Source organism: Notolabrus celidotus, chromosome 9, assembly GCF_009762535.1.
Source record: "Notolabrus celidotus isolate fNotCel1 chromosome 9, fNotCel1.pri, whole genome shotgun sequence".
NCBI lineage: Eukaryota > Metazoa > Chordata > Actinopteri > Labriformes > Labridae > Notolabrus > Notolabrus celidotus.
The window spans coordinates 12,715,167-13,003,524 of record NC_048280.1 but is presented as its reverse complement, the minus strand read 5'-3'; the positions used below and the strand labels follow the sequence as shown (position 1 = coordinate 13,003,524).

General features: G+C 40.0%; 11 protein-coding genes across 19 annotated transcripts in view; 3 read left to right on the top strand and 8 right to left on the bottom strand.

Moving 5' to 3' along the window:
* rnf122 (ring finger protein 122) overlaps positions 1–7,676 on the bottom strand; it is a 23,102-nt gene extending 15,426 nt beyond the window's left edge. Inside the window, exons 1-2 of one of the 2 annotated variants that reach the window (XM_034691047.1) lie at positions 7,247–7,676; positions 1–133 (exon numbers count right to left, since the gene is read on the bottom strand). The exon at positions 1–133 is cut by the window's left edge and continues 24 nt beyond it. In XM_034691047.1, the coding sequence (XP_034546938.1) occupies positions 1–133; positions 7,247–7,271 (158 nt within the window). In that variant the 5' untranslated portion in view covers positions 7,272–7,676. The remainder of the gene's footprint in view (positions 134–7,246) is intronic. The other variant, XM_034691046.1, reaches the window with a different exon arrangement.
* A 994-nt stretch (positions 7,677–8,670) lies between these two features.
* Positions 8,671–14,287, bottom strand: LOC117818984 (gamma-glutamyl hydrolase). The gene is made up of 9 exons (XM_034692159.1): positions 14,018–14,287; positions 13,803–13,917; positions 13,187–13,237; positions 12,990–13,074; positions 12,287–12,425; positions 11,860–11,966; positions 9,916–10,009; positions 9,691–9,828; positions 8,671–9,445 (listed from the first exon to the last, which is right to left on the bottom strand). The coding sequence occupies exons 1-9, from the start codon at positions 14,133–14,135 to the stop codon at positions 9,327–9,329; spliced, it is 966 nt and encodes a 321-aa protein (XP_034548050.1). The 5' UTR covers positions 14,136–14,287; the 3' UTR covers positions 8,671–9,326.
* A 1,253-nt stretch (positions 14,288–15,540) lies between these two features.
* Positions 15,541–20,170, bottom strand: nmrk1 (nicotinamide riboside kinase 1). Of its 2 annotated transcripts, none has more exons than XM_034692150.1 (8): positions 19,974–20,170; positions 18,301–18,391; positions 18,148–18,196; positions 17,647–17,815; positions 17,033–17,104; positions 16,781–16,887; positions 16,376–16,459; positions 15,541–16,068 (listed from the first exon to the last, which is right to left on the bottom strand). In XM_034692150.1, exons 1-8 carry the CDS (start codon positions 20,000–20,002, stop codon positions 16,025–16,027), a joined length of 645 nt encoding a protein of 214 aa, XP_034548041.1. In that variant the 5' UTR covers positions 20,003–20,170; the 3' UTR covers positions 15,541–16,024. The 2 variants fall into 2 exon arrangements, with proteins under 2 accessions (XP_034548041.1, XP_034548042.1); XM_034692151.1 differs by having other exon boundaries at positions 15,541–16,046; positions 19,974–20,168.
* A 1,214-nt stretch (positions 20,171–21,384) lies between these two features.
* Positions 21,385–36,364, top strand: ostf1 (osteoclast stimulating factor 1). The gene is made up of 10 exons (XM_034693073.1): positions 21,385–21,562; positions 27,089–27,135; positions 28,765–28,815; positions 29,062–29,125; positions 32,638–32,691; positions 32,935–33,042; positions 33,373–33,422; positions 34,023–34,101; positions 34,314–34,412; positions 35,307–36,364. The coding sequence occupies exons 1-10, from the start codon at positions 21,529–21,531 to the stop codon at positions 35,363–35,365; spliced, it is 645 nt and encodes a 214-aa protein (XP_034548964.1). The 5' UTR covers positions 21,385–21,528; the 3' UTR covers positions 35,366–36,364.
* Positions 36,365–38,572: 2,208 nt separating this feature from the next.
* On the bottom strand, positions 38,573–58,715 carry mapkapk5 (MAPK activated protein kinase 5). The gene is made up of 14 exons (XM_034693071.1): positions 57,802–58,715; positions 55,306–55,379; positions 51,609–51,684; positions 50,835–50,932; positions 49,415–49,523; positions 48,961–49,050; positions 47,585–47,680; positions 47,394–47,474; positions 47,079–47,266; positions 46,503–46,623; positions 44,818–44,948; positions 43,947–44,062; positions 43,662–43,766; positions 38,573–42,833 (listed from the first exon to the last, which is right to left on the bottom strand). The coding sequence occupies exons 1-14, from the start codon at positions 57,835–57,837 to the stop codon at positions 42,739–42,741; spliced, it is 1,416 nt and encodes a 471-aa protein (XP_034548962.1). The 5' UTR covers positions 57,838–58,715; the 3' UTR covers positions 38,573–42,738.
* Positions 58,716–62,881: 4,166 nt separating this feature from the next.
* On the top strand, positions 62,882–85,858 carry atxn2 (ataxin 2). The gene is given in 28 exon segments (XM_034691716.1): positions 62,882–63,517; positions 65,385–65,415; positions 65,757–65,816; positions 66,265–66,336; positions 67,783–67,933; positions 70,647–70,771; positions 70,979–71,070; positions 71,459–71,653; positions 72,411–72,583; positions 72,936–73,184; positions 75,052–75,237; positions 75,388–75,567; positions 75,709–75,816; positions 76,694–76,764; positions 76,864–77,225; positions 77,324–77,387; positions 77,479–77,625; positions 79,686–79,758; positions 81,044–81,105; positions 81,107–81,166; positions 81,168–81,239; positions 82,468–82,594; positions 82,712–82,903; positions 83,007–83,054; positions 83,057–83,106; positions 83,108–83,206; positions 83,868–84,046; positions 85,005–85,858. Coding segments are annotated over 28 exon segments (3,369 nt in total). The 5' UTR covers positions 62,882–63,407; the 3' UTR covers positions 85,036–85,858.
* Positions 85,859–93,039: 7,181 nt separating this feature from the next.
* sh2b3 (SH2B adaptor protein 3) lies at positions 93,040–156,796 on the bottom strand. Of its 5 annotated transcripts, none has more exons than XM_034692946.1 (8): positions 156,453–156,796; positions 135,451–136,659; positions 102,278–102,379; positions 99,748–99,836; positions 95,612–95,703; positions 95,093–95,349; positions 94,343–94,520; positions 93,040–93,947 (listed from the first exon to the last, which is right to left on the bottom strand). In XM_034692946.1, exons 2-8 carry the CDS (start codon positions 136,627–136,629, stop codon positions 93,601–93,603), a joined length of 2,244 nt encoding a protein of 747 aa, XP_034548837.1. In that variant the 5' UTR covers positions 136,630–136,659; positions 156,453–156,796; the 3' UTR covers positions 93,040–93,600. The 5 variants fall into 5 exon arrangements, with proteins under 5 accessions (XP_034548837.1, XP_034548835.1, XP_034548836.1 ...); XM_034692944.1 differs by having other exon boundaries at positions 156,457–156,796; XM_034692945.1 differs by having other exon boundaries at positions 135,451–136,656; positions 156,457–156,796.
* A 4,770-nt stretch (positions 156,797–161,566) lies between these two features.
* pheta1 (PH domain containing endocytic trafficking adaptor 1) lies at positions 161,567–166,099 on the bottom strand. 2 transcript variants are annotated; one of them, XM_034692632.1, is made up of 3 exons: positions 165,981–166,099; positions 165,367–165,481; positions 161,567–164,744 (listed from the first exon to the last, which is right to left on the bottom strand). In XM_034692632.1, the coding sequence occupies exons 2-3, from the start codon at positions 165,390–165,392 to the stop codon at positions 163,814–163,816; spliced, it is 957 nt and encodes a 318-aa protein (XP_034548523.1). In that variant the 5' UTR covers positions 165,393–165,481; positions 165,981–166,099; the 3' UTR covers positions 161,567–163,813. The 2 variants fall into 2 exon arrangements, with proteins under 2 accessions (XP_034548523.1, XP_034548524.1); XM_034692633.1 differs by lacking the exon at positions 165,981–166,099 and adding an exon at positions 165,781–165,869.
* Positions 166,100–169,237: 3,138 nt separating this feature from the next.
* Positions 169,238–183,105, bottom strand: prr16 (proline rich 16). Of its 2 annotated transcripts, none has more exons than XM_034691264.1 (3): positions 182,304–183,105; positions 177,315–178,399; positions 169,238–171,012 (listed from the first exon to the last, which is right to left on the bottom strand). In XM_034691264.1, exons 1-2 carry the CDS (start codon positions 182,436–182,438, stop codon positions 177,536–177,538), a joined length of 999 nt encoding a protein of 332 aa, XP_034547155.1. In that variant the 5' UTR covers positions 182,439–183,105; the 3' UTR covers positions 169,238–171,012; positions 177,315–177,535. The 2 variants fall into 2 exon arrangements, with proteins under 2 accessions (XP_034547155.1, XP_034547156.1); XM_034691265.1 differs by lacking the exon at positions 182,304–183,105 and adding an exon at positions 179,900–179,993.
* A 2,772-nt stretch (positions 183,106–185,877) lies between these two features.
* On the top strand, positions 185,878–221,356 carry hsd17b4 (hydroxysteroid (17-beta) dehydrogenase 4). Its single transcript, XM_034692895.1, has 25 exons — positions 185,878–186,043; positions 186,495–186,548; positions 187,781–187,888; positions 188,519–188,578; positions 188,680–188,701; positions 188,863–188,909; positions 189,177–189,261; positions 192,206–192,393; positions 193,952–194,043; positions 194,212–194,236; positions 194,382–194,510; positions 198,625–198,737; positions 208,831–208,943; positions 209,586–209,709; positions 209,868–209,919; positions 211,239–211,310; positions 212,183–212,286; positions 212,396–212,461; positions 212,849–212,918; positions 213,068–213,174; positions 215,136–215,222; positions 215,342–215,428; positions 215,691–215,829; positions 218,067–218,194; positions 220,434–221,356. Exons 1-25 carry the CDS (start codon positions 185,992–185,994, stop codon positions 220,521–220,523), a joined length of 2,214 nt encoding a protein of 737 aa, XP_034548786.1. The 5' UTR covers positions 185,878–185,991; the 3' UTR covers positions 220,524–221,356.
* Positions 221,357–222,951: 1,595 nt separating this feature from the next.
* LOC117819500 (dmX-like protein 1) lies at positions 222,952–286,357 on the bottom strand. The gene is made up of 51 exons (XM_034692894.1): positions 286,014–286,357; positions 284,119–284,358; positions 282,549–282,674; positions 278,099–278,176; positions 277,448–277,526; positions 277,106–277,247; positions 276,634–276,700; positions 276,265–276,449; positions 275,256–275,457; positions 271,800–271,980; positions 271,005–271,181; positions 270,613–270,854; positions 268,791–269,508; positions 268,215–268,336; positions 267,613–267,702; positions 267,068–267,170; positions 266,626–266,745; positions 266,144–266,365; positions 264,528–265,786; positions 262,336–262,594; positions 261,311–261,444; positions 260,827–261,013; positions 260,604–260,714; positions 256,391–256,560; positions 255,650–255,747; positions 255,317–255,482; positions 254,155–254,283; positions 253,860–253,998; positions 251,814–252,607; positions 250,891–250,989; positions 250,239–250,406; positions 246,775–246,966; positions 246,198–246,274; positions 243,699–243,820; positions 242,870–243,130; positions 242,210–242,412; positions 241,858–242,006; positions 241,630–241,715; positions 241,302–241,503; positions 240,626–240,743; positions 240,167–240,229; positions 238,461–238,547; positions 236,601–236,719; positions 235,807–235,957; positions 230,840–230,900; positions 230,280–230,407; positions 229,650–229,727; positions 229,370–229,461; positions 229,141–229,193; positions 228,673–228,890; positions 222,952–226,057 (listed from the first exon to the last, which is right to left on the bottom strand). The coding sequence occupies exons 2-51, from the start codon at positions 284,203–284,205 to the stop codon at positions 225,818–225,820; spliced, it is 9,354 nt and encodes a 3,117-aa protein (XP_034548785.1). The 5' UTR covers positions 284,206–284,358; positions 286,014–286,357; the 3' UTR covers positions 222,952–225,817.
* Positions 286,358–288,358: the final 2,001 nt, after the last annotated feature.

The window sequence follows — 288,358 nt, the reverse complement described above, 5'->3', positions numbered from 1 at the left end:
AGGCTCAGGATAAAAACAAAGATCCCAGTCCCAAAGATGACCATGTAGATGTTGAGTGGAAGGTCCTGGAAGGTGATGGGCGGCATGGTGCACGACTTGTTGGAGTAAACCAGTCCCAGACCACAGAAACACCCTAAACAGAGACAGAGGGAGTTTTTAAAAATGCAGTCACAGTGAGAGCTTAGTGGAAGTCAAGGTGTAAAAGCATTACATCTATACCATAAATTGATGTCTTAGAAACACCTGCATTCACATAGACAGCCACTGTTCTCCTCCTGTTATCATGAGTCATTTAAATGTGCTGCTTAAACATGTCAAACACTCTTGACGTGGTATCCAGGCAACATGGTTTCACCTCCTAACACTTCAGGGTGATGATCCGTCCACATAAAACACCAATTACTGTAAAAAGCAATGTTTTCATGTCCTTAACTGAGGGCTTCTAGGGAGAACTTTGGAGCGCGCTCCAATCCAAACAGTTGGTTTTCCCATTAAAGGTGCCCTATTTTGTCTCATCCTTCCTGCGTTGATGCTACTCTTCTGTGTGCGTGTTTGTTTTACCATGAAATAGATTATCAGTGTAGCACGGGTGTCTGCAGTCAAGGTCAGAGGTAGAGAGGTGGGGGAGGGTGAGGACAGAGGAGACAATGTGGCATGACACTGGACAGGTTGAAGTGTATGATGCTTACACTATCCAATGCCTTTTGAGTATTGTGTTATTCATTCTCAAGAGATAAGTTTAGAGTACATTCAATTCCCAGAGAAAGCAATGCGAAAAACAGTTGTAGATTAAACTCAGAGACCCACAAACATACAGAGACAACACTTGTGTGGCTGAATGAGTAATGAACTGTCAGTATCTGCATGTGAGAGGGGGCTTTGTAAGATCGGGCTCACACTAACCCAGTGAGTGATAGTGAATCGGAGCTAACACAGGACTCATCACAGTCGCTGATATGAACCTCTTCACTTTGGAATTGGAACACGAGGCAGTGTGTGACAGAAAGCCGGAAGTATTTCATCTTGATCAAACACTACAGCTGAGTTCACTCATGAGCACAATTTCACCCAAAGATGGTCGATAGTCTTAAGTATAAGACTGTGAATTGCTGAACTGTAATGTGCTGCTCCAGATTTCTTGCTATTGAAGTTTCCTCCTCTCACCACATTCTGTCTTAAAGGAAAACTTCAGGATAAGAAGTTTTTGGTGTTAAGTTTGAAGGTTCTTTCTCTGTGTCTGCTCTGACAAGATTCAGGACAGGTGGATTTTTAACTCTTGATGCCTCTGATGGTGACTGTGTCGTCTGTTTATGTTGACCATATTTTTTTCCTGCACCGTGAATGCTGGGACAGAAATATCTGATTGGTTGACTGGTGGATTGTTAATAGATAGTTTTATGGTTGGATGGATGGAAGGACTAAAGCATGGGTAAGAGAGGATGGTAGATTGAAAGCTTAGTTCAGTTTTTAAGGGATGATTTCACATGGATGGATGGATGGATTAATAGATTGATAAAAATAAGTAAGATGAAACAAAACATGGATAGCTGGAGGGATGACCAATGGAAAAATGGGTTGTTTGAAAAATAATGGGGTGGTTGTCTCTATTTGTGCATTTGTACACGAAATGTTAGTTTTTTTTATTGTAATTGTGAAAAAGCCAATAAACAAAGTTTAAAAAAAAAAAATAATAATAATAATATTAATAATAATGGGATGGATGGACAGATAAGTGGATTGATGATAGGACAAGTGAGTATTGAAAAAAACCCAAAATAAATAAACGAAAGGATCAAAAAACATAAAGATGTTCTGATGATGGAGTAAAAGTGCTTGTTTGACCATAGAATGGATGGATGGATAGATAAGTTAATGGATAAATGGGTGGAAGGGTAGATACTGTATATGGTTCAGTTTATGGATAAAATATGAATGAGAGGATTATTAGATAGAGGGATGAGTTAATGGACAGATGAGTAAATGGATGGATATATGGACAAATTAAATGATGGAAAGGTGGTTGGATGGATGGATGGATGGATGGATGGATGGATGGATGGATGGATGGATGGATGGATGGATGGATGGATGGATGGATGGATGGATGGATGGATGGATGGATGGATGTGGATGGATGGATGGATGGATGGATGGGTGAATGGATGGATGAATGGATGGGTGGATTGATGGATGAATGGATGGATGAATGGATGGATGGATAGATGGATGGATGGATGGATGGATGGATGGATGGATGGATGGATGGATGGATGGATGGATGGATTGGTGGAAGAATGGATGGATTGATGGAAGAATGGAAGGAAGGATTGATGAGTAAACGGTTGGATGAATGGATAAATTGAAGGATGGACAGGTGGTTGGATGGATGGATGGATGGGTGGATAGATGGATGGATGGAAGAATGGATGGATGGATGACTGGGGGGATGGATGGAAGGATGGATGGATGGATGGATGGATGGATGGATGGATGGATGGATGGATGGATGGATGGATGGATGGATGGATGGAAGGAAGGATGGTTGGGTGGATTGATGGATGGATGAATGGAAGGATGAATGGATGAGTTGATAGATGGTGGATGGGTATATGAATGGATAAAAAGATGGATAAAAAGATGGATGAAAGGATGATTGATGGAGGGATAAATGAATGGACCGATGAGTAAATGGTTGGATGAATGGATATATTGAAGGATGGAAAGGTGGTTGGATGAGTGGATGGATGGATGGGTGGATGGATGGATGGATGGATGGGTGGATAGATGGATGGATGGAAGAATGGATGGATGGATGACTGGGGGGATGGATGGAAGGATGGAAGGATGGATGGATGGATGGATGGATGGATGGATGGATGGATGGATGGATGGATGGATGGATGGATGGATGGATGGATGGATGGAAGGATGGTTGGGTGGATTGATGGATGGATGAATGGAAGGATGAATGGATGAGTTGATAGATGGTGGATGGGTATATGAATGGATAAAAAGATGGATAAAAAGATGGATGAAAGGATGATTGATGGAGGGATAAATGAATGGACCGATGAGTAAATGGTTGGATGAATGGATATATTGAAGGATGGAAAGGTGGTTGGATGAGTGGATGGATGGATGGATGGATGAATGAGCGGATGGAAGGATGGAAAGGTAGTTGGATGGATGGATGGATGGATGGATGGATGGATGGATGGATGGATGGATTGATTGGTGGAAGAATGGATGGATTGATGGATGGATTGGTGGAAGAATGGAAGGAGGGATGGATGGATGGATGGATGAAAGGTGGTTGGATGAGTGGATGGATGGATGGATGGATGGATTGGTGGAAGAATGGATGGATGGTTGGATGAGTGGATGGATGGATGGATGAAAGAATGGATGGATGGATGGGTGGATGGATGGATGGATGGATGGATGGATGGATGGATGGATGGATGGATGGATGGATGGATGGAAGGAAGGAAGAATGGATGGATGGATGGATTGATGATGGATTGATGGATTGATAGACATGTCAGTTGTGTAAAACTGAACATGGATAGAGAGAACATAGCGGATGCAGGAAATATTGTACAGACTGATGTACCACTGATCAGTCTGATACTTTGATGATGGATAGATAAAGCAGACATTTACATTGACAGACAGAGGGATAAAGGGGAAAAAGATGAATACATGGATTAAAGATCAGAGTAACATTTGGTCGGATGAATTAAAGGATAATGGACGGACAAATAGAGGGATGAAAGGAGACCTTTTCCAGCTTCATTTCCCTGTGGTGGGTATTGTTTTCTTGGGGCCCAGTTTTTTTTTTTATCGATCCTGGTATTTCTAGTCGCCCCTGCAGCCAAAGTGACACGTTGACATTTCTATTTGACATTTCTCCCACCTCACAGTGGATATTGCGGCATGAGACGATCAATACTTCCCACCTCTTAGTTCCACTCTCTCTGAATGAGAAGTGATGCTCCATTTATTGACGGATACACATTCAAGACCACTGTATTACCTCACTCAGCAAGAAACGATCATTACAAGAGACCTCGACATTTGCCTGATCCCTAATCAACAAAGGCCAAATGAATGTGTAAATTACACATAATGCAAATTGGAGGACATTTAGAGGGTCAAGACCAGGATTGTATAAATACTGAGGACATGACTCATGTTTGTTCTTTATGATAATACACCTCATGCAAGATTTTTATCACGATCTGGTTTGATCTGTCACCACTGCTATTAGTGCAGTGATGTTTGACTGAAACATTCACAGTGATCAATATACATTACAAGAGTCCCTAACTATTATGATAGACTAACTTTCTCTTGATTTGAGGCTGCTGGCTGGACCACCAATGGACCCAATCCTAAACTTATCATACCTCTTCAAAATTCAGACCCCAGATAACGTAACATTGGTTGCATGGTTTACAATAGCAGTATTACCCTTTACACAACAACATGTGATGGATGCACGTGTACCATTGTAGGATGTACACCCCTTTTCATTTCATTAGATCCTGCATATTCATGAATGCATTGTCCACCATGAGGGCTGGACCCATGAGGCGATGAAAACCCGCAAACACACGGCCCGAACGTCCTCCACCGTCCTTACATTTACGTCAGTCGGCTGCACAAGGACCATCAGCAGACAAAGACACAGGGCGTGTGGGGGGTGGGGGTGTTGGGTGTATGTATCTTTTCTTGTATTCATGTCACTGCACAGCTGATGGCACAAATCACCTGTGAAGCTGCTGCCGCTGCAGACTTGCAATCTCAATCTGGGTCATCGTATTCAAGTCTTTGTCTGTAATTGTCATGTCACGACGGTCTGCTTGTCTGAATGGATGGATGGCCGCTCACTTATGTCTCCTCCACCTTTGTATGTATCTGAAGCAGACAGCATTTTCACTTTTGGGTGGGGCGCCCATGCATGACCACTGACCTATATAGTGGCTCGCTCAGGATGCTCGCCCAGGATGCTCGCCCGTTGCCATGGTGCCAAGAGTAGCAGATGCAGGAAAAAGGATTGAGGCTAGTGAGTTTAAGTTCTCATTTTGGACTACATCAAGTCAGAATGCATGTTAAGCTTCAGCTGTCAGACAGATTCTTGTTTTTTTTGTTCACAAAAGGAAGGAAATCCCTCTGTGATTTGATGGAGCTGTAGAATATCTCGACTATGGCAGCTTCGCTGACAGCCCCTACGAGATGCCTGCTGGGGTTTTGTCCCATATACTGCCGCGTTCACACAAAGCTGCTTCTGCCGACGCTGCTGCTCACACTAAAGACAGAACTTCCCATCAAATATTCAACAGTTCACATGGGGGGGAAACACTCAAGCCTGCCTGCATGATGACTGCTGCCAGTTCATCCAAGAAGAAGAAAGTAGGTTGGGCCCCAAACTCACCCCTGAAAGCATGAAAGCACTACATGTGTCACGCATAAACACGGGGACAAACAAGCATGATCTCACATCCACTGGCACACAGAGGAGACGCTGAGCTAAGGCACAGAGAGGAGAATGCTTCATTTTTCCAGCAGAATGTCACTCTTTGATACCATTTGTGGGTCTGTGAGTGTGTATGTGTGCCTTTCCCCCCTTGAACAGCAGCACAAAGGGAGTAATTGTTCTTGTCTGACCACCAACAACAGTCCACCAAGAAGGCTGCTGCTGCTGCTGCTGCACTCCAATGAACACTAAAGTCAGAAAAAAATGAAATAGCACAAATTCAACATCTTCACCAGGTCTTGGTGTCGCAACACATCCGTGACACACATGGTTTCACTGAAGAAAACAGATTCATATTTGTGTAAAGAGAGACAAAGGCTTCTCCATGCGCAAACAGTAGTTTTATAAACACATAAGTTGTTCAGATTTCTTCACTGCTGAAGATAACTAGTCAAGGCTAAGAGGCACGTAAGAGAGGACTGCAAGATAGAGTCGGTATAAACATGATTACCTACAGAGGCTCAATGTACTGAGGAACAAAAGCCGGCCTTGTGTGGCTCTCAGCTGAATAAATTTAGATGGAAATAAAGGATCCTATTGATTACGCCATCTAGTATGCTAATGAATCAATATACAAATTAACAATGATCAAGAGTATCAGCTCTAACATGTTTCTCACATACTTCTTTAAAAAGGCTGCTGAAGGAATATCACAGGTACAATTTAAACCCATATAGTAAGCTGTATACCAAGCAGGCAATAAATTGTGTTAAAGTCACAGTAGTGAATCATTCGAAACACACTTTGATGTTCAGAGATGCAACAGAGTATTTTTCCATTATCTTTTTTTTTCAATTAGCTTCTCGATTTGTTGTTTTGTGAACTTTGAACCACGACTAAACAACAAATGACTTTTAATTAACCTGTTTCGACACCATCTGTTTGTTTATTCAACAATTACATTTGTTTGCACTGATTCCGCCATTTTCTCTATACAAAAGAAAGCATGCACTGAATAATACAGCGTGATGAGTACATTTTGATTAACTGATGGAGAAACATAATGAAAATGGGACATATCTTCTATCAAAATGGTTTGATTTCTTTTGACTAACAATAAACAATCTAATGTTGTTCAATCTGATATCATATGTGACAGAGATATAGCAAAGTTCTCTTACTTACAAAGCTTGAACAAGGAAACCTGTGGCATACTGGTATGAAAGAGACTGACATGGCCAATGAAGAGGATAAGTGGCAATGCATTTCTATTCATCCCCGTGTTGTTGAAGGTTCTCTATGATATGGGTGCATATAGAAATGATTATGTGTTATGTCCTGCATTGTCATTATGTTTCCTCTTGATGTCCACTCCATGATGGAGTTAAACGTGTTGGAAAAATACATCAGTGAACACATATATCAGATGTTACACAATATGTCAGAGTGATGACCCATTCATGGCATGCTGATATACTGCTAATGGACCCATATGTGGTGGTAAATAGTGATTCAAACTCACTATAAAACGCCTCACAAGTCTAAATAGCAGTGATTTTGTTTTCCTTAAGTATTCTTACTCCTCACAATGGAAATGTCTATATTTTGAAACCCTGTGTGATTCAGACACTACAGCCTACAGTCTCTATTATACTCCTGTCATGTGAGCTGCAGTGTATTGATATAACATGCTGTATTCTTGCACATTAGCCTATATCAGAGAGGCCTAACTAAACAGAGCTCGGACAATATAAAATGACTGCTCACCGTTACACCACTGAAACGGGTGCATCAATGCACCAGAGGGAGTCCTTGCCGGCGGGGTCGGATTCGTGTTTACCAACAAGGCGCAGCGTCTTCCACGCGAGCAGATGGATGAGGATGACCACAAACAAAGTGCACGAGCAGTTTGAAAGGTTAGCGACACATCAGCACCTTAAAAAAAAGACGCACAAAGGGGAATAGGACAGCGTTTTATCGAAAGTTGAAGCTTGGTTTGGTCACATTATTTAGGTCCGTTTCCTGTAGTGTCAAAAAGAAGAAATGTTGACGTGGATATCCTCTTTTCCTTCTCGCTGTGGCTATTTAGGACTCTGTTATTATCAATAGGCAGCATAACACTGACCCAGCAGCAGCATCTGTTTGGGAGAAGGAGAAAACTAGAGCACTGGCTCTATGTTCCTGTTCCCGCCCCCACAGACGTGACTGACAGGCGAAGAAGCCAATCAGCAGGCAGCTTGGCTCAGCGTGTGTTGTGAGGGCCTGCCTATGTTTCCTGACATCTTTTTCAGTTCACTAATGAATATATGTTTTAAGACGAGATTTTTAAAAATTGATTCCCTACGTTTTGAAAATTCTTAGTTAAGTTCTGTCTCTTTTAAGGGTAGGATTAAGGTCAACTCCCCTGGGCCAAAAGTTTGGTGTGGGCCCCCTTTGACACCCACATGTTCTGTGCACTATGTTCATGTAAATAAAAAGGTGTACAATTCCAAACTGTGTTTAAATTCCTTTGAAAAATGTTGTCTTAAGACAGGGTAGACTTCATCAGGGGTTCCCAAACTTTTCAGCCGGTGCCAAACACTTGCGACCCCCACTGTCCCTCAAAGTGATTTAATGTGGCTTCATTTAGCTAGTCTGCAGATAATTAGCCTACCTGTATGAGCATGTGGCTGTGTTTCCTGTGCCGTTATGAATTAACCTACTGCTACTGATGCTTTTGATAATTCACTGTTCACTAACCCTAAATTTAGGAGTCTTCTTGCAAAAAGAAAGACAGAAAACTCATCTCATTCGCTATTTTCAAGGTTTTATTTGAAATCTAGCAACTATTTTTGATGATATTTTTACCATGATGGGTAAAATTGACTTTTTTTAGATTTAGACTTTAAAAAATAAACATTATTACACGACCCCCCCATTTGTGTCTCAGGAAACCCCAGGGGGTCCCGGCCCAAACTATGGGAATCCCCGAACTCAATGAACTGTGAGTTGCTATATACACACACACACACACACACACACATACATACATACTGTATATGATTGTGAAATTAACTGAATATATTGGGGTTTTAGACTAGACTTTTATTTGGACAAAACAAGATACTTAGCACTTATTTGTAAAGGTATGTGAAAATAAACTGAAACATAAAAGGCTAGTGATATATATTGTGAATAATAAAGTTTCCAAGTCAACCTTGAACTTTTGATCTTTATTTTTGACTGCAGAAGAAGTCCATGTAAAAGCTCAGAAAAGAATAACACCCAACATCTATTTTATGGAAACTTATCTACTGATGAATATCATGTGGTGAGATTAGGAGCGCAAGACGTGTTACTAAACAGACCGAGTGGTGAGATAATCAGCTTACATTCTTTCCTTTGTTAAAAATTGTAGTCATCTTTTAATATATTGCATCAAAAAGTAACTATAATCAGCCAGCATAGCAAACTCATCAAATTTTGGTCTCAAGCTGCAGACTGTAAACTCCCTTTAAGTGATTAAAGCTCATAATTAACAAGAAAGAAATTAAGTGGAGAAGATCCATTACTGTACTCAATGGTAGAGATGATGCTTGACAAAATGACCCCTTTAAAACAGCACCTCACTCTTCCTTTCCTTAAAAAATCCACCTACATGTTTTACAAAAAATACTTTTTAGTTTAAAATGACAAATAAAACCCAAGTCATTTTTATCCAATGACGCACAACATCTGCAAAAACATCAGATGCAAGCTTTCTAAGTTGGTAAAACAAGTTCTGGTGCAGAACGCTATGCTTGCTTTGATGAAATTATCTCTGTGGCTGAAATCAATCTTGCTGTTAGGAGCCTGAGCAGTGAGTTGCTCAGAAGAAGTAGATCTGCTCATATCCTGTGAAGTTTGCAGCATAGACAGGCGTGTAGTTATAAATGAGAGACGAGGCCTCTTCCTCTGGATTGTCAAACCGATGTAAACTTCTCCTTCCTAAACAAAGCAGAAGTGAGATTCATGTGAAGAACAGAAAAACAGTACAACAGAGTAGATTAGTTATCTTCACGGAGAACACGTGGAGAACAGAAAATAAAACAATGTCTTTATCATCTGGGCATTATTGGGTTGAATTGAACTCAGCAAAATCTCTGACAGACTTGAGTGTAAACTGTCAATCAGCAGTCTTTATTATTATTATTATTATTATTATTATTGATAATGTGTGTTTGTGATCTCACCTTCTTGAACAAAGAACTCAGACAGCTGAGCAGATAACTGAACAGCGTGGGGGGAGTGAGGAAAGTTCAGCGTTCTGTCCCACTGGAAACGATTCACCTCGGGGTGCCACTGTACCCCATAGAAGGGGTATCTTTTACCTGCAGTGCAGCAAGACACCACTCACTGTTATAACAATGCAGCATTGATTGAAGACTGTCAAATTATCAGAAAAACAATCTTGTTACCTTCCACTGTTGAGATAAAGACGGCTCCATTCTCAGCAACATTTGTAGACAACACAGAGAAGAAATTCTTCAGTTTCTCGTTTTCCTGGAAAGTCTGAAATAACATTTCTCATATTACATGGTACTCATTTTTCTTGATGCCAATCTATTTCTAGGTATTGTACAATACATTCTGGCATCTTATATTTAAAAAGCATGAGTTTTTGTTTTTTTGTGAGGCTTTGGGTTTCGGTATGATATCCTAAAGATAACTTTTCTAACTTCCTTAGGCACACTGACACATTCATAGTGAATATCAAGTTTTCTGCAATGTAGTGTGAGTGGCCTCAAATTATTGAGGTGCATATGCCTTACAAGCTTAACCCCCCTGTTATGTTCCAGGTCAGATTGACCCATTTCAAAGTAAAAAAAAAAAAAAATTGTTAAAAGTATTTTTTTGGTATGAAACTTCTTCTGCTTGGCTTAATTAGCATAATCAACATTTAAAATAACAACTTGACCCGGCAATCAAAGTGGAGGTTAAAAGGGGTCAGAAGTGTCAAATGCTAAATGTTTCTTTGTAACTGTGTGACATATTTCACCCCAATCACATACATACACACACACACAGACACACGCAGGCACACGCACGCACACGCACACACATGCGCGCGTACACGAAAACAAGTGAGTTATCCTCATTGAACTATGATCTGTGAGAACACCATTGCACTAAATATTGATTTAAATGGTTAGTAATGGAGTTCATAATGAGATTTTAAAAAATTGTATTGGGATTTTTTGGGGTTCTGACACTTTTGGATAACTAAATATGCCCTGGGTCAAGTTGAACCAGGAACATTATTGCGGTTCCTGAGAAACGAACATAACAGGAGGGTTAATACAAGCTGAAATGAAAACGCGACACTGTAAACTTTTTTGTGTTCCTGAGATAGTAAACCCAACCTCAATAAAACACAAAGTTAATCCAGAAAAACTGGTTCTGTTGTAGGTAAAGCTTATTTAATAAATTCTGCACATACTTGTTGTTTATGTACGCATGTGTTTGTCTCTTTAAAATCCTGTTGAGTCAGATGAGTCACTCCTTTCTTGTGTAACAGGAAATGTTGATGTTGTGAGGATGGTCTCTGACTTTATTTCTCAGCTCAATAACAAAACAAAATGCAAAAAGAGGAAATAAATATTGTACAGTGCTACCTGTGAACAGAGAGGGATTCACCTGTATCTTCCTGTTCATACCTGAACTTCTTGTGATTGGGTCAAACACTTTGACTTTGAGATTGGAGCAGCGCTGGGATTTGAATTCAAAGTTAAGTATGTGTGAATGTCTATTAGTGGCCTATTCATTTTTTCTCTATTCAAACATGCTGTGATTTACTAAAATGATTATTTTAACAGCATTTCTACAAACTGTAAGTAAGTTATAGCCTTCACCAGACAGAGGAAGTTTCAACACATCCTGGTTTTATGTTTCGGGATATTTTACAGTTCATTTAAAGGGGTTTTCTCTTACTTAGAGGATACCAAATGGCCAGAGACTATTCAGTATATTTCACAACTTTTATCCTTGTGTGACCCTGCTGGCTCTTTGAGATCCACCTGCAGGGTCCTTTTATCTGTTCAGACTCTCCTCTGAAGGGGAAGAGAGCTTTGAAATAAAAGCTCAGAGGCCTGTGAACACCATGACTGAGGATACAAACTACCAAATGAATTCATTGCCTTCTTATACATCTAAACTTAAAAGGTTGTATTTCCTCATTTATTCTGATTCTAGTTTATATTTTCATGTGTTTTGACATTTCTGGTTTTATTCTTGTATTGCTGTCTATTTATGGGTGTCTTTGTTTAAGTTTTATGGTCTTAGATTTCTATTTAAAGTTGTTTTTTATTTTTATAAGTGCCATATAAAAAGAGTATGGCTGTTGTTATTAGTAGTAGTATTACCTCGACTGTTATCCCAAAGTGGTGAAAGTTGCCTGTCAGAGGTTCTTGGGTTAAAGCCTTCATGAGCTCATCGGAGAGACCTGCAAACATCCGACTGGAGCCGGCCTCTACAGGGACAGAGGTGGAGGTGTGAATGTGAAAACTTAAAACTGCTTCAGATTTGACCAAAGTATGACCTTATTAGAAGATATGAACATTGAAATAATTCAAAACAAATTGCTGTCAGCAGATGTTTTCATTATGGTGCCAAACACCCTCTGATAACTTGTTTATACCGCCACCCAGTGGTAGAATTAAGGACATGTAGATTAAATAGTCCACCTTATATCTATTAAGGACATGTTATCTAAAGTCAAGTTTTACATCCAAGCTGCACTATTACTTGACATATAAGACACACAGAAACAGTAATGAAGTTAACCATAACCTGTGGTGAGGTTGAGTGGCATTGCAATGTTCTCAGCTGTGGTGTTTTTCAGCAGGTCTTCTCCAGACACCAACACAGTCAGGAGCTGCATACCCATACAGGTGCCCCAGATGGGAAAGAAGTCCCCTCTGTCATTGGCCTAAAAAGAAACACATGTAGTTTGATGCTTTTAGTCTATAAAATGCCTACACAACAACTGGCAAGTGATTGTAACAATATCAGGGCTATTAAAGTCAAGTCAAAGTTTAGCTCTGCAGCCCAAAAGCACAGGTTGTCTCAGGGGGCTTCACACTGAGAACATTTTCAATATTATATCAACAACAGAAACTGATTAAATGTGACGAAATGTCTTTTTTCAGTCTGTGCTAGAAGATGAATAAATACAATTAATAATGTGTCAAGTATGTCCTGCATTAACATGGTTATGTAGGTAAAAGTGCAATGATATGAACAATAAACTGCAATTTAATATGAACTCTATCAGTCCTCAGTCAAAAGCTCTAATTCCTCCGGTACGTTACTGATGGATTATTGATGTAATTCAATATGAGCAGGCTTTGTTTTTCCTTATGCTGCTAGCTGGTTAAATCAGAAGTGTTGTAATGTAAAATAAATTGTCTTGTAAAAATACAAATAGTAAAAGTAAAAGTGCAAATAAAAGATGGGTGTATAAGGATGATAAAATATGTCCTGCTTTACAAACCTTCAGAGCAAGTCTGTAAAAAATCTTTGCCACCCTGGCATAGTCTGATGTCACCAAATCTACAGCTCCCCCAATGAAGAGCAACCTGAGGAGACATCCCAGTGTTAGAACAACCAAGTTTGAGAGAAATGAGAGAAAATAATGTGTCTTTGTTAAAATTGATAAATGTAAATACAGCAGTAGATACGATATCTCACCCATTTATCTTCCTGAAGATGTTTTCATATTCAGCAGTAGTATGAGTCAATCTGGGGACCACACACACACACTTTACAGTTATATTATTTAAGATGTTTTCACAGCAGAGACATAAAATAATCACAGAATGAATCATATAGGGAACAGCAAACTTCTTCTTTTAACAACAAAGGTTATAAACATCCCACAAATGTCAGGTGAAGTTTCCAAAATGCTGCAGTTATTATGTTTTCTTTTTTAATTCTTCAGGTCTTCTTTTATTACATCTGTAATAAATCTAATTATCAACTCATCGCAAGTCATCATTAAAGAAGAGACTGTAGATTGGATTGTTGTGTCTACTAAAAAAAACAATTAGCTTTGGTTTCTGTTAAATTTTGAAGAAGCTTTATACAATTTGATGACATTTTTATGCAACAAACAGCTAATGGGGATAAAAGTTGATACATACATTGATACCTTATGTACTAAATCAGCACAAAAGATTGAAAATGTATCCTTTTCTTTTGCCTGCTCATTAGAAAAGGACGGATCAAAAATAAAAAATAAAAACTCTCTTTAAATGTGCAACGTCTTTCTCATGTGTTATAAACAGCTTCAGAGGAGTCAACTCACCTGATGGGCATCACTCTGCTGCCTCCGGACTCGATGTATTTCACATAGGAGGCGGGTATGTAGGTCCTCCCAAAAGGTCTCATGTCTTTATCTGAAACTAACTGGGTCAAAATACCTGAGGGACAAAATAATCATCTGTAAGTAGCTCTACTTTTAATTTAAGGAACATATCAACTTCAAGTTTCTATTACTACCAAGTTTTTATGGTCACTTACCGATCACAGGTCTGTCGTTTATTGCCTCCTGATAGACTTTAGTCGGCATAGCTCCGCTGCAACAGAAGCAGCAGGCAACAAGCAAACATACATACGCAGGAAATCCTGTGTTTGACATGTTTCAAGCTTAATTGCCTCAAAAAACTGTGCCTGGTTCAGGTTCACTCTTGTATACAACAATGTGAACAGCTGTTAGGAAGTCTCTGTTGGCAAGGGAAGCTGCAGCATACTTTTATATGTTGTCATATAGGAGGAGAGTGTCGCAGAAGGAAGTGAGGAATCTCCAGATTCACATGTGGTGACTCCTGTACTGCACATGCCGGTCAGGCAACTCAACTGCTGAGGTCAACAGAAATATTCTGCTGACAGCATGGACTTTTTGCTTTTTTTAAAAATCATTTAGGATAATAGGAAACCATGCAGGGTTAAAGGAGGGTTTCACAACAACGTCATGAGAAATTAAACATGAACAGCAACATGTTTAGGAAAGAAACAGCTCTGGATCCACACCCCAAAATAGTTTTCATGCTTCAGTCAAACAGGTTTCAGTCTGAAAATGAAGCAGGTGTTCTATTTATACATTTTAAAGTTGGAGTCTTTGTTTTTTGCAGAGTGCACAAACTGACAGACCAAACTTTCTTACAGGGCACATACCTGTTACAATGGAGGCAGACTCTGAGGTGTCTGTTTACATAAATGAAATAATGCATTCCTCTGAATCCAAAAATGCTGCATGAACTTTTTTTGTTGTTGATGAAATAAGTTTTCTTTTTGGATTGCATAATATTCTTACATCCTATTCAAGCAGTACTTTTTGACAAATGTGAATTTCCTGTAATGACAATAGTTCTCAGAGAATTGAGTAACAAAGGAGACAGATGTTGTCACCAGGGAAATACATTTCCTGCTTGTGCATATTCTTAGAAAGTTAGTGAATGGATCCTGAATCAAGTTTATCAGAATATAGGATGAGTTTTGTAGAGAGTGAAAAAAACAATTTCTATCACTTTTTAAAACGAAGTAAACTTTTTTTTAAAGAGTAGAACATGAGAATGATAAAAGGAGTGAAAAACGCAGTAAGGATAGAGATGTTCGGGTAATGGTGTTAACTTTTGATACAACCTGGGCTAATAAAAAGGGTTACTGAATTTACTGGATTGACAATATGTCAAACTGAAGGAGACAATAGCTTGATGGTATGCAATTAATAAGAAAACTATTCAGTAATTTAAATAACCATCATGTCTGTCCTAGGCTGCTGCTGTGGATTCAAGTACATTTCACAGTAAAATTCTGCAATATGATCTGATTTAATGTATCTCACATGTTTTGGAAGGTTTGTTCAAACCATTTTCATTTGAAAATATAAATTATGTGATGATTTGGCACCTGGAAATATCGACTGTTTTTTATTCATGTGATCAGGGAGTTGAATCATTCAAATATTTCTGACCACCTGTTCCTAAAATAAATAAAAAAAAGAGCAATTATTTAAAAAAAATCACATGAAACAAAATACGACATTCACTGAAACCACATTATGAAATGTTTTATTGTTTATTATAATTAATGTTCCATACTAATATGAATGAGAAAGTCTTCTGAACTAACAAAGCATGTGTTAGTATTCTGTCATCTAGTGTTAAATTACAAGTTTAAATGAATGCTTATTTACAAGGTAGAGAAAAAAAACAAACATCATCTCCTTTGTTTTCCTAACTTTTAAATACTTCCATTAGTATCACACAAAGACATCAGGTTAATGTGATTCCACAGTTTCTGCCCAGTCTCCAGCTGGACAACTTCAAATGCTACAGCATCCGTTATTTCTCTTCTAAACCTTTTAGACTTTTTCAGCAAAACTTACTATTAAAAGATAGTACAAAGGGATATGTGCATTCACATTACTCTTAAGTAACACTTGGTTTGGTCCTTTCTTTTTTAATTAAAAATGTTCCTGGCGTCCATGTGAGCAGCAGTCTGCCGTCAGAGGTTACACAAACACAGCTACGGCCACTTCAGTTCTTCTCTGAGAACGAAAAACACACAAACTTCATAGTTTTATTGAGCAGACAATATTTTATATAAATAACTTAATTGTGTACTCAAATATATTAATCACACTTAAAATTGTTCCCACTAGGTAGAAGTGACAATCCCCCTATGTCTTTGAAGTTTTAACTATTCAAGCTACAACAAACGTCCTCCGATTTCAATACCACAAAGTAATTTTATGGTATAATAATAGTTTAGCTGGTTTTATGCTAATGAAGTAAAGTACACCTTTAGAAGAGAAGATATTAGTTTTTTTACTTAGAGGATAATTTTATTAAACTCTCAACTCCTTAAACAACTTACCCATTATTCTTTTTATTTCCTGATAAATGTCTTTGCACACAGCAGACAGCAGCTCTTCCTTTGTCTTCAGTCCATTAAGAACCACTGAAAACATCAGATTAATATATTAATATCATTTCATTCAACACAGCTAAAGGAAACTCAATTAGCTCTGTGGTTTAATTGGCGCTCCATATACAGAGTCCTTGTTGCAGTGGTCGCTGGTTCAACTACTGACAACAACCCCCTGCTGCAAGTCATCCCACTCTCTTCTCTTCAGCTGTCCTGTCAGAGACACAAAACTGCCCCAAATATAACCTTATACATCTACAGCTTCACTGCCAACATTGTTTATCTCTATTTCTCAAGGTCTAAACCACATCATCCCATCAGCACACTCATCCCCTCTGATTACTAGACACTCACCAATTCCAGAGACCCAGCTCTCCATATCTCGCCTGTTCTTCAGGTACATCGGCCACACGTGTCCATCAAAGTATCCAGGAGGATCAGGAGGCCTGTACACCCTCGAACTGTCAATCAAAGATGGAGACAGGTCAACAGAAGAAGAGGCACATGTAATAAGAAATAAAATGTATTTGCATGTGAAACAGGAGAGATAGTATAAAAACGATGGCAAAATGAGAGAAATTAGTGGATAATGAAATAGTTTGAAACCTTCGTCTCTTCTTGCAGACTTCGTAAGGTATCTCCATGAAGTACCTTTTGTCAAATAACTCATTCAGAGGCCTGGAGAGTCAGAGCACACAAAAATTAGCCAGGGCATTTTGTCCTTCAGTATCACACAGCACTTAATTGGAAATAAGTCTGAAGATCATTACACCATCATCCTAAAGGAACAGTAAGCAGCATAAGATGAACAAGGAAACCAAAACAAACATAAAGGTAAAATCTCACGTGAAGAATCATCACACAGTGTTGAACTTTGTGTATTTATGTCTACACTTACAGAAAATCATAGCTCACACATGTATCTTTTTCAATGGAGCTTCATTTTGATGGTCTATAGTCACCTAATTATTTCTTACAAAGTAACCAAGAAAAAAACAAGATGGCACTTATGTAGCTTAGTGAGCTACCTACTAAGTTGTGTTTACACTGTGTTGATAATTTCCTGGGGGACCACCTCAAAAGAAATGCCTTATTTGAACATTAATATGCATTCATTATTATGAATTCATCCATCAATATTATCATTTCCTTCAATGACAGAATACGTTTTTTTAAGTGATCAATAAGTGACATAAACAGTAGCTTCACTAAGTGTCTACCTGTGATTGAAAATGAGAAACCCCTCCACTATCAGCACAAATATATCCTCATCATCTGATGGGCCTGTTTGCTCGGACATCAAGCCGCACTGCCGCAGGAACACCTTAGGATCTCTCTTCCAAGAGTTGATGTCATTCATCATGGTGTCCATGTGGAGAGCATCGAGCACTGTGATAAAACATAGTGAGAAATATCTCTCCATATTCAGTCAGAAAAGTGCATGTACAAGTCTCATTAAAGAGTAAAGTAATCATTTGAGGTTTACTGGATTCAGCTTTTCAAATTTGAGAGTTTAATGTGTTTATGTTCATTTCATCACTTTTCAGACTGTAAACTGAACAAAACATTGAATGAATTAAAAAAAATCTTATTGTTTGTGTTTAGCTACTTAAAAACAGAGATGTTAACTAAAACACAGAGTGCGTCCACACTTTTACAGTTTATTTTTTGATCTATACAATCTAAACATTTGTTATTCTAGGTACATTAGGTGTTCTTACTGTCATACTGCTTAAAGCCATGGCTGTCCACTGGCACCACAGAGTCATCCTGTAGAAAAAAAGCACCCACTGTAATTACTTCAGGGTCACAGACATACAGAGCAACTATTTGACAGCAGTGATAAGATTTTAAAAAGGCTTCAGATTATCTACCTTAAAATAGGAGTCCTGCGCAATGATGCAGCTGTTGGGAATGTGCTGGTGCAGACTCACAGAAAGAGTAGATTTCCCTCCATTGGTCATCCTGAAATCAAAACAATCAAAGTTTTAATGTAAAGGATCCAAAAACCTTGTTTGTGCTGACCTCGAGTGGTTGTACTTGTTAGTGCACCCCTGGGTGTGTCAGTAATGCAGCCTAATCTGACCCACATGATGTAGACTGAGCTTAGAGCCTGCAACTGGCTGCCTATACATTCGCCATTAAGATATGTTCAAATTGCATTTTTTCTTCCCCCATATTGATTCTGATGCCAAGACCTGAATCTGTGCAATGCCAAGGACCCCTCCCACAACAATGCAAAAGGATTTATTAACAGTTGTGTAACACTAACCCTGTATACTTTTTACAAGTTATGACTGCAAGCATTATTGTTTGACCTGGCTCAGTGCACTGACATAATCCTAACTTAGAAAAAAAGCCTCCTGATGTTCTGTGATGCCAACAAGCATTAAAAATAACCTGATTTATTTTTTAAATGAACTTCTTCACCTTCTATTTCTAACTGTTTCCATTATTTAAACTTTAAAATAAAATCAAAATCATCTGTAAAGGGAAAACAATGGTTGTTGATGATTTGCTCACTCATAGTATTCATATTTTATGAATAACAATATATGTTTTATTTATTTTGGGGCTGTAAAGGCCACACTCAGCATGTATTTTGGTCTAATCAAACTACTTTGGTTCCTTAAATAAATAACCGCCTATTTGTTGTTACCATTCTTTTAACCTGTTATCAGTCAGACTGCGGTCTGTTCACTGGGACATCCCTGTTGTGTGTGGTTATGGTAGCAACCAAGTCAACAGTTGAGCAGACCCAACCACACGAAACAGTTGATGAGGGGTGTGGTCTTTCACTCCGGAAAGGATATGAAACACTGCTTTTAACATGGTCAGTTGTTATTTGAACACATTAAGTCACAATAACAAATACTGCAAAAGAGAGTAGATGCAGGATGTGTGTTATTGATATGCCAGCACCTAATTCACTATAACAACTATTGAAATATAGTTTTAATTAACAGACTGTCAATGCTGACTTAACTGTTGTAAATTCAAACACTAATGTATGTAGGTAGGCCTTCGTTGTCTTAGAGTCCTCTTTATTTTGACATTCCTTTACAGCATGTGTCTGTTTGGATAAATGGAGTAAGAGTATATAAACAGGTCTGACAGTTCGATTTCTCTCTCTCTCTCTCTCTCTCTCTCTCTCTCTCTCTCTCTCTCACACACACACACACACAATTACTGATACACGTTTTTCTCTGCAAACTTACTGATAAGAGTCTAACTCTTATCAGTATTTGCTGGCACATGGTTGTTACATGCTGTATTGATCTGATGTCGTCCCTGGCCCTGCTGCTCCCATCTTTCAGTGACGTGTTAACTTGTCTCCCTTCTTTCCCTCTAACAACTTGAAAGAAGAAGAAGGAGGAGGTGAAACTTGTCTGGTTGAATAAAGGCTGAAAGTGAGCAAGGGAAATGCTATCTGAGTTCCATCAGGCCATCTGTGAGCAAAGTGATCCAGACAAAACAATGAAGGAATTCTTTGCATGGTTGTTCCCAAAGCAGCAACAGTGTTGAAGTTACACCTCGGCCTACTTACCCACCAACTCCAACAACCAGTGTCTTCATTTCGGCTTGTCGTGACGTGTCGCTGCTAAAGTGTAAACAGATCAGATGTATGAGAGAAAATCAGTGATCGTCTCATCTTTATAGTCTGCTAGTAAGCAGGCATGGTCGTGGCGAGAGCTACAACAACTCCCTGCACGCTTTCCGCTATTGGACGCTGGTGATTCGCTGATGCAGCTGCTACGTCATCCACGACCTACTCATTCAGAAAAAGAACAGAAGGCCTACTCTGTAAATACAACAAAGTGTGAAAACAGATGTAGACATATCAGAAATAAAGTGAATAAAATACTAGTCCTTTTGACCAATCAGAAATAAAGCGACCAATACAAGTGCAGGTATACAAAATCCGATCGATAGGATTAGAAATCAATTTGAACACATCAAAAATTTCAAAATTTAAAGTAATGGTCGTAAAATAGTTAAAATCCAAATTCTAAAAGTAAAATTAAAAAAAATCATCAAGTTGCCTATATTGGGGAAAAAAAGAAAGTTGTTTTTATTTATTTGTATTTTCTTAAATGGAAACACAACTTAATAAACATATAAATATTCATTGATGACTGATACAAACTATACAATAGAGGAAATAAATAATACACATTTAGGCTAACAGATGAAAATAAATCTACTGCATAATGTAGGTGTAAATAATGGACAAAGTAAGACGTACATAATCTATCTATCTATGTATGTATTAATCTATCTATCTATCTATCTATCTATCTATGTATGTATTAATCTATCTATCTATCTATGTATGTATTAATCTATCTATCTATCTATCTATCTATCTATCTATGTATCTATGTATCTATGTATTTATCTATCTATGTATCTATGTATTTATCTATTTATGTATCTATCTATCTATCTATCTATCTATCTATCTATCTATCTATCTATCTATCTATCTATCTATGTATCTATGTATTTATCTATCTATGTATCTATGTATTTATCTATTTATGTATCTATCTATCTATTTATCTATCTATCTATCTATCTATCTATGTATTTATCTATCTATGTATCTATGTATTTATCCATTTATGTATTTATCCATTTATGTATCTATCTATCTATCTATCTATCTATCTATCTATCTATCTATCTATGTATTTATCTATCTATCTATCTATCTATCTATCTATCTATCTATCTATGTATTTATTTATCTATCTATCTATATATCTATCTATCTATCAATCTATGTATCTATCTATCTATCTATCTATCTATCTATCTATCTATCTATCTATCTATCTGTGTATTTATCTATGTATCTATGTATTTATCTATCTATCTATGTATTTATCTATGTATCTATGTATTTATCTATCTATGTATCGCCTACTTCATAAAATGTTTTTCTTTGCGCATGCGCAGCACAACTTTTCCGCGTAGCTTGTAGTGCTGCTGCACTTCCTCATTGTCAGAAATAGTAAAGTGCTCTTCTGTCTTGCGACGTTTTCTGACTGAAATAACTTTCAGCGCGCTTCGTTTTGTATTAACTCTGTGCCTTGAAAATGTCGAAGCCTCCTCCCAAGCCAGCCAAACCAGGTAAGACTTCATTTGCACAGATTTGATGTTTAAATTCAGCCTAAACAGCTGAGTCTCCTGCGGGGACAGCACACCTTGATGGCGTTGTAAGCCTTACATTAATGGACGAGCGGTGTGCTCTGCTTATAAAGTCAGTGAAAGCGCTTTTTCAGTCGTTTGTGTGTAAAAGGTGTCATGAGCAGTTAAGAAGACAGTACATAAACTCTGATTTTTAACTGTACTCGTCATTACTGGTTGGAACAGTGGGGTTGGTTAGTGCCTTCAGGGTTGATTGACAGGAGGATCCAGCTCTCAGTAGCAGGCCTCTGTGACTTCCCTATTCCCATCAGTCATGCACAGAGACTGCTGTCATTCAGCGGCTGTAGGTCGTAGGTTAAGAGGTGATGAGGGGTCTACATGTCCAGTGACATCAGACTGACTCCCTGCAAGCTCGGCCTGACTTTCTATTTTGGTAACTTTATCCCAGAGATATGGAAATGAGTCTGATAACTAAAAAAAAAAAAGAAAAGGGTTTGGATTTACATATAGCACATTTTGCTGCTCGGCCTGACTTTCTATTTTGGTAACTTTATCCCAGAGATATGGAAATAAGTCTGATAACTAAAAAAAAAAGAAAAGGGTTTGGATTTACATATAGCACATTTTGCTTTTGTTCTAAAAATGAAATTAAATGAATGAATGAACAAGCAAACCTGTACATAGATATGAAAATAAATATCAAACATTTACTTGCACAAAAAGGAAATTCTACCAGAAATTGTTCAGGTGTTGTCAGAGTAAACACATATTTTTAAAAAACGTAACTAAGTAAATGCTTTCTTATGTAGTCAATTTGCAAAATACAAACAAACACACAACCAAAATTGGGGTCTGAAACTATGGCTGTAATTTCTTTCTCCTAAGGATTTGCAAAATTAGAGAAAGCTTTTTAAAAAAAAATCGAATTACTTGAGAATTATCATTAATTTGTCTCTAGTTTGAGCTGTAAATACAGACAGTACTTTTGTTTAATATAATATATTATTTTTTTCTATTTTAGTCTATATATAGTCTTTAGTCTATAGTCCATATAAGCTGCCCTAATAAACTTGCTCAAGTGTATGAACCCAGATTAAATGAACCCATGTGTTATGAGATGAAATCTGAATCCTTAATTGTCAGTAGAGGTATAATAGAAAATTTACACCTGTGTGTAATGTTTTACCCACCAGCTGTGTCCATGTGAAAACAGTGGAGCACATATAAACAGGGTAATGAATGCATCATTTTCATTCATGCTTATTCATGAGTCAGCTCCATGATACGTGGCCTGGTTATGACGACAGGTGAGATCGTGTTTCTCCACAGATGGCAGGTTGGCCTGGTTGGTCACAGTCAGAGACTTACATAGTCAACATGCACCTTTATTTATTTATTTATTTAGTAGTACACATGGAGGAGGTGCACCTTCATGAGAAAGACAGGCCTCACTGTTACAACAGAATTTAGTTGCATGTAGACTGCAGGTTCACTAGGATCTGGACCTGGATAGGAGTGGAGTATAGTAGTTGTGTTTTTGCTGGATTTACATACTCATCCCTCTATGTCGGATGGTTTTTGGTTCTTTCAAAGTCGTTTTGAATGAATTTTGACAGCCCTAAAGACTGCTGGTCTATAAATATTCGTGTTTTGAATTTCTTTCCAAAACTATTTTTACAGCACGTTCTTCAAGAGATCTTGAACACGCAACTTACTGTGACAAATTCTCTTGTAATGGCCACATACAAGATGAGCAGTGTATTCACATTTAACAGGACCAGGCTTGTGAGTCAAACATTTTTCCCTTTAACAGGGGATCACTTTGCTCAACAGGGATGTGCATTCTTTGGTTTGAAACATCATATATTCTGGATTATAGACTCCTGGTGTCATATTTTTGGAGGTTTATATGGTGAGGTCTCTGGGTTGGGCTGCTAGCAGGAATGGGGAATCGAGTAGCCTCCAAGATCAGACATGCAGAGCTGGAGGAGTTGTTTTGCAATAAAATAACACAGCTGGAAATCATCAAAAACCCACAAGCAAACGAAACTCACTGACAATGATTTTCTTCACACTGAGGACAAATGTGTCTTCATTTTGGACTTACTCAGCCTCAATAATATCCTAGTTTGTTCCTGAGGCTTTAACATGCACAGAGAATGTGAACTAGTCCTCACTGATCTTTTGTGTTTTGTAAGCGACATGACCGGGCTTGCAGACAAGACATGTTTGCGGTGTTGAACAGAGCGGGGCTTGTGCAGCAGCTCGGCAGCCCCCTCTCATTCTGACACAGTGGGACAGTGTGAGCTAAGTAGAAACCCTGAGTAACAGCAGAGGGAGGTTTGAAACGTTTGAAACCATCCAGTGTTTAGGGAGTTAGCCTAAGAAAATAAAAGACAAATCAGCAGACAGAGAGGACCCTCACCAAGCCATATATGTTCAAATGCATGAAACATATTACAAGCATTAAAGGCGAACATTAAAACACTTTAGTAGGCTAGCTGAATGTTATCTTGGATACTGTTTTGATTTTCAAAAAACACTAGATTTAATCACTAGTTCTACATGCACTGATTGTATTTGTTTAGCTTATGGGAAACATTATGAAGCGCCTTGCAAGCTGTGCAAAAAATATTTTAAACTTAGGATAAATTTGTATTAAATATGTCACACCTGGGTCAGTGCCATTTTGTCTGCTGCACAGACATTGTATTAATTATTTCCTTTTTTGGGTCTTCAAATGTCTTAAATTCAATTTCAAAAAGTGTGTAGCAACCCTGCTGTGTGCATGTATTTTACTTCAATTATTCATTGTAATAATGATACAGTATCATTCCCAGGAAACCACTATTTTACATTATGTTTGATACAAAAACATTAATATTCTACCTTCAAGCACCAGTCCTCATTTGTATTGAACTTATGCCTGTGGCTGAATGGTAAAAGGGGAAGATCATTCCTCTATTCTGTCGTGTATTATATAACAACAGAAAGGGGGAATGAGGAAATCAGCTCTCAAACAGGAGCCGGCTCATAGAGTCAAGTCGCTGCCGAACGACACATCACTAGCGGAAATTCATTGTCCATGTCTGTCTGACGCCCTGGGTGGCCTGTGCATCCATGCAATAGGTCAAATTAACACATGCTGTTTACATAAATAATTTGTCTGATACATTTTTCTGAATTCAGACTTGTCCGATGCAGTAACTGCAAATTCTCATTTGTGGTAATAATGAGGTTGTTGTGAATATAACAGATTCAGTGTTGAGACTTTGTCAGTTGATTGTTTAAGAGGGAAATTCTGATTAACATGGTTGCAAAGAAAGATCTAATCCATTCTCCAGATCTGTAGCCTTAAAGTAACAGTACTCTTTATCTGTGTGATGCTGTTTTAATTAAACAATTTAAAGGTAGGGCAAAAGCTAGAAATAAATAAAACTGTAAATCCTGTTTGAGTTAAAATATTAGATATCACAAGAACCATTACCACCAATTAGCATTTGAGGGCCTTACAAATCCACTTTTGAGATCAGATTAAAACAACTTAACTAACAAAACCTCGAAGCTACTTGGCGAATAAAACCAACAGAAAGAAGACTGTGCACATGTGAATGCATGTGAGTGTGATATTTGAAAACATATTGACATTTCAAATAAAGGCGTGTAATACAGGACTCATATTTTGGACAGGAAGTCAAGTGAATTGCTGCTGTGTGATGTTTAACTGTGATGCAAAGCAGTAGAATAACCTTTGCGGTGGTGCTGAAGTGTGGTATTCGGAAATCTAACTTCACTGTAACCAGCACTGTGTATTAAACTTAGTGTGTATGTAATAGTATCTCTTCCAAGTCCCAGAAATCAGTAGTTTACAGAAACATTTCTAAGAGCATAAAGTGTGAAATATGCCACTGTTTCTTTAAGCATCTTTGTTGGTCTCCATGAACGAGTTCAGCTGACAGCTAAGGCTACAACCACTCTGGTAGCATTCCAGCAGCAGAGCTAACGCCAGACTCTACAGTGAGCCATGTCAGGCCCCGAGGGCAGCCAGTTCAGGCCTGCTCACACAAGGAGAGGCTATGTGATCAAGTCTTTGTGCTGTGTGTAAAAAATGTGTATTCTTGTTGGTTTAGTGAACACTGGTGCTCAAGAGCGGACATAAGGAGTTTTAGATTTCAGCTTGAACAAGTGCAGCTCGCATTGTTTAGACCAGTGGTGTCCAAACTTTTTTCAAAGAGGGCCACATTTGGATGTTGTCAGAATACCTCAGGGCCAGTGGCTTCTACTGAGACTTCGTAATCATAAAAGTTATATACGAAATCTCTTTAATAACAATTATTTAGATTTTTTCTCAATAAATCAGTAACTAGGTAGTCCTCAGTTCTCCACAAGCCACATAAACATTAGCAAACTTTATCTTCTTTTGGAGGAAGAGGTTTTTCATTCGGGTCAGGCAATGTGGGTAAATTTTGTATCATTATTTTTCTATGGCAGGATCACGATCTGGATTTCATCACACTTCTTTTTCATGTTGTTTTTAAGACTTTTCTGACCAGCAGACAACATTTTTAGAACAAAATAATTCTTGTCCTGCGTTCTGAACTATTTTTATTCACCAATTTTGCTTTTTCTGTACAATTTCATAATTTTGATCTTGTCTTGTGTCCTCTTTTGTGCCTTCTGACCTTTTAGTGTTCATCAAGAACATTTTCACATCATGATAAAAACATTAATTTGAAAACCTGTCAGCTTTCATGTGTTTGTGTTTCCTCCTAATTATATTCTTGCAGAATATCCAGAGCTTTGGCTTTAGCCTGGTAGTCCATATGAAGCTTTTTGAGACGTTTCTGGATTGACTTTAGTTTTGTTTGTGCACTTGAAAGAAACTGCAAATGTACAGATGATTCAGAATGTGATTAATTTCTGTGCTATAAATAACACAATTTAAGATGGAAGCTTGGGGCCATAAATAAATGGACCTTGGGCCGCGATTGGCCCCCCGGGCCGTACTTTGGACATGCCTGGTTTAGACGGACCTGCTAAAAGCTTGAGTGAAATGATGTTCTGCTTTTCTCATTGTTCTCTGTTCTCGTGTGAGTGTAATTTAGCACCTTTAAGCTAAATTTTGCACTCACGCAAAGCCTCATTACATATACTGTACACCCTGTGAATGGCAGCACCTGTGTCCAGTGGAACTTGTAGCAGTTTGTGGCACTAACTCATGTTGTAACCCTCCCGTCTAGATCCTTTCTTGCGTTGTACTCACCCTCAGATATACATCTCTTTTGAAAAAGCATCTGCTAAATGAAATTGAAACATCGTTATATTTTAACATCATTAAGTTAAAATAAGCCTGGTATTCGACAGAGCTGTGACGTGGCAGCATGTGTGGTTTCACTGCGCCGTCTCTTCAGTATACTCTGTTCACCACTCTTATGCTCACAGGAATGAGCTTCATATGTTAAATATGTCATCCACCATGCTATTTGTGTTTTTTTTTCTCTCCACTAGGCCAAGTCAAAGTGTTCAGAGCCCTGTTCACCTTCGACCCCAGAACGGTATGAGCTTTACATTTGTAAAAGTTGATTTGAAGACAATTTAATGAGTTGCTGTGGACTAAATGAACAATACGTGAAAGGACTTAAATGGTGAAATAAAAAAGTGGCGTTTGAGATGTAGACTCTATTTAGTGAGTGATTTAAAAACTGTAAAATCAAACTTTTAGATAATGATAAGGTTCCTTGGTTAAATGTATTTATTTAATCTCTATCCAGATTAGCAGTCAAATTATACTTGTTAGGCCTGGTATAAAAATACTGCAGATTGGGAATTTGATTTACAAAGTAAACCATATGCAAACAGATTGGGAATGAGATTTTCATGATTAATGTACGACATAAGCTGAGATATATAAAATATATCTTGGTGAAGGATTGCTTTGTTATTACTGAATAACTGTACTTAAATCATTTAAGTAATGTGTTATTATGATTATGATTATGATTATGATTATATTAGAGATTGGAGTAGTTACTGCAGAAAAGACAACTTTAAAAATGACAATTGTCATAAGATTACTTTTCAGCTTAGAAGATGTTAATGCTGATCACTGTCTCAGCCACCCTTGTACTCTGCCATGTCCAAAAGATGACCAACAAAATGTATCAACCCATACCGTAGCGTTACTGTGTCCTGTATCTTGGGGGAAAAAAGGGAAATACCTAGTCTATGAGTTTAACACTCGGTCTACCAGAATTCTGCAACTACTAGAATGACCATAGCAGTCATTTTGACTGCTCAGACATTATTTGCATATAATTTGGACAATCAATAAAAAGATCTAAGAATAAATTGATGGAATAGGTAAAAAAACACATCAGGACTCAAAATGAAAACTATAGTGAATGAGTATTTTATTTATGTAATTGACACCATCAGAACTTCTCTGAAATTACACTTGCAAACTCGAACTGAATCAATTTTCTTTGTGAAATAAAAACTAATTTCTCCTGCCTTGAGAATAGGCTGCTGTTATCAAAAGACCTTAACAATGAAGTTAACAGTTTGTTGAACAATGTTGCCATGGCAAGGCAACAAATAGTTGTTTCCCCATAAAACAGAAGCTTGATTACCCATCAGCAGAACTTCACTGAAGTTGCATGATGAGTGTCCTGTCATCAGACATGGACATGACAGTAATGGATAACTGTCATTCTCCTTCTAGTTGTCATTTTTGCCTCTGTTGGGTTTTGAGCATAGGTTTTGAGTGAAGTATATAAAATATACAAACATTAAGGAAAAGTCAGGGTCCTATTGGAACATAGGTTTTCTTTAAACAAAGTTGCAAATTTTGAAAGCAGTCAAAATGACTGCCTTGGTAATTTGAGTGTTTTAAAGAACTAGAGCCAGTGAATGACTCAAGTCTTAAAAGGATAATCAGGATCGTTGGAGTTCATTTTCTGTGGTCAATTACATTTTCTTTACTAAATATATTCACCAAACCATCTTTTATGTCCTGAATCAACAGTTAGAGGTTGAATCACATTACAGTGAAGCAGTAGTTTCAGTAGGTGGTGAGTGTGAGAAAATAGGGAAGACCCATGGTAAAGGGAGTGTTTAAAAATATGACACAAAGTTCAGCTTTGAGTTCACAATGAAGAAAAGGATTTTCCTGTTTTTACTTTTAGCCAGATGAGCTGTACTTTGAAGAAGGAGACTTCTTGTACATCTCTGACACAGTAAGTAAAGAACACATCTAAAGTCCCACTCATCTAAATCTAAATCTGCTCTTCTTCTTCTTCCTCTTTTTTTGAAATCTCATTCGCCTTCTTAGCTTCAAATTTTGCTTCTCACAGTCTTTCTCCCTTTCGTTTGCACTTCCCTTTCCCTGGTATTGCCTCACATTCATTATTGTTTGAACTGTCATGACTTGCCGATGTGGTGTTGGATTTAAAAACAAATATTTCTGTTACTTTTATCCCCAGAGTGACTCAAACTGGTGGAAGGGGACATGCAGAGGAAAGACGGGACTCATTCCAAGTAACTATGGTGAGAGAGAATAAATAAGGCTACGATGAAATCATAGTGCCTTCAGTTAAGATGAAAGCAGTACACCGTGGTAGAGACTCAGGAGGAATAATAATTTGGCTCAAAGTTAATATTACCAAACACATCAGAGTCACCATACCACGAAGAAGAGTTCCTCAGCTCCCTACACACAGAGATATGCCACCTTCAAGCCCAAGGAAAAATACTCCTGTGTGGAGACTTTAATGCCCGAACAGGTACAGATCCCGACTGTATAGACCACACAGGAGATAAATATATATTCAAAGAGTCCCCTTTGACCCCCACACCTACAGCAATGAGGAACAACCCTGACAAAACCATGAACAGAAATGGGAAAGAGTTAATGAACCTCTGAAGGGCCTCCGGCCTGTATATGTTAAATGGTAGGATCAGAGGAGACAGTTTGGGACGTTTTACTTATAGTTCAGCTCTTGGGACAAGTGTTGTTGACTATGTCATCTCAGACATGGATCCCTCCTCATTCAGTGCATTCACTGTTCAAACACAAACCCCCCTTTCAGATCACAGCCAGATTAATATGAAAAAACACACAAGATATAGTATTAAGGAACAACCCAGTAAGCTGTACAATCTGAACCAATCATACAGATGGGCTCCAAACAGTGCTGAACAATTTGAACAAGCTTTTAATTCAATTGAAATAAGACATGCAATAAACACATTCAACTGTTCACACTACCATAGTAACTCTGAATGTGTAAACAAAGCCACGGAAGTAATTAACGATATCTTCCAAAAAGCTGCATTAGATGCAAAGCTTAAAAAAAGTAAGAACCCCCACCATCAGCACTGTAATCAAAAACCCTCTGAAAAACAATGGTTTGATAAGGAATGTAAAGAAATGAGAAAACACTTAAGACAGCTATCAAACCAGAAACACAGAAACCAACATGACCCAACACTATTACATGAATACTCTGAACACCTGAAACAGTACAAACAGACCATCAGACAAAAGAAATCCCACTATACCAACAAAACACTGGGGGAGATTGAAAATGCAGTAGACCAGGGTCAGTTCTGGGACATGTTGAACAGTTTAGAGACCACAAAGCCTCAACAATTAGCAATACAAGATGGAGATATCAGGGGAAAACATTTTCACGACCTCTATAAAAGTATCCCACCTGAAGATCTAAACATTAATCAAACTGAAATTAAAACAAAATTTGACAAACTTGACTCAGCCATCAAGATAACCAAAACCCATTAGATTACCCAATTACACAGAAAGAGTTAACAGACAAACTGAAAACTCTTCAATCCAAAAAGGCTCATGGCACAGATAGCATCAAGAATGAGATGCTGAAGAACAGTACTCCTGAATTTCAAACTGCAATTGTTAAACTGTTCAACATGGTGCTGACTGCAGGCTGCTTTCCTGATGTCTGGAACCAGGGGCTGATCACCCGATCTATAAAGATGGTAACAAAACAGACCCCAATAACTACAGAGGGATCTGTGTCAACAGCAACCTGGGAAAAATATTCTGTACTATCCTAAACTCCAGGATACAAGCTTTTGTTGAAGAAGAAAATATTCTCAGTAAATGTCAAATTGGCTTTCTCCCAAATCACCGAACATCTGATCATATATACACCTTACACACTTTAATTGACCAACATGTCCACCAAAAAAAGGGCGGGAAAATATTTGCTTGCTTCATTGACTTTAAAAAAGCCTTCGATTCCATTTGGCATGAAGGACTTTTCTTCAAAATCCTTCTAAGTGGAATAGGTGGTAAGGTTTATGATCTTATTAAATATATGTATGAGCACAACCAATGTGCCGTGAAAATCAACAATCAAAGAACAGAATATTTCACTCAAGGGCGCTATGTGAAGCAAGGATGCTGCTTAAGTCCGACATTATTCAATCTGTATATAAATGAACTTGCAGAGCAGCTGGATGGTTCAGCAGCTCCGGGCCTCACACTCTTAGACACAGAAGTTAGATACCTGCTTTATGCAGATGACCTTATTTTGTTGTCTCCAACCAGAGATGGTCTCCAACAGAACCTGACCATCCTGGAACAATACTGCCAGAACTGGGCATTGGAGGTCAATTTTAAGAAGACACAAATAATGATCTTTCAAAAAAAAGCCCAGATGTCTTGAAAATAAGTATATTTTTACTCTGAAAAACACTCAAATTAAACACACAAAGAATTATACTTACCTTGGTCTGAACAAATCTGCATTAGGGAATTTTAACATGGCAATAAATGCACTTAAAGAAAACGCATGAAGGGCAATCAATGCATTAAAAACCAAATTATTCAAGATTAACATTCCAATTAGAATCTGGACAAAAATATTGGATAGTGTAATTGTACCTATAGCTCTATATGGAAATGAGATCTGCCCCCCCCCCCCCCCCCCCCCCCAGTAGACTGGAGCATGGCTCATGGGACAAACACCCAATAGAAGCTCTCCATACTGAATTCTGTAGAAGAATCCTACATGTTCAAAGAAAAACTCCAAATAACGCCTGCCGCGCAGAACTGGGACGTTTCCCATTACTGTTAAACATTCAGAAATGGGCAATCAAATTTTGGACATATCTAAATTTAAGCCCAAAAGACTCACTTCAAAATAAAGCACTAAAAACCCAAGAGCTGAACCCTGAAAACTATCCCCTTAGTCAGCTGGTGAGGAAGCTAATCAGCCAGACTCCAATCAGCACTGATCGAAAACACAACCAAATTAAACTCATCATGAAGCACTCCAAAGATCTGTATTTAGAACACTGGAGAAACCGAACAAAGACCCAAAGTAGAATGAATTGTTATTTGACCCTAAACCATGATTATAAATTATCTGAATATCTGTACAGTGTCAGAGATACAAAACAAAGACGCATCCTGACCAAATACAGGCTGAGTGACCACCAGCTAGCTATAGAGACAGGGAGATACAGGCAGACATGACTTCCCAGAGAGGAGCGTCTATGTGCTCACTGCTCTACAGGGGACATAGAGACAGAGATGCACTTCCTCCTCCACTGCAGCAAGTTCTCTTTACTAAGAGATTCCCACTACAGGGAAATTATACAATGGTACCAAACTTCCCAACATTAACCCCAGAAGAGAAACTGTCAGTTCTCCTGGGGGAAGGGTCAGCAGCTCATCTGGCTGCTAAATATGTGTCTGCCTACATAGAATATGTAATATATGTAATATATGTAATATATGGTTTATGTATGGGATGAATATAATATGTAATGAATATGATGTGTGATTAATGTACATATGGTGAGTGTAGTGTGTTGTGAATATGTATGAATTTATGTGCTTTGGCAATAACATCTCTTTGTTCATGCCAATAAAGCAAATTTTGAATTTGAATTTGAATAAAAAAAGAAAATAATGACGGACCAACATTTTGTATTTTTTATGGCCAAAATACTACTAAATACAAATGTATAAATCTTTGATAATGCATTAATGTTTTTTTTCTGTTTTGCTCCAGTGGCTGAGAATGCAGAATCTATTGATAATCCAATGCACGAAGCAGCCAAACGAGGTGAGGCAACTTTTCTCTTTGTCTACTTTTATATCATGTCTGTTTTTTATGCAACAGCAATGATTCACTACCATTGACACAAGTCTGTCCCTCTGGAAACAAAAGCAGCCTCAACCTCGATAATGTCATTTCTGTTTCTGCCAAAAAGCTCTCAACACAGTTTGCATCACAACTTTTTTAGCCTCTTCATTTTACTTTGTGTGTGCTTTGTGCATATGTGCACATTTTTGTGTACCTGAACAGGAAATCTGAGCTGGCTGAGGGAATGTGTGGAGAACAAAGTGGGAATTAACGGGCTGGATAAGGCTGGAAACACTGCCCTCTACTGGGCATGTCATGGAGGACATAAAGGTATCAAAAAAATGTAAATACATGTTAGGATTATTTTGGATACAAAAATTGTATAGACTAAGAGGACAAAAGTGTCCGCTACTTTTGGCAAGCCGACAAATTGTGTGAAGTTCAGCGGAACTTTGTGGAGCCAGATTCTGAATGTAATTACATAAATCTTTGACACACTGCTTTGACATGTGTACAATGCAAAAACAGGAACTTGGTCTGTGACAGTGTTTCTGTGTTTCTGTTTTCCTCCATTGTTCATATTTTGCTGTTATTTGATCTGAGGATAAAAATCACATCTCAATCTGTAATTCTGCTTTCTCTTTGTTGTTTCTGTACCAGATGTGGTGGAGGTGTTGCTAAGCCAGCCTAGTGTTGAGCTCAACCAACAGGTGAGATTTTCGAAAACTTGAAAGACATGAAAGAACACTTCCGGGTCAAATATCTGTTATTGCAAGAGAACAGGATTTGTTAACCACTAGAAAACTCACCATCCAGCCTCATTATGACAGACATTTCACCTTTGATCACTCCTTGATATAACAACACCATGGTCATGCTGATTACATATGGATGACATCCAATGCAGATGCATAATGCTGCCCTTTAAGGCTCACACAATGATTTAATGAGAGTTTAAGTCAATGTGAATCCTGTGCTGTGGCTCTCCCAGTCTGAAACCCTGTCACACAATCGCATGTGTTTTCGAGCGGATGTGCCTTTGTGACAATGTGAACAAACTTAAAACAAAACATCAGCAGAGTAAATGCTTGTTATGGTTAACATAACTCTTTTGACAGCTCAATTTGCAGCTCTGTTCCAATTTCATAGCTTGTGTATAATGCCAATGATTCCCATTTTTCCAGCTGTGAGTCAAATCAACATGTTTTGCCAACTGTCACATGAAATTGTAGTTAGATCATCCATCTTTGATAAGTACTGTCAATGCTAACATTTCCAGCATGTGTGATAAGTGGAGTTTTGTGTTTCAGAATAAACTTGGAGACACTGCTTTGCATGCTGCTGCCTGGAAAGGTTACTCTGACATTGTGCAAATGTTGCTGACCAAGGGTGAGTACCAAGCCACATCTTGAACTTGATTTTTATTGATATGGGAAACACAGGTGGAGCTCCAAAAGGAGTTTGAGAATTAGCATTTCCAGATGCACAAAATAATGACCAGTCCAGAGTTCCAAATGTACGCATTTGTATCTAGTATTTGTATATTTTGTTTATCTAGTGTTTTCTGCTCTAGTCTTTAAATGTGAGTGTGTTTGTTGCAGATCCAAGGATAGACATCAGGAACAACGAGAACAAGCTTGCGGTTGAGATGGCCACCAACCCCATGTGTGCTTCATTTATTAGGAAGAAGCAGGGAGGCAGTAAGTACAGTGGACACTAGGGGGCAGTCATGGAGCACTCACCTGATCAGGAGGACATGCTACACACTCATACTGGGAACAAAATGATACGTGCCTCTTAACTGGAATTCACTGTCAGTGGATGGAAATGAAGAGTCCACCTTGAGATCAGAACAAGAGTCATCACTGAACTGAAACTGTTAATGAGACAGGCTTTAAACAAGACCAGAGTACAGTAGTGTTATACTCTCCGCTGCTTATTTTCTGAACCAACGCCTCCCAAAAATCTCCCCTTTACAACTCCCTATTGATGTGGAAGGTCTTTATCTGCCAGACCTAAAAAATATAGATGAAAGCAAAATCATACAGTAATTGCTATCATGATTGACGAGGCAGTTTCAGGGTGCAATTTCCTCTTACATGACTAATAGCCAGTCCAGGATTGACTCTTTTCTGGCCTCTTGTTTGGTCACTCTTTTTCTCTTCTCTGTCAATATCCTCTTCTGTTTCTCCTCCCTTGTCACAATGTCCTTGCTGAGAATAAAGAGCTAATACTAATGACAGGCGATGCTTACCACAGAAGTTTCTTCTGCAAGTGGCATTAAATGGAGTTGGTGTATTAAATCTGTTTTGATGTCTCTTTGGGGTACGTCCAAATTTGACGGACAGGAGGAACATCAGTCTTTATTGGAAAGGAGAATGCAATTGAGCTCAGACTGCTTGCTATTGACTTTATTTCTATAACTTCTTGTCCTTGAGAAATAATGTGCTTATTACACCCAGTAAGATGTAGATGATGGATCAGGATATCAGTGAATAAACATTTTACGGTACACATGTATGTTTATGGGGTATATAGAAGCAGTGTAATGTTACAAATTTCCTGCTGTTAACTGGTCGTGTCTTGTGTTTCAGACATCACCCGCACACAGAGCAACGCTGAAGAGTATTTGGACGATGAAGACTCGGACTGAGGCAGACCTGTTGAAACATTCACCGTCTTCCATTGGGGTTTTTGGGGGCTGTGTAGAGATTTTTTACAAACATACAATGGATTGGTTGCTCTGTTTTTCAATTGTAACTGAATTTTGGTTCCATTGTTTTGCTCAGACACCTCAGTTCTCAGCCCTCCGTGTAAAGTTTGTGAATTTCAGAGCGTCGAGTGAATGTGTTTTTTACAGTTTGCTTTGCTGAGTGCATTTTCTACATGTTGAACATTTGTCTCGCTGCACATTGGACTGGGAGGCAGAATATATGTCGTGGAAAATGGACCAAAACTCTAAGAAACACATTCCAAACATACAGATTATGTTCAGTCTGTTTACAGTTAGAGTTCCAGTGCAGATTAAAAATGGATCGGGTGTGTGTTTTGCTAAGTTTAAATGCTCGACTGGAAAGTTATGAACTACTAAATCCCATTAATGGAATTGGAAACACTTGCAGCTTTGAGCTCTGTCAAAACAAGGCACAATTATATCTTTATGGGATCAATGCAACCTGTGTATTTATCTGTAATATTTCCCCGGTGATCTGCTTGGTTGGACTAGATTATGTGCATAAATAGGCTAAGTAGGAGACAAGTTTTCTTTAAAGTTCCTTTCCCTCCTATATAATGACATGAATCTAATGTTACTCACAATACCGCACATGTTTCAGCCTGTGTTATAACTCTTCCACTGCAAAGAACGATCTAACAATCCACTGTATCCATACAAAATCTATTTAAATTCTACTTTCAAGCTTTTGATGGTTTGATTTCTTCTCTGGGAGCAATTTTCGGGTTCTTAATGCTGCTTTCTGACATACTATATAGTCTTAAAAAGAAGTGCCTTGAATATGTGTGAAACAAAGATAGCAAGAATGTTTAGATTATGTATCAATGTGAACATGTTTTTCTTTTCTGAACATGATTCTGTTGAAGATTTCTATCTGCTCTGTATTCAACCTGCAATAAAGATTTTTAACTTAAAATATCACATTAAAAAGACTTGTTTTTCAAGCTGACGATATGCTAAATACTTTTTGAAAAAAGAAAATGTCAGCTGTCAATCAAAGGGATAATTACATGTAAGTCAAAAACCAATTGCTGTGTGAAATTACATAAGCTATGTAAGGGATTATAGTTAATCATTTTAAGCTTCTCACAGAAAGGCTGATTACTTATTACGAAGCATTAATGTGTACACAAACCTGGCAAAACTTAACTGTGATTGTGAGCTGTTCATTTTTCTTAGCTAGTTCACACCAGTGGCATACTCAGGCTGTTTGAGGGGCAGGGGCAAAAACAAAAAAGGGCACCTCCTCTCAAACTCCTGTACTCACAGTTTAGGGCAGGGTTGTCAAACATACGGCCCGCGGGCGCGGCAGAGGTTCCAATCCGTCCCGCAGGATGACTTTGCCAAGTGAAAATTTTCAGAGAAGACATTTACTTCAATTTTTCAATAATAGCAACTGCTATTTCAAATTTGTCCTCTACGGGGCGCTACAATCAAACGGCTGACGGAGTGCACCTGAACAGTGCTCCAGGACTTTTTTTCTACGAGGGGTAAAAATAATATTTGCAGTTTGCATAATCTGGTTGAATTTTATAGACTTTTTAGAGCTCTTCAAAATCCAATAAACACTAAAGTTTACCTATATGTAGAAGCAGTGGATCCATTATTTTTGAAAGGAGTACATGTGCTTACCATACATGTGGGTCCGTCATAGGTGCGCTCCGTCACTACTAACACTAGCACTGTGTCAGGTGACTGGGAAACCTGTGCTTGGTGTGTTCACAGCAGGTTTCAGAGCTTAAAGAATATCATACACGGCCCACTATGAGACTCATCATGGCAAAAAAATACAACAGCTGTTTTTTAAAAAGACAGTTCATTAAATGTGAACATTTTTAGAATGTACTTGTACTTTTTTGCGCTAAAGCAAAGGGAACATTTTTGAGTTGTCGTTATTTATAGATTAATTTATGATTTTACTGGTCCAGCCTGCTTGAGATCAACTCGGGCTGTATGTGGCCCTTGAACGGAAAGTAGTTTGACACCCCTGGTTTAGGGTGAATTTAAATGAATTGTTGGAGCGGGAACAAAAGGGTGGTATGGGGGTTCTACCCCAGAAACATTTTAGCATCTTACACTTAATTCCCTGCATACTGGTGAATATCTATGTGACAAATTGTGGGGGAAATTTAATTATGAAAAAAGGAAAAACACAAGACTATTTATTAATTACTATATTATTGATTATATTACAAAATTAACATAATGTACCATAATTTACCATAAGGGCAACCAGAGGGCACTTTTTTTTTTACATTGAACTCCCTAGAGCAGGGATGTCCAAAGTATGGCCCGGGGGCCAATTGCGGCCCCAGGTCCATTTATTTATGGCCCCAAGTTTCCATCTTAAATTGTGTTATTTATAGCAAAGAAATTAATCACAGTTTCTTTCTACAAACAAAACTAAAGTCAATCCAGAAACGTCTCAAAAAGCTTCATATGGACTACCTGTGTAAAGCCAAAGCTCTGGGAATTTCTTCAAGACGGCAATAAAGAAGAAACACAAGAACTCTTAAAGCTGACAAGTTTTCAAATTAATGTTTTTATCATGATGTGAAAATGTTCTTGATGAACACTAAAAGTTCAGAAGACACAAAAGAGGACACAAGACAAGATCAAAATTATGAAATTGTGCAGAAAAGGCAAAATTTGGTGCATCAAAAATGTTCAGAACTGAGGAAAATAATTATTTAGTTCTTAAAATGTTGTCTGCTGGTCAGAAAAGTCTTAAAAACAACATGAAAAAGAAGTGTGATGAAATTCAGATCGTGATCCTGCCATAGGAAAATAATGACCCGAATGAAAAACATTTTCCTCCAGAAGAAGATAAAGTTTGCTCATGTGTACATGGCTTGTGGAGAACTGAGGACTACCTAGTTACTGATTTATTGAGACAAAATTTAAAATGATTGTTATTAAATAGACATTTCATATATAACTTGTATGATTCCTAAGTCTCAGTGGGATCCACTCGCCCTGAGGTATTCTGACAACATCATATGTGGCCCTCTTTGAAAAAAGTTTGGACACCCCTGCCCTAGAGGGACATCCAGAGGGCACTTTTTTTTTACGTTTAATTCATTTCAATGTACACACACAATAACAAAAGACAGACATATGTTAAAAAAAAGTCCAATAATTCCTTTATTACAAAGTCAGCATGTTGAAGACATTCCAATAAAGACAGAAAGGGCAAAAATATATATGTAGATACAGCGAGTCTCTCATGGAGGTTACATGCTACATTAACTGCCACGCCAGAAACAAACAAAGAAAACAAAACTGCAAATTAAAGTCAATAAAGTGTCTTCTCGAGTCTTTGATGCCAGACCCTATAAAGGAAGTGTTTCTTGAAACTAAAAATACAAGCTACACTCCTCTGTACTTTTTGAGAATTCATACAGCAGGGGGAGTACAGTAGCGGTGACGAGAAAAGCAGACATTCTGAATAAACCATTTCTATCTTTTAAATCTTGTTCAATGAGCAGGCAAGATACTTTTAATGAAATATGTCGTAGCCGTGTCAGTCTGAAGGGCATCCTGCCGCAGCTACTCAGAAACAGTAGTAGAATTTTCCTAACCAGCTATCCTCTGGGATTTGTCTGTAGTAACACTGAGCCAGATTAAGCAGCAAAACAGCAGGAAGTTCCTATTGTTGTGTGACTGTTTGGTTCCCTTGAGGATTTCATTGTTAAGAATAGCAATATCAAGAAACATGCCCTGACTGCACAGAACAAAATGCAAATGAGTACACCCCCCCTCTCTTCGACAGCAATGCAGGACTCAAGTAGAAAAGGGTAAAAACTCTGTTATTTGTAGGTTCAGGAAGTAGGCCTGTATTTGATCAATGATGGGCTCCAGACGCCACACACAAACACTCTTAATCACGCATCCACCAAGACAAGATAAAAAACAGCGCTATTTGGTTTCTCATTTATTGAAAGGCTCTGCAGATTCTTCAACATGTTAGGTTTAAGGTCTTGTACCCTGACATTTTTTATTCGAAATTATACCACACCAAAAAGAAACTGACTGCCGACAACAGAGCTAAAGTTTGTCTTTTGGAAATAGCTTTATAGTTTTTGTTTGACATCAGACACCGGATATTTTATGTCCTTAAATAAAAGAGTAAATGGAACCTGAACATTTGAAGTTAATTAGGATATTAGTTAGCTAATTAACACATGACATCTAATTTGTTCAATCTGTACAATGAACAAAATATGTAAAAGCAGTTATCATCCATTGTGAGGCTATGTACTGACTTCCATTACCAAGGTTTTGCAAGGAATTGCAGAGTCCTTGCAAAAAGTCTGTGCTGTAAGTTTGGCACAACTGGAAAAAACAACAACAAATAACATTCTCCTCATACTTTCTTTTTTAAATTAAAGAAACAAACAAAAATAATAGAACTGTTGAGTGTCAAATATGTCGATAAGTAGATGATGTTACATTTACACACAGCGGCGTTAGCTATGTCCAGTCTTAATTCTAAGCTAATCAGCAGCTGGCTGGAGCCTTATAATTGAATGGAAAAAACACAGTGGATACACACTCCTGTTTCAATGTAACTCTTGGCAAGACATAGAAGAAAATTTTTGAAAGAATGTCAAACCAAGTCTTCTTTTGTCAGCAGGGGATTAAGGGCTTAGCATATGAAACACAAACCAATAAATCAATTTGTTCTTTTCGGAGGACAGACTTTTCTCAAATACAATGCTGAATTAATGTCTACCAAATATTAGCAAACCAACAAAACAAATGTGGAATGAAAGCCTTCATATACTCACATGAAACCAACCAAGTCAGTCCCAGGAAAAATACCAATTACAACCCCACTGATTCTGAGTTTCACCTTTATCCTGTCATTAATACTAAAAAAGATAAATAGGCTGCCCCGTCAACAAGGCACATTTGACCATAAATTTAGCCTGTGACAATAAGGCCTTTATACAAGATGTGGTTATCATTAGCCTTTTAACCATCATCAGGACAGACAGCTAAAAGGACCTCTCAGAATCTTATTAACGGTTTTGGATTTGAAACCCAATCAAAACAAAGGAACTAAAGACATGTACAAAAAGAAGGCTTGTGTGTTTCAGTTACACATGGTGGGAAAAAGTAACAGCCCCATTATTTGCAATGTGAGAATGCAAAAATATGTTTTTTAAAGGTTTATTTGTCTTGAGAAGCAGAAGAATTTTCTAAACTCGTCAATGAGCACCTGATCCTTTATGTTTAGTGTATCTGAATGTTTCAAAATCCCCGAAACTGGAGATTCAAGTTTTAAGGAAAGCAGTTATACAGTACACCAATGTTTGCTCATACCTCAGAAAGGACATATAGATTCATTAAGATCAGAAATGAATATTTAAAGCTGTGATGATTTATAAAGCCAAGTCTTCTTAAAATTGGAATTTCATCATAAACTTCAGAGGAATTTCAATAAACTAAAAAACAATATTAAAGAAACAATCAGGCACTGAACACGAGAACATGCCCTTTAAGCCATCTAAGCCTGATTCATAAATCCCTTCTTTCACCTCCTCTGTGATATAATATCAGATATGACTAGAATAAAACAGGTCAGGGATAGTGTCACTCTGGCTAATCAATGATATAAATATGAAATTGTATAAAATCATCATTATAAATAAGCATGGGAATGAGTATTCTGGTGTACAGACCATGAAATTAAGTAGGAAAGAAAAGACTGTAATACTGACTGATTGAAATACACCATGCATGCTCCTGGTCTGAATTCCAGCGCATGGCTCTTTACATCAAAGCAGCTCACAATGGGTCACAGATCAACAGCTTTAGCTAGCCTTAAAGTCATCATTTCTAAGGTATTCATTTAATTGAATGTCCATTTTAGACACAGTAGCTGAATAAAGCAACAAAACGGTGGTAGAGTGTCTATGATGAAAGCCCTTGCATTTGCAGTATTACAAGCTGGATGTAGGTTCTCATGTTTCCAGGACCAATCACAAGTAGACTTGTATGTGAAGCAGCGTATTGTTGTGTTCTGTCTTGCAGCAGATGACAAAACTGCTAAAAATTAAATTAAATTAAAATTAAAAACTAAAGGAAAAAATTAAGATCAGAGAAGGTCACCCTTACAAATCAACCATAACTTTGGAAATACTAATGACCTCCCCTCATCATAAGTGGTGAGAAAATAAAAATAAACAATAGCACTTACAAATTGTCACTTTAAGACCTTTTCCAGAATTCCATCAGACTTGTGAAGACACACAGATAGACTTTTTTAGCCTTGAAATAATACACTTCATTTAACCTGCCGATTAGAAACTACATATTCTGACAAGACAGCATCATCTTTTCATGTGGATGAGTTAAACTCACATCAAATTTCATTCTTGACAACTGAAGCAGTCTGACAACCCAGTCTTAACTTAATTTGTGCTTTCAACAGCATCAAATGATGTGAAAATTAAAATCTAAAGAAGGCTGTGAGACAGTTAAAAGCTCCAGAAAAATCTCTTAGTGAACCTTGAGTTATGATTGAGTCAAAAACACTCCTCTATAATTCAGACAGGAACAAAGCCGTAGTTTTTTTTAATGCCTCTTCAGTCTCTGCAATGAAGTCTCTTAAAAAACAAAAGATCTGACAGAATGAATGTGAAGTTGCATTTGTCATTTTCATGACTGTTTCTGTTCTCATTTGTACTCTGCGTTGACAAAACAAACCGGTCAACAAGTGAAGGTAGCATAAAACCAAAGACTTTACATAATTTAAACTCAGTCTGAGATTCAATTTGTGTGGAAGAACAAAGTCACATATCAGTCAGTTTGTATTTTTAGAACCCATAGCCAGGCTACAAGAAAGTTATAAAATAATGGAACTCTTTGTTTAAATAAATAAAATTCTTCAGATGGTTAAAATAAAATAAAATAAAATAAAATAGAATAAAATGGATTTACTTGAGATTTTAAAAAAAGGATGTATGGGACAAGGAGCCGAAGAAAACTCCCTCCCAGAAAATAATTTCATTAACTGTTTTTCTCGTCTTTTTTTTTTTTTTTTTGCAAAAATGAAAATATACTTTTTCTTCTATGTTCTTTGCAAGTATCCAATAAAAAAAGATTCCAGTACCAACGTGTCCTTTTTGAAATATTTCTACAGCTGTACAATAGGTTTTTGCAAGTGAGTTCATGAAAGAAAGAAAAAAATCTGCACATTATTTTACATAAAAAAGCCTCTTTACAGATGTGGGTTAAAAAGGGTCATAATAAACACTATAAAACGGATATAAAGACAGCGTTTGCTAATGAGATTCTTCCAGATTTGTCTTCTCTTCGATGGCCTGTTTGACTATTTCTGCCAACTTCAAGCGGTCCACTTTATCAGAGAAGGATCGTCCTGCAATGAAAGAGCATGTGGTTAAGGACTGCAACAACAAATGAGGAAAGTGTCACCCGAGGAGTCCACAGGACGTGTGTGCGCCGCATTACGGCTGCGCAGCGTGTTTGCTCTGTCTGAGGGCTTGCACCCTGGTCTAAAGGACGCGAGTCTGGAGCGTAGCGCAGCTCAGAGCAGGCAGGATCAGCTGGATCCAGCATAGAGAGAACCACATACAAACAACAGATCTTGAGCCTTTCTGTGGTTGAATTTCTGCTCGTTTTGAGAGTATTCCATTACTTTTGTGCTTCTATCATCGAGTATGCTGCAGAACTGTTAAGTTCCGTGTTTGCAAGTTCTAAACCTGCAAAAACGAAACTTAACAGTTTAACAGTGAGTTTTAATAATAATAATTTGGCTCTATTTTGTTGTCCTGTTACTTTCTGACACAGTTATCATCTTAAAGTCCTGTTGTAGTCGACCTGGATCACATATATGTGGCTGTTTGTAGCTTACATCCACAATCGATGAGTATTTCTGATCTATACGATCTCTAAACGGTCGGGAGTCCGTATATGGTGTTGCATTTTGAGATTGGCGGATGTTGCATGCGATCCTCGTGCCTGACTTCCTGTCCTGGTCATTCTTTTTCTGTCGTCTTTTCTATTGACCGTATTGACGCGGGCTCCGTCGAAAATAGACTTGAAGCGTATCTCTAGCGGTTCCCGCGCGGGGGCACGCTCTCTAACGTAACGCCACGGGCCCTGTGGATCCTAGAACAGCTGCTTTGATTTTTGTTGTTGAAAATGAAGACCCAATGAGATGCAGATACAATTAAATTTCACTTGCCATCCCAGCTGAGACCCTGCAGACCGTCTCTCAAAAGTTTGCAGTCTCTGTTGAACCTCCACGCTTCATACATCACCTCATTCAGCTTCTCATCTTCATTCTCTCCTAGAAAAACAATAAAACACTCACTTCAGGATCTACTTGCTTTCACTCAGAGCAATTGTAGAAAGACAATATCTAAGTATAGTATTTTGTGACTACAGGGAAGTGCTAAATATATGGAGTTTATTGATATCATATCAGCAATTTTGTTGAGTTGGTTAGCCAAAGCATGCGTTTACTGACCAGCTTGTGGTAGAATACATTGTGCAATGACATCTCGTAGTTTTTCCAGCGCCACGTTTGAGTCCTCTCCTCCATTCTCAGGGTCATGAATGAAGAAACCGTCACTGGGCTTGGGGCTGCAAAACACACACATTTTATAGATTATTGATCAAATACAAAGTCCTGATAAGAAATACAATATGACAAAGAATGAAGACAAAGCAGCCAGTGAATATTGGCGGGAAAAATTTACTGATGAAAAAAATAGTTTAGTTTTGATTTTGTGCTGAACAACAAGACTCAGAGAACATTATTACTCCACCCTGGCTGAGTGTATGTTACCTTTTTAACAAACAACAACTTTATTTTCAGTTTTTTGTTATGTAACAAGACAAGGAAACAGGCAGACAAACCATAATAAAAAGGAAAGTAAGAAATAGGCATGCACATCATTGGAATGGAAAGCTATCAAAAGGAAAAAAACAAAAAAACACACAGACAAAACAAAGAAAATATACATACATACATGCCCACACTGCCATTTAACAGTAAGGTGGGATATTAAATCAGTGTCAGACCAAAATAAAGAAAGTAAATAAAGGATGACACTTCACTGTCTAAAAGTTCAGCCACCATCAGTGCAGTCCAAACAATGCCTAAAATAATCAGGTAGCAGTTTTTTTTACTTTTGATATATTCAATAAAGGGACCCCAAATGTTCACAAACTTAGTGTGTGAGTGTATGTTACCTTTACAGTGAAATAAAACATACATTTTCTAGTCAAATGACTCAAAACTTAAAATACAGAAAAAAATGTGCTGGTCTCTAAACTCCTTATACCACCAGAGGACAAAAGTTGACTCGAAAAACCTGAGCGAAAAGAAGTCATACCCAAGTAGTTTTCGCTTCCTGAGGATTGGGTTGTTAACAGAGTTGAGGGGCTTCAGGCTGACGTTCAGATCCTGAATCCTCATGTTGGCTAACTGCTCAGCATGAGCCTGCTGGATACCTGCAACTACCGCCTGGAAGGTAAAGAACAACAAACAGTAAGAAGTGGAGGAAAAGAATGTCAACTTTTTTTTTTAGCTTACCAACCAATCGTTTAGACAAACCCCCTTGATACAGCTAAGTCAACCTGTATTTCTGAATCACACTACATAGAGCTGGGTCAGGGGTTCAACATTGTTGTTTTTATCTGTTAGTGGAAGTCGTAACAGAGACAAATTAAATTTAAATTATTGAGACTGACGAACAATTAGTTTTTAAAATGTTCAATGTTTAAAATTCCACAATTTTGCATTTCAAAATAATAAATTTAATTTAATTTGAGTTTATCTGATTAGAACAATGCACATTAATCAACATTTCAAAAGTATGCCTCAGTGAAAATATGCTGGAGTTAGCACAATAGCTACATTTCATCCGTAGTCCTAAGGCAGATACTCACATAAAACATAAAACAACCAGTTTTAAAATTACAGGATGTCAAAAAGACAGTTAGCAGGACACTACACAAACTGACTTACAAACAGATTTTACATACAAAACGTTTGTGACATTATAAAAACAGGATGGAGGGTGAGGCCAAAGCCCACAGGAACGAGTATCCAGTGAGAAAACAGATTATTCATGAGTACATGACTGGTTTGTTTTTAACCAATGTTTAACTGTTTCTTTATATGGTACCATAGTTCTCAAGCTCCCTAATGTGAGCTAGTAGTTTGTTCCAGGACTGTGGGCCTGACAGACACTACCATTTGGCTGAATTTGGTTTTACGTCTCGGTACATCACAGTCCCCTCTAGTTTGTGCTCTAGTTTTTATTACATTGTGTTTCTTTTTAATAAATTTGAGCAATGATGGAGGGGCAAGCCCATTTAAAACTTTAAAAACCAGACATATGTCAGTGTAATGTCTATATTCACAATTTAAAGCAATTCTTACCAGTCTCTTGATTTGGGAATCAAATTAATACACTTTGAAATGTACTTTTTGACTTGACTTGAAGGTTCATTATTCAGATAGATTCTGCACTGCACCAGTGTGGTCTACACCGTGACTTAGTGGTAAAAGACAGCTTCAAAGTGTTTATTCTGCGCTCTAATACAATGTTTGTTTGTTTTCCTTATTACAGGACAACACAGAGACACATTAAGACATATGCAGGAGTCCAATCAGTGTCAGGATGGTGTGCAGTTATTCTGAGATTATTATGTTTATCTACTGACTTCCAGTGATCCCTGGTTAATGTGACAGCATTTGCACTTTTCAGGAGTCCCAGTTTGGTTGTTTTCTCTGTTTCACAGAGATCAACCCTGAGGATGTCCCATAGACCTGGGTCTTTCACATTGTTGACATACAGTCAGCTGCCAACCATTGAGCAAGCTCTGCAGTTTTTAATATTTTGAGTAGTCTTGAGTAGCACCATGTTGTGTGTTATCCAGTAACTGAAAGCACAAGAGGATGTTAGCAGCTAACCTAGAAAAACCTGGCAAGTCTCAGTTTTGCAGAGTCTGTCTTTTTAAAGGGTTAGTGCATGAAAGATTTTTGCACCTTTATTCTCATTTATTCACTCACCTTGTCCATCATCATCTGGGCAGAGGGCAGCACGTTGTCTAGGGCCTCAGTGCAGTTGAGCCAAGGGTGAGCCAAGACTCCCTCAATGGTCAGCCTCTCTTCTGGCTTCACTTTCAGCAGCCTGCAAGGAGTAAATACGGACAGCAATGGGAGAGTACAAGTTATTGAAGATGAAAATGTATAAATAAAGGACGGAGGGATGGTGTACATCAAAAAGGGGAATAGGGTCAAAATAGGAAGCAAATATGGTGGGAGAAAAGAAGGCTCAGGATCATTTCAGGACAATAACAAGAGTAGTGCATTAGAGGGAAGCACTTTTTATATGTTTTGGATACTACAACAAAGACAGTAGATGTCTAAAAACAAAATGACTACACCAGATGGTACAAAATGGATCTAGAGCCAAATCCAAATCTCATGTGTGCTTCAACACAACACAAAGAAAAAACAAAAGCACCGCATTGTTTCCCCACCCCTTTAATGAGCCAATCTGCAGAGCACGTCCTCTAGCATGCTATGCTCATGGAGTTACATAAGATAAATACAACAGAGCTGAGAGAAAGAAGAGTCACTTGCTTGCGTACGATGTCCTTGGCCATCTCAGAGATCTGGCTCCACTCATCTTCAGGGAAGTCGAAGCTGCCTGTCATAATCTTCTTCCTCATGTCCTTCGGGATGGTGCGACTGTGGTGTTTGGAGTAGAACGGAGGATAGCCGCACAGCATCACGTAGATTATCACGCCGAGAGACCACAAATCACAGCTCTGAGGAATGAAAGAAGAAAAAACATTAGAAATAAAATTATCTTCTCATTCAACAGATACTGAGACATGATATTTATAAGAAACCATTGCAGTACTACAACTACAAGATTAAACTTTTAGCTCTCACCTTGTTATAGGTATAAGGAGTGGGTGAGGTAGGTATAATTCCAGACTTTTCTTTCTGGTGTCTTCTTTGAGCCTCAAGTACCTGCCACAGAAAACAGCAGGAGAGACATCAAGGGAAACTGCTTTTGCTGCATGTAAGAAATAAAACCAATAGGTTTTTGGTTTTAGATTAATCCTTTGCTTGCTTTTTACCTGAGGTGCTACATAGTAGGGAGTGAACTGAGGGGTCATCAAGTCTCCTTGATCAATTTTGGCAAAGCCAAAGTCACACAACTTCACAGGTGCATCCTGTGCAGGAGAAAGTATCACAGAGTGAGAAGCATGAACAGGTAACGTTAACTAGTTTGCTTGAGCTCTAACAAAAAAGGTTTTAAAGGTGACATATCACGCTTTTTTCATCAATATATATTGGTCTAAGAGGTCCCCAAAACATGTCTTTAAAGTTTATGCTCAAAAAAACACTTTGAAATCAGATTTTGGTCTGCCTGAAAAGCCCTCTTCTTCAGTCCTCCTCAGAACACTCTGTTTTCCCTCTGACCACGCCCCCTAAGGAAGTGGATGTGCCTCGGCTGTCCAGCACGTTGATCTAATGCTTACATGTTGGCTGAATATACACGGCTGCTCAGAGATCACGTTACTTCAACCCTCTGAATCTGATCCAGAATCTGATCCTGACGGAGAGGCGCCTGTAGCAGGACATTTCTGAAGGATTGGTCACAGATTTAGTGTTTCTTGTTGTTTTATTTGTCAGTATGTAGACGTGTGTCAGCTACGACATGTAGCTATGTAGCTATGCTAACTAGCGCTAGCACTTATCCATGATAAATAAAAATCATCCACTATATCTTCAAATCTGCAGACGTGGGGAGTAAAACCGACCTTTGTGTTTATTAAGACAGCCTACAACTAGCATGCCTCCCTCCTAAGCTCCTTGTTAGCACACATTTGGGCAGGTAATGAAAAACGGAGGGGGGATTCAGCATTAGTTTATAAAGTCTATGGGCTGAACAAGCTCCGAGCTCTGACTCCGTGACAGACCGGATATTTTTGTTACGTAACAAAAACACGGAAGTCTGAAACGGCTCGTTTCACACACATTTACAGAAAGGTGGAGAAATTAAAACAGGGGCAGAATGGATTTTTTTCATTCTCGGGGGGTTTGTAGACATGCCAGGGACACATATTTCAGGTAGAGAACCATTAAAAAGTCAATTTTGCATGATATGTCATCTTTAAGAAATGCATTCAGGTTCAAGAGAGATTATTAAAGGTCATGACAAAGTAGAAGTAGATTACCAAGTCTATCCAAGTTAAAGCATATTGGACTACTTTGAATCTTCTTGAGCATCTTTGTCAAATTTTGCCAAAAACAGCCTTTAAATCATCCTCCTCTCCTTTTCCTCTTACTCAAAAAGTTAAGTCCTGGCTGCAACCTTAAATTCCAGCAAAGTTTATTTTCCTTTCTAGTACACACAGTATGATGTGTGGCAAAAGAATCAGCAGGGGTGACAGTGGCGCATTTTAAAAATTGCAGTTTCAATGTTTACAGAGCAACTTAAGCTACTTACCAGAGAGTTATCCTTAAAGAGGAGGTTCTCTGGCTTCAGGTCACGATGTGCAATATTTAGGGAGTGACAATGTTCCAAGGCTTGACTGATCTACAGGGGGAAGAATCATCACACTGAGACATCAATATGTGTGTGTGTGTGTGTGTGTGTGTGTGTGTGTGTGTGTGTGTGTGTGTGTGTGTGTGTGTGTGTGTGTGTGTGTGTGTAAAGCAGTCTTTAAACACATTTCAGATTTAAGCTTTATGTGTTGCTTTTATGTGTTGCTTCTTTTGAAAATGTGCTTGTGTGTATTAATCCCTCATATGCAGCTTTATTCAAGCATGAGGCTGCTAATGCCACAGGGAGGCTGCAAGATAAGCAGTTACACACACTCAAAGACACATAAACAGGCGTCACATGTAGAACTTCACAGATGGTTCATTAATTGCTTAAAAAAAATTGGGTTTTCACCTACCTGTTTGGTGACCTGGCTGGCCATCTTTTCAGTAAAGTGCCTGTGCTGACTGATTCTGTGGAATAGCTCACCACCCTCCATCATCTCCATAACGATCAGGAGTCTTGCTCTGTAAAAGAACAGACAGGAAGTGTCCAGGGTCAAAGGATGTGCAGTGATGTACAGTTTAAACGAGCGTTACCACCTTGTGATTGAATGCCAACCAGTAAGATCGGGATGTACATCCATCAATGTTTCCTACTGAAAAACGTCACTGTGGCTAGGTTATATTTGTATATTCAAAATATCTGAAATCATGCATTACCTTAAAAAAATACAACTTTAAAGAAGATCTTATTTTATTATCATAATACATGGAAATGTCTGTTTGTCTGCAGAGCATGGGATTATATGCTGACCCCTATATTGTGCCCTGGCAGTTTGGCCAGAAGTAAAACAAAGGGAAATTGTGTATTATTGACCATGAGTGCCATAATTATTATTTATTTTTAATTGATTCTATTAAAGTTATATAACTGAGCTTTTACACCTTTATTTATAGAGGAGAGGACAGTGGATAGCGTAGGAAACTGAGAGAGATTGGCTGGAATCTAACCCAGGTGTGTCAGATGTGTTACATTCACAAGACATGACCTAACAGCAACATTGACTTCTGACCTTTGGCCATAAGGTCACCCACCCACTGGTTTATTCCAAGCGGCAAACTCTGGTCTAAAAATATGAGTCCAATGCGGAAGTGCTAAAAACTGCAGTTCATGGAGGATTCGCTTGAGGCTGGCTCCAGAAGTACCGGACATCACTTACACACCAATTCAAAAAAGACGATCTTTACAGCAGAAATAAACATGTTTACAGTCGGGTACAAAGGACTAATGTCTGGATAGCTCATTTCTCGATCGGCACACACTGTACAGGGGGTAAAAAAATGTCTAACGCGTCAATTTTGAAGATATTGAGATTACGAGTCTTCCAATGAGAGGCACAGCTGACTTGATTGACAGGCGGGAACACTGTAGCTGTTGGCTAGGAGGCTCAAAGCCCACCTCTTTCCGTCACAATCGCTCGACAGAAGCAATATGGCTGCCAACGACGACTGGCCTCAAAACAGCTCTTCAGAAACAGTTGGGTGACGTCACGGATACTACGTCCATATTTTATAAAGTCTTCGTTATTAATGGCTGAAAGTGTTTTTTGTTTTTTTTTGCAAGATCAGAGTCAACTTTGATAAACAAAAATTAATCAGTTCATCCTTTCATTAGTTGATGTAGTTGCCAAATTTGTTTATAGTACCACCAGGTCCTGCTGAGACATGGCATTCCCAAGTATAAGACAAACAGACCAGAAAACCCAATGCCTCAAGCCCCACCTGACACCATCACAAGAAATGCACACACACAGTCACACACGCAAAGGTCTTTACCTCGGGCTGGACTCATGTGGGAACTGGACACTGTTGGCGTAAACCTCAAGGATTTGCACAATGTTCGGGTGGTTGGCACACATCATGTGAAGACGCACCTGAAGAAAAAAAAAGTGTGTATTACTCATTTATAGTGTATGATAATTTGATTTTAAAATGCGACATGACTGAAACACGGACAAGAAACCTGCCCACTAGACAATCACTATGTTTGTTTTAATTCAATTCTGGTGTTCAACAATTATATAAGATATATTTCACTATAAGAAAAGGTAATGATAGTTTGAATAATTATCACAATAATAATCAGTAAAATGATCATCACTGTGCAAGAAGAACTTGAAACACAGCATGCATGAAAAGTGAACCCTCATATAAAAAGGTGATCTAAGTGCATGACAAATATTCTGTTTGGTGGCTTCCGTGTTTGATTTTCTGTGAAAGCTACACAGCTCGGCAGCTATGGCTTTGGTACAACAAGTCTGGGCTGCTTGTTTTGACTTCATGTCTCACTGCTCCACTGCTGAATAAGCTGCTTGATCAAAACAGAAGGCTGCTAATGACATGTAGAGGCTGCTCAACACTCAGTTCACCACAGGAAGAAAATGTTACTGACAACAAAGTCTGCAGAAGCCCCGGAGACAGATGGACGAGGACCGAAAAACAGAACGTAAAGAGATTGATAACAGGCAGACAGACTGATCAAAGCATATTGATACAGGCGAAGACAACAAACAAGAAATGAATCAAAGAGAGCAGCGTCTCCACTCTAACCTCATTTCTGGCTTTGGGCCGATCAATGAGGATCTTCAAGGCCAGACGTTCCTGAGTTGATTTCTTCACACAAACTCTAAACAGGAAGGAAACAAACGTCAATCATTACCTCTGTCAACATGGTAACTAATCATCTGACATACAGGAGAATGAAAATAATCAATAAAGTTTGTCAAGTCTGGCAGATTTTTGAAATTCAGTTGCTCGTTAGCATCTGTGAGGTTTGTTTGGTTTGGTTTTCTTCAAGTTATATCTTTTGGCATTTTTGCCTTTAAAGCTGCTGTTGATAGGAATGGTGTAAAAAACGTTCCTTTTTTTCTGCTTGGTTTGGAGAAAAGGTCATAATACCCATCGGTACTCATCGGTAAGTGGAGTAATTTGAGACTACTGCAAAATCTCTGCGTTTTCCAATGCCTTTGTATCAAGCAATCATAGCTAATCTCCTCTGTCCTGATTGGTTAAGGGGCGGCCCCTACTATGTCCTCCGATTGGTTATGAGTCTGGCACTATCATGACTGCACACGCAGATCTGTGTTGGGGGTCTAAGAGGAAATCTGGTCGGGAGGCATAGTGTTGACATTCGAAGTCCCTCTCTCTGAACAGATGTTTACTCCGTGACTACCAACAGCAGCTTTAATGGACAGAACAGCTGAAGAGAGACAGGAAATGTGGAGAGTAGAGCGTGGGGGAAGACACGCAAATGGCCGAGGTTGGAATTGAACCTGCGACCTCTGCAATGAGGGCTATAGCCTCTGTATACAGGGCGCGCTTAGACTGCTAGGCCAGCGGCGCCCCTTTCTTAGCATCTGTGTTGATGTCTGAGTCTTTGTCGTTAAATGTGTTCGCTGTGTCTACATATATATAAAGTTCACAGCAAGGTTTTTTTTTTTTAATTCCTCATTATATGATCAAAAAAAGTGATCAATTCAATAACCAAAGGCGCAACTTTCTTCCCCACTGAAATTAAATTCAACAGAATAGCAATGGTGCTAATCTTTCTTTAAGTTTTGTAATTCAATGCCTACAATGAGTGAAATATCAATACCAGAGACAAAGGGCGACATCAAGCATACACGTTGGAAGATTCTTGATGTGTTTTTTAACAGTATGTATCTTTCAACAAAATGTGTGTCTCCATCCTTCTGATAGTCTCTGTGATATGTGCTGCAAGTCACAGCAGCTGACTAGACAAGAGATAGGAGAGGTGTTTTGTCAACACTAGTTTGTTATGGGAAGTAATTATCTTAGATTGGCTTAGATTTGGTCTCTCATAAAAAGACTCATTTACTCATATTGAAGCTCAAAAAAGGAAATGCTTATCTCCTGGTTTTGGTTTTCTTCCTCAAACTCAAACTATTTTAGGATCGGAATGGACTAATTTTCTTCCCCTAGCTGCAAGGACTCAAGTATTCCCTTTAAACAGCAAACTCTGGCCCTTAAACTCAGATTACACTATTAAAGCATTACTGAGAGAAACATTCTGCTTCGGACAAAGTTCACTGGAAAGCAATACCTGCCTAATGAATCACAGAGCGCTACAGAGGGGGGCTGGTAGAGCCAAAAGACACCAATGTGTTAGCTGAGTTGGAGAATCAGAAAAAAGATCCTCATTAGGCAAAAGTCTCAATGAATCAGAGTGATACACAAACTGACGCGAGGGTTACAAAGAGCTGGTGAGGCACAAAAAGTGAACAGCATGAATCATCAGTTCATCATCGAGTATCATGAGTTTAAGGGAGTATTTACATGGAGAGCTGGTGAGTCACTTCCTCAGAATTCCTGTCACTTGAAGCAGTAACTACATGTCAGGGAATAACAGGTTGTTCTCTGCTGAACCAGACATGTGATAGCTTCAAGCCTCAGAATCACACATTGATATGATAGACTGTATCTGGAACCAGCTGCACGTCAAAAAAACTGTGATGAGCAAAATAGACTTGAGAAGATGTTTGAGTAGCTGCTGCCTCTGAGAATTGTGTTTTTGCAGAGACTTAATATTGAGTTTGAAGTGATTGAGGCTGAGGCTACAACTGTAGATATTAACACTATTGTAACAAGATGAGAGAAGAATACTGATGCAGAGTCTCTAGCACAACATTAGTCATCCTGGCTGGTGATTGGGATTGCAGATATGTGCAAACAAGTAACTTTAAACAGTATGAACATAAGTTATTCAGGTTGAAGGCCAATACAAACTGAAACCTCTTGCATGTGGAAAAAAGGCCTTCAGGTTTGCTGCTCCCTCGACCTGGAATGCCTTACAAAAGGATCTGAAGCTTTGTGATCGGATAACTTTGAATCCTTTTAAGCGATCCTTAAATGACTGAGGCTGATGCATCTGTCTGCAGATGTTTTCTTTAAATGACACTCATGCGGTTTTTCTGGAGGTATTTCTTGTGTAGCTGCTGTATGCGTCTGCTATTTGTGTATTGTCATTTGTAACTCTGTAACTGTGCTGCTGCCCATCTTGGCCAGGACTGTCTTGGAAAAGAGATTTTTAATCTCAATGAGCATTTCCTGGTTAAATAACGATTATAAATAAAAATAAATAAATAAATGCTCTATCTAAAAATAAAGAAAATGTCCCTTTTTTAGTGTACTGGATGTAAAAAGTCTCAAAAGGAATCAATGCTTGTTCAGAGTGTTTCAGAAATGTGTGCTTTCCTGTGATAAATAACTGCCTGTGTGTTTGTGGAGAGGACTAGAGAGAAGAATGCAGAGGGGAATGCACGGATAAAGAAAGCTGCTGAGTTTTATCATTGATCCCTCGTGCATCCACGTGCATCCACTATTCAATCTGAGAGCAGCTTCCTCTTTGCAGCAAAGTTTCGTCTCTAGATTGTAGGACTAAATCCTGCAAAATCACAGGAGTTAGACATCTGAAAAATGTTTAAAACTTGGGGCGCCGGTTCGGTCTTGTGGTCCAACTTGGTGCCCCGTGTACAGACGCTGGAATCCTTAAAGCAGGTGGCCTGGGGTTCGCGTCCAACCTGCAGCCATTTATCTTACACATGCCTGCTGCCTCTCCCAGTTTCCTGCTCCATCCACTGTCCTATCGTCTTAATTGAGGCATTAAAGCTAAAAAATAAACTAACAAAAATGTTTTAGACTCAATCCGGACTGCTTGTGTCTGAGCAATATGAGCTACAACATAAATACAGTGATTTCCAAAACCTCCAACCGTTCTTGTCTTGTGTTGTGATGGATTTACATGCTACTGCTCTGATCTGTAAAGCACAGCTGAGTGACAGCTTACAGCTTGCTCCTTTCATTTTCTCAAAATGTATCAAGATGTCTAAAGTCAAACTACAGTGAGGAAGTGAAGCTACTGTAAACCAAACAAATTCAAACTACAGAAGAAGTAATAAGTAGCTAACGTCAAAAACATGTGGGAAGACTTTTTGGCAGCGATCCGTAGTCGGGCACTGAGAGGGCTGGACAATAAATCAATATTTATCTATCTCTTAAATCCTATCATAGGGTTTGGAAGAGTCTGAGTCACGATACACAATTTTCAGATCCAAACACAAAAACAGAAGACAACCTTTAGCAAGACTGGGCTTCCTTACTGAGCAACAAGCAAGCAGTTTGATATTTGATCACGTGTATACACGGATACATCAGAAGAGAGGATGTTTAAATACAGGAAGAAGACAAGTAAAAAAGTGCTCCTTAGCACATTGTCTGTCATGCTCACCTGACAGGTCCGCTGATGCCGGCTCCCAACTTCTGCGTCCAGTTGATGTTGTACTCGTCTAGAATGGATGTCTCCTGTAAGGAAAACACACAAAATAATAAATCAGATATTTGGAAAACAAAAAAAGTATGGATGCACGATATTATCGGCATGTTATCGGCCGATATTGGCTTAAAAATGAACTATGGGACATCGGCCAACACACCGATATCTGCTGATATAATTAACCGATAAAATAATGGGCTGCTGCACACGTTGGGCTCGTGATTTAAGTCAAATTCTAATTTAAGCAGCAGTCTGCAAGGTACATGTAGCTGACTAATTTAGGCACATTTACTGTCAAAGAGTAAACATTTGATTTAATTTGGGTTTAGTTGCTGTACAGTTGCACTTTTCACATGTTCCCTGTGACCAGAGGTTAGGTTTACTCACTATGTCAAATGTGAAATTGGTCAAATGTGCCCTAGTTGTGGGGATTGTTATAATTGTCTCAGGGAGAGCATCATCCAAGTTTTAAGTAGGATGTATCTTTTTGTATGAATTTTATTTGAAAGCAGTTGTCATAAATAAATATGCAGTTTTTAGTATTTTTCTTGCACAAGAAATGAATATTACACAACAAATGTGATAAGAGTATGATCATAATACTGTACACTAATTTCAATACAGAAGAGAATTGATGATCTCTGCAATTAGGTGTGCGGAAAAAAAAGACCCTTCCTAGTGACCGTCAGTACATAAAATATCACCCTAAATGGCTGTGTATGTAATATGGTAAAAACATCACTAAAAAATCTCTTATAAAACAGTTTGGAAGATACAGCTGAGTGAGAGTGCCATGCATTTTTTTCATTTTATTAGCACTTGGTTGTGTAACAGCTATCTTATCCATTATCACCTGTCTAGTTCCACAGTAGTGCTAATCCTTGACACAGATTATTCTGGAGAGATGACAGCTTGGCTGTGATATAAAAACGAATAACTCTAGTAGACCTCAGCCACCACTGTCCATAAAAGGATTAGGAAACAGGAGTATATAGAATAGGATTATGTATAGTTGGATTTGAATATGTGGTTTTGTTGATATCTCCAGCTTTGGTTGTTAAATAACCCAACATTCACTAAACACGTCACTATGATCATAATACTATCAAATGAGCCCTTGTCCTTCTTTTCTGAGAATACACTGGTCTTGGCAAGGACAATGAGTTTAAACCCTTGCAGCCACCAACAGGTACTGCCCTGGCCAATTCAATCTACTCTGTTCAAGCACCGAAAGGATGATTACAATCAGGATTTGGGACCATTACGAAACAAAGGACAAAAGCTGATATCTACGACTCAGCAATATCTTTAAATACCCTGGATAAAAGATGAGATCTCTAAAAAAGCTGGCGATTTATTTGTCTCTGTTCATTCTATTTGTCCGGATCCAGCGTAAGTAAAAAATGAGCCAGCCATATGCACAATCAATGGACCTAAATAATGTCTTAAAAACACAACATGATGTTGCTGTCAATAATGTGGAGTGAGTAAAAAGTAAACTTACACTTAGGTCAGATTCTGTGAACTGATCTAAGCAGCAAAGGTTATAATGACAATGTCTTGATACCAAAAGGAAAGGGTTAAGCCTCAAGTTACACTGTTAAACCACTAATCTTTCCTCAGGTTAATGACCCCCAAAGGATGTGTGTCCCAGTTCTCTGAAACGTCCCCCCAGTAAATCCAGTATTACCCACATTGTGACCCAACTGTGAAAGCGGGTGGGGGGGGGGGTTGGGGCCACTTGGGATCACATTTTACTGCTGACATGAATGCCCGGGCAGTGACACATTGAGGAGAGTAGGCCAGGCACTCATCCAAGAATCTGTTTAATGTCAAGGCTGGATGAATCCGAGCTGCAGAGTCATGTGTATCTCAGATAAAACTTAATATATTGTTTTATCATTCACATTCCGGCTTTTTATAAGATACACGAAAGCTTCTGTGTTTTCAGGGAAGTCATATGTTGTCCCAATCCGAGTAATTTCACATCATTCAAAGATCATAAGACACTAGACATTACTATCTAACAGAAAAAGGACAATCATGTTGGTAAACTGAGCAGCCTACTCACAGACATTCAGTTGTCACACCACATTTATTCCAGATGCCAACATTTAAGAAATCATGATGTCCACCATCAATGCAAAGTGTGGAAGCTTACCTACCTGTCAGTTTTAAGAAATTACTCACAACATATTCAAGCCTTCATAGAACCTCCCATCTAACCTCTACTGCTGTCTGTCTATTGCTTTGTTTGTCTGATTATTTCTGCATATGTATTTCGTTTCTATCTTGCTTGTTTTTATTGATTGGTTTTACTTACTAACCTTGCTGGACTTTGATCTCATTAGATCAAGAACCAACAAAGGGATACATAATTCAGTAGAGTCAAACACTGCATTGACAAATGTAGAGTATCTAGATATTCATGTGTAATTCCGTCAAACTTACCTTGATGAACTTGTCTGCGTTGTTATCCTCCGACATGGTGTTGTGTTCTGCCCAGGTGATCTCTGCCTCGCCAAACTCAGTTGACAGTGGAAACAAGGTGTTTGTCGCTGACCTTTACAAAGTGCTACGGCTTGTTATATTACTACTGATGACAGAAACAAGCCATTAGGACAAAACGATAGTGGGCCAGCCAGCCCCAGCTGGTTTTTGATCACTTGGGGACCTTGAGCCCAACAGCAGGTGCGGTGTGACGTTAGATCAGGCCACCTCGACTCCCAACCTCGGAGTCCGACTCGCTTTTCAAGTCGCCTTAAATCCACTGTAGTGACCATGTAGAGTGTCAGACTCCAAGCAAAGTGGCACAGAACGGGTCCAACGTGGACTACAGGCCACTTTCAGAGGTACAAAGAGAGTATTTTTAGGCAGCAGTGATCTCTTAACGCTACAATGACTCGCACCGGCCGGATTGTGAGTCGCTAGCTTGGTAGTTAGCTAATGCCCCTCCATCCTACATGAACAGGGCTGATTTAACATCACGATGTCAAGCGTCAAAGATGCGGTAACACGTAGAAACTATCTGAAATCACCCACAAAATGAGCTCTGAGCACAGGGTTGATCCGACACAGCGAGCACACCGTGTTCCCAAAAAGAGCAGCCTATTATGTCGTCGAGTCGGGCTCGCAAGTTAGCTCAGTTGGCAAGTTTGTTTTCACCTCCAATCAAAATCAGATACTTTGAACATTCTTCAGGAGGACAGTATAACAGGAGAATGTCACCCGGAAGGACAACAAAACCATCCAAGCAGTAGAAATGGTTGTATAATAATGTTTTTAGCGGTGACCATGGAGATACACACATCTCTAGACTATTTTGCTAATCCTATAGCATCTTGACAGAGAGAATACACAACCCGAGTCGGCACTACGCAATAGCCGTCTGTGCAGAATGCCTGATGAGAATCACCGACACGTCTGGTAAATTAGGACAAAACTGGAATAGGTATTTTCACTGTCAATCAAAATGTATGCTTGATATGATCTAGGCCAGCTCGGGAATTTTTTATTTTTATTTGAACTAAGTTAATTTATGATTTATGTATTACGCTTTAAAAGGACAGACCATCTCTGAAGGGTCCTTATTTGGTCCCAGTTTTCTTCTTCTTCTTTTTTTTTTTTACATTTATCTTTATTACTATTTAACTCTACACAAAATAATGAGGCAAACATGTCTTAGCTACAATTTTGACACAAATGTAGTAGACGCATAGACTGTATAAGTATGAATAGACGTCGTATCAAAATGATCTTAGAGGCACTTTCAAGTTCAAAGTTCATATTTGATACACAAACACAATTTAAAAACTAATACACTAAAGGTCTAGAGGGAGGGAGGGAGATAAATACAGTATAGAAGTCTTTTTCATATTAAAGATGAAAATGTAACATATATTCTTCTCATCATGCATCTATTCCTTATGATATACAAGGCAACATGTTTTGTGAAGTAATCATCTGTTGTAATTCAATTTGCCTTTAAGTTATCAAAACAATAATCAACGTCAATCATTTTATAGCTTCTGAGCGTTTGCCTTTTGAAGAATTTGCTTTTTTTTCTATTCGAAATGCAATTGAATTGAACTTCAAGCTTTCTATGAATAAGATTTTGAATTATGTTAAGTTAGTTTTATAGCCTCAGCAATTATTTCGAAGCTCCGTAGAAAACTCAGGTAAATCCATTAAATTCACATTAACCTGATTAATACTGGAATAGGTATTTTCATTGCCAATCAAAATGTATGCTTGATATGATCTAGGCCAGCTCAGGGCATTATTTTTTCAATTTGAACTAACTTAAATTATGATTTATGTATTACGCTTTAAAAGGACAGACCATATCTGAAGGGTCCTTATTTGGTCCCAGTTTTCTTCTTCTTCTTTTTTTTTTCACATTTATCTTTATTACTATTTAACTCTACACAAAATAATGAGGCAAACGTGTCTTAGTTAAAGTGTTGACACAAATGTCGTAGATGTCTCATCAAAATGATCTCAGAGGCACTTTCAAGTTCAAAGTTCATATTTGATACACAAAAAAACAATTTAAACACTACATGTTATTTCATACTGACAATGAACACCACTGTTCCTTCTGTGTTTTAATAACTGTTTATTACTGCCTATTTATTTCAATTCAATATTTTAGCTGTTCCATCTATTCAATATATATATATATATATATATATATTGCAACATTTGCACCCTCCACTACCTTACTTACTCTTTTATTTATTTATCTATTAACTCCATTATCCATAATTAGTCTAGTTTAGTTTAACTCATATAGTCAGCCCTTTCTAGTCTGTCCTCATGTTGTTTCTGTCTTTGTTGTCTGTGTATTGTTTGTCTGTCGTTTGATTTGCACTTGCACTGCTTTGCACCTGCCGTGTGAGAAACGAAATTTTGTTCAGCTGTATACAAGCTATCCAGATGAATGACAATAAAGTTTGAGTTGAGTTGAGTTGAGTTGAGTTGAGTTGAGTTGAGTTGAGTTGAGTTGAGTTGAGTTGAGTAATGCACTAAAGGTCTAGAGGAGAGGAATAGAGGGAGGGAGGGAGATGAATACAGTATAGAAGTGTGTTTCATATTAAAGATGAAAATGTAACAGAGTAAGTAATTGTCTGTTGTAATTACATTTTCCTTTAAGTTATCAAAACAACACTCAAGGGCAATCATTTTATAGCAATCTGAGCTTATTGCTTTTGAAGAATTTGTCCTTTTTTTCTATATGAAATAGAATTGTATTGAACTTCAAGCTTTCTATGAATAAGATTTTGAATTATGTTTTTTTTTAGTTTTTGTCTCAGCTGTTAGTAATTTTAAAGCTATTTCAAAAAGAGGAGGTTACAGTTTTATTCTAACTTTCCCAAAAAGCAAAGATATTGAGGCCACACAAATAAAACTCAAATTGATGAAAGAATCATTGCGGTTTCTGTGTTTCTAGTGCTATTACATGAATCAAAATGAGAGTGTTATTAGAACTATACAAACAGTAGAAACAGTACATTAAAATGCACAATATAAAACTCTTATAAGTACAACATTAAATGTGTTTTTCTTTGCAAATATTACCAGCAAACATGACAGTGTGATCATATTGGTCCTGTTTTTTTTTCAAACTAGGAAAAAAATTTGGGGAAAATTACAGGTGGTTGGCTTTGCCCCAGTAAGCATGCTCTGAATTTGGTCCGACTTTCAACTCCTGTGGGTGTCAAATATTTTGGATGGTGCAAATTACAATTTTTTTTTGAAGAATGCTTGTAAATCTCCCATTTTGTGCTGAGAAACCTGTAATTTCAAGTCACTGAGTTTATGCAGTGTGGACTACAACAGGGGCAGTCTGAAGGGCAGGGACTGTACACAGACGGGCACTACCATTGTGCTGTGGCACAGGTGAGCAAAAGGTTATATAGCTCCATTATTAGGCCAATTGAGAACAAGAAAAAAAAAGATTTATCTATTGGACAATGTGGTTACTTTTAAGCTGTGAGCTTGGGGTAGTATTGTACTGTACCTTATCATTACTGAAAAGATGTCCACAATTTTTAGCCCCCAAAGAAAACTAGATAATAGCATATATGTTACAATAATCAATCCCTGACTGCCATCCGACCATTCAGTTGTAAGTTACAAAGGCTAACCATGCGATGAGCTGTATGTATTCTATTGATATAACAAATGGATCACTGCATTGACGTGTTTTTCCGAAAAAAAAAAAAGCATGATTTAGTCCTAGTTAGGAAACTAGGATTGAATGGATAATAGTATTTATATCAGAGATTTTTGGACACAAATTAAGTTTGCTGCTAAATGGCCATTCAGTTAACCTACTAAACCAAACAAAATGTCATAACTTTAACAGTAAACACCATTCAAACAGCTTCCTGAAAATTTTAGCTGTTTCAAGATGTTTTAGATTTGTTGTTATTTTAATAAGTAGCCTCATATAAGAATGGCATATTTTAATTTTTCAGTATTTATTTACTGCTTTATTCATTGCACATAAGTTAAACATACATTTAAAAAAAGCACGACAAACTAAAAAAGATAACCTAATTGTAATTACTGGAGAATATAAACAAATCAGTTAGTGTTCCATGGTGATTGATTCTTATCTGCCTGTTAAATGTAATGAAACTCTTTTCAGTGGATTGCTTTGACATGAATGGATGGGATCAGTTTGACTCTTGTGTTGCTCATGTTAGTGAATGTTAATAACCGCTGTCAAGGGGTTGTCAAGGGGTTTTGACCAATCAGAATCAAGCTTCTTACACAACCGGAAGATCAGTAAGAAAGCCGGGTAATAAATAAACCTAAACACAAATCCAAAAGTTCCTAATAAAAATAAAAATACTATCTGGTAAAGAAGTACTTTTAAAGACATGAAATAAGTTAACTTAGCCTAAGCAAGAGTGCACATTTAGTAGATGAATATAATAATAAAATGTGTTATGGGATAAACTATTATATATATATATATATACAAAATCATTCTAGTACAGCCAATACAGTATAATAGTTTACAGTCTTTTTCTGTTGTTAAACGAACACACACATCTGCCCTCCCAACACCCCACTCCCTCAAACCCCAATCCAAGTTAGGAAAATAAAATAATTATAATAAAATAAAATAAATTACCAGCAAATGACAGTTGGTAAATAAATAAAAAAATAAATACATTACAATTAATCAACGTTATTGGGTATTGCATTGGAAATGTGATATATATAAGACAAAATATATAAGAAAACGTCACAGAAAACTATAATCTATATCAGGCAAATGCTGAATTATCAGATTAATTTCAAATGTTCTAGTTTTTGTTCCCATTATTTGTGAGAGTAATGTGTGTCTTTCCTTGTACGCTGTGTGTTCAGTGTGTTTAGTGTGTTTAGTGTGTTCGCCGGCTCACGTGGTGGTGGATGCCACAAAACAGCCGTTGAGAATGCATTGACTTCCTGGAAATAGTTCCGTGTTAAAACAGAGATTTTCTAAGACAAACGCGCTTCTATGTGTTCATTTCAGGAGGCAGTATCAAACACAACCATATTTGTCTTGATAGAAGGCAAAGTCTTTTCAGATAAACCTAATTTAGCAATATTTAGTGATATGTTATGAGCCGTTCCGCCTCTCATATATCCCTCCGCGGTTTTTTGTGCCCTTTCAGACTGTTTTGGTCTTTTCGCTGTTAGCAACGGAAACAACCCGAGATAGCTGTAAACCCTGTTTTCAGATAATCGAATTTTTGTGTTAGGATTACAAAACAAATTGACAAGAGGTGTAACACTCATGTTCATTTTGGAAGAGTGATTGTCGCGTGTTGTCTTTTTTTAATAATTATTTTTCTCTGTTTTAATAGGAATTGTACAGATTGCTAATTTAGCTAGCAGCTGTTAGCTTGCTGTTTTAGCATCTTCTCTCATTGACATTAGCCTGCTAAGCTAGCCCTCTCAGCGAGCTGTCACCAAAACCACACACCGTCAACATCGGCAACAGCTTTGCGGTGTGAAGCGGGTCGTTTTCACACGCCGTCTTTTATGGGATCACCATGTCCATGAAGGCCGGTGGAAATCGTAGCAAGCCCGGCGGTGGCAACACAGCTGGTGCCGCCGCCTCCGGTGCCGGAGGAAGCGGCGGGGGGAGACAGAATATGGGCAGGTCTGTGACATTTAAACCTCAAACTCAGCGAGATAAAAACACACCAGTAGGATGTAATGTGGTCAGTTTTCAGTACGTGTGCACATCCACGCCCCAACCCGGGCAGTTTTGAGAGATGACATCCCCGTTAAGTGGTCCTAAACTAGTGTACGTGTTAGTGGACGGTGTGCGGGCCTTGATACGCGGAGTCCATCCACTATAACGTGATGCTGTGCAGCTAGTGAGGCCTGCTGCCTGCTTGGTACAATCATGTTGCAACTTCGACGTGACGCTACATCCTCTTGCACATTACATTAGACTCATCATCTGCTCTCAGACTGAGTATTTTCACATGCAGGGTCAGGTATGTTTTCCCACATGTGTGGAGCAGTGAGGCTGATATCAGAGAACCATCAGAGTCCATCCAGCTAACGTTAATTAGCCTTTTTGACAGCCCATGCTTGTTATGCAGTGCGTTTTACAGCAGCTAGCGAACAGGGTCGCCTGTGCGACTCTTTAACCTAAGGGTCCGTGATAAAGCACCTGTGTCTGTTTTCACATGTCTGTCATATTGCTTGGTACGTTAGCGCAATAATGCTGCAAGGAATTGCTATAAAGCGTGTGGGCGCACGAGAGAGAGGGGCGGGTGTGGAGGGTGAAGAGGAGGAGGAGAAGGAGAAGAAGGGGAAATTATAGACCGACGGGCTTTCAACCTTGACGTTGCTGCTGCTCATGAGGAATTGTGTCCTTGAAGCATGACATTTCTGTTATATGCGGTGTTAAGATGAAGCTAACACATACTGTTTTAGTGCAGGAGCTGCATGCGTATTGTGCTTCTAGGAGATACGGTCAGGCTTCTATTCACCGGTCACTAGGACAGTACGTCCCATTCATTGCGTAGGTTTTTATCTTTGAGGGCGTGCGAAAAAATGTGAAGTAAGAACGGTGACCCATGCACAATGAAATCAGCCTGTTTCATGTCGAAATGATTTGGATTTGTTCCTTTTATAATCTTTAGGAAACAAGAGTAAGCCTATTATTCGTATACCACAATGGATATAATGTAGGGAAAGTGGCCATTGCCTACATTGTATCGGGTGTGAATGCTTGGCTACGTGCCAGCTGCTGAACAAGGTGCATTTTAGGACATGCTTGGGGAAAAAATTGTAGGCCACTGAGCGTTTGGTTGGCAGCTGTGTGAACATTTTACACACCAGCAGAATACCTCAGAGCCCCTGAGGAATGTCCACATCGTATGCTGCATTCAAATACACAAGGAATTAGCATTTTCAAAACATTACATTGTGATAATTCATGTATTTGATAATGATATGTTCAAGATCAGCTCTATAGCATCTAAGGCATTTACACCACTGCCTCCTTAGGTTAAGAGATAAGATAAGATAATCCTTTATTTGTCCCACAACGGGGAAATCAAAGTGTTACAGCAGCCAAGTGCAAACCAGTACAAAGCAAACAAGAGCATATATAGCAATTATTAAAGAGTTATTAGCAATTAAAATGAAAGCAGTCATATCTTACAACGTATATACACAACTAAATACGTAAATTTACAATATTTACGAAACCAGTGATGCAGGGAAAATGTGCACTGACTTGTAGCATAGGTATAAAACAATGTACAGAACAGAACTGAGAAGATGAGTAGAAAAAAACATATTGCACATGTAAGAAGAGAGGGATGAGTAATTATTGCACGTTAATAAATAGACGGGGGAGATATTGCAATTGAGTCCGTTTTGGTGAGATTTTTGTTATTGATTTCAGTCTTACATGTTATAGTTGATCCCAACAGTGAGTGCTGCCTTTCAGTAAGCAGTATGTGGTGATAATGATGGTGAGTTTGACATTATCTTTTTTTTTTCAGGGGCAGACACAGTGGTAAAGGCCCAGCATCAGTAAGTAACAGGTTTATTGTACATTTCATTTTTCTTTACCTATATGCAGTATTTCACCAAAGAAAAGTAGATGCTCACATTTGATTACTGCTTCTTATTGCAGATTCTATACAGTCACTTGAATGTGACGTTATGTTTTTGTATGACATGCACTTTGATCAAAATTGCACTGAATGAATTTCTGATGAAGCATGTATGAAGTGATGAGATATCATTTTTTATGAGAATGACTTATAAATAGAAAAATGTCCTACGTGTCGTAGAGCATTCAGAGGCTTTGATCACCATTCTTCTTTGCAAATGAGGAATATCAGGAGTTAACTGTGTTTTTTTTTCTTAAGGTCATTTTCAATGGTGTATATGCAAATATGAGGATGGTCCATGTCTTGACTTCAGTGGTGGTATGTTCACCGTGTCTCTTGTATAGTTTTTTAATATTATGAAATACTAGACATGGTGAAACATGTCACATATCTTAATTAGGCCTTTTATGTAGTGACAATAATTAACAGAGGATTGAGCACAGTTTCAAAAAAAAGAAAAACCTTGTCTAAAACAGTAATGTGAATATTGCTTACTGTAAATGATTTTGTGACGGCAGTACGTCCTGCAGTCTCTCTCCGACCGCATGCTGTTCCTGCAAAATGTCTACACTGCTATAAACAAAGCCTGTGTGATTTGTAGAGACAGCTGGTTGAAAAAACAAAGCAGAGATTTATCAATCAGTTGTCTGTTTTACAACAGATGGCTTACTGCATTTATTTTTGAAATGTGTAAATAGACACTGACACTTTATTTGATGAGCAAGTAATTCATACAGTGAATAATGATGCGCCTGTTTATTCACAGGGGGCCAAGTGTGAGCTGAAAGTGAAAAATGGAGCAGTCTATGAAGGAGTATTTAAGACATATGGGCCAGAGGTAAGGATCACACCATGCATCGATCTTTATAGGCGCTAAAACTGAATCTAGAGCTGTGATTTCCTCTGTAGCAGTAATGATGATTATGGTTGACTGTGCTGGGATGAAATGCCCAGCCAGCAGTCAATAGCAGCTTCACCCCTGAGGCGTCTTAGACAAAGATCGCCCTTTCTATCTTTCCTTTTATGGAGGAGAGGTATGTGGCCCTTCATCTTCCCTTTTAGGTTGAGGTATTCCCCATTCTTTCTCCTGCGGGACAAAATTAAATTCAGCACCGATGTAAAGCTGAACCTGAGCAGCTCTTGTATTTTCTGGCCAAATCAATTGTCCTTGATTCTAGTTCCTGGAGGAATGTTCGCAACATAAATTCTCCCCTGCCTAAAACCAAACTGCAATGTTGAATTTTTTTAATAGATCTTTCTTTTATCTCTTTTGTAAGGTTGAGTGGCTAAAACGGCTGAACATTGGCAGCATACTCTCAAATAAATAGAATTTGGTGTGCTTTCAGGCAAACACACCACTGTGTTTTGAAACCAAAACAAAGCATCGCATTTGGCTTTTATTACCACAGTGTGCGCAAGCTGAACAGTCAAACATGGTGAAATATTCACCCAGCTGTACTCACCACCCCTATGTACACTGTCTCTTTGTCAACAATGTAATCTCTGGTTGCAGGACTTGTGTTTTCAATTTTCTCCCATAGCATTGAACTAGTTTTTTTAGAACTCATTGTTTTTAGGAGATTGGAGGTAGTGTCTGCCTCCATCGCAAACGCACAAGCTCCTCCGTCTGGTTTGAAAGAAAATAAATTAGCAGAACTCAATTAATTTATGTCAGTCAAACTTTAGTTTATATATGCTGTCAGCCAAGAAACCTACAGAGAGTTTCCTGTAGTTAATTTTTATGCACGCATAGTGGGCCAAGTTGGCAGGTTTTCAGTCCAATCAAGCACACCCAAGAATTTATTTGATGACGTCCTCTTTCCCCTGGTTATGCTCATCAGAATTATTTTTATTTTCCATGAATCCATCACTTTGTGTTTGTAGCAAAACAGTTTCTATGCATGTGAAAAACAATGTCCGTGTAATAAGGAGACTACAACAATATACCTGAACCGGGGTGATCTCTTCATGTTGCTGACCAAGAGCCGAAACGCAGATATATTTGATCCAGAAAATAGAGGAAAAGAAACGCAAATCCTCCCTCAGCAGCTGGAACCAGAGAAAAAGTTGATGTTTTTGCATAATAAATGTACTTGAATAAATTATTGAAATACTCTCCACTTCCTCTCCTCTGTTCAGGTACTGCAATGTTTGCTTGAGATGAAACAATGCATGCTGCAGGACCTCCATGTCCAATCATTCATCATCTCTCCTGTATACAGTTACGGCTTTTGTTGTAGTTTGGATCGCCCCTTAATCCGATGTAATAAACCTTCTCCCGCAGTGTGACCTGGTGTTGGATGCAGCCCACAGAAAGAGCCCAGAGCCGAGCATAGCCCCCAGAAAGGAGGATATTGTGGAGAGTATCATTTTCAAGGCCTCAGATGTTGTGGTCGTCACCTTCAAAGATGTGGACCTGAACTTCGCCAGGAAAGGTACTGAGGGCATTTGTGTTGATCCTTTTTTCTTAAAGTACACAAACCGGTGTCTGTTTGTACCTAGTCATGTTCATACTTAAATCCAATGAAGCATACACAGTGTAACTTGGCCAGTTTCTCACTTTGTATTCACTGCACACACACACAAACAAACAAACATGCAAGAGTGAATACCCATCAGTGTACACACACACACACAACATATTGATCTCTTTCAGTCTGTATTCTCTACCTTGATGTCACTGCGGCTTTGCCATAAGTTACATCTTGTGTGTCTGCTCTGAGTGGCCAGTCATTGAAGGCTAATGTGATCTATTGATTGGTCCGAAGGTTGCCCCAGTGGAGCAAGGACACTCAATAAAGGCTGAATGAGTCTTCTTCATCTAATTCATCTTGACCCACACTACACTCCTCTGAACCAAAATGGAATATGTGGGAGGGTTTTATTCTGTCAAAATGAACAAAGGTGTGAGGGTTTCGTCACATGATTTCAATAAGTCGTGCTGCACTGGTGCCACTAATGACAACACTATTGAAATTCCACTTTAAAAAAAAAAAGTTAAGTAGATCTAGCGCACCACTGGTAATGTTAGTGACACTCAGATTTAGTTTGTTCAGTTAAGCTTTATCCAAATGGTACTTGTATCTCCTGAGGAACTCGTAACGTAGAAATTGCTGCTCTTTGTTTTTACAAGTACATGCTGTTCACCAATTTTAATGCAGCAAGAAAGGACACAGGGAGTCTGGTGGATATGATTGAAGACTGAAAACCACACTTAAGTGGACAAAAAAGAAAAAAAAAAACACAAGGCAGAATTTTCATTTGAAACTTGCATGTAAATGTTTTGCATCCTTACATTGTTGATAAAGATGTCATCCGTTACTGTGATGGCCAGTCAGTCATTATCTATCTTTTGGTCCATCTTCTGACTCTGTCATCTGTCTGTCTCTCCTCTCTGATGGTCTAGTCTCCTCTGACACAGGTAATATATGGCTGTTTTCTCCTCTCTCACATCACTGTTTGCACAAATCTGTAAAGCTCTTCCCGAGGCTTGAGGCTGATGTGTCTGCCACCTGCATTTCAAATCAAACTTGGATAATTTGGGGAATTTAGGGATTAATTACTTAACAATGGGAATAAAGCATCAATGCGGGTCATTTTTGATTGGGTGTTGCTTTCGATGGAAGGGTTGCTTTTAAATATGGTGTTTAGTTAAGCTTTTACTAAAGAGGTCAGCAGAGGCTAAAATAAAGCCTTGTCCTAGCCACATTCGACTTTTTCATGAGACCTTATGCTTATTATCAGGGATCTGAGGGATACATAAAGCTCATAGTGTAAAATGGGAGTATAGAAAATGAATTCTTGTTGTTATTTAGTCATTAGCTTGACTTCTGTGTCGCAGCTAGAAAGCAACGCAGATATGCCCAATTGAGATTTGGCTACAAGTGGGGAAATTATTATTTTAATTATTTTTTTAACTCACCTTTTAAAACATTTTAATTTTGAATCAAGTTTAGCTACGAATGGGAAGGGCAAAGTATAAGCCTATGAATATGATTCCATTGAAAGCAACTGTTTGAAACCTCATGTCGGGCACAAGCACCTATATCTGCTTCCTGAGCTGTGTATGTAAAATCAAGCAACGACAGGATATCGTCTTTGTTTTGGTCCTGAAGTGCTTTAAGGTCATGTAATTGACTGCCATCTAAATGCATGTTTGCTTACCCTTCACTCTGCCCACATTTTTAAGTGTTACTTTCTGTATGATTCCTTGAATGGACAGTGTGCAACGAGCATTTCAACAACCTTTTTACTAAAACAATCTAGGTGTGTTAGCTCACCCATCTGTATAGTGCCAGTCCAACACTTCTGAACTTGCTACTTGCCAGAAATGCTGGGATGAGTCTGGAGGGCTGAGTTACAAGCAGCTCCAGGTGGCTGATATGCTTTATGCACGACGTCCATTGGTGCCACTTCTGAGAATTTGAGAGCAGACTCTGGGCTGACATGAGACGAGATTTCCTTTCAGACGTAATTGGTGTGTTTTTCTTTGAGCATGCCTGTTTCTGGTTTAGGTGAGCCAACCAAGGTATTAAAGTATTACATTTACTTTAAGGTCCTGAATTATGTATGTCGCCAGCCTCAAGTGGTTAACATGGGAGAGCATTTTTTTAAGATGTTGTTTGTGGACAAAATCTGGCATTGTAGCAAATATGTGCTACCTGTTTTTAAATTGTTCAATTTAATTTGATCAAAGTAAAATTACAGAAAACATTTTCACATCATACATTTATATGAGTAGTATCTATTATGAAGATACTGAATAGGGAATACTTTCTACCTTCTCAATACAAGGCTTGTTTTGCTCACCCTACCAGAACTCTTTTAAGCTTCATCAAGGCCAGCTCATGCAATAACTCAAATGATTTTGAAAGCATTTTTCTCAATCCTGTCAGCCCCATGTCTGTTTGTGGGTGGGTGTGCCTGGTGGACCACCTCTACTTCTTTATAGACCTCTGCTGTAAGAGCCTGTTGCAGAAGCTCCTGAGGCATGAGCGCCTACCCGCATACACAGTGAGAGTGCAGCCATGTGACTGTGTACCATTGTGAGCTTCTCCGTGTGTGTGTGTGTGGGTGTGGGTGTGTGTATGTGTGTTTGAGTGAGGCAGTTTGCTGTACATAGATATATATTCTTTGTGTGTGCCGCAGACAATTTCACAGATGCAGCAGTGAGCAGCAGGATCAATGGCGAGCATAAAGAGAAAGATCTGGAGCCCTGGGATGGAGGCGAGACCCACAACTCTGACAGCCTTGAGTCTCTGGATACAGATGTGGTGAGAAAATAGACACAGAGTCAACAAAGCACTGATGCTGCACTTGTGCGCACATAGAAAGGAATCTGTACAGGTGTATTATATGGTTGCTTGGACATTAGAGAGTGAAGGTTAAAGGTAGTGTGTTGTGATACAGTCATGGTATATTGTGCAAAGACCATTTGTGAAATGCCTTCTTTCTCATGGTTTCCGCCTCTGTCTTTGTAGTCAAACGGATGGGACCCCAATGACATGTTTAAGTACAATGAGGAGAAATATGGAGTCTTGTCTACATACGACAGCAGCCTGTCCACATACACGTAAGCCTCTCTGTGTTCACATGTCGTTAATTCTGCTTGCATTTGTACACTTTGTAATCAAACGTTGTATTTTCTGGAGATGTGTTAATACCTCTGGTAAATGAAGCCCCCCTCTAGCAAGTTTTACTGCCCAGTTAACAGGTAATGCTATTTCTGAAACAAAGAATTTGGTAATAATATTTCTTCTCTAAAGAATTTTCCAAGAACACTAGATAATAAACATCAACAAGAAATGACTCAGAAAATATGAAATATCGGGGCTTTAACCAATGCTGTTCCACTTGGTAATCTCGTCTAGACGGCATAAAAAAGTAAAAAGTTGAATTTGCCCCCTCCTCGGTCACTCCATCATCCTGCTGCCCTTGTCTGACCTGAACTTGTTTCCCAGGGTCCCTCTGGAGCGGGACAACTCTGAAGAGTTCCTCAAGAGGGAGGCGCGTGCTGCCCAGCTGGCGGACGAGATTGAGGCCAGTGCAACATACAAGGCCCGCGTAGCCCTGGAGAATGATGAACGCTCTGAGGAGGAGAAATACACTGCTGTCGTGCGAGGGGAGCGGGAGCGGGAGCCTCACACACTTAGCAGGTGGGATGGGACACAAGTGCACACTTAGTGCCTATACACACTCCTTTTTGGGAGGACTGTTGAGTCACTGCAGTTCTCAGTGTTGGTAGATATTCTCATTTAAAGCAGAGCAGCACAAACTGCAGCATTTTGATCCTTACATGTAAATATTATAAAGTGCAAACAGAAATTCCCTGGAGTGGGCTGTAGCATTTAAGTTGAGTCAGCCGCTTTATTAGTAATGTTTCAAAAGGTCATCACCGTTGGGAACGTATACTATTCATGTTTGACTGCAAAAAATGAAACTAGCTTTTTTAAACATGCTAATGCAGATAAAGTGATTATAAATATCATCAGAGGTTATGTATCATTGGAGAGTGCTGATGCGTACCAGAGAGCCTGTTGATTAAGACAGACTTCAAAAGAGATGCATTGAATTCTCTGATAGACACTTAAATCCCCATCAAATTGCAAAGATAAGCAAAAGGATGCACCACTTTCGCACATTAGTAGTAAATAATTTGGGTCTGCGGTAGGAAGGCTCAAACACATTCATCAGAAGAACAATGGAGCTCCACACAAGGAGAAAAAGCAGTCCCCATTAACTCACAAAGTACACAGCAGCTGTTTCCAGAACAAATGCATGAGTAATAAAAGAAAACATGCTCATTTTGCATGGTGAAGCTGAATGTGTTGCAGTGTGTAGAATGAATATCTCCCCCTCATTATCTCAACTCTTGTCTCTGCCTGTGTGGTATCTGTGTGTACGTGTGCACAGAGAGAACAAGTACATTCCTCCAGGTCAGAGGAACAGGGAGGCGATGTCATGGGGACCGGGACGTCAGAATTCTCCTCGTCTGACTCAGAGCTCAGCTGGGCCGTCAGCTCCTCGACCAGGACCTCATGATTACAGTCCCAGCTCTGGGGCTGACCAGAGGGTGGTCAACGGAGGTGAGTGTGATGCATCAAACACAAACCTGTTGTGTTTTACTGTACATTGAATGGAAATGACTCCTGGTGATACAGAGGTGCATTGGGTAGTCAATATATTGATCCCCCTGTGAATGCTACCTTTTACTCTCAGAGACTGTGGTGTAGAGTCTCTATGACGCTCATATTTGTTGTAGTTGGTAGTTTATTATTTATTATACTATCATTTTGATCATTCCTGCCTTGCCTGTCTATCTCATGATTATTAATTTCCCCCGTCTTTCTATTTCTGCTGAACTTTAATTTTCCCAGCTTTAACTGGTTGTCATCTGTTGGTTGTCATCCTTTTATCATTTGTCCTTCCCTCCTTTAGGTTCATCCCATTGGCCCTCACCCTGTCCGTCTCCTTCCTCCCGCCCCCCCTCTCGTTACCAGTCCGGCCCCTCCTCCCTGCCTCCTCGGGCGACAACGCCCACCAGGCCACCCTCCAGACCCCCCTCTCGACCTTCCAGACCTCCCTCTCATTCATCCCACCCCTCCTATCCCTCCTCCTCATCCTCCTTTTCCCACCATGGGCCCACGTCTCCAGCCAACACTATGCCCAAACGCATGTCTTCAGAAGGTACCCACATCTGTGTGGAGTAGACCTGGGCAAAGGCATGAGTTGAGGGTGGATGGATTGAATTTCTAAAGAAACCACTGTTTTCATCATGTTGAAATAAGTCACACGTGTGTTAACTGTAAAGTAAGAGGCCTACTCACAAATGGTGAAGTTGCTTTTGAGCCTGATTTGGGGTCAGGTTTGCATTTCCATGCAAATGGAAATCTTTAAGATTTAGTAAACTACAATGCTGATCCTTTGTCAGTGCGTCAGGCAGCTTCACCTTGGCATGTGGGTGCACCACAATGTGTGCTGTGGTTTCTGTTTAGCAAGAGAAAATCCTAAGTCTGCATTCCTGCACCACTGTAGACTCACTAATATCTTCTAAAGTACTCTTTTGTACTCCCAATGTTAGAGTTAGTTAGTTATTTTTTGAGCAATTTTCGGTTATTTTGGGGAATATCTTAAAATCAATCAGTTGTCAAAAGAGCAATTCAACCAGTATCTGTGGGAGTCAAATAATTTTCCAGGACATAAAACTGGCAAGTAGGGTCACAGGAATTTGTGTTTGGCACCTTTTCCCAAATCTTTCTTGAGGATTCGTCAAACACTACTCAGGTATTCAGTGTTTATTTTGGGGGGAGTGCAGCCGTCCTCATACTTGGAGTGTTTATACATTACAAATGTTGTTGCAGTTCAAGGACAAAAAATTGAACTAAAGCTCAGAGACTGTCCTTGTAACTGCACAAGCTCTACTAAACAGTGAATTCTTTAAATACTGTAACCCCCCACTTGTCTTTTATCCTGTTTTCTCCATCTCTCAACTCCCACCTCACTTTGGTTTGGTGTGATAAGTATGGTGTGTTGTGTTATTACTTTCTCTGAATCAGTGCAGTCTGCAGTTTTTCCACTAACATGCATGCACCAAATACCTTTTACTGTATAATGTGATATTTGTGTAATGCATCAAATGTCATCTTTGCAGAGGTTTTGTGAGACATAGTTGAGACTTTCACGGCAGGATGTTGAGATGATGTTTACCTCACACTAGAGCTGAATGATATATCATTTGACCATCACAATTCAAAGTGGTTAATAGTCACATCCCCTGACGTGCGATGTCAGTCATATGACCTGAAACACGTCAGTGTGTCACCACTTCCTCGTTTTCCATGATTAATGTTTAATAAACATTCAATACCACTTTAATGCAGCCCCACACTACAACACACGGAGAACTGCGCTGCTGTCACCGGCAAACACTCAATTAAGACAGATGGGTTTTAAGACAGGGTATTCCTGCTTGTACCGGTGCTCGACAAAGTGGGCACACGCGCAGACCGCTAATGGAGTCTTTTCTTTTAGCATCGGCACCTGTAGCTCACACACAGTGTGGGGTTGTGAAAATCACATGCAGGAGAAGACGGGAGTTTTAGTTTAATTTTAAGTTACTTCACGGGTCTGGTGACGCAGATTGAACATAACTTTAAACATCATCAGAAATGATTGATGACATGTAAGACAGTCACGTTTGTTATTAAAGTTTATGGAGTCACGTGTCGCTCCACCTGTTGTCTCTCTGCTTCTCCATGTGGATGTCAGAGCTGCTGTCGAAGGCTGGACACAGTGTAGAGACAGAAGGAGAGGGATCTGATTTGGAAGCAGGAAATAGACCTAAACATCCAAATAATAAATATTATATTATTAGAAATGTTCAAAGGACGAAAAATCATTGCATTTATGAGGTTTATATTTCTGTATTTTTTATATATTTGCAATATAAGTCGCAGAAAGGAAAAATATTGCAATATGAATTAATTATGCAGCCGTACCTCACACCCGCTGTGAGTTCATAGATTTGTCTTCATCGGTCTGTCTTCGTCTACAGGTCCACCCAGAATGTCTCCAAAGTCCCAGCGGACGCCTCGGGCTCACCGCGTGCCACCCTGCCGGACAACCGGAGTACCTCCTGGAGTGGACTTAATTTCCCACAATGCACCAGGAGAGGTCCCAGTCACTCAACCAACCAGGAGCAGCCCCTCTGGAGGGACGTGGTCATCAGTAGTTAGTGGAGGTAGAACATTTCTTTAAGTCTTTATCCTTTTGATTGATCTGTTGTGTTGTTGTTTGTCAGTAGATTAAAATAGGTGAATTTGTTGGTAGTGACCTGAAATAAGTTTTTTTTAAATGAATGCTAAATCGAAGCTCTCCCTCCCTTCCTCAGCTCACAGACCTCGTTCCCCCCGACAGAACAGCATGGGTGGAGCATCCTCTGGTGCCTCCTCCATCCCGTCATCCCAGACAGGAACAACACCCGTGGAAACTGCTGCCACGCCAACCTCAGCTTCCTCTCCTACTGCTGCTAGCCCCGCCCCCGGCATGGTCGCCTCTCCATTAGCAGATGGTGAGCTCAGAATTCAGGGTTTAGGAAGTAAAGGATGCGTGCTTTATTTATGATGGTTCTGTTACTATCCAAAACAGTGTTCAACGATCCTGCATCTGCTTTTATGTCGGAGTAAAGTGTCTGTTCTTCTGTTTTGTTTAGCAAAAGAGTGTCGAGTTCAGGAGACGAGACAAACGTCCCCCACAGCAAATAAGGAGAACATCAAGCCCTTGGAAAGCTCAACTAGTATCACTAGACCAGTTTGTAAAGGTACAGAACACCTTAGACCAGTGTTTTTCAACCTTTTTTGAGCCAAGGCACATTTCACACATTAAAAAAAATCCTGAGTCACACCACCAACCAAAAGTTTTACAAAATGACACATTTAGTCTCTCAATATATAAATCTATTTATCTGAGAGCGGGACTTTGGCTACTTCTTTAACTGTGTCATGGCAAAGCTTCTTATTTACAATAGCTTTTGCAGGTAGCATTAATGTCTCTGCCACAGTGTGTGGCTTTTTTGATTTGGCCACGAGTTGAGTTACTAAGTAGCTAGCTTTGAGAGGTCTCGCAGACACCGTTGTAGTTTTTTCTTATAAAAGTAGCATTTTCCACCACCCATATTACGCTCTTCATACGGGTTAGAATTTTGTCCAGGGCCCTGTTTGGAGTTTTCATTTTTCCTTTTGGAATTTTTATCCATCACTGTTGTACGCCTACGTCTTGTCACATACACCTCCCGCATTCATCATTAATTCTATAGTCGTAAATTAACAAGGTCATTAGTGCGCTTTATTGTCCCCCAGTGGGTGGGTAGCGAAGTTCAGTACATGGACCCGTATTTAATTACTCCATCAGTCACTACACTGCAGGCACAGACGCACTACATGGCAAATTATTTGCAGTACATGAATAATATTTTTGGGGACTAATTAAGTGAAATTGGAAAATGTCCCACGGCAGGAAAATCACTGCCTTAGACAGCACTACTCGTTTATAAATACCTGATAAGGGTTACTACCTGTCTTCAATAATAAGGATAACCCATTTGTTATAGATTATAACCTTAAGCATCTCTCTCTCTCTCTCTCTCTCTCTCTCTCTCTCTCTCTCTCTCTCTCTCTCTCTCCCTCTTCCTGTTGCAGGACCCCCTTCTATGGCAACAGACCACAGAAAACAAATAGATAATTTAAAGAAATTTAGTGTAGATTTTAGGGTAAGTATATATTTTGATTCCTGGTTATAGAAATAACTTAAAAAAAACCTCATGCCCACAAGGTTGTACATTTTTTCTAACTCTTCCTCTCATTTTTAGTTGCAGTCTAGTTCAAACTCTGACCCTGCCTTTGACCAGATGATGACCAAGCCTCCTAGAGATCCAGCAGAGAAGCCTAAAGACCTTCCCCTGGACAAAGCCTCCACGGTGGGGCGGGAGGGCGTTGATGACGGTGTAGTGATTGCTGCAGGCACCCCTGGTTGTGCCCCTGCTGCATCCACCAACGCCACCAACACCAGTAAGCCTGGCAGCCCTGCCGCACTGTCCCCGTCTCCCTCAGCCCCGGACATGAAGAGGGCAGGGCTAGATGTGACATCACAAGGAGTCCAGACGACGGCTACGTCCACATTCAGTGGACCCAAGCATGAAGAGAAGGAGGAAAAGAAGGAGGCTGTGCAAGAGTGAGTAGGAGGGACTGCTGAGTCTTTTTATGACAACTTAACAAATATGAACCGATGATAACAGATTCATCTTTTCATTCCTCTTGCTTTTCTTACAGTCAAGTGAGGAAATCAACTCTGAACCCAAATGCCAATGAGTTCAAACCCAGGTTCAATACACAGGTCAGCACATCCTGCTGTTACCAGACTATCAGATCTAAATACCTCAAACTTAGATTCTTAGTTATATTTTTATATCTGTCTCCTTCATCAGCCCAAACCAGCCAACACCCCGACACCTCCCCGACCTCAAGGCCAGCCCAGTCCCTCCATCGTGGTCCAGCAGCCCCAGGCTGTGTACGGCCAGACGGTCTGCTTCCCACAGATGTATCCCCTCACACCTGTCAGCCCTGGAGTGCAGGTGAGACACACACAGCATGCTTAAATAAGAACTATGAAGACAGAAGTGAGTGTTGATAATGCTGATCATATGAAGCTCATTAAAACAAACTCCTAACAACCATCACCATTAACCACCTTAACATTTCAGCTGTGTTTTTATTTGTCTTTCCTGTATTTAATCATCTTTAATGCATGCTGTCTTTATTTCATCCATATTTCTTTACTTATTCTAGCAGGCTGTAGGGCTGAACCTGAACTCAGCACTTTCTTTTCCAGGATAGCGGTAGTCTAATGCTTTTCCTCCTGATTATAGCTTTTTGTAGGCATCAGCTGTGGGATGAAACTATTCCAGCTGTCTATTGTCTTTGTGATTTACGTCACATCTCTTTGTTTTTAACATAAACGCCTGCATGGAAAATGACAGTTTTGTGATGAGAGAATGAAGCTAAGCTACAGTAAGCAGTAGCTCGGCATGCTTTAGTCCCTCCTACTGTCTTCTGTTTGCTTAAGAGCGTCAGTCAAACACTGATGAAGACGTTCTCTGATTTCTACTGGTTCAAGTCACTGAGTCAATCAATCAATCAATCAATCTTTATTTGTATAGCGCCAAATCACAACAAACGTTATCTCAAGACGCTTTTACAAACATTGGAGGTCTAGACCGTACTCTATGTCAAATTATGAACAGAGACCCAACTTCAAGACAGGATAAGACTCAGTCTTACCCCACCTTAATCCATCATGAGCATTGCACATCGCAATATTTAGCTAGTTACAGTGGCGAGGAAAAACTTCCTTTTAACAGGCAGAAACCTCAGGCAGAACCAGACTCATATTAGACAGACATCATGCCTCGACTGAGTTGGTCTTGAAAGAGGGATAGAGGAGAGTCTGTTTATTTGGGAAATTTCACCATCAAAGGATCATTTAGGACTCATTTTGCTACGTTTACAGCATGCCATGAATCTTCTTTGTGCACAGTCGGGCTGTGAAATGACCAAATTGCAGATATTTGAGGAAAAACAAAATTAAAATTTGACTCATGATGGATGATGTTTCTATTTTTTTAAGAGGACAGTCCTGATATTTACAAGCCTTTGGGTCTTTCCTCTCCTTTGTATACACGTTCATATCTTCATTGTTTCCTTTATCACCCTCCATTGTCATCAAGACATCTGCATTTTACGATTTTTTTTTGTTTGATTATTTGAAAACTGTTTTGGTCAATAATTGTAATAATGAGCTAAATCTAAAGATGTAACACCAGCATAAAGCAGTGACTGAAAGGTTTTAACTTATTGTTAATGAAGTGTTGCTCATAGATATGTATTTTTCCGTGTGTTGCTGTAAGAAAAACTTGGTGATCCAACATCAGACTCATGTAAAATACTCTGGTCAACAACTAAAGAGTGGTTCTCTTTCCCTTTTCTCCCCTTCCTCCTCCTCCTCCTCTCTCTCTCTCGCTCCATTAGAAAAGCATAATATGGAAGGTTTGTGAATTTTTTAAATCCTTTTTGTTTTTTGTTTTTTTCTAAAGGCCAATTAGTTCTGAGATGTTTTGCCTGCTTGTTGAATTAATGCCATCAGATGTTGGTTTGCCAACTTCTTATTGCAATTCATTTTTAACAGTCATAACAGATGGACTTCATCTTATTTCTATTGGCTTCATCTGTTCACTGAACAAATGTCTGACAGCTGATAGGAGTTTAAGCCTCTTTTGTCTCTGCCACAGTTCTGTTTGTCAAAGAAATGCATGGACTGTAATGTTGAGGAGTTAAGATATGGAAGGTGACACGCAGTGTTGGGTTAAAGTCATGGTAGAGTCCAGTTATAGACAGGTGTAGAATATGCATGTGGCCCCAGGTAAGAGATAATCCCCTCACTCTCACATGCACATGTTTGATAAGATACTTTTGTTTGTGTTGGTCAGCGCTGAATACTTGTTGTTCGGCCTCACTGAAGGAAGCATTGGGACACATGAGCAGGAATTCTTTTGATTTTAGACGAGGTTTTCATGCTGCCGTGAGAAGATTGAGTATAAATGTGTTTTCTTCATCCTCACTCCTCTCCTCACTGCAGTCTCCAGCCATGTACCAGGTTCAGATGCCTCATATGACAGTCAGCCAATCTAAACCCTACAGACCAGGTAAAGGTGAGGACAACCTCCGCTTTTTCTAATTTACCTCTCACATGCATCTCTTTGTCTCTCTCTGTCTTTCAAAATAAATGTGGTCAGGGAATTGACTGTGATAGGCCCTGAATTTAGGGTTTCAAAATTCTGGGAATTTTCAAAGTTGGAAACTTTCCATGGGATTTAACAGGATTTTATGGGAATAAACGGGAATAAACAGGAATTTACTGAATTGAAGGTTGTCTATTAATAGGGAACTTAAATAAAGTTGGGGAAAATATATTTGAGCATAATCCTGACTAGAAAAAAAAAGATTTCATGCAAGTCCAGTTGAATATCTATGCTATTCCTCAATCACATGCACATAGCCCACTGCTTACTGCAGGGCTATTGAGACCACGCCTCTTACATGCACTGTGCATTCCTCCATCACATGCACAGATGATTTCTGAGGGAAGATGCTTTTTTATTTGGAGGTTGAATGGGACTTTGTTGGAGGGAGAGCGGCTCTTTTCATTTAACATTTTGAATGGGACTTTGTTGGGATTGCATTTTTGTCCATTTTTGAATGGGTTGGGTTAGGGGGATGAGTAATATTTAACTCAACATTCATATTTTGAACTTCAATGAAAGAATTGATTGTTCAATAAAATATTTAACGCTTGATAAAGTTCTACTTACAAATAAATCTGTTTTAATTGTATTATTTTGGATGGATGTCTGCTTCTAACAAAACAAAATTTATGCTTGGATATACTACAGCTCCATTAAATTACGCTAAATTCCCATTGATTCCCCTGGAAAGTTCCCAATTTGGAATATTTACAAAATTCCCCAGCTTAACTCCCATGGAAATTTGCCGGAAACTTTCCGGAAATTTACTGGAAATTTTCTACCCCTTTGCAACCCTACCTGAATGTAATAGAATGTGTCATTCTAATCTAGGTGTTACGTTTTGAGTAAATATATATTCAGGAACCTTCATGTATTCATCCTAAGGGGAGGTGTTAATCTGAGACGCATATCAGTCTATTAAAGAAGCCAGTGCATGCATGAGGAAGTCTTGGCACTGTGAATCCATTATCCCGATTTGTAGAGCCTCCACCTAAGCAGGTGTTTCTCATCTTTCAAAATATGGGCTGAAAAAAGGGGGACTCTAAATAATGTGTCTTTCCATTGAGTAAATATGTAAGCCTGTCTCTAACCCAGCTGTACTTTTTCTCACTCCTCCATGATTCTAATGAGTTCCAAATGAAGGGAAACAAAAAAGTCACCCCCCCTGTAATCTCTTCACATGACCCTCCAGTACCCAACATGCCCCAGCAGAGGTCAGACCAGCACCACCCGCAAGGCACGCCCACCATGATGCCACCCAGCGACAGCAGCAGGACCCCCTATTGTAGCTCAGAGCCCCGCTTACTCTGCCCAAGTACTTCACCTGCAGCCCGCAGCAGTTTACCAGTCAGCCTCTGGTCCAGCAGATGACACATTACCAATCACAGGTACCATTTCACCTCTTACTCTCACAGTCTAATCACATCACCTCTGACAGTCCAGAAGGCTCTCCTATCAGGAGCAATATGTTCCTATAACTGTTAGTGTTGCACCGTCAGTGAGAGCTGGCGGTCTTTATGCCTTCCAGCTGTTCTCCGGTTTGTTTGACAGATGCATGCAGCCCAGCAGCCTGAAAGAATGCCAGCAAATGTTTCATCACATCTGATTTGTGTAGCTAACCACGCTCCCTCTACTTGTGAAGTGTTGTTAGGTGTTAGCAAGCAGCAGAACATACTGAGGCATCTTAATGAGCTTGTTTTACTGGGAAGAACAGCACAAAAGCCAAAACAATGTTTAGTTTTGAACATCATAATGCGGAAGGAAGGGAGTGAAGGTTAAAACAGAATGAAAACTTTTATGAGATGCTAATTCTGCCGCAATTTTAAGCAAGAAAAAAGACAAAAACCACCAGCCTGCCTTAGGCTCTTTTTTAGCAAAGCCCCGACTTAGAAAGAAACGAATGATTTTTTAATTTTTTAATTTTCTTTTATTGACAGCTTTAGCACCGAATGGAGGCAAAATGAATGAGGAGAAAGTGCACAGAATTACAAGCAACAAAAACATTTAGTTAAAACTCAGCACTCACAAAGATACGTGAAAGATTTGACTCTTTAATTATCTGTATTTATTTCTACACAAACTTTTTTTAATAGACAAAATAAGCCTAACTTCTAAAGTAAGGGTTGTGTTCTTCTACCACTGTGCAGTGTTTCATGATGACGATTTATCATAGCATATAACAGGAAAATCAATGTAGTTAAGATACCCAGCCCTCTACAAGATTAACACTTAATTTCAAGTAACATCTATCTTGATTTTGGTCCCCCTGTGGACAAATAAATACTCTTTTTAGTTCTTTGCTGATTCTTCCCAGTACGTGTTTGTGTAATATTGTCTAAAGAGAAATCCCTTCTGCTTCCCTTTAACTGCCTAACAAACCTTTCACAGTGGTAATCAAACAGAGCCTCTATCACACTGTGTGCTGTATATTTCTCAGTAGTTATTCAACCCCAGTGTCAATAGTCCTTTAAGAATTATCACAAAGCATAAATATTTAGGTCATATATGTTATTTTGTCTTATAGAGGCATCAGTATGTTTATGTTTTGGTTTGGTTACAAACTGTCACACACACTGGCTCTAATGCTGTGTTGTCCTTCTCTCGTGTGTCCTTCAGGCGCAGCATGTGTTCAGTCCAGTGATGCAGGGCAGTGCCAGGATGATGGCACCTCCCACGCATGGACAACCCAGCCTCGTCTCTTCCTCGACTACACAGTACCCCGAGCAGACACACACCATGTATGGTACGACAGCCCCACCGCCTGTGTGTGTTCACATGAGTGTGTTTTGGTCAGAGTGTGCAGGTGATGTCTGTGCTGGTTTCATACTTCCATCCTCACTCACATTGATTCTTGTCTCAGTGTCTCCAGGGCCAATGCCTCAGCAGTACCCCCACCCCAGTGCCACCTTGCACCCTCACCCCCAGCACCCCCAGCAATCTGCTACACCTACAGGCCAAGGCCAGCAGGGTGGCCCCCAACAACATGGAGGTCCTCCTAACCACCCAGCTGCAAGTCCAGTGCAGCACTCACAGCACCAACAGGCAGCAGCAGGTGACTACATTAAAGGTTTAAAGCTTTGATTTTCCCACCTGAGCTTGTAGAACTGTGTTTCTATGCATGTGTGTGTTGTTGTTGTTTTAGCTGCAGCAGCAAGCCCAGGCCCTCCACCTGGCCAACCAGGCTCCACAGCAGCAGATGTACTCCACCTGGCCCCCACGCCCCCCTCCATGACCCCGGGGCCAAATCCTCAGTCCTCCACAAGCATCGTTCCCCTCTGCCCAGCAGACGGTCTACATCAACCCACAGCAGGTGCAGCACGGCTACAACCATAACCACATGGCACACGTGCAGCAGGTGAGTCACAATCCACTCTCAGGCCGGCTGAACTATCAGAGCAGACCTGACCGAGTGATCAGACCAGCAGTGTTTTCATGACAGGGATTAAAAATGTGGGAGTGAGGAATTCTGGGATCAGAGCCAGCAGATGTTCAGGTTTATGAATGGGTCATATTCTGGTGGTGATAATGTTGTAAAGTGTAGTGCGTATTATTTGGCAGACTTTTCAATGCAGTTGGTTTTTATACTCTTCATATAAAAGATGAACATGGCATACTAATGCAAACAGAAACACACACACACTGGTATTTATCAATGAAATACCTTCACTGTATGTTTGATGTAGAAATGTTTGATCGCCAACTACATGTGCAAACATGATAGGTCTGTAACGTAGCACTTCTGGACATTCAGGAAAAAAGCTATTTATTCCTTTTGCTTATAGATAACATCACTGACAGTGAATTTGTGTACTCTTACGAGACAGCTAAAACTTTTGTAGAGGACTTCGATGACGGTGAAAACTAGTTTATTTGTGTCCCAGATTCATGTTTTATTTCATTCCCTATCTCAGATATTGTCTACAGGACATAACCATGGAGGTCATGGTGTTGCTGTCATTCTCCCCTTTTCTATCTCTCCCTGTCACACATGCTCACACATTGCCTCTCACACCCAGGCCCATATGCAGTCCGTATGGTGGCCGTCTCACCACCCGGCGCAGACCCACCCAACCATGATGCTGATGGACTACCCAGGGTCCTCCAGGGGGTCCGCAGCCCCAAATGCCCCAGACTGCAACTTAACCCCATACCTGTTTTCTTCCACCACACATTTCTCCTACCGGGCACATCCACAGGTATGTCCATTTTATCAACTAGCACACTCCTGCAGGGCGGGTACTTGTTTTTAATGCTGATTGGTAACAATCCCTCACTGTGCACATTAAGGCATCTAAATCATCAACTATTTAACAGGCTGGTTGTTCACATTTCAGATTTAAGTGTTGAAAAATGGAGTCATTAGAATGTGCACATCTTTCTCAAATGTAGTGTCGTTAATAGTCACCTGCGTTAGTCACGACAGTCTTGTAAACTGACGAGAATAGTAGCAGTGACTCCAGATGGCCTGCTGAGTCGGAGTGTCTCATAGCAGATCTAACAATGAAACCTGCCAGACACTTGTTTATGCTGACAGTGTTACATGACGTATTATGGAGAGGTGAAGCCATCGTAGGTGACTCAACAGTGGGTGGACTCTCGTTCTCATAGTCTTTTCCTAACCATGGCCATGTAGCTAAAGATATCCAGCTAGTTGTATTTGAAATGGTAGTCAGATGTGTTGTCTGGAATCATCAAGAGTGAGCAGACTTTTCAGATGTTGCAGAAAATTGCTTTTTATTATATTAAACAAATGTCTGTGCAGTAGTATTAATTTGGAGTAAATATAGATGCTTCAGATTAGGTTTATTTTTTAACATATGCACTAAAATGACAGCCATGCTTCTAGTTTCCAGAACAAAAGCATGGATTAGAAGACAGTTTGACTCTTTCTTTTTTTTTGCTCTATTGAAAATTCACATGCCAAGTTTGATGGATGGAAAGCTGCTCAGTGGACTTGTGTGGCACAGTCTGCTGATCCTTAAGGTTCTTTAGAGAACTCTAATGGGCACTGTGAACGAGGGAAATAATAAAGGGTCTGCTTCTGTTGTAAGACGAATGGAAATAAACAAAACAAGAACTAACCTACATCTAGAGAATCTTGTGATTCTTCTTGTGCACACTTTTTCATGTCCCCCATTTTGTCTCCTCTCTGCAGTGCAACATCATCAGCAGCAGCAGCTGTAGATAGAGGGCGCTAGCGAACCGAGGGACCCACTCTGCGGCCGCGCTTCTAAGCCAGAGCCTTCATAACCAGGCGATGAAGAGAACGAGAGCCCCTCCCTCTCCTCTCTTTCCTCATCTTCACCAGACATGCTTCACATCAGCTTTTCTCTAACCCTCCCCTCTCCCGTCCTCCCCCTCTCTTCCTCTCTTCCTCCCTCCCTCCTTGACTAGGCAATAAGAGAATGTTAACAGGTTTGCAGTGACATGTTTTAACAAACTAAGAGTTGTATTGGACAAGACTGATCCAATTCAGCCCCTGAAAGCTGCAAAAAAATAACACACAAACACAAACATACAAACAGAACACTCACACGCACGCACTTTCAGGGGTCCAAATTGCAATTCGAGTCAGCTTGCCAAGTAAGATGTGAGAGAGAATGAGAGAAACTAATCAGTGAGAGTGAAGAAGAAAATTCAACTGGAACTTGTATTTGTCTGCACCTTGTTATGAAAAAGAAAATCTTCCAACCTTTAGACAGTATTAATCTTACTGTTTATTGCTGCTGCTATGTGCTGCGTTTGTTTCCAGACTACATGAAAAGTTTCTAACCAAACTAAAAATGAGAAATGACAAGAAGCTTCCTGTGAAATAAACATGTTAGGCAGCCAAGATGACAGGAGAAACGTTATTTATGAAATTATAATGGCAGAGGTGATCGGATCCCACTTCTCACCTGACCCTTATGTAACTTTTAAGTTAAAAACTTTTACTTTGTAGATAATATAAATAATTTAAAAAATGAGCAAAAAAACTTAAAAACAATAAAAAAGTTTTAAAAACTGACTGGCTTACTGTGGTTGCTTTGTGGTGTAGGCTCCTCGTCTGTTATTTCACGTTGTTCCATGATCATGGCACAATCAGTCAACAAACACTGTCTGCTCATACACTGTACACAATCTGTTCACATATTTACAGCGTCCCTGCCTCAGAAAATACATAGCCAGAAAATATCAGAGGAAATTTCAAGTTCCCCAGTGGGTTTGAATTATTCTGCCTTAGAAAGGGTTTGAGTATCATCCAAATAGAGAGGCCTTGATGCCCAAGGAAATCTGTGACACGTACCTTTACTAGAATTAAAACTGCAAAGTATGACTGTTAATTGTAATTAAAATAGGTTGTGGTGAATATTGTACTAATCAAATTTTCACTCCTTGTCTGTGGTCTTTAAACAATTGACTGGAAAGATTAGAAGAACATAGTCAAATTCTCTGTTCAATTAAGATTGTTTTACCTCAGCACATCTGTTATTTTAGAGTATGAAGGTCCAAGGGGAGCATAAGTGAACAATACAATCTTCAGTTTAAGTCTACTTTCTACATTAAGACTAGTTGTCAGGCCATTGTTCTTTACATCTAGCACGTATCTCCACCTCAAGATATTATTGAACCAGTGGTGGACAACTAACGACGATATCGCTAGCCTGATTTTTTTTGTACATTTATACTCTGAATTAATTCAAGGCAAAAATGTTAACTTGCACTTGCAATTTATTGAACAAAGTGTGTTAACGCATACCATTGTTTCATTGGGGAACTATACAGCTAGTTAAAGAAAACTACAGGAGTTAGTCCGCCCACAACGTCCCTTGAATCAGGGGTTCCCAAAGTGGGGGCCGTGAGACACAAAAGGGGGGTCACTAAGTTTTCCAGATTTTTAAAAAATGTTTCAAGTATCTGAAAATACCATTGTAAATATAGAAACAAAAGCATCAGTAGTAGTAGGTTAATTCATAACAGCACAGGAAACCACATGTGCTTGTAGCTAGGCTATTTTCTGCAGACCAGCTAAATGAAGTATGAAGATACATTTAATTGCATCCAGGGACAGTGGGGTCGTGAGACATGCCTCAAAGCTGCTGTTGGTAGTCACAGAGTAAACATCTGTTCAGAGAGAGGGACTTTGAATGTCAACACTATCCCTCCAACCAGATTTCCTCTAAGCCCCCAACACAGATCGGCGTGGTGCAGTCATGATAGTGCCGACTCATAACCAATCGGAGGACGTAGTAGGGGGCCGCTCCTTAACCATCAGGACAGAGGATTGGAGATTAGCTGTGATTGGTCCGTCATAACGGGAACGAGGGGAATAATAACATTGCTCGATACAAAGACATTGGAAAACGCAGAGATTTCGCAATAGTCTCAAATTACTCCACTTACCGATGATACAGACCGGCATTATGACCTTTTCTCTAAACCCAGCAGAAAAAAAGTAAGTTTTTTACACTATTCCTACCAACAGCAGCTTTAAATCACAAGATGAGATTTTTTTTTGAAATTCTATATATTTGTTGTTGGACAGCAGTTTGTTGTACAGAGCATGCAGTCCTCCGTTTTTATGATTATTGGAACTAAATACAACCTGGGGGAGATGATATGTATACATTATAGTGAGCGAGAAACATTTCAGGAAGAGATAAGTGACAGAAAATCACACAGAAACAAACAAATAAACATGTAATTAGCTAAGACAAGACAGCATCACTGGATCCTTGAATGGATCATCCACAAAATCTGTCTGTAGGCTTTTACATAGCAAGTCCTCTTGCTCCGGCGTTTTATAAATACGTCCTTCTGAAGTCGTAAACAGAAAGTAATCCTTTCCATAACTTAAATATAATTTACTATATCAATCCACTCCTGTATTGTGGGAGGTTCAGGAAGCAACCAGCGCCTCATAATGGCTTTTTACAAGCACAACCCAAAATGGCGAACAGGTATTTATCAACACGCCTCGCCTGAAAATCTACATCTCCTAAAAAAAGTGCAGGCAAATGTAGGGGCAGGTCAATATTAAATACACTTTTTAATATTCTGTTGAACTCTATCCAGAAGGGTCTTAACACTGGAAATTCCCAGAATATATGCCAGTGGTCTGCTTTCAAGATGTGATTTTTAAACTATCCCAGAACAAGTCATTTTTGTAGCTATGTGAATGAAGAAGTGCGTGTCCCAGTCATAGGTCAAAGTCAAGCTCCTGGTGGTGGCTAGCTTTAACACAGCTGAAACTAATCAGCTAAAATGACTATTTTTGTAGCAAGCTAGCATCAGCTAACTTTTTGCTAGATAAAAAGTTCCATAATGCTGTAATTAACAATTACTGAAACAGGTTATAGTAGATTGTATTCTTAGACTTGGATGGCAGAGACTTCACCAGATTGTATTGTCTTTTCCCAAATGAGCTAACGTTTCCTGAAACAATACAGCATTCAAGCAGAGTAAGAGCCTGTCTCATCCCCGTCCATCACCTGGACACTGAATACCTGGAGCTGTTTCTTTCATGAGGGTGAATATTTCACAATAAAAACAAGACCACAAAGACTTCAGAGACAAATAAACAGACCAAGCAGGGTTTTTTTGGTTAGGTTTATTTTACAAAAAGTCAAATATACAGTTGATATATATTTAATATAATTTAGATGCTTATTACTGATAGGGGTGCAAACACATTGACAGATTTTAAAGCTGTTGAGAGGGGGTTGGGTTGAACTGGAATGTTTACAGTGCTAAAAGTTAACAAACAGGATGAACAGTATTGAGAACACATTACATTCATCAACTGGACATTTAAAAAAAACAACAAAAGGAGGAAAATCTAAGGTATTGCAGGAGTGGATGTTGAGAATTGAAGAATCCTGAGGTACACAGGGATTCATTGAGCATTATCTTCATTCTTGCAGAAAAACTGGAGTGAACCATGACACAAATTTAGAAGCCAAAAAGCAAGAAAATGTGCTAGCCCTGGTTTTTTAAAAAAAAGCCTTTTTTTTTCCCTGGGAACTTTGGCATTTGTCAAACATTTTTTCTTCAGTTTATGAGCAGGTGCAACATTGCATTCATACTCAATAATTCATCCATCTAGAAGCCTCTGAACGTTCCCTACATACACAAAAGGTGTGAAGCACTGGGCATCTGTCTGATATTGCACTACACCACATCACACCCTGACCTTTCCAAAAGGGGAAAAGCAACAGCAGCTTTCTGGCAAAGGCACAGTCCTTCTCCCTAGTAGGAAAATAAATCAGCAAAGAGAGGGGACTGATAGTTAAAATAGTAATTTTTTTTTTTACCGTTGCTTTCCTTTAGCAGAAATGAGACACATGTGTGTTCAGGGACTTGATAAGACTCTGGCTTAAAAAGGCAGGAAGATCAACCGTACTTTTGCCAAAAAACATCTTTGTTTTTGTTCCCCTTACAATGCTTTAATGATGTCAGTCTTGATCGTGATGATACATAAGAGAACTACACAACCATTGTAGAAAATGTCCCTTTGGTACACAAAGCTGACTTATTGCATAACAAGAGAAGAAATCACAGCGAACTTACTCTGGTCATGTTTATGAGGAAATGAAGGAGCATTTCTCTTCATAAAAACAGGAAACTACGGTGATAAAAAGAGGCCAGGGAGGCAGACCCAATCAGGTCAAAACCCTACATGAAGCTAATGAAGGTGAATCTTAATCAACTGCTAAGTTAGTGTTCAAGCAAGGTATAGGACAAACACACAATACCAAGCATGCTGCAGATGTGAGTGAAAGCTTCAATTATTGAAACACAATTACAGAAGTTGAACACATCAGCACTGGAGCTGTGGTGCAATGTATAAACTACTTGCCTCAGTGCAGGTGAAAATGGTCACTATTTAACAGGATACTCTACGAGTTAGAACACTTTGGGCCAGCTCTTTTAAGGTTTGTGAGGAAGAGATAGCTGGTGATGGGTGAGATGAAACACCAGGAACACACTGGTCATTTCATTAAAAGAGCTCGCTTTGGTAAACTGTATTTTTGGATCTAGTCTTTTATACAACCTCTGATAGAAATGTAGCACTTGACACAAAAAGTCATACCTGAGTTGAGTCTTGTACATGTGGTGGTTTTATGGAGCTTTACACTGAAGCTTTGATCCTTTAAAAAGTGGGACAACAACTCAGAAGGCACATCTAATTATTGATTTATCATACAATCCAGCTGAAGCGCACAGGGACGTGAAGACTAAGATGACACCTCTTTCGATAACCAAAAATGTAGAAATAGAAAAATATTTAGTTTTCATAGTCTCTCTGTTTTCTAACGGCTGAAGTTGAACGAACAGTAAAGAGAGGATAAATGATGCTTCTGTATGAAAGTTGAAAAAGCAGAGATAGAAACAACATGAACTTCCATAGTTCAAGATTTTCCTGATGATGTAAGAAAATAAGGTCATTTCTAGAAAGGCACGTGTGTGTGTGTGTGTGTGTGTGTGTGTGTGTGTGTGTGTGTGTGTGTCAGGCATGCCTTTGTCTACTTTTAAGAGCCCTTTAAAGATCAAATGATGATTTATCAAACCACAACAGAAAGAAAGGCTTCAAAACCTCAGTTATTTGGATCTTCATATGCAAGCCCACACAACTGAAAGGACAAACCCTGTGTTGTGTAGAAAACCAGACTCAGGTTCAACTCCTGCTTGTTTCAGTCTGTTTGTGGAGTGACACCTTTATGTTAACTATTGATGTTCTGCTTCATGAGTAAAAAAAAAAAAAAAAAAAAAAACTCACTCAAGGGTGACAATTTTTTTAAATACGTCCATGCTACAATTGAATAAAGGGGTGTATTTACTGTGATATGATCAGTACTATAACACTTTGAATGCACTGGTTTGCACTGTCTTATGGGTCTTCCATTAAAAGATAAGCATCCTGTGAACCAAAACTTAGTGGCTCAATTCCTTTGTGACTTTAAATACACTGCTCAAAAAAATAAAGGGAACACTTAAAAATTACAATGTAACTCCAAATCCTTCACACTTCTGGGATATCAACCTGTCCAGTTAGGAAGCAACACTGATTGTGAATCAATTTCACCTGCTGTTGTGCAAATGGAACAGACAACAGGTGGAAATGAGAGGCAATTAGCAAGACAACCCCTATAAAGGAATGCTTCTGCAGGTGGGGGCCACAGACCATTTCCCTGTCCTCATCTTTTCTGCCAGATTTTTGGTCACTTTTGCATTTTAACAGTGCCCTTACCACTAGAGGTAGCATGCGGCGGTGTCTGCAACCCACAGAAGTTGCTCAGTAGTGCAGCTCATCCAGGGTGGCACATCAATGCGTGCTGCGGCAAGAAGGTTTGCTGTGTCTCCCAGCACAGTGTTAAGAGCATGGAGGGGTTACCAGGAGACAGGCCAGTACACCAGGAGACATGGAGGGGGCAGTAGGAGGACAACAACCCAGCAGCAGGACCGCTATCTGCTCGTTTGTGCTAGGAGGAACAGGAGGAGCACTGCCAGAGCCCTACAAAATGACCTCCAGCAGGCCACTAATGTGCATGTATCTGCTCAAACTGTGAGAAACAGACTCCATGAGGGTGGTAGGAGGGCCAGACATCCACAAGTGGGGCCTGTACTCACAGCCAAACACCGTGCATGCCGATTGGCATTTGCCAGAGAACAACAGAATTGGCAGATTCACCATTGGCGCCATGTGCTCTTCACGGATGAGAGCGGGTTGACACTGAGCACATGTGACAGACGTGACAGAGTCTGGAGATGCCGTGGAGAACGTTCTACTGCCTGCAACATCCTCCAGCATGACCGGTTTGGCGGTGGGTCAGTGATGGTTTGGGGAGGCATATCCTTGGATGGCCACACAGACTTCCATGTGCTAGCCAGAGGTACCCTGACGGCCATTAAGTACCGGGATGAGATCCTCAGACCCATTGTAAGACCATATGCTGGTGCAGTGGGTCCTGGGTTCCTTCTGATGCATGACAATGCCCGACCTCATGTGGCTGGAGTGTGTCAGCAGTTCCTGCATGATGAAGGCATTGATGTTATGGACTGGCCTGCTCGTTCCCCAGACCTGAATCCAATAGAGCACCTCTGGGACATCATGTCTGGTACCATTCACCGACGCCACGTAGCACCATAGACTGTCCAGGAGTTGACTGATGCCCTGGTCCAGGTCTGGGAGGAGATCCCTCAGGAGAACAACCATCATCTCATCAGGAGCATGCTGAGACATTGTATGGAGTGTAAAAGGCCACACACACTACTGAGCCTCATTTTGAATTGTCTTGAGGAACTTCCATAGAAGTTGGATCAGCCTGTGATCTGATTTTCCACTTTTTGAATTTGAGTATGATTCTGAATCCAGACCTCCATGGGTTAATGATTTTGATTTCCATTGATCATTTTTATGTTATTTGGTTCTCAACACATTCCACTTTGTAATGAATAAAGATTTTCAACTGGAATATTTCATTAATCGAGATCTAGGATGGGTTGTTTAAGTGTTCCCTTTATTTTTTTGAGCAGTGTATTTAAATTAAGTGACCTTGTATCTATCCATCTGGCCATTTTCCAACTAATCGTTCAGGACTGCAGGATGGTTCAGCAAGTCATAGTCTATCAGTTGATTTAGGGGCAGGAACTACTTCCATGTAAACCTTATTTCTTATTTTGATGGCATCATGTCTTTGCTGTTTGAAATCAAACAAACACACGAGTATTGGGACTTAAATTCACTCACACACTTCTGGGTTCAGTGTGGTCCCATCAGCATGATGGTACTGATGGTTCACACTCTCATCATCTCACAGACACCATTAAAGACGCGTACAGGCACACGCAGCAACAGGTTCCTGGAGCTTTTAGCTGATAAAGGCTGTTAAAGATTTTTTTCTATTGTTTTCAGAATTTGCTTCAGCAAAGGTTTGAAGGAGGAGAGGCGAAAGAAGATCAGTTTCTATCAACAGCTTTCCAACGGACTCCACCCAACTTTTTACATTTCTTATTTTTCTACAAAAGAATCTGTGTATAGAAAAAATACACATTGTTTCCAAAGTGCACTGAAAGCGCCGTGCACTTCAATATATAATCATTGCAATAGGAGGAATATCTAATAGAGTGTGCCACACTCTAAAATAGAGTGCTTTTCATTTGTGTTTGTACAAAAAGGTGGGAGTGCGCTCCACACAGAGGCTTGTGTGTGAGGACTAAATGTCTTATAAATATTTTAATTGAGCACTTGATTTAACAAATTTCACAGGCTGTTACTTACCATTAGTAAAGGTTAAGTGCCAAACATGTTAAATCAAGCATGCCTCTGTGAGTTCAGAGGAAAAGGAGCATTTAAAAATATTTTCTTTGGAGGACAGCTACACGTGCAGCTCCTCCTCCCTCTCCCAGAACCTCAAGATCATAAAACTAGAATCATCATCATCATCATCACGTTCAACACAGTTAGAAAACTCCCAAAATACATTCACTGTGGACACATGGGGGAGGTTGTGAGAGTCTGACACTGGCAACACACTCTCAAAGTGAGTGTGTGTATGTGTGTTTTGAAATACACATGCACATCAATCAGACCAAGACTTTTTCTGCTCAAGTTCACAAGTCTGCTGTGATTGTGTTAGCATCCTGTTCTCTCTGAGAGTCTCACATGTCCATATGAAGCTGAGTGCGGGTATCAAAGTGTGTACGGATGTGTGCGTGATCATGTGTGACAGCTGTCAGTAAGAGTTGATGGAGGAGTGTGACTGTCAGTCAGAGCAACATGTACTGGTTGTCTATTGCCCGCTTGCGCCCTCGGTCGGGTTCCAGCTCATAGTCCGAGTCCCGGTGAGGGAGTTGGGGGTTGGGGTGGTGGCGTAGCAGGGGTCTCCTGCCCACAGATTCACTTCGACGAAGAGGAGCCAGGGCTGAGGGAGGAGGGTCGGGAGCGGGGTTGGTGCGAGTGGATGTGTGGCTCCTCGTGTGGGAGACAGAGCTGGGGCCAGAGGTGGAGGTGGTGCCGGGGGCGGAGCTGCGAGCCAAGCTGCAATGAGCCAGGCTGGGCTCAGAGCTCCACCTGTGGAGGGAGAACGGGACGAGGAGAGCGCCTGACAGCTGACCTGAGGAAATCAAAAGAGGAAATGAAAGTTTTGGTAAGTATGAAAAAACTTCCACTTCCTTTATATGTCTGCATCACTCCTGCTCTACAGTAAATAAAGAGGCTCATCTAGACTCAGTCTGTCTCTGTGGCTGGAACTGCTCTCTCTCTCTCTCTCTCTCTCTCTCTCCCTCTCTCTCTCTCATGGATTTGTTTAAATAAAGATGTCCTGTCCTCAGATCTCAGTCCGTACTTCAGTAAGTGCTTTGTTACCATGACCCAAAAAAATTACCCAGGTTGTCAAAAACAACTGATGTAAAAAATCCAATCCTCCCAGTCACTGCCATGAACACAAACATCAATCATGTTTCTGTTTGACGCAGAGATGTGACAGACAGGTGGGAGGTGGAGTCTCACCCTGTGACGGAGGGCTGGAGCCCGCTACGACGAAGCTGGACAGCGTGACGGCCCGGTCGGATCCACACTCGAGCGGGATTGGGGAAAGGCGGAAGTGACTGAGCATGTCCGTGACAGAAGGGAAGCGCAGGTGTTGAACCCTGCACTGACCCCATTCTGTTAGAGAGAGGCGCAGGTGCTGCAGAGGCACAGTGACAGAGGAAAAAAAAAACAATCCCCTGAGGTGAGATTTTCAAAGTGTTTGAGGGATGCTTTCTATAAAGGTTCATGATAGTCTTTGTGATCAGGAGTGTGTTTGTAACATGCTTTCTCATAAAAGGTTTGTATCTCTGTTGTTTGGTTTAGATTAGTATATTCACTTGTTACACATTACTATAGAAAACACACAAGTTTGAAGGCACGGTAGAAATCCCCACATTAAACATACACTGATATATCAGGGTTAAATAATCCACATATGAAAAAGTGCAAAACTGTATTTCATATTTTTGCCAGAGCCACAGTGTGAGCATCAATTTCTTAGTTGTTACTTTTCCCAATACATTTTTGAAGATAGAAAACGCAGACTAATTGATTAAATAAACGTTTTGATCCTGCAGGAATATTTCCGACATTAGGTCAGGAAATTGTTCAGGTTTGATGTATGCAAGAGAAATTTCAACAAAGCAGCTTTTCAAATTATTTCATTCATCTGTCTAACCACCTTTGGCTCTTTTGAATTCCTCAGTTAAAAAGGCTTTTAACACATACCTTTGCTTTCCCCTGGTAGTTAAACGTGAGGACGTAGTCTCCTCTACGTGTCTCACTCTGTCGGACCAGAAACACACCGTGTCCCTCAGGTCCGGAGCTCTGGACCAGGTAGGCTGCCTTCACTCTGGAGATTGACCCGTGGAACCAAGGGTACGAGAAAAGGAAGTGATCCGTCTTCTGGACAACCTGCTCCGGCATGGGGAAGTTGACCGGGGCTGAGGAGGGGATGAACGGAGGAACAGAGCGGTATAAATTTTCTGCAACATAAAGATTGTCAAAGATTTTAAACAAAAGTAAAGAGACAGTTCAAGAAGACTAAATCTTAGACCATACAAGGTTAAGGTCGTCTTTGCTTTAAAAAACAGTTGGATCAAAGTGCTGATAAAACCCAGGACTATCAACCTTACAATGTAAGGAAGCGTTCAGAAAAATGAAAACACATCTGCACTTAGAAAACTTCTCATTTAGGTTATTTTACACAGATGCAACAACACCACATCCCCACAGCCCACCACTCACTTTGACCTCCTGACTCTATGCCCGCTCTGTGATTGGTTGAAGCAGAGCTTTCAGCTGGGGAGGGGAGGGGCTCCAGTTCCACACTGCCCGATCTGAAAGAAGAGAACAAATTCACAGCACATGAATGTTATTCTCATTACTGACCACCTGAAGAGGAAAATAGGTCACATTGCACGATGATTTCATGTCATTTTTTCCTGTTTGTATGTCGAACTACAAAGTTCAGAACTGCCTGTGCTGAGAGATCAGCTTGCTCTTTTTATTGTGTGGAAAAAAAATTAACATGCTGGAAACCTCAGCATAAAGGCCACAGGACTCACATTTCAAAACAGGACTTAGAGCAGTGTCTGAAAAATGAACATGTGGATGATTTAATGATGTTTAAATCCTACATATCTCACTTTTTTACAGCAGCAGGAGGGAGAGCAGCATAGATGGATAGAGAAGAAAAGAGGGTGAAATCTTTGTGTGTGTGTGTGTGTGTGTGTGTGTGTGTGTGTGTGTGTGTGTGTGTGTGTGTGTGTGTGTGTGTGTGTGTGTGTGTGTGTGTGTGGGGGGGGGGGGGGGGGGGGGGTGGTGGGCTGAGTGAATGTGGAGGAAACAGCAGGCTGCAGGAACACAAAGACACTGAGCACAGACAGGAAGTGAGTCCAGTTCACCAGTTCACATCTGAACTAAGACTTACTGTTCTTCTGTTTCACTGCGCACAATCACACACATGTACACACATGTACACACAATAAAAACACGGCGAGCTAGACAGTGAGAGTGTGTTCGTGCATAGATCAGAAGGGGAAGGTTAAAGAGGGAAGCCAGAGTAGATCCTGCTAAAATGCTGACTTGAGCTTGCAGCTCGCTGAATAACAGGAAGACAGGTCTCTTCTCTTCAATGTGTGTGTATGTGTGTGTGTGTGTGTGTGTGTGTGTGTGTGTGTTTGAGTGTGAGTGTGTGTGTGTGTGTGTGTGTGTGTGTGTTCTTAATTTTTTTTTTCAAAGATATTTTACTCAAGAAAAAAAAAGTCATTTTGCAAAGTTTGAGTGTTTCAACCAATGAGTAATCTTTCCAGGATGAGATAACAACTCATTAAAATAATAAAAACACTGAACCTATCACACATGAACATGAATTTATTCATTAAGGAGAAACAAGAGTCTATAATTTGTGAGTGTTCAGCTTACACGATACAAAATAACACCATTTGTTTACCCGTGTTTACTCGGGTCCACTTCACACGATAAATTTAAAGGGAGGAGTGATTTAACTCGTTCTACATGATCTCACTGATCTCTGTTTTTCTGTCTCATCGTAATGAATCACCAAAACAGAGATAAACAGCACACACTTCATTTATAATTTAATGGGAACATGTGTTTGTTATGACATTTAACGTCACTGTCTTTAACTGCAGTGTTCCAGTAAAGGCCAAATTCCCCCAGATCCATGTCCGCTCCGTCTCCGCTCCGTCATGGCACAGGATCTGATAGGTTTCTATTCTAGTCAATGTGTTAACTTCCACTGGATCCAATCTCTTGCGCTCTTGCTATTTTTGCCAGGAAGTCAGGCACCAAAACAAAATAAATACCCGTTTAATTTTCAGAGTAAAACACTCTGTCACCAGATCGTTTTTAACTTAACTATGACAAAAATAAATGTCATTTTGAGCGGAGCCAGGCCTGGAGTCATCAAGTCAGAGGTTTTCAGAGGCTGATAAAGACAACATGGATGAGGAAAGGAGGAGGAGAATCCTTGATTCAGTGATTACCGCAGGAAAACCTCGGTCACATGATTCCAGCTGTCCGGCTGTTCTGCTCCGTGCTGCGTTTCAAAAACGCAACCGGTGGGTGTTGACGGACAAGAGAGCACTGAGCTGGACCGCAGCGGATCAGAGACGGACCGGAGACGGACCGGATACGGATCTGGTGGAAGTCCCGTGTTAGTCAGGAGAGTGTGATTATCATATATATATGTGTACAGTTACAGTTGTGCTCATCAGTTTACATACCCTGGCAGAATTGATGATTTCTTGGGTAGTTTCTGTTGTCATTATGATATAAAAAGAGTAAACACAATTGTTTGACAATAAATGGTTTCACCATGAGTGAAAAAAAAGTTTTTCTCTTAACATTCTTATTCTCTGGAAAAATGGCCAAAAAAAAAAATCACAAATTCTGCCAGGGTATGTAAACTTATGAGCACAACTGTATATGGGTGTCTGTGGACATGAAGGCTGATAAGACATTGCAGCATTAAAGTAGGAACGTTCATTCATGAACACACTCAGCAAAATATGACCACGTTCACGTAAAGGAATGCCTGCATGTTATGAGTAGAATCAAAGTTCCTCTCCTGGTGTAGATTAACTCGTCTTCAAAATCCCATATGTGGACTTTCATGCCTCTAAATGTTTCTGATTTAACTTCACATTTTCGCCTTCAGGAGTGGGGAGTTCGCCCTAATCTCCACCCATCCCTCCAGAGCACGAGTCAAATCTACAAATATGAATGATCAGTATAATCATGTATTTTATGTGTTGCTTCCATGAGGCCATGGCCACACTGCATCATCGTACAGCTGATAATGTTAGATGAACCTCTGTCCCAAATGCCAGACATGAAGGAGAAACTTCCTCAGAACAATATAATTCAGCTGCACCTGACTTCTCCTCAGCATCACACTGACAGGATCAGTTCCTCTGAAACCTGATTCATGAAACCACTCCGTTCCCAAGCTGTTTTTCTAACTGCTGACGTCCCACAGCAAAATTAGACTCTGCCATGACTGCTTATTTTCTTGTCTTACAGCATAAGACAAACACCGCATGGACATGTTGCGAGGGATAAAACTTAATTTTCATTGGAGCAGAACCTTGTTGATGTGGCAGACAAGCCTGTGGTTTCTCTGAATAAAGACTGGATTTAAGAGGAAATTCAGACCTCACTTCCTCCCTGGGTGAGTGTTCACTGGATTGCAGACTGAGTGTGTGTCTGTGTGAGTGTGTCTGTGTGAGTGAGTGTGTCCATGAGAGCATTCCAGACATCTGCAGAAATGAGAAAGGTCCTGAGATTCCCCCAAGTCTCAAAGACCTCCCCCATACTTCCTCTCACAGTGACACACACTTGCACACGTGCAAAAACAACACACTCAATAGATATTTATACTCTGAAACACAGAGCTGAAATAATATAAGCTTTTTCACACTTTTAAAAATCAATGTTTATCAAACTGTGTTACATACAGAGAAAATATTCCTCTTTATGAAGTTTAAAATATAACTTCTTATAGAGATTGGTCTCAAGTCTTTTCTTTTTCTATCCTCTCCGTCCTTAATTGCCATTCTTCAGGATCATTTTTAGAAAGTAATGAGTTAAAGGTTGCTTTTTTACTTCAATTAAGCTGAAAATTATAGATGAGAAAGGAAACTAAGGGAGATAGAGCGGAATAGTTACACAATTAAAGTATTCTGCAGTAATCTTAAATACTAGCTCTCCAACTTGAAGTTAAATTGACCTCAAAAGAAAGAAATTGACTTCTGAGGATAGTCCAGCTCCGTTTTAAAACTACATTTATTGCACAACCTTCAAGTCCAAACAGAACCCTCCCTACACCAGATGTGTTACCTCTAAAAGGTTCTGTGTAAATATTAAGTCGACGAAACGAGCTTGATGAATGATTATTTCCAGGAATATTCCAAATATAACAAGACTCAAACCTGCTCCGCTCTGTAGAGCCCTCGAGCAGGTATGTTTGCATGTGCAAACACATAGCTCAGCACGAGTAAACATCCAGCACGCCCACAAACACACACAAAAAAGCCAAAGTCCAAGTGAGAAAAAATTTTCCACTCAGAATCTCAGAGAAATGCAGCATGAATAGAAAGATGATGAGGATGATGAAGGCTTCTGTTACATAATCTGTGTGTTGTGTGTTGTGTCTGTGTGTTGGGGGGGGATCCTTCCTTAGTTGGAGTGAATTGAAAAAATATTGTAAAAGAGTTTTAATCTCACACTTCAGTTTGATTCATCCTTAAAAAAAACAAACGTTCTTTGATTTTGTTCCAAAGTGAGAAAAGGGGGGGAAGATGATTCGAATGTTAAGATAGAATATTCGAACAGTCACCTGTCCTCATGTTGCTCACCTGTTACTGATGCACTCTTTTAGCTCTGTAGTCCAAGAGCTGACCTGCTGGTCGTTGTCTGTCTCAAATATCAGACTACCTCGATTAACCTGCAGAGACAAAGAGGATGTTGAATCTACTTTACACATTACATTACACAGAAGCTGAACTGCACAACATTAGACTAACGCATGATTTGCACATTATTTTACACTCTGACAGCTGCTTCAGAGGTAAATATTGCTTATACCCCATTTGAGTCCAGAGTGCTTTAGCTCATTCTCATGACTTAGAACACGTTCAACTCAAGTGTTTTATGCTAACTTGATTTTTTTTTGCATGTGTGTTATTATTTTAGCATTTTCAGAACAAAAGAGAACAAAATTCAAGGCTCAGTGTGTGTACAAAGCCGATTTTCAGACAAAGATATGTACTGTCACCCCCTCTCCCAAACACAGAAAAGAATACATAATCAACCAATTACAAATAATACTAATAACAATGGTAATAAAAGTCTCAACGCTACTAACAACAATAATAATAATAATAATATCCTTATATAATAAAATTACCACCATCAATAATAAAAAAAAAAATCATTTCCAGCTAACTTTATTTCCATGAGAAGAAGTTTCAGTCAGAGCTGCGGTGAGCTTGGTGCAAATAGACAGACTATGTGGCCGGCCTTACATAGTATAGCATTGAGCTACTCAAGCTAAAACAGCATCTACTTTAAAGTGAGGAGTCTAAAGTCCTGACGGATGTGACTCTCTTGAACAAGTATGACTTTCAAACAAGGTTGTCTGACATGCTACAAGACTGTTTTCCCTAATAGACCTGAGATGCTCGTTTAACAGAGACTTTGGTAAAGCTGGTTTAATGAAGTGAAATAAAAGACAGGAGGGATCATAGACTGTATAAAATATGGACGTAGTATCCATGATGTCACCCATCTGTTCCTGAGCGCTGTTTTGAAGCCAATCGACAGCAGCAGCCATATTGGAAATGCAGAACTCAACCAGGCAGAGTGTGACGTAAAGGGGCAGAGTTTGAGCCTCCTAGCCAACAGCTATGTGTTCCTGACCGGGAGTCAAGTCAGTCATGTCCTTATTTGGGCAAAAACTCGTAGTCTTAACCATAGACTGTAAAAAAATATGGACGTAGGATCCGTGACGTCACCCATCTGTTTCTGAAGAGCTGTTTTGAGACCAATCGGCTGCGGCAGCCATATTGCTTCTGTCGAGCCAGTATGACGTACAGAGGCGGGCTTTGAGCCTCCTAGCCAACAGCTGCGGTGTTCCCACAGGCAGCTGTGCCTCTCATTGGAAGACTAGTAATCTCAATATCTTCTAAATTACCGAATTAGAAAAAAATTCACCCCCCTCACAGTGAGAGGACATTGAGAAATTAGCTATTCAGACTACACTCATCTTTTGTACCAGGCTGTAAACATGTTTATTAATGCTGCAAAGATCGTCTTTTCCCCATTCATGTGTATGTGACTTCCGGTACTTCCGGAGCCAGCCTCAAGCGGATCCTCGATGAACTGCAGCTTCTAACACTTCCGCATTGGACTCATATTTTTAGACCGGAGGTTGCCGCTTGGTCTTAGCATCTTCTGAACCAGGCTGTAAACATGTTTATTAATGCTGCAAAGATCTCCTTTTTTGAATTGGTGTCTATGTGGTTTCCGGTGTTTCTGCAGCCAGCCTCAGGCGGATTCTCGATGAATTGCAGTTTATAGCACTTCGCATGAGCTTCATAGTTTGAGACCGGAGGCTGCCACTTGGGAGGGACTCTATTTATCCAATCAGGTGGCTAAAATGTGAAGTATGAAGTTAGCAAACTCTCCAGCAGTGATCTGTAAAACTGTTCAGATTATCGTTTGTTGTTATTATTGATTCTTATGGTTTCTGCTGTAAATAAAGGTTGTAATATATCAGATTTGTCACGCCAGTTTGCAATGGTGTAAAAAAATTATGATAATGATGACAACGAAACACAATGTGGACATAAAATTTCATAAAACACTGAAGTATTCTGAAGTATCAATGAAATGCCTTCATGGTCATGTCGTGATCATGGTAGATTGTCAAAAAGACGTGTTTGTGTATCTTGGTAAAAAGCTGGTACATGGGGTGAGTGTATGAACATTAAAATATCTCATTAATGTGAGACAATTTTTACACATGAAAACTTGGTAGTAAAACTCCTAGTATCAGCTGTAACCAGAGCCTGCTGTATGAGAAGAGGAAATGATCACATTATCACAGCCGTACTCAAACTCTACATGCGGTTTGATTGTTTGAAACCAAGGAGAAAAAGTTTAGGAGGATTTTCCTCCAAATCTAAACCAAGGAGGTCTAATTCGAGGTATTCAAGGAGTTTTGTTATGAAGTGATATGACACAATGATTGTCCTGTTTCCTCTTCGTGTTGAATCGAGGTTGAAGATCTAAGAAACGTGGATGTAAACAATCCAGTGGGCAGAGTCCGCTAACTACCGCTGTATCCTTTTTAATGGTCTTTAATTAGTTCAAACTGGCACGTACCTTTAAAACGAATGTGTTTAAGTTGTCAGGCATCTCCAGACGGTTGCAACGACGGACTTCTTGGATATCTGAGCAGTGAGTCGTCAGCTTGGGACTGGAGGCCTGGAAGACACAATGAAGAAACGGTGACTGTGAGTCAGATGAGCTTTTCTGGTGAAGTCTGACACACACACGAGAAAAACTGGAGACAGAAACAAGAAACTGAAACAAAAAGGTGAAACTATTTCACTGAAGGAGTTCATGTTGGGCCTCTGATGCCAGAAATGTCTGACAGCTTGATATTGCTAAAGTTTGAATAGTTTAACAGAACACTGAACAACACACACCGGGCTTGTTGCTGGTGCTCTCGAAATAAACAAAACTTGGGTTTGATGTCAACAAGCTCGGGCTGTTGTAACAACTATTCTTTATTCTGTTTGTAAGTGTATTTATATAGCACCTGTCAAGAGCAGAGGTCACAAAGTGCTTCACAGTTAAACATTAAACAATATTTGGACAGTATGGACAGAGTAAACAAAGGTAAGTAATAACATATGGGTCTTCAACTGCTTTTTAAAAATGTCCACAGTTCTCAATTAAAGACAACTGTCCCAAATTTTAGGAGCAACAACTTCAAAAGCACACTCATTTAAGGCGTTTTTTGACCGCAGGAACTTTACCCCGGAACTATGTGCGTTTCGACCAGAGGAACCAGGGTCTAAATTTAGTTCAGGGGTAGTTAACCTCCCCCTGAAAAGCCCCTGCTTGGGGGGTAGTACTTTTCAAAGGTCCTGGGACTTCCGGTTGAACGTAACAGCCTGTGTGGAGTTACAGTTGTTGAAACACAGAGGGAGTTCCTGGGAATGCAAACTAGTTTAGTTTTTATTAAGATTTCAAAATATTATTTAATATAAACTTTTTTACCATCCGTCACTGGCCTGACTAGCACAATCTACCCAGGACTTCAGCCCGCGGTTGAAACGCAGACAACAATGGGGGCCCAGGGACCTTTTAGTTCCGGTGAAAGTAGTTCTGGGGGCTAAAAGACCCAAAAGCCAGTGCAAAGACATGAGGATGGGAGTGACATGAGACCTTCTTCCGGACCACTTGTAGGTGGTTCAATAATCATCTCTGGCACAGGCCTGGACACAAAAGGTCTGAGTTTGGCTATATTTCTAAAGTGATAAAAAGAGGATAGAAGCAGACTGTTTACATTCTGGTCCAGACTCAGGGCCTGACCCATTGGGACACCTAATTGTGCATAGCAAGTTTAATAGCAGAGTATTCTCTTCACCTCTAGAAAAGCATGATCAGGAGCAGAAGTATGAGCTTGAGTTTTGTCAGTATTTAGCTGAGGGTAATTATCTGCCGTCCAGTTTTTGATACAATCAAAAGGACGGACGACATTTTGGGGGTTTAAAAGTACAGCTGAATGTCTTGAATGCAGTCTGCATAGAAGCAGTACGAAATATCTTAAAATTTTCGTACAAGATACTCCAGGGGGAGCAGATAAAGAGAGAACAACAGGGGGCCTGGATTAGAACCCTGAGGGACACCACAAGACAAGTCTTCTATTGATGAGACATATTTACCAACATGAACAGAAAATGTTCTTCCACACAAATACGAGGAAAACCAGCCGAAGTCGGATCCAAGGAGACACCCACCCACTGTCTGAGCCTCTGAATCAACACATTGTGCTCCGAAGTATAAAAAGCTGCACTGCGGTCCAATGGGACCAGTACGGAACACTCCTTGAGCTTTTAGCAACCAATGGCTAATAGTTAACAGATTTCAGAAGTGGCAGGAAACAAATCTAATTGAACCATTCGATGACACTACATAAGAGGAAAAAACTCAGACTCTTAACAATTTACAACAGGCGTGCACACATGCATAATGGATACTGTTGTATTGAAATACACAATGTTATCTCACATTATCTCCATCTTCACACCAATAAATGGGACCCATATGGTCCAAAGCAAGGAAAGCAGGTCAGTGTCAGTATGAGACACATTTGTGTTCGTGCAGTTATGTCGAGGTCTCATGGCCAAGTGCCAAGGTCGACCCCTCCAGGACAGACTTGTGCATTCGAGGAATGTAGAATGAGATATGAGGGACTTCCTGGTGATTTCTGGAGCTGAGCACGCAGCATTTCCTCCCGTGTTAGGTTTGTGACATTCTCTGTAACAGAATCATCAGTGACTCACACTTTTAAGATCTAATGAAACAACACATGGAGATACTTTGACCAGGTGTACAAGCATGTAAGTCTGACACCCAACTGGACAGACAGAATAAGGGCTGTGTGTGCATGTTGATGGACACATGCACTACTAGTCATACATCACTAATAGAGGTGCACAGGGCCTTGGAGCCACAAGATACCAACACCCATACACACACACACACATGGATGGATGGATGATTGGTTAGCCATGTGCAGAGGCCCGTGGCATGCTGGGTCAGAGGTCAATTTAAAATGAAGCTGGGATGTCAGGGGATGGAAACAAGTGGAACAAATATGTCAGACACTCATATCCAGAAAAGCTTGAGTGTTTTTACAGCTATACACGTAAATGTAGATCAACTATTCTGTGAAAAGTGTGTGATGATAGAAGAACATTAAGGGTTTATTTGGCTGTGCTACAACTCAGTACCTCAACACAATTCTTTTATGGTATTCGGAAGTTGAATTGCAATGATGACGACTTTGGATGAGTGAGGGATGGGTATGAAATGAATACTCGAGTACTCGCCATTGACCCCATTATTCGAGTAGCATTTTGTTACTCGCGCACCCAGCAACATAACTTGAACTCATACAGTGTTACATGTGTGACCATGTGCTTTTTGTTTTTTCGCCTAACTGAATATACTAGGTAGGAAAATATTTAACGGGATATAAACATACGACTTCTCCGGCCACGGCTTCAGCAAAAACAACTGTTTTACGATGAAGTTAATGTGCAGTGCAAGATATATGGCGTTAAACTTGCATACTAAGACAGCTAAAGACCCAGCTCTTTAGGAAGCACTATGCACTTAGCTAGACTTTTCTCCACTGTTGTCCCGAGTGGCAGATCATGTCTTCCAGCTACAGTTGACTCGCACTGTCCTGCTCTACTCTGGGAATCTGCGTTCAGCTCCTGAGTGACCCAGCACTTGGTACTTTGGTCATTATTGTGGTGATGTTAATTGTTGATGATGATAAGGGAAGGTCATAAATTGTTTGGTTGCTTCCTTGTAGATGTTCCTTATGTTACACACACACACACAAAAAAAATAATCCTGATTTACTTTTGTGCATTGCCTTTACACTGCTTGGCAGTACCTGCACCCAAATTGACTTGAAGCACTTTGTTACTCTTACTGATCTTGTTTCCTCTTGTCTAGATCTTTGCTTGTGTTGTTCTGGTCGCTTTGGATAAAAGCATCTGCTAAATGACATTGTAACATTGTAACATTGTACTATAGAAATACTACTTCAATGCTTAACCACATACGCTTAAAGCGAATGGAGAAAACAGCGGAGACGGATAACAGGCAGTCTCGCATCACATCTTTTTCTAGCCCTGTTAGCACACGTCGTTGTGACGAAACCAGAGCGGAGAAGATTAGCCTGCTTATAACCAAAATGGATTTTTATTTATTAAATTATTTTTTTGTTTACGGTTAAAAAATAACAATTGTGAGTACTCGAGTTGTCGTTCATTAGGTAATTTGAGAAATCGAGTATAAGGATTACTGTAAATTCCAATCCCTAGTTCATAGGCAGATGGGATGCATGAAGTAGCATATACAATGCAGAAAGCTTCGTAGGTATTAAGTGTCCTCTATAAGCACAGGATATTTCTGTTGTATCACGCAGCCCTCTACCACAATGTCGTTTATGGAGAGCTCGTAAATATTATCACCCAGCTCTTTGTATGACTCCAACTTTGTCCCAAATAAACGCCACAAAGTGGAATTTAACGAGCTACAGTTGGATCAACATCAAAACCCTATAGGACAAACATATGCAAGAGAGCAACACAGACGAAGAAAAAAAAAAGAAAAGAAAGAAAGGTCCAGGGGGTGAGTGGCGTGAGAGAGCAGGAGCTGCGAGAGGAAACAGACGAGACGGTGAAAGACAAGGCGCTGGGTGGGAGAGAGGGAGGGATGAAGAGCAGGGAGGACGGATTCCAGGGCTTTGTGCACCGGATGAGTTTGAGTCTATGTGACAGTGTGTGAGCCTGAGGAATGTCTATGTTAATCCTACACACAGAGAAACAGACAGGGGCGCGCACACATCAAATTAATAGATTAAAACTAAAACACACACACACACACACTTGACCAATTTCCTGAGCCTGCCTGTGACATGAACAAACCCTTTAGCACCAAACAGTCTTTGTTTTCACACCACATTGTCTCATATTATCAATAAAACACACTGAGAAGCAGAGATGAGAAGGATGTGACTCATTCAGTGATATCTGACTCACGGACTGAGGAACCGACTAGACATGAACTTGCCGCTAACTTGCTGCCACAGCTGAAATTTAGTCCAGGATCTTTAGAAGCATGTCTCCAGGTTCAGCGTTAAACTCTTTGGTTTTCGTGTAACTCTGAGATGAATAGAAAAAAGTGAAATGACTGAAATAAAGGAGTAAACTCAAACCTGCAGCATAGACTATGAGCAGAGATGAACAACTATTCTTGTGCCGGAAACCCAAAGTTAAAAAAATCTTGTTGAGTGGTTACTGACTCATAATATTCAATCGAACTTCTCAGGTCTCAAAATGATTCATTAAAGTTGCAAAAATGATTCTCAAATTGTATTCTCTGCTCTTAAAAACGTGTCGACAAAACATCTTCTTTTGATTACAGTACATCTTCTTCTTTACGAGGGTTTATTTTGTCTGTTTGATTTAGATTGGCCAAACCAAGTCCAAGAACAAAATGAACTTTGAACACCCACTCATCATCCACTACTCCATGACAGCTGTTAAAACTTCATTTTTCTTAAGATCACAACGTCTAACCAACCCAACACTACATGGAGCTTAAATTAGCCATCTGTAACGTCTCTGGCTCGTTGTAGTCACTGCAGGTGTGTTTTTGAATCTTAACTCTCACAGACATCCAAATGATATCCTCATCGATGATTTTTACTGCAAGTATTAATCCTGTTGACAAATTAGTCTTTGGTTTTGTGTTTGTTTTTTAAAGGCTCATTGTCCATAGTCAGCAGTGTTTTCTTTGTTTGGTTACATCATTGGTTAACTTGCAACTCAGCAGAGACGAAAGAAAACAGGACGCCACAAACGCCTACTCTCTTTTTCAACCATTGACATCTCTGTTTTTTTAAGAAGCTGGATTGAACTTGCCAGCAAACATTTTTGGATTAACACATGCAGAAGTAAGAAAGACATTTTCTTTCAAGTTGTGTCCCTACTCCCTTCGATAAGTGCAAATCACTCTCCTTTTGTTACTTTAGTGAAAAATCTTTCCCTGCTACATAATCCTGTTTCAATATGTGACTCTCTTCTGGTTAAGTACAAATAATTACTATAGTAGTTGCTTGCTGCTACAGAAAGTGACACTATCAGGGTGTTGAGAGTGAACTAAAATTATAAAAAGGTGGACCAGACGGCAACAAAATGAGCTTCAACAAATTATACAGGAGCCATAAAGCTGAGGTGGGATTTAGATTCAACTTCAAGCGACCCACACTGTCACAATACTGTCAATTATCACTCTTATCTTATTAAAATAAAAATGATTTTCAGTTTTTCAGTTTCAGTGTCTTCCTATTTTGTATTAATGCGTGAAACTGCTGGCACCTCGTGGCGATCCAATGAGGCAATTCTGCAAAAACAGCCTTTCATTTCATTTTCAATAACAAATATTCACAATGAGTGATATGTTTGACCATTCAAAGGAGGCAGGATTTCATTTTTCATTATAAATCTCTACCTGATACTGCACAGGATAAGTTGAGCAATCTCAGAACTCATCAGCAATCATCACCTGCCATGGACTGGCAACACTTTAGATAAAGGCCTCTGGGAATAGCTGCCAACTTTGAAGTTATTCTGGTGTAACTGGCAGTTAGTGTTCATCAACGTTCCTTTACATGTGTCGGTCACATCTGCTACGTAAACACCTTCATTTGTGATCCAGTAATTCCCCTGGAGCAGCGCTCACTCATCTGTTTCAAGTAGGGCTCAGTTCAACAGTGGATACTACGTCACAAAGCAGCAACCTCGGGGCGCTGGTGGCCTAGCGGTCTAAGCGCCCCACATACAGAGGCTACAGTCCTCGTCGCAGGGGTCGCCGGTCCGATTCCCGGCCGGTCGACCATTTCCTGCATGTCTTCCCCCACTCTCTACTCCCCACATTTCCTGTCTCTCTTCAGCTATCCTATATAATAAAAGGCAAGAAGCCCCAAAAATATAACTTTAAAAAAAACAAAACAAAGCAGCAACCTCAAAATATGAAGCCCATGCAGAAGGGTTATAAGCTGCAGTTTGTTTAGCGTCCGCTTGAGGCTGGCTGCAGAAACATGGGAAACCACATACACACTAGTTAAAAAAAGACGATCTTTGCAGCATTAATAAACATGTTTACAGCCTGGTTCAAAAAACGGCTTCAGTCTGAAGAGCTAATTTCTCTATCCGCACACACTGTACAAGGGGTGAGTTTTTATAACGCGACAGTTCAGATGATATCAAAATTATGAGTTTTGCCCAAGCGGCAGCCTGATTAGAAACCTATTATTCTGCATTTACTGTAAGAATCTGCAAAGCTCAGCAAAGAGATACAGCTTTGTCCACAGGTGGCACCAAAATCCACATCAAAAGTTCCTCACAGGTGCTTTAAGGTGACTTTATTTTTGTCAAAGCAGTACCTTTTCATGTTTCAGCTTTCCTAAACTAGAAATATTAACAACACAGCTCTCTTTAGAGTATGCTGATGATTTGTATTTATCTCACATCAAACCAAAGAAACAAAAAGTTTAATTTAAAGCTCCACAGCCGCCATAAATGCACAGGATGTGTTAAAGCTAATGGCATCTGCGTGTGTCGATGAGCATATGAGCCGAGAGTGACTCATTGAGAGTAATTTATGGTGAGAATGTGAATGAGTTTCTGACTAAGATAATCTTTGAGGAACCATATGTGGGACTGCAGAGGAAAAGAAGCAGAAAAAAAAATGCAGGCAGCAGATGTCTCACTAGTTGAGCAACAACACAACAGGCCTGATTTCTGTGAATCAACTCCACCAGGGCAGCAAGTTCAAGCTCCCAGCACATTTCCTATTACTGCAACTGAAGTCTGAAATACTCCCCAGAGCAGATACAGAGAAACCAACACAAGAACACATACAGAGGAGGCCTCTGGCTGTCTTCTGCCTTCATTTTCTGGACTGAAACTTCAACAACACCAAACATTGTGCAAAATTAAAGTGTAAGCATGCAAAAGCTACATCAGTGTGTTATATTTTAAAAGGGATCAAAAAAGGCAAAGCCCAGAGATGTTACTACAAAGTAACTTAAAGAATTACAAAGACACACAGAGACCAAATGAACGCAATAAGAAACAAAAAGCGAGCTCAAAGAGACACAAAGCATTCACGAAGAGATGCAACACAACAACAAAGATACAATAAGACCACTGAGTGATGCAAAACAAGAGTAACAGATACAACAGGATGATAAGACGTCAAAATAAGACCAAATAAAAGCTGGAGACAACCAGAAAGAAAAAACAACTACAAGGACACACAAAAGAAGCCAAAACAACCACGAGGAGAAGAAAAACAACTTCAGGGAGTTTTATAGTTTAATAAATATACGGAGCAAATTGGTCATACAAAGATGTATGATCAGAGGAATACACAAGTAAACTGTTGTTCTGTACAGTCTGTGGGGTCAAAGCTTCTCTACAGGAGGGGTTGGTGTATTTTGAATGACAGGTTCTGCTCTATCCATGGACGTGTGCTACTTGGAGTGATGACTTGCAGCCTTTTATTGATATCATTTCAGATTTGAATACTAAGATTCTATGATTGCAGAAAGAAAGAGTATTAAGTAAATGATAAATGTTTTTAAAGCCATGAGCTGCTTCCACTCATGAGGGAGTGAAGGTGGAGTTTTATCACTCAGAAAGATCAACTAAACAAACGTTATCATGGCTGAGACAGAACATCGAGCAGATTTCTGACTGTCAACCATATCATGAAAAGGGTACAAATTACAGACTGTGTTTTACAGCGTGTTCTTTTGGTTTTCACGACTATCAGCCTTCCTGTAAAAAAAACTCCACTTCATGACCTTTCTAACACGAAACATGTGACTGACAAAAAAAAAGTGCAACAAGTGTCTTAACTCTTCTTTGAAACGGCTTTGAGGTTGAAAACCATCGTATTTCCTATAACGTCAGACAATATCACGGATTTTTCTTATCAGCTTATTTACTTTCCGCATCTAAACCATAAGATAGACTGACACTGAGTCATATATTCAACTCTTATTTCACTTTTTGTGAAACACTTTTTTGTTTCAAATACATTTATGGAAGTTTTAACAAAATTTGTGTGAGCAGCATGAGTTCATTTTTGATATCCTGATAGCAGAGAGTGTTCAAGTAGAGACATACTCTGTCATTTCAAATGAAAGGTTTGATGACTTTTTAACAGTCAAATGAAAACATGTTGACTTGTGAGAAAACAATTTAAAGAAATAGATTCAATTTTAACATTTGTGTTACTGCAATAATCAGGCAGCTTATAGAATTAGAAATAATTCATTGTTTTAAAAATCATCAACCCTTCCAGCCCCTTTATGAAGACACAAAACCAACATTTAGCCTACTGTACCAGGGTTTATTGACTCACCTAAATTAGCTGGTATCTTTTGCTCTGTTAAAGCGAGTGTGATCTGTCACCGTAATATTGTGGCACTGCGATGATTCATCTTACAGTTATCGCTCCTGGCTCTTTTCAGGTTGAGTCAACTTTCAATATCACATTTTAACTTGACACATAAACACACTGAGGAGTAATACTGTAACCATCTGACACTGATTTATAACTGTTAACAACGTGGCCTACATATTGGCTTGTAAATCTGGGCTTTCAAATGATTTTCACTGTGTATTATAAAAAGCTGTCCTCTCTTCCTTAGCTCTCTGTTGTCCATGTATGGTTTTCTCATTACCTGTTTGTGTTGATTTTACATGTGGCATTATCTGTAAATAATGTGTACTAAACATATTTGTCACACTGTTGTTTGGAGATTAGGATATGTAATAATATGGCTGTCAGTGTTCACACGTTAATTGTGATGCAATTGAAGTCTTAAATCAATGTCATAATTTTTTTCCACCATGTGCTATTTTATGTCGCGGCACACCATAATTACGCCATGGCTGCATCTACTTGCTATAGCTGCTGCTCTGATGGAAAATAATGATACCACGTCACTTTGGAATGGCACTGCTCACTCTCTTAAAATAAGTCCTGAATGGCTCAGTTGACAAGGACACTGTATTTCACTGTCTCCTTCCACTCAGTCATGGTTTTAGACCATACTGGTAATAAATCTAAAAGTCAAGATCATAAAGCACATGTTGTAGCATGGTAAGGACTACTTGAGTTTGCAAATACAGACTTAAAACCGTTTTAAAACACAAAACAGTGGAACTTTAAATATGTGATTAAAAGTGAGATAAATCCTGATTAAATAGTACAATTCAACGATTAATCGTTGATTTAAAAAATGTATTGTTTGAAAGCCCTAGTAATAAGATATTTAAGTGTTTTACATTGCATCTTCTTATTAAAAGTAAAATTATGACATTTCTGTAACAAGTCCTGAATGGCTCAGTTGACAAGGACACTGTATTTCACTGTCTCCTTCCACTCAGTCATGGTTTTAGACCATACTGGCAATAAATCTAAAAGTCAAGATCATAAAGCACATGTTGTAGCATGGTAAGGACTACTTGAGTTTGCAAAAACAGACTTAAAACCGTTTTAAAACGCAAAACAGTGGAACTTTAAATATGTGATTAAAAGTGAGATAAATCCTGATTAATTAGTACAATTCAACGATTAATCGTTGATTTAAAAAATGTATTGTTTGAAAGCCCTAGTAATAAGATATTTAAGTGTTTTACATTGCATCTTCTTATTAAAAGTAAAATTATGACATTTCTGTAACATTTTATGCGCAATTTCTCCAACAAGTGTCTAAATAACCTTAACCTAGTAAAATAGATAAAACTTAGTGGATTGCAGCATTTTTTTTTCTCACAGTACTGCAAGTCTTTGCTGTAATCATCTGTTTGAGACACCAATAAATGGAGGATATTTAGATTGAATACCTAAATTAAGTTTTTTTTATTATTAATTATTATATATATAACCAGGGAAAATTTAAATATATAAAGATCAAGGATGATAACTAACCATGTCATGAGTAGGAATAAAGTTGAGTCAATTTTAAGTCTGAATTCTATTTAATTAATTTGTAAAAACTCTAAATGAATGCCCTACATACTCTGTCATTTCAAACACACTAACTTTTATTAGCTCTTCAGATAAATGAGCATCTTTGCCATCAGATAAACTCGCTGAAGAGAAGCAACTCACAAACAAACAAACCAACAACCGTGACCTCTCACCCATACAGTCACTAACACATCTTCAAGTCCGAGCGCACACACCCACACACGGGTGACACACAGGATGTTTGGAGTCCAAAACCGTCTTCCCAGGGTCCCTCTCTCAAGGCTGTTACCGTGGCAACTGACCGACACACTCAACATTCCACTACCCCTACGAGGGTCGACACGGCCAACGCTGACACACACATACACACACAAACACACACACACACACACGCACACGCACGCACGCAGGATCAAGACACAGACATTTTAAAGACTTACAACACCGCCCATCAGGGCCTGGTTGGACAGAAGAGACCTTGACCGACACATCTGTTTGTGCTTCTCTTGAGTTTCAGGATCATTTAAAATGGAAAATGATGCTATCTTTATTTATTTATATGAATTCTGCTTTTGTCAAAAGAACAAAAACGAAAAGAGAAACCCTTTTCAAAAATGCTGTTTATGCTGCCAAATTTTCCAGTGCCTTAGAGCGCCATTATTTACAAATAACATTTAAAATATGAATGAATAAAATCGAGCTTTCACTCAAATTTAACACAAACTTCAAACTGAATTTTAAATTGAATCTGCAAAAGAAAACAGGAATTCAAGAAGAATACATCCAGCACTGAGATTTTAATATCATTCGCTGTTTTAATGTGAGTCAGGTGCCTTATAACCAGAAAAGCAGCTGGAACAGAGAAATGACTGACTTTCAATGAAGCATCACATTCTGCATTCTATATAAACCTTAAGAAAGTTACAGCGTCTAATCGCATCTCACTGATCTGATGTTTTCATCTAGTTTCCTCTTTCACAAACAACTCATGATTTACTCTAGAAGTCTAGATATCTGTCATTGCAATATAATTCATTGGGCTTTAACCCCCGTTATGTCTGTTTCTCAGGAACAGCAGTAATGTTCCTGGGTCAATTTGACCCGGGGCATATTCCATTATCCAAAAGTGTCAGACACATTTGTTTTAATCTAATTTTTAACTCGATTACTAACCATTTGAATCAATATTTATTCCATTGGTGTTCTTTAATTATCACAGATCATGGTTCAAAGAGGATAACTCACTCCTCTTTCATTAAAATTCATTTTAAAACTTGATTTAATGTACATTGGAAAGCCCTAAATATAAGTACAATACTTTTACATGACAAAGATTTTTGTTTATTTTATCTAAAATTCAGATTTTTTTTATTTTTATAAATTGATGTTGATAAATTAACACGAAACAACTTTTCTGGCACATGCTGCACAGATTTTAATGCTGCATTTAGCTGGTTTGGAAGTCAGATATGGCCTAAAATAGACTTTAAAAAGGGTCAATTTGACCCGCAACAAAACAGGAGGGTTAAACAACGCACCGAATATTCCACCTCCACCGTGTGTGAACACTTTCCTTTTTCAATCCGTTGACAGAACAGTTCGAGTTGTAGCTAACACCTCCTGTGATGTGTCTCGCAGCTGCTATTGTTTTCAGGTCCACCACCTGTTGTTTGTGTCACACATACAAACAGTATAAAGGTCTTCCTCCACAGTGAGACAGAAATAGCTCCTCTGATTACATTTCATTCAGAGTTTCTTCCAGGACAGGCAGGCTGAACTTTTCTCCCTGTATGAATCGCTCAAGATGAAAAGCCTTATTGTATGAAACACTTAAAATCATCTTGTAAGACCAGAGCTGCCATGTTTAGCTGCAAAGACTTCTCTGTTACAGTACTAAAGTAGTGGTACGAATTGAATGAGTTTGTCTCTCTGGGTAAGAACACAAGGTCTGAAGGGTTTCTCTTAGAGCATTTTAGACATCTTACACATTTAAAAAGAGATCCAAAAAGTGATGATGTTTGAGAAAAGTAAAAAGCCCGCCTGGTCTTTAATTTCAATGAATTAAAATTGTTGTTAGCTCTGGCCTACGTCCATGGAGAGCAGCTGTGATCACATAGTACCATTATGCACATGCATAAAAATTGAAACCTCTAAGGAGTTGTTTAAGAACATTTTAATCCAAAAATGATCTTGTTCTCCAATAAAATGTTTATATATGACAACTCTATCAGTCACTTTTTATTATAGGGTCAGTAACTGGAGGGTACTACAGCTGTGGATGAGGTGTTTTTAGTTAGATCAGCCTTTTCACAAATTAAGAAAATAGTTACGAGAGAAATGCTTCCACTTTCTACGCCACCTTTGTTCTCGCTAGTTTCTAGTCCATGTACATAAGTGGAGTACACGCAGCCAGTAGATCTCTAGAACTGATCAAACTCACTTTCAGCTTTATCTGTGGCATCATCGAGGATGTGGGAAACACAAAAGTACAAACACACACACACACACACACACACACACACACACACACACACACACACACACACACACACACACACACACACACACACACACACACACACACACACACACACACACACACACACACACACACACACACACACACACACACACACACTGGGGTTACCAACACTGATAGAGATGTGTGTTCTAGGAAACCTGTCCGAGGCAGTGAGAGACGCAGCCTTCAGTAATAAATAAATGTGTCACTACATCGAGCTGCCCTCCTTGCAAACTTCTCAGAAATACTGATATACAAGCCAAACACAGCAGAAGTTTAGAGAGCACACTCAAGATTCACAGAACTGAGTGCAGTTTCATGTAAATGAATCAGCTGTGGTTTTGCACACACACACACACACACACACACACCGAAAAAAAAAAAAAAAAGAGTAATTAGCAACCCTGACAGAGCAGGAAAAAAGAGGGGAAAAGTGTTAATATCTTACTTTGGTTTTTTTCTTAATAACCACAATCAGCAACTTCTCCAAGAAAGGGAGCGGAGAGGTAAACCATGAGGTAGAGTGAGAGTAAGAAGCTGTGGATAAACTTAATCTGGTGCATTGCATACTTGCAGCACTGATGCATTTTTTACTGAAGGTGTTTCTGTTCTTCTGTCCTCTCTAATTAATGAGAGAAGGACGGCTACAAACACCTCTCTGTACTTCATCCTAGATCAAACCACACCCTTCAAAATGCAGATACAGTTAACTCATAAATCAGACTCACCATTAAGTGAACACTATGAAGCTCACCGTGGCAGGATTCAGATTATATAAGACTGCTTTTTTTGGCTTGATGGACCTACTGAACTGGCATGGAGTGCTGTTACTATATTATGCAAAGATGCATTAAAATGCATGATGTATTTTTTCTGCATGTTCTGAGGCTGCAAGCGAAATTCTTTCCTCGTGCAGGTCGTTTCGGATGCCAAAGATTTGAAAAACTTACCAAATAACACATCTGTCACTGCTCAAACACAACGAGGAGGAAGGATATTTTACTTTGCCGAGTTCATGACAGAAAAAAAGACATCTGAAAAAGTCAGCAGTCATATCTTTTTCCAGAAAATCTTCACAGCTGACTCCAGATAATCTGCAGACCTGACTGGGAGAAGTGACCTATTTTTATTGGGACTGCTTTCTAAGTAAAGAAATAGTGCTGATGAAAGCTACTGACAGTCATGTCTGTGAATAATCTTAAGTAACCAGATTATTGTTTTTGGAGAGACATGTTTTAAATGCTTCACGCACCACAAACAACACTGTATCCACAATAATTGTATTGGAGTCGTAACAAGTGAAGGCGGCTTTGTGTGCCTAAATTTAAATATGTGGCAGTGTTCCTAAAAGAGATATGGTTTTCAAGGCATCCCTGTAATGTAATGGCCTTGAATATTTACCATGCGGCCTTCATTTTAATCCAGCTGGGTGCTTTCGCTCTTCTCTCTCATTTCCTAACTGTGGCTTTCAAATAAGATTAAAGATAAGACAAAAATAAGAAAAACATGCAAAAACTGATAATTAAATATAAGACGATGAAGTTTCATTTTACAAGCACATTTCTGTGTGCAGATTTGAGTGACAAGGTAACGCCAAATCATTCTGATGAATCCCTAAGTGCTGTATTAGTTTAAATAATGACCTTCGCTTTGATGCAAAACAACTCAGTGAGATAACTAACACCAAGTTAAATTGCATTTCTTGGTAAGCGTAACACAAAAAGCTCAACAAGGTGCCGGTGAGATATAACGGAAAACAGGACGAGGCCGCAGATGAACTTACTAAGAAACAGAAAATGAATCGTGTGATTGTGAGTCGTGGTGGAGAGCGCACGTGTGTGTGTGAATGAACACACTGACACTGTTTGATCACGCATAGCTACATTTCCAGGTAATTATAATCTCTAAAGGGGAAGTTTGATTGATGAAAAACGATTATCATGCGAACACTTTTTAAAACTTGCATGCAGAGATTTTATCTGTCGAGAAATATCTGTGGCATAATTCTGCAAAATGGGTTTCTTATAAGTCAGAATGTTATAACAGGAGGCCAAAGCTGCCAAAAAAAAAGCTCTCTCTATTTGTGCATTTATTGCTGTGATCATAAGTGAGTACATTTCTAAAGTGAATTCTGTTCGTAACCAGAGACATGAAAACAGGAGGGGTCAAGTCTGAGAAGAACTACCTGCTGTAATTTTGCTCTGGATGGAAAACTGTTGGCATGTTTGTGTCGGTCTTCATGCGTGTTGAACTCTTCCACATGTGTCAGTCTTTGCATGTGTCAGTTATGGGTGTGTGTGTATGTGTGAGGGTCAGTTAAGGGTGTGTTTTGTGTGCTGTAACTGCACATAGTGGGAAAAGTCTAGAAAACATTCTTCCTCAGTCTGTAAATTCTTTCCCAGTCTTCTCTCTGCCCTGACTGTCATTAAGCTCTGAATGAGACTATCTTGCAACTGTCAGCGTTTCTTAAAATAACTCGTCAATCCAAACTCTTGAATTGACTCACCCCCTTGATTCATGTCTAACCCGCTCTGGCATTAATCACTTTTAAAAGTGTGTAAATCTGACAATATCAAGACTAATATGATGTCTCCTCAAAGTAAACACACGTGTTTCTATTTATATAATGAAAACTATTTATTTAAAAACAAAAAACCTGAAGTTTTAGCAAAAAAAGAACTGAGGCAGAATATTTTAAAGACTAAAAATAAACTTAAAGCTCTTGTGAGGAGTTTTTATCTGGTTATGTAACAGCCTGAAATTTATACTGATGCCTCTAAATGACCTACAAAACAACTCTACAGTCTTGCTGATGTTTTATTATTTGATTAATCGATTTGCTTGTTCGCATGAACATTCACAGCATTTACATCTGATGTCTGATTCCACTCTCCATATAGTATAGTAAGCTTTCATTTTGATAGCAAACATCAGTGTGCTCTCCCTCGTCATGTCTGGACTTGTCATGTTTGTAAGTGACATGAGCCAAAGTAAAGTATGGAGAAAAATAATCCACATCATGCCAGTGTTTGTCATGAGTCAGGTTTGTTCGGCTGCTGTCAGAGCATAGACTGTATCTTAAAGTGTTCACTGACTGTGAAGCCAAAAGATTTAGAGCTCACTGTAAATTTAAATATATGGCAGTTAGTCATTATTCTGATGGTTTATATCCAAATGCTGATTTTTAAAAAAAAAGTTTAGTTTTAATTAGCTATTTAATTCCCAAAAAAGGGGTTGTGACTTCATGATTGACAGCTCTGTCGATAAATGAGAGCTGAGAAGCTGAGCAGAGGAGCAGTGTGAGAAACTGGAACAAACACTGACACAAGAGTCATTGAATTTTCCTACGCTGTAAGTATCTGCTCCAAATCAACATAAGAATCTGTTCTAATGTGGACTTCACCTGAGGGATCCTCAATGTTTGCTCCAGCGAAGCCAGCAGCCAGGTTGCTTCTGTGCCTTAGCTGCACCAGTGCAATACGTCAGCACCTGTGGAGGCCGTCTTTTGGCTTCAAAGCTCACAGCGGGAGGAAATGAAGTGACATTGTCCATTCTTTTTACACTCAGTGAACCAGAACTAAATATGTTTGAGTGCATCGCGACCAGACTATAACTATAACTTTCCTTTTTGAGTCCACTGAATGTATAGACCAGCTGTAGTTTGACCACTCTGCAATACAGAACAAAGGTCCAGTTAAAAAGCAGCTGGATAGATAAATAAAACAAGCACTGCTCTCAGCCCCGGACATATAGCTCTATCCCACAGTGGCTGATAATATCAGACAAGTTCTGCTGCTAAAATGATGGTCTGGTTTTTAAAAAGGCATTAAAATCTAAAGCTGATGTGAGTGATTCTTTAAACCCAGAATAACTGACTTTTAAAAACAGGGCTCATGGCCAGAAGCTGGGAAAGAAAAACTCCCTCTTGTCCTTCCTTTCCCTTCTGCCCCTCTGCCACACCATTGTATCTGAATAAACATTACTGAGCACTTTTTGCCCCCTTATGACTCCAGTTTCTGGTACAACTGAGCCAGGACCAGGCTTACATAGGGAAGGAGATCTGGCCATGATAACTTTTCCAAACAAGAGCTGAAGCCAAGTAGGACTTGCCATTGCCAGAGCAAACTCTAAATGTTTAAATCCCAGGATCAAAAGACACAATGTGCTTAGTTACAAGCTGCAGCCCAATTGACAAATCATCTCCACTGGCAACAGAATAAAAAAAACGACTTATTTTGAGATGAAACTGAGAGGCACAGATAATGAGTAAATGCTAGCTGCGAGTTGGCCTGTAATGGAAACCAGGCTAAAGACTTGCCCTGAGAGGATCCAGGGGAGGGGGTTCAGCAGGGCTGGAGATGTGAGTCACAGTGGAGCAGAGGGAAATATGAGGAAAAGAAGGAAAGATGAAGCAAAGAGAGGAACATAAAGGACAGATGCTATACTGAGGTTTCCGAGAGGTTCACCAGGCATTTGAAAAGCTCATATAATTAATGTATTTTTGGTTATTCTTCATTGTAACTTGTATAAAAGTAAAAATAAATGTTTTCAATAAATATGAGCTTTTATGCTTTGGAAATCAAACAATTGAATCAACAACAACTTCAACTCAAACATATCATTTACACTATAGCTGTATGATAATGACAAAACAACATCCTGTCACAAATAACTTCCACAGACTGTGATTAAGCTGTGAGCAGCAAATGCAGAATAAATGATATGCACAAATATGTGTATAATTTAACCCTTAGGTTGCACATTTTGGCCTGTGAAATCTTCCTTTATTTTGTAAGCCAGAGGAATCAGAGGGAGGTGCCAAGTTATCATAGCTATAAAACTTTGGCTAATTCATTAACTGGCAAATTAGCTTGTAACCTTTGTGTTTCCTGGTTTATTACATTTCTTATTTCTAGTTGCAGCTCAGACGACTTTGTAATCTGTCCAACTTAACATAAGGAGCGTGTGAGACATAAGAGATTGGAACCATTTTCATGCCTGGCTGTACAAGTTTGAGATTCCAAAAAAATTGCATGATGCCCCTGGAGCTCATGATACTCAGAACTGAACTCCTTGGCCTGAGTGTTAGTTACACTGAGGGTTTCCATCCTCCATCCAGTTCAACAAAACTACATGGTCAAAACTGGCTGTGAAATCCAGGCAATACCGGCTCTGACAATCTGAAACTGTTGCAAAAATAACGAACATTATGACCCTCATGAAAGCAGGATGTATTCAAGAACCACTGGATAACACTGCAACAGTTTTAGCTAGTTGCAAATAAAATTGAGCTTTTCACAAACTTGAACTTACTTGACTGACACCAACATAAACCTTTGTTAACTTTGCTAGGTAACATATTTGTGTTTGCAGAACTGTGTGTTGGCACTTATAAGCAAGAAGAACAGAGGCCGAGAGAGAGCTGTCATGTGGAGCGTCACATAGCGTTTCTTTGGGGGCTTTCCACATGCAACTCAGCAAGGTCATGTGCACTGGCACTGTGGTTGACACAAATGATTCAATTCAACATAGAGGTTATGACAGGGGAGAAAACCATTCACACATTTCACACAGTTCACACTTCATGTACTCATCTTTACATAGAAAATATTCAGCGAGAGATGTAATAGAATAACGCAGAGATGCTCATTCAAAATAGCATGACAACCGGTTGTTCAGAGAAAGATACACAACTAGAGAGAGGCAGAACGCGAGATCTGACAAACATCTTGACCACATGACTCTAACCACTCCACTTCCTTTAGATGGTTCTATAGATTTTCGTCACACCGAAACACACTCAAGAGCACACGTACCGCCAATCAGACACACACACACACACGCACATGCACAAAATACTCCTCCCTTAGACATGCAGACAGGTTCCTCTGTGTTTGTCTTCAGACTTTTCAAATATAAATAAATAAACAGTAGTCACACATTGTGTTAAATGCTGCTTCCTCTTATTTACTTTACTCTTTGTGAACATATTCTTGAACAAAAAACCTTAGCTGTACTTCTCAGCTTTTCAAATTTCTTTCTTTTTTGTTCACATGAATGAGTGATTACTCTACAACCATGCCATTTTACACAAATGTGTGTTGAATTATACACTGAAATATTCCTCTTCAATCAATCCATGTGTTTTTCTTTCTTTATCTAATTGCGGCATATTCTGGATCTGTCCACAGGGTCAAGTTCTCGTTGCATTTGCAAGGTGGCGTCCGTATCAGATGATTGAACCACCTTAATGGCATTTGAAGCTCTTTCTAAAAGACTCAAATACCCTGCAGTGGAGGATAAACTCTGGAATATTGACTCACTTATGCACTTCCCTGACTTTCAGATAGACAACTACTCTTAAATAAGACCTGGGACATTCAAGCTTTGGATGGAAACTGACAATCAAGTCTTTGTGTGTTCTCTGTGGCTCAATGATGGGTCCAGTTTTGTGACTCCTGTCCAGTTACCACACAGGGAACCTCAGTAGTTCACACCTGTAAAGATGTCAGCTGTGGAGGACTAAGTACTTTTAAAATCAGACCACAAGCTTACTTTGTGATGAGCTGAATCTTTGGCAAAGATGTCTGCAAATAATTCTTTCTGTGATGCTAACCTACCTAACCTTTAAATTCTCAAACCCTATGATCCCATCCAGATTCTTCTCAAGGGTGAGGAGCAGATCCACAACATGAACAATATCAACATTAATCATACTGAAATAAAATTTTATAAACCTCCTCTATGGCATTGTGGCTGGAAACAGCTTCCCATAAGGATTGAGCAGTGTTGTAACTTGAGACGTCATCCCTTTGTCGAAATATGAGAAGCAGCATCCACCTCTGCACATCCAAAGCACTGCCTCCAACCCCTTGCCTGTCAATCAAGACAACCCACTAATATCGTAAACTTTGGGCCCTTCCTACATGATTGCCCAATCACTGCAGAGCTTTATGACTTACTTAGTAGTCTCCAAGAAATCTGCAGGCCTTCCTCAGTGAGTCATCCAGGCTGGAGGCCTAATCCATGGAGGGAATGCTAAAGTCTAAATCAAAGTATGGGAAAAACCATAGCTTGTGCACATTCTCTTGAACTATAGCAACAGACATTACAAACAATAAAGACTTGAAACCAGCAAGATTCCTTTTCAAATGGTTAGAAATGTCTTTGTTTGGTCTGCAGACCGCCACGGTAGTTGACAGAAGTAGAGAAAGAGAGAACATCATGTAGTTATTTAGTGTATGTAGTTTTCAACATCTGAGAGGTTGCAACACTTTGAAGTTTGTGCTGATATTTAGTCAAAGTGCTTTCCTTTGAAAAACGTGGGTTTGAACTCGGTAGAATATGACTCACTGTATTCCTGACAAGAGTCATTACTCCTGATTCTGGCTAAACGCTGGTTTTCTACCAAGTCTTAATCCCTCAAACCCACTTTCAGGGAATTGTGTTGTGTGAGGACTTTCATTTGAAAAGCAAAATGTTAAATTATAAAACACTAAGTGTAACCCAAAACTATGTCAACAGTGGCCAGAGTCCAGTGTACAATCAACAAAACCGTTTATGAGGAGCACTCATATTTTCCACCATGGTAAGTTCAGAAATCCTTCATCTCGAGGTGGTCACAGAAACTACCAAAGACTCAACTTCTTCTACAAGAGTGACTAAAACGCTCTCTTCTTACACACCTGATTCTTTTTGGCTTACACCTCAGTGAACTTTCCCATGACAGTGTTTGTTTTCAATGGTTGAACTAACTATGGTAACTAAGCACAGCATTGGAGGGAAGACTGAGACCAAAGAAGAGGCTACAAAAAAAGAGGGCAGATTGATTTTGATAATTTGTAAGTTAAAAATAAGCTGCACATTCTGGGTGTAGAGTTCTCCGTTTTCTAAAAGGTTACATTTAGATCCAATCTCAGCTTTATCTTTGATGAGGAAGTAAGAAAAAGCAAAGAACTGTGTTTTTCTAATTTGACTTGGCTTATATGTTTCTTTTTTTAAAATCAGTTAATCTTTAGATACATTTTTGGACAAACTGATTCGTTGTTTTGGTCCATAACAAGTACAAATCTGCTTCTTTCAGCTTTCAAAATATACCAAGATACTCATGTTGCAACTTTGTAAAAAAAATTGGACATCAACTTTACAAGATTTGGGAATAGATATATTTATAGAATAATGCTGATTGCAAGCAAAAAGGCAATTACCAGAAAATGGGGCACCTAAGGTTGAGGACTGGGTTGAGGTAATACCATAGACTGTAAAAAATATGGACGTAGTATCCGTGACTTCACCCATCTGTTCCTAAGAGCTGTTTTGAAGCAAATCGACGGCAGCAGCCATATTGGTAATGCGGAACTCAACTAGGCAGAGTGTGACGTAGTGTGAGTCTCTTAGCCAATGGCTGTGTGTTCCCGACCGGGAGTCACGTCAGTCATGTCCTTATTTGGGCAAAACTCATAATCTTAATATCTTCTTAACCGTCATGTTAGAAAAAAATTCACCCCCCGTACAGTGTGTGCCATTAGAGAGATTAGCATTGTAGGGCCAAGCCGTTTTTTGAACCAGGCTGCAAACATGTTTATTAATGCTGCAAAGATCGTCTTTTTCCCATTCATATCTATGTGGTTTCCAGTGTTTCTGCAGCCAGCCTCAAGCGGATTTTCGATGTATTGCTGTTTATATCACTTCCGCATTGGCTTCATCATTTGAGACCGGAGTTTGCCGCTTGGGTAATACACAATATATATGTGATGGAAAAGCTAACTTTTTCTATGAGACTGGAGGTAGATAGATTTAAAAGAATTTGGGGAAAATGGATGCAGTACATAAAACCAATTAGGTCAGATTTTATCTGAGATGTACATTGTGGAAAAGAAACCCTAGTTCATAGCTACAGAAGTTGGAATGTTTTGTTTCTTTTGATTTTATCTATTTATTTATTTGGACTTTTTGCTATATTCGCTACACTGGTAACAGTAAGATTCTGTTAGTCAAACTGGCCAAAATACATGGTAGAATGTAAATAACCTCCATGTCCTGGGCATAATTTTATTTGTGTACATGAAAAGGTACAGTCAGTTTATTTTGATTTAAAGAAAAAGACTGAAGAGGTCTTTGAGCGTCATGTTTAAGTTAAAGATAATGCATTTGTAAAATAAAAGAGAAAAAACACTCAGTCACCAGTGTACCAACTGTATGTAGAGTATATGGTATAATGCTCATTAAAAAGAAAACTTGTGAAACTGTTAAAACATTTTGAATCCTCACACTTTAAAGTGAGAACCATTTTTTTGCCCAACCATCAATATTTTGTATAATCTGATCGACTTATGGATGAGAAGATCTTGCTACGTTCAGGAAAGCTGTGATGTCTATTTTTCACTATCGTCTGGGTTTTCAAACATGGCTGCCAAGTTCTACACCTAACTAACTTCCCTATGAACACTGCAGAGAGGCCAAACTTACTGCCAAGTGTTTTGGAAAGCTTAAAGGTCAGAACGAATCTAACCATAGGACAGATTTAAAGTGGGCTGTCTTTCATCTCAACCCTCAACACTGTGCCAACTGACCAGAGACATTGTTTCCAGAGGGATTTTTTTTAACTCAGGGCCAACTGGAAGGCTGCCCAAGGATTCAGAGGGGTTTTGTTATCTGGATTTTTCAAAAAAATATTCCCACAGATCTCCAAGGGCTGTGCTTGATTAAGATCTATTGATGCAAATATTTAAAGGAGAAGGCTGACAGGTTAAGGCAGGTCAGAAAAGGGAAACTAAAAGCAGAACTCATTGAGAGAAATCCAGATCTATGAGCCAAAGATAACAAACAGGAAAAAAATCACACTACACCAATTATCAAAATTCTGAAATCTGTCCGGTTAAAGACAATGAATTGGTAACAAAATACTCACTGCATACAAATATGAAGAACAGCATTCATACAAGCATTCACGTGCACCCACACACAAATCCATGACATGACTCAGAGTCAGTTCAAGGCATGATTTCTAGGTTTTATGAAACTCCATCCCTGGAAAGAGGAAAAGATTTGACTTTGCGGGTGAGATACAAGACAAGTTATGATACAAAATGAAACTCAAGTCTCTCTGTAGAAATAATCTCTGATCTGGAGCTGCTCTGGTGTCAACGCAGGCAGACTTGCCATCTGGAAAATATGCACAATAGAGTTGAGTAAAAACATATTGATGGAGCCTAGAAAAATATTACTTTTAAAACATGTAGTATCACTGTGTGGGACTAATACAGAGCCACGGGCTGGAAGCAGCAGTGTCATGGCCAGAACTATGAATGACTTTCATCATGGAGTAGTGAGTGAGAGGGTTATATGTATTATATTGCATTAACCCTGATCATTTATTGGCTTTTTCCTTCGTCGATAAACTCTATTTAGAGGTCTTCTTGTTTTGCAGAGGTGACTCCAAGGCCCTTAAAGTTGTGTCTTTTAAATCCATTCAAACGTGAGTGTCTCTGACTGCACAGCTGGAAAAACTCCTGAGCATTAAAACAAAATACCGTTGGTGCACCAGCGCTGGTTTAGCTCAGTGGTTAAATCCCACACTCCATGCAGAGCTGCTTCAATCCTCCAAGCAGGCGGCCTGGGATCAAATCCAACTAGTAACCCTTTGCCATGTCATTCCCCACACTCTCCCTTTCTCTCTCTCTCTATCTATCTCTCCTCCGTTTCCTACTATATTCACTGTCCTACCCTCTAAATACAGGTATTGAAAGCAACAGTGTAATATTGAAATATACGCCTATGAGTAGTCTTAATTGCCTGTCAGAGAGACAAGACTTTCAAGTTGTTTTCAAGGCTCTGTGCAGCACAGGACACATTAGTTTTACCTTGATTATGCTGGGTAAGCATTGAGGAAGACAGATACAAATCTGCATGGCTCCAGGAGAAAAAGATAAGTCTTTAACCAATTCGATTTGGGTTAACTGCGATCAGCTGTCCTTTGAAAAAAGGGGTAAGGCAAAGAGTAGACCGTAACTATTAAACATGTTACAATTAGCTTCAGACTCAAAAAGGTTGATGGCTTCATTCTAGATTTTTACCTAATATGTAATTGGTTGATTTTTTTTAAATGTTATTTTGTTAAATAAGAGTTATTCTTACTGAATTTAGGAAGATGACCTTAAAATGTAAGGCGTTCTGTTGATGTCTGAAAATGTATTTTAAGGTCTTGTATGATGCATGATGAACTAACTGCTTATGTGTCCAACCATCAAAAAGGGCACATGACTTTGAAGCACTGTCACATTTTCACTCTATAAGTGAGAATTCTCCAGACCTTCAGTCAAAAAGGTTCATGAAAAACAGGCCTTCAAACAGCTTGATCATGTCTGCCTGTCTTCTTCCTCGCTGGGCTCTAGTCTCCTGCTGCTGTGTTTCCTGTGTCTCTCTTGGTTGGTTTCATTCCATTTCTGGTTCAGCTGACTGGGGCCCATGTGTGTGTTCAGAGCTTTAGTTGTGGTATGCAACGAGAGCCATATTAACTCTGCATGTTGCCATATGAGAGACCAAAGTACAACAAGTAACAAAGAACAGATGGACACCAGAGTCTGCTTGTTGGAAAAGTATTTTCCACTGATGTTGCAAACTCCTCTATTACTGTCAGAGAGAGAGAAAAAATGTATGCTCAAAAAAGCAGAGAGAAAGATGCAAAGAGTGAATGAAAAAGCAAGACTGATGATCACCAATATTTAAAGTCTTTTTAGTTCAGCAGTGTTACTTCAAATCTGTTGGTTTCAATAAGGCATATATCCACATTTCGCCTCCTAGGATGGCTTTTTACCAGATTTTCTTCTTACTGACGTCTCAGATTCGGTATCAAATGATCCATTTGGGATATAGAGGTGCAGACAATGCTTCGACCATATATTCTACATGCATAAAACGAATGTGGTAATGCACAAAGTCAAAGAGCACAAACACAGAGAGGTACTAACTCCAAAAGCAATATGATACAGAGTGTAGGCACATGAATACACAAGCATCAAATGAAAACATGTGGGAAAGATTACGGCTCGAGGAGCTGGAACAAACACATGCAAACACACAAACACACGCACATACGCACAGCTGTGATCAGATGAGAGGGGTGTGATTACGATGAGGTCTACAGGAGGTCTGAGGAAACATATCCGCCATCACACTGCTCGAGTCTGTGGGAACTGACTCTGGAAGACGGAATACCCAGATTTTCCTGGCAAGACGCGGACCTCGTCTGTAACCTTAACTACTGTACGTCAGATGAAAGGGAAAGTAGGGCTCGATGTGGTAGAAAGAAAAACACTTGAGTTGACAGAAAGTCGAAGGAGCTGAGGGAGCGTACGAGATGACTCCAAAGATTTGAGGGAAACTGCACAAGATAGAGAGAAGGGGGTGATGTACCAGAATCAGGGAAGAAAAGTTTAAATGCTCCCTCCTCGGTATCTCCATGAGGAAATACTGACACATTGGCCCCTTCATTCTGAGTTCAGGTTTCAGACAAACACAGGGGACATTGTGGAGACATTTGCTCTTTCCAGCTGACATGACAAGATTCACTTCTGCAATGAACAAGGGTTACATCTCTTTGACTTGGCTTGCATCTGCAATACAGAATAACAAAATACAGAGCTAAAACCTGCCGGTTTGACTGCCAGTTCAAGGAGCATGAAATAATAAGTCACTTATAGTTTTTATTGACCAAGGGATAAAAAATAAATCTAATGCACAAAATACTGAAGAGTTATGACACAAATCTTTGTCCTATTAGTTACAGACTAAATTAGGGTTTTTATCTCCATCATAAAACCCTGTTATTGTAAAATCAAATGTTAAAAGAGTAGAAGCACAACCAGGGCGTAAACTTAACATCCGCCAAGTGCCAATGGCAACTAAAAAATTTGTTTGGCGTGTAAAACAAAAACACAAACCCGCCAGTGGATGATGGAAAATTTCATATTGCATGTGAGGTTTTTGTTTTCATACTTCCGCCCATTTCACGCCCCACATCGGGCTGTACTTGTGTTGTGATTTGGTACGTCGGGAACTGCGTGACGTCAGCTACTGGAGTTCTAGTTATTCCCTTTGCTTGAAGAAGCACAGCGGGAAGAGTGTTTTGAGGAAGATGTGGCGACACATTCCCGGCGTGAAGCCACCACAAACAAAAAGGATAAACAAAGAGTAACGGATTAATGTCACTATACGACCTTTCAAAGAAAACTGGAAAATTGCAGAGGCTGGCCAACCTCGGTCCTGGCTGACTTACGAAAATGAACACACAAGAATAAAACCCAAGCACAAACACACAGGAGTGGATTTTTTTATTTGGCCGGTGGAAAATATTTTTGGCCGGTACATTTTTGGAGGTCACTAGCCAATAGTAGATGAGGTAAAAAGTTAATTTTACGCCCTGAGCACAAGTGTCCGGACATCTGTGTGATTGACTGTCAGTTAAGTTTGGTGTCAGTATGAGGAAACTAACAATCTATATTTCATGATCATTGACTCAGTGACTCCAAGACAATATCAAAAATCCATGACAAGTAAAAAGTGCTCATTCAAACTCAGACAGGAAATATGAGAATGAAAAATACCAGATGGCAGTTTGAAAATTATCAGAATCCCTGATGTATTTAACCTTTCTATTTATTCTTTATTGTATTATTAAAGCATATGGTATGCTGACAGCTCCTCATGTTACAGTGTGTACGTGTTGTTAAAGTTGCAGTTCCGCCAAATACTGCCATGCATCATAAACCTGCCTCAACTTTTGCATTGACACGTCTGTGCGCCTCGACTGCAGCTTTCTCACGCAAACTCATTATCAGTTTCCATGCAGCAGCTTCCTCTTTTGTGCTAAATGAGCTCACTGATATTACTGCTGTTTCTCACACATGAAGACAGACAGAAGCACACACACACACACAAAAAATACATCAGTAAAAATACACTTTAATGCTGCATGTAGGTTTTTATACTCAGTGCAGTAGAGATATGTGTGCAGAGTGCATGTTCACACACCTACACACACAGTCAGAGAGAGAGTGAGAGGCCACAGATGTGCAAAACTTGAATTAAGATCCACAAAAAAGGGGAAACAACACAATATCAAAGCCCGCACGTCCAGCACGCTACAAGTGCATGTGTTTAAAATGACTTCTTCCCAGGGTGTGAGCATGTGCATTTTCATGTGTATATTACAATGTGTTCATGCAAGTCCACAGCTCTCCTTCCTTTTAAGGACATTCTCAGGGCCTTAACTCTCTGCCCTACCAAGATTACACACACACACACACACACCCAAATACACACACAAAAGCAAGAGAGAGAGTTGGGGAGTATTCAGAGCAGCAGTGCAGTTGGCTAACTAAAAAAGCAGCGTTGCAATCAGTCCCAAAAATCCTGCCAATGCCCTCCCATTCTGATATATATGCATGCACTCACACACACACAGACTTATTCATGCACACACACTGACACACTCATACTGCTCTGGCTCAAGCATCAACTAAATAACCTCACGCACAGGCTTAGGGCTGCAGCTGGCTGAGGAGCTGAGGGCTGCTAAATATAAAAACCCTGCTTGCACATATACACATTTAAACACACACACATGCATGCAACCTCTCCTTCTCTGACCCGTTTGTGCCAGAACACACACTTGCACACACCCTGAAGAGACTGAACTGTACTTTCATTGACCTTATAGATGACAGCGGCTAGGACTGCAGTCAACTCCGCCGCTCTGATTACTGGTTTGGGGATCTTAGGGGACTGGGTGTGTAGGCACATGCAGCCTTGCAGCTGGAGCCATCTGGAAATACTGCAGGGTTAAATGCCATTAAGGAGCCAAACCTACATATTATGAATAAAAAGGCCTTCATGCTGCACCTGAAGTTACTCAAGCAGAAAATATAGATCTTAGATGTGACAATTTCACATTTTCTTGATGTTGATGTTTTAGTCACAGAGAAATAAGTAGAGAAGTTATGACTGGCTGAAGTAAAACCTCAAACAAACAGGAAACATGTAGGAGGCACATCTATTTACTGAAGAGTTAAAGAAGACGTGCTGATTCTCTGAGGTAGACGAGCACTAAAATATCTCACTGGGTAAATGTTCTGTGATATTAATGCATGAAAATTGCTGCATTACCAAGAAAAGTGTGACAGTGATGAGTAAGGCACAATAAGAGTACCTTTAGCTGTAGTCACACAAACAGAAGCACTGTTTCCTCAAGATTTCGTTAGTATGTTAAAGGACAAACTATCTCTTACCCCATCTTCACAAGGTGATCACAGTGAAACCAACGATAGTGCTTTAACAGGGACACTGAAACTCAGCATGCGAGGACAGAACAGACATGATGCTCTTGTTCATTTTCATATGGTCTAGATCTGCTCTTTTTGTACAGCATCATAAGTATACATTTGTTGTGAAGTGGCGGTAGATTGATTGATTAATAAATTTACTCAGGTGAAAACTAGGGTCCCGTTCAACATCTCAGCACACTTTGTGGTTGCATTTAAAAAGCAGGATATAATAATAATAATAATAATAATAATAATAATAATAATAATAATAATAATAATAATAATAATAATAATAGGATCTCAAGGCGCAGCCGGGGGGAGGAGGGCCTCCAGTTCGGGGAGCTTGGATTTTCATCTCTGCTTTTTGCAGATGATGTGGTTCTGTTGGCTTCCTCCAGCGGGGACCTCCAACGGGCATTGGGGCGGTTTGCAGCTGAGTGCGAAGCGGCCGGGATGAGAGTCAGTACCTCCAAGTCTGAGGCCATGGTTCTCTGCCGGAAAATGTGGATGCTCTCTCTCGGTGGGGAGCGAGACTTTGCTCCAAGTGGGGGAGTTTAAGTATCTCGGGGTCTTGTTCGCGAGTGGGGGTAAAATGGAGCGTGAGATCCAGAGGCGGATTAGTGCAGCGTTAGCAGTGATGCGGACGTTGTATCGGACCATTGTGGTGAAGAGGGAGCTGAGCCGGAAGGTAAAGCTTTCGATTTACCAGTCTACGTTCCAACCCTCACCTATGGTCATGAGCTGTGGGTCATGACCGAAAAGATAAGATCGCGGATACAAGCGGCTGAAATGAGTTTTCTGCAAAGGGTGTCTGGGCTCGGCCTTAGAGATAGGGTCAGTAGCTCGGACATCTGGAGGGAGCTCAGAGTAGAGCCGCTGCTCCTCCGCGTCGAAAGGAGTCAGCTGAGGTGGTTGGGGCATCTGATAAGGATGCCTCCCGGACGCCTCCCTTTAGAGGTGTTCCGGGCACGTCCAACTGGGAGAAGGCCCCGGGGTAGACCCAGAACACGGTGGAGGGATTATATCTCCCGCCTGGTCTGGGATCACCTATGGATTCCCCAGGAGGAGCTGGAAAGTGTTGCTGGGGAGAGGGATGTCTGGGTCAATTTGCTTGGACTGCTACCCCCACGACCTGACCCCAGATAAGCGGAAGAAAATGGATGGATGGATGGATGGATGAATAATAATAATAATAATAATAATAATAATAATAATAATCTTTATTTATGGAGCACTTTTCAAAAACTATGTTACAGTGCTTAACAATACCTCAAGGACATGTGCAAAATAAAGAGCATTTTAAAACGGTGCAAGTGTCATCGCTATTAAAAGAACATGAAATCAAAAAAACATAAAAACAATGGAAAAAACTAATAAAAGCAAAATAAAAGCAGGACCCTGTGCAAGACACCTTGATCAAATAAAATCAGGAAATGCTCTTCGATAAAAGTATGTTTTGATCGATGATTTAAAAGAGAGCACAGAGTCCGCCAACCCCGGACTGCAAACGCCTTGTTCCCCTTGTTTTAAGACGAGTGTTTGGGACTGACAATAGCTCTTTGCCCGAGGATCGCAGATTGCGTGCTGGATTGCGCGTACGTGTTAAAAGGTCAGAGATAAAACCGGGGACAAGACCATGCAGAGCTTTAAAAATAACCATTAAAACCTCAAAATCTATTCTAAAACGTACTTGCAGCCAATGTAGTGAAGCTAAAACAGGCGTGATGTGGTCGTATTTCCTGGTTCTAGATAAAAGCCTGGCAGCTGAGTTCTGTACTATCTGCAGTCCATTGAGGGATTTTTGATTAAGACAGGTAAAAAGGCTGTTAAAGTAGTCTTACCAAGTTGATATAAAAGCATGTAAATTCATTTCAGTGTCTTTAAAAGTTAAAAAAGGATCAATCTCTGACATGACAATCGACGACATTCACAGTTTTCTGAGAAAGCCAAATGTCATCGCAGTTTTGGTCTTGTTTTGTCATGTGGCAAACTGAACACAAAAAAGGAGATGCTGCAAAATATGATTTATGACAACAAAACAGAGCAGAGAACAGAGACGATCTGAAAAAGGAGGGGGAAAACCCCAACAACTGGAAACAGGAAACAACTGAGAGCCTGTGTTTGTGCATGTGTTTGTGTGTATCGGTAAAGAGTATGAACATGAATATACAGAAGCAGTGCTACATAATCGTGTCGTGCACAAGCTGAGGAACCTCTCACTGTTCTTGCTGTTAATTGCTTCAGTGACATTTTGAGAAGAAGCTTAACAAACATTTTCATTAACCACATGTACGATTCTGGTTGTCAAAAAATCCTTAAAGGAAGGCGTCTGATGTACAAACAACAAACAGAAACAAAGCGGAAGCCAAAATAGAACATCAACTTAAGCCATTTCTGATGCAAAAAAGCGGATCCATCCAACATAAAAGAAGGCCCTCCAAGTTCAACAATTTCAAAAAGCCTTCACTTGCTTTATATCCAAATGTATATAAGTTGTTACTCTAGAGCTGTGATAAACTTAGCTTAGCATAAAGTCCCAAAGCAGTGGGAAAAAGCTATCCTACATTATTTGAATAACTCACTGATTGACACATATTTTGATTTCAGGGAGAACTGTATTTCCCAAATTTTCTCAAAAACAATCCCAGAAAGTTTGATACACATGGGCTGAATTGTAAAGCTGTTCATGACTTCAGACATCTTCTCCAGTTAGAGTCACCTGTCATTGTAAATTACTGTTTATGTATGAAGCTATTTTACTCTACTGCTCAACCAAACGTAGCATGTATGGCGAACAATCAAGTATGATAGCATGTGCACAAACCTGACAATTCCACTCTGTTCATACAATTAAAGCTGCTGTTTGTAGTCGTGATATAAACATCAGTTCGGAGAGAGATTATAAATGTCAACACTACGTCTCCCCCTCTTCTCCCGTAACCCCGCCCACTAAAGATTGTTGAGCGCATTCTCACAACCCCATCCACATCAACAATCAAGCAGTCGAAATAGTGGATCACTTCAAATATCTCGGACTCACCCTGGACAATAAACTCAACTTTGATCAACACACCACTGACATTCACAAACGCTGCCAACAAAGACTCTCTGCCATCCGCAAACTCAAAGCACTTTCTGTCGCCCCCCACCTTCTACTGTTACTGTACCAAAGCATCATCCAACCCATTCTCCTCTACTGTTCCCCCTGCTACTACAACATGCTAACTGTCTCCAACAAAAACAAACTCACACGCACCACAAACACTGCCACCAAAATCATCCACCTCCCCACACCCAACCTGTCTGACCTCAACAACAGAGCCATCATATGCAGAGCACGCACTATAACACTGGACCCCCAACACCCCCTCTACTCAGTCTTCACACTACTCCCCTCCAGTCGCAGGTACAGATCCCCTTATTCTAGGCGAGCCCGGTTTGGCAGAAGCTTCGTCCCATCGGCCATAGCACTGCTAAACAGAATGCCACTGTAATGTGTCCGGTGTGTTTATATGTGTCCGGTGTGCATATATGTGTCCAGTGTGTTCATATGTGTTCGGTGTGTTTTATATGTGCCCAGTGTGTGCATATGTGTCTGGTGTGTATATTTGTGGGATGCGGGGCACCATTGCTGTGAGGCTGGGTGGATGTTTATGGTTATTGTGTTCATACATGTATTCCTGTACAGACGATGGCAACAAATCTCCTTATTAAGGACAAATAAAGATCTATCTATCTATCTATCTATCTATCTATCTATCTATCTATCTATCTATCTATCTATGCATAGACTGTATAAATAATGGAAGTAGTATCCGTGACGTCACCCATCTGTTCCTGAGTGCTGTTTTGAAGCCAATCTACGGCGGCAGCCATATTGGAAATCGAGTCAACCAGGCATAGTGTGACGTAAAGAGACGGGGTTTGAGCGTTCAGGCCAACAGCTATGTGTTCCCGTCCAGGAGTCAAGTCAGTCATGTCCTTATTTGGGCAAAAACTCGTAATCTTAATATCTTCTGAACTGTTGCCTTAGAAAAAAATTCACCCCCGTACAGTGTCTGCCGATAAAGAAATTAGCTAAGTAGAGCCAAGCTGTTTTTTGAACCAGGCTGTAAACATGTTTATTAATGCTGCAAAAATCATCCTTTTTGAATCGCTGTCTATGTGGTTTCCAGTGTTTCTGCAGCCAGCCTCAAGCGGATTCTCGATGAATTACAATTTATAACACTTCTGCATAGATTGAGACCGGAGGTTGCCGCTTGGTTCTATGAGGAAGTAGTGGCTTCCCAGCTAATCAGGGTGACGTAGTGGGGCCACCACTCAACCAATCAGGACAGAGGATTGGAGATTAGCTATGATTGGTCCGTCATAATGGGAACGAGGAGAATAATAACATTGCTTTATACATAGGCATTGGAAAACACAGAGATTTCGCAATAGTCTCAAATTACTTCACTTACAGATGAGTAATGATGGGTATTATGACCTTTTCTCCAAACCAAGCAGAATAAAAGTAACGGTTTTCACACCATTCCTACCAACAACAGCTTTAAAGCAGTTTAAGAACATGGTATCACTTAAATGTGTGTGTGCAACCCTGCAAAGCTCTAACTTGCCCTCTTTCTCCTAGGAAGTCACTGGCTTTTAGGACTGAAATGATAAGCCGTCACATGAAGCGAAATTGGAAACTAGAATTAGATAGGATTATAAAATTCAGGTGAGTTTATGTTGGTTGTTGTGTTGAGAGTCTGGTGATTCATTGTGGACATAAACTGTTGTAAACAAACAGAGTTAGCAGTTGTATCCAGAGCCTGGTTGAGTGAATAAGCATTGGGAAGGGCTCCTACCTTTGGAGGATCATAGAGCTCCAACTGGTACTTCTCCCCTCCTCCTCTTCCTCCTCCTCCTCCTCCTCCTCCTTGAGCATCCCTGATCCTCCTGATCAGCAGGCGGCAGCGTTGCCAGTGGGGCTGAGAGTCCGAGATAGTGTCATCTACCAGCAAGTACCTCAGTGAGCCCTCCTTACAGCAGCCACTCCCCTCTGACCTCCTCTGCCTCATACTCCCGACACGTATCCGACGGAATCGATCCAGAAAGTTAGAGGCAACCCCCGCCACGAGTGAAGACGTCGGGGTTGTGGCTTCAGAGTTCAGACAAGACGAAGAGTGGGACGAAGAGGACGACGACACCTCTTCGTTTGGAGAGGAAATGCAGCCCACTCTGTCGACATTATTTGGGGGATCGTTGTTGTTGTTTGAAGTAGGGTTGCTAAGAGACAGGTCCTGGGATGAAGGGGGGCTGGGAACAGGCCGTTTCTTGAGAAGCCGCCTCACGGTCTGTCTGATTTGACTGACAGAGAAATGTGTGACGTCAGCATGTCCAGGGTTAGAGGTCGAGGAATCAGAGGAGTACCGTTCAGATACCTGGCGACGGTCTGTGCCCGAGATATCCTCATTGCTACGGCTGCGAATCAGCAGTGACCCGCCGCCGATACTACGATTGGAACTTCTGAGCACCACCTGGTTTCCTGAAAAGGAAGATCCTGCTGAGCATCGCAGTGGTTGCTCCTGTTCACGTCTCAACACCACAGGCTCAACTTTTGGTGACACCACATTAAACTGTGCTGCTCCTCCACTTGGCCGGCCAGCCTCCCTATAATCCTGCACTCCTGACAAAGATGTGAACCGCAATCGACCGATTAAACCCTCTAATGGTGTGGTGGAGGAAGCACTACTGGTAGCAGTAGAGCCTGTAATCTGGCTGAGCGGAGCGCCATCTTTGTCGACCTCACAGCAGAAGTGCTGCTGGAAGAGGTCAGTGAACTGCTTGGAAAAGGTCTCTGGTGGGAGGACGTCATGTTGGGGCCGCTCTCTGGCGAAGCTCTGGTAGTGTCCGGCCAGCTGCCGGGCTGTGGCGATGGCGTGTAGCTCGCAGAATTCCCTCCAGCCTCTTGGGGGTGCTGCCAAGCCTGGGCCTCCTCCTGCTGTTGTGGTGGTGTTGGCTGGATGGATAGTGTTACCATTCATTGCAGTAACCAGACCGGCTGAGAATCACTGCTGCCAAGCACAAAAAAGTTGGAAACAAAAAGAAGAGGATAGAGGAAAAGAGAAATGAGTGGTTGGAGGGAAGGAGGGGTAGAGGGGTCAGTTTGGAGACAAGAGTGGAGGGATAGAGGGTTTGTAAAAGAGGGGGAAACAAGGGACAAACAAAGGAGAGATATGGAAATGTTATTAGAAGCAAATCAAGATCATTTGAAGTGTTGTATAAGAACTGGATCACCACAAACTGAACTGGCAAAACAGTCAGAGCATTTCTTTGAACTACTTTAAAGTTTGAAACAGTTTGGACGGCCAAACATCTGATTTTATCTGCTCTCAGACTTAAACAGCCTAAATTGGATTACATGGGCCTGCAAAGAATCTCTGGCAATCAACCAGTCACAGAGTATCTTAATAGATAAGAACGGTCACAGTTCACCCAAAGGACAATGGGTAACCGTTCAATTTGTGGGAAAAGAGTTGATTGAATTAAGAGCAAAAACACCCTAAGTGCACATATTTGAGAAGAACTCCAGGAAATCTTTAACTACCAGTGAGGTGGATGAATTGAAGATTGAAAATGAGGAGAGTGAAGCGAAGTGGATTCAATCAAGCAGACTAAATCAGTTCCAAAGTGCTCTCAGAAATGGACGGCAGACTCAGAAGCACTTAAAATGAATGAAAACAGTAATAAGTCATTCGGCCAGACTCTGAATGAGACCCTGAGAGAGGAAGTATGGTTAGAAAATTTCTCAATCAACCACACTGCTTGCTTGGCCATCTGTGTGTTAACATGTGACCTGTTTCACTGTTCCTTCTGCTTTTTGCCCCTCATCTTGTGTCGAGGTCGTATTATGGACTGTGATTGCTTGAAACTACATCCTCACTGTTTTTATTTACTTTAGTTGAACTGAGATAGTTGAGATAACATTTGTTGTGATTCTGCACTACATAAATAAAGATTGATTGATTGATTGGTTGATTGGTTGATTGATTGATTGATTGATTGATTGATTGATTGATTGATTGATTGATTGATTGATTGATTGATAGTCCCATTTAGATTGATAATAAGTTGCTCCTTATGCAGCTATGGACATTTTATCTTTCTTATTTTATCTAACCTTTATTGAAGCAGGAGAAACTCACTAAGATTAAACATGTCTTTTCATGAGTGTCGTCTTATTTACTCCCAAAAGACTTTGACATTTCTCTAAAGTTTCGACTTATGAAGGGAACAGCTGTAACTTTTAGATTCATCGCTACGCTGATAATCCATACAAAGCAAAAGTCTATTCATTTTCCTGTCATTTATCTCATTTAGGATTTTTTATTTGAATATATAGTTTGGGTTGACTAGGAAAAAAAAAAGAGACAATGAAGTGTTTTCTCTACCAAAACGCTAAGAAGTATTTCTTTGTTTTACTGAATGAAGTGTGTATCATGATCAGAAATGTATACCTGACCACCTGTAGATGGATCATGTGGTTACACTGTGGTGATTTTGGGGTATACTTTGCTTGTATAAGTTGAGGTGGTGGTGCTTGAGTAGCTTTTAGCAGCCATGGCCACCTGCATTTAGTCTCTGCTCCTTGTTACCTGTTCTCTACATGTTTCACTTAGCTTCTATTGCTGCATAAGACTACACAGTGGATTCATTCATTTTACCATGGGAGGCTTTTTGTCTGTGTATGTGTTCATCATAATATGGATATACAAAACAATATTGCACCAGAAGAAGTGCGGTTCTGCTGAATATCAGCACAGCTGTTATTGTGCTGTTATTTAGCACAATGGCACAGGTGTGATATTGCAGCTATACAAAGTTTCTACAAGTGGCAAATATTACAAACAGCAACAGTTGTCAACCTATCATTTTTGTTTATATAACCACTGATTCAGCACTAATGGAATGCCTCTTGTCCAATCAGATTGCTCTTTTGGAAATGAATGTTGTGTAATTCTGAATATTGAAAGTGGCACTAGCCAAATAAATGCAGCACATCCTAAACATCAGTAGTTCTGAAGCACCGTACCCATGACTGTTCCGTGCAAAGGTGAACAAAGGAGCACATTCAAGAGTCCTGTGCTTGTACAGTGTACTGTATAAGCTGTACCCTCGCCACATAGAGCATTTAATCTGAAAAGAGATAGTGGTTTAAGTCAACCACGTATTTCAACAGAAAAGAGGAAACAGGATGCATTCCTTAGCGTTCAATAAGAGCCCAACACCTGTCCTTCGTCTCGTCAACCATCCTGCGGTTTACCTGATGTCTGCTTACACTACTGACCCTGAGACATTTCAATTCACAGTTACAAGAGATCGGGAGGAGGGAGGGCACACTTTCAAAGAACCACAACTGCCCTGAGCTGATGTAAGAGTGGAGCTTCTTGGTTGAGACAGACAGCCCATAGATGATTCGATGTTGTATAATCAGCCGCAGACTTGCTTGATTTTCACAGTAGTGTAATGCAGCCAAAACAAGGACCTTAAATGCTCTTAAATTCAATTTAATCAATTGTTCTTAAAAAAAACAGTTGATAAAATCTAAAGCATGATAGGATTTTTAATTCCTTTCCAAAATATAAAAAACAGGTAGGATATCTCACCATGAAACTACAACTGTTGGAAAAGCATTATTTTTCAGAGAACTTTAGGATGTTTTTAAAGATTTAATCATGCATTATATAAAAACTGTAGCTCTTTCCAACACGTCTGTATCAATGCTTTCATTTGTTTAATCAATCGTAAAACTACGACACGTGCCCACAATACATACCATATTTCTCCAGTGCAGCAAAGAAGGGCCTATTCTGAATACAGGAAGTATGAATGTGTGCATTACGTGTGTTTTTTGAGGGGGTGGGGGGGTTGGGGGGAGGGGGGGGTTGTCAGGCTTTGGTCCAACAAGATCACAGAAAACCACAAGAAATAGGGGAGGGGGGAGGGTTGTGGTTGGGCAGAACATGGAGCAACATGTCTTGTTATCTCTCGGCTAACTTCTCCCTCCCTCTCCACGTCCTGAATGACGACATTCAGAGAACAACGTGAACCTGTAAAAAAGTGATTTCTACGAATCAAGTGAGGCAAGGACGCTTCGTATTTTTTCATCGAACAAACCGTGGGATCCTTGCGCGTCAGTGAGGGATCGAAAACTTGGCAACATTAAGTGTTGCGTCATAAAAGTTCCTGGATGTGCCCTGTCACAACAACTAATCCTCTTCCTGTACTTTTTTAGAGCATGCTCAGAGCATGCCGCCTTGTGCCCCCACAGCTGGCCCCCTAAGAAGCCGGTTTCTATCTGCCTGGCCAGCCCAGGGATGACTCAGCACTGACTGAATACAGAGCATGCACACACAGACATACAGCATACTGTACACACATCTGCAGACACACACATCCTCTAGTTGGATCCCTCTGGGGTTTGACAGTCTCTGTTCCCATGGTTTTTTCCTCTTTCTGTTCATCCTCTCTGTCCTCTGTTTGGAGGAATCCCAGAGCCCTTACTTTCACCTTGACTGTGGGGCCTAACAAGGCTACATCCAACACAGTTTTGTGTCTCTTGAGCTGCGAGACAGAGAAACTTTCCTACCCACAGAGTCAAAGTCTCTGCTTTCCCCTCTTTTCTGTCTTCCTCGCCATGCTCATCACTCCCTCCTCTTTCTCAATGCCGACATTCTTCTCTGTGACACAGACACACTGATTGCTTTCTCCATCTCTCTTGTGTGCTTTCTCAGAAATCCAGCACAGTTTACTTGCTGCATCACAGCCTGAGAAACTGCCATCCCCAGCAAGTGAGTGATCAATGTCAACAACAGTTGCAGGTTTTGTGGCGAGAAAAATGCAAAACCAACGTGTTCTACTGCGTGTATACCCCAGTCTATGACGAAAACCACCTAGGCTACAGCTTGACTGATATAGAAAACTGATATCAGAATGTGACATCTACAACACTTAGACGTGCACCTTTGTTGGACAGATGTTAGAGTTAGATACATGTCTGAAATAATAGGCTGACAAATGACAAATATGTTGATATTCTCAAATGAAGTTCAACATGTAATCATTGTGGATATTGAACCTGTTTGTGTTGGTCGGACATAACAATCAATCTTCAAGCAATTTTTAAAATGAACTTACACACAGATAAGTAATGACTAAACTAACTGATCTTATACAACCTAATCAAATATTAGGAAAGATGCTTCCTGTTCAATCAAATAAATCATCTCAGAATAGAGGTTTAAACTTAATTTTAAGTTGAGATGAATATAGGAGTATCTTATCTTATCTTATCTTAAAAAAGTGAATAACAGCACCAAACCAAGTATGAATACAATTCAACAAAATGATGTAGCACAGCTCTTACCTCCCCTCTCAAAGTGTTGCTCCCAACACCAGAAGTAGAAGGAAACAAACATTTCTCTTTCTTTTTTGTTTCTTGGGAATGCTAGAAACTGATTTTAATCAAGCAGGAAGGAAACAGGATGCGTTTAAGGCACACGAGAATGGATCTTGTCAGCATGAGTAACCTCATGACTTTTGTCAGCTCATTGAGTTGAGGCTTGAATCAACCTCAGGACACACTGGGGGGGGGGGGGTAAATGTGTGGTGCTGTGCTATGGTACTACTGCCAAAAGGCCCAGACATCAACATGGAAGAGCTGGCAGAGAGCCAAATGTGGCCACAAGTGAACAGGGTCCTCCTGACACTAATACTGAAATAAAGCTGTACACTAAGAAAACAAACAGTTCCAGCACAACATTTGGATTACAAAAAAAAAAGAGTATACAGAAGCCGTATTAAATTTGTGAAAACACCACGGCGTTCATATCAACAAAGACACACATAGACTAAAGCTTATACAACACAGAATTATCAGTGCTGCTGGTGGAAGCCCTGTTACAGGGAGGTCCTATTTATATCTCAAACGCTTGGTATCAGCTCTAACACACCACTGTGTGCTCCCCGTTGTCCCCAATTGGAAGCTGCTCTTGTTTGAAAACACACACACACATACACACACATACACACACACACACACACACACACACACACACACACACACACACACACACACACACACACACACACACACACACACACACACACACACACACACACACACACACACACACACACACACACACACACACAGAGGTCTTTGAGCTTTCAGGTCATGTATTCATGGAAGGAGGCAACTGTCATGGATGCAGTCTAATGTGGATGAAAATGAGCTTAAACACAGAATCAATCTGAAACAGCAAGAACATGCTCAAAATGCTGAACTATTCTTCTTGACCATGTGACTGTATTTTGATAGCTTAGTTAGTATTTTGGAAAGTTCTTTCTTTCTGATTATTTTTGATAATTGTTTGGACTTGCAGTGACAATGAGGTAGGGCTTGGAGTGATATTGCTGCATCGCTGATGCATGCATCTTTCCCATGCAGACGCACAGGCCTACATTATGAACCATCAGTGGAGCGGGGATATGGCTACGTGGGCTCAAGGCAAGCCCTGACAGTTTTCTCAAAAGCCCCTGAACTTTCAGGTAAATCATAAAAGCTGTAATCTTGTGTCATTCCCATCAGTCATACGCTGCGGTTAGTGAATGTGCTTGTAGTAGAGAGACCATGAGGTGATCTCATGGATTAATATCAACCCACTTATTTTAGCCCGCTAGCCAAAGCTAGCTTGCATGCTACGTTTAGCCTTTTGTAGAGCTATTCCCGAGGAGAAAGAGTAACAAGCAGCATGTAGGTACACAGAGAGAAACCACTACACCCAGCCCCTTTTTCAGAGCACTCAAGAGTGATCTTTCAGCATTTCATTAGCAGCTTCTAGCTGCACACATGTTGGGCTCATGTTTTAAGTTAAATTCTAATTTAAGCAGCAGTCTGTAAGGTACATGTAGCTGACTAATTTAGGCACATTTACTGTCAAAAAGTAAACCATTTTATTTAATTTGGGTTTAACTGCTGTACAGTAGCACTTTTCACATGTTCCCTGTGAACAGAGGTTAGGTTTACTTACTATGTCAAATGTGAAATTTGTCAAATGTGCCCTGGTTGTGGGTATTGCTATGATTGTCTCAGGGAGAGCATCATCCAAGTTTTATGTAGGATGTATCTTTTTTTGTATAAATTTTGTTGGAAAGTAATAGTCATAAATAAATATGCAGTTTTAAGTATTAAGTATTTTTCTTAATTTGCACAAGAAGAGAATTGATGATCTCTGCAATTAGTTGTGCGGAAAAATATCTGTAATCGGCTAAATGAGTTGCAAAATATCGGCATATCTAGTCTCAGGCTGTACTTTTTTACCTACTGACTGTCAGAGACACAGAAGCCTATTTTCGGGGCAGTTCACCTATTTGTTGCTGCTGAGTGTTGTGATAGACAGTTGATGATGAAATAAGGGGACCCTGCCAGTTTATAATACAACATTTTCAGTTTCACAGTCCATTCATTGTGATACGGATTTGAGGCAATATCGCCCGGCACTACGATGAGGCTTGTGAATGTGTTAAGAGGTTATTGACACTGCTGGGTGGTGGCTACTGATATCTAAAGCCTAAATTATAATTAATATTTGTAAGGGGAGTTTCACATATATAGACACATGGGTCTATTAGAGAGTTTCTGGAGAATTTGTGCATATATACACCTCCATTATTCATTCCTTTGTGTGTTACTTCAGAAATAAGCATGCTCCTAATCTTCATACTCATTACATAAAATGCAATTTACAGCTAGCCACATCCTCTGACCTTTATACAGCTCCAGTCTTATTACCCAGATCAGCCGGATCCAATCTATTGCTTACGACTCAATTAGCCTGCATGGCATCAAGGCTCAGCGAGACATCAAACGCTACAGTTTTTCCCATAAAAGTGGTGTGGAAAAAATAAATAAATTGGAAAAAAAGAGGCAACATGTGCATCACAAGGTTCGGGATGAAAAACAGATTCTGTTACCACCTTTGAATTTTCATTCTCTGAATCACTGATGAATCACAGAGTCAAAAAACAAGAAGAGAGAGTAAATGAGTGTGTGAGGATAGTAAAGGGGGTTGTAGGAAAGAAAAAAAGGAGGGAGGGAGGGAATCAAACAAGAGCAGGAAGAGGAGGAGACAGAGACAGACAGAAAGACAGATGAGGGGATAATGAGAAGGAAGGCAGGCAGGCAGGCAGGCAGTGAGAAAAACAGAGCAGAAGAAAGGCAAGAGAGGGGAGGAGAAGGCGCCAGGTTGTGGGTGAAGGTCCAGGTGGCAAGGCAAAAGAGGAACTGAGACCAAAGGATCTGAGGAGCGCTGCTCTGCCTGGGCAGTAATCACAGCTACAGGAAGCCCTGCCCTGCCCTGGCAAGCAGCGAGCAGTGCACACATGCGAAGACCCTGTGCACACACACAGTGCATACCAAAAAGTACTCATACATCAGGGCTGACTCGTGACTGACTGGTGCTGGAGAGTGACAATTAAAAGGCTTTGTTCTACTTTACATATGCAGTCTTTTTGAATTGTTAACAGATTATTTTTAGATAGATATCACCCTACATAAAATCAGACCAGCTTGAAGAGGTAATCATGGGTCGTCTTTGGTAGTGATTTAAAATCCAAGTGGATGCTGTAAAGCAAGGAATATTCTTGAAATAGCAGAAATGATGTCAGAGTGTATCATATAATAATCAAGCATGCATTTATCTTGAACTAGTGAAGCTCTGTCCTTGTTGCTTGACATTGATAACGCACATATAGCACTACAGAAATAGCCACAGAAGCAGCCAGTCAGTTTGCAGCCTTTTGCTTAATTGCAAAGCGCACATAGTAACTCAAGCCCACTTCCCTTTGTGAGGCCCTGAGCAGCAGGTGAAGAAAGAGAATGGAAAAAACAATCAAAAATAGAAAATGGAACTGAGGGGTATGAAAACCATGCTGAGTATGAACTCCAGGTATCCTCATAAGATGAGGAAATTGTTGACAATAAATGTCAACATGACTTCAATTATAAGTACATCAGCTGCTGCTTTGCTTGCAGCCCCCTCATCATGTGTTTGCTGCAGAGCTTTGGGAAGAAACCAATCTGTGATCTGAATCTGCTTTATCTGTTGTGAAACTAACTTGGCTTACCGTAAAACTGGACCTGTATCCTGTCAGACTATCGAATTTGTGCAACAAAAATCAGCAAGAGGATCCATTTCTAATGATTTTGAAGAAACTCAGACAAAACATAGCTGATGGGATGGTGAAAAGCTGACTACAGAGTCACAAGAGGAGGAGGTGATGATCAGCTGGAGCAGAAGTGCAAGTAAATCCACAGAGTTCAAGCATGGCATAGATCAGTGTTACAGTCTCCTATGAGTTGATCAGGACTAGGGATGTTCACAATTAATTCATTATCGATTAATTGATTGTTAAGAAATTACTCAAAACACAGATTTTTGTTTTCAATTTTCCGTCACGTGGAACAAACATCATGTGGTCTCATATTACACTCAGCTATCAGGGAGGTGTTTAAAGCATGTTTCGATGTGAATCAGCTGTTAAAGATGTTGCGCACAGCGGAGACGCTCAGCTGGCGGCTGCGGCTGTGCGTTTGGCCTTGTTGTTGACATAAAGATACCCTGTTTTTCAGTGTTGATTAATCAATAATTGATCGTTCACATTTCCAAAAATCAATCACGGAAAATACTTAAATGTACATCCCTAATCAGGACGCAAGAAACGTATATATGCACCAGTGAGTCACAGAGGGAGACTTTACTGCTTGTGCTGGCTTGTGAGGCTGTAGCCCTCGTCGCAGAGGTTGCAGGTTTAATTCCAGCCTGGACCATTTACTGCATGTCCTCCCCCACTCCCTACTCCGCACATTTCCTGTCTCTCTTCGGCTGTCCTGTCCCTTAAAGGTGAAAATGCCCCAAAAATATAAATAAAAAATAAATAAAAAAGGTAGAAATAATGCAGAACTACAACAGAAACCCAGCTTTGCCTGGCAACAGTTTTATTCAAAAATAACTAAAAGCCGATCTCCTATTTTTTTTAAGATTTAACAAAACACAAGAAACCATTAGTACAAACCCACAAGCAAGTATTATGCAATTCTGTTCTCAGAAGAAAAAGGAAAGAAATTTCCAGCATAACAGCTCCCATTCTATATTGTTATGACAGGCAAAACAACCTCTTCCCCTGTTAGTTAACATACCCGTTAACACAACCTGACACCATGTGACCCTTTTTTCATCCCTTTCACTTCATGTTTTATACTTGAGTGCAAGCTGCTATGTGCGACGCTGAACTGGCATATAGATGCAGCTCAAAGTACGGATTGATCAGCATCATGAAAGAAGAACAGGTCCAAACGAAAAAGATCTGCAAGCTGCTGGGACGGGGGATTGGCCGAGCCACAGTGTTCCTGTTTGTGAGAAGTGAGATGTGAAAGGGCTTTGATAATGAACGGAGCAGAACGCGAGACGCAAACGGCTTACATAATTAAAGAACATATTGTAAAGGAGGAAGTTGGGCTGAAACATGAGATAACCTCATCTTAGATAACCTTAACTTCCCAGAGCCTGAGGAGAGCATCAGCTGATTCAGGGTAAGACAAGAGAGGTTAAGCTCAGCTCCAGTCTGTTAAACATAAAAAATATCAATAAAGGAGATCAGGTTTTTTTCTACATAGGTATCAATATCACCTGAAAGAAGTCTGATGTATAAGCAAAATACAAGCCATTGGTATGTAACGAGAAGAAACAGCATAAATCATTTTGTATGGCACACTATGCAACAAATACTTCTATATCCCACACTTCAGTGCTCTGGGGTGAGAACAACCTTTCATCTTACAAGTTTGGCATTTAGTTTAGCTGACGCTCTTATCCTGATGGCTTTGGGGGACATATTCACTAACAAAGAAAAGGGCCTCTTTTTTAAACCACAATAACATGAAATAAACATGTGGGTAATACTTCATATTAAGGTCCTTTTATTTACCGTTGGGAATAGCAGGGTAACTCACAAATGCAATACGATGTGATGCGATATGATAGGAAGTAGAGATGGGTACGAGTACTCGAGTACTTGGGTACTCGCCATTTACCCCATTATTCGAGTAGCACCTGACAACATAACTTGAACTCATACAGCATTACATGTGTGACCATGTGCTTTTTGTTTTTGTCCTAACTGAATATACTAGGTAGGAAAATAATTAAGGGGATATAAACGTATGACTTCTCCAGCCACGGCTTCAGCTTTAGAACACACCGAGTCAGATTTCAGGAAAAACAACTGCTTTATGGCAGCTACGGCAACTCTCTAGGAACATAGTATTCCACCGAAAGCACAGGGCACAACAAACACAGAACCGTCTGCACACCTGCGGCATGTCAGTTAAAAAAAGGGATGTCTGGAACTACTTAAAAAAACGATCAAGTTAACGTGCAGCGCAAGATATGTGGCGTTAAACTTAAATACCATAGAAATACTAGTTTGATGCGTCACCACATACGCTTAAAGCACAAGGAGAAAACAGCAGAGATAGATAACAGGCAGTCTTACATCACGTCTTTTGCTCGCCCTGTTAGCACACGTCATTGTGACGAGACCAGAGCGGAGAAGATTAGCCTGACAATAACCAAAATTGACTTTTATTTATTTAATTATTTAATTTTGTTTAAGGTTAAAAAAATATTAATAATTGGGAGAACTCGAGTAGTCGTTTATTAGGTAATTCGAGTGATCGAGTACAAGGATTACTGTAAATTCCCATCCCTAATAGGATGCGGTATGATACAATACAATGCAAGACGATACGATATAATACAATGGGATAGGAAAAGACACAATACAATACAATAAACTGCCATGAAATATAACATACAATGTTCACCATGACGATGGTATGCCCCTAATGGGCAGGACTCGTGTCATTAGTGCCACTGCCAGGAGTCAAGATGAATTGAGTCAAGTCAATGTTGCCCATCAAACCCCTCTTATAGCATGCAGACATGTAGCACACTGGCTCTTTATGAGGACTGGAAAGCCTCCGAACATCCTGCAAACTACTTCTTAATAGTTGATTAGGAGTTGTTAAACATGAACATTATATGCTTGTTCAGCATGGGTTCAATAAGATGGTGGTAGAACCACAAAACAAACTCAAGCATATTAAGATCATAGCTCATTTAAAGAAATGTCTGTATTAGCTATTAATAAGCACTAACTATGAGTTTTTGAAAAGAGAGAACTCTTGTCGTTGCTGAATAAAGTAATTCAATTAGACATTAATCTATGCTTCATAATGACAGATACGTAAGTAAATATGCATGCTAAGCAAAGACGCATCTTTTGTATTGCAAAAGAATTCTGTTGTTCTCATGTGTAGGCAAAATCCTTTTAGGCACCATAGGGTTTTTGTTTTGGTTGGAGTATTCCCTACCTCAGTGCTACTTTCCCACAACAATGCAGGCTCCAACAAAACACAATGCTGCTATTCTTGAGACGCACAGAAATAAAGCCCGGCAGCTTTCTGGCCATTTCCTGTGGCCTGGGAACGGATAGAGGGAGGCAGGTTGGGAAAAAGCAAAACTAAACAAGAAAGGCTGGATCTATGACAGCAAGGAAATTGTTCAGCACTGGCGAGGATTTAAAGTCGGAAATCAACTATGTTGAAGGATCAGGACCACTTTCTCCCTCTGTACTGCAGTGTGACAGAATCTAGGGCTAAGCTTAAAAGAGAAGCAGTTTATATGCAGTATATTATTATTCTGTGTCCAGTCATTTCCAATAACCGAGTGAAGTTCTCACCAACAAGCATCCTTCAAGCTGTCCTGCATGCTACCAATGACTAATACAAACCCTCTCTCCACAGCCTGCAGTCTATCATTATCCTGCAAAGACAGTCCCTGGCATGTCTAGGAAATACCAAAATATAGGGCTCAAAGAGGCATAATGACAGGCAGAAAGTGAATAAAGACAAGTTCAGTTTTGGCTTTGGCTGCATGGATGGATGTGATGTGTGATGTGTGATGTGTGATGTGTGAGGAGAGGGGAGACTACAGGAAGGAGGTCAGTTAGTGACTGACTGTCGGTATTAAAAACAACCTGACTTTTTTGCTTTCTTTTCTCACTTTGTGTTCATTCATAACTCTAAGCTGCAAAAACAGTTTCGGTCTACATACCTCATTTGCAAAGGGGTGATGTTTTTATGACTCATCCATTTTGGAGATATCAAAATGAGAGTTATGCGTACATTAGTATATTCTGGGCTGTGGTTAAGTTGTCTGACAGGGGGGCCCGATGTAGCTGTTTGTCAGGAGGCTTAGGCCCGCCTCAGCTCCACCTCTTTGTCCGTGTTAGGCTGACCCAAAGTTAGGTTGAGACAGCACGTCCAAGATGGCGACCGCCAATAACTGTCTTCAGAACCCAACATAAGTAACTGTAGGAGCCATGAAGGATTAAAGTGTTTATACTACCTTATTTTGAGGTTTAGGGTAGCATATTGTTTGTCTATTTTTTGTGGCGTTATTTTTTGTTGTTTGTTTACGATATAGTTTCTTGTGGGGTCAGTTAATTTGATCATTTACGGGTCATGTGTTAGGGGCAGGGAGTTAATTTAGGCCACCTGTTTTCTTTTGTTTGGAGGTAGAGAGAGGGGGTGAGCTGGGTCTCTGTACTTTTTGTTTACCGCTTATTTTTCTCTGATTTTTCGCTATTTTCTTTTGTGCACTTAATAGTGAGTTGATTATCCTTTTTCATTAATAAAAACTTTTTGTGCATAAGTGATTTTTGCTGTTAGCGCGTCCAACAATTCACTAGATCCATCTTTAGCCTCTCAGCGGCTTTTGACTCTTCATAGTCGCTAAGTAACCAATGGAGGACCTCACTGACAATGCGTCCGTGTTTTACAGTCCATGCTAGGGAAGAGCCGCCATGCCTCACATTGTCAGGTAGACCTCTATAACCCCTTTTCCACCGCCTGCTCAAGACAGGACTGTTGCACCTTGCTGTTAATGTAAATGTCACAGAGGTGCTATGGTGTGGCAAAGTCATTAGCCACTGAGCTGGCACTGGAGGTAGCAACAGAGGTGAAATGACATCGCTGTGCATGGATGCTGCTATGTAAAAGTCCACTAAGACACCAATATCATTATGTGGGGTTCGATGTAACAGTACAAAGGTCTAGTGATGGTGGAGCTCTGATACAGCGCTGCAGCAGGATCTTGTATAAAAAGAGCTTGTCTATCATCCCTGCCTGCTTCTATGAGTGGGTTTGTGCTTTGTTTTTATTTATAGACAGGGTTTACAAAGTTCACAGCCTGCCCTGCCACTGATACTGAATTTTCAGTGCAAAATTATGTGTTATTGTTTTTTAGTTGTATAAAATCTATCAGACCTTCTCCAAAGTCTTAAAAAGCACTTGGATGTTAATATCAATTAAAACATTAGGATGTAGCCATATACATTTTAGACTGCACTAAAACAATATGTAAATCGTATACCATGTTTAGAGAAGATTAGATACACATACATCCAATAACTCAACAGTTTAGATTTGTTTTTCAGTTACAAAGCAACCAGATGCTGACCTCAGCGTCTTACTGGAAGCTTTGAACACAGGCTCAGTTTCTGAAAAGCTGAAAACAACAATCCATCATTCACTACTTGGTCGAGTCAATTCAATACAATTCAGCCAATTCAGGCTTTGTAGACTCAGATGTTCCGGCTGGGGAGAGTACGACAAATCTCTGCCTGAAATCCACAAAGCACTTTATGAATGAGTCATCCCCACTCACGATGTGTTTCTGATTCATTGTGAAGAGCCATGATTAAGATGTGAGATATTATATATTTAGTATATCTGTGTGTTACTGTGTGTGTGTTATTTAAGGGGGTTTAGGTGGGAGGTAACAGACTCCCACAGACACATTGATCTGCTGTGATTCATCAGCTGGCATCTGACTTCCTGGAAGATTTTTTTAAGGAGTTATAAACTTTTCCACAAAAGGGACTAATGATGAGCTGAGTGAGTTCACACTTGCAAAACAGCCCTCCCTGATACAATAACATCTAACAATCCTGTACTGGATTATTTTGTATTGTTTTGGAGCTTATGTGACATGAAGCACGTAAGAATGTGTGTTCCTGCTTTCACTTCAGTTTAGACATGACTCCTGTTTCTGGTTAGCACACACACACTCAAAGAAACAAACACTACAAGGTGTGCATGCAATATACATGAAGGGGTTGCGACCAAGCGGCAACCTCCGGTCTCAAACGATAAAGCCCATGCAAGTGTTATAAACTGCAATTCATCGAGAATCCGCTTGAGGCTGGCTGCAGAAACACCGGAAACCACATAGACACCGATTAAAAAAGACGATCTTTGCAGCATTAATAAACATGTTTACAGCCTGGTTCAAAAAACGGCTTGGCTCTACGTAGCTAATTTCTCTATCGGCACACACTGTACGGGGGGTGAGTTTTTTTCTAACGTGACAGTTCAGAAGATATTAAGATTACAAGTTTTTGCCCAAATAAGGACATGACTGACTTGACTCTCGGGCGGGAGCACATAGCTGTTGGCTAAGAGGCTCAAACTCCACCTCTTTACGTCACACTATGCCTGGTTGAGTTCCACATTTCCAATATGGCTGCCGCCGTCGATTGGCTTCAATACAGCCCTCAGGAATAGAAGGGTGACGTCACGGATACGTCCATTATTTATACAGTCTATGGTGGAAACTAGTGTTTAGGACACACTAGCGCCCTTCCCTTTCCAGTGGTTGGGGAGTGTAATAACAGGTTTAAATATATCAACGTTTCATTGTACATTTGTCATATTTATATTGATAAAAATAATATAACAATAATATATTGACTGAAAAATTATTCTAGCCGTTTGTATGATCTCACAAAACTTTGAGATACTGATCATGACCAAAAAGTTCACCCCTACTTTTGGAAGTTTTCAGTGAACAGTTTGATGGATGGGATTGGATCATAACTTTCATTCTCAGTGTGTAAAAACAGAAACACCCAAAAATCCATTAATCTGCTGCATACAGAGAGCCAACAAGAACAGGCATTTAAAGCAACATCCTCACACTGCTGCAGCTAAATCAGGCCTGTAATCAACATTCTTTCAACCAAAGAACAGGGGAGCATTGGGGTAAACACACACACAAATACACACAGACACACACAGCCTCTAATTATTGGTGCTTTGGAGAAAAACACACAGGCATGCATGTCTGCCCCCCACCCCCAACCCACCCCAAAACACTGCACAAAGCGTGCACACACACGCAAGAACTTAACCCCACTATATCCCTTATGTGTGCCTGTCTGTATGTGTGTGCATGTATGAGTGTGTGTATGTGTGTGTTTGTGGTGTGAATCCAGAGTTAAGACTGAGATTTTTAGGATTAGCTGTTAGGGTGGCCAAGTGTTCTGCAAGTCACTTCTCCTAGACTGCAAGAAAACATGTGTTACATAGCAGATTGTCCCCACTGACACCAGGAAAGAGCTCTCTTTTTCTTCCATTTCCTGCCCTAATTTGTGTTTTCCATCTTTCTCAGTCATTCCTCTTCTTTCAGATTTTAACTTCTGTCTGTCTGCAAATTAATCTCTACTGTTCCTCTCTTCCTCCCTCCTTTTAGTTCCCTTTTTCTTGGAACCCCTGAGGGAAGAAGAAGAAGAGCTGGCGACTGATAACATCACAGTTAAAGACATGGAACCATGACATCGTATGATCCACAGCTGAAAGACAATGTTTCTGCCTATTATACATTTTCTTTACTTTTCTTCAAGTCTGCAGCATCACATACATTAAAACATATTAGAAGCAGATATGCTCAAAGCCTCAATTCATTGAAAAAGTTACTGTGATGAAACTACAACTCCACACACGTTTATTTCTCTCTCAGACAATACCAAGAAAGTATTAAGTTGTGGTGCATAAAAATCCCCAGGAACATAATCATGTCAAGTTGGAGAAAATCCTATTACATTCATGCTGAACTAGTGTCATCCCCCTGTCTTGGGAAAGTCCAAGATTTTTCTACTGTAAATGTAGAGCAGGAATTACTTTCATTATCTAATAATGCCGTGTTAATGGCATTTCACAATATGGTATATTATATTGTATGTGTATGTACACTTGTGAATAAGTGGGTATGTAGGTTTGTATATGAACGTTTGTGTGTGTGTATACATGTGCATACTATGGGTGCACATGTGTGTATGTATGTACATGTATATGTATGGTTGTGTGAGAATAAGTGTATCTAGATGTGTGTGTGTAGGAATATATGTAGTACTATTATATTAAGCAATAAGTTAAAATATATATATATATATATATAAATGCTTTTATTAATTGCCATTATTAATTAATTGATTAATAATGGAGAGAAGGATACTGGAGGAAAGTAGACGTGGCCTCAATGCATATGTGGGTGAAGGAGATGGCATCACGCATTGTATTGGAATGACTTCCATATATTGTCAGGGGACAGGGGGGAGATTTTCAAGAAATATGGTCACCTTTAATTGAATTTCTCGGACGTTACGAAGCCAATTAACTGAAAAATGGTGCCGAGTGGTGTGTTGTGTATTTACTTATTTTATTTCATTACTATTATTATTATTATTTTTTTTGCTTTATTTTATTATTCATGTATTATTCTATTCTATTTTACTCATTTTCATTTATTTATTTGGAGGGATTATGTTGTTGGTTTAATGTATATTTTATGTCAATTGTACCATTATTAATAGTCTTGCCACATAAAACACAATAAATATTTTGTTGAAAAAAATAATAATAATGGAGAAGGAGTGGGATTTAATCAATCAATCAATCTTTATTTGTATAGCGCCAAATCACAACAAGCGTTATCTTAAGACGCTTTTACAAACATAGCAGGTCTAGACCACTCTATGTCAAATTATGAACAGAGACCCAACATCAAGACAGGGTAAGACTCAGTCTTACCCCACCTTAATCCACCATGAGCATTGCACATCGCAGTATTTAGCTAGATACAGCGGTGAGGAAAAACTTCCTTTTAAAAGGCAGAAACCTCAGGCAGAACCAAACTCATGTGAGACAGACATCTGCCTCGACCGATTCTAATTTTGACTTCTTCACACTCCTTTTTGGATATGTGAATACAATTCATATTAGTGAGGATACAGTTGATTATTATCACTATGATTACTATGATTGTCATTATTATTATTTTTTCATTTTATATAACATTTGTTTTTTTGTCTTTTTGGTGTCTTACATGTTCAAATGAAACACTATCAATCAATAATGGTTGTTATGAAAGTTGTAGGATTTACTGTATTTGTGTGAAGCAACCTACTTATCTATTCATTACCGAGCATGAGAGAACTGAAAACAGCAACAAAATGTCCCAACTGTAAAAAAAAAAAAAGGAAGTCTGTAAGGGAGTAAACACTTTTCTGAAATTCATCATAAATATTTGTGACTCTATGTTCCAGTCAGGGACTTTTAACTGCACTGAACCTTTAAATCATAGTCAACTTTCTGTCTGGGGCGGGCAGTCGCCACGAAAAATGCTATGTAGGGTTTAGCTACTTCCCCACCCTCGAGGCATGTTTTCTCTGTAGTTTGTGCTTCAGTGAGTCAAGGTGTTACAACTGTGACATCTCAATGACTGAAACAACGAAGAATGCCGACCTCAGCCTGGTGCTGGGATTACTGCAGAGGATAAAAACGCACCATACAAACATACCCGTGTCTGTCTTAGATCATGGACAGTTTTTAAAGAGTGCCTGGCTGTGTGGCACACCTGCTGACTGAATTTAAGAGTGTGTAACACAAAGACTTATGATGCAATGGCACATTATATTACCCCGTTAAATATTAAAGTTACAGAGTTGTTTTATCTCAGTATAAGCATTTGATTTGGTAGGTATTTACTAACTAAATGAACTGATTTCGGACAAATAATTATTGAAAAATGTTGATTGACTTCCAATAAAATAATGCACTACATCAAAAAGTGTAGCAGCAACCATAAACTGACCTAACAATAAATAAATAAACAAAAAATGCATTGTTTACTGTACCCGTTAACTATAGTTACAGATATAGTTGATATTCCTATATACTTTAAGGACAGCACAAATACACAGATTATAACATCTGCCTTTGTTTATTTCTCCAGAAGGCAGACAGGGGTGATAGTACAACATGCCTACACCAGCTAATACAAGTGATAGTTGTGGCACCAACCACATTTTTTAGCCATGTTGTTTAATCAGCTAACATAAGACTGGGTCAGATCAGACTGGGTCCTGTTGCATACACTTGATGGAAATGTGTCCAGCAGATGAACTTTTGGAACACACTGGGAATAGATCTGTGTAAAATATGGACGTAGTATCCGTGACGTCACCCATCTGTTTCTGTGATTGTGACGTAAAGAGGCTTAGTTTGAGCTTCCTCGCCAACAGCTACAGTGTTCCCGCCTGCCAATCAAGTCAGCTGTGCCTCTCATTGGAAGACTCGTAATCTCAATATCTTCGAAAGTGCCATGTTAGAAAAAAATTCACTTCCTGTACAGTGTGAGCTATCCAGACTACACTTGTCTTTTGTACCAGGCTGTAAACATGTTTATTTCTGCTGTAAAGATCGTCTTTTTCGAATTGTGTGTATGTGGTTTCCGGTACTTCCGGAGCCAGCCTCAAGTGGATCCTCAATGAACTGCAGTTTTTAGCACTTCCGCATTGGACTCATATTTTTAGACCGGAGGTTGCCACTTGGAATAGATACTATGACCTGTCAGGTCAGCACTTTTATGCCCAGTGATGTAAAAAATGATCTGTATTATGTACATACGTTTAAGTTCCAGCACTCCACAAAACATTGCAGGAAAAAAATATATATATTGCCTTCAAAGCATCCTTGATATCGTCCTGCACACACACACACACACACACACACACACACACACACACACACAATCAAGTAGACATGAATAGAAGTGATCCCTTCCACAACACTAAAATGACTGTTTTGATTCACTGCTGATACACACAGCCTGGTATTGTTAAACTAAGCTGCTGCTCCCCACTTGTTCCCGTGCTCCATCCATAGTCATAAGGGCGATCACTGACCCGAGCACACGCACACTCACGCGTGGGATAAGCACAATAAACATCTGTCTCTCCAACATACAACAATGACGTTTCGCAGAGCGCAGTGTTAATCTGAGGCTTATTTAGTGAGGATAATAAGTGTCTATTTTAAGGTCTGGCTCCATGTCTGGCCCATTCACATATAGTCTCTCTTCAGGTTTCATATTGCGACATCACTGCTGAATGATTTGCGCCAAATATTGTGTAAAAGGAGAAAGAAATGCACAAACACTCACAGCACCTTTTAGTTGTAAAAAGCACGTGTCGTGTGCATCTTCTGATCAAGCTATCCTCTTTGCTGTGACTGTAAGCTGCTCAAGAGGACGAAATCCGACTATGGGAGTGTGACAGTTTTTGGGGGGAGAAATAGAACTTTATGGGCAGAAAAGTCTGAACCAGCACATCCGAACCGAGTCTAACAGAAGCAAGGTCCTTTAAAGTTTGCACAGAAGCATTTTTTTGGACGTTTTTTGTTGAAGAAAAGTGTATTTATTTATCTAAGGAAGGTATGTCCACATTACTTCAGTGGTCCGTCATTTTGGGGGTTTTCGCCCCATGTGCTTAACATTTACAAACAAGAGAGGTGAATTTCAAAGCACTTTTTTAGGTGAGCAGAAAATGAAACATGACAACATACTCACATTCTCCGTTATCTCGGATGGGAACCCACCGCAGCACGACGACTAACCAACAAGTTGGACTTTGCATAACGGAAGTGTGTCGAGAAGCATCTAAAGTAAGTCAAAACGACGGCGGAGAGGAGCGAGAGAAACTGGACACCGGAGGAGAAGCTGCGTGTCAAAGAGCCCGTCGCTGTCTCTCTCATGGTGAGTGCACAAGACAGTTCCTTAAAGCACAAAAAAAAAGAGGAAAGAAAACTTTTAGCCACGAACTTGACGCTGTAAAAAGTGGCGACTCATTTCCGTTGTCAAAAAATGTGCCGCGGTCCAGCTTATGCATCAAGTCGACGGAATATCAACAGAGCTTCCGGTTCTTCCCTTTCAAAATATGTGACAGAGCACAAGGGGGGGGGGGGGGGGGGGGGGGGGGGGGGGGGGGGGGACCGGAAACAATGGCAGGGTATCCTTTGGTACAGTCTTTGAGGAGGTCAGAAACATGTTTATCTTTTTGCTTTCTGTTTAGTTCCTCCAGTGTACATATACTGTTGTGTATAAGCTGTTTCTTAATTGTTGGTAATATATTATTTCTTGGACATATAAATTACTGTTATATTGTTTTTTTTGGGCTACATTTTTAAATATATATTTAAAATGTCTCCTATTTGTATTTCCTTTGAGTTCTTCTTAAAATTGGTAATAAATGTCTGCTTTCTAAAAATCTATCTGTTTCATATCATCTCTGACTGAACCATATTAATACATAAATATAAATTAAAAAAAATGTTTTTTTAAGACTTTCAAATGACCAAATCTCCAAAAATCATCAGGCGGTGGCCAGAACAGGCGATGCTCCCTTTCAGACAGCGCATCAACGCACATACAGATTTCAATGTGAAAAAGTAAAAATGATTAAAGGAATTCTGTTCAGACTGAAATTGTGGGCGTGGGACACTGTCAAGTTTGGAGGTTTTCTTGTCAATCTGCCAGAAACTTGGAACATTTGCACCACCTAAGCCAGCGTATACTCTCAGATCATGCTGTCGCATCACGTGGGAACTAATATCAGGCGGCTCACGTATGTGGCGGCGGCTCACGTAGGCGGCGGCTGCGGATGTGCGAGGGCCCGTTCATCGCCGCTTGCGGCTTTAATTTATTATTATTATTCCTTATTTATTGAGGAAGACCAATCACTTTACTGTCAGCATTTATTCTACAGCAGAATGTAACATGTATACAGTGGTGGACAAAGTACACAGCTTCATTACTGAAGTCAAAGTATAGATACTCCAGGTCAAATATTACCCCAATACAAGTGAGAGTTGCTCTGTCAAATTATTCCTCGAGTGAAAGTATTAAAGTACTTGCTTTGAAAAATACTCAAGTATTCAAAGTACTTCTTAAATTCGTAAATCTTTAAACGTTGGATTTTCACAAAGCATGATGGCAGTCAAGAATACATAGGAGTACATTCTGTTAAATCATGTTTATTTAGAATAAAAGAATTGAAATCTCCAAAAAGTATAGAATGGAATAAAAACAGCAACTAAGTCACTCCAAGCACAAACAACTGAGTTTGAAATGTTCACCCGGAATGAAACAAATGTTGCGTAGCTCAACACACTTTCTCAGGTTGGACTTTGAATTTTTGTACGTTTGTACGTTTGTGCAGAGTGGGAAACAGGGAGAACATTTCAAACGATACACATCATTCTTCATTTTAAAAACCAAATGCTGAAGATATGGCCATGGGGGCTCAGGTGGAGAATTATAGGATCAGATTTCAGAAAAGAGAAGGAAATTCATGGGCTGACTTCAAAGCAAAAGTAGTTAGTAACTAGAGCACTGATAGAAATGTAGTGGAGTTAAAAGTACAATAATTGTCTTTCAAATGTAGTGGAGTAAAAGTAATAATTACCCACAAAAAATAATACTCAAGTAAAGTACAGATACTCAAAAAATGTACTTAAGTACAGTACTCAAGTAAATTGACTCTGTCACTGTCCACCACTGCATGTATAGAAGGCAAAACATACCTGATAGTTTTACAGCAATTTGGCTCTTTAAATATTTTTTCAGGGAACTTAAGACATACAACAGAACATGAGAAGATTACATTTTTAAGGTATAGATCAGGGGTGTCGAACTAATTTCATTTCAGGGGCCACATACAGACCAATTTGATCTCAAGTGGGCCGGACCAGTAAAATCATAACATAACCTATAAATAAAAACTCAATTTTTTTCTTTTTGTTTTAGTCAAGCGGCAACCTCCGGTCTCAAACTATGAAGCCCATGCGGAAGTGTTATAAACTGCAATTCATCGAGAATCCGCTTGAGGCTGACTGCAGAAACACCGGAAACCACATAGACACAGATTAAAAAAGACGATCTTTGCAGCATTAATAAACATGTTTACAGCCTGGTTCAAAAGACGGCTTGGCTCTACATAGCTAATTTCTCTATCGGCACACATGCTTCAATACAGCTCTCAGCAACAGATGGGTGACGTCACAGATACTAAGTCTATGAATTTCCACCGGATGATGCAAACTGCAAATATTCTTTTTCCTCACTTTGAGAAAAAAAAGTCCACGAGCACTGTTCAGGTGCCCTCTGTCAGCCATTTGATTGTAGGACAAATTTGAAATAGCAGTCACTTTTATTTAAAAATTGCAATTAATGTCTTCTCTGTAATTTGAAAAGTCATGCCGTGAGCCGGATTGGAACCTCTGGCGAGCTGGTTTTGGCCAGCGGGTCGTATGTTTGACACCCCTGGTGTAGATGGAAGGGATGAAAAAATCAAATAAAGAGCAAGCCATAGAAATGAACCATATCTTCACTCCTTCACTACATTCAATCAGGTGAAAGTGTGGCAAAAATCAGTTAAAGTTGAAGTCATTCTTTAAAATGTATCTGCAAAAGTACATTTGAAGTAATTTCACATTAGTACACAAAAGTAAAAGTGGTCATTTCAAAATGAAACTGGCTCTGACTCTGCTACTGTATTACATATAGTTATATTTTTATTGATGCATTAAAGCTGCTGTTGGTAGAAATTGTGTAAAAAACGTTACTTTTTTTTCTGCTGGGTTCGGAGAAAAGGTATAATACCCGTAGGTACTCATTAGTAAGTGAAGTAATTTGAGACTATTGCGAAATTTCTGCGTTTTCCAATGTCTTTGTATCAAGCAATGTTATAATTCCCCTTGTTCCCGTTATGACGGACCAATCATAGCTAATCTCCAAACCTCCGTCCTGATTGGTTAAGGGGCGGCCCCTACTACGTCATCTGATTGGGTATGAGGTATGTGGATATGAGTCCGGCACTATCTTGACTGCACAAGCCGATCTGTGTTGGGGGGCTAAGAGGAAATCTGGTTGGGAGGGATAATGTTGACATTCAAGTCCCTCTCTGAACAGATGTTTACTCTGTGACTACCAACAGCAGCTTTAACATTGAAACTACATTTCTTTTATGTCATCTATAGCCTACTGTTAGAGAGGAGTTAAGTAGATTTATACTTGAGAATTGAGAATAATTAATAGTTAAAAGGGAAGTATAATACTTTTTACTCCAATTCATCAAACATTGATACATTTTAGTTAGCATTGTACTTCAATAGCACATTAAACCAAAAAATAAACAGAAGCCTGCTCAAAGTAGTCTGATTCAGCCCCACTTTGACCTAATGCAACATGAAACACATGCAGAAAGTAATGATCTAGTAATGATATAATAAATCCACATAACATACAGTATTCTGCAATGGGCCATTTGCTTTTCTTCTGAGAGAAAATGCTGATGCATTTACTTTGTTCTGTTTCACAATATTTTGCGTGTGCTGAACAAGCTACTCTAAACTGTGTTGTTCTCCTGCATTATAAAGAATCCAACCACCTCCCTCAACACTGCTGTTGGGCACTGCCTCATTGTTGCTGATACGAGTGATTTATGTATTAGTGCCTGGCATTCAAAAGTAAAATATCTCTTACCACAGAATGCTTAATTGATTTTACAGTTCATGAATGGCCTTTTACTTGAATGGCTAATATTATGTTTCTTGTTCATTTTGTTTCAGCCCTAGAGCAATCTTTTTCCTAGCAAGTGGACAATTATTTGCCCACATTTTATTATAATTTCATAGATATGCAGTTTTGTTTTTATGGCTTTATGTGTATCTAATCCAATAAACATCTGTAATTTTTCCTGTCCGAAAAAGATATACACAGAACACAATAAATTGCAAGAACTTCTTATTTTTTCCTTCATTTCCTTAATGTACAGCTAATAAATAGCAAGAAAGCAATAAGATCTTAAAATATTATTACCAGTTTGTAATAAAAAATACTGCAGTCCAACACAACAATACTTTAAATGCAAAAATAATGTCATGAATGCTTTAATGCTATTTTATGTAATGAAATGGTGGAAGATATTTACTTAATCATACTATTATTAATTCTGCTTCATCTGTATCGCTGCAGGAGGGCTGTATTACACATGTTCTTTGCTATACAAGGCAATAAAAATCAATTTCTAAAAGGATAAAAGTTTTATCAACTCTTCTTTTTTTCTCTTTCAAGAAAAACTCATCATTAAAGACTTTACAAAAGCAGGATTTTAACAGGGTTCCTGTATTAAATTGTAGTAATTCGGCCAGAATGCACCATAAAGGTTCAGTATCCAAAGTCAAGGGTTTGAGGGTAGAGTTCAAAGCTGTGGCACAGCGACACCTGGTGATGAATAGGCAGAATAGCAGTCAGGATGAGTGGCTTATTAACACCAGAAATAATTAATGGTCACCAAGATATTATAATTGTCTAAAAAAAAATAGACACCCAGTGCAGGTGGTGGCTGACAGGAGAATTATGGCCAAGCTGTCGTCTCTGATGGACATTTTATATATATATATATATATATATATATATATATATATATATATATATTATTGTTAGAATCCTTGCACTGTACACCTTCTTATTTGCTTCTGTAACTCTGTGAATTTCCCTGTTGTGGGATGAATAAAGGAGTATCTTATCTTAAATCGTATCTTTCATAAAGAATGAAACAGTTCTTCATTATAATGACAAATGAGACAACCAATATTGTGATCACAGGAAACACAACTGATAACATATTCAAAGATTTTATTAAGTGTTTTCCATCTTTATAGTACCATATCAGGACAATATGTGAAATATGAATGGTTTTTAAATTAGTGCTCATATGAGTGCAATAACGTTAATTTCTTTCTGTTTATCGCCATCATTTTGGAAAACAATTTGTGAATAAAGTTATTGTGCATTTAAATGTCTTCCTTTGGCACTCCTGAATAAAGATAGATACCATTATCATTCATATGATTATTTGACACATTCATAATTACCTTTCTGTATTATTACAATAACAGAAAGACATACACATCATCCTTGATTACACTAAATGTCTTCTGGAATGACTAAAATTGGCACTGGAATAATGATTTTGGATAATATGTGTGAAAAGCATAGGGCCACCAAAAACACTGCATCAACGCTGTAGTCCCGCTTCCCACGATGTCAATTCCATACAAGACAAGCGTACAACAGTAATCATAGTGCTGTGCAATGATGCAGACTGAAGGAACAGAGTCATTGTCAAAAAGTGATTGCAACAACATGAGCTTTTGAATTAAAGCGAAAAACAGTAGTACAGTTAAGACAAGGGAAAAGTGAAACCCTCCCATCAATGTAAAACTACTGTATGGTAATGTTTGCAAGGCATTAAAGGAGTTGTAAGGATAACATAAGGCACGATAAAACCAAAGTGTAAACAGCTAAGATATGATTGGAGATACAAATACAGTAAGAGCAGTTGCTTTAAGAGGGTCTATTCAGCTGACTGCTGGTGTTAATTTCCAACATGGAATAGTAAATATATATATATACATATAACAAGAGGTTAAATGTTCAAACACACTGTTGTCCTCTTACACTTTCACCCATTCATTAACATTCAGATAAATCAGCTGTTACACACAAACCAACAGTATGAAATGAAAAAGAGAGTATCTGATTGTTTGATGTGGAATTAAAAGCATAATTAAAACAAGTGTTAAGCCCTGTGAAGTCCAGGATGTAAAACACAAGAGTCAATGGAGAAGTAAGTGACAAGCATTCTTATGACACGGCATCATCTGGCTGATGGCTAACAAGAGCTAAAAATACCAGAGTGCTGCTCTGAGCGGGGCGTCCAGCTCCGACTACGGTCCCCAATGACTGAGGAGAGAGAGAGAGGAATCTATGACCTCGGCATCCACGGGGCCTCTGAGCTTGAGCTGTGCCCCAGTGGGAGGATTGAGAAGAATCAGGACTCATGTTCTTCCACAACACATCTTATCCCTGGAGAATCACGCGTGTTTCTCTTCAGGTCAATCTATTTAAGCGATCACAGAGTTTTTCAGGTTGTTTGGAGCAGCAGGAAAGTCAAAATGCTCTTCTTTTTTTTTTTTTTAAAAAGAAGAGATTTACTTCCTGCTGCTTTTTCTGTTAGATTGTAAAAGTGTTTTCAAATGAACAAAGCTTTACTCTTTAATTCTCTTTTTTGGCTGACAGTGCTAGATCATGAGGAGTTTGGAATTTAGTTTTATCATGGCGAGAGGAAACCTTGGCACCAATCTTTCCAGTACCATAATCGTTGTCATTTGAATGTATCAATACCACAACTTACCAACTTTTGTGCAATTTCTAGAGATTATCTTTTATGTGGCTTTCTATATTTATCAGACAATAACAGACTCATCACTTCCCTCCGGTAAAACGTCTTAACTCTGGTGATTTTAGCTGTTAATCCTTGTAATTTGGGTGTTTTTTGAGTCATGCTAAGCACTCTTGTTTGCATGTTAGCTGTAGGAAAACATAAGTTTAAATCAAGGCTTCTGTAACTTTAAATAAACTGGACCGGAAGAAAAAAAATGAATATAACTCTGGCAATATAAAAAAATCAGTCAATAAGAAATTATCTGCTGCATAGCCAAATCTGCTACTCTCTTGCATCTCTTGATTAAAACTGGTGATGTTGATTGCTAACAACACTTTAAAAAGTATTCTTAACATTTTACTTGTACTCAGCTGTCAAAAGAATATACATAACTTATGTTAAGAATGATTTCTACTTTCTAGGATTGTATGTGGATAGTGTTGATGTTTAAGACAGATTGATTCCCCTGTGCCTGACAAGATCTGAAATCAATCAAAATTTTTCATTCGTCTGTTATGATTGGTTTTAAGACTGAAAGTTGTGATCAAGTCTGTGTTTTCAGGATGTACCAATGCAGATTGTTCTAAAAGGAATGATATAACTGTGAAGAAATTAAAGAGATGATCCATCTCTTTGAGTTTACTGGCCCTGCAGCCACTGCACCCTCAGCTCCTCCACCTCCTTTCCGTACCAGTCGTGGAGTTTGGAGAAGCATCCTGTGCCTGGGGAGACGGGGCTTTCCAGAGACGCTCCCCTTCTCCTGGGTGGAACCGGTGGAGCCCTGACCCCATCAACAGCAGTCAGAGTGTGATTACCGGAGTCTTCACAAGCCTCCCAGGCCACACACGCTGTCTCAATAAAACCGTTACCCAAGGCAGCTTGTGGTTTACTCCATGAAACCCCGTTCTCCTTTGAGCACTCAGAGATGAGCTGCCCCTCATCCTGGAGACCCCTCTGGGCAGGGAAGAGGACTGAAGAGTTAGCGGCACTTGATGAAGATGATACAGAAGACATAGATGTTGATGAAGAGGACGCTCCCGACCTGGACCGTGCCACCTGGTTTCGCCTGGAGGCCTTGGGCCTGGCTTGCATACCTGCACCTCCAGCCCCGACACAGCTAGCTCCTGCAGCCTCCTGGATCTCCTCCAACTGCCTCTCAAGCTCCTTCACCACCAGCCTCATGTAGTCAAAGCTGGCCCTTGACAAGGCTTTCACCCAGGACTCCATGGCTGCTTGGTTCTCTGCAGCCATCTTGTACACTCGCGCTTTGGCACAGTCAAACTTGATGGCGAAGGCAAACTCCTCGGCTGACTCGCAGAGCTCCACGGTGCAGCCCTCCAGGACGATGACGCCGATGGGCTCTCGGCTGTCGCGCTCCTCGAAGTAGAAGAGCATGTTGCTCTTCAGGACAAACCAGCGACGGTGATAAGCAGTGTTGCGCTCACCCTTTTTAAACAGGAAGCCCGTCTTGTCTGGTGGGGAGTCGCATGTGGCGTAGTGCGCCACGCTGCGTTCGTTAAGCCTCATCTTCTTCCTCTCTCCTCCTTTCCTCAGTGGATTCTTTAGTGACCTAAAAGCCAGTTCAAAGAAAGGTCAACCCCAATTTGAACCAGAATAGCTCATACACTAGGATGTTGTAAGAGCCTGCAGTTTCTCTTCCAGGAATGTCACTTAAATGACAAGTTCAGATAAAATTCTTACTTAACTACTATCTACTCTTCTTTATCTCCTCTGTACCAGCCTTCAAGCTTTCACTTTCATTCAACCAGCCCGGTCACAAGCACAAGAGAAAGCACCTGAAACACTCTTGCCAAAGTAAAAGTAAACAGTATAGGATTTGTAGAACAGAACCGATGCAAAGTCCTGCCCTGCCCTGATGCTATGCTTGAATAACTTTAAATGCCGCCTTATACAACATGAAGAAACTGCTCATTAACTGGCATTTGATCACATGATCAGCTGCAAAGAACAGCTCAGACGTTTCCTTTGTATAAGCAACAATTTATCCCAGGTTAATCTAGTAATAATGAGTTAGTTTGCTAAGTATGGCTTAACAGTGGTGTAAGTTAATCGGTCTCATTTGAGGTTCACTTAATTTTTCTGTTTCAAGTTTGACATTTGATGTGTATTGCTTCAACCACAAGGTAACATTTAACAAAATCAAGTCCACATCACTGGATTGTTTTACTCACGTGATTATCTCATATCCAGCTGACATCGACCCTGCTCTCCCATCACATCTGGATCTGATAACTTAACACGCCATCCATCTTCTTTGGGTCATGTCTTTGTCTCTTCAAACTCAGGCTGCAATAGAAAATATGTTTACAATCGTTAACTTTAACATTAAGTTTGACTCTTTAGGCTTTGGATTGTATTTTGTCTGCTTTTTTAAAAACCCCATGTGGGTATAAGAGCCATGAGAACAGTTTGACGTCCAGTAATTGTCTGACATGAGGCTAACATGTTACTGTGTCGCTGTTTTTTCCATGTCTGAACGGATCCACTGACTCAGTCCTGCTGCAGACGAGGGATCACAAGCTTTTGACACATCAGCACTTTGAGGGGATTCATCACGGGGTAACTTACGGCAACAGTTCCCTTACCATTGGAAAGAAAAACTACAAATGGAGGCTGTCTGAAAGTTTGTTTCTGTGAGAACTAGCTGAACGCATTGAGCCACTTTGTTGAATACAAATGGACATCCAGCGTCAGCAGTTTCACCAAAACGCCACAGTTATCCTCTATCTGTGAATAGAAATCTATATTTATGACAGTTCAACGATAACTAGCTACTCTTTATTACCTTCAGATAAGTCCGACTTCTCCTGTCAGGAAGATAATATCCCCGCTGTTTATTTTTTCCCTTTTAATCTCTGTTCCTCCTTTCTTCCCCTTTCCTTCCTTCCTTCCATGTCACGTGACGCACGGGGAGGGCGCATGTTGTGTTATACTAGGCCAGCTCGAGTGGGCGGGGTCATTATGGTAGCTTTGCTGTCGTTATGTAAAACGGTACCCATCCGGATAAGCGGTAACTAAAAACAAGCACACCCTATCTTTGCCCTTGGAAGGTGGCACTTGATACAGCTGCTCCCAGCTGCTTCACCTGTAAAGATGGTGGAGGGACATTCTTTCCACGTTTTGACATATAGACGTCTTCAATACATATTATCCCAATTCAAACTAAGCTGTATTCAACAAGTAGATGTGCACACAACGTGTGACGAAAAAACTTGACTTGGGTTTCTCTCAATGTGGTTAAGATAATATAAGATAAGATAAGATGAAGAAGAAAGGTACTTTATTGATCCCCAGGGGGGAAATTCAATTTTTTCACTCATGCTATTTTTGACATGCTACACATACAGTGTTTTGGTATATACATACAAATGCACACACATGCAGTGAACATGCTTAGGGAGACATGTCAGAGTGAGGATACTGCCGTCAACCTGCACACCCCAAGCAGTTGGGGGTTCGGTGCCTTGCTCAAGGGCACCTCGGCAGTGCCCAGGCAGGTGAACCAGCACCTCTCCAGCCACCAGTCCATTTGCCAAACTTCGTCCATACTGGGACTCAAACCAGCAACCCTTCGGTTCTCAAGCCAAGTCCCTATGGACTGAGCTACTGCCGCCCCCAAGATAAGATAAGATAAGATAAGATAAGATAAGATAAGATAAGATATTAATTTATTCAGTTCAGGGGAAATTCAGTTGTTGCAGCAACCCAGACATAAGTACAATCAAGAAAAAGTTCCAATTAGTAAAATAATATAAGTAAAAATAAAAATAGATAAATACATATAGAATAAGATAGAATACAATTTAGATATATACAAATGTTACAAATGGTTTGAATAGTGGTAATTACAAGCAGTATTAAAAATGGTTGAGTAGTGACGGGTTGGCATGATGTGAATATGGTTGGTGATGACAGATTAAGCAATCAAGTTGTAGTTAATAATAATGTAATAAAAACATAATATGATATAGCAAAGATAATTATATAATGTAATGTAATATGCATTATAATGTCATCAGCAGTCAGAGAGTCAGTACGAGATGAGATGATGGAGTGGGACAGACAATGCAGGGATGGTATGGATCTATTCATTGGGGGGAAGGGGTCAGCATGGTGCAGTCTGTGGCCTCCGTTACTGTTTAACCGTCTGATGGCAGGGGGCACAAAGGAGCACCTGAAGCTTTCAGTCTTGCACCGTGGTGGGATGATGCGTTGACTCAACAAGCTCCCAATCAGTCACAGCTCATCGTGGAGAGGGTGAGAGGGGTTGTCCAAGATGGCTCGCAGTTTGTCCATCAACCTCCTCTCAGTCACTGACTCCAAACTGTCCAGTTCTAGGCCAACCACAGAGCGGGCCTTCTTTACCAGCTTGTTGAGCTTGCTGGCCTCACCTTACCTCACCTGGTTACACACTAATATAATACTGGTATTATTGTAATCATGTTTTACTATTACTGTATAGTGTTAACATAAAAGTAAGAATATATTAGTCATTAAATATGTATACATATTTGTGTAAAATATAATAATAGTTGCATAGGCCTTGTATAAATCAATAAAACCATACTTATGCACAAACCTACTGTTGCTCTCATTTAAAAAAAAAAAAAAAACTCCAAATAAGTGAAACATCAGTCGGAATTACAATAGATTGCTTTATGAAATGGGTATAGTTTATGCATGTGTGCATGTCTATACACGTCTTGCAGAAAATAGTGACTTATGGTATGTGCCAGTTAGAGCAGCGTGTAATTGAAGCTGTAAATATTGGATGTGGAGTAGAAGCTAGAATTTGTACTAAATGTCAAGGGTAAAGAAGCAGAACAGGTAAAACAAATAAGAGGACAACAAGTTGCAGAAAAGGACGATAGTATTTGATATTTAATAAGGGGTGATCTGCTTAATAGGACCACCCCTCACATCTGGTAATCAAAGAGTAAAAAGAGGTCTGCTCTATGTTTTTACCCCGAGGCTTGATGTTTCACGTATTTGCTCATACATAGCCTGATATTGATTTTGAATATATTTTTGCACCTTTTCCCCTCAATACAGCTTCACAGTGCATACTTAATGTTGTGTGAAACAAATGTGCTCACTAAAGCAGGTTGGATATGATTGAAAACACAACGGCTTGGCCCAAATGTCACAGACTCTATATATATTGTACTTTTCTTGAGAAGTTTAAGTCTGGTGTTGCAGAAAGTTTTGGAAAGTTTCGACAGCACAAATAAAATAGTTTGAAACCAACAACCAAACTTTTATGATGAGTTGAGACTTGCCGAAATACCACAATGTGCATGTGTTTCAGCTCATATAACAAGTATGTGCAGTGTGGTTATCTGGCTCTTTCGTCATGGAAGAATTTCCCTAATTCGTTGATTACATTACAAGCAAACACTTTGTTGCAGTTAATGCTGCTTTGGAAAAAATTAACATAAACAATAGTGCCAATATTAAAAACTAGCTGTGGTTGGATGGTTAAAAATACGTTTTTGGGACTGCTGCCTATTATGACCACACTTCCCTACTTTTCATGGCTCAAAGGTACCATGGTAGTGAGTCAAGCATGTACTTTCCCCAGCAGGTCTTCCAGTTCATGTGTGCGATCATAATCTCTGTCCTCCAGGCCATCACTGCCCTCTTCCTGTAACCCTGTCCTTCATTTTTATAGCACTGAATGGCTGCATTTGGCCTGTGTTATAAAGCCTGACAAGCCACTATGAATTCATTAAAATATCCTATCAAGGTCTTTAGCACCGGAAGCTCGCTATCTCATCAAACTAATCTTCAATTAACTGTTGCAGCTGCTGGGGCCTTTTAATGTATTTTTCTTTTCTGAACGGTTTGCTCACACTGCTCTTTTAGTAACTGTTATTAAGGGGGGGGCGTTTGCCGTTTAATTTTCTCTATCTGACACCCAGTTCAGAGCTGTTATATCTCCAAAGATTAACATTTAGAACGTACTTTATTATACAAAAAAAACCAAAAACGTATTGTTAATGAAACCATTAAGTTCATAAAATAAAAACAGGCACACAGACATCAAGTGTAAAGTATTTACTTCTCACAAGTTATTATCCAACAGTTTGTGGGCACACAACAAAATACCACTGACATTCCAGTCATCTTCAAAACTGATTCTTAATTAATTAAGTTTTTTTTAATAAAATCAGTTTCTGTGTCCAGTGAGAACAAAGAGGTGGAGTTTACAAGTGTGGTGCCTCCAGTTTGAATGTGGAGAGAGGCTGTGTGTATTTTTGGTTGTCTCCCATTATTCATTGATCCAAAAATAGCCTATGAAAATGTATTCAGCTACACAGATTTAAAATCTTCCTTCAATTTGGTTTCTTGATTTAATATTTTGTCTCTAGATTTGATCATTTATTTACTTTAAACACTTTACTGCCAATTATTCATTGCTCAGGGTCGTGTAAGAAAACTCAGGACATTTGCCAGGAAGTGACCCCAGAAACAACCTGACTGACATCATATGAGGAAATTAGAGCTACCAGCATGTTGGACCTTCAAACAGACAGCCTCTCCACAGAAATGCATAGAAAACACAGTGATGGCAGGACAAAGTGAAGAGTCAGTCATGCATTCATTCAGTCCCATGCCTCCTGTCTGATAAAGCACAACTAGGTATTTGGTTTACGCCTTTCATCCTCTTCACCCTGCAGTTTCTCTCACACAACAAAGCCCATTCTGCAGAATTTTACTAAAGTACTGAATACTTAAGCACTTACTTTTCATCCATACAAATGTCATCCCCTTACTTTTCATATAAATAACTCATCCGTATGCCCTGCTGAAAAGAAAGTACTTCTAAGGAATGTCAGCTTTCGTCAAAATACCTCTGTCATCCAACACAATATCAAAAATATCATCTCTTTAAATGTTAAAGTCTCTGTAGAAAAATGCCTGAAATATATAGATATCAAACATGTACATGTGTATTTGTATACAAAGAAAATTTGATGCAAATTATTACTTCTTCAAGGATCCTTTAAAGCTGTACCTACGCCACTGTAGTGTAATCTCTGCATGTTATTGTGAAAGTAAAACGTAGCTTGCATGTCCCCTGGTTGAGCACAACGATTTTGATGTATAATGGAGATAATGTCTGGACACAGATCAGTGAACACATCACCATTCATTTCAAACCATTAAGTCTTTCAAAAATACACTGTGATTGTGCGTATGGCACAATGTATTATTTTCTCCTTATCTGCAGTCCAGCAGAGCAGCATGATGCTCCCAGCCAGAGCTGGCAGGCTCTCCAGACCCAAACAATTACAATTCTTAAGAAGGCAAATTCCATTGGTTGAGTGGAGCTATTGATTTCCATCTGAGTATGCACAGAGCAAAAGACATCAATGAAATACTGGCTGACATCATTTCACCCCATCTTATACCTCTTCATCTGGACTCGCCTCTATACTTTTGATGATAGGGTTTTCAGCAGCATTCTAATGTTTAATTCAATTATTTCTCTGTAACAAAAATATCACCTCCACTGCTATAAATTCATGTATCTGTATGCTACTGCATACAACGACAGCCTCTTCTCTTTCCAAAGATTCACAGCAACAATGCTCTGGCACACAGCTCAGCCTTGAGGTTTTTCAGGGCTCAAAAGTTAAAATGTGAATAGATGATCTCCTGGTAGCTGAGAATTATGAACACTTCATATAGAAAAATAAAAAGGTTGACGCTTGATCTCAGCTCTGGGTCCCCCCTGCCCTCGATCAACCAGGGCCGAAAAGTGTATGAGACAAGCATCCCTTCTCCATGTATTTCAGGTATGTCAATGGGCCCTGCAGAAAAAAAAGAGGAGAAACATTAGTCAGTGTATCTGAATGTTCAGAGTGTAGACATCTGAAATAACAGACTCTGCACTGATAGTCAATTTTTAGAGAGCACAGTCAAAATGTATCAAGGTATCATTGCCCACACACAAGCACCCAGACACTTTTACGCAAGTCATGAAAAAGAACTGAACAGTCTGGCCCTCTATGGATTAAAAAAACACCACAGAGCCGTGTGTCCCTCCTTAAACAGCTGTCATCTTTTCAGTCAGGTCTAGAGTGGTTCAATGAGCAAAGGACCCCATCTGGGTCGTTGTGGCTCTTAATGTACAAATCCAATCGGGTTGTCAAGATGTTGTGTACCTTCCCTGTGTAAGGTGCAGCTGATGCCTCTAACTTTAAACTCCAAACAAGCATGAAATCTTCAGATTAAGTTTGCTTCACCCCAAAAGCCTTCAAAGTTGCACTGAGCCATCTTAAACCTTTTAACCACACACATGACTGCATGCCTTCTCCTTCCACTCTCATACACCTTTAAACACATGCACGTTCCCCTTTTACATTTAAATTTACGCATGCGAGCATGTACATACATTGTGACAGGGACATGCACACACATGCCCACACACTTTCCCATATTATGACTTTGCTTGAGTCACAGATAAAGATGAGGCAGTATCCATGCCCAGTGAGCGCCAGATCTATTTTTTATGCTCTGATGTTTGGAAACGTCGGTCATGTCTATTTTGTATTCTAATGAACTTTGCATACAATATCTCCATTACAGATGCTATCCCCCTGGCATGGGATGCCGCATTTATTTAGCGTTTATTTGTTTAACGCTCTCCCTGTAACGTTGTCATTTTCAATGCTCACAATGAAAGTTAGTGGATTGAGGGAAACTAAAATCGAAGTAAATGATGCATGCAGGATGGGGATGAGTGAGTAGACAACTGTGTCTCTTGGCAGACTATCATCACCAACAATCAGGCTGAGAAACAACAGCTAATTAATATTCTCTGGCAAATGTGTGTCTCACTCTGACACATTTATCAGGTTTCATTGCACACTATGCACTTGCCAGGTTGGAAAATGGGATTAAGACATTACAGTCAGTAGAAGCATAACAGGCACACACATGACTATTGTGTTATATCGACAACAAATCAGAGTAACAGGTTTACATTAACGAACTATCAGTCAGTTTCAGCAGATTTTGAATTAATTATGGAAGCAGCAGGTTTCCTTATTAACCCGATGAAATGAGGTGATGCGTCAGTGAGTGACGTCAGTTACATGTAAACACAAAAGCTGTAAGTAAAGGAGCTGGACACAATTTTTTTATTAGCCTGTGCACGACAACCCAGAGGAGATTTTTTCATTCCTAGGAGGTTGTTCATGATCTAGAAGTAAGAAATGATGGATACTGCAGATCTGTAAAGAAATAAGTCAGTGATTGATTAAGCATACAAATGAAAATGTTGCCAAAGGTGTTTGCTGTACAAAGTGCCAGATATGTTTTATTAATAGATAACCCACCTACATGTATATGGAGATACATGTGCATGGAGAGATTGTTATGCATACAGCTGCTTCAGAGTGGGAGTTAGCATCATCCAAGGGGAGAGGAAGAAAGAAATGAAGACAGAGTGTGAGAGAGAGAGAGAGAGAAAAAAGAGAGGGAGAGAAAGAAAGAGAGAAAGAGAGAGAGGTGGGCTATGAACTAGAGCTATGAGCTGTAGGGAGTAGGTCAGTACATTTGAGTCAGTCCTGACTCATGATGGAGGCGGTGAAGATCCACCTCCTCCCTGCCCATTACAACTTTATCCTGCAGCCTGGAGCACTGGAGCCCAGATAGCCATTACCAAAACAGAGAAGAACTCCTACACCCTGTGGTCAAAGGAGCACTGGTTTCTGTATTAGAGGAACAATCGGATAGCAAGTCATGGATTTAACAAACAATGAACCATATAACTGCATATTAGGGCCACATTTTTGCAGTGTGATCTTGTCAGCCAGTGTAAAAGCCAGAACAGTTTCTCTCGTTTCTCACTGAGGGAGCCAGTAATGCATGCATATTAGAGTTTTTTGGTTAAGTCATCCTTTTCTCACATTTGAGATGGCTGATGAAAAGTTTAAACTTATTCAACCTTAATGTGTAGGGATAAGTAAGATATGACAGGATACGACTTGACATTTTAATGTTTGAGCGCAACACTCATCACGAATGGGGCTGAAAACACCATACTTTTTCAGTACCCACCCAAATGTGTCATTAAAAAATCAAATATGCAGTACATGATTACTTATAGCTGACAGTGTCTGATCCAGCAGGTAAGAATTGAAATGTTCTTGATTTTTTAAAGACTATTTGCCTTTGTTTGAAAAGACAGCAGAAGAAAGACAAGAAAAATCTGGAAGAAGAGAGAGTAGATAATGGAGATGTTGTGAAAGGGGTTGAAATTGAAACCACGGCAGCTGCTACGACGAGGACATAACCTCTGTATATGAAGCCTGTGCTCTTCCAAATCTACTTAACTGTCCTGATTAAGAACAGCTTTCATGTAATAACTGAAAGTTCTTGTACAGCTGCTTCTGTTCAGATGGTTTTCAATATTTGAAAACTCTGGCATCTATTGTTAATTTCAAAAATCTATTCGGTTCCAAAACTCTCTTCCCTGCAAAAGGTTCCAAAAAAAGATTTGTTTGGCCCTGGAACTCAAACTCAGGCTCTGTATTAGCTTGAATGAAAAGAGTTTAGACAATACCCGAATGAGCACAGTGTTCACAAAATCTCAATAATACTGAAAAGCATTGCTGGGGTTGAAATGAGGAGATCTAAACAGGTACTGTAACATTTCAGAGAGGGCACCGACAAACACCAACATTAGCTATCAAAGCTTTTAAATCAACTTTGGGTCTCAGCTTTGAGTTGTAGCTTGTGCACTTTAGCAAGCTGCTTTCACTTCAGTGTTGGTGACTGGTGAACAAAATTCAATGAAATCTTGCAGACAGCAAATCCAACAGTAGGGAGTAAATAGAGAAGTGAAACGTAGACACAGACACACTTGGGTTTGGAAGATGACACTGATGTTGATATGTATGAATAAAAAAAAGTGGGTTATATGTAAATGGACTGTATTTATGTAGCGCTTTCTCTAGTCTTCTAACCCATTTGACTACTCGAAGCGCTTTAACATTGCATGTCACATTTGCCTAGTGGCTGTGGCTCAGTGGGTAGTCGGTAATCTATCAATTGGAATTCGATCCGAGTTTCTACAGTCGCGTGCTGATGTGTCCTTGCGCAAGGCACTGAACCCCAAATTGCTTCTGCTGTTGTTCAGTGGTGCGAATGTGTATGAATGAGACTAGCTCATACCAATGGTCCCTTACTATAGCAGCCTCTACCATCAGTGTGTGAATGTGGTGTGAATGGGTGAATGCGACAAGTAGTGTAAAAGCGCTTTGAGTCTAGAGACTAGATAAAAGTCCACACATTCACACCACATTCATATACTGATGGCAGAGGCTGCCCATAAGTATTAACTAATCACATTCACACAACTGGTGTGTGAACCACCAGTTCTGGGTTAAGCAACTTGCCAAAGGACACTTCAGAGGGAATGAGGCCCAAACCGCCCAATCCAACTGCACTACGGAGCCACAGCCATCCATTAACTGTATAATTAATGGACGTAGTATCGGTGATGTCACCCATCTATTTCTGAAGCCAATAGTTGGCGGGAGCCAAATTGGAAATGCTGAACTCAACCTAACTTCTGTCAAGCTAGTGTGAGGTAAAAAGGTGGGCTTTGAGCCTCCTAGCCAACCCTACCCGCCTGTCAATCAAGTCAGCTGTGCCTCTCATTATGGAAAACTGTTTACAGCCTGGTTCCAGGCTGTAAACAGTTTTCCATAATGAGAGGCACAGCTGTTTATTTCTGCTATAAAGGTCAGCTTTTTTGAACTGGTGTGTATGTGGTTTCTGGCACTTCTTGAGCCAGCCTCAAGCGGACATTAAAGAAACTGCAGTTCTCAACACTTGTGCATTGGTTTTAAGGCCCCCACCCTTATGTTGCACCATATTATTTACAAATTTGCATGACCTGAAAAGCTCTTTTTAAAATGAAAAATAAGACCATGCACAGAGAAAAGAGCAGCAAATGTAAAAAAGTAAACACCTTTACTTTTCAATGTGGTCAAACAATCAAGCAATACTAGGCCCACTGTGTCAATTTCCTTGGTTCATTGGATAGTGCACAGCAGCAAAAGCCCTCATGAGCTGTGTCTATTGATGATACTGGCTGCACTCCATTCTGTAGCACACTGCTCTGCTCAGATTCACTGTGTTTCTCTCTTTGTGTGTGCATGTGTGTGTGTGTGTGTGACTGACTGTGTGTAATCATGCTGCAGCCAGACTCATTTAGATCCATTAATACAAAGTAAATACAGGAAACGTTTTACACTGAAAGCAATCATCTAGAGGACAAACATAGCATCCCCATACAGCCTTAAGAAGCAAGGAACACAATACAGCCAAACCAGCATCAGCCTTCACTGCATTACAGTTCCTCTCTCTCTCTCTCTCTCTCTCTCTCTCTCTCTCTCTCTCTCTCTCTCTGCCTTTCCCCATCACCCTCTTGTCCCCCTCTCTCTCCCTCCATGCACCCAACTCTCTCACTCTTTCTCATTTTTCTCATGGCTGAATATCCGCTGATCCCTAATCCAGACGCCGATTTTAGATGTATAAGGCCAGTGGGGTCATGCGTTGGATTTAGTCATCAGTGAGTGCTATTTTATACCCTCATTTTCTCAGCCTGAACCCCTAAGCTTCTCATCCTAACAATGCCAAACACACACGAATTATAAATATGTGCTACGTGTACTGCACTAGTTCTTCCATCCCTCTCCCTTTCCTTCCTTCCTTACCTCCACTTTCCTCTTTTCTTTCTGTTTATCATCAGAAATATGTGCAGCAGCAGCAGCAGCAGCAGCTCAGAGCTTTTGTCAAAGCTAATGTTGGTACAAAGGCTATCTGAAGCAGTACTGTTATCTCTGGTTGTTTAATCCAGCTAATTAAGGGCATAGCTGGGAGGAAGGTGCTACTATTCTCATCTGACTACAGGGTATGCTGTCTTCCCAAGTCTGCCAAACTGACATGTGCTTTTACACACACCTTTGCACGCACACAGACACGTGCATAGTTGGACACTCGTTTTGAAGGATTTCAAATTTGCAGCTGCACACATGTCACACACACACAGACACACAGACACACACAGACACACACACACACACACACACATGCTTTATTAAATATGCTTCCTAATAAGAGCTAATAAAGGGGAGACTACTGATGGCTCATACAGACTGAGAAGGTATGATATTTCGTTGATTTATTATTCCCTTAAGGAAATGATGGCCGACATTTTTACAGCATGATTCTCTCCACTCATGAGCCTAATTGATGAGCTTACTGAGCTACTGTGCATTTACTCTCATACATAACAGTGAGTGATATGGTGGTTCTACAGGTAATGGGAATTGAATTGTTAAGCATGATTCATATGAGAAAATGACATGCAAGATCTTTAATTTACTGATTTGTAAAACCTATAACTGAATGGCAGTTTTCCCACACTTGAGTTCTCCATTGTGTCACCCTCCTCTCGTTTTTCACTTGTTCCTTCACACGTCAGCAAAACAGAATTGCAGAGACAAGAGCTGATGAAGTCGGTTAAAGTATGCGCCCACTTGACAGTCCCTCAGCACTAATTGTTCATCCCAGGAAGGTATAGATGTCACAACCTGTCTGCAGTGGCTTTTTTCATGTATATGTGTGAGTGGTGAAGAGTCACTTTTGAAGATGTAGGTGTCGGTGTCGGTGTAGGGGAAGATCTTTAGGGCTTTAGATGAAATCTAAGGGAAGCAGGTTTTCTTGTTTCATCCAGAAGGACATGAATAAATTAGAGGCTACTCTGAAATAACTTCCTAAATTTGAAACTCGTTAGCACCGAGAGCTACTAGACAGGCGCATACAATTTAGTTTAAGTGTTGTCAGCAGTCTCCCTGGAAGTCTTTCTAAGTCCCCAAACATTTTTCGACCAATGCTCATAGCCTACAAACATCACACTCTGAACACAAACGCCTACGAATGCACCCACAAATATAAACACATGTATAACCGGTACATAAACAAACTTGTATTCAGACGTACTCACAGATATGCGTCAACACACACATGCAATTCCTCTACTTCCTCCTTCCCCCCTCTCTCTGACAAACACAATCATATGTGCACAAACACTCACCGCTTCTTCCAGATCTCCCTGCGTACATCTCAGTGCCCATGGCGATGGCTTTCTCTCTGTTTCACCCACTTTATTCATCCTTTTGTTTCCTGTTTCCTAAATCTTCCTCTCTCTCTGCTTGGATAATCCAAAGTTCAACTGGAGTAGAAAGCGCTCATAAAGTAGAAAACACTATGAATGATTCAAGAATGTTTAAGTTAGACTGAACAAGCGGTTTGGCATCAAACCGTGGTAGTCGTCGATTTGCGCAGGATTGTTTTCTGGGGCTTGAGGGAAGGCGGGTGAGGAGGCACACAAGGCGGAGGAGTGTTTGTTGTCGGCGGGAAACTGTGGCTCATTGGGAGCCCGCCGTTTTCCAACATCAGTTCATGAGGAAGAGCATGAGGAGGAGGGGAGGAGGAAGAGCAGCAATGCAGTGGACTGAGTCTCAAGTCGTTCAGCTCGGCCTGTATGTGAAGTTCTGTGTTGTCTACGTCGTACTGGAGGTCACAGTCCGGACAGTAGCCGTGGTACTGGACCTTTTCGCTAAATCGCACACGCTCTCTTTCACGAGACTCTCTGCCGGGGGCCTTGGGACATTTGTTCTTTTCATGGCGGAGCAGAGGCATGGGTCTAGGTAATGTTGGAACAAGACCTGACTCAGGAATTCCGTCACTGGACATGAAACAAGGTGTGGAGGAGAATAAATCCCTGTTTGATTTCAACGGAAAAACGCTGCCATTCCTCATTACTGATCCGGCAGCCTTGGATATATTCCCTGATAACACTAACGTCGGATGAGGCAGATTCTTGGTGTTGTGTTCCTCGGCCCTCAGCGGGGTGAGTCTGGGTGGCGGTAAGGGAGGGTGGGGTTTCTTGAGGACAGTCAAGACTGTAGGAGGGTGAACAGGGGCAGGGGCGATGGGTGCAGGTATTTTGAAGATGCAGTCATCAGGGAAGAGCTTCATCTTCTCCAGGCTGGATGCGGTGGTGGTGGTGGTGGTGGAGCTCGAGCTGGAGTTGAGCGTGTCTGTCTTGGAGCTATCTGTCATCCCGTCTTCCTCCAGTTGCAGGTCGCCAGTCAGGGTATCGATGTCATGAACAACCTAGAGACAAGAAGAGGAAATGTCACTGTGACAGCAGAGGTCAGGAATAATAAACAATGTGCCATGAGGGGAAGAAATATATCCTACAACTATGTCAGACGATGAAAACACTGTGGCAGCAGGTGGCTGCAAAAAGAATGATGAAACTTGGATGGCAAAAAGAAGCAGCTGAAAAATCCTCTCTTGTTAGGAAACTGAACTGAACTGAGGAGTTGTATAGCATTTCAGGAAAAATACACTTTCATTTAAGGGTCTGATCAATGAGGTTTAAGGTAAAGTGAGATATCTCTATGACAACCAGGCCAGGGAGAGAAGAAATATCACAAAAATTTATGGGAACACCCATGAGCCTGCCAGACTCCCATGAGTCTGCCAGGCTCCGATTTAGGTGATATACTACAAAGAAGGAACCCAACCATATCCTGTAAGCCAAACTGTCAGTGATAATACAAAACCAGTGTCAAGAATTAATGAACAACGCACCCTCTGCATATAACAAAAGAGAGCAGCTGACAAGACAAACACAAGGGTTTACCAAACAAAGGAGAAGGCAGATATGAAAAATCTAGACTGTCAATCTGCTTGTGGAGGAATCCATCACAATGTGTGATATTCTACTAAATTACAACAGTGAGAGATTCTGAAGACTCAATAACGTATGGTTAAAGTCAAGCACAACTCTAAAACAGTCAGAGAGTGATTTATGTGACACTTGAGCGGATGCTATGTGAGCAAATGTTTCTAGGAGGTGTCGCAGTTCTAAACAACAGAGCAGGAAACAATTCATCATGGCATGAATGAATTCCAATAAAGAAACCTTGGTGTGTCAGAGAAGCAAAGAAAAGATTCTATAAAAGGAGCCGAAGAGTTGAGAAATCAAATCGGAAATCAGCTCTGTGGGTAACACATTATAAAAGAGCAAACAAAATCAGTTGCAGTGGTGCAGTAATTTACCCAGAGTGCCAGAGAGGGAAGGGAGAAAAGCATTAGAAATGCACTGTGACATAGCAAAGTGAATATTTTGGGGGAAGCAACGACCCAAAACAGAGAACAAGTTTAATATTTGAATGAATCTGCAAACTTGAACTGTAAGGTCATTTGCGAGTACAGCTCACTGCAGGCCATAAAATGGATAATAACAGAAAGTGTAATAAAGGGAAAACGGCAGAAAAGCTCTGCTCAGCGCCGTGGAGTTGATCACAAGATATTGTCTGAGGACGCTGTGTATACAGAAGATATTTAGATCCAAAGATACTTCCTTTGTCATCCAAGAGGAAATTTGTTTTCACAGCTTGCATAGGCACATATTAAAGAACTTTTGGAGGAGGAATTTGGTGTGTTGCCACTCTAAACGCAATAAGCAAGACTTGGAAGCATTGAAAGGAGACAGCAGCACCAGCTGAGGGAGTGCAAAGAGTGTGTACTGTACTGTTGCATACACTCTAAGAGTAAGTAAACAAACAAACTGGAGAACACGTTCTGTAAGGATATGATGCTTACCTCAATTTGATGCAATATCTATAAATGAAAATGCACCAATCTAAGGTCAACGAAGGCTGACAACAAACACATCCATGTACAGTTACTTAGAAAGTTAGCATACCATAGATTTATGACTGCAGGGCTAAAAAAATACACAAAAGTGTTTACATTTCACAAACAAACATAAAAGTTGGAACAAGCCAACTGGGATCCATTGGTAGAAGGGGTTTACTTTTAAAAAAAAAAGTGCATTTAACAAACACAATAGACATGGATCTCACTAAACTCTGCAGGGAAATAATAAATGAGAAAACTGATAAAATGTCTGTGTTCCACAGCCTTTCTGAGAGGCATATCCAAAAGCATTCCCTTTGGAGAAGTTTCCATTCCCTGGGTGGAGTTACTACTGCCTCCATGCCCAGAACTGAAGTGCAGTTGGACATTTTATTACTGGCTGCCTGACTAGAGAGGATCCAGCACTCAGTGAGCCCAAAGAATGTCTAATATAAGGTGAGCTGAGCACGCCTAAGCCCATTTTATCACAGCTGAAGAAACTGTTGGAATAACTGTGAGATAAAGTCCCCAGAAATAAGTTGATGTATCTCTCTTTACAGCCGTCATAAAATAATCATGACATGACAATGTTCTTATGTTCATTTTCTGAATCAGTAATGCCCTTTTCCAAGTATCCAGTACATTAGCCCACTTTAATGTACCACCGCTATGATCCAAGGGTTTGAATTGCATGTCTGAACAGTGGCTGGAGAATGAGGAGAGAGAGGTGTGGAGAGAAACAGGGGGCGAAAAGAAAGAGTGACTGAGAGGAAGAGATAAAGCAAAAGATAGAAGTCTTGGGGGAGATAGAGCAATGGAGCTAAACTCTCCATCCAGTCTTTAAATGGATAATTTGCGGGGACACACATGGACAGACAGTAAACACACACACACACACACACACACACACACACACACACAAGGTAATATCAGTGCTATCCCAGTGTGCAGCCTCTGCTGTAGGCCAGGCAGCGACAGTGTCTGTGCCAAGCATCTGGGCAGGGTCACTCCTCACAGCCAGGCTCGGTTCCAGCCCCGTCTGTGAGTTATAACAGATAACTGCATTTCAAATGGATTATTCCCTAAACACTGGCTTTGATAGTGGCCTTCCCTCGAGGTATGCATTTAGTGTGTGCGGTGTGAGGGGAAAAAAAGATCCCCTACACAACTTCCTGCATTTTAAAAAAGAGGGTAGATCACAGAAAATCACAATAGACATATTACACATCCTTCATGTTTCCATTTATCTCGGGTGCTCCCTGTGAGACATTGTGAATGGCTGTAAAACACAAAAGATGTCTAATTCAGAACAAGTTAAGAAAAATCAGAGATAAGAAAGCAGAGAGGCAGAAGGAGACAGATGCTGTGTCGACGAACCATCCATAATGTAAGAACCAGAGGCTGTAAGCAATAGGGTCTTATTAGAATGACAGCCTGTCATGTTTGGGTGAGACATGGAGCACAGGAGGCCAAATGCCTGGTGTGAGGCTGCTAGAGGAATGTAAACATAAAAACAGGTAAGACTGCAGGGTAGTACAACTGAGGTGGCAGCGTGGGGCTCTGTGATTGGCATGAGAGGAAACAGTGATTGGAGGCAAGCACTGCAACATGCGGTGAATAAATCTGAATTAACACAGTCAGAACCACTTGCTGTAAATAAATAAGAAACATCTATCTATAATCCCAGAATTCCTCAGAGTTCCCCATGATTCCCATTCAACACTCTCGTCTCAGCAACACTAAGATTTGAATCTGACAGCTCTGAGAGTTTTGATCTGAAGGATTCGGTGGAGAGACGAGGAAAAGCCAGCAGACAACAAGAGATAAAGATTGGATGAAGATGAGTGGCTGTGATAAATGCAGACATGTGGTGAAAAACAAAGGGAGATGAAGATAAAGAGAGAGCCACCACCAGAGATTGAGAGAGATGAAAAGTGAAAAGGAAAGACAACTGTTCTATTAATTCACAGCAAACAACAGTCAGCATTAAGATGATGAAATGCGATGCAAAAGTGCCTTCCTGGATGAACCAACTTGTCCATGAAATATTAATTGTGATTACATTTTTCTCACTTCCATTGAACCCCGTATGAGTCAGGTTGAAGAGGCTGTCCTGTCATTTCACACCCCACATCCTCCTGTGCCAAATGTCTCTCATGTTGGAGATAATGATCACATACATTATGGGGCAGGGGAGGTGCATGTCTGTAAGTGTGTGAGACTGAGTATGTGTGCTGTCATAGCCTTTTCCAGGCCCCATATAGGTGGCTGCCAGCCTCCCATGTCTACTCAGACAAGGTTGCATAGAAAGAGCATGTAGAAATAACACAAAACATGTGCTTATAAGCAGTGTTTCCTGTTCATTTACCTCTTTCAGCTCTTTGGCTACATCCTTAAGGTCTCCCAGGATGGTTTCCAAATTCTCCACGATTGTCTTGATCTCCTTTTTCACTTGTACTTTGGAGACTACTCCTTCAGCCTCTGCATTTGGTGTCCCTGACATTCTTCAGTTTATGGCACAATCTATATCGTGAAGGATCTAAAGTCAAATCCTTTGGTTGCCACGCTGCCACTTTGCCAACGCATTATTTTAGTCCTCCGTTTCCCTTCACTTTTGCTCCTACATCACGGCCAGGACGGAGTGAAGTGGCGTCGGGCAGTGTTCTATATCTACCACTAGGCATGCGCAATAGAGCGTAACACGGAAAATAACGCTTATGTCAAAATATTGTATCATACTGTCTCCGAAACGGGCGCGCGTCCACAGGTTTGCACACCTTTACACCCTCATGTCCAACAACAAAATATGACGTGCCACGAATATCCTTCACGTCGAGGGAGCGCTAAATTCAACATTTTGAAAGAAAAATGTTTGACACATATGCGTAGAAAATGTGTCAGCAAGAGTAAATAAGAAGAAAAATCACGAAGAAGGAAAACAGAGTAAACAGGCAGTTATCCACAGCGTTACACCGCCGGTCGTTATTGAAATGGTCCATAATCCTCCGGCATCGAGAAAATTTTAATGCACTCCATTTTTTTCCTTAAATAAATGGTTCGGGTAATGATACACACCGGAAAGCCGCCAGGTAATGACACCCCAGGGGCACTCTCCGAAAAACACCCCGTCAGTTTCATCCTGTCTCCATCGCAGCCTCCTTGGAGAGTCTGAACCAACGTCCGGCGGGCGCAGAGGATGCTTTCTCTCCCTCTCTCTCTCTCTCTCTCTCTCTCTCTCTCCCTCCCTCCCTCCCTCCCTGTCTCACTTATTGCGCGGCTGCTGCTCTTTTGTTGCTATTTGATCACACGCGTACTCCGCGGTTGGAGAGGTCTCCAGGTTATTGGTTTCAAGACGTTTTGTTGTGCTATAATCTTAATAACACCCCCCCACTAGCTTGTAGGTCTATTTATAGCACTGAATGAGAATTACATCTGCTTCTTAAAGCCTGACCAAAACATACTTTGTTTACTTTGACAATCTTCAACAAAATCGTGTCAGTGAAACGAGCATCCACTTTCTCACCACTTTTTTTTTTTTAGCCAGATAATTGCTGAATACTTCACAGAAACATGGTGCAAAATTTCAATGAAGTCTTTTCTGTGCAGACAAATGCTGCAAGGTGATACAGCAAAAAAACCCCAAAAAAACAGTAACAATTCTTTCAGTTGCATCTTAGTGCAGGGGTTCCCAAACTTTTCAGCCCGCGACCCCCAAAATATAGGTGCCAAAGACTTGTGAGCCCCACTGTTCTTCAAAGTGATGTAATGTGGTTTAATTTAGCTGGTCTGCAGATAGTTAGCATACATGAGCATGCTGATATGTTCCTTGATGCTAATTAACTGTTTACTTACCCTAAACTTAGGAGTCATCTGGCAAATAGAAAGGCAGAAAACTAATTACACTTTATATTTTCAAGGTTTTATTTCAAGTTGACCTACTATTTTTGTTGATATTCTTTAATATAATGGGTAAAATGTACTATTTTTAGATAACTAAAATAAATAAATTTGGAAGACATCTCAGGACCCCCCATTTGTGTATAGCGACCCCTTGACCCACACTTTGGGAACCCCTTTCTTAGTGTGCATCTAGAAGAGGCCTATCACGAATATAAGCCTGCCTTCTCTGTGTTCATGTGCAGCCCAATTTACATTTACTTACCATGTTGAACACGCTGGGATTTTCAGCAGACATTTTCAGCCATAATATGAACTTTAACTAAATGACATGATGGACCATGTGACAACCCTCCCACTCTGCCTGCATGTCTTGATTGTTTCAGTCACTCAGCCATGTGTTTTTCTCATGCTTGTAGGTTATCTGGAGATGGCGTGTGGGTGGAGCTGGGAGGGGTAGTCTGATTTACCTGCCCAGCGTGGTGGGGCCTTCAGAAGGGATAAAATGGAGGCCTGCCTCTCTGAGCTGTCATCCCCCTGTCATTCATCATTCAACTTAAAAAGGACTTCCACCCACTGAACCCTCCATAACCCAGTAACCTCTGCCCGTCCACTGATACCACACATCATGCACACACGCATATACACAGTACACTTTATACATGAAACACACATACATTAACAAACATTTATTTTTATTTGGTTAATTTATTTTATTTTCCCTAGTTCCTCTTTCTCTATTTTCTATATTGACATAGAGTGGTCTAGACCTCCTATGTTTGTAAAAGAGTCTTGAGATTTTGTTGTGATTTGGCGCTATACAAATAAAGATTGATTGATTGATTGATTGATATTTTCTTTATTTCCTTAACTTTTTTGGTGCCTTGGTCTAGTGACCTCTTGCCTCTTGAGTCCTTTGCCTCCCTCCACCTCCTTCCATGGCAGCTGAGATCCATCTATGGATAGAAATGGGTGTACAACCCCATACACCAGGCCCAAGTATCACCTTGCCTTGCCTGTCACTCTCTCAGCTGGGCTTGCTACTCCTTCCTCATCCTGGCCTTGTTTGGTTTGGAGCATGCATCACCACCATCACACAACACTTTCACTCATCCAAACATTTTAGACATGACTGATTATTCACATACTGATATATCACAGTTATTTGATGAGTTTGATTATGTAAGTTAAATAAATAATACCTTTGAATACTTTATTTGTGTGTGGCCTCCCTTCTTGTTACCAGCCTTGATCCAGGTGGTAACAATCACATACACCCTGTAGAAAAGGAATATATAGCCCAGCTGTTACAATACAATACAATTATGCAAAATATTGGTCTCACCTGTAAATCTGCTTTATAATTCACAATAAGACCTGAAAAAGAGCATAATCATTACCTCAACCAATGAAGGAAATATAGGTCTTTGCTGGGTACACAATCTACTTGTATTTGTTGACTGTAGATTAATGATAAACTAGATACAGTGATGCTTTAGATACATCTACCTCAAAAAGACATGGTGGTATGGTATTTTGAGAGGCTTCAACACATGCCCAGAAGCTTAACAGAATCCCAGAACGTCGTTAAAGAATGATGTGTATTGATTATGTCCCAGGGGAAGAAAATTAAAGACAAGGAAACCACTGCAAGGTTTGAGAACAACTAAACCACTGCTCGTCCAAAGTTGTTTATTTAGACATTGAGAAACGTGTATTTTTTAAAAGTATTTTTCAATGAATAATAAAAAAGTATGACCTAATTGTCATCAAGTGTATATATTTTTTTTGTATTTATTTTATTTTTCAGTTTTTAATGCAAAATCAGAGCATTTTCTAACCATATTTAAAGTCATTCAAACTGAGACTTTCAATTTTTTTGTGTGTGTGAGTATGAATTGGGTGATTTGCAGAAATATTCTAAAACTTTTTGTAGTGCATCTCTCTCATGGACAGCACACACACCGCCTGTGACGATAATGCAGGGGGGAGGGGTCATTCTAGTTTCATCGTTCCTGATTGGCCACCGTCGAGCCCGCCCCCTTGTTAGTGCGGAAGTGGAACTTCTGGAAGTTCACCCTGCTGTATCAGGACGCTGGTGTTGGTCTTTCGCCTCCTTGCCATTAGTGTGCAGAAATAGAGAATAACATCTCACAGGAATGGCTTTGTCTTTCGAGGGAAGAGTCGTTCTCGTCACTGGGGCCGGAGGAGGTAAATATCACCGTATAAAAACAAGTCCACGTTATCGGAGCTGTCATTGCTGCTAACTATCCTTGCATGTAAATACGTTTTGAAACGCTAGCTCATCATGCTAATGTGTTATTTTCACAGGTTTTATTTGTTTGACGAGCCTATGTATTACAAAGTAACAGTTCAGATGAGTGTTTTTCGGGTTGCTAACATAGGCGAAACAGATGCAAGTCACAGTGCGTAAAAGTAAACAATTTGGTCCATAATATCCTTTAAAACTTTCAGGAAACACTGACAGTTGTTGTTAGCACAATGATTTGATTCCAATGGATACAGATTTTGTATAATCGTGTTATTCGATGCACATAGGAGCAAAGTGCATGTAGCGCAATGGTTTACAATCATGGTAAGTGTGTGAAAGGGCACACCAAGTATCCTTGAACATTGTACTAATCTGTGTTTCTCTCTGCAGGCCTCGGCAAAGAATATGCACTGGCTTTTGCTGAAAGGGGTGCCTCAGTTGTAGGTAAACAGCTAATCTCTAATTTATACCTAATGTTTTGAACAGACATCGTGGAGAGAATTGGGTTGACACAGCACACTTTGATCCTAGGGACATGATGAAATTCAGATGAAATACCTGTTAAAGGCAACCCTTATACCCTCATTTCTTTTGCTTTGGAGGTCAGATGTTTCAGTGTTTGTTTGCCCTGTAGGATTTCAGATTTCCCCCCTGAGTTGTTCTGGACCGGACGTTAGTTTCACGATAATCATCTTTTAAAAAATCATACTTTAGCTATCTGCATTAAGTGTTAGTTCTTTTAACATAGCTTGCTATAGCACAACAGTACATATATCATTTAGAGACGAGCTGCATAGTTGCTTTTCTTGAATGTGAAGTTAGAGTATGAGCTAAACCCTGCAGATGCCTGCACCTGCATGGCTCACAGTAAGACATGACATGTCTTCATTTGGATAAAAGTAGGGATGCAAGTATCAGATACATAGGCTTTTCATTTGCATATATCATGATCTTATTAAGAAGATGGGTATTGGCCTTGACATGCCCAATAAACAATCAATCAGCCTCAAAATACAAATAAACAATATTAATAGTCATACTCAAAATACACAATTTCTGCTTCCACTTACATTCATTAGGTCACAGTGGGTGACAGACAGTCACAGGAATGCCATATCTCTAGTTCAGTTTATTTTATATTTTATTTAACCAGATAAAAGACCCATTGAGATCGAGACCTCTTTCACAAGGGTGACCTGGCCAAGAGAGGCAGCAACACACATCATAGTAAACAAAACAGACAGATAACACGACAACAAACATTAAAATATAAAATACAAGTTTCTCAATGACATGGGTTTTACACAGTGATTCAGAAAGACCTTGAATTTGGGGCTACAATATATCAACTTTATATCTGCAGAGATACCCTGAAATGAGCTATCAAATCTTTATTGGGGGAGAAAATTTAAATCAATGCATCTATAGATAAATTAAACCATAAAAAAAGTCCAATAAATTTCCTGTAACTGTTTTGAAACTGCACAGTCTCAGATGCAGGCATAAACATTTGCCATCCCCAAAATAATAGCTTCCCCTGCTGCCTGGACCCAATGTGCCCTTGAACTCTGACAAGGAATCAGCTTAGCTAGACTCTTCTCTTTACCTAATCAGTTGTGGAGAATTGCAGAACTCACCCCATTATTGCTAATCTTTTTCTTCTTGTTGCAATAAAGTGAATGACCTTGGGGCAGACACTAAAGGGGGCGGAAAGAGTTCTGCAGCTGCTGATAAGGTGGTGGAGGAGATAAGAGCGAAGGGAGGCAAGGCTGTGGCAAACTATGGTGAGAAGTTTGGATTAGTAATCTTGTCTGATGTTTTCACTTGTTGTCTGTGGCACGTCATTATCTCTGTTTTTCTTAGTCTTGCTTACTTTTGAGAAATTAGTGATTGTAATTGTGGGCTTAAACAATATTGATTTCTGTCAGCCTGCCAAGCTCACTGATAAAGCTGTTGGCGGGTGTTGAGAACTTCTTTATCATGGTGCATCTCACATAAATACACACAAAAATAAACCTTGTTGAAACAACCAAAGAGAGGAGAGCACATTGATCAATGTGATTGACAGGTGTTTTTGAAAATAGCTGACATTAGTGCCAGAAATCCCAAACAATGTAACTTTGAAAAGATGACTAATCACATCTCACTACTCATCGTTGTGTTGTTCCTGATAAAACTTTCTCATATGCCTCTCAACCTCCCAGTTATATAACTGATATCACATAGACTCCTTACATTGTTTTTATCTGTAAACCTGAATGCAATAAAGAACATCCTTGCCAGGAATTGGAGCTAAAAGCACATAGATACAGAATTCTGGCAGCTCAGTTAAGCCAACTCATTTAAGATGTGTGACTCATCAAGTGCAAGAAGCTCACAACATATTTTTGACTGTTTCTTTTCTGCTTATATAGATTCTGTAGAGGATGGAGAAAAACTGATCCAAACAGCACTGGATACATTTGGAAGAATAGGTCAGTACGTCAACGTCTTGCATCAATATATTATCTCTACTAAATGTTATTACTACTATTTCAACAAGTAATACAAATTAATCCTGTGATTTTTCTTCTAGATATTGTTGTAAACAATGCTGGGTAAGTCTTTTCACTGTTAATTAAAAACTTCCTGCTGCTTCTGAATTTATGTGTAACGTGACATTTTGATTGCCGTCGGAATATAAACACCGAAAGATAATTTAAAGTTTTGCCTCAAAGACTGAAAAGACTAAAACTCTGCCGTGTTTTTCTCTGCCAAGGATTCTTCGTGACAGATCGTTTGCCAGGACGAGTGATTTGGACTGGGGTAAATCAATTATTTCTGATGTTTACATTCACTTCATTCTCATTTATTCCCACTATGTAAAGGGTCATCCAATATCGTCACATTACTCCCTTTTATTTGGCTCACCTCATTATCTCCATAGCAGTATATAGCAGGAGAAGAAAGTGTGTTTGTTTTCCATGTACCTTATGTCTACAACAACAGATTGTCTGTGTGGGAGTTTGAGAATCTACTGGAAGCACAATCTTCCACAACGCTCTAATGCATTGTGTTGCTTCTCTCTTACAGACCTGATTCACAGAGTGCACTTGAGAGGATCCTTCTTGGTGACTCGAGCGGCCTGGAATCACATGAAAAACCAAAAGTTTGGCAGGTGAGAGCAGCTATTTAGGTAGATAAAACCCTGCTGTCCTGATACGTGGGTTGGATTTGTTTTTTATAACAGTAATGTCTCAGCAGACACTGTTTCAGGCCTGTAATCGATAGGATATCAGTATTCTGCGTTGTAAGGCATGATTCAGACTTGAAATTAAGTACCAAAGATAGTTAAAAAGATTTTTATGAGCCCTACTTTAAGTAGGCTCTTGAGAACAGACACTTGGGGTAATGGGTATATAAAGCATGTCTGCCCTCACATAATGATGCTCATATTCTGACTCTGATTTTGGTCACTTGATACCCCTTAATATTTCTGGCTCCAATGGTTTCAAGGTGTGCTGAGAAAAAAATCTCCATACTTCTTAAAGCCCAAGACAGCAAATCTGATTTGATTATTCAAATCACCAACAAATGAAGGGAAATTAGTTAATTTTGTTATTCTGCACTTCAGTTTTATCTCTTAAATATTTTAGAATTGAATTAATTAATCTCTCCAAAAAAGTTGCAAATACGTCTGAAGGTCTGATGTTATTCCTTCATCTGTGCCATATGGATGAGTTATTCATCCTCTGCCTACTGCTGGAGGTGTTAAGGCACTCGTCCTGGAGTTTTCATCTCTGTAGAGGCTTATTCAATGAAAATTGTCTAGTTGATACTTTCTATTGGCTTTAAGAAGTGAGGATGTTTAATGTGAGCAGATGTATTTTAAAGAGAAATCAGTGACTCATTAAGGGTCATAAAAACATTGTTGTCTCAAACAAACATCCATCATGGTTTTAGCAACCAGGTTTTCTTAACCGGCCCTTTTAGTTCAAACATCCCAAACATCTTTTTATCCAATGCATCTAATTGTCCTTATGATGTCTGCATGCTGAAGCTGAACCGAAATCCTGAGCCTCGACTGCTAACATAAGAGAATGGGGTGTGTGTGGTGGAAAGGTCCATTGAGGTTTGCATGTTTTGAATTGTAATTTGTAGAAGAAGGTCACACGACCAGCTCTGCTCCCATGTTACTGCAGGTAACAGATGCCCTTCACAAGAGCACACACGGGGCTCTGCATGAATGGAAGAGGACAATAGTTCATTAGCACTGTGGTTTGGTGTGTTTTGCATTTCATATTTGTATACTCATTATTTTCATGTTCATGTTGTATTTTCATGAAAAAGAGTTTGTAACTTTTAAAATATGGACACATTTTGATGTAAGGTATGTATTTTGAGCAGGTCAAATGAGACAGGAATCATTAAGGTTTTAAGTTAGTTCTCTTAAACCTTTATTTGATCACTTAACTTTTCGGTGCAGGGACTGTAACCACTTTACATATCTAATATAGTGGTTTTTATATTGCCCTTTTACTGGCCACATTTGTGTCTGATCACCATCCCGTCACGTCTGTCCAATTCTCCAGAACATGATAGCACAGCACAGCACTGCCTGGAAGTGATTTCATTACATCTGGCACAGACTCACCTTTGGACTCCAGGATGAAATGGTTAGAATTTAGTGATGAAAGGTCCAAGGCCACTGTGATCTTTTATAAAAAAATGTTTTTGCCATAACCATACAATTAACACGCTAGTTAAAACACAATTTCACACAAATCTCTAGGATACAATAATGACAAAAGGACTTTTTTGAACCCAGAAGATCAAACGATTATTCCAGGTTATTCTGTGAACAAGGTCTTTCATTTTTGTGTGTTTACTCTGATCTGAGCATTAAAATTGAATGTGGGTTCAAGGCTGCAAACCACAACAGTATCACAGAGACTGAGACAGCGTAGTTTATTTTTTTTGCATTTTAGGTTTTGCAAATAAATTCAACCTCATACCTCAAGTTGGACTTCTTGCAGACTGTTTCCTCATGCTCAAGGAGGGAAGTGAAAGAAAGCACCAGGACTTAGGTTAGTCATGTGACAACATTTAGCCTTTAGTTTTAGAGATCCCAGTTCAAGCAGCTCAGGTTACAGGATGAATTGCATTGGACCTAGATCCAGTTGGTAAGTCTTCCCTGCCATTTTGAGATGTGTTCATTAGCATCCCTCCCACATCTGTACAGTTGCACTTGTTACACACAGGCAGGTTTCCATCTCTGTGGGCAGCTAGCCTAACAAAAGAGATGGTGCATTTAGAGTTAAAACCACGACAATGAGAAATGTAATTAGTCATATTTATGTCGGGAATCTCAACAAGACTTGTCAAGTATATGGATAAAGCTATGTGAACACATAGTGCAACACACAGTTACAGATCTGTAGCAGCAGCCATATGCACAGAAAAACAGTCTATGTTTGCTGTTGCTCTTTTATATGGCAGCATTTCATTATATGATCCTCTGTAAAGATTGAAAGTTGTAAAAGATTTGTAGCACTACTTGACAGTGTGAAAGGCTCCTGCAGTAATTGTGTCACAGACCACTGTGCACAAAGGTTGTTGATTTGAAAAATATTCTGTCATTGCCGGTCCCCTTATGGTTCTATTGTTGTGTGCTTTGGTATGGATCAGTGCTCTCTGATGACCAGCGACTCAGTGTGTTTCAGATGTCTTCAACAGTTAACGTAGCGTTTTAACCTCATTACTTTTGCTTGACTGAATTGAACTGTTTGCGTGAGATTACTGGCAAAAGTGTATGTGTATGACTATGTGCCTGCTGTGCATACAGGCGTTCATCCCTGCATATAGCCTGTGCTCGCAGTCCCTCAAACAAATGTACTTTGTAGTTCTGTATCTGTGATAAAGCAGTTGTGTGTGTCTTTATGTGTGTGTATGGGTTAGCATGACTAGCTGCTTACATTCACATACTTCTGTGTGTTTATGCATGCATGAAAGTGTGTACCACTTTGTGAGGTCATGAGTGTTTGTTAGGGGCAGTCTGTGTGTCCCGTTACTCTGCAGCGATATCTGTCGCTTACTTTTTGCCTCGGGTTATCTTTGTCCAGAATCATCATGACAGCTTCAGCCGCAGGCATCTATGGTAACTTCGGCCAGGCCAACTACAGCGCTGCCAAGCTGGGCATGCTGGGCCTTTCAAACACCTTGGCCATTGAGGGGAGGAAGAACAACATCCACTGCAACACTATTGCTCCTGTAGCTGGGTCGCGCCTCACAGAGACGGTCATGCCCCCAGGTAGGCAGAGAGATAAAAAAAAATGCTTGATTGCATGCAGTTGGTCTGTATAATTTATACTGTATGACACTCTGCTTGGCATGGGGGTGCACATGCACTCACACATGCATGACCAAAATAAACAAATAGATTTTAACCACTTTTTTTTTTAGAACACCTGCATAATGTTATGCTCATGTAATGTTGATTTACAAACTCTGGAGCAGCAGCACTCCCATTTGACATGGACATTTGTCATATAATATTCAAGAACTGTGTTCTTCTTTTTTTTGCTGTTTCAATATCCATGATGAAACCCTGCACCCTTTCGGCGCTTTAGAAGTTTTAATGTGTCAGCCCTCGATTTTAACAGGCGGTCCTGGCCCCCTAATTTTACTGTAGGTGTTAGCTGAGATTCCAGATATTAAAGAAATGTGAGTAGGCATGCTAATGACGCATTTATATCTCTCATGGTAAAGATATATGCAGTATTTGTTGCCAACAGTGACCACCACGGATTATAGTTCCAACAGAGCCCATAAAATAGAATCTTCTCATTGAAGCCTGTGTTTTCAAAGAATTTAATGTTCCCATACAGGGAAGCAATGTTTTTCCTATCCAGCAAACTGAGCATCTTTACATTCCTTCCTACACATCCTGAGCATACTGTGCATGCCTTGTGACTGCAGAGCAGCTAACTGACAGGGCTATTAAGTGACAGATTAAAGGAATGGTGCTGTTGTCCTGCCATGCTGGTCTAACCGTAGCATCTGTCACGCTGCATGGTGCCAACTGTCACAGGATGACTTCACCTCAGTAAATGACTCGGTTCCATATGTTGGCTTTCACTGACTCAGGCTTTTTGAAAAAACAAACAACAAATATCCTCCTGCTGAACGTTGCAAACTGCAGGGAAACAGAATGCTTTCCATTCTGCTACCACTTGGTTTTTGATTTTTACAAAGATACAGACCAGATCACCTCAAACTGATTATGATCTGTTTCTGTGCTTTCTGGCATTCAAAGGCTCTTCTGTTTCTGCTTCACTTAACACTGATCATGTTAAGTGCATGTTTTGTGATATTTGTCCAGTCTATCTGAAGATTTTGGACTGAATCACATAGATTAGTCTGTGGTCAATTCAAATGATGGGACTTAAAAAAATCAAATATACTCAACGTGTTTTGATAAACAAAAAGCAGCATGATATCAAAGCTTGTAATTTCATCATGCATGGCTCATTTATGAATACCACAAAGCTGTGCAGAAAGTGGGTTGATATAAACAAGTGCTCTTGTTCCTTTTTTCCAATAAACAGCATCTTGTATTTGATGTCTGTTTGCTCTGTGGTAAGAGGGCAAGTGCCCCAGGCCTGTGTAATGTCTCAGAGCATGCTCTCGTAGTATTTTCTAAATGAGCACAATGAAGAGTCGCAGCATTATTTCCACAACACACTAACTACCAAGCAGAGACGGTGAAGCAGAAGCACCCCTCTGCTGTTTAGGTCAGTTGTATAACAGATGTGCAATAAAAAGAAGCTCTGCTGTTCTTTATGAGTTCCTGTTTCATTTTTTCTTAGATCTGGTGGCGTCTCTGAAGCCTGAGTATGTTGCTCCAATGGTCCTCTGGCTCTGTCATGAACAATGCCAAGAAAATGGAGGTCTGTTTGAGGTAAACATAAAGAAACATGCTCTTTTAAAACACTAGTTGTAGGTTTATTTCTGTCTCACTTGTATCATAAGTACAAAAAAGAAAATTGACATCTTCAGTTTTGTTAAAGTGAAATTTTTTTTCAGATCTTTGATTTTGTTCATCTGAACATGTTTCATCTCCTTTCAGCTCGGTGCAGGCTGGGTTGGTAAATGTGAGTATTGTGTATGTTTTTCTCTGAGGAAATGTCTGCATGCATTTATGATATTCTGTAGCCCCGAGTTCAGTAGTATTGTATAAGTGTGACCCCCCCCCCTCCGGTCAATGACCTCTTTATTTGTGTGTTTCCGTGTATGCAGTGCGCTGGGAGCGTTCTCAGGGCTGCACTGTGAGACAAAAGAACCAGCCCATGACTCCTGAGGCTGTTAGAGACCAGTGGGACAAAATCTGTGATTTTACAGATGCCACCAAGCCAAACAATATACAAGGTCAGTACTGTATTTAATGGTTGAACACACACTTGCATACACAGTAACCTGCAAAACACATACATCGGTACACATGAGCACAGTGTGGGCACAGACGTTAAAACACTAAAAACAGAAAAAAGTTCTATATTTCATGGTTACCTTTCTTGTGGTCTACATTTAAAAAAGTAAATCACGTGAATCTTTTTGTCATATATGCGATTTATTTTCTTAAACTTTAAGGCTGAATCGAAAAGGAGAGGGTCATGCTTTTTTTTTTCTACATTTGAACACCAAAATGCAGATTTTTCAGCTTTCCAATGATCACCTCAGTTACTAGAACAATACTGTTAAGCCAGAAATATGTACAGGTATCTGGAAAATCTGGTTTGCCAATGAGATTAACCTTAAGGAATCTGTAAAGAAATCTTTATAATGGCACTGTTATACAACCCAAGTTCTAGAAAGGTTGAGATGCTCAGTAAAATGTTGATAAAAACAGATTTTGATTAATTGCAAATCATTTAAACCCTATAATTAATCGAAAATGGTGATAAAACAAAACAGGAAATTTTGAAACTGAAAAACATTGTTTTTATGAGAAATGTTTGCTCATTTTAAATTTGATGCCAGCAACATGTTTAAAAAAAAGCTGGAACAGGGACAACAAGAAATGCATAACTCTGTGAGAGACTGCATAAGAAAATAGTCCAACTATTTCAGAATCATGTTCAGTGTCAAATTGCAAAGAAATTTGGTGATTTTATCATCTACAGCCCATAATATCATCTGGTGACCTGGTGAAATGCCTGTACAAAAGGGACAAGCCGAAAAACCAATACAGGATGAGCATTTGCTTCAGGTCCTCACGCAGCACACAAAAAAGACATGACTCTTAAGTGGAATCCACTGCATTGGCTAAAAAAATCTTCCACAAAGCATTATCTTTGCACATAGTTCATAACTGCATCCACAAATGAAGGTTACACCTGTTGCTGGAGAGAGGAAGCCTTTTATAAACATAATCCAAGGAGGCTGTGTCCTCCCCTCTAAAGAGAGAGGGACCACCTGGCTTGTTATCTGCGCATACACAGTGGTCAGAGGTGTATTAACAGCTATTTAGATTTAACAATATGTGATATTGTTTGATTATTATGATATGAGAAGAAATCAGGCTATTTGTTTCTTCTCAGTGCTTCTGTTTACTTTGGGCATGCGTTCATGAAGAGGGGTGACTCGCCTATATCTAGTGGAGCAGATGGCATCACCATAAAAAATCCAAACCTCAAGCAAGCTGGAAACACTTTTTTCAAGTGGTGAAATTGTGATTCAAAACGAGAAACAGAGCACATGTTCAGTTCAGTTGCCACACATTCACACCGTTTGACTGCTTCTGTAAGAGCAAACTCAATTTTCAGCCAATCAAGCCCTTTTACTCTCAGCTCATCTGTGTTTACAGAGAGTTTAGTAACAATGTGCGCAAACAAGATGGTGTTGGAGATCAAGTGAGTGAGGAGGAGAATAGAAGAGGAGGTACATACGATGTCTAGTGTGAACAAGCCTTTTATTGTTCACTGAAAGGTCTCCAACAAGACGGTGGTAAACGTTTATTATATCCCTCCGCCTCCTCCATCCCTCTTCACGCTCTCTAATGTACATTCGAAGAAAGGGTGGAGGTGTTAACATTAACTGAGCGAGGGTGGCAGTCCCACAGGGCCCTAGTTGGTCTCATTAGCATTGCTTTGTTGTGCCTCATCATTTGTAGGTTACTACAGAGACCTGTTGCTGCCGGTTTTGTAACTGCCTGTCACTGAGTGATGGTAATTAGTCCTCTGGTCTCCTCAGTCTATATTCTCTTCCTCACTTGTTGCAGCCTTCGTCTTATTTGTTTTGGGTGAATCTGATTAGGTATTCTGAGCTTGTGTTTCTTGGCTGGATATATTATTATCTCTTTGTAGGCAAAGTGGGAACAAACATTGTCAGCTCAAAGTCTCAAGTATGTAAACATAGTGTCTGAATAGAGACCTGATAATGTGGATCTCACATCCCTCCATGAATTTTAAAGCTGCTCCTAGATTACTGTGTGTTAGTTTGAAATTCTTACTGTGTGTTGTTATCTCTCTGGAATTCTGTTTACTTCCCTCTGATCTGTGAAGCATCATACAAAAAATCTTTTTGTTGTCTGTGAGAGCAAGAAATCCTAAAGCTTACTGCTGCAAAGATCAGGTTTTATGATAGTTGCTTGGGTGATGACTCAGACTACTTAAAGATGTGAACATATTTTCAGGTTTGAGGGACCCCAAACTTTAATTCAGAGATTAAAGTAGAGGTGTATTGATACAATCCTGATTTGAGGTAAAGGCAGATGCATTCATTTCACAATAAAAGCACCAAGTTCACCTCAAATGAATTGAGACAAAAACTGATACTCTGACGTGAAGAACTAATCTTAGTTCTAAGCAGGAGTTGTCTGATATCAGACAGATGAAACACACAGGCGGCAGATTGTAGGTAATTGTTGTTGACATTATGTTAGTTGTAATAATTTGTGCAGTCTCTGCCTTCACTTGTATTCCAAACTAGCTATGATTGATGAAAATAGCGTCTCATTTCAGAGGAGAATAGGTTTTAAGGTGTTTTTGCAGGCTTTGATGTTTAGCTGTATTTATCTGAGTGTACGTAATAAACATAAAGCAGAGCAAGGCAGAACACGCTTGAGAGTCACAGCCTGCTACATGTGGGGAGAGAGAGCAGGGAAACTTATCTTTTTTGTTAAATGGACACACACTAAATAATTAATTGCTTTGATTCACTATATTTGCCATCAATGCTGATGAATTTTTCACATAGAACATGGCAAAAAAGGTGTTTGGAAAGGCATTGTTCTCAGCTTGAAATCAATTAATGTGCAGCTTTAGATTGGAAAAAAATGGCAGACAGTCTTGAAGTAATGAAAGGTCCTAAATTTGAATCGTAACTCACTCTGCCTTTACTGAAACTTTCTTAAGATGTGCTACTGTAACAAAGTTAGCTGAATGACTGTGAGCTAGGGATGTACATTTTAATTATTCTCCGTGATCGATTTTTGGAAATGTTAACGATCAATTATCGATTAATTGAAAAAAAAAACAAAAAACATTATTATTCTTACGTCAAAAACAATGCCAAATAGGTTGTTTTCCCCCTGAATTTTATTTTCTACAGCAACAAAATGCATCTAACTGACGGGATTGAATACGAGTACATGTTTGACACGCAGAATATCAATGATCAGGCTCATTAAAATATTATCCGCGGACATAATCTTATAAAGTGAAGGCTCATAATACTAACAAAGTACTTCAGACTCACAGTGTCCAGTTTTCTGTCTACTCGTTCTTATTGAGAAAAATAAACATGTGTATTCGGTCAGGTGTCAGCCAGGAGCGCAACCGGGTCATAATCAGTCCCGCTGGAGAAAAGCTCAGACGGCTCTGATGTTGCTGCTCTGTAAACGTAGCGTACCAGAATTTCCCACCTGTCTGTTGCCTTTGTATCCAAAGGTGGGAAATATCCTGTTTAAAGCTGTCAACCTTTGTGTCTGTGTTGTTGTTGGCAGCAGTTTTGTATTGATCCTCTTTTAAAAAGCGCACGTGGAGACCTGACGCACAGCCGCCAGCTGAGCGTCTCCGCTGTGCGCAACACCTTCAGTCAGCTGATTCACATCGAAACATGCTTTAAACTTCAAACACCTCCCTGATAGCTGAGTGTAATATGAGACCACATGATGTTTGTTCCACGTGACGTAAAATTGATAACAAAAATGTGTGTTTCGAGTAATTTCTTAACAATCAATTAATCGATAATCGATTAATTGTGGTCATCCCTACTGTGAGCTGGTTAAATTTGCACAATAATAACCTGGATTAGTTAAACCATGACTGAAGATTAGTCGCCTAGCTGAAGGGGGGCAGTGCAAGGTTGATCTGTAATGTTTATAAAGGTTTAAAAGCTCTTTCCAATACAAACATACTCACTGAAGATATCTGTCTTCCTACAAAGCACCATACATTTACATTGCTTTTGTTCATTTTCAGTTTTTCATGTCTTGCTCAGTGTGCTTTCACTCATTGGCCAACTCTTGCCCTTTGTGCAGAGTCTCTACAGTCAGTTGTGAGCGTGCTGTCTCAAGTGGAGTCTGAAGGAGAAGTCGACGCCAATCCAACAGCTGCTCTAGCACCTGCAGCGTCTACTTCAGGGATCAATCCTGTGAGTAAAAACGGCCACTGGCTCTGTTTTTTTCCCTTCACAGTTATGTTCAGTGTATTTGAGGGTCTGTGAAAGTTCATAAAATCATTGGATTCAATTTCCTGTTAAAGAGGCCTTCAGGAGAAATGAGACATCTTAAACTGGTGGAAGTCATGGTCAGGATCTCTCTGCCCACTATGTGCAGAAACATTAGTCAGAGAATGTTTTGTATCCAACTGAGGACTGACAGTTGATGTAACACATACACAGGCTAAATGTGGAGTTGTTAGAACAGCTGATAGTCGGCCTGTTTATCCCTATTTTTTGTGGATTCGTGGTCAGTTTGCCAGCAAGAAAGCTCCCTGACTTGTAATAGGGGAGTTTCGTATAAGCAACTGTAATTAATGAATTATCCTTATTTGGTTTATCCAGTCATTCATTTTATGCAGCCCAATCATATCAAGGTCAAATTAATGTAATTACTTATATCATCAGGAATCAATCAATCTGCTGAAAGGTACTGAAAAAATTAATAAATAAGTCCACACCTTGACTTTCTAATATGCTTACATCCAACTGGTATGAATAGGAAACACATTTTAGGCTTTGTCCTGAGTCTTAAAATCAATTTGGTGATTTTTGCAAAAACTGCAATTGACCTGTTCATTTGTATTCAAGAGCGATATACAAAGAAAGGGATTCCCTCTTCTATGAAACATACACTATATGGAAAACAGTATTTGGCCACACTTTTTAATTGTTGAATTCAGGTGGTTCAATCAGGCCTCTTATCTCCAGTGAAGGGCAATCTTAAAGCTGGGGTTGATAGTCAGATTTATATACACTTTGTTATACTGGTTAAAATTATATTTATGTCCCGATGGCAATCAATACATAATGTGTTCTTAAAAAAGAGGGAAAAAATAACGCGATCTACAGCTGGAGTAAACCTGGGAAAACACCAACCAATCCCTGCCATCAGGAGCCAAATTATGAAACCAATCAAATCCGGTCCTATCGTTCTGCCCGTCTCCTGCGCGTACATTTCATGTTTGTTTGTGTTTTTAACTTTCACTATGATAATGTTTTGGCGTTTTCTTACCGCTGAGTGAGACATGAGTTGACGTAGTGCAAAACACAAAACGTGCTGAGGACCGGTTTTGAATCAGTCACTTTCATATGGTCGCGAATCAGTGGCGCAGTAGACGGAGTCCTGAGGAAATACTACATTCAAATTCATGCTTGTTTTCCGTGACTACCAACCCTAGCTTTAATGCTTCCAACTTTGTAGCAACAGTTTGGAGAAAGCCCTCTTCTATTCCAACATGACTGTGCTCCAGTCAGTTTACAAAGCACAGACTATAAAGACATGGTTTGATGAGTTCAGTGTGGGAGAACTTGACTGGCCCGCACAGAGCCCTGTCCTCAACCCCTGTCGAGCACCTAGATTGCGAGCCAGGCCCTTCTTGTCCAACATCAGTGCCTGACCTCATAAATGCTCTACAGAATGAACGGGCACAAATTCCCACAGAAACACTTCTACATGTTGGAAAGCCTTCCAAGAAAAGTGGAAGCTGTTGGATAGCTGTAAAAGGGGGACCAACTCTGTGTTAAAGTATATGTATTTGACTAAAATGTCATGCCAAGTGGTGTAATGGTCAGGTGTCCGAATACTTTTGTCCATATAGTGTACCTGTGACTTAAGTACATTGCCCAACTTTATCTCTTTTCATTGTTCCCCTCTCCCTTTCTCCTCATACTCCCCTCTTACCTTATTTCCTTCCCCTCATTTGCCTCTGCTCCATCATCTCTCTTGACTGCGACTGTAGTAGCGACTCTGATGCTCAGTTGATAATGACTTCTGAAAGTGTGGAGCTGTTAAATCTCAGACTGTTTCAAAAAGGGCATCTCATGACTCTTTAATAGCACCACACCGTATTTAGTCAGGGGCATTAATGACCCTCTCAGCAAAGCTCCTACAACATACATGAGTACTTTGATGTCTCCCGTAAATATGAGACGGCGACGCACCAGATAGGTGTCAGCTCACATTAGCGTTTAAAACACGATGTACAAAAGACGCAGCAGCACAATAGCAGCAGCGACGGCTCCCTCGACGGTTGCTGCTCCCTCACTTCATCGTGTTCCCTATCATTGAATAACAGAAAGTGAACTGGTTACATCTCACACATGGCTGACTTGCTTGAATAAAACATTTAGCCACAAGTTTTACTGTACCACATTAAATAATTATCCACAGAAACAGCCTCAATTTTCTGTTAAGCTAGCTGTAGCATGCAGTGGTGAGACTTAGTCAACAGATTCATCTGTGTTTGAGAGACAGCTCAAACAGGTAACTGAACGCTCTCCTCACTGTGGCAGAGTTGTCTTCATGTTATACTCACTATGGTATACTGCATGAAGACGGGCACTACATGTGTCTGTGTGTCTGTCAGTTCAAGGCAATACCAGAAATATGTTACTCATTCATTATGACGCACACCGTATAAACAAAATGTCCCTGACTTTGAATGCAGCTGGAGGCCTTTGAGAGTGTGGCTATAGATAGGAGAGATTGGAAGAGAGGAATGTACAGCATGCAACTGATTAAAGACAGAATACATTAAGCTCCTTTTCACATTTGCAGTATTTTAATGATGTAGTTTCATACATTTCAAAACCGGATCTTTCAGTTACAGTAGGTTGGGCTTTGAGTCTATGACAGTGATTCTCAAATGGGGGTATATGGGAGTACTGCAAGGGGTACGTGACAAATGTGAAAAAAAAAAAAAAGTTGCATCACAGCACATTTTAAAAAAAAAGTCTGATTAAAAACTACGTAGCCCCTAAAGTGATATGTGCAGAATTTTTTTTTTGGAAAGTATCTGGTGCGCACGAGAAAGTATCTGGTGCGCACCAGATACTTTCTTGTGAGCACCAGATACTTTCTTGTGAGCACCAGATACTTTCTCGTGAGCACCAGATACTTTCTCGTGAGCACCAGATACTTTCTCGTGCGCACCAGATACTTTCTCGTGCGCACAAGATACTTTCTTGTGCGCACCAGATACCTTCTTGTGCGCACCAGATACTTTCTCGTGCGCACCAGATACTTTCTCGTGCGCACAAGATACTTTCTCGTGCGCACCAGATACTTTCTCGTGAGCACCAGATACTTTCTCGTGCGCACAAGATACTTTCTTGTGCGCACAAGATACTTTCTCGTGCGCACCAGATACTTTCTCGTGCGCACAAGATACTTTCTCGTGCGCACCAGATACTTTCTCATGCGCACGAGATACCAAGTTAGCACAGGAGATCAACCAGTTTCGATCTAAAAATGAGCTTTATTTCAACCTTGGGCTGCCTTGTATCTTGTTACATTTATATACGGACTGTTCAGTCTGCATTTACGAACTGTTTGTAATTTGTGAACCTCACTGCATTTGTGAATGGAATTTTTGAGACTGCAGAGCAATGTCTGTAACCAATCAGATGTCTCACTCCTATGCAGCTAATCATAGTGTAGATTCCAGGGTATGTGGTTGTGAAGCGATCCCTTTAGCCATGCCCGAGACCAGAGCACACCGAGACCAGAGCGCACCGAGACCAGAGCGCACCGAGACCAGAGCGCACCGAGACCAGAGCGCACCGAGACCAAGAACAGTCGATATCATCCCGCATTTAGGCAGTTATTTAATGAGGACTCTGGTGCGCACAAGAAAGTATCTGGTGCTCACGAGAAAGTATCTGGTGCGCACGAGAAAGTATCTGGTGCGCACCAGATACTTTCCAAAAAAAAAATTCTGCACGTCACTTTAGGGGCTCCGTAAAAAACAACTTTATCATCAGCATTTATTTTTTATTTCAATGCAACATCAAATAGGGCATTATTTCCAAATTGAGCATATTCATTCATAAAATGTATTATTTGCACAACCGCTTGGACCAGACGACCTCTGTCTGTTGACGTCAAGTGTTCAGTGAGCGATCACGTCCATTGGATAGCAAAAGTCTACACACCCCTTTTAAAATGCCAGGTTTTGTGATGTAAAAAAAATTAGACCAAAATAAATCATGACAGAACTTTTTTCACCTTTGATGTGACCTATAACATGAACAATTCAATTGAAAAATATTTTTAAATATTTTAGGTGGCAGAATAGAAAATAAAAAAATAAAATAATGTGGGCCATCAAAGGTACTAGATGCCTCAATCTTTAATTATTTCTGAAAAATATTGCACTACAAAAGTATAGAATTTGTTTCATCTTTCATTTCAATGTTATTATGACACTGTGAAACCACATGCATACATTTATTCATGTTATTTTCCCATATTATTCCCTGATAATTTACTCGGCCATACAAGGGGGTACTTGGCTGAAATTGTTTTGAAAGGGGGTACACAAGCCAAAAAGATTTCAGAACCCCTGGTCTATGACACAGAAACCATCAAATAACACTATGCTATGTGTGAATATGAAGTACAACAAAAATAAACTAAAAAAAAACCCAAACAAAAGCACAATGAACTCAAGATAGACAAAGAAGAAAATGTGTGATGGACAAAAGCAGCACAATCTATCCAAAAAAGTGCTGCTGGGATGATTACTTATTTTTGTTGACAACCCAACATTCAGCATTTCTCTGGCTCCTTCAACAAATGAGTCCAATTCAACTTCTACTTCCGTTGTTGGATTGTCATTGAAAATATGCTCTGCTGCAAACAGAATCTGAGACTCACAATGAAACACACTTCTTGTTCAGGAAGATAATTGTCCAAATTAACACCACTTTCAAGGACTTGGAGGCAAAACATTCTCAAAGAGTGGAAAGCTAACTAAAGGCTACCAAAGCACCACCAGCATGTGGTATGAGTTCAACATCAACACTTAGCTCTCACTTGTTTGTGTTCAGCGTTTTGGCATTTAGTGCCCATGACAACATCTCTTCTCTGATTTCGTTTCTTCAGTATCCTCCTTCTTCAGATGCTTAAAAGCTTCAACACACTTAAGTGGGTCATTACAAAACCTTATTTCAGGCATCAAGCTAAAACCCATCGAAAAGAAGTTCACTGACTTTGAAAAGATGGAACCAAAAGTGCCAAGACATAATCACTGGTATGGGTTTTGAGACTCATTGCAGTAAGTCAACACCATTGGTCCAGAAACCTAAACCATTTTCATTTGTTTTTTTCTGTATTTGTTTCTGTACATAAGATTGCATAAAAGCTGATTATTATTATTATAAACTATTAAGAAGGGTGTGTCAGGAGAGGTCAAGAAGCTACCAGACTTCTACACAGGAACTTACATTTCTTATGAAACAAAACTACAATCAAAATGCACAAGAGCAGCAGTACACACACAAATATCTAAGTTAATCAATCAAATAACTTATGAAATATAGAAATAGTAAACACCTTAAAAGGAGGTAATTAAAGGAAAAAGGAAAGATAACAAAAATATGAACATCCAAACTGATTAAACTTCATGAATTAAATGTGATGACAGTTTCTATTTATCAAGGAAGACAAGCTCTTAACAATGTGTTTTAGCATTTCATATGTGTGCACCACCATATCTGAGAGACAACTGACCATATTTGGTTGTAAACTAGGGAAGATGAAGATTATCAATCTATCTAGTAGTAAATGAATGAATGTGGGAATTTAATTTGAAAAGGTAAAAATATATATTTGTATATAAACACACATCCAGTGAATATATATGTCGTATACAGACAAAATGTTCTGTTTATATGTGCATGACCTAGAATGGTGAAAATGTAAACAATATAGATATAAGTTAAGATTAAGCTTTTTGCATGATTGGGATCTTTTTCTGTTTCTTTGCCTTTAAATGCATCAGAGCTTCAATAATTCACCATGATAAACATCACTTCCATTCCAGAAACCATGTACGTGTCAGTCTTTTAGAATATGTATGGCAGTGACTGGTTATTCATTTTAAAAAATGGTGTAAGATATACTTGTGAATAAATCCCTCCTGCTTAACATCCAGTGAGACAACCGTATCACTCCGTAGTCTGCCTCGAGACTATCATGTTTCAGTACCTAAGATGTGTAATGATGTGCAGACCTGGGTATCACTGGCCTCTCCACTGTGTCTTTGGCAGGGGTGTGCATCAGTGTGTGTGTATGTGTGTGTATGTGTGTTTGTGTAGAGCTCTGTGTGGCTGTGTGTGTGTGTGGCTGTGTTTTTGTGTGTTTTTCTGTCTGGACTGGAGATTTGGAACAGAGTCACAATATAGCCTCAAGACAAACATCACCACTGTGTCCTCAGCTGACTCCGCTGTGTGTGTATTGTGTGTATTTTTTTTAAGTACACACAAATGGTGTGGTCACTATATTTGTATCTTTGTCCTTGTCATTGTATGGTGCATGTAATGCTTACATTGTGCCAAGCTGCGCTCATGCTGAGCTACCTCTGTGCTTATATTTATTTCATGTCATGCACCTCTCACACGTCTGATCATGCCGTTATATAATTTTGTTGTATGATGTAATTAGGTAAGTGAAGCAAAATATCAGGAACATCACATTAGCTTTACCTCAATGAACATCGCTCTCTGCATCCACATGTGCTCGTGTGTCGTGTAGTTTTATTATCATGGTGGAGTGTTTGTACAAGCCCAAGTTTAGAATTAATGTATGTAAGATAAGGGAGGAACTTTATAAAAACTCACAAGATCATATTAAGGTTATCAAGAAAAATTACATACTTTTACTAAGTTCTAGCTTCTGAATTTTGAAAAATTGACAATTAACCCTCTGATTAATCTGATAAAAAAACATACCCTTTTCTTATGTGCCTGTAGAAGCTTAGTTCAATACTAAAGCTGCCGATGTGTTTTGTTTCTCTCCCGGGAATGACTTGGCTGACGCCTGTACTGTCATAAGTTTTTCAATACGATACCGTTTGCTGTAGATTTTCAATAACAATTCTTGAGGCGTAAACTCTGGTTTGCAGCACAATACAATCCATTTATTTGCAGCACCATACGAAGTGACAACAGCATCCACAATTTTCATTAATTGAACCAACAAACAATTCAGACTCGGTTCCTCCATGCCGCCTGCCGACCCAGCATCACAGCGTCACAGCGATCAAAAACCAAATGCCCTTCCGGGCCAAGACACACATCTGATACCTTGGCAGTGACGTACCTATATACCTGTGCCCTTAATCAACAGGACAACGACACCCAGAGGGACAATAATCAATGTGGTTCACAGCTTGACCCAAGAACATGAATATGGCTCTTACAGTGACTATTAGTCCACAAAACAAACTTAAATTCAAATAAATCTTACTTAGATTTTTAAACAGCACAAGTTAAGGGGAATTAAAATTGTTATTCGAATTCTGGGGTATTTTTTTCTTTTGTATTAGATAAGCTGCAAATTTTACCTGCAGGGCTACCATGACAGCAATATTGTTACTGGTGTAACTTAAACGTGTTTAAATAAATTCAGATCTTAGTTAGAAATTTAAAGTTGTGTTTTTTGGGGCATATTTGCCTTTATGATAGGACAGCTGAAGAGAGTCAGGAAATGTGGGGAGTGGGGGAAGACCAAGACATGCAGAAAATGGTCCCGGACGGTAATCGATCTGGCAACCTCTGGGATGAGGACTATAGCCTCTGTATGATGGGCACTTACACTGCTAGGCCACCAGTGCCCCTAGAGTGAAATTTAAATAGTGGAATTTTACATTTCATAATATTTTCTCTGGTAGGTTTTTCTTTTTTTTAAGTTATATTTTGGGGGATTTTACACCTTTATTGATAGTGGAGAGGACAGTGGACAGTGTAGGAAACTGGGAGAGAATGGGGGAATGACATGCGGGAAAGGAGCCACAGGCTGGATTTGAACCTGGGCTGCCCGCTACATGGGCGCGCAACTTAACCAGTAGGCCAAGTCCGCGCTCGTAGGTTTTTCTGAAAGGAGCGGTTTAACTGGGCACTAAGGTTTGGAAAGCTGATCTAATGCTGTGTATATATATTTTAGCTACAGTTTGTCTGGCTGTGTTAAATTACCTTATCATTGAACAGCTAATTGTATAAAGAGAAAAAACAATCAAAATGTTGAAAAAGATTTGGGTTTTAGAGACACTTCAGTTCATGACTCAGTGTATTTGGCTACGACTCAGCAAAGAAAGGGTTTTCATTATGCTCCAACCCATTGCATATAAAAATGTGCATGTAAGAAATATTGTATCGTATGATTAAGTCCAACTAAAATATGAATTATCTGATACAGATAAAGATAACAATTAATACATAAATACATTTTAGAATTGACTCTCATTGGCTCAGTGTCTCACTTTAAGTCTTCAATGATTGAAGACTCCAGCACAGGATCTCAGGCTGGGATAAATTAGAGTATTAAATTATTTACAACACAACTAAGGATTCCACCTTCCTGAGCTTTAAAAAGCCTTCATGACTTAGAGTACTTACCTCCTGATTACTGTGCAGAGTTTCAGCTCATTTTCAGGCTGCTCGTTAACGGAGACGCAGGCACGAAAATCAAACATCCCTCTGTTTCTGGCCTCTCTGTTCTGGCCTCCATTCAAGTTCAGGATCTGTTTTAAAAAGGTGCTGATCACTTACAGACTGTGCCTGAAGAGGCCCGGGAGTACAGTCACAAACTGCTGATTTGCCTGTACTGTGAGATCCCACTGGTCTTTAAAGTCATGATTGCCGATGATCACAGAGAAAACTAAGCAGATTTTTTGTTGCTTTTAGAAAAGTATCTATGTAGTTTTTTGTTTAGATCTTATTTTGTTTCATTGACTTTCCTTATGTTTGTCATTTCTATCCCCCTCCCTTACTCTCCCTTACTCTCTCTTACTCTTACAAATTATGAAGACATAAATCATTTTTCAGTGCTTGTTCATTCAAAAAAATATTCTGTTCCTCATTGTAGCCCTTGAAATTGTGATCAAGCATAATGCTTAATAGTTTAAGATACAAGGGTGTCGTTGTGATGTTTCTATCTGCTCTTATTAAATCATATTTTTCACCTCTTTCATATTATAACAACTTGAAGAGTCTACAGTCTTGCTAGCAGCTCCTATTTTTTTCTTTTCACTTCATCTATGTTATTTAGACACTAGTGCTCAGAAATAAGGTCTAGCATTGGCAAGCTAAAATGATCAGAATGACAGTGCTAAAATGCTGGCATTAATTAAGTGTATTATCTAGTTTAGCTTATTATGTTGTTTCACAACATTTTACTAAGTCAAAATGTTGGATGCCAATACTTAATGTGGGGAAAATCTCAAATTTTGAGGTAACTGTGCATTGGTGTCATCCCAGAATGAGAACTCGGGTTGCTCTAAATGGCTTGTTAAAGAAGTCACACAAGAATTAGGTGAGGAGGAGATTTGCAGAAATCATCGCCAATTGGTGGATGTCCTTAAAAGAGCATAATAAGTGCAAGACCAAACAGGAACATCCTGTTCCTGCCTTAGTCACAGGGGATTTTTTTTGCAACAGTGGAGGAGGCTTCTGGAATGCTATGTTCTGGAGTGCTTTGGGGGGCAGCTGCTCTAATGAAGCTTTCAGAGCAAGGCTGACATGATTACCAACCTGACTACAAAGCTATCAGAAGGTCCTTATTTAAAGATATCATACAAAATATCATCTGCACATCATCTTTCCTTTAACGCTCATTTTTTTCCAGTATATTTTCATACTCATAAGTCCATACTCAGACTACTATCTTTTATCGCATAAATAAAATGAATTTCATTGGTTCTGTTGATATTTAATCATTAAACAAAATGTGGGACAAATAAAAATGTTGATGTAATAATGGCAATGGATGAAATCCTTCTCCAACAGCTGCTCTTTCTTTTCATTTGGAAAGAGTGGAGCCAAAGTAAAAGTCAACTCATTGGCAAAGTCAGCAGGTTTCATCCTCTGATGTCCGTCAATGTCTGTCCAAAATGTATACAGTAATCAATCAAATAGCTGTTAAGATATTAAAGTGTGGATTACATTTGACCAAATAAAGGTTTTCTGCCCTTCAAATTCTGTTCTTTCCAAAGACTAAACATAAGATCCTCCTCTCTCTCATCAGGCTGAAGCAATAGGACAAAAGATACCATCGACCACATTCAGCTTCAGCCATGTTCAGTGTATCCTCTACGCTTTGGGGGTCGGCATGTCCACTCAGGACCCAGACCATCTAAGGTGTGTATCGCCCGTATCATCACACGCACCACCTCCATCCACCACATCACACCCATCCTACCACAGCTCCACTGGCTTCCCATCACAGACCGGATCAACTACAAAATACTTCTCCTCACCTTCAAACCCTTACACAACCTTGCCCCTCCATATCTCTCTGACCTCCTCCATACTGCCACACCTGTCTGCACCCTCAGATCCTCCTCCTCCATCCACCTCACTGTCCCCCCTGCTCGCCTTGTTACCATGTTACAGTTTGTTTAAATCCAAACTCAAAACTCATCTGTTTTGACTGGCTTACTCCACCTGACCACAACTCCACTGTCCATTCACTTTTTAAATTGTGTTTTATTTACTGTTTGTTATTTAAACTCTGTTTGTTTTAATGTTGTAAGGTGACCTTGAGTGTCAAGAAAGGCGCCTATAAATAAAATGCATTATTATTGTTATTATTATCGACGTTTTACTGTTACTGTGTCAGCGGTTAGAGATAAAGGACTTAGCCACAAGGACTTTTTTCCTTATATTACCCAGCACACTTAATCTGCTCCTGCACCTCTAGATTGTGCATGCAGAATCTGTTAACGCTGCCCAAAGAGTGAGTTTTCACTGTGATTTTTATGGCCTAATATTTCTGTGTAGGTTCCTGTATGAAGGCCATTCAGAATTCAGCGCCCTACCCACCTTTGGGGTCATTCCATCCCAGGCAGCCATGATGGAAGGTGGCCTGAGCTCAGTCCCCGGACTCGACATTGATTTCACACAGGTCAGAACAAACATACTTGTAATCACAAACTTTTTTGTATAGGTGAATGTGAGGGTGTTGTTGCATCTTTGTATAAATAGTATATGTCACACAGTCTAGCAGCCATTGAAAACATCAGTATTATAGCACATATTCATCTTGCTGTTGTTAAATTACAGGTGCTGCATGGAGAGCAGTATCTGGAGATGCTCAAACCCTTACCGACTTCAGGTATTTGCTTCCTTATAAAAACTTGTGTAACTACTGTAGATGTAACATAAAAGCAAGGGTATTCAAAGGGTGGATTCATTGTACTGGATGTAAGACGTTATAAAACAGGGGTCAGTCTGAGTTTAATAGATAGTTATGTCTCTACATTGAGTCCTTTTAAAGGTTTTTGTGGGCCTGTTTTTGTGCCTCTTTAGAGAACAGAATCTCTTATACTGGGACAGATTACCTCTTAAACCGTGATGGATTTTTAACTGAGTGACTATATACTTTAAAAGCATGCCTGTAATGAGGAAGTGACTACATATGGATCAGTCTGGACCCTGTTTGTGCCTCTCATTTCGACTATGTAAGCTTTGGTGTTTATAAAAGATAAATTATTGATGATCCAGCCAAAAACAAGTCAAACAGAGGATTATTTTGAGGACACTTTGTGAAGATATGTCACCCTCAATCAATCCTTAAACCCCACTGCTAACATCTAAAGATAAACACATTTTAAAAAGTTATTTTTAGATCAATCGGTCCCTATCATTGTTAATGTTTTTTCTTTATTTTCATACTAAATGAATGTTATTTATGATATAAAAGATTACTTTCTCGGTTTCATATTTTACGCTGATGCATTCAAATGTTGTTGTTTTTTGATTATCCAGTTAAATGTTATATAAGCTGAGGAAAATGTTAAATTCCTGACATAGAGCAACTGAAAGAGTCACATGGGGCGGCTGTGGCTTAGTGGGTAGAGTTGGTCAACTATCAATCGGAAGGTTGGCGGTTCGATCCCAGCTCCGGCAGTCACATGCCGAAGTGTCCTTGAGCAAGACACTGAACCCCGAATTGCTCCCTCTGTTGTTCAGAGGTGTGTGAATGTGTACGAATGAGATTAGCTAACACTGATGGTCCCTTACTGTAGCAGCCTCTACCATCAGTGAGTGAATGGGTATGAATGGGTGAATGTGAGTAGTGTAAAAGCGCCTTGAGTGGTCAGAAAGACTAGAAAAGCGCTATATAAGTACAAGTCCATTTACCATTTACATGTTATCCCTGAAAAGTGATCAGTTTGTATTAGAAATACTTGTTTTCTCCTAGATTTTGTAGAAACCTTGGAGAAAATATGTTGAGAATTTTTTAGGGTTTGTGAAAATAAAACCACCCTTACCTATGTCAGATGATCTCAGGCTTAATGATAATACATTTGTGGACTAGAGAGAGGCTAGTGGAAAGTTCAGAGCTAGTTTATTTGTTATAATTACGTGAATGATAAGTTGTTTTTTATGTTATTTAATTGGAGTGTATAAATGGGTCAAATACCTTCTCAGGTACACTGACCTCTGAGGCCACAGTAGCAGACGTGTTGGACAAAGGATCTGGAGCCATAATCCTCCTGGATGGTGAGTTTCTCAAAGTGTGCTGTACAGTGTATTTATTCCACATTCACGTGTTTTCATCACTCTAATGCGTGTTTTCTTGAAAGCTGCCTCTCAGGCTGAATTAATGAAAGTTAATTTACAGTCTGTGTCTGCAGGGATTGGAATAATGGACTCAGGATGGCTCCTATTTTTATTTGACAATTCTATAGAGAAAGATGGTATTAGAAGCACTCTGATCTATAATTAATCCGACTTAAAACAAATAACATGAGGCCCGGGGTTCCCTGAGGATTCACAGAGGGGAACAACTTCATGTAATTTCTTTATTCACAGCAAAGCAGTCAGTTTGTGTTCTCCTCCTGGAGAGTGAAAGTAAAGTTATTTGTGTCTGAGACAGCTCAACGTCCTGCAGAGGCAGCTCTGTTTGTTTTTATGCCTGGTTATGTTTCAAACTGGCCCTAATGAAATTAACCAGCCCGTACAGTGAAAGGAGTGTGGATTAGATTCCTCGTGACAGCTGCTAATTGTTTCTTCACAGTCTCTTTCCATGTGGGCCGTTCATCATGCTCTAAATAAACTATAAATGTGCTGTGATGAGCAAATGTGGCTGAAGCAGGTGTTATTTTGACTGTGATTATTGTTATACTTAATGTCATGATGTTAAATTGTGTTGAGTTAGATTTCATTGGAGGTGACATTAATTAGTCCCAACTTATAAATAACAAAAGAGTGAAGGAGGTCTCACTTCAAAATGAACTGTAGCACTTTCCTCTTCTCTCTTCGTCTTTATCTTTTTGTTTCTTTCTCATTTACGACACTAAAAATTTTAAATTTGCACTGAATCTGTCTGCCACTTCGGATATGCTTTAAATGCCACATTTGTGCTTCTTCAGTAAACACCTACAGTGGCAACGAGTTGATTTGCTACAACCAGTTTTCAGTGTTTGTGGTCGGAGCCGGAGGGTTTGGAGGGAAGAGAACTTCTGAGAAAGCCAAGGTACACGCTCTGTATTAGTTTAACTTCAACGTAACGCTTCAGGAGAGACACTAGACGTAAACGCTGCCATCTTTTTGACGCGTTTCATTTGTTTTTTTGCTCCCTTCAGGCCGCTTTGCCTCCACCTAATCGAGCACCAGATGCTGTGGTGATTGATTCCACCACAAAAGACCAAGTGAGTGCATCTGTGTGGGTTTAAGTTTCTGAATAAATCGTTGGCATTGATGACATGTGGGTGAAAGTAGGACACATTGTTTTGTGCCTTTTTAAATAATCATTTCAGACACAATGTGAAGTGTTGAACAAGGTTTTTATGCAGTTTGAAAACAAACAGTGAGTGTATGATGCAGCAGAAATTAAAACCAAAGGAATCTAAAAAACTGAATCCCCGGAGCGATTTAAATGACTTCAACTGTATCACTTCAAAGGCACTTTTATTTTAGGTATCTCTCCTACCGCCCTCATAATAATTTAATTTCACTCCACATCTGTGTGAGAAAAGTTCAGGGGTTTATGAATTAGATATAGATCTAAACAATATCCGTTTCCCCTGTGGTTACAGGCAGCCTTGTACCGTCTGAGCGGAGACTGGAACCCTCTCCATATAGACCCTGACTTTGCAGCAATGGGAGGTAAGAGTCTCTTCAAGGTGTTTTCCTTCAAAATGTCTCTATTTTATTTTAGTCAAGACTCAATCTCTCTCTGGGATTTTAAGTCAAATGATGTATTTTGGTCTCATTTATTCTTAAACATGCTGTGCTATAAAATGCCCTTTGGTCAGGCTTCAAGGCTCCCATCCTGCACGGCTTGTGCTCGTTCGGCTTTGCTGCGAGACACGTCCTCAAGCACTTCGCCGGAAATGACCCCTCCAGATTCAAGGCTATCAAGGTACACGTCACATGTGACTGAAATACCCAATCATACATTTTATGATATGATATTTCTTGCATGAGTCATGAAGCCTCATGAACGAACCACGTGTACTGTCCTTCTGTTGTGTGCTCCAATTTGAACAAAGAGAAAACATTAACCCTTATGTTATCCAAAATCTGTTGTGTCAAGCAACGTATAGATTGTAATTAATGTAATGTTGCATTAATCTGAATGAGTGTGGAGTCAAAGTGACCAAATGGTACAAACAAAACAAAACTAGTCTTCTGTTCATCATGTCTTGTGCTTACATAAGACCTATGTCTGTCATTATAAACTCTAATGTTTCCTCATTGCAACAAGAGGTGTAACAGCCACAACATTGGACCCAGTGGTCTTTGTCAGGTGACTGTTTTTTTTTTAAATCAGGGCCACATCTATTAAATACATGCATTTATTTATACATCAATAGGCTAGTAAGCACTTTGATGGCAGGTATGGCCATGGAAAATGGGGGGCGCCGGTGGCCTAGCTGTCTAAGCGCCCCACATACAGAGACTACGATCTTCGTTGCAGAGGTCACAGGCTTGATTCTACCTCGACCGTTTACTGCTCCCCACAGTTCCTGTCTCTCTTCAGCTGTCCTATACATAAACGCAAAAATGCCCCAAAAATATAACTTTAAAAAAAAAAATATATATATATATATATATGGAAAATAGCCCTAAGGTAAAAAAAACTATCTGTAAAAAAAATCAAATACAACTACAGGGAATATGCAAGGTAAAAATAACCAGATATTTGTTTAACTATTGTAATATTTCAGTAAGGTTCCTACCCTAACATTGAAGACAGATCCCAACCTTACAGGTTGATTGGGTTGTAAACAAAAACATTTTTGTGAACCTTTAATCAGGAAAAAAATAGTTATTGTTATAGTAAAGCTTTCTGTAGCAATGAGCTTCATGTGCCGGCTTGTCTTGCTGCTTTTTTTTGATGGCCCTGCACCAAGGTGATGTGCATGTAGACATCCTCCTTCAAGCTTTTATATTTTCAATAGAAAAAAAGTGTACCATTTGATTCCACAATAGAGACTTTGTCTTTTCACAGTAAAATACTCCATAGATGAAGAAGAAGAAGACAGACCTTGTTAGTCCCTGAGGGGAAATTATATTTGAACCCTCTGTTAGAATCAAGCAGCAACCGATGGTCTAAAAATATGAGTCCAAGCGGAAGTTCTTAAAACTGCAGTTCATCGAGGATCTGCTTGAGGCTGGCTCCGGAAGTACCGGAAACCACATACACACCAATTCAAAAAAGCAGATTTTTGCAGCATTAATAAACATGTTTACAGCCTGGTACAAAAGACGAGTGTAGTCTGGATAGCTCATTTCTCTTTCAGCACACACTGTACTTGAGGTGATTTTTTTTCTAAAGTGGCAATTTCGATGATATTGAGATTACGAGTCTTCCAATGAGAGGCACAGCTGGCTTGATTGACAGGCGGGAACACTGAAGCTGTTAGCTAGGAGGCTCAAACTCCGCCTCTTTATGTCACGATCGCTCAACAGCAGCACTATGGCTGCCGCCAACGATTGGCCTCAAAACAGCGCTTCAGAAACAGATGGGTGACGTCACGGATACTACGTCCATATTTTATACAGTCTATGGTTAAAACATGCAAGATATACACAGGCCAGAAGAAATGCATACACAAACAGGGTCCTGTGGAGTTGCACTTGTGGAGAGATGTCAAAGTGAGGGGGTTGAACCCAGAGCAATTTGGGATTTCGTGCCTTGCTCAAGGGCATCTCAGCAAAGCCTGGGAAGTGAATTGGCCCCCCTTCAGCTACTAGCCCACTTCCACACGCCCCCTCCATGAATTATTCTTCATCTATCAAGTCTGGTTAAATGAAATGAAATAATGAAATCCCAGCTTAACCGTCCTCTCTGACTCTTCATGTTTCTTTCTCTCTCAGGTTCGCTTTGTGAAGCCGGTGATGCCGGGTCAGTCACTGCAGACTGAGATGTGGAAGGAAGGCAACAGAATTCACATTCAGTGCAAAGTCAGTCACTGTAATGATAGTAAACATTGCAACACATCTGTGAGCAAATGAGTCCGACTTCTTCCTCTGTGAATGTTCTGCGTGTGTTGTTCTCATTGAGGCTTTTCTCTGTCATCCAGGTGAAGGAGACGGATGCTGTTGTGCTATCTGGAGCCTACGTGGATTTACATGGCTCATCGGAGGCTTCTCCAGAAGATCTTCCTCAAGTGAGTCAGCCTGAAAATTCTTCATTCAAAAAACATCCTGCTTTTCCTGCCGAAGTTGTTGACAGAGAGGGTCGGCTCAGACTTCCCTTCTCTGTTAATGTGTGCCAAGTTGTGCATTTGTATAGATCATTGGATATGTGTTTGGTTAAATGTTTCAATATATAAATCTATCCTGCCTCCTGGACAGTGAAATTATAACATGTGGTCATTTAGTCTGGCTCTCCAACAATCTACTTATGGGTTTCTCTTTCGCTTCCTGCAGGGAGCAAGCCTTCAGAGTGAGCTGGTGTTCGCAGAGATTGGTCGTCGTATCAAAGACTTGGGCCCGGAGCTGGTGAAAAAGGTGAATGCTGTGTTCGGCTGGGAGATCACTAAAGATGGCAAGAGCTCTGCAGAGTGGAGTAAGTGCACTTTATGCTTTATTTAACACACTCACTTGTTCAATGCCATTGCACTGCAAGAGAGAAAGTATCATTTCAGTTCAGATTTAAAGTGTTTCACAAAGGGAGATTCTTCTTGTAGTAAGGCTGCATAACTAAACATTGACACAGTGAAACCCAGCAGAGCACTTAGAGAGCACAGACGTCCACCAAGGCCGGTCCTCTTTGAGACACAAGTCTGCAAGGAAAACCAAACTTCTGAACCTGAAATATCTCTCATGCTGATCATACCCCAAAAACACTTTATTACATACTCGGGGTGAATACTGCCAAGAACCTCACGATACGATACGCATAACGCTACTTGGATGAAGATACGATAGTATCACGATATATCATGTTATCACAATATTGTGATATATTGTGATATTCTACACAGTGAAATAAGAAAAAATAGGGATGGTGTATATGTAAATCACACATTACTTAAAATTGAAAGCACAAATTAAGTCAAAACTATTTGATTGAAAACAACCTTTCCACTTTGTTTTTGAAATACTGAAGTTGTATTTTAGTTCCAACTCAGCTTAAATGTGAATTTTTATTATTACAAATATATCGTTATTAAGAGTTGAAAAATCGATATCATAATGGAGGTCAAAGTATCGCGATATATTGCTGTATCGATATTTTTTCACATCTCTATTATATACACACGGTAGTAAGGGAAAGCTACTTTTGTTTGTTTGTGAGTTGGATCCACTTTTATTGCTTACATGTTGTGAGCGGGATCAGGATAGGGTACAAATTTTGATTGGTTTTCCCTCACCCCCTTCCTAAACCCTTCCACCAAGTTTTATGAAAATTTGTCCAGCAGGTTTTCCATAATCCTGCTGACAAACAGAAACCGAAACGCAAAACATCCCCCTCTCTGCTGAGGTAATGAAGACAGCGGAGGACATCAAAATGCTGATCCAATGAAAGGTTCCTAATGTGATAGAAGCAAGAAAAGCAAGGGAGGAGATAAAGTGGTAATCCCAGCAGGGAGCCAACGGAGAGCTATCTCAGAATAAAGTGCGTTTATTAATCATATTATAAAAATTAAAACCTGAACCTCATAACCACATAACCTCCAGGGATCTCGAACATGAGGGAAGGATTGTCAAATTCCTGAAAAGGGGTTAGTCGACGTTTGCTTTGATGAATTTGAGATTTCAGGGTGAGTTTCCTGCTAAAAAAAAGCCTCACAAAGAAGATTAAGTCTCATCTGTCATTTTGCTCTGTTTAGATTCCCGCATGAACTCAGTGAGAAGGTCAGGGCTGTGCTGTGATTGCATTTTTACACCACGTACCTCCTGTCAAAAGTGAAACCACACTGCTGCTCAGTGGAGCCCTTTTATTAAGTTTGCTGTGTTCTGCAACTTTGGTTTAAAAACCTCTGACTTCTCAGTGAAACGGGCTGGAAACTGTCTTTATCAACCTGCCAGTTTAAATAAAAAACAACAACCAGCCTTATGAAAGGCAGCAGCTGTTCTTGAACATCATTTTAATGTGCTATAGAACAATTGAAACAGGTTGGTTATACATAAATGATGCAAGAGAAATAAGAACGCCTGTACAAGTGCAAGCTTTTCTTCTTTTTATATAGAACAACAATGACACCATATACAGCTGCTGACAGGCATTGTGTTTGGTGTCACAATAGGAAAGCAGAAGGCTTAATTTCCTTTTCATCGTGCACAATGATGCTGTAAGTTATTTTATCACCCTGTAACTCCGTTCACAGCTGCAAATTTTACAAATATTTGCTAAAATAAAATCCTGCAATATTTGGACCAATCAGAAAAAGGCAGCGCATGAAGCTCCACCATTACAGTTCCTATATAGTTGGAAAGTAAAACACCTCGACCACTGAGTCTTGTGAACTTTGTTTAAACTCTCATTCCAAAAGATTCCTAGCTGCTGTAGAAATATTCTCCAGGTTGACGTGCTGCTAACAAGCTGTCAAACAAAGCATTTTAAAAAGACAAATTCTACAAAGAAAATTTCTCCTCAGTCCACAATTTCACCTCCACACACTTCATTTTACCCTCTAAATTGGGGGAATCTTTCCTCTGCTGCTGATAAACTTTTAACTAGACTCCAAACACAAGTGATGTCTGAGTGAAAAGGTGACAAGCCAGCTACTTGAGTGAGCCCTCATCAAGTGTTGGATTCCTTCCATGTCCTTGACTCTTTGTTTTCCTGTTGTTCTCCAGCTATCGATCTGAAGAATGGCTCTGGCTCTTTGCACAAAGGCCCTTACAGCGGAAAGGCGGATGTGACCCTTACACTGTCTGATGAAAACTTCATGGAGGTGGTGCAAGGGAAACTCAACCCTCAGAAGGTAAAAAAAAACACAAGCAGAATTCAGTTGCAACGAATTGTCACAATGTTACAATGTTACAATGTCATTTAGCAGATGCTTTTATCCAAAGCGACGTACATACAAGAACAATAAACAACACAAGCAAACATCTAGACAAGAGGAAACAAGATCAGTACGGGTAACAAAGTGCTTCAAGTCTATTTGGGTGCAGGTACTGCCAAGCAATGTAAAGGCAATGCACAAAAGTAAATCAGATTTTTTTTAAATTTAATTTAATTTAAATAAAATAAGGAACATCTACAATGAAGCAACCAAACAATTAAAGACCCTTCCATTATCATCATCAACAATTAACTTGTCATCACCACAATAATGACCAAAGTACCAAGTGCTGGGTCTATCTAGAGCTGAACACAGATTCCCAGAGTAGAGCAGGACAGTGTGAGTCAACTGTAGCTGGATGACATGATCTGCCACTGGGGACAACAGTGGAGAACAGTCTAGCTAAGTGCATAGTTCTTCCTAAAGAGCTGGGTCTTTAGCTGTCTTTTGAAAGTAGAGAGGGACTCTGCAGATCGAATGGAGTTGGCCAGTTCATTCCACCATTTAGGGACAACAGAAGAGAAGAGTCGAGCTAGTGATTTTGAGGCCTTATGTGCTGGAAGCACTAGCCGCCTTTCAGAGGCTGAGCGTAGCGGGCGAGAAGGGCAGTAGACCTGGATGAGGGGTTCCAGGTAAACTGGAGCGGTTTTGGTTACTGCTTTGTAAGTGATGATTAAAGTTTTGTATCTGATGCAAGCTTCAACTGGAAGCCAGTGTAGTGAAATGAGCAGGGGAGTGACATGAGCTGTCTTGGGCTGGTTGAAGACCAGACGTGCTGCTGTGTTTGTTGTTGTGTGTTTTTACTTTAGGCTGTATAAAGCATGGATGTGGTGTTGGTGACATCACAAATTGGCATCTGAAGAAAGAGGCGTTACAAAGCACCCAAGTGACTTCTACTAACTTTTGATCAATCTAGAAACAGGCAGAGAGTTGGAGTTCAAGCATGTAAAATAGATCAGGCAGTCACTGAGGCCTACCTGTCAGTCGAATAAGCCACGCCCCCAAATATGATGGGATGCGTTAAAAAAAAAAGAACCCCAACACAATTTTCTGGAATAAAGACATGAGCTATACAACCAAAACCATTGTTTCTACCAGTCTGTTAACATAATACAGCTGTAATTGACATTTAGATATAGACTCTGATGGAGATTCCTTTGCTTTTGGAGTTGACCCCTAGTGGACACTGAAGGAACTGCAGCTGTTTGCACTCCCACGCTGGCTTCATATTTCATCACTGGAGTTGCTGCCTGCTTCTCACACCAGATGCCATCTTCATGCTGTGGTGTGAAGGGCCTTTTTCTGTGTGTCCATTCCAAGATGAGCCAGATTGTCTCTTTTTCTTGCTTTAGTGTAAATGGTACTCTGATATTTTAGATCTTGACTTTTTTTCCAGTGCTAAAACCACTCCTTGTACACCCTATTCGGTGAAAGTGCCTTTAAAGAGCCCTTCTGTCCGTTTTAACTTCTGCCTTGATGTCAGAGGAGAAACAGAGCGCAATGATCTATCAGACAAAGTTCAGAAAGCACTAAGCGCGGTAATCAATCGACTCTACTTGTTATGTCTGAAGCATCTCATCTGTCACAGAGATCGTCCGTCACTGTACAGAATTTATACGCTTCCTGGAGCGCTCCGTATTGATCTGAGGCCTGTGTGCGTGCACTCTTTACTATATGCTGAGGATCCCTTGGGCAGGGTCTTTTCTGGGCTTTTCTGACAATAAAAGGAGCAGCTGGAGGGAGATTAGTTGGTAGAGTGAAAATAAAAAAAACAAAAGGTGCTGCTGTCATCCAGGTTGTCATAAGCGCTATCGTGTGATTGATTCCAGCAGAGAAAAGCGCCACATATCCTCAGTAGTTCAGCCCAAACAAAAAGGAGACTTTTCTGCAGCACTTATCTGCTCTTTAACTCCTGATTTTTTTGTTTCCTCTGGCAAAGCATCAGTGGTCACATATTCTCTTTTAGCTCTAAACCTGGCTTGTTGCTTTTTCATTTGTATGAAGTAGTAGCCACAGGCATCTTGCCCCCATTTTACTCCCCTTGTGCTCAGGAGAAACAAGCTAACATCCTAACCAGCCAGAAATCAGGGGGCTTTGTGCTTTCTTGGAAGAAATAAAAAAGAATCACTCGTGTGTGTCTTTGTTGTTTTTCTAGGCATTCTTCTCCGGCAAGCTGAAGGTTAGAGGCAACATCATGCTGAGTCAGAAGCTGGAGGTCATTCTGAAGGACTATGCCAAGCTGTGAGCTCCACAAACGACCAATCAGGCAACTCCAGGAACCAACCAGCTCTCTCTCTCTCTCTCTCTCTGTCTGTCTGCTCCTCTCATCCTGATCTGTGTCTGTGTACTTACATGGTTTCCCTCTCAAGGGAGAGGCATGAAGAAATGACCCAGTAATGATTGTACTACTTCAGGATGAGCTCTGTCACTTAAATGAACTTTCATTGTAATCATACTATGTACAAAGGCTCCTGAATAAAAGAGAGGTTTGCTTTGTTGTAACACACAGATCCAGATCCAGCATGTGCTTGTACAACTAGGAGGAAGGATCAGGCTCTAAACACAGACTGGAGAATACACATTGACGTCATTTCGGCAGGTTGAAGTTCACTTTGTCCTCATGGTCTGTCCTCCCTAAATGTGCACTTCCAACATGAGCCTTTAAAGTTAACTTCAAGGTTGAATAACAGTTTGTAAATACAACTAAATACAATTATAAAAAACAAAGTATAAAAATGATTTAGTACAATGAAACAAAGCAGAAATAAACGTCCACTTAATTAGTCTCAACAAGTGTTGATTAGAGGGAATCATGATTCTGCCTTACTCTGGATAAATGCCCTAGAGGAAGAGAAAACACTGATCATCTAAATCTGCCTGAGTGCAAAATTATTTTTGTGTTTTTTTTAAAATTATAATCTAAAACTAATTCTTCAGTCTGTTTAGTCAGAAACTGTTATCCATCCAAATTATTTTTAACACTTAAACAATGAAGAGTTTACGACACATCTCACTACAATTTGTATGTCACTGTTATGAAATCTAATGGTTTAATATAATAAAGTATTCAGATTACAACCCTTTTTTTGTATGATTTGTACTTAACACTCTCAGCTTTATGAAGAAAACTGCAGAAAAAAGTCAGTGACCAGCTGGTGAACATTTTGGAGCAGGGTGGAGACCAAAAATGAAGCTAAAAGATAGTTCAATCATTTATTGGTCAGGTGGAAAGAAACCTGTTTTGCTTTTATTTGCTGGACTCTTAGGAGGTTTGTTAAACATCAAGATCCACTGATGAATCTTGTCAAAGAGTATGGCTGGATTTTAACTCTGGCTCTTTATGAAACCGCCTGCTACATACTACCTAAAGATGCAGTATGCAGTACGTACTGCAGTACTACATACTACGTTTGAGGTTCGTTTGCAGTATGACTGTTGTGTTGGATCTATTTTGTAGTATGCCGAGTCAGGTGTCGCTGGATTTCCGGTTTCGGAAAGCGGAAGTAAACAACGGCCAAGCTGATAGCAAAACTGCTTCTTTAGCATTCACAAGTTAAAGGCCCTGTGAGGAGTTTTGAACTGGCTGAGAAACAGTCTGAAAATGATACCAATGCCTCTTTACCATCAACAACACTGACACCTTCTCTGTTGTCATTTTTAATGCCTGAAACCGCCCTGAGGGGGTAGGTGCCAGACCAGATGATGGAAATCTCGCTTCTGAAACAGCCTTTATTTTAATGTTTCATGAAAAAGAATCACATCGCCTGATAAAGTTGACTATTAAAAGACAACAGGACGAGGTTTTTGTTGAAAACACTACTTTTGCATGTATAGGACAAGAGATAAGAGGTATCACTTTGTCCACAAGGGGGCGCCGGAATCGATACAAAGCAAATGTTCCTCACAGCAGCTTTAAGAAGTGGTTTATATGGAATTTAATTATTTTCACAGCACCTAAAAACTGAGTGCCCCCGTCATATATGAAAAAAAAAGAAGCGTAACGTTAGCCCTGTGCATTGTGGGAAACAGTACGCAAGGGAGACTGGTCCGATGCATACTGAGAAATTTTCCCGAACCAGTCATTCAGGGAGTTTTTGCATACTGCAGATTTTGCTCTTGTTCACATACTACATACTGAATTTAGGCCGAATCAGTATGTACTGCTAGTATAGTAGGCAGTTTCAAAGACAGCCTATTATACTAGCGGTACGTACTGATGTGTTTTTTTCTATGTTTAACTTCAAATGGCTGAAAATGAGGCTTCAGCAGTAGAACTTTTTTAAAAATGTAGAGTTTAGCAGCTATATAGGAAAAGTTTTCCACTCATTAAATTCCTGCAAGTGATGATGTTCATCAAGGTGTTGTTTGCTGTCTAACAGAAATAAAGTGTCTGGAATATAAAGTTTCACCTCTTTGTGTTACATAGAAACAGTTAAAACAACACTTTATATAAAATGAGATTTAAGTCATTTTCTGGGCTTAAAACTACAGAATGGGGTAACGATTTCCAAATGTCAGAAATTGGAAGTACTTAGTATGATGTCTACAAAATTATAATCTGAGATGTTGTGTGGATGACCTCACGTTTCCTCTTATTTTGGGACCATGAAAATAATTTTGCTCATTACAGCTGGCAGTTAATCCTATTTTTCATACACAACACAGAACACTGCTTATGTTACATCATTTTTTATTACATCAGTACATTTTCTGAATATAATACATTGATTTACACAATATCTTCATTATAAAATTAGAATTATCTGATCAAATTCACATTTGTAAGATTCCAGAAGGAGAAAAGGAATAGTTGAATGTGAATGTTTTGGTTCATTTTGATTAAGCGGAGTGATTTAGTTGAATCCTCTCGATCCTCTGACACACTGATGCTGTTTATTTGTTCTATTGTTCTATCTTATTTTCTGGAGAAAGTGGTCGTGTATATAGAAAGTGTTTTATTCTTCAGTGTCTGTAGGAGCACATAAAGGTTGACTTTGAAATAAAAACAGTTTATTCTAGAGTTACTGCAGATGTACACTGAATTTTCTACTTTGATTTGACAGGAAAATAAAAAAAAAGTGTCTGTTGAAGCTCACATCGGGAAATTACGAGAAAGAAGAATTGACCCAGTTAGACAACAAAACAGAACATCAGATCAACCCTGCCTTTCGATCAGTCTATGATCCTAAATATGAACTTATTTCATACATATAACTTTATTTATACAGCTAATATTCTTCATAAAGTGGCCTATGTCATTACCAACTACTCACCTGCGACTACTTGTTATGATTATGCAGTCATTTAGAGAAGCCTAGTCTATGATCTATGTATTTACATCACTGTGATAAAGCTGCTTCATCTGAAAGGTTTCCTCAGTTTCTCCTGAAATCAAAGCAAATCAATCAAAGCGGATTTCCTACAGCAGCACAACGCAGCTCTTAGCTTCAATGATCCCCTTCAGACTGAACTGTCACCAGTGGGCAGTTTGCATGAGCGCCTTCCTTATTAAAGCGGAAGACGCGTCATTTCACACCCCAACCTGGGCTACAGTTTCTAAGCATGGACTGAAGGCATTGTGCTGCATTTGGACAAAATATGAAGAAATTGAATGATAAAACAAATTAAATTAAATGAAGCAAATAAACTGAAGAGCAAGCCTGCAAGTAGACTTCTAATAAGAACAAGGCATGAGAACGTCTCCGTGGTCCAGAAGGAAAATAATAAACCTTTGGAGTAAATGAAATGGAAGTGCATTGTTAATGGAACAAACGGTTTCCACAACAGAATATTCATTCAAAGTTGTTTAACAGAACCAAACCCCCCAAAACCCTGTTTTCATTGTCAACAGCAACGTTTCCTGCTACATGTTCTCAAGCTTTATATCGCAAAGTTAAAAAATCACAACACAACCAGAAACAGGTAATATTCATGATGTCCCATAGCGGTGAGGGCGTACTTTGTGCAACTTAGTATCAATAATAATCCACCCACTCAGGACAAACAGTACTATAGTACTTACGTAGTTTCCAGAGATTAAGGACACTTAATATTAATAATACCACTGGTTAAATCTATTAACTGATCTTATTACCAAAGGACTACTTCCTATACTTGTATGCATTATACTACATATCATTTAGCTTTATGATTATGTGCAAATAGAGTTCGAGAAATGGTGCGTTCAGGAAGTCCGTAAAACCTAGAAAATATTGGGCAGCTGCAGCACAAACCTCAACTCACATCAAATATTTCTACAAGCTTGATTAAAGGAACATTTCTCATTTCTAAAATGTGCCGTTTTGCTCTCTGCTGGAGCGGTGGATGAGGAAAATCACGTCACTCCCATATCCGCCTGATAACTGTGAAGCTTCAGCCAGCAGACGTTTAGCTTAGCTTAGGCTGAGAACAGCTAGCTCTGTTTGTTCAAGTCTTTGGGCTAAGCTAGCCAGCTGCTGCCTGTTACTCTTCATTTAATGGACAAACATGAGAGCTATTTTCTGACCCTTGTGGAAGGAAGGATGGAAAAACACCAAAACTGTTGTGTGAAATTTCGCAGGTTCACTGTTCCTATCCGTTCTTTTACCTTTGTGATCAGATGATCTTTTCATCTGTTCATTTTAAATCAGGCTAAACCTCAGCCAACAAAACTAAAACTTGAAACAGAACGGTGATATGAAATTGACATCCAGAAGTTCCTTAAGTGTGGTTTGATCTTTTCCTAACACCTGGCCTCCTGATTCTCCAACCACGCTGGCTCATTATGGTAAACAATACATACCAGAATGCACCGTGACTCCTCCTGACAGGATACAATGTGCTTTGTGTGACGCTGGCTGGCCTAACTGCTTTGTGCTGAGCAGGCTCGACAGTAATGCACAGTCTTGTGGTGCATTCAAACCTCTGAAGGCTCTTATTGTCTCTTTATGAGTCACTGCACGCACAGCTTCCAGTGTTTTATCACCTGAAAACTCCAGCAGTGATTCCTGAAGAGCTTTCACCATCACGACTGCCTCTGTTATATGAACTAAGAGACTCGGGGATACTGTAGAAGAAGAACAAACCTGCAGATTCTCAGTATTCTGCAGCTTCGCTTCCTGTGCAAAAACAAAGGCTCTCCGTGTGACACTGAGTTTGTTTCGGAGAATCTTCAGCTCGGTTTTTGTGTCTCTTTCAGTTTGTTGTGATCGACTGTGCCATTCATTGTTAGCCTGTGCTCACTCCAGCTTTCACCACAGGTTGAAACACTCCTCTGTTGGGCCTGCTTTAATGGTCTTGTCCCACACAGAGCACGGCAGGTGTGATCGCATTTTGGCCCCAGGATCGACACACTCTCACTCTTGGAAAGTCTGTAAATCCAGCCTCCTTCAAAGTTAAATAACACTTGACATCGTTGTTCTATCTTGGCATCATTCCCCCAAAAATTAACCCACGGAGACCGCGCTTCCAGCCGGGTATCTCCACAGCTGGAAACTTTGCCCCTTTGTCAGAATCTGCACTTCACATTATTAAATTGCTTCAACACCTGATTCCTTCAGTCTAAATGATGAACTTGACATCGTTCTTGAGGTTGCTGTGGTTGTTGTTGTGGTTGACAACACTGAAGCGGTTGGGGAGGACCCGCATCTTCATCGTACCGTCTGCGCCACAGGAGAAGATGTGATTGGCTGGTCCCACCTCGATCTGCATGACGCCCGTGCCCAGGTTCCTGAAGAGCGACTGGCGAGCGTGTTCGTTCGGAAAGTTGTAGAGCGGAGACTGCGTGGCCAGGCTCCAAACCTGAGGAGTATGAGGAGAGGAGGAGAGTTATGAAGTGTTAAAGAGAACATAGAGTTAGCTAAAAACAGCAGCAAATAATAGAGAACAAGTCAGGTAATGTTCCGTTGTTGAATATCTGTTATGCTGAACAATGGACAGAGAGAGGAAGAAAGAGATAACATCAGAAATGAATGCTAACTGAGGTGAGGTTTGCAGCCTGCAGAACTAAGAGAGAGAGCTGCGAGGGGGAGATGAGAAAATGCAACCAAACCTGAACACAGCAGAGAGACGAGGAGAGTCAGGGGTATAAGTGACTGAGGTAAAAAGAGGGACAGTGATAGAGAGCTGCCACTGACAGGGAGAGAGAGAGTGTTACCCGTCCTTGAAAGACAGTGTGAATGATATGTAGCCGGATGAAGCACTGTCCTCTATTCTTGTGTTGACTGAGACTTATCTTTATGTAGTCAGTAACAATTCTCCATCACTCTAGATACAAACTTTTAGCTTAAAAAGCAGACACACCGATCACAGCGGCTTATATAAGGAGAGGGTTTAAGTTTGAGGTGCTTATAGTCCTACCAAATGTCTTTATTGTCCCGAACTAGAAGCCATGTGATCAGAAGTTGTATCTAGCTACTTCGCCTTTAATCTTTATGCTGTGTCACGTGTTTTGCAGCTTTGATACGTTGCAGCGCTGAGGGACATTTCGGTGCCTCTCCATTAATAATTAAGATCCACATATTTGAGTATTCATCTGGTGAAGCCTCTGAAGGAGTCCTTGTTTTCGCTAAATGTTGGCAAGCGATGCAAACGGCAAGAGCTGCAGGAGCTAACTGTCTTTTAACCCTCCTGTTATGTTCGTTTCTCTTGAACTGTAACACAGTTTCTGGGTCAATTTGACTCGGGGCATTTTCAATTATCCAAAAGTGTCAGAACCCCAAAAAATCCCAATACACATTTAAAATCCAATTTTTAACACTATTACTAACAATTTAAATCAATATTAAGTGCAATGGTGTTCTTTAATTCTCACAGATCATGGTTCATTGAGGATAACTCACTCGTTTATCATTAAAATTCATGTTAAAACTTGTTTTAATGTACATTGAAAAGCCCTAAATTTAAATACAATAGTTTTACATGACTTAGATTTTTGTTTATTTTGTTTAAATTTATTTTTTTTAATGAAGTGATAAATTAACACGACTCCTCTTCTGTCACAGGCTGCCCAGATTTTTATGGTGCATTTAGCTGGTTTAGAAGGCATATACTGCCTAAAATATGCTTTTAAAAGGGTCAATTTGACCCGCAACATAACAGGAGGTTTAAGATGTTAAAGAACAAAAAATGTGGAGCTCAAACTCGGTCGTGTAAGTTCATTTGAAACTTTCATCTTTCAGTGATTTGATGAATTTAGTTGGCAGTGGAAACAGGATAATTTTCTTTTAGTTTTCATGCTTCAATATGGTACACTGAGGCATCACAACCCACTGACATGCACAACTTGTTCCTTACTGATCCAGCTCACGCAACCCTGTTGCAATAGACTCTGGTTCCCATCCACAGCTGAAAACAGCCCACAACAAACTCGCTGCTTAAAGAAAAACACTAAGTATATGTTTGTGACCAGTTCTCAAACACTTAGATGTTCAGTGAGCGTTGACAGAGAGCCATATTTAGCTCTGAGAAAGTTGTGTTGTTTGATTTGTATTCCCAGCCTGGGAGCTGTATTATTTGATAAGCTAATTCATTGACTGAAGTCTGTACATATGCGTTAATCTTCCAATCCCATGGCCTCTCATCAAACACTTTAAGTCTTATAAATTTGCAGCACACATGTTACATTTTCAATCAGCCAATATACCATTAATGCATTCTGATGAGCCCCATCATGCACAGCTTTGGGTGTTTTTTTTTTTTTATTCCATGAGCAATCATCCAGAACGAAAGTCATTTGAATTTCAAGCAGCTGTGCACTGCACCATTTCGCTGTGCGACTTTGTGTGTCGCAGTGGCTTCATCCTTGGAGTGACAGCTGTGTGATCTGCGCCAACACATTCAAGTCGAAAAGATAAAGGAGCTGCTGTCTGTGGAAATATATTAGCTGAAGACGGTCACATCTCCTGCCTGCTCAGTCGAAACGCTTTTCTTTGCCTTCCCCCCTGCGTCACCCTGTTTTCACCTTACACTCTGCTCTCCATCACTCATGCTGTTGTCCCGAGCAGGTGGTTAATCATAAGTGTGACATTGGTTTCGATTGACTGTGATGGCGCTCACTGTCGCCGTGGATAAATGCAACAGTCATGTGATTGTTGATAGGGAGGACAGGAAGAGATTTTCTCACCTGGGTGCTAAACTCCCTGCAGCTTCTGTCAGGTACAAGTTCACTTTGTGCAGAGGAGATGATCAAAACTGTTTTCATGACCCAAGTGACAGCTTTTAGAATAACTGTTCCTGGAAAATCTCTCATGTAAAATTAATGACTACGAGGAAATAATGTGAGTTATTCTGACTGAGGAAACCGTGTTTCTCTGTACAACTGAGCTTAAAATCTTCATTTAATGCCGGTAATTATACATGCATTTCCCTCTCTAATGCTAACCCTAACCTGAGGATGCAAATAGCGATTTTAACACCTTAATGTTGCCTTCTGATGATCCACTGATGAAGCAGTCCTCTGTGGGATCGACAGCCAGCGCTTTGACTGGCGAGTCGTGGGCCTGGAAGGTCTGCCTCTGGAGCCTGTAGGGAAGATCCAGGACACTGATCCAGCCCTTCCTCCCGCCTGTGATGAGGAGCTGCTGCCTGGGGGCCATTGACAGAACGGTGGCACCAGACTCGTGACAGCAGAAAGCTGATGAGAGAGAGAAAGACAACATGTTCAGTTCACTATAACAGGGGGATGTTTAAGAGGGACTATAAGGGGAGGGGGGAGAAGACAGATGTGATCTGTGACACATTAAAGAAGCTGTGGTTTAGTAATGTAATTCCTTAATGACTGCACTGCTATCAGAATTGACACTCATTGTACATTTGAACCCCTCAGGACTGACACTACAATTACTTAAAGAAGAAGATTATGTGTTAATCATGCAGGGTTTTACCATGTACAAGGCTGTTCACAGGAGTCACCAGAGTGTCCCACAGACACACGTTCCTGTGAAGTCAAACAAAATTAGTTCTCGTTCTGACATTTTAACCAAAGGCCACATCATTAACCCTCCTGGCAACATTACACTGAAGCTGACTGAGTAAAAGACTCCACATTTAATTAGAAACTTATGAACAATAATCTGATCCCTGAAGAAGCCTGGAGAATAAATCCTCCTCTACCTGTTGTCTATTGAGAGACCCGCAGTGGCGATGAGCGAGGAGGAGCCCACAAAGACAAAGTCGTGAGCTGTCTTGTGGTGGCACTGCAGCGTCTGGCAGAGAGAAACAAAGAAGACGGTTAGCAAAAGTGACAGTAATAGACGAGCTGGAGAGGGGTAAACAAAAATGAGAATGACAGGACGGAGGCGAGAGGACACTAGGAAGGTCTAGACGTTAAACAAACTCTAAACAAAAAGAAAGACAGCAGCACATTAATCTGCTCTGTGAGGTTTTTTCTTACCAGGTAGGGTTTGGGTGCAGTCCCGCTTGTGTTGGTTTGCCAGAGACTCAAACCTCCATCTGCATCTACAATACCGAACTGCACAAAAACATACAGAGATATCAAACTTCACTGATGAGAAGCAGAATGATCCTTTATTTAACATGTTGTCAGGTGCTCCTCCTCTCTTATTGAGATCCTTTACTCCCCTTTAGGAGATCTGGATTGTGCTCAAATTATCTCTGAAAACACACCTCATAAGTCCAAGCAGCTCTTACATAACTGAATCTGAGCTCTGTGCATGTTTTTCTATTTTTTTAAAAAGCATATTTCCCTCTTTGGGCCAGAACAGGCTGATAAGCTAGTACTGGCACAGGAGAGGCAACATCTGAGAAAATTATTAGCTTGAGGCGAGCGCCTTGAGTTCAGAGCACTCGAATCACTCAGCTGAGGAACAATGTGTGCTGAAGCCAAACTCCCCACTGTGCTTCGTGCCTGAATGGCAGCGTTGGGAGAGGAGGTGTGAAAATGTGGCTGAATCTGACAGGCTCACATCACAACGCAGTCGTGTTTGCAAAGGTAAAAATAGTTTGACTTGTGTCTGTTGTTCGATGTCCTGAGTCTGTGCGGAGTGATTGCGACTCCTCTCACCTTGTTTCCTTGGTGGTTGAACCGTATCCTGGTGACTCTGGAGTTCCCTGGACTCCTGAAGCAAATGATCTGCTGGGAGTGACCCCACTCGAACATCCTCACACTCCCGTCCTGAGCTCCCGTCAGGTCTGAAAATAGAGAAAAACAAAGAGTCTCCTTATTGGCATCTTCAGGAGCACTCTGGTCCCAACATGAGGTTTTGGCATTTCTTAAACCCCCCCCTCAAAAAAAAAAAAAAAAATCAACCAATTATTTATAAAACATGTTTATTTTACACAAGCTTTAACGGCAGTTCTCACGACACCTCGCTACCTAACCCACACTCTGCTGTCTGACTGGAACAAAATAAGGTAGTGATATGTAGCGCTCGCTCAGCCGTGTCTTTACCAACAGCACCTCTCGGCCAGAACTATAAAAATATCTATAACAAAGAGAAACTTTTGGGGTGATGTAACCTTCCCTTTGAGGCTCTTTTTATAATCCGAAATACGAACACTGGTAGCACCTTTACGAGGCAGATACTCCTCTAATCTACTGACAGACATCAGAGTCGTACTCACAGTAGGGCAGTGTGGGATGGGAGGTCATTCTTCTCACATTGTTGATATTTCTCTTGATCATCTGGGAGAAGACAAAGAGAAGAGGAGGAGAGGACTTTAGCAGAAATTCACCATGAGAGAAGCACACTGCTGCCTGAAAGCACTCATTTAGACACTGTTCTAAATCTTCTTTTGAACATGGACCAAATACATTACTCTGTTCCTCTGTTAGATCATATAACAACTTCTTATTTCTTTCACCTGTTTCATGTCAATATTACAGCTTCATTTCAAACGACAGGACTTTCAGAAAAGACAGTATTTGTCAGTGATGCTGACTTTTTGATGTTTCAAAAGGGAGCAAAAGTCTCATTAAATGACTGAATGCACGAGGGACTCTTTCTGTTTCCACAGTTGATCCCTAAAGAGAAACTTTCACATCAGTTTCCTTATTTATTAGAAAAATCCTTGGCATATTTCTAAATGCTTCTAAAGTTGAGGCTCTTATCAAAAGTTGTTTTAGTTTATGTTTGTAACATGTTCAGAGTAAACTAAAAATGTTAAAGGAAGTGCTTGTGTTACGGTCCCAAAGTTCCCTCTTCAACAGTAAGTTCCTGTTTTAGACAAGCGGCAACCTCCGGTCTAAAAATATGAGTCCAATGTGGAAGTGCTAAATACTGCAGTTCATTGAGGATCCGCTTGAGGCTGGCTCCAGAGGTACCGGAAACCACATACACACCAATTCAAAAAAGACGATCTTTACAGCAGAAATAAACATGTTTACAGCCTGCTACAAAAGACAAGTGTAGTCTGGATAGCTCATTTCTCGATCGGCACACACTGCAGGGGGGGTGGATTTTTTTCTAGCGTGGCAATTTCGAAGATATTGAGATTCCGAGTTTTCTGTTATGAGAGGCACAGCTGACTTGATTGACAGGCAGGAACACTGCAGCTGTTGGCGACAAGGCTCAAAGCTCGCCTCTTTACGTCACACTAACTCGACAGCAGCTAGGTTGAGTTCAGCATAACCAATAAGAGTCTCACCGACGATTGGCTTCAAAACAGCGCTCTAGAAACAGATGGTTGACGTCACGGATACTACGTCCATTATTTATAGAGTCTATGGGTTTAACTGATGCAGAAAATAAAAAGAGAAGTTAAGACAACATGAGTCTGATTTTTGGAGGTTGTTGCGACAAACCTTTAGTTTTAAAAACCTCAAAAAAGAGATGGAGAAAAAAAAAGATCGTTCGACTATTTCAATTTTGGAAGAAGTTCACTTTTCAAGATAAGATCGATTATTCATCCATTAACTTCAAAAGAAAACTGGAGTGGTGTATTACATTCCTCAACCTTGGATGAAAAAATGAACGAATGTGGAAAACAAAGGACGTGCTGAACACAAACTGGAATACAGCGGACAAGGGTCAAGAAAAGATCAAGGATACCATTTATATCAGACGACAGAGACCATCCTTCAACAGAGGGGCTGTTACTCCCCCTGTATGACTAGCGGTTACCACACGGTCGTAACTCCATGTTTATGTCACGCTGGCCTGGGCCAAACATGTGACCTGTGTCTGGGCCTATTAACACATTTAAGTGTTTGTTTCAGGTTAAAGCTCCAGACATGTTACGCTCTCTGATATAGAGTTGTTGCTATTGACTTTTATGTAAACATGAAAAGTGCTTTAACATTTACATAATATGGTGCATGTCTGACAAAAACCCATTTGTGGTTAAAAGTCACTTAAAGGTCATTGAATTATAATACCAGAGGAAGTGTGTGAAGCAGCATCTTAGTGTTATAACGTATTGTTTCTAAGTTGTTATTTGTGTCCTGTGTTATGATCGGTGTCCAGCAGAGACAGACATTAACAGCAATGTCTGCCAAAGGATCTATTTATCATTGTTTCAGCATTGGTTCTCCTCCAACCTTGAGCGCAGAGCCTGACAGTTTGGTTAAATAATTAGTATTCAGAGTGGATCTTACTGTCCAGTCTGCATATCAAGAGCAATGAGCGAGCTGGTTAATCATCAACAAACATGACTCACGAGCACTCCATTTTAAAGACACTGCAAACGCCAGAATCAAATCAAGCTCCCTTAAGGCTGAAAACGCCAAGTTCCCCGTGCTCAGAGAAACAGCTTTAACAGACTTTTCTTCCTTTTATATGAGCATGGAAATGATAGAGGTCTGGTGTCTCACATGCTGTAGCAGTCAGCAACATCTTTGTTCCTTTGTAAGTCAATGAGGGAAGCTTATGTTAGCAGACATGATGCTTTTGGCAAACTCAGCCCATAAAAAGATGAATTATTAATTAAAGTTCTTTAAACAGCTCCGAGGGGTTCGCTTTACGTGCAAAGCAGGCGAGAGCCAGAGCAACAAACAGCATCAGTTCATTCTAGAGATGGAATAAAGAGTACACCCGACCAAAAGCAATCATCAAATGGTTCTCGGAGGGAGACTCGGGGACTCTTTCAGCTGGTTTTTGATATAGTTAAATCAAAAATAGCTTTTTCTTGATGTTGAAACTAAAACATATAGGTTATGTTAAGATAAATTGCCAAACCTCGCACCAACAACAGCTAATGATCCAGTAAATAGTAAGTGAGCATCAGTTACAAATAGGGATGTTAACAATTAAAGCTGCTGTTGGTAGTCACAGAGTAAACATCTGTTCAGAGAAAGGGACTTAAAATGTCAACACTATTCCCCCCAACACAGATCGGCTTGTGCAGTCATGATAGTGCCGGACTCATAACCAATCGGAGAACGTAGTAGGGGCCGCCCCTTAACCAATCAGGACAGAGGATTGGAGCTCAGCTATGATTGGTCCGTCATAACGGAAACAAGGGGAATATTAACATTGCTTGAAACAAAGGCATTAGAAAACGCAGAGATTTTGCAATAGTCTCAAATTACTCCACTTACTGATGAGTACGGATGGGTATTATGACCTTTTCTCCAAACCCAGCAGAAAAAAAGTAACGTTTTTTACACCATTCCTACCAACAGCATCTTTAATCGAGTATTGATTAATTGATTGTTAAGAACTTACTCGAACATGTTTTTTTGTTTCCATTTTACATCACGTGGAACAAACATCATGTGGTCTCATATTTCATCAGCTATCAGGGAGGTGTTTTATGTTTAAAGCATGTTTCGATGTGAATCAGCTGACTGAAGGTGTTGCGCACAGCGGAGACACTCAGCTGTTCGACAGGTCTCCACAAGCGCTTTCTTCCTCTGCCGCTGTACTGATTATGACTCGGTTGCGCTCCTGACTAAAACCTGAACCCTTCACATGTTTATTTTTCTAAATAAGAACGAGTAGACAGAAAACTGGACACTGTGATTCTAAAATATGTTTCTGTTCAGTTCTCTTGTTGCAGTAAATCAACATGTTGTAGCCTGAGCCTTCGCTCATATAATACAATGCGTCCGCGGAGATCATGAGCCTGTTCCACACGTTGATATTCAGCTTGTTTAACATTTTGTACGCCTCAATATGATCCGTAGCTATTCAATACTGTCAGTTATATACATTGTGTCGCTAACGAAAAGTTGATTTATGGGAAAAAAGCATTTGGCTTTGTTTTTGACATGGAAAACGTCTCATTTTGTTTTTATAATGATTAATCAAAAACTGACATTTCCAAAGACCTATCACGGAGAATACTTGAAATTGACATCCCTAGTTACAAACATTTCGTTCTCACTACAAAGCAGTTAAAGCTTAATTAATATTAAAATTAACGTAACCACCTGACAAATAACCACAATAAAGCCTGCAACTAGCAAGAATGATTAAAGGTGACATATCATTCGTTTTTCATCAAAATATATATAGGTCTAAGAGGTCCCCAAAACATGTCTTTAAAGTTTATGCTCAAAAAAACACTTTGAAATCAGATTTTGGTCTGCCTGAAGAACCCTCTTCTTCAGCCCTGCTCAGAACGGTCGGTTTTCTCTCTGACCACGCCCCCTCAGGAAGTGGCTATCCCCTCGGCTCTCCAGCACGTTGATCTAATGTATACATGTTGGCTGAATATACACGGCTCACAGACCAGCGTTACTTCAACCCTCTGAATCTGATCCAGAATCTGATCCTGACGGAGAGGCGCCTGCAGCAGGATCTTTCTGAACGATTGGTCACAGATTTTGTGTTTCTTGTTGTTTTATTTGTCAGTATGTCGACGTGTGTCTTGGTACACAGCTACGAACATGTAGCTATGTGGCTATGCTAACTAGCGCTAGCACTTTTCCATGAAAAATAAAAATCATCCACTAGATCTTCAAATCTGCAGACGTGGGGAGTAAAACTGACCTTTGTGTTTATTAAGACAGCCTGCAACTAGCATGCCTCCCTCCTAAGCTCCTTGTTAGCACACATGTGTGCAGGTAATGAAAAACAGAGGGGGGATTCAGTATTATTTTATACAGTCTATGGGCTGAACAAGCTCCGAGCTCTGACTCCGTGACAGACCGGATATTGTTGTTACGTAACAAAAACACGGAAGTCTGAAACGTCAGAACAGGGGCAGAATGGATTTTTTTCATTCTCGGGGGGTTTGTAGACATGCCAGGGAAACATATTTCAGGTAGAGAACCATTAAAAAGTCGATTTTGCATGATATGTCACCTTTAATATGGCGATCTGCACAAGGCTTCTATTGTTTTCAATCTAATAAATCATCCTAATTATGAAATGTCAGAAACATGTCCATCCTTCTACTTAGGCTAAATGTGACATGACTTCATTATTTATTTTTTGTCACTCTGCTTGACATGATGTTGATCTGTCAGTATAAAAACACTAGCCCACTCATCCAATGATTTAGCTCTTAGAAAACTGATTTATGAAATGTGCTATTATGTCCCTCAAACATGCAAAACAACATGAATTCAAAGCAGCAGAATAGAGACAGAAACAACAAATGTCTTAGATAATATTGTGACATACAATCTCAGGTCTAGAGCTCACCACAGATGCACCCCGGCCCGTCTGCAGACCTCCCAACCACGGCATGTTGATGGGTGTGCCTAGGCTGCTGTGAGTGTACGGTGTGGTGCCCTGGAGGGCGGCACAGTCATCCCGTGCATGGATCACCAGGAAGTCATCACCACCAACGCTTCTAAAACAGAATCAAGATCAGGGAGTTTTATGTAGATTTTTGGAAGTATCGTGGCTCAATCAAGAATCAGTTTAATCTCAGCATGTTCAGTTCAGTGATGCATTCAGCAGGAAACACTTGATTGAAATATTAAAAAATAAATGTCAGATTAATAATCATTTAAGGGGAATCACTTCAGATGCAATGATGCCATAATTTACTTGTTTATAAATAAATAATTCAATATATTTGTGCATTTATTAAATACCAACAGGGGATTCGCAGGAAATATGTCTAAATGCATGCTGACAGAAACAAACCTTGCTCTGCCATCTTTCAATAATATCTCAAAAAGCAGCCAGACACTCACTCACTCACTCACTCACACACTCACACACTCACACACACACACACACACACACACACACACACACACACACACACACACACACACACACAGATTGAGCTACACATTCAAACATACACACAATGCAGCATATATACCACCTACACAATCAATGCTGAACCAATCAAACTCTTCCACACTCGGTTTAGCTTGATGGGTATGAGGGTGAAGATTTGACTTGATGTTACTCTGGTTGAACCCTGGCAGCCATTGGCCTCATGACGTACAATACCCGCATGCAGACACCTGCTCTCTTACCCTTTGGCTTCAGCCTCGTCGTCATCGATCCAGGTCAGGATCTGTGTGGCCAAGATGGATGACACATCCAGCTCCTGAATGTCATGGGTGGAGGCCATGACTAGACAATTACGGTTTGCCTAGGAGACAGACGAGACCGGAAGTCAGGTGACAGAGGAAGGAACGCAGGGTGAGACTTAGTGCATGTGAGATATGAAAAGTTAGTCCAAAAAAGTTTCAATAAATTTTTTTATGCAATTAGATTCTGCCTGTGGTGTTAAATCCATACAGCAGTGTGCGCTGAGTGATGACCAGAGGAGCAACTTCCTTTGTTTCTTTTTAGAAGAAACCCAACACAGAACAAATATCTCTTGAGTCTCATAGTGCATCTTCTCCTTCTGTATATATAACCAAGACAGTGCAGAATAAAGAACATGATAAAGGCTATATAGTCTAAGAGATGTGCCGCAGGCTTAAAAGTCAACATATCTTTGTTGAAAGGTGCACTCTGAGTTTAGAGGTGCGTTCATTGAAGTAAAGCTGTGAGCTTGAATTCTTGTTTTTCAAATTCAACTGAAAACTTGAAATCCAGAACACAAACTTTTAGTTCACTTGTCTAGTCGCACTTATGCTTTTCAACCCAGTGACAGACCTAATGGAGCAGCATTGGTATATTCTTCTCGCCACCTGTTCTAGTATCATTCACCTTCTCGCTTTGTCTCCACCTGTTTGAGATATCTAGCTCACTGTGTTCATCTGCTGGGACTGGACAAGGTGAGGTTATTAGTATTAAAGAGCTTCGAACAGCTGATTGCTGGGGCTGGGAAAAGAGGTTAACCAGAAACAATGAGCTGAAAGATACTAAAACAGAAGAGAATTGGTGATAACTCTCACGTGATTCCTTTCATATCTCAAAACTGTCATGTCACTAAATTTGGGACCTAAAAATAATACAAAAATCTGGAGGAGAGATTCATAGTACGTTTCTATTTATAGATTAGGATGCTAACTACATACATGGCTGATAAAATTCAGATTGAGTGTTTGGTTTACTTTATTTTTCATCTAATTGGAAATTTGCATTATATCTATTTTTTGTGGGTGCACTGCAAAGTAAGAACATAGACTAATCATAGCTCACACACAATTAAAAACTGTGTAACTGAATGTAAGAGAGAAACCATATAATATGTTCTCATTCTTATTAGCTTCAATGTCTTTTTATCCATGTTCAACTGTTTACGGGAACTAGACTAACGACCTTACTTAGGACCCTTTTGTGACTACATGGACTCACCCAGGTAGTCACAAAAGGGTCCTAAGAATATTATATTATATTTTCTAGCTCTTCCCCAGTCTGGTCAGAACTGAAGAAACCTTTCAGAGGAGAGGCGACAAGTCTTCAAGAATTTCTAACAGTCCAATTGCCTTATGGATCAAGCTTTGGATTACAGTTTTAGAGTATTACAGTCTCATGTCGCTGCTGCAGACCTGAAACCTCATATCTCCAAATCTACAGCTTTTCAGGAGATTAAAAAATTATTTTGTTTGTAATTTTGTAATGCCGACTAACATGCACTGAGGATGACCAAAAACATAATTTTTTAAAATAAATATATAAATAATGAAATATGGAGATACAAGGTTTCTGCCTGAAAGCAGTGATGTATTTAATATTGTACTGTAATAAAGAAAAATACAAGATAACTTCTGTAAAGAGTAAACAGTGCTGGCTTCCATGTCAATGGCAATCATAATAAAACAAAGAAAATTAAGTGCTATACTTGTTGAGACGGACATTCTGGAGTTTAACCATGACCTGTGACCTCATGTTGTCTTTCCTTATGCTTTTCTTTAGTTTGCGTGCTAGTCATGATGTACCTTGTTGATGGCAAAAGCTGTGATGATGTCAGACTCTTTGTGGATGATGCGTGCCTTTCCTCCAGGGCCGCTCGGATCTGACTCAGTCTGCACAGAGGAAAGGAGGTTCAATCATTACAACTGAATATCAGAAAGCCTTTCATTCACACCATCAGCCATAACTTCAGACACAACTCTCCTTCATGCTGCAGAAAAAAACTCCCTGCACTCTATGTTCTCTAAATTATACAACACCTGCACTCTGTGTTATTGTGTTTGGACATGTTAGGGGAATCAGGTAACACTTCAGCAGTACATGTAACTGGGTTAGCACCGTTAGACAGTATGAGCAAAATGAATCACGCACACTATACCGCTGAGGTCCTATGGGATGTATGCAGTGGCAGAGTGACTATACTGTAGATCTGCATATTGTATAGGGCTGTTACTTTTTGATGCCACAGTTATTTTAAACAAGACAGGCATCGTTTGAGGATGACATTGAATTAAAGTATTTAATGCACTTTTTCAAGGGGAAAACACCATGTCTTTTTCTGTCACACCGAATAAAGGAAAACTTGACTTGCAGAAATCTAAATATGGTGGTTTGCCATTTTCGCGCAGCATATAATCCCTGTGGGCCGCAGATTCACTGCGACAGTGTTGGGCCCATTAATCAGAAGCTATTCAGCTTCATAGCTCTTCCTCTGAGAGACTGGGTTAATTAACATGGACCGAATGCAGGAGCTACAATGTGGCAGCGTGCACAGTGAAAGCCAGAAGATTAGAAAACCTCTTTAAGGCAGCAGTTTACAGTGCAATTCAAGATTCATGAGGCTCGTTGACATGAAGTTTTGGACAGCTAAATGTAAGATTAATATCAAGCATTGACAGGAACATATAGAGTTCGTAACCTAGAAAACACACATACAGTAATCCTGTCAAGATCTCTACTTTACTGTGTCTCCGATCACATGTGACACCACATACTTTTTACTCCACTGTAGAAAGAAAATACATGGCACACGATTTCTAATCATTGGTGCACTTTGAACCGCCCACACTACTGAGCAGCAGTGAGGGATCCTTTATATCAGTAATCAACATCTGCAGAGAGCACAGAATGTTTCATTGCACTTGACAAATCAGAGGAATTGTTCAAAAACAAACATCACACACTCTTGTTAACATGCAAGGAAAACGCCCTCGTAAGACTCTACCAACTCTGCTACATGTTGGATCTTTGAAAATCTGATTTAAGGTTGAGTTCTCTGAAAACAGAGACAGATGAATTATTAGTCAGAGAAAGATCTCAAATGCTACGTTACTTTCCGCAATTAGATTTTCACAATTTTGGTGTGATAATGATACCACCTACTGAGTGTTGCTCTGGTTTGTGTCACATTCGGTAAGTGCGCATGTGTTTCCTTTGGTCAGACATGACCTAATTAATCTGAAGCTATTTTCTTTAAAGGCCAAAATCATACATCTCTACATGAAAAATTTGAGGTTTGTTCTTTTAATTATAAACTACAAATAGAAGGGAGCGGCACGAGTTCTCTTAAGAAACAAGTTCATGGATTTTTCGTACTCTAATTTACGACAATTGTGCTAAATCTGGTCCACAGCACAGAGAGTGCAGGACTTTGGACTTCAGCTCAACATGATCAAATATCAGACTACATCCACCCCAATACCAGAAGTCAGCTTATCTGAAGCAGCAGTACCTGATGGTTTCCTGTCTCCTCCATCCCTGAATATTTCAGACTGTCAGTATGGTCCTCACCCGACTTTAATGATTGGAGAATCAGCACAGGGTGATAACACACACATACACACAACACACACACAACAACAACCAGTGATGAACCATGCAGTCAAGCACAAACACAGAGAAGGGATTATTGTGCTGTTAATCAAACAAAGTGTATAATTATTTGAATACAATGAAAGCATCAACATGCGACTGGAGGCAGTAATTTTACATGTGGTTGGTATGCGGCACAAAGGAAGCACAAATGCACTAGAGGGAATTGTTAAAGCCTTACTGATGAAGCTTGCTAGGAGGGATTTAATCATGATGAAATAGTTAATGTGTTATTCATTGACAATTAATACAATGTGCTAGCTGTGCGACATGGAGACATGTTCATGCAGTGTGATAGCCTGGTGTTAACATAGTGTACCTCATTTGGGTCTCGTTTCTTGGCAAAGATGTTTCGAATGAAAGTCTCCTGTACTTCTTCCTGCTTGACCAGATACTGCCACAGACGCTTCACTGGGAGTGCTGAAGGGTGGCTGGTCCTGAAAGGGATAGAACACCTCCTGCATATTAACTGTAATGCTCATTAAATCAGTCGTATCAGTTCAGTGAAGCACAAGGCCCATCGGTGCTGATCTGAGAACTCCACATATCTGGTGCTTAAGGCATAAAACACATAAAAAATGCACAGTAAATGTTGTTCCTCTGAGGACTGTAAAGTCCTACAGAGCAGACTGTGAGGGGGAATCCAAAGGGGTCACATCTGCTGTAGGGGGATAAGTTTAATCTAAGCAGATACATTCTACTGGTACGGATGCATTTCACTTCTATACATATGTAAATGGTGCTTAGGGCAAGCTGTTAACAATGAAACAGCATCATGTTTCAATTGAGGTGTTTAGAAGCTGGAAGGTTAATTTGTAAGCTTAAAGATGGAAGAAAAGAAGAAAAGTCAGCTGTTTTTTTCCGTGCAAAAAGTAGAGAGAGCAGAATTATGTGGATCAAAAAACACTGTGAAAATCAGATTTTATATTCAATCTTAATTTGTAAAAGAAGAAATTAAAGCTTGTCATAACAGTTTTTTGTTTCGATCTCAGTACCTGAATGGGGTGTTTGACGGCTCAAACAGGGCCTTGTGTCTGAGCAGGGCGGGTCCAGGTGTGGCCGCTTCGTCATGTAGGTGGGTGGAGATGTACTTGGAAGGGGCCCCCCCAAAAATCTCAAGCCTTTTCTGCAACACCTGCTCCCAGCGCTGCAGCGTCTTCAGCACAGCGTGACAGAGCGGCGAGCCCACGGGCAGATCTGCGTTTAATGGCACACATAAACAACAAGGCAACAAGATTAGCTGAGACAGGCGGAGAGAAATGAGATAGCTCTTTAACCTATATCCCGGCATCAGAAGGGTATGTGGTGTGTTTCAGTTTTTACCTAATAGATCATATCCTGCCATTGGGTAAAAGGATTTGAGGTTGACCGACACCAGCTGAACCATCGCCAGACGCATCAAACACCAACTGGAAGGAGAGGACAACATCAGAAATCAGATTAAAACTGTGACCATAAAAACACTAAAAGGGTCCTGTTACTGCACGCAGCATGAATTTAGGCAAGGCTGAGTCACTCAGTGCAGTAATATCCAAAGAGAAGTTCCATTACCTGTATGAATTGTGGTTGGAATGCTCTCTTTGAGGAGAGTTGGGGTCGAACACATCTTCAAAATCATCCTCATCTTCATCCTCATCTTGACTGCCCTGGCTCTCCTCTGAGTCGTATTCAATCCTGCTTTCTGATGGTGGCAGTGACGGCTAAAAAAAACACATCAACAATAACAATTCATTAGATATTAAATTAATTAGATATCATTATATGTTGAATACAAACTGCATACATGAAACAATATCCCAATGAGCAGTCAATGCATATGAGCCAGGCTCAGGAAAGTAACTGGATTTAAAAGAGTCATGCATTAAAGACTAATTTGTTGGTTGTTTTTGATTACGTTGGTTACCTTTGCAATGAAGTAATCCCAAATGCTGAGCTCTGGAGGGACAAATCTTTCTTTAAAGATGGGGGGAGCTTCTTGTTCCACCACAGGGCCATGCCGTGGACTAGATGGTGCCTCCCGCTCTATCCCAGACTCCTCTTTTGATGCGTTGCGGGATGACAGCAGCCTGAATCGTCTGGACTTCCTGTCTGAGCCACTTGGTGAAACTAGGGTGTGGAGAAAGTGTTTGTTAAATTGCTGCATGTGTAATCGCAGTCACAACCCTATCCATTTGTGCATATTCACATACGCAGACATGTGAGTTTTTTTTTTTAATTTGACCCAGGATTACATCAGTCTTAGGCATTGAAATATAGAAAACATATGAAACAGTGGTTTGAAATGTCTACTTTTTTCTCAGGTAAACAGGAGTTACAGCTGCATTACATCAGGTTTCCTCAGCAAACTATACGAGAGCGCACACAGGTTGTGAGAGAAACTGCTCCCTCTATAATAGGTTGATGGGTTTCACTATGACCTGCAGATTGGAACCCAATTAATTTAGTGGGACTGATTTGATTTAGCTGCTGGGTCACCTCCAGAGAAAAACCCCAAACAGAGAGACATCCACTCAGGCAGACTGTCAGAGAGAATACTAGATGAGCCAAGCTAATCCCTCCTCACCTGGTGGGGGTGATCTTGTTGGGCTGGTTGGTTTTTCTATGATGACAGGTGTCCTGGCGCCCCCTCCGAACACCATCACCCAAAGCTTGCTGTTGAGGGGGTGAGCCACAATGCGGAACAGCTCGTTGCTGGAGTGAGTGGCCAAGCCGTGAACAAACAGACTGAGGAAGACAGCGGTGAGGATCTCACAAAGCAGCATAGCTAAGCCCGGCTGGCTCTCCTCACCTGCTGAGCTCAACAGGCGTATCAGAGAGGCGATTCCTGGAAGGAGGGGAATGAGAAGAAAGTTAAACCAGAGGAAGAGAAAGTAAGAAAGAGAGAAGGAAAACAACATTTGAAGAACTCTTAAAAAACGTTTGCTTTTTCTTGGCAAAACTTGTGTTTCTTCATTGCCAAAACAATTCCTATGTTAATACCAAGTGGCAAACTCCGGTCTAAAAATATGAGTCCAATGTGGATGTGCTAAAAACTGCAGTTCATCGAGGATCCGCTTGAGGCAGGCTCCGGAAGTACTGGAAACCACATACACACCAATGCAAAAAAGCCAATCTTTACAGCAGAAATAAACATGTTTACAGCCTGGTACAAAAGTGTAGTCTGGATAGATCAATTCTCGATCAGCTCTCACTGTGAGGGGGGTGAATTTTTTTTTCTAACAGCAATTTCGAAGATATTGAGATTACGAGTCTTCCAATGAGGGACACAGCTGACTTGATCGCTAGGAGGCTCAAGGAGGATACCACGTCCATATTTTATACAGTCTGTGGTTAATACTAAATCCACAAAGACCTGACCCCTCTATCAAATGTGTTGCGTTTGGTTGGTTTACCTGGCCACTGTGCTGGGGAAGTGTTGGGCTGAACAGACTCATCCATGCTGAGAGTTCTGACTGGATGCTTCTGAGACAACAACACACTCTGATACACAGTGCCTGTGAAATGGTTCACGTGGCTGTGGGAGACAACAAGAAAAATCAGATAAGCACAGTAAGAGCAAAGCAGAACATTTACATTAAACATGAAACCCTGGGCTGAAAAGTGAATAATGGGGTTAAGATCTATATAACATTTCTAAATATTTTACTGCAAATGTTCTATCTTTGTTCTGAAATAGGAGGCAAAGCTGTCAAACTTTGTTCCATCAACCCATGAAATACTAATGGGCTCCATCTTGAGTTACCTGCCTATCTATTCTGCCTGGAACATGAAGATACACTTCAATGATGAATAAAGTGTCAGTACTCTAGTTCTAACGTCAAGTAGCTTTTCAGCACATGCTCATAAAAAGAAGCTTGGATGGTAAAAGAGGAAATTTTCACTAAGATTGTTGGATGCTCAGCCCACCAGAGAGTCTATTAGGTTGATAACATCCAATTAGTTCTCCTTGAAGCTTTTGTGCAAAAATTGATGCCTCTGCATCAAAAAGAATTCAAAAGTCAAAGGAGAGATCACTCAGAGGTGGCGACTGAAGTCTCTCTGCACCTCACATGACAAATTTACTCTCCTACAGGTGCAGAGTCGCTTCTTAGGCTACATGAGGATGCTGGCTGTTTGTCGAGAGAGAGAGAGAGAGAGAGAGAGAGAGAGAGAGAGAGAGAGAGAGAGAGAGAGAGAGAGAGAGAGAGAGAGAGAGAGAGAGAGAGAGACACACACAGAGACCTACATCCTGAAATACCATTTAAAAATTCACACACCTCTCTTTTGCTCACTCTGTCGCTCACACACTCAAGAGGAAATAACAGAGGCAATATTTCATCAAACCTCTACAGTGACGCACCATGAGAGTTTATATCACGATTACCATAACAAAGACGCTGTTAAATTAGAAATAGCCTTTTTAATTTGCCGAGTCTGCTCAACTGACAAACAGTATGTGATAGTTGCGTGCGTGCGTGTGTGTGTGTGTGCTTGTTTTAAGTCTCCTGTTCAAAGGGAAGATGCAAAACTAAGTGCTCATTTAAACCACATTCCCTGGAGTTGTGTAAGGTCAGAGATGGTGCTCTGAAAGAATAATGATTTTTTTTCTCTCTGAGCTTAAGAAAACCTTCTTTGACACATTATTTAACTCACAAAAGCCATTCTATCTTTGGGGTTGCGTCATTGTGGCTTTTTAGGTCCCAGTCAGGTCAAGCTTGAGTAAAAGATTGTATACAACATCAGAAATCAAACCACAAATCTGTCAGAACAGTGACAGGAGCTCACAGAGCGGCACCGCTCAAAGCCAATTGAGTCGTTCAAACACAGAAACACACACACACACACACACACACACACACACACACACACACACACACACTCTTTCACCCCACAAAGTTTAAACCCAACCAAGTTGTTGTCAAAGTGATTCGGTGTAATGGTACGTACACATCTTTAATAAACAATGATCCTCACATCTGTCAAAACCAAAAAATCGAATTAAGAATTTACAATGAGAATGACGAATGACAAACAACAGCCTCGCAGCTTTCATAAATCATTCTCTGCGCGATCAAAACAGACAAGTGACTGTCATATTTTTGGTTTGCAAACTTGCAACATATTTCCCCTTTTCCATGTCTCCAATCACGCCACTAAAGCGCTTTGTAAAAACAGCCTACAGCATCTGCTAAGATGAATTTTCATAAACAAAGCCTAAGACAACTTGAAAAGCATTTTTGCACTATGTTGTTACATTTGCAGAGTCTGACTTGAGATGTATGTGTGCATTACCCTTTTATTTTAAAGTATGCTTGGTTGCCAGTAGTCATGTCCCTTCCCCCTTATCTCTTATCATTCTGCTCCAATAAGTCTAAAACCCCTCTCACACAAACGCACACACTCACAAATAAAACCAGAGGACATAAATTAAGTTATTTTCTTGCCAGCGTTTTGTGTTTTGAATGCTAATAAAAAGGGAAACCAAAGTCAGATCACTCGTGATAGATGAATAATCCAGTGGCGGCTAGTGCTGTTAATGGTATCGTGTCGAGGTGAATGTGGTGGAAAATGAGAAAGTCGTAACAAAGTTAAGCATCGCTCCAAGTCATATAAAGAATTCAAGAAGCTTGCTCAGAGAGAAGCAGTGCTGTACATTCCCGCTATGAACCAAACTGTTTTTCTTGACTCAGGCTGCCTAAAAGCATTTTTTTCAAAGACAGGGCTCAGATCCTCACAGATTTATTCCCCAAGATCCCTTAATAATTGTTAGATCGTGGTTGTTAAAAGGTTTGTGATATATCAAAGGTTCAGTAAGATGCTGCTGATTATGTCTTATGTCTCTGCAGCATGACAGCCTACAAGTTTAAGAGCAATAAAGTACAGCCAACAGTTAAAGCAGGCAAGGCACTCACCTGTGAGTGTGTCCGTCACACAAACACTGGTATATACAGGCTGACAAGGAAGCAGCCAATGTGTGCAGCACGTAGATCTGAAATGAGGATTAAAAAACAAACATAAATAAGTGATGAGCTCCATGCAAACAATGAAAATGAAACACAAACAATACAATATATATTTTTTTTAATTCTGAGGAGGATTGGAGTCTTTTTTCTAAGACCAATTACTTAGAAATTAATCCCTGAATTTTTTAGAAATACTCTAAAATGTGTTATTTACAGCCAAAAAAGTCTAAACTAATGCCTGCAAGTCTTTAGCATTTCCTTTGTGGGTATTGACAAACATCTTATGCTCATTATTTAAGTATTAAAGTCATATCTGCCCAGATTAAGACATTAATTTCATATTTTTTCTAAGTTACTAGAACAAAATTCAAAAACCAGCATTTTTTGATCAAAGCAAACACTTCTCAGGATCTTGGTCCTCTTTCCTTGAACTCACATTCAAAACCTCCTCAAGAGAGAATGTCCATTTATGAAATAGAAAGAAACTCAAAAAGAAACGGATGAATAAAACCAGACACTGCCGCACCTCATTGTTAACGACATCAGGATGTGGAGGAGAGTCGAAAGAGTTGATGGTCTGCAGGATGTCGTGCGTGAGGTTGGTCAGGTACACGATGGGATTCGCCACCACCGTCTTCACGTTTGCTGTGCACGCCATCAGAAGAGGGATAGATGTTGGTTGGGAACATGGCATCACTGCTGACTGGATAGAGTCATCCTGGAAAGAAAAAAATACTTTTCAGAAAATGCTATGGGGAATAAGCAGTGCATACGTATACTCCACTCATATTATAGTTAATGTGCTGCTCGGTGCCTTCAACAGCTGTGGCCTGAGCCATGGAGAGCATAATCCGTGTTCAGTATATGAGGGAATTTAGTCTAATAAACTATAAATTAGGGATGACCACAATTAATCGATTATCGATTAATTGATTGTTAAGAAATTACTCGAAACACACATTTTTGTCATCAATTTTCCGTCACGTGGAACAAACCTCATGTGGTCTCATATTACACTCATCTATCAGGGAGGTGTTTTAAATCTAAAGCATGTTTCGATGTGAATCAGCTGTTAAAGGTGTTGCGCACAGCGGAGATGCTCTGCTGGCGGCTGCGCGTCAGGTCTCCACGTGCGCTTTTTTAAAAGCGGATCAATACAAAACTACTGCCAACAACAACACGGACACAAAGGTTGACAACTTTACACAGGACATTTCCCACCTTTGGATACGAAGGCAACAGACTGGGGGGAAATTCAGGTACACTATGTTTGCAGAGCAGCAACATCAGAGCCGTCTGAGCTTTTCTGCAGCTGGACTGATTCTGACCCGGTTTCTCTCCCGGCTGACTCCTGACCGAATACACATGTTTATTTTTCTCAATAAGAACGAGTAGGTAGAAAACTGGACACTGAGAGTCTGAAGTACTTTTCTGTTAGTAGTCTCAGCCTTCACTTTATAAGATTATGTCCGCGTAGAATATTTTTAAGAGCCTAATCGTTGATATTCTGCATGTCAAACATGTACCCATATTCAATCCTGTCAGTTATTTGCATTTTGTTGCTGTAGAAAATATTGTTTAGGGGGAAACCACGTATTTGGCCTTGTTTTTGACGTAAGAATAATAATGTTTTTTTTATCAATTAATCGATAATTGATCGTTAACATTTCCAAAAATCGATCACGGAAAATACTTAAAATGTACATCCCTACTATAAATAGAATATATAGGCTGTGAAAGGGTGGCTGGTTGACATTTAATCGATCCTTGAATATGGCTCTCTGATTGCAAGTATACCGCGGGCTTATGTCCGTCAATCTTGATGAATAATAATTGGTCGTCACTAACCTCCTCAACAGAAGCGCTCTAAAGTGGCTGAAGTAAAAACAAAAAGAAATACAAACATTTTCTTGACAACAGCAGAGGAATGTGGCAAAACTAAAAGCTGGGATTTAGAAGCTGCTCTTATCTAAAAATCAAAGGAAAGGAATAGAAAAGACTCCCACTGCCCCGTGCAACGCCTGTGCTAACATTTAAGAGCATTGTCCCCACGGCGGCACATTGGGTTGTTTACCTCCTAAAATTGGACTCAACCTTCTAATAGTCAGCCCAAGGCAGACCCTCCCTCAGGAGCCGAGAGAATCTGCAAATCCTGTCAGCCCAGTGCTGGAGGTGTGCAGACGATCACCAGAGCAAAGTAAGTAGGTCTATGCGTGTACGTGTGATTGTGTGCATGTGGGTGTGCGTGACTGTGTGTGTCCAGGGAATCTGGTTGCATTGAGAAAAGCTTTCAGAGGGCGTCATGTTCGTCTTTCATACTTTGCCCCTCATCTGCTCAGTATCCTTCCTTTCAAAGAGAATATGGGAACAGTTAAATAATTCTGCAGCTCTGCGAGTTAGCTGGTGCGAATGTTTTCACATGCGATGATGGCTCTCATTAATCTGTCTTGATTTACAAATTCAAATAAATCATGTCAACAATTTGTGTTGTTCCTAGCTTAGTTCCTTTAAATCATTTATAACAATGATGTCACATTTTGTTCTTGTTTTTCAGGAAACTCTGATTAAGGTTGATTAAGCTCAATTAAGGTTTGGACATGCTGCACCACCTAAATCACAGACATGATGAAAAGATACTTGCTTTAAAAGTCAATGGGCCTCATTCACTATGAATTTGTTCTTACACTACAAACAAATTTAGAACTTCCTCAGACCATGCGTATGCACAAATGATGAAGACCAACTTTCTTAGAAAATGTAAACATATACTCTTTTAACTAAATACATGACATATTTAAACTACTTTTGGTAAAAGAAAAATATTTTTTTATTATAATGGGTGAAATGTACTATTTTAGACAACTTTAAAAATAAACATTCTGGAAGACATCTCACGACCCCCAATTTGTTTCTCACGACCCCCCAGGGGTTCTGGCCTGCCGTGTTCACTAAATTAGGTGTTTCCAATAATCACAGGCATTCTTTAATCCTGAGCTGTCTGAGGTGGTCCTTGTCCTCCTCCAGTTTCCTTCCTTCGTTTCTGTTCTGCTAGTCTTTTTTTTGCATCCACTTTAATATCAAACCATTTTTTTTCTTAACCTGAGCCAAGGTGCCAACCTCAGGAGACACAGCGTTAACAGCCTCAGTAAGAAACCCAGGCTTCATTTTTTTGTCATGGTGACTCCTGCTGATACGCTTCGGAAAAGTGTTGGTTTTCTTGCCTCAACCTCCGCAACAATCACCTCTCTCTCTGCTGAGGTGAGATTCAGCGTCTTGATGCACCGAACAGATGTCCTTATATGGATGAATTGGGGCGTGGTAGTATGCTCATTGCAGGTTGCTGGCACGTGCCTGTCAATTTAGAATTATTCTGATTCACTCATATACGCACGGTGGAACAAAATTGGCTGGTACGCACGTGTCATGAATCCGACGGTGATTTTGTGTAAGCACTTCTATGCATTTATTAGTGAATGAGGCCCAATGTTTTGTAGTGCCTCCACTGTGCACTAGGGTTCTATAATCACTAATAGAGAAATATATGGTGGCTTAGTTTGACAAGTAACTGAATAAAAATATTACAGGAGAAAAAAAGGTCAAGCAAAGCATCCCTGAAGCTGAGGAAGGCAAAACTGAAAATTATAAACACTGTCAAAATTACTTCTTCTGCCTCCTATTCAATCACAAAACCGCGTGTGTGTGTGTGTGTGTGTGTGTGTGTGTGTGTGTGTGTGTGTGTGTGTGTGTGTGTGTGTGTGTGTGTGTGTGTGTGTGTGTGTGTGTGTGTGTGTGTGTGTGCCCTTAATGAATTATTGTACAAGGAAAAGAACAAAGGAAATTCGTACCAATAATTCAATATGCCTGTAAATTGGCTTATAAAATGCAACTATTTTCATCCCTTACACTCAACTTCAAAATCAGCTGGCTCTGTTACTTGTCTTAATAACTTGTCAAGCTCGGTTAGTGGTCTTAAGTGCATGCTTTTACTACCTGGTGAGACTCTTGAAGCAGCAATATGAGCTCCATGCGCACAGAGGCCAGTCCTCCACCGTGTGAGCCATGCAGGCTGCAGTAGCTCAGAAACATCCTCAGTAAGGGCTGGTTACTCTGCAGCCAGTGTCTCCTGCTCCTGTGGCTGCCACCACGAGGACTCCCCGCCTAGAGAAGCATTTTCATTAGTGTCATAGACAAATCAGTCTACACCACTGTAAATATCCCAACATTATCCTGCTGAATAGTGTTCACACAAAAGCTCCACAGGTCTACCAACAATTATATTTAAAAACAAAAGACATTAGTCTGATCTGTCATCAATGAATAAACTGGGAGGTCTTAGAAGTTCAAATTCAACTTGTAACTCAACAGTTTATTGAGCAAGAGTATGTTTGCAAAATATGTTAGACTGATGAAAATAAATACAGCAGAATATACAACTATACGTGGCCTGACACCAGAAATAAGTTCCAATATTTGGATATCTCAGGGAAAATGGTGCAACAATCTTTGCAGCAAAACAATATTTTTCAAGCTATGTTAAGACACACAGTGGTGTTCTCTTAATTATTTATTACAACAAGTGTTGCATTGATTTTTCCTCATGAACCTCAGACAAATATAGAAGCAGCCAGCTATCTACACCCACCTGTTCCTCCTCCACCAACCCAGAAACAGGAGCATCAGCTTGGACAGACAGCTCTGGCAGGCAGGGCTTGTAGCTGCAGCAACGCTGCAGAGCCACCACCTGGGGAAAAGAGAAGTTCGTTTTTGAAAATCGACTTGTCAAGAAGGAATTTATCTCATATGCGTGGGAGTGAAAGCAAAACATTTCTCAAAATTGTCAAACAGATTTCACAGGAAAAGACAACTAATTTCATAAGAGAGAACCACTGGAGTTATTACCAATATGATGTTCACATGCAGTGACAGAGTGCACACAGAGAGATACAGAGAGATAAAATCTTCAAACAGCGAACATGGTGACAGGAGAGATGTGTGGGAGTTATGCAACTTATAAAAGATTTATGGAGTGAACCTTGGGGCGCAGCCAGAGTGATTCTTCATCACACAGATGGATATTATATCCGTTATAAGGATAAACTACAGCCTGATGGACCTGATATTTGAGTTCCATCATGGATTTTTGGTCACAAGATGACAAACACCTACATGGCACTGTAGTTGATAATCAAGCTGAGCTGTACATTGTTTACTAATTTCGCAACAATAATACTAAAACACTGCTTTCTGGAACAAAAATACAGATGAATGATAAACATAATTTTCAGACAATTCTAGAGTAGACCACCATCTGCTACATCTGTTGCAGACAGTGTTGAGATGATTTTAAAACAACTGAGTTGGAGCTCTCTCTGCTGAACAAACTACATAAGTACACCATTTCTACATTTCACCAAGCATTGTTTTCCGTTTTCTGTTCATATTGGAAATAAAACATATACAGTGCTGATGGGCAGTGCTCTACTTTGTGTGAAATCAGAGTCTGACTGCTCAAAGTTGAAAGCAATACTGTGTGCATTGTTTGTGTTTATGACTTATATTTGTTACCTCTCTCTCCAACCACTGGCAAAGCTGATAACGTAGCTTTCCTCCTTCCAGTTCATACCCTGTTGACAGCGTTCGGAGCTCATTTGTTAAAATCTTCAAGCAGGCCGTAAACTTCAGCTGGGCGGCCAGGATGTCTTCAGATGGCGCTATGAAGTCACTGCTATCCTCGCTGTCCTCTTCCATCACTGTCTCCATTAGCGGGGACATGGCATCCTGCGTGTCCTGAAACACACTGCTGCTGTCTGCGATTCCACCAGGATTACCATTTTTAGTTTCTTCTTCTTCATCCTCGTCCTCATCATCTTTGTCAGTATCCCACTTTAGCTCCAGGGGCTCGTCTGGAAGTGTAACTGACGGCTGGCTCCAGTCGAAGCTTAGCACTGAATCTGACTGGCTGTTGGATAAGCTGTTTCCATCCGACTCGTAGCCGTTCAGAGCCGTACGAGACCAATCAGGGTCAGATATTTGACCGTTCTTGCTCCCAACACTGAGTTCAGCGGCAATGCCTGTGTCCGCCTGGTGGGTGCTTTTGGAATGCTTGCGCACTTTGGGCATTTTGGAGAGGACTTCGAGCGCTAGCATGGGACAGCCAGCCTGCAGGTGTGCATATGCAGCTGTAAAAAACAGCCTTCTCTCCTCCAGGCTGATGGAGTCAGCTCTGCGACCCTCAGCAGTCAGTCCAACTTTAGCTTTTTCTGAGGAGCCTAAATGCCGGCGGAGGAGGAGTGGGTGAGTACGAAGGTAGGTGTAGAAGTTGAAAACCTCTGGGTTACATGTAGACACGGGGCAGGAACCTGTCATGTGGAAAGAAAGAGATGGGAAAATTGGGTTTATTTGTGTCAGCGGCAAAAACCAACCACTTGTAGTTCTCTGACCACAGTACCTGTACGGACAGGCTGTATATTGGATCAGAGACAGAAATGGAGCTCTGGCTGTCTGGACTAAATCTTCACTGACAAATTGTGGGCTGCAGCTAAGTGAGCACTTTTACACTGACAAACTTCATTCTGTGGTGATTTAAAGGTGAGCGGAAGGCAGAGTTTGGAGTAAAAAATAACTTATTGAGAGGGGAAGGAGTAAAGACAGGTGATGAATTAAATGCATTCCTTTTATCCAGGTATTACAATGTCAAAGAGCTAGACAACTTGTACAAAATACCCAGCTATGACAGCATGCAACGTATGAAGCATAAGAATTACTTTCAACTTTCTATAAGCTGGAGCTCTTTTCTTTGTAAGCATATCAAATGGGCTTTGAGAGCATCATTTGTGAAACACATGTAGCACAGGGATGAGTCAAAGTGAGGTTCATATTAAGTTCAGTTCTTCATCTATTCATACGGAGAGACTTGCATATTTTCTTCTCTTAAACGGTCTACTTTGTCACGTCTGCTGCATTTACTCGCATAATTTGACATACTTAAAGGACCAAAAATAGTAGCAAAGCTGAGACACTCAGCACTGTGATGTAAAATCCTAGAGTTTCACCAAGTTACAATCTGGTGGAATATTAGGGTACCCGCTTGGTTTTACCTGCAAGGTGGACTAACTTTTTAACCAACCTAACTTTGAATTTTTACTGAATCAGATTACATCAGACAAATTGACTTCTGCCATTCTTAGATAAACATTTTTTCTTTTGTTGATAAAAAAAAACAAAAAGAAAAACTTTTTTTTTACCAAGACAGTCAGCTAACGTGTAATCTTAATTGCAGGTATATCATTTTAGCAAAATTTGCCTAATTAAAAATAAATAAAGTAACAGTATGATTGACAAACATTAGAATTATAAGTGAAACTGAAAATAACTGAAAAATATTAGAATTTTTTTCAAATAGCCATTTCCCATAGTTTTATCTATGTTCCATCATTAGTCGTACATTGTGGACATGTCTACAAAGTGGTAAATGGTGACATTAAAAATGTGGCAAGTAATCAACACTGAGATTGTGTTTCTATGTTTAACAGTTCTGTATTATCTTATTTTACCTTTGCATGCGGTTCATTAGAAATAAAAGGAAAAGCATAAAAAGCGCTGTAGACCCACCGTTGTCACGTTTGGTCTCGGTGGACCCAGAGCTGCTGCTGTTAGCAGGCTGCTCGAGTAGAGTGTCCAAGGCTCTACTGTAGTCCTCCAGGACCCAGTGCGCCATGCTCCGCAGGAACGGGTCCTGGTGGGCTGTAATCTGAGAACAAACCGAGAACAACAATGACTCGTACTGCTTCTGCAATAATTAAAATGCTGGAGAGTCCATTAGCACTGGGTGGTTTGATTAAATGGGGCATATTTCAGAGTAAAAAACAATATCTACTGGAGGCGGTGAGGAAGTAAAAGTCTGCACCTGTTTGTCTTGTCCCAGCACATGTCTTTGGAGGATCTTTTTGTAGGTGGATGCAGTCTCAAACTCAGACTCATACAATCTGCAGATCACCAGGGCCAGCTGCAGGTCCTGCATTTTCTCTATGCACACCTGGAGGAAATAAAACAAATTAAAAGAGTCAGCTTCTAAAAATGTTATCTGAGCTGTTGCCACAGGACTGAAAGGAAGACAGAAAATGCTAAAACATACAAAATATAAGTCTGAACACACAGCAGTGAGTTAGAGGAGCTGGCTGGTAGGGTATGAGGTGCATTTCAATGAGAGCCAGAGAGAGTAAGCAAAGTCAATGATAGCCCTTTGCCTGGGTCACACTCATTTCCATAAAGTGCTCCGAGAGAGGCTCCACTTACTCACGCAGATTAAAAAATGTGACTCATTGCTCGAGGGACTATCACTTTGATGAGTAAAAGGTTAAGCAAACAAGATGACCGTGAGCAGCCCACTTGATGTGTTAACAAAAAATAGAGAGCTGTATATTTTAACCTAACCCCTACAAAAGGTAGAAATTCTGCCTTACAAACAAAACAAAACTACAACAGCTTTTTTTCTGATGAGAAAAAGTATAAATATGTGAAAGTTAACAAACTTACAAAGAAACAGGATGCTAATACATTTTTTAAATACAAGGTAGTAGGTAATGACCCCATTCACAATGCTTCAATAAGAATGTGCTGTGGCTGATTTAGCAATGTGACAACAAGCTAAAATTCCCACATAAACGGTGTAAAAGGAGGCAGCACCCAAGAGTCGACTGCCAGCATCAATAATTCTTCAGTGTATTGTGCTAAGAGATCTCAACAAAGAGACCTCTTTGGGAAAGTATTGAGCTGCTCTAATAATAAAAAGCATGCCACGCACTACAGAAATACTGACAGCCAGGTCTTGTTTTGTGAATGTGCTTTCTCGGCTTTCTACTACATGTTCAGACGCTGCCCTTGACTGTGAATTGTTGTGAAAAAAGAACAATTACACTGCTTCAGAAATTCTGGAAATGGAAACGGGCAGCAAATGACTGCTGAAAGGAAGGTTTCAAACTGAGGTTCAGCAGGATGGCAAGTGGCACTAACAGCTGAAGGAAGAAGTGCTTCTTGTAAACAATCCGTCATGTCTATTTTGCACTTGCCTCAACAGCATCCTTAAGGGAACCAGCTAGAAGGAAGAAGGCTGCAGAGTGCTGGAACCGCTGCTTCCCCAACAGAGAAAAGGCATTTTTTAATGCTGCTTTCCTCCACCGGTCCTCACTGAAGTTGTTGCGGAAAAATTCTGTCATTTTGACATTCTTCTGAGACCTGAAGAGACAGACATCGCAAAGTCAACAACAACAACAACAACACTGGTGTCATAGGTCTTCTGTAGTCTGACAGAACTCATCTTGTTTAACAGTGATGATGACTGTGTGTGAATGTGAGAGCTTCTTTATTACATATTCAGGCTTCAGTCAGCCAGCTCATCCTACCTGTACAATCCCCAGACCACCGCCTTCTTTTTCAGAGCAAGGTAAAATATAGCCGCATCCAGAGGATCGTTGCTCTTCTGTAATGAAGCCCTGGCAACCTGACAGAATAAAAAGTACATTCAGCTCACACCTCTTCTTTCTATTCAGACTAATCCACTGAGCAAATTGCAGCATCATGGGTCATTTCAGGGAGCAGCTCTAACCGATAGTGCCGTGTTCTACTGCAACCTCTGCAAGATTTCACTTTCAACTGCCAGACAGTGCTTCATTTAATAACTGAAGCAATCTGTATGAAGTACAGAGAGCTGACACACTAATGTCAAACCTTTAAAACCTTTATGTGCAGATTTGTATGTCATAACAGTATCTTTAAATTGACTACAATTTAGCCTAAAAAAAGCTGACAGTCCTGATTAAAATGTGAAGTTTGCCTTGCTCAGTGTCATACTTAAAAAAACAGATAATCCTTTACTCAAAAACAGGAAGCAGGAAATCCTCAATAACAGTCAAAATTATTTATTTTTTATGGATTGACTTTCATGGCAGTTTCAAACTAACAAAAAAAACCACAAAAGACTAAGCTTTCTCACAAATGTCTTAAATATCTATACTTTTGTACCTCCTATTTTACCACTCACTGCAAATATCTATGTAAAACCAGGAAACTAATTTTGAGAAAACTTCTACTGGATCACTGTTTTAGATTTTGAGCAGAAAAAATACAATCAAAACTATCCTCACCCTCTCAATACACCTGCGCAGCTTGTTGGTGCTGCGTAGCCACCAGCCTACACCCATGGAGCGCAGTTCAGGCCAGGTGGGCTCTCCTTTCTGAAGGGCAGGTAGCATATTCAGCAGCTCCTCCTCGGCTTCAGAGTGAAAGGCCCAGGCGTAATGACATGTTGACAAGCCTGCACAGAAAAGAGCATGATGATGAAGAGTATCAACACTGTAAACGTATATTTAACAGGCCTTGAACGACATAAATCAAAGGTGGTGTCGTAGTGCTGGTCAGTGGTTCAATGGAGCAGATTACATGACTTGCTCTAGGGCAGCTTAATAGAATAGAATAGAATAAAATCAGCTTTATTGTCATTGCACAAGTACAATGAAATTTCGTCTGACTTCTCTCCATTTAAATACAGCTTAACTGCAACAGTTAAATTTGTTTGAATAACTTAACCTCATTTACCTAAGAGAATTTTACTGTTAAATAAGTATAGTTGAGAACAGGCTCAGCAAACTTTTTTCCAAGCTGTAAGAGACTTTCTACAGTGACTGCTCTGATACCTATATGTCGGCACTGGAGCTGTATCTAATGGAGTGAAAACAGGAAGCCCCATGAGCAATGAGCTGTAAAGCTACACAAAGTCTGGCAGGGTAAAACAAGGTGAGAGAATGTTTGGTCAGAAAGAGTGATCACATTTATGGACTTTTTTGGCTTTTGCCTGAGGCTGTCAGTGTGGTGTGAGCAGAATAACCTGGCCCTGAATACATCCAAGACCAAGGAGCTCCTCATTGATTTCAGGGAGACAAAAACTGATACACATCTACATCAACAGGGAGTGCATGGGGAGTGTGTTGGACTTCAAGCTGGTAGAAAGTGGAGGCTCTGCTTGGCTTTCTTTACGAGATCACTCAGAAAGAACTACCTGGCTGAAAAATAGCTGTTGTCCTGCTACTGCTGCTCAATCCAAAGGGAGCCAGTTTATATCCACTTGGTATGCCAGCTGCTCTGTAGCATAAAAGAAGACACTCCAGAGGGTCATTTCCAAACACAAAACATCATCTGATGCCTTGTCCACTCCCTTGAGGAAGTCTACAGCATTATCAAGGACTAAGGATGTAACAATATATCGCAAATCGGCTGGATTAAAATCGATTCAACATCATTTATATCGGGATATTATCTATAAACAGTAAAAGGCGCTATCTGCATTATACTCTGCTTGTTCAACATCATTAAGTCTCTTGCGCTGCTCTCTCATTACTCACTGAGTGGAGGTGTTTAAAGCATGTTTCGATGTGAATCAGCTGACTGCACACAAAGTAATTAGGCAGCGGTGAAGTTTCAGTCTTCACAAATGACCATGTGTCCATGGAGATTTTCTATATCCTGCTCCTCACGTTGATATTCAGTGCGTTAACAATTTGAACACCTCAGTATGATCCTTAGTTGTTTAATACCATCAGTTATATACATTGTGTCATGTAGGAAAATTTGATTTAGGGGGAAAAAACGCATTTGGAATTATTTTTGACATGGAAAACGTTTACGTTTTTTAAATGATTAAACGATAATTGATTGTTAACATATTCAAAGATCGATCAAGGAGAATACTTGAAATTTATATCCCTAATTTAAAGAGATTTACCTTATTTGTTTTAATATTAAATAATTCCATTTGGGAATCGTTCACTTTCTATTTCTCTATAATTGTTGTGAAATCTTCCAGCAAGGTATTTTTGTAAAGTCATTTTTAGATTTTTTGCAAGGTACTGAAAAAAAGTGTGCAGTGGTTTTATTTGAGAGTTACAACACACCTTAAAACTGAAAAAGGAATTGGTTAAAGGTGACATAACATGCAAAATGGACTTTTTAATGGTTCTCTACCTGAAATATGTGTCCCTGGCATGTCTACAAACCCCCCGAGAATTAAAAAAATCCATTCTGCCCCTGTTTTGATTTCTCCACCTTTCTATAAATGTGTGTGAAACGAGCCGTTTCAGACTTCCGTGTTTTTGTTACGTAACAACAATATCCGGTCTGTCACGGAGTCAGAGCTCAGAGCTTATTCAGCCCATAGACTGTATAAAATAATACTGAATCCCTCCTCCGTTTTTCATTCCCTGCACACATGTGTGCTAACAAGGAGCTTAGGAGGGAGGCATGCTAGTTGTAGGCTGTCTTAATAAACACAAAGGTCGGTTTTACTCCCCACGTCTGCAGATTTGAAGATCTAGTGGATGATTTTTATTTATTTATTTACCAAGACACACGTCGACACACTGACAAATAAAACAACAAGAAACACTAAATCTGTGACCAATCCTTCATAAAAGGTCCTGCTGCCTTTCTGGTAGAGGTCGGTTTTACTCCCCACGTCTGCAGATTTGAAGATCTAGTGGATGATTTTTATTTATCATGGATAAGTGCTAGCGCTAGTTAGCATAGCCACATAGCTACATGTTCGTAGCTGTGTACCAAGACACACGTCGACATACTGATAAATAAAACAACAAGAAACACTAAATCTATGACCAATCCTTCAGAAAGATCCTGCTGCAGGCGCCTCTCTGTCAGGATCAGATTCTGGATCAGATTCAGAGGGTTGAAGTAACGCGATCTCTGAGCAGCCGTGTATATTCAGCCAACATGTAAACATTAGATCAACGTGCTGGAGAGCCGAGGCACATCCACTTCCTGAGGGGTCGTGGTCAGAGAGAAAACGGAGTGTTCTGAGGAGGACTGAAGAAGAGGGATTTTCAGGCATGCCAAAATCTGATTTCAAAGTGTTTTTTTGAGCATAAACTTTAAAGACATGTTTTGGGGACCTCTTAGACCAATATATATTGATGAAAAAAGCGTGATATATCACCTTTAAGGAATCCTGGGTGCATGATCTGGGGGACAAGTATTTCAGATGGCCAGTGGAGAGACATTTTAAAACTGGTCCACTCATCGTCTATATATGCCAGGCATGGCTTAATGCAGTGCAAGATACTCCACAAAGCCCACTTCACTAATACTAGATTGGCTAAAATATATCCAAATCATAGTGATGCTATCAACCGTTGTAAAATATCTCCGGCTGACCATTTATGCATGTTCTGGACATGCCCAAAACTCACGACTTCTGGTCCACTATTTTTGACACTCTTGGTCAAGCTCTTGATATGTCTTTAACACTGGACCCTCTGACTGCTCTGTTCGGTCTCCCGCTGACAGAAAATGTACCCTCCTCAACTGGTCATCGCGTCATTGCCTTCACCACTTTACTGGCCAGGCGCTTGATCGTTTTTAAATGGAAACTTGCGTCTCCCCCGACTCACAATAGATGGTTACAGGCCGTCTTACATTGTTTAAAATTGGAGAAGCTAATGTTCTCAAAGAAGGGGGCTCTAACATCCTTCAACAAGACTTCGGGCTCCCTAATAAGCATTATTAGAGACAAACTCTCTATCACTCCTGATGATGCTGGAGACACAGGAGCAGAATTGAGTGCTTGAGTGCTTGAGTGCAATCCAGTTTTCTTAAAAATTGTTAGAGAATCGTGAGTGAATCGTATCGTGAACATTCCTATCAAGGACTCATCTCGTCTTGGACACCACCACTTGTTTGAACTGTTGCCCTCTTTTAGAGCAATCAAAGTATAGACTAACAGACTTATAAGGTGTTTTTATGCCAGAGTCATAGCAGCATTGAATAAGAACACCTGAACATGTACACACTACATTATAATATTGTCCATTAGTAAATGTGCAATACTCTGTACTGCTGTTGTTACAAAACGGTCTGGTATACACTGATTACACACTAATTTCATTGTGTTCATCAAACAAATGACTTTACAATTATGGAGTGAAAGTATCTGCTCTGTGCAGCAGCATTAGCAGAGTGGCAGCACAGAGAAGCAGGACGTCCCATATCACTTATCACATGATACCAGACAGGAGAGTTGAGTCAGAGCCATGTTTTGGAGGATCCTACTTTGAAAATCAGAGTACTTGCTGAACAGATATATGGCTCCATGTGCAAATATATATTCTTGTAAAATGTCTGAAAAAACGTTATAAAATCTCTTCACTGTGCCATCCCTTTACCAATGAAAGTTTATCTGTGATGTTCTTATTGGACAAGACAAATGTAATAGAGGCCCTGTTCAGTGTTACAGTCTTTTCTGCCAGCCTGCAACTGTCATGAAGCAGTTTAAAAACCACAATGTGACTGTACCTTGTCGTAGGAGCTGTACTCTGTGTGCTGGAGGCAGAGAGGTAGAGAGAAAAGTATGGAGTCTGACAGCCAGCAAGAACTTTAGACCACACTCATCCAATGTTTCTCCACCTGGTGAAGAAATGAACAGCTCTGTTTTACAAAATAATAACACAGGCACTCATCTTCTGCATTTCTACCACTTTGAAAGCCCTTTTGTGTGCTTTTCTTCCCCCTGCTTTACCTTTGCTGGTGCCCTGGCTGTCCTTGAAGTCTGTGCTTGTGGTGGCGATGGTGTCGGCCAACGCCATCAGAGACATTTGCTCCATACTGGTTAAGCCTGGCAAACTGGAATGAAGGAGGTGACTGGACAGAACCTGGGCGTGTTCTGGACCAAAGTATGTTGGACTGTACTGGGAGAGGTCAATGACCTACAGAGAGGGGACAAGAGAGAAGGATGTGTATGGTTTGCAATTCTTAAGACAGTACATACAAAAGAAGGGAATGCAAACACAACAACAGACATATCAATGATGTGTAGAAACTTAGCTGACGGGAGTAGATTTTAAAGTATAAACTAAGGCAGTCTGAAGCTTTGAATGGTCTATCTTAATGGCACAAATATAATCAAAATTAACATTGAAATGCACAACTCATGCAAGTCTGATCTGAGACTAAATATTTGTGTCCACACTCATTGGATAACAGCAAAAGCAGCAGAAACTGACCTTGTTCCCAGCTTCCTCCTGATCAGTATCGAGAGGGTCCAGGTCTGCCATGCTGGGAGTTTGAAAGAGCTCATCATACGCATCAGTGTGACTGGAACCGTGCCCACTATCTCCACTCACACTGCCCAGTTTATCTGAATGGGAGCAAAAGAGCAAGCTAAATTACACCAGACGTGCATTTTAAAAGTGTCAGGCAAATAAAGTCCCCTCCTGCTGAGAAGACAATTAAAACACCATTATGGTTATTCATGGTTCTAAGAGACCCATGAGGAAAACGTGAATGAAAAAATACTCTAAAAATGGATTAAAACGGAAGCGGCTTTTCATGTGTAAATAATGTTTCCTTTGGGAACCGTTATGTGTCAGACTTAACAAACTCAGAGGAAGTTACATCTTCGATTTTCAACCTTTAAATTCAACAACAAAGAAAATGTCTCCCTTGGTTCTTTTATATTGTTATCAACAAGCTAAGTCTTTCATTTTCTGTATAGTCCAATATCTCAAAAAGACATCCAAAGTCATATGTTTTGTCCAACCCAGCTTTAAATTGTGTTTGTTATTTTATAAAGTTCTGTGAAGTCCAGCGTAAGCTCAAGGTTTTGGGTTGTTTTACTTTCAGAAGAATAGCCTCAGATCAGCAGCTGAAAAAAACTTCAAAATATCAGACAGAAAAAAGAACAGAAAAAAACCCCACCTAAGGTGATGCCTCTGTAGCCCCAGTGGAGAGTACAGTTCTTTCAAGTTTTATTTTTGAACATCTGTGCCTGAAGTAAACTATGATTGTATAACTAAGTATAAGTCTGCAAAGTAGAACTATAACTGACCTACATGCACTGGATGTGTTATCTTAAAGGTAATGGACATTTTGAGGGTTCATGTTACTACAATTAAACATCCTTCTTTTTCTATTTCTAGTTGTTTTACTTCTTTGCCTTTGTTCAATACTACTGAAATGACATGTTACTGTTATTCTGGGAACACTGAGGATCACTATATAAGCGCTGTGTGTTGTGCGGTTTACCCACCAGGCTTTGTTAATGTATCCTCATCAGCTGCCAGCAGTGAGTAGAGAGGCAGAGGAGGAATGGAGCTTATCTCTGTGTAGTCTGGTGGGGAGTTTTCTGCTTTGCGAAACACTTTGCAGTCCCTGGCTGTGCTGCCTCCAGCGCTGATGGTTCGAGAGCGCACCCGTTTCTCTGGATTGGTGGTGCTGTCTTTGAGAGCCACGATTTCCCCCGCAATGCATTTCACCAGGTGAGAGAGAATGGCTTTGGCACGGTGAACCTTACGAAAGACAAGTTAGGATAAAGGTTACAATTCAAACACGAATGAACTCATACTACTTTCATTTGTTAAGCAATCATAACAAATGTTATATTTATAATACAGGTCTGCTATTCCCAGCATCAAATCTTATTGATTTGAATGCAGTGTCCTGTCATATCTACTCAGTGTTTCCCTACAATTGTGGTGAGAGTTGAAGAGGGTAACTGGGGTTATATATTGCTGTGGTGGTGGTGGTGGGGCATGGTGTAGGCTCAGCTGCAGGGGAGAGATGTGCAGGAGGGGCTTGTGGGAGCAGTGCCAGAGTTAATTCACACAGGTGTAAATTGTTGACTGATTGCTCTCCTCTGCTCTGCAGTAGCATGCTGGCCCTGGCAGAGAGACGGGGTGGAAAGAGGAGCAAGACTGGGCTTCTGAAGTGAATATTTAAGTTGGAGCTTCTGATACCAGCAGCCTGTTGCACCAGCTGTGTGCAAGTTGTGTCCTAAGTTAGGGTGTAAAGTCCACACTGAACCATACGTTGAAACTAGTTAGTTCGTAATTTAAGTTGTGTCGTTGTTTGGTTTCACCACAGAGACATAAGATTCACCTTAACTAGTAGACTGTAACGTCCAAATTAACCAAAAAACTGTCGCAGATATGACGTTGACACTTCCAGCATCCAATCAGAGGAAAACACCAATTTTGATGCCGGGGTTAAGTTGTTCTCTTTCCTACCTAATCGTCTCAGAACTGACCAACAGCTGAAACGAACTTCTGGCAACTGCTGCTACAGTCGCAAAACAACAACAAAAGTTATGTAAATCTTCATAAAGTATCACAGTAAGGTGATAAATATATAGCCTAAATCCTCAATCTACAGTGTGTATAATAACAGTAAAATCAAGTGGTAAAATTTCAACTACAACATATGGTAATATTCTTAAGTGCAAATCTTGGTCATCATATTTTTCCAAAGGATGTAATCTCTTGCAGATAACGCATTGCCGAAGTAATATAGCTGGCAGAACGCTCTGTATCTCCTCATCCTCCAATTCATCCCAACTTTCAAAACAACGCGCCATGGCATCCGGTACTCTACGGAGGACTTTCACCTACTAGGAGCTAAGTGTGAGAATTAAGTTGTAACTTATGCTGACATTGGAACTATCTCTGCTGGTGCAATGCCCAAAACGTTAGTAGAGTGTAAACTCCATCCTAAATGAGAAATTATGTTCAAACTATGCTATGTTTGAACTTACTGGTGCAACAGGCTGCAGAAGTACATTTGTATTAAGATGAATGTATGAGAGAATAAAGAAGAACTCAATGTGAAAGCTGTGTGGTCATTAGGTGGATGTAACCAGTAGACAGTCTCACGCTACAATCACCTTATAGGTTGCTTCTTATCTTGCAAACTTCCTATACTTTTTTCAAACTCACTTTATCAGTAGTATCTTCCTTTATTAACAGTATGTTCCAAAAGTTGGCCAAAAAGTTTTATCAACTAAGCAACTAAGTTTTCACAACAGTGTAACAGATGGGCTGCTTGAAGAGGAGGCTTCTTGTAAATGACCTTGCATATCAAAACCATCAAAACCATCTTGGTGCTGAATGACTTTGGCAAGTTATTTCTCTTTCTTTTAGCAGAGAATTTGTGTAGACACTTCATATGAAAAGTACAACAAGGTTTGAGAATTGAATGAGATTGGCCTCTAATTCATCATTCAGGATGAATGATGTTGAAAGGGTGAAAGGAGAATAAACATAAAAAGGTAAAATAGTATGCCAAATATATTCAGGCAGACATATATACCCCTTGACAGCTGAAATAAATAAACTCTAAGAGTAGGAAACACTACAATGGGAAATTGGCTCAATGAAAACCCTTTAAAAGAAATATAAAGACATATGTGTAAGTGTAGACAATGGTTTTGTTGTATTTCTAACTTACCTTTCCTAGATCCATGAGCTCAAGTAACTGTACAGGATGGTACTGGGGCAGCGTGGGAAAGAGCTGGTGAGCTGCTTCAAAAAGCCCAGAGTCTTCCATCTCTACAGGCAGGTCGTAAGCTGTTTTCTTCCCACTGAGTTTCTGAGCCAGGCTCATCATCGATCTGGTCAGGGCCTTTTTGGGAGGAGCCAGTAAAGACATTGGGGCCCCGGGGCTGAGAGCGTCCTCCTGGCTCTGTCTGACGGCCGAGATTATAGAGGACATGCTGCTGCTGATGTCTGTGTCTTGGGTGGTTGTGGCGCTTGGTTTGGGTGGTGCTGGGGGCTGCCACTGAGAGTAGACGTGCATCTCGCAGTCCATGCCAACTACCAAGATGCCGTCACGTACCCAGGAGAGGGAGACTGGAACGGGTAAGGAGCCTTCCACAGAGGAGACCAGATCGACTGATCGGAGCAGAACCAGATGAGATGAGCGCTGGTCTCTACTGGTGTCTGATGACAGGCCAAGTTCTGGAGGTTTCCCAGAGAGACGGCCGTACATGTAAATCTTTGTCCCAATCCCAACAGTGAGAACATGTGAGCCATTTTCCTGTGAGACCCAGTCCAAATGAACCAGGCTACGACTATTAGAGCCAGGACAGTTCTCATTAGGTACAGAGAAGTCTGTGTTATTTGGTGTACTGCCACCTCCAGCTGTGCTATTACCAACACCATCTGTGCCATCCAGAACTATGGTCTGCTCTAGAATCCACTGGGAACCACCAGTGGACTCACACTGAAAGATGCTGATATGGAACAATGGTTCTCTGGCGTTTGCTATGTTGGGACTTGGAGTGAGATTTGGGCTTCGCTGTACAGTCAGGGTTGGGGTCAGGTGGGTGTTGGTAGTGGTATTGTTGTAGTGCATATAAGGGGTAGAGGCCAGAGAGGGAGGAGAAATCAACGGTCCATGAGAGTTCAGATGAGGTGTGGAGTTCAGAGGTGTGTTTGGAGTCTGCCTGTAAGCAACTGCAACCTGTCCCGTGTGGCAGCAGCTGACCTCAATGGGTCGGCCGTGCATGCTCAATGCGCTGTTGTTATGAAACCCGTCCTCTACTAGGAGAGGCCACTCCTCCCACTGGTATACCAAGTCGTTTGTGCCTAAGGGCTCTGTTGTACTGACGGTACACCTCCAGAAGCGGACAGATCCATCAGAACAGGAAGTAGCGAGGAGGTAAGGCACAGGGCCGGCCGGCAGGGAACAGGATGCACTCAGGTGACCTAGGCAGAGGATGGACAAAGATTTGATTTTCAGTACATTTCTTTAGCTTGGTTTTAAGGCTGCAAGGCATTTCCGAAAGGGTTTATTATATGCAGTGTAATTTGTGTGGTGCAGCTGGCAACTTTAAGACAAAGATAGGTACATTTCTTCCAGGACTGTAGTGAAATATCAGTGGCTGCATTGTTTAAAAAAACAGATTTTTAACACTACTACCATTTCCAGTTTGCCCTTCATTTGCCTTTTGTTGTCCTCAAGGACTGCATACTTGTCCCTCATGCTCTGATGTAGGTTTTCTGCATCTCACCGACTGAGAATGTTCATTAATTTATGTCATGTGTGTCCTTGCAGTCCCTCACCTGCTGAAGGTGTAACACTGATGGCTTCCACTCCTTCAGGCAGAGCCATCTCTTGGCTGTACACCCTACGTGTTGTGAGGCTGAGGCGACAGGCACTCTGCAGATTGGAAGTGCAGGGTTTGCTTTTTTGAGGTACTGGGGATGTGAACATGTCAAAGCTGTATTGAGAGCTGTTCGAAGGAGAAGCTGGCGTCGCACTGCTCTGCGACGGAGAGGTCTGGTCTGTGGGGATACAAACAGGAAAAGAACATACATTGTTAAGACATTTTTAAAGACTCCATAAATGCATTGGACTTCCATAGCAGTAAATTCAGTACACAAGATACTTTGAAAACACCTTCTATAACTTATATGGATGCCCAAAAGCTAATTTCTCCATTATCAATTTAAACAAAACATCACAGAGTTCATTGCTGGCTACTCAAACAGAATCTTCCTGAATTAATTAAGGAAGCAAATCAATTTTTGTTCTCACAACCCACCCATGGTGACTGGTAGAGCAGCAATCTGGAGATGCCACATGTGGAGGAGCGAGCGACTTGTCGGAGTCAATTCAACCACCACAAGGAAAAAACGTGCTGAGAAGGCTGGCTCGCTGGAGGCTGTGGGGAAAAACACACACACACACACACACACACACACACACACACACACACACACACACACACACACACACACACACACACACACACACACACACACACACACACACACACACACACACACACACACACACACACACACACACACACACACACACACACACACAGCAAGACAGACAGACAGACAGACAGACAGACAGACAGACAGACAGACAGACAGACAGACAGACAGACAGAATATTAATGAACAGTGCAACAATCGATCCATTGAGGTTGTGAAAATATTAAAGCACTGTGTTTGAAAGAAGTGTTTTGTCCATACCAGTATTTGGAGAATCAGGAGTTCCCTTCGTGCTCTCCATTCTCTCACTGCTGAGGATCAGATCCTCCTCAAAAACATGCAGGAGCTGGGTCTCCTTCCCCTGCTGCAGAGAACAACGGCAGCTTTTATCAAACTACATCAGCTACAGACACTTCATAACATGCTTCATCCGCAGTGGAGCGAATATGAAGACACACTGAAACAAGTTGTGTAAACACAAGCATGCGCGAGTGCCCACACATACACACTTGCACGCATGCCAAAAGAAAAAAAAATAGCCTGAGGGGGTGAGAGAAGGTTTGCTCTGCACCCGTCTGTTTTATCATGGTTGACCTTTCACAAAGACCTTACAGCACAATGTTTCATAACACAAATGCTCTAGAATTCTACCATAGCTTTTAAATACAGCATATTGATCTTTCATTTAAGGGGAGAAGTTTATGTGAATATCCTTTTCATAAAAGTTTACAAAGTCTGTGCCTTAGGAAATACCATGATGATGAGAAACCTAGATTCATTTTCTCCTGGTCTTTACGGATACTTACAAATCCAGTGATGGCATCCAGCTCTATGATACACCCTGGTTTTGCAGTAGATTGCTGACTGATGATGTTGAATACCTCCCCAACATATTTCTAAAGTGGGAAAAACAGCAACATTTTCACATTACTTAAGCACTATCGCACTCACGGTCACATATTCTAAATGGTTAATCAGTCAATATTAATTCAGAGTATTATAAAAATACAGATATGTGTAATCCATAATGTATTGATGACACTATTTAAAACAATGGGCTACAAAAATCCAGGAAAGAATGCTCTATTGGCTTCACTATAAACAGTTTATGTAAAGTCATATGAAACATGACTGAATATTGTTTTTCAGATTCTCCTCAGATTTAATTTGATACACGGATAAATTTGCTCCTCACAAACTGCCTAATTATGCTCATGTGTCATTCAACAAATCATCTAATGACACTAATAAACTGGCAAGTCATCATCACCTTATTATCTCAGTGGTTCAGCCAGGGCCTGAGGCCAAACCTTGATATTTTATTAGTGTGCAATAAAAAAAAATGTTGAAACACTGACTGAACCATGCAGGACTTTTTGCAGTTTGAGGATCCTGTTTGATGACTTACTGATATCTCCGGGTTGGATAGCTCACTCAGGAGTTTCTTTGCTTCAATAACAGCCTGATATAGCCTGAGCGAGTGGCCATCACTTGCAACAAAGCAGGCACTGGGAGAGTTACAGTACGCACCTGAAGAGAGAAAAATCAATTCAGTGGCGTTTGTTTTATTGCTCCTTTTACTAGAAAACAATCTTAAACAGAATACAATGTATCATTAGAGTTAGTTAGCAGAAGAAAGGAAATTCTTGAAGACTCCTGTTCCGAAGCCATATTACCTTTATACACCTGTTGCTTCAGCAAAAATATTTTTAAAGAGCACAGTGTCATAGTTTGGAAATTCATGAAATTCAAATATTCTATAAGGCTGAAATAAATAATCTTCCTATGTAGCTTTAACTATATTCCTCACATTATTTGAAAGGGAAACAAATTTCCCAAACAGTCTCAATATGTTCATTTGGAAAAGGATAACTTAATTTTCTTTGTATTGGTAAACCACAATAACTGTCAAGAAAATAAAAGGAAGGACAAACTCAAATGTTTGTTATAGCAACAGGGAGGAAATGTTTAAAAATCTACTCACCTAAACAGCTGCTTGGAATGAGTGTGGGGAGCCAGGCTACATTAGCAAAAGCTGATGCATGGAGAGAATTTATCCGGGCCAGTTCAGAAACCCCGCCGGACAATGACAATGGGCCCACGGGGTCCACTCTCCATAAAATCAGCTCACTGTAAATAGCATTGGGATCCTGGGATACCACACCCAGAGACCCCCGGCTGGACCTAGACCGATGAGGCAGAGACGTTGAATGAGGGAAACCAGAGGAGCAGGTGTCTGGAGGAGCAAGGATGCTGTCTACATCTGGCGTCCTCAAGGCGTTGTGGTGGGAGGTGGTGAGGAGGAGAGGGAGGACTGAGTGACAGGCCAGGTCATTGAGGTGGAAGCGGTGGCCACAGTACCGTGACTTGTGAGAAACGCTAAGCACAGTGGAGAAAGCGGAGTCCTCTGCGAAGCTGACGGCCCACTGATTCAGGGAGCCATCGGCGTGTTTGGAGATCATAAGGACGTTTGGGGTGAATATGCTGAGGCGAAGACTACTACCAGGCGCAGCTTTTCCTTGACCTCCGTAGCTTATAAGAGCAGATTTGGTTTGAGGCAAAGTGCTTCCAGGTGGTCGCTGTCTGCCATGTTGGATTGCTAGATCCACATTCTTGTTGCAGGCATACATAACCACACTGTGGCTGAGGGAGATCGCATCTCCTGTAGGGAACGCTACAGGGATACGGGACACAAACGACACCTAAGAGATAAAGAGAGAGATGACAGCAACAAAATCTTAATTAGCCTAGAGTTAGCAATTAAAAGATTGTCAATCAAGTAACTATTTCTGCTTTGAATAAGCATTGATTACCAGACGAATTCAGTAACTATGTTGATGTGGTTACAACAAAGCCCTGAACTCATTTTTCTCAAAACAAAGGGCTAACATTCTTTTATTCCCCATTCAGAAATCGACTGACAGCTCATTTTCTGAAATGAATTAGGACACTTAGAGAGTGAAGACCGCATAGGGAATTCAGCCTTCATCACTTGCGTCTTTGAAGTAGTAGAAAAGAATATTTATAGCTACTTTCCTGGTCACAGGAACAGGATCCTATCCATTCTGTCCAATAAAAGGCAGCCAGGCCTTATCACCTAAATGTCAAATAAGCTTAGGATTCCTTAAGCTACCCTGCCTGATTGATTAACTGCCAAGTCGTAGGGCTCCCATTATTTCAACCCACATAGAAATGCATCAAGGGGTTTTTCAATTTGATTCTTAAGTCATCTTTAATTAGAATAATATTGTGTGAATGGCTGAATAGGAAGTCATTAGAAAAGGAGTTGGACCATTACAGCTACTTAACTGATTCACTACCTTATAAAAATGATACAACTTTCTTATTCTCTTGAAAAGCAGATCTCAAAACTGTGAATACAACAAGCTGCTTAAAACAGTCAGCAAAGAGGAGTCACTTATTCTGAAAAAGCCATTATTCTTAGTTTATGGTCAGTGGTTTACACACCTTTTATAAAATAAATACCTGAATCATATGGCTGTTCACAATGGCTGTTTGTTGAAACGATAAGTGTTATGATGCAAGTCCAAGAAAGACCATGTGCCTCGCTCTTTCATGTTTTCAACAAACTACTTGAAAGGGTTAACTTTTCAATATCTAAACATTTAAAAACGTGTTGATACCCTAGATTTTCAATACATACATACATACAAAATTGTTTCTGTTTTTCTTTATCAATACTTACATTGGGGCCATACAAAGTAGGAAAAACAAATATTTTAACAAAGCATCACTACAAATTTAACTTTGCACTGGTTTGTAAACAACATTAAGAGTGGATGTACCTGAGTTTGTCTGAACATGCCTGGCTGATATTCATCTAACCAGTCCACATGCCAGACCAACAGAGAGCCGTCCATTGGATGGATGCTGAACAACATGTCTGCACCTTTATTCCACTCCTCCAACAGCACGTCCACCTGGTGCTTCACTGCTGCCAGAGGGAGCTCCACAACATCAGGGCCTTGGTTGTCATTCGGCCTGTTACCGTTATCGTCTTCATCAGAGTTATCTTCATCTTCAGGCTCTGGAAGAGAAAGCAAATAACAGTGCCTAGATGAAAGGATAGCACATTATGCAATAAGTAGTCTGTGTGTCTTTTTTAAATAGTGTTATTGAAGATTACTATACGGACTTCTTCAAATAACATGTTAATATGTTCAAAATTATTTTGTACCATCATTGGAGCATTCTCTCTGTTGCTCAAGGCTGCCTCGGAGCTGCTGAAGGAAGACTTCCATAGCTAATGTGAAGTGAAGCTCTTTGTTGTTCAGCCAGTGGACAGTGAAAGGACCTCCAGGTTCCTCGTCGTCAATACCACTCAGAGAGGAGATAGAGGGCAGCAGAGGAATGTCTTGGACAAAGATAATAAGAAATGAAGATAGTACACAATGTTTAGAAAAAGACTAGACAGAACAAGGGAAATTCACACTGTATTAGGTCGAGCGGCGTACAGGGCAAAAGACATCGAGTGAAGCAGATTAACTTTCAGGAATGGGAGTGTGTTTTGAAGTATGTTAAAACATAACTCAAGCATACAAATACAATCCTACAAGGCTTCTCAGCCTCAAGGCTGCAGGAATCCACAACATTTGGCCCTAATTTAGGTCAAAGGCCCACAGAGGAACAAATTGAAAATGCTTTACAGTTACTCTGGGCAGCCTTCATCGAGCACCAACACTCAGTTGGATGTTAAATAAACAACCCCCGGCAATTCCCAGATTGTACAGCATGTTTTCAGCAATAAATGCAGGTAAAGCCTTCTGACCTCCAGCTGATTTTATTCAAGCACAGCTCAGTGGTTCTGCACATTTTACAGCTTAGGAGCATCTTAGATGTTGCTGTAATGTAGGGTCCTTACTTTCCTTCTTTGGTGGAACTCTCATCTTGTAGCTTCAAATTTGTCAGACATTTTTAGACAACGTTTAATGTTCATACCAACGTTGAACACAAGTATCAACAGGATTCTCACCCGTTGCAGGGTTGATGCTGGCAGCAATGTGGAAGTGGCAGAGAGCATTGGCATGAGGCATGTGGCTGCTGACTCTCTTGTGCTTGTAGTGTAGGCTCTGGTGGTGAGGCAGGCAGCCAGTCAGAGAGGGCTGGGGCACATCCCGACAGGAGGGGGCGTGTAATGATTCTTGAAAATTAAACTGGGAGGAAAAAAAAATCCATTATTCAAGCTAGATTACTTTTAAACACCTGAAATGTGTTGTGACTGCTTTATGTTCTTAAGTGTTGAATCTCTGATAGAACAGTTATCTAGATTTAATAGAAGTAAACTGCCTTGAGTTTATCAATGTGTCTCATCCATCATGTTCAATTATATTGCTCGTGTATTCCACAGAGATTAAGAACTTTTAATATACCCTGAAAAGCAACAAGTGTTTAATAAGGCAAGGCAGGCGGCTGTAACACCATACATCTCTGTTATCCCATTCAGGTTGACACAGCGCTGCAGGTTAAACCAGCTTTTGGAGGCTGATGTGAATAAATCCACTTGTGCTTCACTTATCTCCTCTGGGCCAAAGCTGAGCTACTCTACTTTAATGAACGGACATTTCTCTTCAGGATGGAAGTTTTATTTAATGTTATTGACATTTAAAGGACATTTAAGTTAACTACCCAATTTGTCTTAAAAGGAGACAGAGAGAAACAAGCGGCTGGGCAAGAGAGGTGTTTAAAGGGAAGTGAAATTAAGTCTTAATTTGGTGCTTAGGTTATATAAGTTGTGGGCTTTGGTTGTTGTTGTTTTGCAGAAATGTGTTAAAACCTGCAGTTTTGGCTTAAGCCTCTTTAAATGCTCTATAAAAGGTGTTAGCCTGTAACAGCAGCCTCATATGAGTGACTGCACTGGGTATGAAAGCAAGAGCATCTCTGGGTTCATGCAGATTATTAGACATAATGACAACCAAGGAACTAATGTTCCGTTTTTAATGCAGCTTCTCTGGTGAAGAAGTATCTACAATACAAAGCTGTAAGACTCTAGTTCTTCAAAATAATACTGACACCTGTGTGCTGATCACAGAGCCCACTGTCAAATATGAGCATACATAGAGATTAAGATATTGAGTAGACTGAACTGAACACACTCTTTTGATTGGGTTTAATACTAATGAGGAAAAAGGAGAATATGGTACAAATCCTGTATCATCATCTGCTATGTATGGTCTTAAACAGCATCCTTCTCTAGAAACATTGTGCTTAGTTTGCTGTGTTGATTAAGAGAGAAATGTTGCAATATTATCCAATCATAAGATGTCATACTAAAATTATTATCTTATGGGATTCTCTCTGTTTTATCCATCCATTGAGCTTCACAGGAGGCGTGTTACCTCAGATCACTCCCTGAATCATACAGCAAAGTCTGAGATTCTTAATGAATAATTCCACACATGTACTCTAACAGACTCTCCTCCAGGCACAGTAGAATATTTGCATACCTATTTCTCCTGTAATCCACTGAGCCCAGGGCTGAGATCCATAACCCTTTACATGTCCATATTAAAAGAGGATAATGATTGTGTGTCAGTTCTAGCTGGGCAGTCAGCAACAACATAGTAATTGAAGCATGACGAGACAGAACATCAGCATAAAAAAATCAAAATAATAAGTGTGAGGTGTTGCACAGATTGCAGAGAAGAGGCTAATATTCTTCACTGTTGCTCGTCTTGAGCCTTACAAAGCTTCACAAAAACCATCTTCATGTCTGATAGCCAATTAATTTTCCCTTTTAACTCCACTAAGCCTCTGATTTTCTATCTTCCCTCTCAGTCTCCTTTGGCTCTTCTTGTTCTCTCATCTCTGCATTGCACTAATGGCCTACATTAGCAGTGGCAGAAGTTCAGTAGCTAGGCCAAATAGGGCAAATTATAGATCACAACATCTGTGTCATTATGTTCCCACTGTTAATAGTTGTGAAGACTTTTGCACTTAGTTTTTAAAGTCCACACTATTCTAAGTGTGTTTGAGCTTCATAAAAGTCATCAGTTCGATTTAACAAAAATAATGTCATCATTCTCAATAGTGCTTTTAATTTAACCAAAACAAAATGTGTTGGTTCAAGCCAGCACGTCTTTGATCTAAGTTTTATAATAGAGTGCTTCAAGAAGACAGCTTCTTTTTTTTAAGTTATATTTTTGGTTTTTTTGCCTTTATTTGATAGGATAGCTGGAGAGAGACAGGAAACATGGGGGGTGGAGAGTGGGGGAAGACACGCAGGAAATGGTTACGGCAGGGAGTTGAACCTCTGCGACGAGGACTTTAGCCTCTGTATGTGAGCAAGAGGACAGTTTTTTAACCTATCTCAATCTGTCTGCTGAACAGTCAAATATGGCAATGATATCTAAATAGGAAGAAGAGAGATGACATTCATCAGTTTATAGATCTAAATAAAGATTCAATATGCCAGTTATTACAGATTTTATGAGACAAATGAATGCAAGTATAGAGTATTTCTTATATAAGCCAGATTTCACGATAGGATTTGGGCTTTTTTTATTGAGATCACAATGTCATCTTGAGTGGATGGATCTTGCTTATCTATTCAGTCAGACATTCACTCAGTTAAAAGTGTATGAGGCACACTGTTAAAAAAATAATGTGATCTTATTTAACACTTCTGCAACAATCTCTACCTCTATGAATGAGAAAAACTTTCAGTTTGGGGATGTTAAACAATGAAACTTTGTCATCCTTGTTAATCAACACCAGAATCCATGGTTTGTTAAACATGTTATTAATATGTTTTATAACTGTAGGCCTGAAATGCTGGTTCATATGTTGTGCCGCTGGAGCAACCACCTGCCACTAGCCAGGGCTGTAGCCGCGGTTGATGGTTGCAATAATACAACAATGCTCTACCATCCGGCACTGATGAGAGATGGCAACCAGCTCAGGGTGGTTTGGTTATATTTACAAAGTTGTATGCAGGCTGTTCCCAGTAAAACTCACATATAACTACCCCACCAGAGCAATGTGGAACCAGCAAAGGCATGTGGAAGTAAAACTGCAAGGATGACGGAAGGCTGGTGGTGATAGCACTGCTGACGTCAGCCACACTTGGTACACCACTTTCACAAGTGTTTTCTTCCCTTTTTCAATGTAAACAACCACAAAATAAGCCACTATAGAACATCCATAATCAGGACTGTTGAATTATAGTGTATAATAATGGCCATCACATTTATAGACAATAAAAAAACACAGAATTGCACAATATGTATAAGATAAAAATTAAGAATTAAAAGTGTAACACAAAGCAGAAAAGCAACGTTATAAGGATTGCATTCCTCTAAAGTGGCTTCAAAAAAACTAAATGATAAAATTCTCATTAAATGCATGTGTTATTATTGAACTCACTGCTATATCACACTGTATTTAACTTTGAGTAGTCCTCTACAGCAAACATGGCAGAAGAGAGGCTTACTTCCTGTGATGGTCGTCCTTGCATCTTCCCATTGCAGGTGTTTTTCCTCAAAGGGTCAGCACATCTGTGTGAGTCACTGTGTTGGCTGGGGTGGTTGTTATTGTGACCTGACAGGAGGCTGTCTCCCGGCAACAACGTCTCAGCCCAAAGCCGACACACACTGTCCTTACAGCTGGTGAGCAGAACGTTACACACTGCACCTCTGTTGGGAGAAAGGGAGGAAAGGGAAGGGGAGTTACAAAGGATGATAAGTTTCTGTCTTTTTCCAAATCCCAAGACTTTAATGCTGATAGCACGATTGAAAAGCAGATGAAAGAAGTAACTCCTGCAAAAAAATGGCCTGAGAAACTCTGGTCAACATTAAACACAAGGACGATTAAGGAGTAATCAAGTCTAAGCTTTTGGATTATACTGTAAGTTGACCAAAGGTAGAATGGGAGACTGAGCCATTACCATAGCTGTACAACCTGAATCTCCACTCCTTCATTCCTTCCTGAGGCCGGTATTATGTAGTCAAAGGAGATTAGCGAAAAAAATCTCCCTAAAATAATACCATGTAAGTGCCTAATGCAATTTAAGAAGCTGAAATGTAGCAAAACATTTAACTCCTCCTCGTCAATTCAAAATAAGTTCCCTGTGAGCCAAACCTGCTGCAAACTGTCACATTGTGATTGTAGTCATAGAAAAATGACGGGTCACATAAGGCTAGCTAGACTTTAACAAAGCAGGGCAGAACACACAGCCTCCTCATAACAGTCTCCTTTTGTTCAGTCTACAAATTATACATGTGCATCAAGTAGCTAAATAAACAGAAAGCTAGACATGACCTGTCTACCCAGTAAAACAGGTAAATAAACTCAATGTACAGGTTTTTCTGAATGAGCAACTGGAAATGTGTGCCTTTCCTTTTGTTTTGTACAGTTGTGTCAGCAGCCTAGATCAAAATAAACTTGTTCAGATGATTCAGAGCTGCAGAAAAGTAGAAACATTGCCCTGATGCTGTTCATACCGAGGCATGTACTTGCTGGTTTTCCTCCAAGAGAAGCCAGTTACAGAGCGGGGATGGGCCAGGTAGACAAATGAAAAGGTCAGCTCTCCTTGGACACTGACACTGGGCTCTGGAGGATTGAAAAGTCTGGAAACTCCCGACTTCCACTTACTGGTGCTGTACCAAACCTTTACAAGGCAATCATCCTGAGCAAGGGAGATAAACAAAGACACTAAGTTATAATGCTGAAGGTGTGGTTCTATGGTAGACAGAAAGTCCAACCAAAAGTGACTTTACATCCACATCTGAGTTCACAGTGTTTGACTTTGGCAATAAAAATTTACAATGTACATGTCTTGGATAAAGTAGTTTGCATTCAAATACACTAACCTGTCCAGCAGTCGCAAAGAATTCTCCATCGGGAGAGAACTTGATCAAACTGACTGGAGAGGCTGTCCTTGGGAGAAAAGATATTAAAATGACATTAGTCATATATAACAGAAAATAGAATATGAATTAACAGATACAAAATACTGTTAAGTATTGGGTAAAGTCTAAGATGGATGTAATAAATAGAAATACATATAAAAATAAAGGGCATTTAAAAAATGTCTGGTTCTGGGTAATTAATAAAATAAAACAAAACTTTATAAAAGCATTTTTTTTTACCAAATCACCCGATTAATCCTTATTAAAAATGGGTAAAAAAAAATAAGAACACCAGTTTGAGTTAATTTTGGTTAGAACAATATTACTGTTAAAAACAAACCTTTCTTTTAGGACAAAAAGTAGTTAAATAAGCATCCCTAAGTCACAGACGTAGGCAGCAACATGTGCAGGTTTTGTACTTGTGAGTTCTTACTTGCTCTGCCAGATGCATCTCCAGGCAGACTGAGAGTCTCTAATGGTCATTTCTGTCGGCTTGCCTCCATCTTGAGCTTCATCTTTCCCATCAAAATGGGACCACAACTGGAGGCTTGTAGAGCCAGTTAAGAGAGTGCTGCCTGAAAACACAAACACATTCTCTATGTCAGGACAGAAACCAGCATGAGTTCATTTTGATCAGTTCTCTTGAAATAAGACAATAAAACAAATAATGCAGGAGCAATCTTTTATTTTACAGTGGAATCATTGTATAAATCAAACACTTGGTTTAGGACATGATGTTTGTGTTACAATTTTAAAGCACTAAGTATCACAGTACCTGTAGGATGCCAGGCCAGGTTCCGTACCATAGACTGTAAGATGAACTGACCAGTCTTCTGCCATTGGCAGTTCAACTTCTGTTAAAACATATGAACACATTAGATGACACATTTAGGACAGAAATAAGATAGGTCCTTAAACCATTGTATAATTCGGTCCCCTATAGCAGTAGTTATAACTGTATAATAAGAACCAACAGTATAATGAGAACCAGCCCAGCTTTACAGCTGCACTCATGTGAGGCACATGTGATTAGGCAGACAGTAGCTGAAACATCAGGGGACTAGTGTGATTAAAATGGAACTTGGTGAGCTGGTTTAAAATATGTATAATCTTTCCATTCCCTCAAACTGTTCTCTGACTTCTCCAAAAACAGACGCTGACATAGATAACCTGGAACTTCTGCACTGACTACAGAACAAGAATAAACAGTACACATGACCATGATTGCAAGACTTCAAACAGGATGTCGGCAGGAAATTTGTGTGTTTGAAATGTTTGCGCTTCTCATGTGATTTTCTGATACGTTTGAAGTAACAGTATTCTGTGCCGTTTCAAATATCAAGTCGTGAAAAGAGAGAGAGGCCTCAGATGATCTGAAAACACTCATGACCAGACTGTGACCGGAAGATTAAGGTAGGTTACTCACAGTTTGAGATGTGTCTTTCTGATATGAGTGTTGAACTGGCTCAAAGACGCACACAATGCTTCCATAGGAAGCTGCAATCTGTCAGAAGAAAAAAAGTAAAAGACAACACATTAGATACTGACATTTGTTTTCTTATTTCAAACTAATTAAAACGTACTGTGAAAGAAAATATATTATTCAACACATTGTTGACTACACTGAACTTATAAACATGCAAAATTCATCAAGTTGTTGTATATCACAATGAAACACACAACATTTGGAAGAAACATAGCATTACAAAAGCATTGACTTTGTGTGTATCAGCCTATTGGCTCCTTACTTATGGGAAAAAACAATCGTGACAGTAAATAACTTATCAAGATGCTAATGAGTGCAAACAAAGGAACTATTACACCTCTTTCAACAGGATATGCCGATGGAAAATAATAACGTAAGTCTATAATTACCCTTTGTTATTAAGTCAACGCTGTTTTGTCTGCCAAATGTATTCTCTGGTAAGAGCTACATGCTGTAGTGCTTTCCATGGGAGCCACAGTCACAGTGTTAAACAGACTGAATTGGTGAAATGTCTGTCTCAGCAACCACAAATACCAGGCTTAATAAGGTCAGGCTGTTAGATAATACAAGCTGTGTCTCTATTGGGGTAAATAATGTGCCGGTTGTTATATAATGAAGACCATGAAAGACGAGTTGGTCACACACCCATACAAGCAAATGTGCTCGTATTAGTTGACACAGGAACAAACATAAAAAGCTTTCATGTGCATAGGCACAGTCAAAAATTCTGCTAGACAGACAGTTCCTCGTGGTGTGATGATGATGCATCGGGGTAATAGGTTTTTTTTTCTAAACAAAGTTTGTTTTTCTTCTATTTCCAGTGCAAAGCAAAGTGCAACACATCTACACCATCAAAGAACTGATGATGTGAGCACGTAAAGTATTCAAGTCAGTATAGACCTGTTCTACCAACTATGTTTTAAAAAAAGAGAAAACATCATGCAAGTAAATAAAAAGATTAAGCCTCTTCTTTTGTGGTTATGACTTTTCTTTTTTCTGACTTCCACAAAGCTGTGAATAGGATTTTGAGATGGAATTACGCTGCTACAATATGAAACTTTGGACACCCTGTATCACCTGATAGAGCATGTGCCCAAATGTATTAAGTGTAATTTCTTACTAAATTTACTCCGGTTTGATACCAGCCCAGGGGCCTCTACTGCATGGCTTCCCACCTCTGCCTTTCCTATCCCTCTTCCAGCTGTCTATCTTTTTAAAGAACCAGACACTGCCAAAAGGCAAAAAAGTTACAACACTTGATATATCATGGACCAGCAAAACTGTTTAAACTGAATGTTAATGAATCAACTTAAGCAACCACAGTTGCTCTGATTCTCTGTTGTATGTCAGGAGCCTAGCATAACATAATGTTCTGTTATTACTCATTATATCTTCAATAAGTAGTAATGAGCGTGAGTAACTAATGACACATTCAGCAGCAACATCTGTGATGATCATTTGACAAGCATCTATTTTCAGTCCTGCATCAACTAGTACATGATTGGTTGGCTGGAGTAGCAACACTAGCACCTTGCTGAATAGTACAGACTGAAACATTTCAGTGGTAGGGCCATGGAATATGGTGGCCCTGAAGCCATTTCTTAAATGTAAATTTGTTTTGGCCTTGGTAAAAGTGTTTTGCTGATGTAATTTGTTTTATAAAATAAAAAAATGTTTTCCAAAATGTAAATTTGTCTCCAACTTTGTAAAAGTGTTTTATCTTTTGTAAATCTGTTTTGTCCTTCAGGGCCACCGTAATGGAAGCGTAAAATACAAAGCCAAAGCACTCTTAGTGTCCTGAAAAAGGTGCACGGTGCAGCTGATTCTGTTTGTGTGAACAGCTCTACAAAAAGCGAAACAAACTTAAGTAGTGTGGCTAACGGTAGTGGGCTAACATGAATCCATTATAACCTCACTGTCTCTATGTTATGAGCACATCCCTGGGACATACGGGTAGTGAGTTTACTGTGTCTTTCGGATTTTAATGCGTCAGAGATGCAGGGCGCATACCTCGCAACATGTGCTCAGCAATGCAAATGTCATATAGCAGAGGGCAGGGAAGTGGGAAAAGCATACATGCTTGTAAAGATGCTAGACCATGCTGGAGGCATGTGAGGTTACTTCTGGCCCAACTGAATCGGATTAAACATCACATGAGGGGAGGGGTGAAGCCTTTTTTCTGTTCTCATTTGACTTTAAGTCTAGCCAATCTGTTGTTTCAAGGCTGCCATCATTAGCAAGTAGAGACACGTTTAGTGGCTTGTAATGATGTCTTGTGCCTCAAATATATATATAATGGTGTCAAATTTTTGCATATGGAATTATCCTGGAATCTTCTAATTTGATCTCGTTAAGCATTTATACTCACTTACTAAGAGGAATTGTGAAAAATGTGACTATACCAATAATTCAGGATGGGTTGCTCTGACGAAGCAGCCCTCCCTCAGGCTTGGAAAGTGTGGCAGGTGAACATAAGAGGTGATTGAGACTTAAATGTTTCTCTTACAATCCTTGCCACTGATATCATTACAACACCAGCTATACATTGTAAAACAATAACCAAGCCCTGCAAAGATCCATTGCATAATGATTTTCATAATTTTATCTGCCAGACACCTGAATTTCCCTTCAGGGATTAATAAAGTAAATGCCATTCCATTCTATTCTATTCTATTCTATTCTGTTCTGTTCTGTTCTATTCTATTGAAGAGATTCAAAGCTGACCTTAAGCAGCTTTGCAAATAGATTTGATGGCATTAGTCTGTGGAAAAAGGTTCAGAACTACAGGAAACTTCTCAAGCAACCCACATCTCAACAAAGTGTCATAGCTCATATTTGTGATTTTAAGTTGTTAAACTTTACATTTTGGACAACATAACTTATACATACGAATAAACACAGTCAAAACTTACAACCCTTGCCTGAACAAAACATATTGTATCCTTCTATATTCTTATAAAAACTCCAAATCTAATGTGGTCCTGCTTTGAACTACTTCTGCAGCAAACAGAAAGTGAAACACAAGCATGTACTTGTCTGTGAGACACAGATGGATATGAAACAGAGTGCAACTGCAAACATAAGAAAGTAAATAGCAGAGTGATAGTTTTGTCTAGATGCACGTTAAGGTGCATTTCAACCAAGAGTTCCGGGGTCTTTTAACCCCCAGAACTACTTTCCCCGGAACTAAAAGGTTCCTGTGCACCCATTGTTGTCTGCGTTTCAACCACCAACTGAAGTCCCAGGTAGATTGTGAAAATCAGGCCAGTGACGTATGGAGAAAAAAAATTATCTTCAATAATATTTTGAAATCTTAATAAAAACTAAACTAGTATGTATTCTCAGGAACTCCCTCTGTGTTTCAACAACTGTGTTAACTCCACAAACACCGTTACATTCAACCGAAAGTCCCAGGACCTTTGAAAAGTACTACTCCCCAAGCAGGGGCTTGTCAGGGGGGAGGTTAACTACCCCTGAACTAAATTTAGACCCTGGTTCCTCCGATCGAAACACACGTAGGTCAGGGGTAAAGTCCCTAGTTCTGGGGTAAAGTTCCTGTGGTGGAAAAACGCCTTTACAAACAAATCACAAAAAATATTTTCCTTGTGCGAACATTGAAGCCCATTCGGGGGGTATTAAAGTGATTATCAGTAACGGCTGCAGCAGCACTTGTTTTACGAGGTGAACTTTTCTCTCACTTGGAGTTGATGACAGGAAGCTTGAGTTCATTAAAAGAGTCTTTGATGTTGCCAACAAATCTCCCTCCTGAAATGCTGCCAATCCTTTCAAAAAGAGTAAGAGACTTTGCCAAAAATGTGCCTTGCAAAACAGCTTATTCTTAAGAAATCTGTAAAGAACAAAGAAGAAAAGTTTTGCTAGAATTCATAAGAGGGGTGGGATTTTGCTGACACTCAAGATTGAGCCTGCCAGCCCAACTTGTTCCAAAGCCTATCTGACAAACAATCCTTCTGTGGTAATTAAAGCAAAGTAAAAGTAAGAACACCTGCATTTCATGTTGCTTTTAAAAAACACTTTTGCTTTGGCTTTTACTTTTTAGACAGATCTCCTGTTTTGTAAGTTGATCTCGCAAAAGTATTGTGCATATGCATATGATGCAATATTACTATAATAAACACAAACTGCATTGTTTTTCCTATTTTGGCAACACACTGTAGCAAGTCCTTTGTATTCTATTCATCTACGAACAGTTTTGGCCTCCGATTAAAAAGTGACACTGGAACACTGAATACATCCACTGGAAATGTTAAATATAAACATTCATGCAAAGTGAGATGATTATATCAGAAAAGGTAAGGTATTTTGGGAACCTTCTTTTTTCTAAATCAGCCTGAGGACCCAACATGACAGTGCACCTCTCCATCAATCTTACCTGTCCACCCTGCAGTGAGCAGTCGACACAGCCGACCTGGATGTTCCCATGTTTGGCCCCTGGGATGATCTGCAGACGCTCAAAGTCACTGCCCAAAATCACCACGTCACAACCCGATGCATAGGCCTGTCAAGAGACAAAGAGACAGCAGAAAGGGACAGAGATTGAGATGACATTCAAATCCACCCACTGGGAATTGCATGAAGGACTACTTGGACTAAACTTGTCTTGGAGTCAGTGTTACTGCATCAAACATGTCACCATATGACAGCTCAGGAGTCAGAGCAGATACGATTAGTATTCTAAGCTCCATTTCTGTGGCTCACAGAAGGAGATCTTGACATGAGCTGGGGTGTGCTTATTGTGACTGAGCCTCCTTTACAAGAGGACGGGGGACAGAAATAGTTCTGCTATTGATCCATTCTCTGGTTAGCATGGGAGTAGTATCTTGCAGAGTTTTCTTTGAGATAACCGAGTGCAAGAGCAGTCAGATGTACTGCCTTTGTAATTCAGACATGCAGAAGAGTCATAAACTTGAAAAAGGACGTCATGCAGTTGAAGGATGTGCTTTTTCACTCTTCAGTATGACCTAAATTATACAGCAGTTATCATAATGCAACAAAGTGGCTACATTCTGATTCAAGAATACACCAGCATTCATGTACGTGAGACTTTGTCATGTTTTGACATCCCCGTCATCAATGGGGGAAGCTTTTTCTTTTTCATACCCCACAAAGAAGGCAAAGAGGATTAAGTATGTAATAAACAAATAACAAGCATTTAAGCCTGTTGGAGGTCTGAGGGCTTAATACTTTTATATTAAGTATGTTTCAGCATTTACAGCCTGACTTATCAAAATAAAATACTATATGCCTTTGTGTGAAAGTTTCTTTCTAGCTGCTTATTGACAATATTAACACTATTTTTAGTTCAGTTGTTTTGCTGTGGTGCCACAAACTGTCCTAGATAGATATGACCGACAACCCCAAACAACATTATTTTATGAATATACAAGGTTTGGAAAAAGTTTACGAGAACTTGTTTCGAGAGAAAAGCACCAACATAGTGAAAAGTTTTATTCCTAGTGACGGCTTTAATTTTTAAATAGTGATGTGTTAAGCTTTTAGGGGGACTATCAGGTCCACAATATCATTTTAATCAAAGGAAGTTCATGCCATTCATGTCCTTTAAAATTGGCATACATTTTGAAAGCATTATGTCTGATTGCGATGGTAATTTGCTCCTTTTTTGGATGCTTTGTTGCATCTGTGTTGAACTAATTTGAAATGAGTACTTCAAGCAAGTACTGGATGCAGCTCTTAAAATATCCTGACATATGCCCTCTGTGTTCCCTTAAAGCCAGGTTGTAGACAGGTTCCCCACTGAATAAGGTTTTAGTCCATTAGCAAAGCCATCTTTGCATCAGTATCTTTTCTATACTGTGATTCTTCATTCATAAGTGAGTCTATGAACACAAATCTGTTCTGACAGATCAGTTTGACCTACTGCTAAGAATCAGATCTCACACACAGCTAGGACAGAAATATTTCCAGAGCTTGAAATATCTTACTGTGAATGGCACATTGTTGACGCTCCCTACAGAGAAACAATTGTCTCCAGGGTTGACAGCCCCTGTGAGAACCTGATGGAGATTCATGACTCTTGTTTATAATCTCCTTGCGTGCCTCCCTCCTCTCTCCTTTTTCACAACACCCTCCCACTCCAGGGGAGATTCATGGGAAACCTTGGGACGGGTGCGTTCATCTTCCTCTGCAGCTTGTAATTTCACTTGAGTGTCTCCAAAGACTTGCTGTAGGGAAGAAAGAGAAGAGTGAGATAAAAAAAAAAAGAGAAATGTAAACAAGACAATGTTTTGGTTTGGTACACATCAAGCCAAGAACATATTACTGACCTACAGTTATTGACTGCAAATTGATTTAACACTCAGCACTTGTAATACAATCAAGGACAAAATAGATGATCTGTAAATTGTTGCTATTGCACTATATTGTGCATTGAGGGCATCAAGTGTTTGTACATCTTTCTTCCACTAGGTCAAACACAAATAAATGGTGATTCACAAACAAACTGACAGTTATTTGACAAGAAGAGGAACTGTTGTATCAAAACTGAACCTATCTGGTATTTTGTAGACTGACAAGGCATACTGGTGTCAAAGTTCATTAAACCCTGGTGGGACTTTCATGCCATTAATGGTTACAGTTGTTTTAGACATTAGCAATTGTTTTTCCACATAAACAAAAAGAACCTGCTGTCAACCTCAAACTGACAAACTAATGAAGAAGTTACTAAACTAGACTTACGACTTGGTGAGTAAACCAGAGGAGCAAATATGAGACGGACACACACACACACACACACACACACACACACACACACACACACATACACACACACACACACATTAAAGTAGATGCTGGAAGTGATGCTGTAAGAGTCTATGTCACGTTATCTCTATTGTGGCATCCATCCCAGTACTTCCCAGGTGGAATTTGGAAACTATTCTGATGAATACATATTTGTGCTAAAATGATAACACATATTTAAGTAGCAACTCAACAACTACTGCATAAGGTAACAACATATAGACAAGTAGTTAAGTGGTGAGATCGTTTTTTAACACTGAATTTATAATTAAAAGACACAATTTCACATGAATGCATGATATGTTTTGTTCTGTAGTAAAAAAGCTAGGTTAAGTTATTGGTCAGGTAACAACAGATAGTACAAGCACTGGATTTGAAGACAAACTCATGTATGTTGAGTATTGACCTTCTGTATGCTTCTGTCCAAAAGCCATTGTTAGAGAGCAGGTGTCAATGAGCCGAATGGGTCACCATCAGTGAAGCATTGCACCTGACAGCACTGCAACCCTAATCCACATTGTTTGGTATCAACTTGTTTTGCAGTTTGTCCACTAAACACGAAGGGTCACCTGAGGAAACTAAGTTGTGCAAAGTAAACAAATCCATAACATGGGCATAAAAGCTTTATATATATATATATATTCGTAACTATTGACGTAAATATCGCACTTCTCGGTCCCAAAATTGAGATAAAAATATCATAAAATATAATCTTGTCTCAAAAATAAGTCTTTGAATGCACAAGAAAAAGTGCATCAGTAACATTTTGAGTTAACAACTGGAGGAAATGAGTTATGTTTCCTGTTCTGTGACAATTCACGTGATCTCATTTAACACGCTAGCACAATAACACACGACCGATGACACCACATTTGGCGAACACTGTGTCATCCATTAAGAAAGAAAGGATATAAAAGTATTAAAGTCCAGCAGTTCAATAGTTTCATTAAAACACTTCCAACACTAGCTGGCTTTAATGATGACGCTAACTTAGCTGTCAAGTTTTGCTAGCCAGCTGCAGTTTAATATACAATGCTTGTAAAACGACTAATGTAAGAGTAAACACTGAGTTACTTACATTATGCTGCATTTAAATGACATGTCCTGTAGATTGAACAGCACAAGTCTCCTTGGTTAGCTGCTCTCTTTGGTGACTGTAACGTTACACGGTCTCCTTGGTTAGCCACCGATAGCACGTACTAGCTTCTGCAGCTCTGTTTAGCGGGCTCCTGAGCTACAAGCTAGCATTGTATCACTTATGACACACATTTGGTGCCTGACAATAACTGTGAACGAAACGGGAAGCTTTTAAATTACTGCTCAAGATTCTAACAACAAGCAGGGGTCAGCCTCTCCCCAAGGTTAGCAAATAGAAGGCTTCCAGAGAGGAAGCTTTTCCTTATGTTGAAGATGTGTCATGATAGTGACTGTTTCGCTGCAATGCATTGTGGTCCTTGTAGTTCCATAGCACAACCAGAGGACAGGTTCTGAAATCAGCATAGCACTTATTATTTAGGCCAGGGGTTCCCAATAGTGCTGGGTGACCACACTTTTATGATTAAATACGATACCGAGTACTTTTTTGGCAATTTATTCAATACCTGATACAGATGCCAATACTTTCAGTAATTAAAGAAAAAAAATGCAAAGCTTGAAAGACAACTCTCACGACAAATACTGTTCATTTAACAACTTTAATATGCAAATCCTTTGGTGGCCTTTTTTAAAACAATGACATACATTTAGAAAAACACCTAAATAATAAATAATTAACATCTTTTATTTAAATTCTCTGAGTGGACAGCTTAAAACAGCCTCTTTGGTACAAAACTTATGAGTAAGTAACCCTAAAAGAATCAGAAGTGACACATGCGCTTTTATTTCGCATTTATTAATTAGTGTTGATTTTTTATTGGAGTTATCAACACTCAAATGAGTAGATTGTGAGAATCTATCGATACCACAGAAGTGATACGCCAACCACTAGTTCCCAAACTTTTCAGCCTGTTATGTCCCCAAAATATAGGTGCCAAAGACTTGCGGCCCCAACAGTCCCTCAGAGTGATTTAATGTGGCTTCATTTAGCTGGTCTGCAGAAAATTAGCCTACCCATATTTATGGCTGTTTCCTGTGCCTTTATGAATGAACCTACTGCTACTGATGCTTTTGATAATTAACTGTTCACTAGCCCTAAACTTAGGAGTCATCTGGCAAAAAGAAAGGCAGAAAACTCAATACAATTTCTATTTTCAAGGTTTTATTTCAAATTAAGCGACTATTTTTGTTGATATTTTGTACTATAATGGGTAAAATGTACTATTTTTAGACATGTCAAAAAAAAAAAAATAATTCTGAAAGACATCTCACGACCCCCCAGGGGGTCCCGACCCACACTTTTGGAACCCCTGATTCAGGCCTACCTACATGCAGGTACCCCATCAATGACGTAGGGACCGGCCTCATTTGAAAAGCACGTGTGGATGTTAACAACTTTCAAGAGAGGATCGAAAAGGAACGTCCTTGACACAAAACGAGTGAACATTAATAAGGTAAACTTTGGTCTTTTCTTTTCTAGTTGAGTTCATTTTTGCGAGCAAATAACTGTTTAAGATAGTTTGCTTGCTAGCTGTTCGGTTTGGTAACTGTGTTGTCTACATTGCTTCAAGCAAGTTGCTTGTTTGCCATGTATTTCCAGGGTTGTATTCAGTTACCCAAGGCCTGACAAAAGTGGGTGTCAAATAACATACAAGCAGTCTTTTGTGTTTGATAAACGCCAATGGGCTATACTACTGTGTTTGCTTGTGTGTTCAAATAAACTCGAGCTTTTCAGCAGCAACCTGAGCACTAGTACACGGTCCAGACCTATGGTCCAGACCAGACCAGTGGTGTACTCAGGGCAGGGGTACAGGGGCCCTTTCTGGTGCCAGGGTTGCCAGGTCATGTGAGAAAACCGAAAACACCAGCTGAAAACTAACCCAACAGCTAATAAAGCCATCCAAATAAGTCCATAAAACAACCACCACATCTAGTTTATTGGCTTTAAATTAAAGTAGTATTGCTATCATTGTCTGATGTATTACACTATTAACAAAAAAAATTGAAACTCTAAATGGTCAGTGCCAGCTGCCCACACAGTTGTTTTAATCTAGTTCTTTAATTGCTGAAGTTATTAAATGGTCTATATTATAGCATATAGCACATGCCAATAATCCCCTTGGATCTTGGTCTTTTTATATTGCCTCTTCCTCTGCTGCAAAACATAAATTAACTGATTTGACTTAATATATCCAATCAAATCCACTTTATTTATATAGCACGTTTAAAAAAAAAAAAACAGTCAAGTTTAGCAAAGTGCTGCACAGTGCAGTCAAATAAGTTAAAACACACACCATAAAACGCTGTCAGAAAATAAAATATAATTAA

Excerpts from the sequence above, each read along its gene's own strand:
- ostf1 (XM_034693073.1), top strand. The coding sequence starts at position 21,529 with ATGTCGAAGCCTCCTCCCAAGCCAGCCAAACCAG. Across the intron at positions 32,692-32,934 it reads GCACGAAGCAGCCAAACGAG|GAAATCTGAGCTGGCTGAGG; the intron begins GTGAGGCAACTT and ends GTACCTGAACAG. Across the intron at positions 33,043-33,372 it reads ATGTCATGGAGGACATAAAG|ATGTGGTGGAGGTGTTGCTA; the intron begins GTATCAAAAAAA and ends TTTCTGTACCAG.
- prr16 (XM_034691264.1), bottom strand. The coding sequence starts at position 182,438 with ATGTCAGGGACACCAAATGCAGAGGCTGAAGGAGTAGTCTCCAAAGTA. Across the intron at positions 178,400-182,303 it reads TAGCCAAAGAGCTGAAAGAG|GTTGTTCATGACATCGATAC; the intron begins GTAAATGAACAG and ends TCTTGTCTCTAG.
- mapkapk5 (XM_034693071.1), bottom strand. The coding sequence starts at position 57,837 with ATGTCGGAGGATAACAACGCAGACAAGTTCATCAAG. Across the intron at positions 55,380-57,801 it reads ACGCAGACAAGTTCATCAAG|GAGACATCCATTCTAGACGA; the intron begins GTAAGTTTGACG and ends TTTTCCTTACAG. Across the intron at positions 51,685-55,305 it reads GGCATCAGCGGACCTGTCAG|AGTTTGTGTGAAGAAATCAA; the intron begins GTGAGCATGACA and ends CTTCCTGTTTAG.
- hsd17b4 (XM_034692895.1), top strand. The coding sequence starts at position 185,992 with ATGGCTTTGTCTTTCGAGGGAAGAGTCGTTCTCGTCACTGGGGCCGGA. Across the intron at positions 194,511-198,624 it reads CAAGCCAAACAATATACAAG|AGTCTCTACAGTCAGTTGTG; the intron begins GTCAGTACTGTA and ends CCCTTTGTGCAG. Across the intron at positions 209,920-211,238 it reads CAAACCCTTACCGACTTCAG|GTACACTGACCTCTGAGGCC; the intron begins GTATTTGCTTCC and ends ATACCTTCTCAG.
- sh2b3 (XM_034692946.1), bottom strand. The coding sequence starts at position 136,629 with ATGAATGGTAACACTATCCATCCAGCCAACACCACCACAACAGCAGGA. Across the intron at positions 99,837-102,277 it reads TAAACACATTCGTTTTAAAG|GTTAATCGAGGTAGTCTGAT; the intron begins GTACGTGCCAGT and ends TTGTCTCTGCAG. Across the intron at positions 95,350-95,611 it reads CATAGAGTCAGGAGGTCAAA|AAAATTTATACCGCTCTGTT; the intron begins GTGAGTGGTGGG and ends TTTATGTTGCAG.
- LOC117818984 (XM_034692159.1), bottom strand. The coding sequence starts at position 14,135 with ATGTCAAACACAGGATTTCCTGCGTATGTATGTTTGCTTGTTGCCTGC. Across the intron at positions 13,918-14,017 it reads AAACGACAGACCTGTGATCG|GTATTTTGACCCAGTTAGTT; the intron begins GTAAGTGACCAT and ends TTTGTCCCTCAG. Across the intron at positions 12,426-12,989 it reads TTTACAGACTTGCTCTGAAG|GCCAATGACAGAGGGGACTT; the intron begins GTTTGTAAAGCA and ends GTTTCTTTTTAG.
- nmrk1 (XM_034692150.1), bottom strand. The coding sequence starts at position 20,002 with ATGAAGACACTGGTTGTTGGAGTTGGTGG. Across the intron at positions 18,392-19,973 it reads CTGGTTGTTGGAGTTGGTGG|GATGACCAATGGAGGGAAAT; the intron begins GTAAGTAGGCCG and ends TTTTGATTTCAG. Across the intron at positions 16,069-16,375 it reads GGAAATAAAAAGAATAATGG|TTTGTGTGTTTTTCGTTCTC; the intron begins GTAAGTTGTTTA and ends AAAACTATGAAG.
- LOC117819500 (XM_034692894.1), bottom strand. The coding sequence starts at position 284,205 with ATGAATCTCCATCAGGTTCTCACAGGGGCTGTCAACCCTGGAGACAAT. Across the intron at positions 267,703-268,214 it reads TATCCAACCCGGAGATATCA|AAATATGTTGGGGAGGTATT; the intron begins GTAAGTCATCAA and ends TTCCCACTTTAG. Across the intron at positions 241,716-241,857 it reads TCCAACCACAATTCATACAG|TTGGTGTTTGATGCGTCTGG; the intron begins GTAATGGAACTT and ends CTCTCCTTCCAG.
- pheta1 (XM_034692632.1), bottom strand. The coding sequence starts at position 165,392 with ATGTCAGCTGGATATGAGATAATCAC. Across the intron at positions 164,745-165,366 it reads GCTGGATATGAGATAATCAC|GTCACTAAAGAATCCACTGA; the intron begins GTGAGTAAAACA and ends ACTGGCTTTTAG.